Raw genomic sequence first — 237,549 nt, forward strand, 5'->3', positions numbered from 1 at the left:
CCCGGCCGTCCTGCCGCCCGCCCGCCCCTCCTCAGCTTCTCCTCTCCTCAGCTTCTCCTCAGCGCCTCCTCGGCCTCCGCCTCCTCCGCCAGCCAAAACCAGCGCGAAAAATCCCGCCCGCTGATTGGCTGCCGCCGCCCGCCTTGGCGCCGCCGGCCCTCGAGCGCCGCGTTCAAAACCCCGGCCGCGCTGTGAGGGGAGGGAAAGCGGGGGGAGGGGGAGCTTTGCCTCACACACCGCCCCTCTCGCGCGCGGGGGGGGTAAACCCGAAATGGGGCGGTGAGGAGAGGTTCCGTGGTGGACTTTTGGTGTGGGGGGGGGCCGCGCCTCTTCCCCCTCCTCAGAAACGTTTGGGTTGCCTCACGGGGCGGTGCCTCGGGGATATTGCGGATACCGCCGAAATAAAGCGAACGCGGCAATAAAGAGAGTCCAGCGCTTGCTTTCTTGGGTTTCCAGTGCATATAAAAGTAGCCTATTAAGTGTGCGCGCCTCCGGGGGAGGGGAAGAGAAGGGGGGAAATAAACGACGAAATGGGGCGGTGAGGAGAGTTTTCCTGGCCGACTGCGGGGAGCCTCCTCCGAAATGCTGGGCTTTCCGCACCGAGAAGCAGGACAATGCCTCGGAGATATTGCTGGTTCAAGGGAGGGGGGCGGGGTCCGGACCGCCGAAATAAAGCGAGCGCGGCAATAAAGAGAGTCGCGCGCTTTCTTTCTCGGGTGCGCGCGCGCGGGTTCGCCAATGCATATAAAAGTTATGTTCCGTAGTCTGAAGCGCGCGCGCCTCCCTTTTTTGTGGCGCCTCGCTTTATTGCGCCCCGCAGAGATCGCATTTTTTTTTAAAATATATATATACTGAAGTCGATTAATTGGGTTTCCCAGTGCCTATAAAAGTTATCAGCAGACTATTAAGTGGGCCCTGACCTGGATGGCCCAGGCTAGCCTGATCACATCCGATCTCATAAAGCTAAGCAGGGTCGGCCCTGGTTAGTATTTGGATGGGAGACCTCCAAGGAAGTCCAGGGTTGCTGTGCAGAGGAAGGCACTGGCAAACCACCTCTGTTAGTCCCTTGCCATGAAACCCCCCAAAAAGGGGTTGCCATAAGTCTGCTGCGACTTGACGCACTTTATGCACGCATTAAGTGTGCACGCCTCCTTTTGTTGTGCTTCGCTTTGTTGAATAGGGCTAAGGCCGGGAGCACACCCCCCCCAACCTGCAAGCGCACTGGGGATTTTGAGATAGGGTGGTGGGCCAGACCCCTAAAAAATGGCTTCCGTTTGTAGGGTTGCCAGGTCCCTCTGCACCTCTGGCAGGAGGTTTTGGGGGTGAGGTTTGGGGAGGGACTTCAATGCCATAGAGTCCGGTTGCCAAAGCTGCCATTTTCTCCAGGGGAACTGATCTCGGCTGGAGATCAGTTGCAATAGCGAGAAATCTCCAGCTGGTACCTGGAGGTTGGCAACCCTACGTCTGTAGGAGGCAGAGCCAAATCCCAAATGGCTTCTGCAGAAGGCACAGTAGGGTTGCCAGGTCCCTCGGCGGGGTGAAGGGAGGGACTTCAACGCCACAGAGTCCAATGGCCAAAGCGGCCATTCTCTCCAGGGGAACTGATCTCTATCGGCTGGAGATCAGTTTTAATAACAGATCTCCAGCTACCACTGGGATGCTATAATAATCAGTTGATGCAAACAAATAGCACAGGGCTCAAAGGTATATGCAAATTACAAATTTATATGTATATAAACATATTTGTTAGTGAATATTGTTTATATACATATAAATTTGTAATTTGCATATACCTTTGAGCCCTGTGCTATTTGTTTGCAACCACTGGGAGGTTGGCAATGCTAAGGCAGAGCCAAATGAAATTAAACCCCCCCTTTAGGGGACGATGGAAAGCCTGAAGGGAGGATAAAACCACACACAGACTAAGGAAAGTGCTGTTGCTTACCAGGCCTAACCATCCCTTTAATTAGCATTAAGACAGCCAATAACAAGAAGAGTTGTTTTTTATATGCTGACTTTCTCTGCCACTTAAGGGAGACTCAGACAGGCTTACTATCACCTTCCCTACAACAGACACCCTGTGAGGTAGGTGGGGCTGAGAGAGCTCTAAAAGAGCTGTGACTAGCCCAAGGTCACCCAGCTGGCTTTGTGTGTAGGCCATTAGAAATTTCATAGAGTCATAGAATCATAGAGTTGGAAGGGATTACCAGGGTCATCAAGTCCAACCCCCTGCACAATGCAGGAAATTCACAACTACCTCCCCCCACACACCCCTAGTGACCAGAAGATGGCCAGGATGCCCTCCCTCTCATCATCTGCCTAAGGTCACAGAATCAGCATGGCTGACAGATGGCCATCTAACCTCTTCTTAAAAACCTCCAGGGAAGGAGAGCTTACCACCTCCCGAGGAAGCCTGTCCCACTGAGGAACCACTCTGACTGTTAGAAAATTCTTCCTAATGTCTAGATGGAAACTCTTTTGATTTAATTTCAACCCATTGGTTCTGGTCCGACCTTGGGCAACAGAAAACAACTCGGCACCATCAATATGACAGCCCCTCAAGTACTTGAATATGATTTGATTACCTGGGCAGATTTTTTTTTTTAAATGTTACTTTAGCAGAAACTGGCCAACACAGAACGAGGATCTTTACTCCACGACTGAACGTAAACGATATGCAGGAAAATATTTTCAAACAATATGCTCATTTTAAAAGGCATCCTGTTAAATAGAGCCTCTGCCTGAAATATTGAAGAATTACTATTAGATTTATGCCTAACTCCGGGGTCATCTGCTGAAGCTGGGGGTGAGAGATTCAAAACAGAGAAAATGAAGTATTTCTTCACACAACGCAGAGTTAAATTGTGGAACTCCCTGGCACAGGCAGCAGCCACACAAAGCTCCCGCCAGTGGAGCTACAGACCTCGCAAGCCTAAGCATTATCCTGACTGTGTTCCACGGCACCTAATGTATTCGGCATGCTCCTCTGATCCTGGAGAGAATAGGTCTGCATCGTGACTAGTATCCATTTTAACTAGTAGCCATGGATAGCCCTCTCCTCCATGAACATGTCCACTCCCCACAATTTAACTATACATTGTGTGAAGAAATACTTCCTTTTATTTATCTGTTTGGAATCTCTCACCCTCCAGCTTCAGCAGATGACCCTGCATTCTAGTACCTGTGTTTCCATTTAGTTATCAGTGCTGGTTTTGGTTGTACCCACGTGGACTGCCAAAAAATCAAATCAGTGGGTTCTAGATCAAATCAAGCCTGAACTGACCCTAGAAGCTAAAATGACTCAACTGAGGCTATCCTATTTTGGTCACATTATGAGGAGACAAGAATCCCTGGAAAAGACAGTCATGCTAGGAAAAGTTGAGGGCAGCAGGAAAAGAGGAAGACCCAACAGGAGATGGATGGACTCAATCAAGGAAGCCACAGCCCTTAATTTGCAAGACCTGAGCAAGGCTGTCAAGGATAGGACATTTTGGAGGACGTTGATTCATAGGGTCGCCATGAGTCGGAAGCGACTTGACAGCACTTAACACACACACTGTATTTTGGTCACGTTATGAGACGACAAGAGTCATCGGAAAAGACAATAATGCTAGGAAAAGTCGAGGGCAGCAGGAAAAGAGGAAGACCCAAGAAGAGATGGATGGACTCAGTCAAGGAAGCCATGGCCCTCAATTTGCAAGACCTGAGCAAGGCTGTCAAAGATAGGACGTCTTGGAGGACACTGATTCATAGGGTCGTCATGAGTCGGAAGCGACTTGACAGCACTTAACACACATACACGCACACCGTATTTTGGTCACATTATGAGACGACAAGAGTCATTGGAAAAGACAATAATGCTAGGAAAAGTTGAGGGCAGCAGGAAAAGAGGAAGACCCAACAAGAGATGGATGGATTCAATCAAGGAAGCCACGGTCCTCAATTTGCAAGACCTGAGCAAAGATAGGACATTTTGGAGGACATTGATTCACAGGGTGGCCAGGAGTTGGAGGCGACTTGACGGCCCTTCAGACACACACACACGGAGGCTGGCCCGCGTCCCAAGTCACGCTTAAACGACCACCTTAAAAGCGACTCCTCGTCGCGGTCGCTGTCCTTGAGCACCAGAGGGCGGCCACGCCTGGGCGCGAGGAAAGACTCCAACTCCCAGCATGCCGCGCGGCGGGGCCACGCTCCCTCGTGCGCCTGCGCAGGGGAGCCCGCTCCCTCGTGCGCCTGCGCAGGAGAGCCCAACTCCCTTTCCTCTCCTCAGGCTGCCGGCCGGGCGGCCTCGCGCGGCTATGGCGTTCGTGCTGCTGAGCCGCTGCGGGCGGCCGACGACCTGCCTGCCTCGGCGGCTGCGGGCGGAGCCCCAGGCCGGTGAGTGAATGAGTGAGCGAGGGCCGGCGGGCGGGGACGGCTCCGGGCGCGGCGCGGCCTTCGAGGTGGGGCCGGGGAGCGCCGGCGTAGGCCTCGGGCCTGGCTCTGAGGCGGCGCCGGCGGCGGCACGGGGAACGGTCGGCCCTCCTGGGCGGCGGGAGGCCTGCCGGCGGAGGAGCAGCAGCCCCCGGGAGGGCTGAGGAGGCTGGCTCCGGCCACGGTGTTGACAGGCAGTGGGAGCCCCCGGCGGGGGGGGGGAGTAGGCATAGAATCATAGAGTCGGGAGGCGTCATCTAGTCCAACCCCCTGCACAATGCATGGGAATTCACAACTGCCTCCTCCCTCCCCCACCGACCCCTACCCCATGCCCAGAAGATGGGGGGCGGGGAGAAACTCCTGCATGACCCCTGGCCAATCTGGCCTGGAGGAAAATAGCTTCCTGTCCGCAAAAGTGGCTTTTATTTCAGCAATAAAACAGAATCGAAGAGTTGGAAGGGACCTCCAGGGGTCATCTAGTCCAACCCCCTGCACAATGCAGGAAATTCACAACTACCTCCCCCCACACACCCCCAGTGACCCCTTACTCAATGCCCAGAAGATGGCCAAGGTGCCCTCCCTCCCGTGATCTGCCCAAGGTCATAGAATCAGCCTTGCTGACAGATGGCCATCTAGCCTCTGCTTCAAAACCTCCAGGGAAGGAGAGCTCACCACCTCCCGAGGAAGCCTGTTCCACTGAGGAACCGCTCGAACGGTTAGAAAATACTTCCTTCCCTTCCCCTCCACAAAACAGACATCCTGTGAGGTAGGTGGGGCTGAGGGAGCTCTAAGAGAACTGTGACTAGCCCAAGGTCACCCAGCTGTCTTCATGTGGATGAGTGGGGAAACCAACCCACTTCTCCAGATTAGAGTCCACTGCTCTTAACCACTACACCACTCTGTCTCTCATTTCAGAGTATTTATTCTTGTCACCTATCTGTGAGGCTGAGAGAGTTCAGAGAGAACTGTGATTAGCCCAAGGTCACCCAGCTGGCTTCATGTGTAGGAGCGGGGAATCAAACCCAGTTCTCCAGATTAAAGACCGCTTCTCTTAACCACTACACCACACTGCCACTACACCATGCTGCCTCTCAGTTCAGAGTATTTATTCTTCTCACCTACCCATGAGGTAGGTGGGGGCTGAGGGAGCTCTTAAGAGCTGTGACTAGCACAAGGTCACCCAGCTGGCTTCATGTGTAGGAGTGGGGAAACCAACCCGGTTCACCAGAATAGCTCCACCGCTCATGTGGAGGAGGAATGGGGAATCAAACCCGGTTCTGCAGATCAGATTCCACTGCTCCAAACCACTACTCTCCACCACAAAACCCACTGGGAGCCCGGGGGGCTGTTTGGACACATCCGCTCTGCAAAGGTGCATCCCAGGCCGGTGGCCCCTTAATCCAGCTCAGGTGCGGAAATAGCCGCAGGTGCACTAATCGCCGCCTACGGAGGAGACTCTTGTTTCTTTATTCTATTCATTTATTTACCTTATTTATAGCCAGCATTTCTCACGTGGACTCGAGGCGGATAATTACAACAGAGAGGGTCGATACAATGAAGAGGATGGAATGATCAGCGAACGATGCGATAGGGTCGTAGATCCAACCAGAAGTCTAAAAAACAGAACTGAAGCAAAGCCTGAGTCCTAACGTGACACGTTAAATCAGGGGTGGGGAACCTTTTTTCCACCAAGGGTCATTTGGATATTTATAACATCATTCGCGGGCCATACAAAATTATCAACTTAAAAATTAGCCGACCGAGCCCCAAGCAGGCAACTGCCCAGATGACCCCCCACCGGCATGGGCAACAGGCATCCAACAGGGAGCGCACTCACCCACCTGGTGGCACAGGATGGTCTGTTGCACCAGCTGGGCGTAGCCGTCCAGCCGCACACCGGAGTTGCTCCTGCTCCGCGTGGTCGGGGCCGGATTCTACAGCCTGCTCCTGCTACCTCCGCCTACAGGGATAAAATGAGGACGCACTGGCTAAGAACCCCCCCCCCCCGCGCATTCTGGCCCTGTCCCCTTTAACCTCTCCATTGTCGCCATTTCTGCCCCCAGCCCTCTTGTAGTACAGAGGGAATACGTTTCTCCACGGCCCGGGAGGGAAAGGGTTAACACAGTTTCTTGGGCGGTCCTAGCAGCTCCATAGCTAACGACTCTTCTGCAAGGGGGGAAAAGGGTTCCTTTTCTTGCAAAACAAACTCCCTTCTGCCTTGAATAGAGGCTATTCCTGTCCACGGGAGGGGGCAGATCGGCAGTCTTAGATCCTTCTGAGCTAGAGATCTGCCAGGACCCACGAAGGGCCAGACCAAATGATTTCGCGGGCCTTAAACTGCCCTCCCAGGCCTGACGTTCACCACCCCTGTGTTAAATGATGCAAAAATTCCATAGTAGGATCCTAGTTTCAGTAAGCTAAACACAGTATAGACCACAGTCCCTAATAGTATCTCCCAAGTAATTTTGTGAATCTTTTAGCTCAGGACGACTCTGTTGTTTGTGTAGAAAAGCCCTCTCGAATAATTCAGTTTTGCCTAGTTTGTGGTTGTTGCTGCTTGGAGAGGCCTTTCCAGCCCACTGGCAGAGCCCAGTGTGAGGCAGAAGGGTCTAGTTGAGACGGACTTGGGGCCGTCTGTCACCTTTCTTGGGCAGGGGAAATGTGTTGGTTGACAAGCATAAGCAAATAATCAAGGATGCAGCATTGGGAGGGCAGGTGATGGTGGGGCTCCCAGGTATAAGTATAGACAAGTGTGATCCAGAAATTCTGTCTCCTAAACATAGAAGCCTTTTGCAGACATTATGCAAACTATGCAAAAGGGAATTGTTCAAGAGATATATTTTTTTGCCCAGGGAAATAGGACTATACTGTAATAAGGAGAAGAAAAGTTGGTTTTTATATGCTGCCTTTCTCTACCACTTAAGGGAGACTCAAACCGGTTTATAATCACCTTCCCTTTCCCTCCCCACAACAGACACCCTGTGAGGGGGGGGGGCTGAGAGAGTTTGACTAGTCCAAGGTCACCCAGCTGGCTTTGTGTGTAGGAGTGGGGAAACAAATCCAGTTCACCAGATTAGCCTCCGCCGCTCATGTGGAGGAGTGGGGGAATCGAACCCGGTTCTCCAGTTTAGACTCCACTGCTCTTAACCACTACACCGTGCTGGCTCTCAATAATAAGAAATAATAATAATAAGAAAGTTGTATTGGTTAAGGGATAGGGGCTGTGGCCTGTACTACTGCATTGCTGTCTATCTGCTCCAGACTGAGTTGTTTCTGTACCACTTAATGTATCATGTTTGAAAGCTTATGCTTTGTTTCAGCAGTGTTCATTGGCTGCCCACCCCCGGTTGATTGTACTTGATTTTGCACTATGTGATCCGTGGATACTGTGGCCTGCCAAAAACAAACAAACAAACAAACCAGTGGGTTATAGATCAAATCCAGCCTGAACTGACCCTAGAAGCTAAAATGTCTAAACTGAGGCTGTCGTAGTTTGGTCACATTATGCAAAGACAAGAGTCACAGTCATTCTAGGAAAAGTCGAGGGCAGCAGGAAAAGAGGAAGACCCAACAACAGATGGATTGATTCTATAAAGGAAGCCACAGCCCTCAATTTGCAAGACCTAAGCAAGGCTGTTAAAATATAGGACGTTTTGGAGGACATTGATTCATAGGGTGGCCATGAGTTGGAAGCAACTTGACAGCACTTAACACACACGCAATCCGCCTTGAGTCTCAGTGAGAAAGGTGGGCTATAAATAACCTAAAGAAACAAAAATTATCTGTACGTTTCCACCACCACATGCAAACCTGAGCACTAGAAATGTCTGTACAGAAAGAAAGAAAAACGTGGTTCTCATAGTTTTGTGGTAGGTACCACATTTCATGTGAAACATGTTGTACATGTTGTGCTGCAGAATATTCTCAGCCCTGACCGTAATTCCCTATTCATCTTGGGAGAACTTGTGCCTAGTCAGGTTTTTCTTAACCTTTTGTGGTTCCAAGTGGTGCAGTTGGGTAATCGTACACTGTGGACTTAATTGGTTTGGTTAAGGACTCCCCCCCCCCCCACTCACACAATTCAAATTAGCAGTTATGCACTGGAAGGTGCTAGGCCCTTCATTTTGGGGACTCTTTACTAAGTCAGAGCAGCTGGAGCCCTAAACCGTTGTTACCTTGTATCTGGCCCAGAATCTGGTCATTATCCTGAATCTGACGTTACTGGCAGTACTTTTTACTGCAACGTCTTGTTGCATTATATTTCCTTGCTCGGTGCTTGGAGTTCTCATCTGTTTCACTGTGTTTCAGAATATGCTAATGAAACATACTGCGTTACCTGCTGTCAAATAGATCAGTCAATTGCACGAGGGAAGTGGCAACTTTTCTCTTTATAGCACCAAGGAAAAAATAAATTTCATCTCCCCTTTTTAAAGTGTGAAGTGGTTGATGGATAGCCAGTGGCTGTTAAATCTAAGGAAAGAATATGCTAATATTTGTTTACTTTCTAAAACCCTACCTTCTAATCTGTCAAATCAACCCACAAGTCTAAACTCATCTTGCACGCATTCTTAAATTGTCTTAAGTACTTCTAAGGGTTCTCTTCTTAGTAATGACTGTGCTCTAAGTACCATAAGCCATGTACAGAAGCACGTCTTTGTTTTGCAACACACACAACAAATTGACGTAGTTGTAGGCATAGTATATTTCCCAAATTAAAAGGAGGACATGCCTATCAATACAAATGTGTGTAAGATCTTTTAAAAGCATATGTAAAGATGTATCAAGGAAAAATTGTTTTCAGCCTTCAGTTTTTGTTTTGGCCTACCTGTGAGAAGGCAAAAATTAAAATACGTGTGCTAAGGTAGCAAAGGCTTCAGCTGTTTTCATCTCTGTTTTTTCCAAGTACTGGGTGTACTTGCAGTGTTTCTTGTTCAGCACTACAACTTTGAAATTTGATGGATATGCCAGATACAGTTTTATATGCTAGCTAATTTTATGTTGTTGCATTTTATGTTGTTGAATCTGCAAAGTCAGTTTATGTTTGATTGGAAAGTGAGTATTGGAATGTAACAAATTTCAATCCCCCCCCCCCCCAATTTCTGTCCATCCCCCATTTTTCCTAGTCCCCTGGCAATGGCCATTCCCCAGCACCCACCAGGCCTCTTGGTGTAGTGGTTAAGAGTGGTGGTTTGGAGTGGTGGACTCTGGTCTGGAGAACCGGGTTTGATTCCCCACTCCTCCACATGAGCCGCGGAGGCTAATCTGGTGAACTGGATTTGTTTCCCCACTCCTACACATGAAGCCAGCTGGGTGACCTTGGGCTGGTCACAGCGCTCTCAGCCCCACCTACCTCACAGGTGTCTGTTGTGGGGAGGGGAAGGGAAGGTGATTGTAAGCCAGTTTGATTCTCCCTTAAGTGGTAGAGAAAGTCTGCATATAAAAGCCAACTCTTCTTCTTCTTCTCCCCCCCCCAAAAAAGAGCTGACTGTTGCTATATCGATATAACAGTATGTGCAACAGGTTCTCAGAATCCCCAGCCTTCATTTTAAAAAATAGTAAGTCTCTAGCCACTTTTGTGGTGAAGATGTCTTTCCTTTTATGTCACGGCAGCCAAAGATGCGAGAGATATTTTTTTAATGAAAGCTGGGGATTCAAATATTGCGGTGGCGATGTAACAGTATTCATTTGCTAGCATTTCTGCCTGCACTGGGTGGCTGAGCAACCAAACAGAGCCAGTTTCCAGGGATGTCCTGCTATAAAAGTCACATATATTCTGTGCTAATGTGGTTAACCCCTGATTCACCTGTATGCTGACGTTCATTTTTGCATTCTAGGACTCCTGGGAAACAACGCTTGTCTCGACTGTACATCTCTGAGAGTAATAAATCGCGCGTAAGTAAATATTCGTGTTGCTGTAGTGAGTAGCTGTTTTATGGGATGCTGATCATAAATGCTTATTCTGTGGAGCTTCCACAACTATTTACAAAAATAAGCGCTCATTTTATTTTAGTTACCATTTTGTAAACTGTTCATACTGCATCAAAACGTACTTGCAATAACTATAAACATCTCACCACCAGAGTTCATAGAGATGAATAATTGTATAATCATATCTGCTTAAAATGAGACTTACTTGTAACAGGTTAAGGCAAGTTTTACAGATTTCTACACCGATAACCATAGTCGGGTATTTTTACTTTTATATATCACCTATTTATATATTTTTCATTTATGCCCCATCTTTCTCCCCAGTGGGGACCCAAAGCAGCATACATTGTTTTTATCTCACAACAACCTTGTGAGGTAGGTTAGGGTATATCTAGCACCTTTTTGTCTTGTCCTCCTTCAAAGGAATTCAGTGCTTCAATATACATCACCATTTTATCCTCACAACAACCTTGTGCGTTGGGTTTGATTGAGAGTAGGAGACTAGCTCAAGGTCACCCGGTGAGATTCATGACGGTGTGGGATGGCCAGTGATTTCTCACTCTGAATAGGAGAGCATGGGTGATTCCTTCCATCCTGTCAGGAGGCAGGATCTCTCTTTAGTTTCAACCAATGAGGTTCAAGTTCCTTTCCTGAATTGGAATAGATTGCAAGACTTTTAGTGGAATTGGACAATGTTTTAGTTGAGACCAAGGAGCAGAAAAAGACAACCATCCTCGAAGTAGCTTTCTTCCAGCTTAGTTCAGCAGAAGAGCCACTTACATTGGAGGAAGTCTTCAAACTTGAAGAAGTGTTGGTTTTTATACTCTGCTTTTCTCTACCAAAAGAAGCCCAAAAGCAGTTAACAATCACCTTCCCTTCCCCTCCTCCCCACAACAAACACCTTGTGAGTTAGGTGGGGCTGAGAGAGTTCTGAGAGAGCTGTGACTAGCCCAGGGTCACCCAGCAGGCTGCATGTGGAGGAATGGGGAATCAAACCTGGTTCTCCAGATTTGAGTCCACGACTCTTAACCTCTACGCCACTCTGGCTCTTGAACCAAAAGGAAGGATGGGGTAAAAAATAATCTAATAAATAAGATTTGCTCAGTGGAGTGATATGGTAGGGGTAGAATCCACCCCAGTGCCCAGAGCAGGGCTCAGCAAATCCCAGGTACAAAGTTGCCATGGTGCCTGGAAATTTCATTGTGCCACTTAGCATTTTCACCAGTCATTTTATGTCTTCAGAAACCTCAGTGGAAGAACAAAAAGTTGACTCCACCCCATTTTTCCACTGGCTGTGTGGCATATGAACAAAAGGCGTGTGGAAAGGGGGCTGTAATAAGGAGGGAGATTGGCTGAGATTGAGCAAAAAGATGGCTGGGTCTAACCCAAAGCTTACAATTTTGCATTGGAGTGTTTTGTTGTCAAACAGTCTTTCTTTCCCCCTGTTCTTAGACCAAGGTCTTGAACAATGAAACCATAAAACCTAAATGAGACCTATCTCTAAAAACACCTCCCTTCATTTATTCTCTGCAGCCTCCAAAAAACGAGCAACAAAATAAGTACGCTGAGGGTCAGAGTCCTCTAAGAGGAACTGAACCTTTTGCTCCCAAGTTGCTTGAGAAGATGTGGACCATTTCTTAAAACATGGTATAATCCATTTTTGCCTAAGCTGGTATACGTAAGGGCAATGCTAAAGGATATGTACCAAGGAGCCCACTGACTGAAGAGGGAAGGGACACAGCCGGTCTGAAAAAGGGATCTTTACATACGGCCCAGCAAAACCATTGAAAAAGAGCAATTAAATCTTGAGAGCATAAAGATTCTACATAACTTTGGACTAACCAGAGTGTGAGGACTTTGGACCAGGGTCCGGGATTCCGCCCTTGTTGAGGCCCTCACTATCCGTTCGAGAGGAGCTTCCTCGGCCTCAGACCACTCAGCAGGCGAGTCTGAGCTGTCCTCGCCTGCTGTGTCAGCCAGCGTGGTAGCTTGCAGAGCTTGCTCCAGCCCTGCAGCCCACCCAACTCTGGCTTCCTCACTCCTCCTCGGCTTCCGCTCTCTCTTCCCTTATCTACCCCAGCCCCGTCCTTCCCCCACCTTATAAGGAGCCAGCCTACTTCCGGCTCCACCCCTCTCTTTTCCTGCCTCCCGTGCGGGCCGGGGAGCTCGGAGGTTGCTCCTCCGCGCTCTCCCCCCGCCCGGTGGTTTCGGCTGCCCCTGGCCCCCTTGCCGGGACCTGCCTCCTCCCCCCTGTCTGGGCGCAGCCCGCCCCCTGAGCCCCCGTCTGCCCCCTTCCCAAGGCCGGAACGGCCAGCCAGCGGGGGCCCCAGCGACGGCGCGCTCCCCCGCCCCCTCTCTGCCTGCCGTTGCCGTTGCCGCTGCGGCCGGCAAGGCTGAGGCGCCGGGCCTGCCTGCGGTCGCCACTCGGGCGCCGCCCGTCGGGGCCTCGACTCGCCCCCCCCCCCAACGCGGCCCTCGTGGGTCCGAGCCGCCGGTCCGGTCCCGCGGCTTGCCGGGACCCCCCGCGCCGCGCTCCCCCCGCCGCCGGACCAGAGGTGAGTGCGGACGGGGGGGGCCCGCTGGAGGGACCCTGGGGCGAGTCCTGGGTTGGCTCTGAGCCCGCCCCAGGACACAGAGAATCCATAGTTGTCAAACAGTAAGGTACAGCGGATACAGTGCTAAGTCTGCTTGCGAGGAAGTCCAGATACTCTTTTTTAGGTTGTCCTTTTATAAATCATGCTGTTTTAGCTTAATCTGCTTCACAGGAATGTTGTGGGTAAAAAAAAGAGAGATGAGTTCACATGCTTCTTTTTTTCTTCTTTTTAACAGGCACGCTCACTTTAAATACTACCCTAGTTTTTCCTCTGTTTTCTTTTCCTCTGCGCAAGATGGTTATAATTGTTGGACTGAGCAAAGGCACTTTGTAGCACTGAGATCGTCTGACTTATGGTCCCTTCCCGCTAGTAGGGGCGTTCAGGTGCCATATTATCTTCCTGTGCGACAGTGGCATTCTTCGCAACCGAGACACGATGACTCGGTGGTGGAAAAGTCGCTGAAGTCTCTCAAGGACAAAAACAAGAAGCTGGAAGAAGGAGGCCCAATATATAGTCCAACCGTAGAAGAAAGCATAGTTAAAAGATCTCTTGGGCAGAGGGTTGTCGACGAACTGAAGCACTACTACCATGGCTTTCGGCTCTTGTGGATTGATACGAAAATTGCTGCACGTATGCTCTGGCAGATTCTCCATGGCAACACTTTATCCCGACGAGAACGGAGACAGGTATTGAATCTATGGAATTATTGTTACTGCTGCTGCTAGAGAGCCAGCATGGTGTAGTGGTTAAGAACGGTGGTTTGGAGCGGTGGACTCTGATCTGGAGAATCGGTTTGATTCCCCACTTCTCCACATGAGCGGCGGAGGCTAATCTGGTGAATTGGATTTGTTTCCCCACTCCTATGCATGAAGCCAGCTAGGTGACCTTGGGCAAGTCACACTCTCTCAGTCCCGCCTACTTCACAGGGTATCTATTGTGGGGAAGGGAAGGTGATTGTAAGCTGGTTTGATTCTCTCGGCATATAAAAACCATCTTCTTCTTCTATTATTACTTTGCCTTTGTCACTGGGACTCAAAGGTGGATTATGATTTAAAAAAACCTTTTCAGTCCATCATTAAGCAGATTATGAGATCTGACAACATATGAATGTAACAGCAAAGATTCTAAGTAAGACAAAATAATGCGATTTGGCTGGGGTAGTAGACCAGGAGTAAAACAAGAATGCATGCCAACCTAGCTAAGCACGTAAGAAAAGCCCTGCTGGGTCAGACCAAGGTCCATCAAGTCCAGCAGTCTGTTCACACAGAGGCCAACCAGGTGCCTCCAGGAAGCCCACAAACAAGATGACTGCAGCAGCGTTATCCTACCTGTGTTCCAAAGCACCTAATATAATAGGCCTGCTCCTCTGTTCCTGGAGGGAATAGGTATACTTCTTGATTAGTAGCCATGGAGAGCCCTCTCCTCCATGAACATGTCCACTTCCCTCTTAAACCCTTCCAAGTTGGCTGCCATCACATCCTGGGGCAGGGAGTGCATCTTTGATGTGTTGCTTACCCCATATTGACACAGTGTCTCTTTGAGCGTGACAGCTTGAGAGAGCATTAGGAGTTAGCTGTTGTATGAATAAACGGTACCCTTCTTATGCATTACATTACCTCATTTCTTGTTTGCAGTTCCTTCGGATATGTGCTGACCTCTTTCGACTGGTCCCTTTCTTAGTCTTTCTCGTCGTTCCGTTCATGGAATTCCTGCTTCCAGTAGCCGTAAAGCTCTTCCCTAACATGCTTCCGTCAACCTTTGAGACAAAGTCTAAGAAGGTAATCATATTGTGGGTTCATATTTGAATGAATGCTTCGTTTAGTTTACTAAGTTGAAATATTTTTCCAAGACGAGTCTTTGAAAAATATTGTTGTGTTTGGCATGTGCCCTTGTGTTAGTGTTGGCCGATCTTAGGTTGTAAAAAATGAAATTAATGATTGAATCTTTGAAAGAGCTTCTTAAGTGACTCAGAAAAATTGAATGAGAAAACATTCTAATTAGGAATTGGAATTTACTTTTCTTTGAGGGTACCTCGTACTTAAATTATGAGCGAATAAATCGGTAGTTGCGATTTATTTGTTATGTATAATTTTAAGAATTGTCTGCGTTAAAAAGGAGTGCCTGAGTGTGGCAAAGATTGTGATACTGTGTTGATATTGACAAGATATATAAAAATGTTTTTATGAGGATTATTTATTTTAAAAAATTACAGTATTTTTTAAAAATGAATTGAAATGAAAACTGGACCTCATACCAATATGCTAAAGCTAAGCATACCTATGACTACCTTTACCTTTTTAATTTAAACTGAAATATAGAAAACTTGATTCAGGCTTGCATGACTTCAGTCATTCTTTTGAAAATCAGGATTAAACCTTTTTGGGAGAGATGATACATTGTGAGTCACATGGGGCTGAAAATCTTTTAATTCGCTCATCAGAAACGTATTGTGTTCCTGTAGAGCCAAGACATCTTACAGATTCAGATAGGATGCTCTGAAATTAGAAATTGGTATATGAATATAATTGTTCATAATAAATTCATAACACACAAAACTCTTCCAGCTTTGTTCTTTGGGTCATTCCATCATTTCCATTACTGCGGCTGGTGCACCGAGGCAGTTAATGGCAGAAATGTGATATTAATGAGCTTTTCCAAATAATCGCTGTACTTTGTTCTGTAATTGCTATTGTTGACGCCTTACACAGACATAGGAAAGGAAAAGTAGGGTGTGTGCTTGCATGGGTTACCATTGCTGTCTCCGTATGTGTTTCTTCTCGCAAGGCGTATTCAAGGGTAGGGAAAGGTGATGGAAAGGATAGGGAAAGCTGGTTTTATTCTTCCTTAAGTGTTGGCATATAAAAACCAGCTCCTCTTCTTCCTGTTTTTGGGAATAAGCTTGAAATAGTTGCAGCAGTTCTGTGGTTTCTGTTTTTAAAAGTATCCTTTTCCTTTGTTAGGAAGAGAGGCTGAAGAAGGAATTAAGAGTGAAGCTTGAACTGGCAAAATTTCTTCAGGATACTATCGAAGAGATCGCTTTAAAAAATAAAGCAGCGAAAGGAAACGTCACCAGAGACTTTTCGACCTTCTTTCAAAAGGTAAACCCTTTTTTTCCTTGTCTTGCAAATAAAGTACTATGACTTCGGGTTCAGCTATGTCAGCAGTTCAGGGTTTTTTTTACCTCCCAGGTGATTGTCCTTTCCCCAGCCCTGGCGCCAGCCTGGTGGAACGGTGACATCAGGGCCCTGCGGGACCTTAAAGAATTCCGCAGGGCCTGCAAGACAGAGCTTTTCTGCCAGGCCTGTAGATGAGGGCAGCCGCGGGTCTCATCTTTTGCTGGCCTCCCTACTCTCCCCCCCCCCATTTCCATGCTATTCTTGTTAATTGGGGGTGTGTGTAAACTGCTGCCTGTCACTATGGGTTGAATTAGGTGCCATCTGGAGTTTTAAGGCTTTTAATTGGGGTTTTACCGTTTAATTTTAGAAATTGTCATTAATTTTATTGTTGATATTTTGATGTACTTTAAATATAGTGCACTGACAGATAAATTTGGAACCTGGCTCCCGGATGAGGAGAGTACCCAGTCCTTTAATGATCGAAGCTCTCTGGATTTGGTGGCAAACTTTGCGGGTTTACGTTTAGCTCAAGCAGCGTATAAATTAAATGTATTTTAAATGATGTTCCCCGCCCTGAGCCTGGCCTTAGCTAGGGAGGGAGGGCTGTAAATTGCAAAATAAATAAACGCAGGACGTATCGTGACTCTGTACTGGTCCCAAATTACAAAACCATTGGATTCAGAACTGCGGTTTGCCCTAGATGTTGGTGAAGAATTGGGCAATACTTCTTACTGTTTCAGTAAATAGTTGTGAAAACAAAGTCTTTACAGCATGTGGTTCCTTACTTGCAGATCAGAGAGACCGGTGAAAGACCAAGCAACGAGGAAATTTTACGGTTCTCTAAACTGTTTGAAGACGAGCTAACCCTGGATAATCTCACAAGGCCGCAGCTGGTGGCGCTCTGCAAACTGCTAGAACTTCAGTCAATCGGGACGAACAATTTTCTGCGCTTCCAGCTGACGATGAAGTTGAGATCTATAAAAGCAGATGACAAAGTAAGATTTTTTGTGTTTTTTTTGGTTACGGGTGTGCTTAATGCTTGGCTACCCTAACAGCTGTTTTGGAGCAGGGGGTTTTGTTGACCCCCCCGGGGGGATCTTGTGTTTCTGTCTGCCAAGGACAGGAATAGTCTGATCATGGAGCTGACTAGAGCAGAACAAGATTCAGTTGACCTGTCCTCGTGTTCCGCTCTCCTGTAAGCTTGTTAGGACTTTTGCCAAGACCAAGGGGAGAAAAAGAGAGAGGAGGTGGGGAAAGATTTAAGATGGAAAATGTATAGAGTTGCGGCAGGGTGTGGTGGTTTGGAGCGGTGGACTCTGATCTGGAGAACCGGGTTTGATTCCCCACTCCTCCACATGAGCGGCGGAGGCTCATATGGTGAACTGGATTTGTTTCCCCGCTCCTCCACATGAAGCCAGCTGGGTGACCTTGGGCTAGTCACAGCTCTCTCAGCCCCACCCACCTCACAGGGTGTCTGTTGTGGGGAGGGGAAGGGAAGGAGATTGTAAGCTGGTTTGATTCTTCATTAAGTGGTAGAGGAAGTCGGCATATAAAAACCCAACTCCTCAGGGTGTGATGGCAGGGATCTGAGCAAAGTTCTTTTTTGCTCTGTGTCCACACTTGCCCTGTTTTTGCTTTTCAGTGTATAGCAAATTATTTAGACACCTGAGATGTGTTTAACAAACCCTGAATAACCAGGCTTCCCCCCCCCTCCCCGTCCTCGGTTACCAAATGGAGACATTTGCCAGGGTTTACATATGCATACATCTCTACACGTGTAAGTTCTGGGCAGTGGTTAGAATAATAGAATTATGGAATCATAGAGTTGGAAGGGACCACCATGGTTATCTAGTCCAACCCCTTGCCCAATGCGGGAAATTCGCCCAATGCGGGAAATTCGCAACTACCTCCCCCCCACACCCCCAGTGACCCCTACTCCATCTCCAGAAGATTCCCTCCCTCTCACAATCTGCCTAAGGTCATAGAATCAGCCTTGCTGACAGATGGCCATCTAGCCTCTGCTTAAAAACCTCCAGGGAAGGAGAGCCCACCACCTCCCGAGGAATATTGTTCCACTGAGGAACCTCTCAGTTCTCCAGATTAAAGTCCGCCGCTCTTAACCACTACACCACACTGACTCTCTGGTCCCTGGTATTTCTAAGTTCTGTAAAATTTGGGTCCTCACATATGGGTTCTGAGAGGATCTTTTAGCCCTTGTATACACAGACATTGTAAAGCTTTAATATACCAGAATAAGGTACCCAAAAGGTAAGGAGTCACCATGAAATCATGGGCTTATATCGATACAAGTGATTTTGTGAATAATGTATAGTAAATTTAATATAAACACAAAAAATAAATATAAACAACTTGTACGTAGCCCTGTTCTAGCCTCTGTGTATCTATGCCGAACATGCCAGATAAACACAAAATTACAACAGTGCGACAATGTATACACACGATATCACAGCCCAGACCCAGATGCGTTTCGGCTGTGAAGCCTTCTTCAGCGGTCCGAATGATACAATTCTGTCCCATTGTGAAAGTACACAAGTGTATGAGAAAATTGCAGTCCTTAGACTGAGTACAATGACGTTCTGAAATATAAATGAAAATGTGAGATTACACACCCTGTCAAAATAAGAATTCTAATACTAATGTACAGAAAAAGTTTAAAAAATTAAACATGTAAACACTTACTGTAAAAGTGTAAAGTCTAACATTTGTTTATATGTATTCCATCCAGAGTTGCATTATATATAATTTTTTTTATATATATATGCACACACATTATATATAAATAAATATAAATTTAATATACCTCTATGGCAGAAAACAGGAGGTAAACAAAAGCTGAACCAGATATTGTCCTAACCATGATTATTATTTCTTTCTTTTTTTTGCTGGCAAGTCACAGCTGACCTATGGCGACCCTGTAGGGCAGGGATGGGGAACCTCAGGCCCGGGGGCCATATGCGGCCCCCGAGGACATTTTCCGTGGCCCTCGGGAGTTCCGGGGACGGGTGTGTGTGTGTGGGGGAAATGTGGGGCCTGGTCGCTTGGGGCCGGCGTGTGCAGGTGTGTGTGTGGGGGGAAGGCTTTTCTTTCTTTTCTTCCTCTTTTTCTGTCACTCTCCTTTTTCTCCCTCTCTCCCTCTTTTTCTGTCTCTGTCTGTCTCCGTCCTTTTCTTTCTTTCTCCCCCTCCCTCCATTTCTTTCTCCCTTTCTCTCTCTTTTCCCCTCCCTCCCTTTTCCTCTTTCTCTGTTTTCTTTCCTTCCTCCCTTCCTTCTCTGCGGATTGGCTGTGGGCTCAGCCCCCCTGGCGCCTCGTTTGCTCGGGCCCACCGCTGGCTGCCCTCCTGCCTGGGAGGGGGGATGGCGGGGGGAGTGGGGGCTCCCTCCAGGCCTTCTCTGCATGACCTCCTCTGGGGTTGCCAACCTCCAGGTGGTGGCTGGAGACCTGGAAACCCTAGCCTCCCCCCCCCCCCCCGCCGGGAGATCTACACCTGGTTATGGCCCCTGAATGATGTTATAAATGTGCAAATGGCCCTTGGCAGGAAAAAGGTTCCCCACCCCTGCTGTAGGGTTTTTAAGGCAAGAGACGTGCACAGGTGGTTTGCCATTGCCTGCCTCCGTGTCACGACCCTGGTGTTCCTTGGAGGTCTCCCGTCCAAATACTAGCCAGGGCCAGGGCTGAGAGTGTGTGACAATGTCATCCAGCAAGTTTCCAAGGCAGAATGGGGATTCAAACCTGGGTTTCCCAGATCCTAGTCCGACACCTTAACCACTACACCACGCTGACTTTAACCACGAATACAGAGTAGCAAAGAGGGAGGTAGCTTTTGAGTGAAGACCAGTTCTAAGCAGCGTGGCAGTAAAAACACGAGCAGTTCAGCGGTAAAACACAGTAGCAGATTTCTTGCAGTAGACGAAAATGTCCAATAATAACAGTTAATTTATTGTTTTTGTTAAGTTATTTAACAAAAGAAAATGTATGTTCCTGGAGAGCCTCCCAAATACACAAAAACCACAACCTTGATGAGCTTTGCTAATCTCTCCAGGATCAGAGGAGAGTGCCTATTATATTAGGTGCTGTGGAAGACTGGCAGGATAATGCTGCTGTGGTCATCTTATTTGGGGGCTTCCTTGGAGGCACCTGGTTGGCCACTGTGTGGACAGACTGCTGGACTTGATGGGCCTTGGTTTGATCCAGCAGGGCTTTTCTTACGTTCTTATGATGCACGCCTATTCTCTCCAGGATCAGAGGAGCAGGCCTATGATATTATGAGCTTTGGAACATAGGCAGGATAAATGCTGCTGCCGTTGTCTTGCTTGTGGGCTTCCTAGAGGCACCTGGGTTGGCTACTGTGTGAACAGACTGCTGGACTGGATGAGCCTGGGTCTGATCCAGCATAGCCTTTCTTATGTTCTTAATAAGTGGAGGACCCCCAAGTTGAATGAGTTGAATGTTTGGAGTGGTTCTTCGTTAAGGGAGATGATGTTTCTTACCGATTAGTACAAGTGTTGGTCTTGTGTCCCGTGTAGCTGATATCTGAGGAAGGGGTGGATACCCTGACGGTTAAAGAGCTCCAGTCCGCATGCCGAGCCAGGGGGATGAGAGCGCTTGGCGTGACAGAAGATCGTTTAAAGGAGCAGCTTAAGCAGGTAACGATCGATTATGGATGATGTTCATTTTTGGCTTCGCAAAGCCATTGACCCTGTGAGTCTTGGGACACTGGGCCTTTCTGTCCGAAGAGCTAACTCAGCTTGAGCAGCTGAGGAGAAACTGTGTAGAGTCATTCTCTGATTGACTTCAGAAATTAACGCTATGACTCAGTGATAGGAGTTTTGAAGAAGAATATGAACTGGAAAAATGTCCATAGCCTGAATTAGTATTATGTCCCAATAGCAGCAACATTTCGAAAAGATAAGTTTTGAGGGGGGGGGATTAAATGTCATCTAAATGTGTTGTTTAAATGTGGCAATTGTTTTTATTGGAATAATATTTCTGAATGTTTAAAATGAGATAGCATGGGGAGGGGCTGTGGCTTAGTGGTAGAGCATCTGCTTGGCATGCAGAAGGTCCCAGGTTCAATCCCCGGCATCTCCAGTTAAAGGGACTAGGCAAGTTGATGATGAGAAAGACCTCTGCCTGAGACCCCGGAGAGCCACTGCCAGTCTGAGTAGACAATACTGACTTTGATGGACCAAGGGTCTGATTCACTATAAGGCAGCTTCCCTCATGTGATTTAGAATTAAGGGAAAGAACTTAGAGGCTGTCACACTAATGGGAAGATAGGTCTAAAATAAATTTCTTGTGGGCTGGTTCTTCCACCACTTACTCCTGGTGGTCATCCTGCCTTCGAGAGGGAGGTTGTATTTTGTAGAATCATTGAGCTTTGAAGCAGGAGAGAATAGAGAGAAGAGCACATAATATTTTTTGCATCAGCACAATTCTAGAATAATCTGCAATCTATATCTTTGAGGGTTGAGGAGGGGTTGTGGTCAGCGGTAGAGCATCTGCTTGGCATGCAGAAGGTCCTCGATTCAGTTCCCGGCAACGTCTGTTAAAAAGGACCAGGCAGTAGGTGATGTGAAAGACCCTCTTCCCATGACCCTGGAGAGCCTCTGCCGGTCTGAGCAGGCAATACTGACTTGGATGGACCAAAGGTCTGATTCAGTAGAAGGCAGCCTTCATGTGTTCATGTGTGTTCAAGTTACCTGCTGGTTGATAAAGCCACTTGGGTGACCACGCTGAGTCGACAGGGGAATAAAGGTTTGGGATGCTACTGTACTTGGGCTGATTAAGTTTGTCTCTTAATTGCAGTGGTTGGACTTGCACCTGAACCAGGAAATCCCAACTTCACTTCTCATTTTATCCAGAGCGATGTATCTTCCCGATACGCTTTCGCCGGCAGACCAACTTAAAACAACGCTGCAAATACTTCCTGAAAGTATGGTATGTCTTGCTTGTATATAATCGGTACCAAACTCTTTAAAAAAATATAGTTAAATGACAATTCTGATTCTATGACTGTAGGCAGATCATGAGAGGGAGGGCATCTCGGCCATCTTCTGGTCATGGGGTAGGGGTCACTGGGGTTGTGGGGGGGGGGGAGATAGTTGTGAATGTCCTGCGTTGTTCAGGGGGTTGGAGTAGATGATCCAGGTGGTCCCTTCTCACTCTGTGATTCTATATCACCATCCTTTATGGGTTTTGCAGTGTTAGAACAGCCGCATTAGCTTTGGTATGGTTTTAACGTTAAAAATGTTTCAGATTCTTGATGTTTCTCTTCTCTACAGTCCTGAATTAGTTTATTTACTTAATTTATACCTCGCTTTTCTTGCCTACGGAGGCCCATACAGCATTCTCCCCTTTTCCCTATTATCCTCACAACAACCTTGCGAGGTAGGTTAGGCTGAGAGTGTGCGACTGGCCCGGGGTCACTCAGCGAGCTTCCTTGGCCATGTGGGGATTCAAACTTGGGTCTCCCAGATCCTAGTCTGACACTCTTAACTACTGTATCACTCTATAAAGGCTTAGTTTGGGAAGATTGACAGTAAATATGCCTCCTCCGCTTCCTCTTAGCGCTAGAGAATTTGAAAGTAGGTACAGATTAGATATGCCAACTTTTTAAGGGTTCATTTAGCCTGTAACAGCACTCTGCCTCACAGAAATTTGGCAGCCAGATATTTTCCATTCCTTGCTTTCATGTTAGGGCAAGTTTGACCACAGGAGTACCCAGCAGGGCACCAGGGCGATCGCCGATGCCGTTCCTGGGGCCTGCCGAGCGTTTTGTAGAAAGTGGGTGGGGCCAAGTAGGGTTTTCGACCAGTAGGGGATCTGATTGGCCTGTGCGGATTTTTAAAAAGTTGCTTTGACAGCAGCTGCCACACAAGCCTCTTGGGCTAGTCACAGTTTTCTCTGAACTCTCTCAGCCCCACCTACCTCACAGGGTTGTCTTTTGCGGGGAGGGGAAGGGAAGGTGACTGTAAGCCGGTTTGATTCTTTCTTAAGTGGTGGAGAAAGTTGGCATATAAAAGCCAACTCCTCCTTCTCCTCTTCTTCCTCCTCTTCCTCCTCCTCCTCCTCCTGTAAAACAGCTTCTGCCTTAAGTGTTGAGGAGTTATTGTTAAGAGTTATGCCTGACCTCAGTCCTTGACATTTTGTGGTTGGCTCCTCCTCCTGCGGCAGCCATTTTGTGGTTGTTTCCGCCCCCATGTCAGAATTCTGAAGGAGTCATGGAGGCGGAATATAACTCATTGGTGTCAAATGAAGTATTTTCCTTATCTGAATTGCCAGCAGATAAGAAAACTCTGAGTTGCCGTTGGTTGTACAGACTCAAAACCTTGCCAAATGGAAATGTTAAATATAAGGCAAGATTAGTTGCAAGGGGATTTACGCAGGTGGTCGGACAGGAAACATCTAGGCCCAATTAAGAATTACTTAGGGGTGCAAGTCTCCAGAAATGAGAATGGTTGGTTTGAACTAAGCCAGGAGACTAAAATAAGTGAATTGCTGGAGAAGTATAACATGAGTGAAGCGCATGAGGTTACAACACCTATGACAACAAGTTACAATAGGGAACCGGATGATAAAGTGTTTGAACAGAAAGGATTGTATCAATCACTAGTGGGATCTCTACTGTACATAGGATGTTGGACCAGGCCTGATATATGTGTTGCTGTTCACTGGTTATGCAGAAAACATGCCTGTCCATACCAGAAGGATTGGGTGGCGGCAAAGAGAGTTCTAAGATATTTAAAGGGAACTATAGCCAACAAATTAGTGCTGAAAGCAGATCAGAAACCAGCATTAATGGCTTACAGTGATGCCAGTTGGGGTGAACATAATGATGGCAAGTCTACAACAGGATTTACATTATATGTTTTAGGATCCCTAGTACAGTGGAAAACAATAAAACAAACCCACGTTTCCACAAGTACATGTGAGGCAGAATACTCAGCTTTAAGTGATTGCCTAGTACAATCAGAATGGTGCATTCAATTACTGTCTGACTTGAAGATAGAATGTACGATACCAATAACTATAATGTGTGACAATACTGCAGCGCAACAATTAGCAAATGACCAGGGAGTGCGCACTAGGAGTAAGCACATTAATATACGGTATCAAAATGTACGGGAAGCTGTGAATAGAGGAATAATAAGTCTGAAATATTGTACCTCTGAAAATAATGTAGCAGACATATTTACTAAGTGTTTGAATACTGAAAGGTTTCAATACTTAAAGAAATGGCTGTGTTTAACAAACGTTTGACTAGGGAGGCGTGTCAACATATGTCAAAGTTATGCCTAGTCTGCAGTTTGCTAAACAGATCATACTGATCAGAGTGACAGCTAAGTCATGTGATGAGGCTGGTCTGATCCAGTTTGTACAGCCAGGAATGGGGATTTCCAGAATGACTCATCTCAGGTGAACTGTGATTTGTCATAAATGTGTATATAAGTCTGTATAGTGAATGTGAGTTACCTATTGCCTGAAATATATATGCTGGCGGAGCATGCTGTTGCTCAGAGCTGTGAATGTTAACAGCCAAAGGACTCTGTGTAGATATTGTAAATAAACTGTACATAGCAGAACTGCGTGGTGTGAAGTTGCTACCAGGTAAACTCCTGAAGTCCAGACAAGCTGTGCGCGACAGGCGCGGCCCCCAAATGTCCTCTGTGGCTATGGGCCTGGGACCTTCAAAGGCGCGTCCTATTGACTGTGCCCTTCTGGCATTTGTGTGCAAATTTGCTGTTGTTATGTTAATGTTTTTCCCCCTGGATATTTGGCCTGGCTTTTAAATGTTTGATGCTGTTATCTGTACTAGTTTGGACCCTTGATTACTTATAATTTGTGCTTTTATGTATTGTTTCCGTACGTTTTGTGAGCTGCTTCATACATAGAAAAAAGCGACATATAATTTAAAAAAGAATATGTTGCTTTGGGCTGTCGAGAAGCTGCACTACTATAATTCAGTTTAGTATAAAGGTGCTAGGTGAAAATCAGTTCTTCGTGACTAATTTCTTTCCTGAAAAGGGCTCCATGATTCAAAAAGTTCAGGAAACTGTGGATTAGATCATTCGACTGTAGCTGACAATGGTTATAAAAATGTAATATCTCTGCTGACGTACACATTATGGGTTTATGTATGTAGAAACAATGTCTTGGGCATTTAAAATTTCTGCTTAGAATTTGTATACCGCTTCTGCCCCACTGCATTTCCATCGTCTCTGGCATAAATGTACCCTAGAACACCGTTCCTCTGATCCTTTTGCATTTATCAACCTTGTTTCAAGTTTTGCAGCTAACGTTCTTCTTTCGTTGCTTCTCATGGGAGCTCTGTCTGTCTTCCCACCTTGCCCTTGACTAGCCAAGTTCCCATTTCCAGGTAATTCTACAACATTGTTTCCATGGTATGCCCACAGCAGTAGCTTCTGGGCACCGATCCTTGCGCTTGTAAAACCCCATTGCAATTCAGCGCGTTGCATAGTTTTGCAGCTCCTAGGCCTTGTGCCAGTTTCCATTTGCCCCCTCCTGCCTCTTCTCCTTTCCTTCCCCTCACTTTATATAGTTTAAGAGCCAGCATGTAGTTTGAGAGCCAGCATTGTTTAGTGGTTAAGAGCGGTGGTTTGGAGCAGTTGACTCTCATCTGGAGAACCGGGTTTGATTCTCCACTCCTCCACATGAGTGGCGGAGGCTAATCTGGTGAACTGGGTTTGTTTCCCCTCTCCTACCCACGAAGCCAGCTGGGTGACCTTGGGCTAGTCACGCTCTCTCAGCCCCACCTACCTCACAGGGTGTCTGTTGGGAGGGGAAGGGAAGGTGATTGTAAGCTGGTTTGATTCTGCCTTAAGTGAGAAAGTCGGCATATAAAAACCAAACTCTTCTCCTCCTCCTCCTCTTCCTTATGTTGCTTAAGGCTTTATCTAAATTGTAGTAGGTGCCTCATATGTGTCTTTGTTCGGTTTTATGGTAATTTCCCTAAAGCTGTCTGTCACATGTCACCTGAAAAGCTTTATCCACTTTTAAATTTCGTTTCTCTTTTCTGCTTATCTTATTTCCGTCTGAGTGTAGGCATTTTTATTTATTTGTTTTATTAAATTTCTACCCCACCCTCCCCAGCAGAAGCCAGGCTCAGAGCGGCTCACACACTGTACTGTGCAATAAAACCAAATACAAACATTTTAACAACAATAATTAAAACCTGCCCTATAAAATCAGTAGGTGAGGGACAACGTGTGTCCAATGGTTCCCCTAGTTGTAGGAGGACGAATCCCCATAAGATGGAATGAAGGGGTGAGCAGGGTAGGGTAGCTAGGCATCTCCATGATTATCTATCTTGCTCTTGTTAATAGTCAGGTGGGTAATATTGGATTAATCGGAATTTCCTTTAATTTCAGAGGTCAAGAAGCATACAATTTTCAGTAGCCAGCGCTAACTTCTAGCGTTGTGTTCAGACTCCTCCAGCGCAATGTAAAACTGCAAGTTGATTTGATTTTTTTCTTAAGGCCAAAGAAGCTCAAGTGAAAGCAGCGGAAGTGGAAGGCGAGAAAGTGGACAACAAAACCAGGCTGGAAGCCACCCTCCAGGAGGAAGAAGCTATCAGGAAAGAAAACCAGGAGAAAGAGTTGGAAAGGCTGTCTGAAGCTGCCGAGAAGGCAAAAGAAATTCTTCAGGTTGCAGCCAGGGTAGGCATTAATGTTTGTAACTTCCAAGGCATTAACGTTTGTAAAACGTTTTACTCCCTCTTTATTTAAAATGGGCCTCAAGCCTTATTGATAGGGCATAATGTAAAAAAAGAAAAAAAATTGCCACTTAAACTGTGGAACCCTGCCCCAGGATGTGGTGATGGCTGCCAACTTGGAAGGCTTTAAGAGGGGAGTGGACATGTTCATGGAGGAGAGAGAGGGCTATCCATGGCTACTAGTCAAAATGGATGCTAGTCATGATGCATGCCTATTCTCTCCAGGATCACAGGAGCATGCCTATTATATCAGGTGCCATGGAACACAGGCAGAATGCTGCTGCAGTCGTCTTGGCTCGGTGGTAGAGCATCTGTTGGAATGCAGAAGGTCCCAAGTTCAATCCCCAGATCTCCAGTTAAAAGGATCACGTAATAAGGGATGCGAAAGACCTCTGCCTGAGAGCCGTGGGCTGTCTGAGTAGACAATACGAGCTTTGATGGACCAAGGGTCTGATTCAGTGTAAGGCAGCTTCATGTGTGTGTGGAAGAAAGGGGAAAGGACAGTCGGATCTCAGTCACCAGACAATAGGTGCTGGGAGGATGACCCACCCTCCTCCTCACCAAGAAATGCAGCAAAACGTCCCTTCTATTTGGGCACGGAACAGGGAGATCCATATTTCCGATCATATATTTGAAACAAAACGTTAGGAACTCTGCTTCGGGGAAACCAAATTTCAACACTGATTTAAAAAATCCCAGTGGAATTGCAAAGGTGCTTCTCAGGATCTGTGTATATATTAAAGTGAACAATGCTTTGCATTTCAGAAAGAGGTGGAGTCCGCCATCGACCTCAATTCTGCAGCCGTGCATACAAAGAAAAGCCAGATAGCCGTGGATGCAGAAGAAGAGTTGGCAAAGGCAGATTTAGCCCTGCATTCCGAGACGTTAAAAGACACAGCGCCAGTCCTGGAAGGCATTAAGGTAAGTGTCTGGGAGGAGCCAGGAGCAAAAGCTCTAGCTCAGTGGTTCCCAACCTTTTTTTGACCAGGGACCACTAGGACTTTTTTGTTCGGTGCAGGGACCCCAAGGTTCAAAATAAAAATTCCGAGAATTTGAAAATAAACTTTAATCATAACTGTTAGTTAAACATTAAACTTAGAATAATATTTGAATATATATTTTTATAATAGAGAACTTTTAATTGAAAATATGAATTTATTATGGGTTTATAACTTTGTTTCGTGGACCTTAATTTAGTTCTCGTGGACCCCTGGTTGGGAACCAGTGCTCTAGCTTAATGGGTCCTGGTACAAAATATTCAGAGCATTTAATCAAATACTGACGGGCACGGCATTCCTTAATTTACTTTAATAGTTATTTTTGTTTTTATGTTGACCACTTGCATCGATGCTCGGAAAGGTGTCGGTCTGGGAACCCATGTTAATGGCGTTGGGAACACCTGGATAAGATTGCTCTTTTAGGGTCCTTGTCTGGTTTATTGCTTCCCCCCCCACCCCCCCTGGCACGATTGCCCGGTCCTGAGTCCTGTTTTAGTTTAAAGGTGGGGGGTAGAAAGTACTTAATTAAGTACCCCCGTAGAAGGCTGAGCTACCTCGAACTGGTGTATTTACTTGTGGGGCCCTTTCACGCTATGCAACAGCAAACCAGTTTTTGTCAGGCTGGGCGGAACATGGAAGGTCCGCCGTCACATCGGCCAGTGTTTCTGTGAGTAAAGGCGACTAATATGTCACGTGATAGCTTATTCTGGGTTGCGTATTTAGAATTAATTCTAAAAGTTTGTTCAGTTTCTGGGAAGTCTCCTTGCACCCTCAAGAAATCTTGTATTAATTTTCAAAATCTCCCAAATTCTTCTGGAATGCCACAAAAACATAAACTGTTGCTTCTCAGTCTTGATTCAAGGATTTCAGTCCTTTGGTTTGCCTCTGTTAAGCAGCTTTTCTTGAACTGTCAATTTCTTTTTGTTTATCTTTGACTTCTTTTTGTTTGGTTTTGATTTCTTTGATATCTATCTTATTTTCTTGAATTTTTTTTTGGCTTACCTCCTGCAGTCCAGATGCCGTCTCATTTCTTATTTTTTGGATGTCTCCTTTATTTCAACAATATTATCTTGAGCTTTTTTGCCTGTTTGCTGCAATTAAGATATTTTTATATTTTTGTTTATCTCATCAATAATATCCTGTGTTCTTTTGTCTGTGGTAATTGAGCTAACACATTTTTATGTTCTTGTTTTAGCTCTGTTTAATTTGTTGTGGGACAGATGATGCTATCTTCTCAATTATTATTTCAATCTCATCTTCTGAGTATTCTTTCTTTGCAGCTCTGGTTCCTGTTGCCATTTCTCAATTTCCTCATTTCCCCCCTCTGTTTAAATGCTCTAAACAGTTTTTCCATATAACCATATAATAAAACCAATTAATATTTTATATAAACAATCATCACCTTCATCTTATATAGACAATTACTACTTTAATTGCAGACTTTATAATTATTAATATATAATATTTTAAGCTGATTATAAAAAACACAAAAGCCCACAATAAATAATATATTTAATAAAAGAAGGAAGAAAGTTTTAAAATAAAAAAGATAGTTGGTGTTGTCATACAGTTAACAATTAACAATTGGTGATTAACATTTAAAACAGCATTTCCCCCCCCCCCCAAAGAAATGTGATACCTAAAAAATCCAGCAGGTAGCAGCAAAGATTTTCTTAGTCCAGACTAAGACACAATTTTACAAAAGAAAAAATTAGCAATGGCTTCCTTTTTAAAGATAGTCCGCTTTTTAAAGACCCAAACTTCGCTAATTTATCAGCAGTATTTGTAACAGTTCCGAAAAAGTTTATAAAATCCAGTAATGTGATTCATTTCAAACGAATAACAATTCTGATGGGTAGGGGTGAAAAATCCAAAATCAATATTTACTTGCTTATTCTGTTTTGAAAAGTCCCAGATTATTAATAGTGAAGTAAAACCATTTATAATCCCAGTAAAGATATAACATAGAAGTTCTTTTAAAGTAAAAAACAAAACAAAAAACCCAACCACTTTGTTCTCCACCCTTGAAAATATCTTCTTTAATTGAAGGGTATAAAACAAAACAGATATCCGGCATTGACAACCAGCCTGAATATGTTTCCACAATATTTGGATTTTTCCTCTCCAAATTTAATTAATTCACATTAGTCATTAGTCTTGCCAAAATAAAACGGCGGATTATCTCTAGTCTTTTTAAATTGGATCAAATTAGTCTCTTTATAAAACCAAAAAAGAGGAAGGTCGAAACACATTCATAAACACAGTTCAGTGTTATTCAAAGATATCAGTTGAAGTTTTCAAATAGTTGATGGTAAAGTAAGTTCTGTAAATATATAGAACAGTTAGTTGGGACCGGCAGACTTAAGCAGCAATAGATCTTACTGCATCTCGCTGGCAATTCTCCCACGTCAGCCTCGGTACTAGTATTTTCAGAGTCAGAAAATACTCTTCTCTTCCCACATGCCAGTCACTGGAGCCCTTCTAATAATAGAGAATGGGGCTGGGGTTATTTTCGACCCTTCCTGGCGGTTAAAGCCCTTGATATAGGGCAGTGGTTCCCAAAGTGGGCAGTTCCATCCCCTGGGGGGCTGTGGATCACCTAGGTGGGGCACTAAGAGGCAAGGGGGCAGCGGGGGGGGGGCGTTAGAGGTGGGCCCTTTCAACTGTCATTCACTAATTTACAGTAGATCAAGCTATGGCACCATGCTGGCAAATTTGGTGGAAACGATCAGCATTTCCCCCCCAGACTTTGAAGAGCTGGTACCACTGGATCAAGTTCATCAGTTTTGTTGAATAAATTTCAACTAAAAAGTTTTAATTTGATTTTGAATAGATGTGTAATTAATTGTTACTGTTTTGACATTTTATTGTTATTATCTTCTGTAGTGAGTTATGCAAACCCCTATTGTGAATAATGCTTTTTATAGACTAGGGTAGGGGGCGCTGGGGTTGAGTTTGTGGAACCAAGGGGGCGGTGGTCCGAAAAGTTTGGGAACCACTGATTGTAGAGGAGAAGCATGAAATCATGTAATAATACTCTTACAGTCAGTTGCCATCTTGGCCCCTCCCTCCTTTCTCAGGAATGTCTCTGAATCTAATCTAGACCTACGACATCTAAGAATTTTCTGTTAGCCAAGTAGTTGTTTTGTGTCCTTGTCGTAGTATGCTTTAGTCTTATGTGAAGTAGGTCATGGGTGGCCAGCTTGTGGTGCACAAAGCAGGAGGCTGTGGACAATAGTGGGGTAGCTCATGCTCGCCAAATGCAGGGCTTTGAACATAAGAAAAGCCCTGCTGGATCAGACCCAGGACCATCAGTCCAGCAGTCTGTTCACACAGTGGCCAACTAGGTGCCTCTAGGAGGCCCACAAACAAGACTGCAGCAGCATTGTCCTGCCTGTGCTCCACAGCACCTCATATAATAGGAATGCTCCTCTGAGACTGGGGAGAATAGGTATGCATCATGACTAGCATCCATTTTGACCAGTAGCCATGAATAGCCCTCTCCTCCATGAACATGTCCACTCCCCTCTTCAAGCCTTCCAAGTTGGCAGCCATCGCCACATCCTGGGGTAGGGAGATCCACAGTTTAACTAGGCATTGTGTGAGGAAATACTTCCTTTCTTCCATTTTGAATCTCTCCCCCTCCAGCTTCAGCAGATGACCCCGTGTTCTAGTATTATGAGAGAGGGAGAAAAGCTTATCTCTGTCCACTCTCTCTGTAATTTTACAGACCTCTATCATATCTCCCCTTAACCGCCTTCTTTCCAAACTTAACAGCCTTGTTTTAACTGCCCCTCATAAGGCAGTTGCTGTTGCCCCCTGATCTAAGCCATGAGCAACCTGTTGCATGCCTTTGCACCTGACTTGCCCCCCAAAAGTTGGCCACCATTGGTGTTCTTGTGTCTTAGATTTCAGTAATACCCTTATTTTAAGTAGAAGTAATTATATCGGTATACACTTATTAGTTGTTTTCATTATTTTCATGCCACAAAGTTTGCAACATGGCAATGGTGTCTGCGCATTAAGGTTAGGAACAAGTTCCATGTCTGTTAATACTGGAAATTTGGTCTTTTAGCTTATGTCAGATGCGAGAGAACAGATTATGTACAAAATCAAAAATTCTCCTTTCTTATACTAATCATTATATATTGGTAGATCTGTTGCTTCTTCTCGGCTAAATGTGTAATGGCCCAATACCTCTTTTCCTTGGCTTCGAAACTTTTGACAAATGTATGAGACTTTTTTGGGGGGGGGGGTTCTTAAAATGTATTTTGTTTTGATATTGGATACAAAATATTTTCAAGCGAGAAATTTATATCTCTCTTTCCGTAAGCATGGTCCTTATTGGTCCCTAGGCTCAGCCGAGACACGAGGACGATACAGTAAAATTATTGCAGAAGAACTAAAATCCCATTTTGTCCGGATCAGATAGACTTCCCTAGGCCACATTGTTTTAGCATGTCCACAAATAATGTTGCATGAAATAAATACATCACTCCCTGGATCAAACGGCTAAAAAAGCTTTCTGAGAAGCAAATACCCTGTCATCTGCTGTCAAATAGATCGGTCAATTGCGTGAGAGATGTGGCAACTTTTCTCTTTATAGCGCCAAGGGAAAAAATTAAATTTCCTCTCCCCTTTTTAAAGTGTGAAGTGGTTGATGGATAGCCAGTGTTTGTTAAATCTAGGGAAAGGGAAAGGTCCTTGTTCTTTAAAGCTGTGCCCTGAATTGTAGCTTTGTGCAGCCTCCGTTGCAAAACACAAGCTCATGCTTATTTTTCTGCAGAGCAGATACTACAGCTGACTAGCGAGAACTTTGTTTGCTGCATTCTCCCAAACACTGTTCATAGTGTGTGTGTGTGTGTCCTTACGGGGACTGTACCGCCTTGCTCAGTGGATATTACTGCTCCACTTTCTGGGAATTGTAAAGAAAAGTTTGTAGATGGCTGTGCTGATCCATACAAAGGATTACTCCAGGAATTGGCAGCTTCTACACAGCCTTCTGAAAAACAACCTTGACACAAATAAAACTCCCTTAGGGTCACAAGGGGCTTTGGGGAAAGGCCGGCCCATGGCTTCATAGAGTTGGAATAAGCGCAGTGCACACACAACAGCATTTAGCTGCTTTGGTGGCCTTTCTTTCCTGAACATCCTGAATCCCGCCGGCTTGGGTACAAGTTGTGATGTGCTTACTCTGTGATAAACACAGAAAGCAGTCCATGGTGGTGATTCTTCTCAAACCGAGATGGCCAGCCGCATTTGAGTTTGCAGCTCTCCTTCGTTTGACTAGGAAAGAAGTGTGCGCATCTTGCATCTAGGTGTATGTCTGGCATTGTGCAATTTGAGGACCACTGAGGATCTTCAACTTTTAAAATATGAGATACTACCCTACATAGTCGGGCCCGGGATATTTGAAGGAGAGTCCTCTCCATATGTTCCTGCCCAGGAATTAAGATCACAGGGGGAGGCCCTCCTGACTGCCCCACCAATCAAAGAAGCTTGTTTGGTGGGGACATGAGAAAGGGCCTTTTCGGTGGCAGCCCCTCAATTATGGCACAACCTCTCCAGGGAGGTGCGCCTGGCCCCCTCGCTTTCAGTCTCTAGGGGGTAGTTGAAGATGGTTTTATTTAGGACCGCCTTTGATTAAGTTACCAGCAGTCCTAGATTTTAAATTTTGGGTTTTTATGTATTCTGTTTTATTTATGATCTATATTGTAAGCCACCTTAAGCTCCGTAAGGAAGAAAGGTGGCTAATAAATGTTTTAAATCAGTAAATAGGTTTCTGACATCCAGTAGTCTGGTTGTTGTTTTTAAAACTTAATTATTCCCTTATAGAATGGGTTGTTTGTACCCTAATGCAAGTAGAACCACCACATTTTCAACAGTGCAGCATTCACAGATGATAAATTCTGGATTTTCTTCAGAATTACATTGATAAAATAAACTACATTATACATTAAGAGGCCAAAACTTGCCATATCTGCTTATTATTATTTTTAAAGGAGACTTTGGTATTCTGGAAACAGACTTTAAAGTTGGCTTTGTTTTATGTAGGGTGAAGAAATAACCAAAGAAGAGATTGACCTGCTGAGTGATGCTTGCACTAAACTGCAGGAGCAGAAGAAATCGCTGACAAAAGAAAAGGAGGAACTCGAGGATCTGAAGGACGATGTGCAGGAATATAATGAGGTAAGAAGAGGAAGACAGAGGCCCTGAGGTGGTGAGATTAACATATGGGGCTTACTTGGAGGGGGAAACCGCGACAGGGAATAAAACTGCTCGTTTCAGGGTTGCTTTCAAAGGTATCGGCCTTTATTGGGGGGGGGGGGAAGAGAGCAGTTTAGCTGCCAAAAGAGGATGATTCTCGACTCAGACCTACCTGTTCATCGTCGTGGCCTCTGTGCAGTCTCACATGGGAACCGGGCAGGCCAGCCACGGAGAATTTTTTGTATGGGAAGCTCCTAGAAGGGACAATTCCCCTCCCTTCTAGATGAGACGTGAGGATAGCTTCTGCTTTCCATCTTTGGAATTCTGATTTCTATGCTGTTGCTGAGATATATTTTCTTTCTTTCTTTCTTTCTTTCTTTCTTTCTTTCTTTCTTTCTTTCTTTCTTTCTTTCTTTCGTAAATTTTTTTTGTTTATTTTATAATAAAAGGGATACAGAAGGAAAAAGAGGGAAAGGGGGGAAAAGTAAAGGTATCCAACATACAATTGAAAAATCAAAAATTCAAAAGCAAATCGAGCAGACTACACTACTCTGCTTTTCAACAATATTTTACAGTGAGATAGTCGCCTGGTTATATAATGAAAGGAAAAAATATTCGGGCCAATTGTACATATAATATACTTGGAAAATGATCACCCTTTGTGTCTATCAAACATTTAGTGTCTCAACAAACAAAGTAATTATCTAAAACTAAAGTTAAAATTTCATTAAAAAAAGTAAAGGTAAAGGTCCCATGTGCAAGCACCAGGTCATTCCTGGCCCATGGGGTGATGTCACATCCCGACGTTTACTAGGCAGACTTTGTTTACGGGGTGGTTTGCCAGTGCCTTCCCCGGTCGTCTTCACTTTACCCCCCAGAGAGCCAGGTACTCATTTTACCGACCTCGGAAGGATGGAAGGCTGAATCCACCTTGAGCCGGCTACCGGAAACCAACTTCCGTCGGGATCGAACTCAGGTCGTGAGCAGAGCTTGGACTGCAGTACTGCAGCTTACTGCTCTGCGCCAGGGGACTCCTATCAAAATTTCATTACCATTAATTAATATCTAATTTTTTATTTTGTTTTCTTTAACCTTGAGCCTCTACGTATTTATAGAATAGTTTCCATTTCTCATAGAACTACTCGTAAGTCTTAAGAGATACTTTCAGTAATGGCTCTTTTAAAAAAAAAGTGCCCCACTTGCGGAAGAACGAAGATGGCCCAGAATGACGAACGCCGCTAGTGTTTGTACTGCCTGGGAGAGGGCCACGCTACAGGCTCATGCGGGCCCGTAATCTTTTCACTCCCAAGGCGAGAAGGGATAGGTCTTCCAGATTGAAGGCCTTCCTCTTCGAGAAATATCGTAGGCCCTTGGATATTAAATAGTCGCAAGGCAGGAGTTTGGTTCAGTTCCTATTTTTTTCTATACAAGAGCAACGTGACCAACTTACTTTCTTATTGGAAAATGGCTGGGGATTACCTCTAGGGGAGGCCGGAGTGGGGGACTGCTAGTTGCCCCAGAACTTTGTCCCCTTCTCCGTTTCTCTCCCCCCAGAGCCGTGACAGCACCCACAATGCCTCTTGGGCCATGTCTAGATCTTGCTCTGCCACCTCGGTTGTCCTGGATACAGCCGTCAGGAACTTTTCTTTCCCCTCCCATTTTTTTTGGTCTCGCATAAACCCAACTTCCTGCCATTATCTCTTTATAGAGCCAGTGTAGTGTAGTGGTTAGGAGCGGTGGTTAGGGGTGGTGGACTCTAATCTGGAGAATCGGGTTTGATTCCCCACTCCTCCACATGAGCGGCAGACTAATCTGGAGAACCGGGTTGGATCCCCCGCTCCTCTGCATGAGCGGCGGACCATAATCTGGAGAACCGGGTTTGATTCCCCACTCCACATGAGTGGCGGACTCTAATCTGGAGAATGAGGTTGGATCCCCCGCTCCTCCGCATGAGCGGCGGACTCTAATCTGCTGAGACGGGTTAGTTTCCCCACTCCTGCTGGGTGACCTTGGGCTAGTCACAGTTTTCTTAGAGCTCCCTCAGCCTCACCTACCTCGCAGGGTGTCTGTTGTGGGGAGGGGAAGGGAAGGTGATTGTAAGCCGGTTTGATTCTTCCTTAAGTGGTGGAGAAAGTCGACATAAACACCAACTCTCCTTCTTCTAGTGCTCGCACCACTCTGTCAAAAGCGCTCTCTTGTCAGATATTTGCATCTTGCTACAGTAAGCAAGCTTTTCATGATTATTTTACTTGTCCTCGATCCTTAGGATTTGCAGGAAATAAAGGAGTTATCTAAGGAGGGGCAGGAAGAAGTCGTGGAAGAGTCCAAAGCGAGCAAGAGGCTGACCAAACGGGTGAACCGGATGATCGGGCAGATTGACAAAATTATTGGGGAGCTGGAGACAGACCAAAAAGTGGTGGATGGACAGCTGGACAGCGGTGCTAGTCCTCCCATTGGGTAAGTGAGCAGCTCGATGAAGACATCAAGCCAGCGTGCGGCTGCTGTGAAAAAGGCCAACTCCATGCTGGCCATAATTAGACAAGGAATAGAGAATAAAACTGCTGCTGTCATTTTGCCTTTGTGCAAATCCATGGTGAGACCACACTTGGAATACTGTGTACAGTTCTGGTCACCACACCTAAAAAAGGATATTGCAGAGCTTGAGAAGATGTCCTATTGTTGTAGTCGCCTAGCAACCCCCCCCCCAAAATGACCACTGAGATCTCAGAATGTAGTCTTAATGGACATTTTTTAAAAAACTACAGAAATCCCCCCATCTGACCCTGGCTCTGTTGTACAGGTTTTTTGATCCACGCTGCCCGGCCTGGTTCAGAAGTAGATATATGACAATGTGGCAGGTGTTTTTTTTTTTTTTAAACTCCTGTGTAGTAACTGCTCGCTATATGCAGGTTGTGTTTCCCATTTAGGGAGAACCTCATCAGTATCAACGAGCTCATTGGTGTGATGAAACAACTCCAAAAAATTCCAGAGAGCAAATTGAACAGGCTTGCTGAAGCGCTGGATGAAAACCAAGACGGAAAAATTGACATAGATGACGTTGTGAAGGTGAGTCTTCCATGAAATAGTCTGTTTTCTACTTTTAGAAATGTTCAACCCAGACAATTCTTGCACCCTTCATATAAAACACTAATTTTTCTGAACTAAACAATTGTATACAACTTTTGTGAAATTGGGCTGTGGTTTATTGGGTGTATCTGTGCTTTGTTTAGGCTTGATCTTTCAGTTACTTTCCTCAGCTGGAGAGTTTCAAAGCATTTGTACAGGATGCAAAGTGTAATTCCTTTTCCTTTTACATTTGCATAGGTCGTAGAACTGATTGACAAAGAAGATATTGATATCTCAACCAACCAAGTAGCAGAAATAATGTCACTGTTGCAAAAGGAAGAAAAACTGGAAGAGAAAGAGAAGACGAAAGAGAAGGCCGAGAAGGAGGCTGTAGAAGTGAAGAATTAGGTCCTGCTCTGATCCAGAGCTTGGAATTGAATGGGATAATTTTTTTGTGTATTTGTCCAGCACTTGCTATATGTAAAATGATGGGAAAGGCTATTGATTGGAGAGGCAGAATCAAATGTTTCACCGCGATCAGTCGTGAGCAATGTAATTATCATTCCATGAAGATGGAGAGTTTAGACTTTGGCGTTAGAGCTTTTTCCTCCTCCTCGAGTCCTTCACTCTCTATGCTGGGGCAATACAGTACACGTGCTAGTCCCGAAATCATGCTACAAATCAGGAATATACTATGGACAAATTAACATGGCTCTCTTCCTTGAATTGGGTAAAAAGCCAGGACCTTTCCCTGGCAAGGAGACATTCCTCTTTACTTGGCAGAACGGTTAAAATCTGTATAGTGCCGGTAACAGTTCAGGACAGAATTTCCTATCCACGTTTTTATCTGCTACGTTTCTAAAAGGACTTTTACCCAGACTACATCACTCTGGTTGCCTTGCGACTAGTGTACAGTTAAGGCTGTTAACATTTCAAGAACCGCACAGTGTTCAGAGACACCCCCACCCCCAGTAGCATTTTCATGACTGGCTTTGCCTGTTTCAGAAAGGTAAATAATAAGTTGGAGACCCCAAGGACTCAACCAGGGAGGGGAAATCTCCTCCTCCCCTTGTCCAGTGGCTCCTCTTGCCCACGCTGACTCTACTGAGCCTCTTTGCCATCTTCCGTCTCCCCCCCCCTTTGCCCCTGATGGCTCCACCTGCCGCTTCTCACACCCTTCCTGGCCCCCTTCCCAGCTTTTGAGTTGTCTGCTCCATCTCCCCTTCCTTCTTTCTCTTCCATCCTGCCTTGCTTCCTCTTTACCCCTCTGCTGATATTTTGAATGTTTCTTGAGAGCAGGGTGTTTTTTCGTGGGGCAACCTCGGCAACCCGAAATGGCTGCCGAGATTTCAGCTGGCCATTTAAGGTTGCCCAGGCCAATGCAGAAAAGCCTGGCTGAGTTTCCAGTCTTGCTTTGAATTTTCTGTAAAATTTGCTGAAGGGCTTAGGGCCGTGCATATTGGTTTTCCCTGAGCTTTGTAAAAGCCCTTAATCTTTTCTGTAAAGTCTGCAGAAAAGTCTGGGTGAGGCCAGGGGCTTAGTGATATTGTTTGTGGCTGCCTAGGCAAATCTAAAATTATGGCTGATCTCACAATGTAGTTTCATGAGGTTTCTGCCACCATTTCTCCTCCTTCTCCTTTTTCTTCTCCTTTCTTTTTCTTTTCCTCCTCCTTTTTCTACTTTTTCTCTTCCTCCTTTTTCTCCTCCTCCTCCTTTTTCTTTTCCTCCTTTTTCTTCTCCTCCTCCCTTTCTCTCCCTTTTCCTTTTGGCTTTTTATTCCATCCCTATCCACTTGGTGCTTCTCTCCCCCCCCCCCCAAAAAAAACTGTAAGATATTTCTGCAAACCTGGAAACTCCACCTGGTTTACAGAAATCTTTACCGTTACCATAGCCCTGCATGGCCTCTCCTTGCAGACTTTTTCATCTGCCTAGGATCTATGCTTCGCAGGACGCAGGACGCAGAAAGCAGACACAAGACAGGACTCCGTAGGGTGAGGGGAATGTGGGCAGCTAGGAGAGATTTCACATTTCTTCCGCCCCCACCAGCGCACACGTGTGCGTGTCTCTCTCTCTCTCTCTCTCTCTCTCTCTCTCTCTCTCTCTCTCTCTCTCTCTCTCTCTCTCTCTCTCTCTCTCTCTCTCTCTCTCTCTCTCTCTCTCTCTCTCTCTCTCTCTCTCTCTCTCTCTGAACAAAATCAATGGGTGACTCTGCTTCAGTTCTCCACATCCATCCATCTCCTCGTTTCCTTATCCTTGGAAATGGGGATCCTGCCTCAACTTCAGTCTCTTTAAAATCCACAATGATTCTTGCAGTCCCAGCAGCAGCAGCATCTGTCTCCCTCCTCTATTCTTTCCGCCGCAACCGCCTCCTGCTTTTCCCCCCACCTGGAAAGGCGGCCATTTGCAGGGGTGATGCTGCGTTGACTTGGGGGGATGGGGGTGGAGAAAAGGCTTTGGGGCTTGTAGGTTTGACAGAGGCGTGAGTAGTTTCACTCTTTTTGGGGATGAACGTGATCAAAAATGAGAACTTGCACTAGGATTCTCCAAAGACCGGACCATGCAAAAGTAAATTGATTTTGTAGTGCTAAAGCATAAAGGAAATGAAGCTTGAAGTGTTTTAAAAACTCTCTCTGCCTCCCTCCCCCCCCTCTGTAATTATACATAAAGTAACCGGGAGAAATCACTTCCAGTTGGACTGTTGTTAACTTGAGATTATGGAAGCAAAGTTTTCCTTCTCCCGGAACACTGCTTGTAATATAACATGTTTATAATCACTTGGTTTTGATGTCTTACATGAAGTGACTAACCCAGTAAATCAGGAATATCATACTAAAACTGTTTTCTCATTGCCTTGGTTGTTGCTGGCTCAGTAAAAAGTTGGCAAAATTAATAAGTAGATGGCTTATTGTTGTGTTTGTTCGACCTCTTCTTAAAATCAAGCTCTTCCTGTCCTTTAATAGTAGCAGCTGAGCTGGATATTAACACAGATTTCGGTCACCAAACCTTTTAAACATTAATATTTGCTTTTTTCCCTTAAATCTTATTTTAGAGCAGGGGTCCCCAACATGGTGGCCATGGGCACCATGAAGTCTGCCAACACTGGTTCTTGTAGGTTATCCGGGTTGTGTAACCGTGGTCTTGGAATTTTCTTTCCTGACGTTTCGCCAGCAACTGTGGCAGGCATCTTCAGAGTAGTAACACTGAAGGACAGTGTCCTTCAGTGTTACTACTCTGAAGATGCCTGCCACAGTTGCTGGCGAAACGTCAGGAAAGAAAATTCCAAGACCACGGTTACACAACCCGGATAACCTACAAGAACCAATGAACTCTGACCGTGAAAGCCTTCGACAATATTCTGCCAACACTGTTTTCTGGTGCCCACCAAGTGCATTTAGAAAGTGGGCGGGACCAGGTGGGGCTTTTGTCCAGCAAGGCTCTGATTGGCCATTAGAGATTTGATTGGCAGTGCGTTTTTTTTTTAAAAATGTTGTTTTGGCAGCAGCTGCTACCACAGTACAAAGATCTTCACTCTGTGACTGAAGGTAACCTGCATCAGCAGCCAGCGTGGTTTGGTGGTGAAGAGCGGTGGTTTGGAGAGATGGACTCTGATCTGGAGAACAGGGTTTGATTCCCCACTCCTCCACAGGAGCGGCGGAGGCTGATCTGGTGAACCGGGCTGGTTTCCCCACTCCTCCATGTGAAGCCAGCTGGGTGACCTTGGGCTAGTCACAGCTCTCAGCCTTTCCTACCTCACAGGGTGTCTGTTGTGGGGAGGGGAAGGGAGGGTGATTGTAAGCCGGTTTGAGTCTTCCTTAAGTGGTAGAGAAAGTTGGCATATAAAAATCAACTCTTATTCTTCATCATTTTGTTGCTGTTCCAGCCATGCTGGGTCAGATTTCCAAAGGTGTCTGCAGGCTCGAAAAGGTTGGGGGACCCTGGTTTAGAATAATACTTTGTCCAAAGAGTTTACTTTCACTATTGACAGACTATCTCTAACTAGATCTTAAAATCTTTGAACTGCATGTGATTTTGTGCCGGTGGGGGAAGGCTTTGTTGTAGGAATCTCAGGCCAGGTTCAGTGTAACTAACAGATGATATGTGGCTGAATTTGGATCTAAAATGAAAAACATGGAAGTAGCATGGAAGTAGCAGAACAGTGTTGTGTAGTGGTTAAGAGCGGCAAACTCTAATCTGGAGAACTGGGTTTGATTCCCCACTCCTACATGAGCGCAGACTCTAATCTGGTGAACTGGGTTGGTTTCCCCATTTCTAGACATGAAGCCAGCTGGGTGACATTGGTCTAGTCACAGTTCTCTCCGAACTCTCTCAGCCTCACCTACCTCACAAGGTGTCTGTTGTGGGGAAAGGAAGGGAATGAGGACTGTAAGCTGGTTTGATTCTCCTTAAAAGGTAGAGAAAATAGGCATATAAAAACCAACTCTTCTCATGGCGTGCCTGATGGAATGTGGTGTTGACAGAATAGGTTTATTTGTATTCCTTCTGGCTTAGGGGACACTACATCCAATGAGCAGCATGAGGCAATGTTCTAGACCAGTGGTTCCCAAACGTTTAGGGGCCCCCCCTCGGGTTCCGCAAACTCAACCCCAGCACCCCCTGCCCTACCCTATAAAAAGCATTATTCAAAATAGGGGTTTGCGTGACTCACTAAAGAAAAGAACGATCAAACTTCAAAACAGTAACAATGAATTTGCATGTCTAGTCAAAATCAAATTAAAACTTTGTTAGTTGAAACTTGTTCAACAAAACTGATGAACTTGATCCAGCGGTACCAGCTCTTCAAAGTCTGGACAAAAATTCTGATAGCTTCCACCAAATTTGCACTGTGCCATAGCTTGATCTGTTGTAAATTAGTGAACACAGTTGAAGGAGCCCACCTCTAGCGCCCTCCCTGCTGCCCCCTTGCCTCTTAGTGCCCCCCTAGGTAATCCCACCGCCCTCCGGGGGATGGTACTGCCCACTTCGGGAACCACTGTTCTAGACATTCGTGCAAACGCCCTTAGATTGTGGCTGTAAACTTGCTGTGTATGCATGCAAATAGGTACTGTCTGCATTCTTGCAGGGGATGCTGCATAGGAGGTTTCCACTTGGCATTTAGGGACAAATTATACATGTAGAATTTTGACTGTCAATATAATCAGCTAAATCATGCCACGCGTGGGTGAGATGCTGTAGCAGCTATTAAAAACTAGTCTTGAGGGAGCAAAATTCATGAGTAGTGTCCAGTGAACTCTCTCGTACTTGATTCAGAATGGGGTTGCTTTTAATTAGCTTTCTGGGGCAATGCTCAGGAAACCAAACTCATCTTTTTCCAGTAGTTCTCTTCTCACTTGTTGATGCGTAAACCATGTTGACAAGCAATGCTGACATCTGTCAGCAGTGCTGATTGTATGACCTTAAGCAGATCATGAGAGGGAGGGCATCTTGGCCATCTTCTGGGCAGGGAGTAGGGGGTCAATGGGGGTGGGGGGGGAGGTAGTTGTGAATTTCCTGCATTGTACAGGGGGTTGGACTAGATGACCCTGGTGGTACCTTCCAATTCTATGATTCTATAAGTGGACACGTGCACTTGGTAATTATAGCAAAGCAAAATTTTCCTTCAGCTCTGAAATTTTTTACAAAACTTTTCTGTGTAGTAGAGTGCTGCATGGGTGCAAAAAAATTGTACAGAATAAAATTACATCCTTCTAGGTTTGTCCTTTTGGTTTAAAAACTATTTTTAGTCTGAACTAGAGTGTGACAGGTATTGTGCATGAGAGCAATTTTTTTTTTTTAAGATTCAATGTTTTGAAGCGGAAAAATAGAACATCCACTGATATTTATTCTTCCTCAGAGCTTTCTTCTGTGTCTGTGTTTAACCTGCAGCAAGCCCTTCAGTATCAGAGAGAAATAATTTAAGGGATTTTTTTTAAAAGCCTATTTCCCTGAAAGGGAATCTATTTTAAAAAGTATGCTTATGTTCCTATTAACTTTTCCATTGGTGCAACTAGCGTGTTTAACAAAGTTAAGAATTTTTAATGTTTTTATGTTTGATTTGTGTTTAGCCTGTTCTCTTACATTGGTGTTGGCTGATCTGGGATTGTAATAAATAAATGAAAGCTCCCTTGGTGTAAGAGCTGGGGGAGAGGGCTTTTTGGTCACCAAAACATCTGGGCCGGACCCAATGGGACCAAATGGCACACGGGGCAGGGACTACAGTGAGGAAGGGAATTGGAAGAGATGAAGCAGGGTAGCTCCTTTTACAATAGGAGAATTCTCAAGAGAAATGCTGCTCGCTTCTGAATATGTGCATGCATAAGCTAGACAGACTCGTATTCTGAATCAAGTAATCGTGAACATAGCTCTTCCAGAGGACCACAAAATTAGCCAGTTATCTATAACGTAGCCTATCACCTTCCAAATCCTCATGATCTTAAGGCATCTTGATATGAAACATAAAGGTGCCAGATTGGGACAGGCTCTGTTTGCAATGGGATTGCATCAAATTAGGCTCAGCTCAACTTGGGCCAGAATTAAGCTCATCTTCATTACAAGATGAGGTCTGGCTGTCTTCTCATTTCAACCCACTGTCCTCTGCCTTTCCACCTGTGCCTTCCTGCCAGGGCCGGCGAGGCCTTAAAATAGGGAATCCTCCCTTCCGCCAGTGTGGTGTAGTGGTTAAGAGTGGTGGTTTGGAACAGTGGACTTCAATCTGGGGAACCGGGTTTGAGTCCCCACTCCTCCACATGAGCAGCGAACGCTAATCTGGTGAATCAGTTTTCCCACTCCTACACACAAAGCCAGCTGGGTGACCTTGGGCTAGTCACAGCTCTCTCAGCCTCATCTACCTCACAGGGTGTCTGTTGTGGGGAGGGGAAGGGAAGGTGATTGTAAGCTGGTTTGATTCTTCCTTAAGTAGAGGAAGTTGGCATATAAAAACCAACTCTTCTTCTAAAATGTGGGCTATTGTCTGGTTCATTCGCTTGGACAATACTTGAGAGCCAAGGGAAGAGTTTATGATAGCCTGGGATTTTGACAGCATGCACCGTTGACAGATTCACAATATTTAGGATTATTATTATATATTATATTTATATATATTCGCTCAAATTATTTTTGTACCTGTGTTTTGAAATTTTGTGTGAATGTTTTTATGAGATCTGAAGGTTAAAAGTCCAGTCGGTCGAGTAGCTAAGTGGCAAGCAGATCGTTCCAGCTCTCTGGTGAATTTCAAGTTCCCTAGTGAAGTGGTTTTGCAATACCAAATACTTACGTTTGTATCATGTATATGACTTTGCAGGATCTGAAGTGTTTCTCTCTAAGCTTAGTTATCAGGCATGAGCCAAGAAAAGAAATTTTTACCCTGTCTTGCATACCAAATACCCCCATTTCCAGGGGCCACAATGGTGCTCATCCTCAGTCATCCTCAGCAATTTCTGGTAGCAAAATTGACGGAGGGCAGAAACCCTCAAGCGTCTTCAACTTTCAAGCTGGTTATAGCTCGCGTCCTCTTTGGTCTGAGTGACTGGGGACGAGAAGGAACCTCTCCAGTTAAATTGGGTGGAGGGGTCTTCCCTGATATGACCTAATTTAATGATGGTGGAGAATTTAGATAAATGTCCTTTAGTCGGGTTTTTTCTGTGGTATCTGCAGTGGTCTGGATCGATAGAGGAAGAAAAACAGAGATAACTTGGACGGGATTCTGCTAGCAGGCGCTACCTTCGTTGTACAGTCTGAATACCCATGAAGGAATTTCCTTCTGTGGCAAATAAATATGCAACCCTAGTATGTTTTCCGTGCGGTCTGAAGGAAAGAGTAGCTTCAAAAAACACAAAAGTTAATATGTATTAGATGTCCTTCCTTTGGTACTCCTGGTACATAACTAAGGGACGGGGTGGTTAGCTGTTGTTTCTCTCTTCTTCCCTGCTCCATTTTAAAACTTTCCTTTATCAAGATGGAGAGAATCTTCAAAGAACATCTGATCTCAAGAGTTGCCCTCCATCAAATTTGTAGGCTGCAAATGTTCCTCTTATCAACTGCTTGCATAGCAGTCTGAATAGATCCCCCCCTCCCCTGTTCGTCCAAATGCATTCCTCTTATTTCATTTCACTGAATTCTTCACTTTAAATTCCCAGCACCAAAGCTCTTTACCAAAAGATGCCTATTTGAAGGTTTTTGTTTGTGTGTTAAGGCAAGTAATTTCTGACGTATGAGTTACTGACCCCCAAAACATCCCATCCTTAACAGCCTTGCTCAGGTCTCGCAAACTGAAGGCCGTGGCTTTCTTTATTGAGTCACTCCATCTCATGTTGGGTCTTCCTCTTTTCCTGCTGCCTTCAACTTTTCCTATCATTATTGCCATTTCCAGTGACTCTTGTCTTCTCATGGATATGACGAAAGTATCTGGGAGTGGGAGGAGACCACCTAGATCTTTCCTTGGTGAAGTCATGTTGATAAAATAAAGGGAGAGGGATCTACGGAGAAGGAATCTTCTCTGGCTGTCTAGAGACCACCTGGATCTTTCCTTGGTGAAGTCATATTGATAAATGGAGAGGGATCTATGGAGAAGAAATCTTCTCTATCTGTCTAGAGACCACCTGGATCTTTCCTCGGTGAAGTCATGTTGATAAAATAAAGGGGGAGGGATCTACGTAGAAGGGATCTTCTCTAGCTGTCTAATGTATGATGCTATAAAAATCCCTACAGAGGGACCTAGAGCTCATGCCTACATATCTATAAACTGGTTGAAAATTATTATTTCTTTTCAAGTATCAGGTACTGTTATTCAGGTCACATTTGCATATTGGTGTAATAGGTTGAGGAGGCCTTGCGCTAGCAAAGAAAACCCAAGTCGTTCAGTGTGAATTTTTATTGGGCTTCATTGTGGTTACTTTTTCTGTGACAGATTTATCCTCTCTCAAAAAGAGACTTGTAATGCTGGGAATTGTGGAACACGAATGTATGTATAAACATTTCAGAATAATCGAAAGGTGTATCCCTTGTTCAGCTTTTACTTTTGAATTTGGGATTATTTGTTGAGTATATGATGATGTCACTCCATTACGATGATCTTCGATATATTGGTGCTTCATGTGCAATAATTAAAACCAGCTAAGGGTTTATCGTTTTGCATGCATTTGGCTTTAGCGTTTTAAAAATGGTTTATTCTACCCTGCTGAATTTATTGCTGCCTTTAAAGGGCTGCTTGCCACAACTCTGAGCAGGGAATCCGGGGTTATTGATGTTTGCCTGTGATGGGATTAACAGCAAATACAGTATAGTAGAACAGTTAGATTTGGGTCCAATAGCGCCTTAGCCGGCGTGGTGTAGTGGTGGACTCTAGTGGTGGTTAAGAGCGGTGGTTTGGAATGGTGGACTCTAATCTGGAGAATCGGGTTTGATTCCCCCTCCTCCACCTGAGCGGCGGAGGCTAATCTGGTGAACCGGGATGGTTTCCCCGCTCCTACACATGAAGACAGGTGGGTGACCTTGGGCTAGTCACAGTTCTCTTAAGAGCTCTCTTAGCCCCATCTACCTCATAGGGTGTCTGTTGTAGGGAGGGGAAGGGAAGGTGATTTTAAGCCGGTTTGATTCTTCGTTAAGTAGCAGAGAAAGTTGGCATATGAAAGCCAACTCTTCTGCGAGACCAACAAGAATTTCAGGGTATGAGTTCTCAAGAGTCAGAGCTCCCCTCATCAGATACCAGTAGGAATAGAGATTCAGTTCCCACTTGTATCTGACGAAGGGAACTTTGACCCTCTGAAACTACACAACTTCCCTCTGAAACTGCAACAGGGCAGTTCAGTATAAGCATGTAAACAGCCTCATGAGGGTAGAGCAGACAGTCACATTAATTTACCTCCCCACTGCAACTTTGAGCTGAAAGTCATATTTCATTGTGAACGTTTTTGAGAGAAAGAAAAAAAATAAATTTGTCAGTTTTTCCTATCTAAAAACCTTTTGTACAAATAGTTCTCCAGTCTTCTATAAACCCCTATTGAATTATATAAACTGAGCACAAAATGAAATGTCTACTGATGCAGTGGGCTTAAAATAGAAGTCTAGATTATTACTAGAATGTCTCTTTATGGTATCTGCAGCGTGGTGTAGTGGTTAAGAGTGGCAAATTCTAATCTGGAGAACCGGTTTGATTCCCCGCTCCTCCACATGAAGCCTACTGGGTGACCTTGGGCTAATCACAGTTCTCCACCTAGCTATGGCACACGTATGTAAGGCAAGAGAGGTGTAGCTATCATAGGCACCTGGCTGGAGAGGTGTTTTTGGTCTATAGGCATTCCATGCATTGCTTGTAAGTTCCCTAGCAGACTGTCAATTACAATATATCTCTCTTCACTCAGTAGAAGGGACATTAATATTAATTTTATTTAATTTCTGTTATTTATAGTCCGTCTTTCTCACTAGGACTCAAAGCAGATTACATAGATTAAATCAGTGCAGTCAACAGAATGGGATATCCAAAAGACAATGCAATAGTTACTTGACTTGCGGAGATCCGGAAAACCAAACAGAGGTGAAGCACAGTTCAAGATATATTTATTAAATACAGTCACTGACCAGCATAACAATAAAAAAGCAATCACAATAGTACACAGTCGTACAATCGTATCGTTAGCGAGCTGTTTCACACTACAACAAAGATCTTCATATTCTGGAAGCAATATAGCAAAACCTTGCCACTGTATGTGAGAAAATAAAAATAGAATCAATACAATAATTCAAACATCCGGAATATCAATTAACTCATGATAAAAAAAACATTTAAAATGGTAGAATCACAGAATTATGCAATATCTTATAAAACATGGCACTTTAAATGGAAGCAAAAATTGCATAGCAGGTCCCTACTTACAGCAACAGATGGCACAAACTATGCACAATGGTGTAGCCTACAGTCCTCGACCCTTCACCTGGGTCTAACAGTGGGAACAGGGAAGAGAAAGATGGGAAGCGGACTTCCCCTCCCACACACACACCCTTCTGTTCCAGCTCTGCTTCCAACTGGAGACAAGGCCGAATTTGGTTCCCGGTTCCTTATTTCCATTTCCTAGTGCCTTGTTTTGCAAATTCAATCACAACTATTAAGGAAAGTGTAAAAGCTCTGCAACTCCAAATAAGGCTTGGACCACCACATAGCAGATACCCCCAGATTCAGGGGACACTGCCCCCCCAAATGTGCCCATGACGTTTCCTGATTCAAAGCCCAGCTCTTGTGCTAACTGCTCCAAAGTGGGGTGCCCCCAGGACAGATCCATATGCGGAATCGGGGTGGGGAGCTGTGCTCCCAAACAAGATTTGGAGCACCACGAGTCATACACCACCAACAGTCTGGAAAGTGTTCCCTACAAGAAGACATGCACTGGTACCTGCTCCAAACACTGATTCTGCCACCAAGGACTTCTGTTTGGGTTTCCATTACCACCAAGAAGCTTATATTGGGAAGATTATTTTAATAAGGAACAGGACTAGGGTTGCCAGCTCCGGGTTGGGAAATAACTGAAGATTTTGGGGGTGGAGTGTGAGGAGGGTGGGGTTTCCATGCCAGAGAGTCCAATGGCCAAAGCGGCCATTTTCTCCAGGCAAACTGATCTCTATCAGCTGGAGATCAGTTGTCATAGCAGGAGATCTCCTGCCACTAGGGTTGCCAGGTCCCTCTTCGCCACTGGTGGGAGGCTTTTGGGGCAAAGCCTGAAGAGGTTGGGGTTTGGGGAGGGGAGGGGCTTCATTGCCATAGAGTCCAATTTCCAAAGCGGCCATTATCTCCAGGGGGACTGATCTCTATCGGCAGGCGATCAGTTGTAACAGCAGGAGATCTCCAGCTAGTACCTGGAGGTTACTGGAAAGTAGACACCACTGCGCGTGTATCACTGGGATTAGGAAATCAGCATAGAAGCGAATAATATGACAAAGTGCAAAAAGTAATAAAGGTGCTACACAAACATACAATGAACAATACGATCACAATCTACTACCAATGCTACACCTATCCTAATCTAATCTATTATAAGAATGTGAGTTCTTATACAGTGACCCAGTACAATACAAAGTTAATAATATCCACACAGGTAAAGTATGAAAGTCCGATGCTGATGCAACTTTTTGTTTTAATTACCAATACAAATTAAATACTTATAATTAAGAGAAAGTACACTAGTCAGAATAATAAATAGTGCAATAATAAACAATAATAAACTAACCTTGCGAGTAATGGTAACAATAATGAGCAGGCAGTTTCGGGAAGGAAAAGTTGGAACTCCTTTATGCCTGCTCCGGTGTCTGGGGCAGCCCTCAGCTGGGGTGAGGGTGGACACACCCCGGTGCTGGGCAATCCACCCTCGCAGGCGACTGTACCCCCTCTCAGCCTTTGTAGCGGTGGTGGGTTCATGTTCTACCGTGAAAGACTTCCTAAAGATATTCTGGGCGCATACTTTCATACTTTACCTGTGTGGATATTATTAACTTTGTATTGTACCGGGTCCTGTATAAGAACTCATATTCTTGTAATATATTAGATTAGGATAGGTGTAGCTTTGGTAGTAGATTGTGATAGTATTGTTCATTGTATGTTTGTGTAGCATCTTTATTACACTTTTTGCACTTTGTCATATTATTCGCTTCTGTGCTGATTTCCTAGTACCTGGAGGTTGGCAACCCTAGTGATGGAGGGGGCTGGCTGCCTCCCAATTCCACTTCTTCCCTCACCACGTCCCATACCCCCTGTGCCTCTCCAGAATCTGATGTTTCTTGTAAGATGTCCACAGACTCACCAATGTAAATTTAAAGAAAATGGAGGAGGAGCAAAAAGAGAAAAGCCCAGTTGCGAACTGTTGAAGTTCTGGTGCTGAAGAAAGGGCAGAATGGGGCATTTCTCTTTCAAGAAATCTTGGCCCCTGGATGGGCACAGAGCTCCTTGGGGTGAAGGGGAGGAGCCAGCAACATTTGGGAAGTCCTTTTTGGGAAGGGCACCATACTGCCAACTCTTTCACTGTACAGTTTATGCATTGTAACGTATCTAACAAGATCTGCAGCAGAACAGCAGGTCAGAAGAACATGGCTCCCCTCCAAAAATGACTTACATGAAATACTTGATTTATAACAATGTTTTTGCCACCTGAAAGTGTTGTGACAACCTAACCACATTCAGACACGCAAGCTAAACGCATACCCACAGAAGCCGCTTGTCAGTGCCCCCCCCCTTTCCTTCAGCAAGCAGGCACACACACACATGCCAAAGGCTGGAATCTTTCCTCTCACATAAGGGAACAGCCTTCCTCCTAGGAGGCTGAAGTTGGTTCCTTATTCCCAGTTCGTTCCCTATTCCCAGTTCCTTATTCACATTTCCTAGTTCCTGAATCACTTTGAGGACATTTCAAAAGCTCTGTACCCCAAGATATGGATTGGACCACCACATATCATACACCCCCACATTCAGGGGACTGTGCCCTTCCAGATGGCGCATGCTGGGTCCTGGTCCAAAGTCCGGTTCTTGTGCCAGCGGTGCCCAAGTTGGGTGACCCAGGACAGATGCCCATACAGACCCTGCACCCCAAAATAATCTTTGAACCACCCCAAATGACACATCCCCACACCCCAGAGACTGTCCCCTCCAAGAAGACATACAGCGGTGCCCGGTCCAAACACCGGCTCTGGTGCCATTGGCTTCTTTTTGGGTCCACCCCCCGAGAAACCAGTATTGCAAAGAGGTTTTGAATAAGGAACTGGAGCTCTGCACCCCAAAATATGGATTGGACCACCACATATCATACACCCCCACATTCAGGGGACTGTGCCCTTCGAGATGACGCATTCTGGGTCCTGGTCCAAAGTCCAGTTCTTCTGCCAGCGGCTCCCAAGTGAAGTGCCCCCAGGACCAAGGCACATGCAGACACTGGGGCTCAGCTGCACCCCAAAATAATCTTTGGACCACCCCAAATGACACATCCCCACACTCCAGAGACTATACCCTCCAAGAAGACATACAGCGGTGCCCGGTCCAAACACCCGTTCTGGTGCCATTGGCTTCTTTTTGGGAGGCCCTCCCAGAAACCTGTATTGCAAAGAGGTTTTGAATAAGGAACTGGAGCTCTGCACCCCAAAATATGGATTGGACCACCACATATCATACACCCCCACATTCAAGGGACTGTGCCCTTCGAGATGGCACATGCTGGGTCCTGGTCCAAAGTCCAGTTCTTCTGCCAGCGGCTCCCAAGTGAAGTGCCCCCAGGACCAAGGCACATGCAGACACTGGGGCTCAGCTGCACCCCAAAATAATCTTTGGACCACCCCAAATGACACATCCCCACACTCCAGAGACTATACCCTCCAAGAAGACATACAGCGGTGCCCGGTCCAAACACCGGTTCTGGTGCCATTGGCTTCTTTTTGGGAGGCCCTCCCAGAAACCTGTATTGCAAAGAGGTTTTGAATAAGGAACTGGAGCTCTGCACCCCAAAATATGGATTGGACCACCACATATCATACACCCCCACATTCAGGGGACTGTGCCCTTCGAGATGACGCATTCTGGGTCCTGGTCCAAAGTCCGTTTCTTGTGCCAGTGGCTCCCAAGTGGGGTGACCCAGGACAGATGCTCATACAGACACTGCACCCCAAACTAATCTTTGGACCACCCCAAATGACACATTCCCACACTCCAGAGACTGTACCCTCCAAGACATATAGCGGTGCCCGGTCCAAAAACCAATTCTGGTGCCATTGGCTTCTTTTTGGGTCCCCCCCAGACACCTGTATTGCAAAGAGGTTTTGAATAAGGAACTGGAGCTCCACACCCCAAAATATGGATTGGACCACCAGATATCATACACCCCCACATCCAGGGGACCGTGCCCTTCAAGAAGGCACATGCTGGGTCCTGGTCCAAAATCCAGTAATTGTGCCAGCGGCTCCCAAGTGAGGCGCCCCCAGGACCAAGGCACATGCAGACACTGGGGCTCAGCTGCACCCCTAAATAATCTTTGGACCACCCCAAATGACACATCCCCACACTCCAGAGACTGTCCCCTCCAAGAAGACATACAGCGGTGCCCGGTCCAAACACCGGTTCTGGTGCCATTGGCTTTTTTTTGGGTCCCCCCAGACACCTGTATTGCAAAGAAGTTTTGAATAAAGAACTGGAGCTCTGCACCCCAAAATATGAATTGGACCACCACATTGGACCACTGAGGGAACTACATTTGAGGATAGGAAAGCTGAGAGACAGAGCTTTGCGCACTAGACATTGCAACTGTTCTAACACAACCTTCACTGGCAACGAAACATTGCCATGGACAATGAACATTTATATTACCTTTGAACATTTAGTTAGGACAGGTGATAGAAACAGAGACGCACAATACCCAGATTATTCGGAAAAAGTACTGTTAAGTATTAGCTATACATTTCCAGATGAGTGAAATGGTTTTGGGGAGAGTTTTCCCAGGAAGAAGGAATGATTCCAAGATCCCTGAATAGAATAGTAGTTACTTAGATAACTGCTGTCAGTTACTAAGTGACCTGCAAGTGGACCTTTAACACAAATGCTAAGGGAGCTGATAACTTTTGATTTGTCCTGGAGCCACCACACTTAGGAGCAGCTGGCAGAAGAATTGGCCTTTGAACCAGGACCCAGCACGTACCCCCTTGAAGTGCACAGTACCCTGAATGTATGATATGTGCTGTATGATATGTGGTGCTCAAAACTTAATTTTGGTGTGCAGAAGGCTCACAAATGTCCAAAACATTTCTTCACAATACAAGATTTTCAAGGGCCACTACAAATAGAAGCAGGTGGTACCAGAACCAGTGTGTGGACCGAGCACCACTGTATGTCCTCTTGCAGGGGACAGTAGTTCCCTATTCAAAACTTCTTTGCAATACAGGTTTCGGGGGCGGGGGACGACCCAAAAAGAAGCCACTGGTGCCAGAACCGGTTTTTGGCCCGGGCACCGCTGTATGTCTTCTTGGAGGGGACAGTCTCTGGAGTGTGGGGATGTTTCATTTGGGGTGGTCCAAAGATTATTTTGGGGTGCAGTGTCTGTATAGGCATCTGTCCTGGGTCACCCCACTTGGGAGTTGCTGGCACAAGAACCGGACTTTGGACCAGGACCCAGCATGCGCCATCTGGAAGGGCACAGTCCCCTGAATGTGGGGGTGTATGAAATGTGGTGGTCCAATTCATATTTTGGGGTGCAGAGCTCCAGTTCCTTATTCAAAACCTCTTTGCAATACAGGTTTCTGGGGGGGGGGTGGACCCAAAAAGAAGCCAATGGCACCAGAACCGGTGTTTGGACCGGGCACCACTGTATGTCTTCTTGGAGGGGACAGTGTCTGGCGGGTGGGGATGTGTCATTTGGGGTGGTCCAAAGATTATTTTGGGGTGCAGCTGAGCCCCAGTATCTGCATGTGCCTTGGTCCTGGGGGCACTTCACTTGGGAGCTGCTGGGACAAGAACCGGACTTTGGACCAGGACCCAGCATGCGCCACCTCAAAGGGCACAGTCCCCTGAATGTGGGGGTGTATGATATGTGGTGGTCCAATTAATATTTTTGGGTGCAGAGCTCCAGTTCCTTATTCAAAACCTTTTTGCAATACAGGTTTCTTGGGGGGGGGGTGGACCCAAAAAGAAGCCAATGGCACCAGAACTGGTGTTTGGACTGGGCACCGCTATATGTCTTCTTGGAGGGGACAGTCTCTGGAGTGTGGGGATGTGTCATTTGGGGTGGTCCAAAGATTATTTTGGGGTGCAGCTGAGCCCCAGTGTCTGCATATGCCTTGGTCCTGGGGGCGCCTCACTTGGGAGCCGCTGGCACAAGAACTGGACTTTGGACCAGGACCCAGCATGCGCCATCTCGAAGGGCACGATCCCCTGGATGTGGGGGTGTATGATATGTGGTGGTCCAATCCATATTTTGGGGTGCGGAGCTCCAGTTCCTTATTCAAAACCTCTTTGCAATACAGGTTTCTGGGGGGGAGCCAAAAAGAAGCCAATGGCACCAGAACTGGTGTTTGGACCGGGAGTGTGGGGATGTTTCATTTGGAGTGGTCCAAAGATTATTTTGGGGTGCAGCTGAGTCCCAGTATCTGCATGTGCCTTGGTCCTGGGGTCACCTCACTTGGGAGCCCCTGGGACAAGAACCGGACTTTGGACCAGGACCCAGCATGTGCCATTATGAAGGGTACAGTCCCCTGAATGTGGGGGTGTATGATATGTGGTGGTCCAATCATATTTTGGGGTGCAGAGCTCCAGTTCCTCATTCAAAACCACTTTGCAATACAGGTTTCGGGGGGGGGGGACCCAAAAAGAAGCCACTGGTGCCAGAACCAGTGTTTGGACCGGGCACCGCTGTATGTCTTCTTGGAGAGACAGTCTCTGGAGTTTGGGGATGTGTCATTTGGGGTGGTCTAAAGATTATTTTGGGGTGCAGCTGAGCCCCAGTGTCTGCATGTGCCTTGGTCCTGGTGGCACCTCGCTTGGCTGCCCCTGGCACAAGAACCGGACTTTGGACCAGGACCCAGCATGCACCATCTGGAAGGGCACAGTCCCCTGAATGTGAGGGTGTATGATATGTGGTGGTCCAACCTATATTTAGGGGTGCAGAGCTCCAGTTCCTTATTCAAAACCTCTTTGCAACACAGGTTTCGGGGGCAGAACCAAAAAGAAGCCAATGGGACCAGAACCGGTGTTTGGACCAGGCACCGCTGTATGTCTTCTTGGAGGGGACAGTCTCTGGAGTGTGGGGATGTGTCATTTGGGGTGGTCCAAATATTATTTTGGGGTGCAGTATCTGTATGGGCATCTGTTTTGGGTCACCCTACTTGGGAGCCGCTGGCACAAGAACCGGACTTTGGACCAGGACCCAGCATGTGCCATCTTGAAGAGCACAGTCCCCTGAATGTGGGGGTGTATGATATCTGGTGGTCCAATCCATATTTTGGGGTGCGGAGCACCAGTTCCTTATTCAAAACATTTTTGCAATACAGGTTTCTGGGGGGGACCCAAAAAGAAGCCAATGGCACTAGAATGGGTGTTTGGACCAGGCACCGCTGTATGTCTTCTTGGAGGGTATAGTCTCTGGAGTGTGGGGATGTGTCATTTGGGGTGGTCCAAAGATTATTTTGGGGTGCAGTGTGTGTATGGGCATCTGTTTTGGGTCACCCCTCTTGGGAGCCGCTGGCACAAGAACCGGACTTTGGACCAGGACCCAGCATGCACCAACTTGAAGGGCACAGTCCCCTGAATGTCGGGGTGTATGACATGTGATGGTCCAATCCATATTTTGGGGTGCAGAGCTTTTGAAATGTCCTCAAAGTGATTCAGGAACTAGGAAATGTGAATAAGGAACTGGGAATAGGGAACGAACTGGGAATAAGGAACCAACTTCAGCCTCCTGGATGGAGTTCTATTCATTAATGTAGCAAAGCTCACGCAGGCGCTGTAGAAACTAATGACGTTGCATTGACAAGCTAACATCGAATGTTATTGGAATGTCAAATGTCTATAAAACCTCTTGCATTGCCCCTCCCTCGGTGCGACAGGATTGCGGAGCTTTGTCTGGATCCTGGATCACCCAGTTATGACTTCTTGGAATATAAAGCAAGCTGTAATCATCCAACCTCCTCTTAATTGCCTTTAATTGAAAAGTCAATGGACTATAGAAATCTGGCACAACTATCTGTTTGAATTTATACAGTCGGATATCGTCGAGATGATGCATCAGAAGACTTCATGGGAAGATAAGAACGGAAATCACGAGTAGATGGAAGACCTATTTAGAGATGATATCAATGGAAGGAAGAAAAGACATTCGGTGGAAGAGTCAGACTTTGTGCCCGTGGCTGGGGTTAAGAGACTAAAAATTATAAGGAGAAGGAGTGGGGTTAGGGAGGGGGATGGGTGGGATGGAAGGGAATGAGAAAAGTACATCAATGTATGTAGAAAAAGAAATATATATTTGAAAGTTGTATAAAATAAATAATAATAATAATAATAATAATAAAAAAGAATCGCAAAAAAATTTGTCTTTCATTGGACTCTATGGACATGAAAGTAGGCCATTTTGGACCTCCCCACCACCCACCTATTGGCCAGCCAAACGTCTCTGGCCTTCCACCTATGCCGGTGACGTTTCTGTGAATCCCCCGCCCCCGCCTCCCAACCTGTAGAAAGCGAGAGAAAATCGTACCATTTTCTCTTTCATCACTGTGCTTTGTTCTCTGCACTCTTTCTCAGAGAAGATACAGGATAGTTTGCGAGTTACAGTTGGGTTCTGGATTTGTTCACTGGTCAAGGGTCCATCCCTTCTGGCGTTGCTCTGGAAACCCACAGAAACTGGAAGAAAATTCATTTCAACACCTTAAAGCTTGAAGGGAAGAAAACTGGTGTTTTTTTTTTTTTAATGGCGTCATGTTGGCGGCAACTAATTAAATCAGTTTTATTCATTCCTTGCTTCCCAGAGAGCCGCGTTTGCCGTCGACCAAGAGAGCCACATGATGATTGTTGGGTGCCAGCCCAGACACAGGCATATACAAGAATATTTTGGGGGCGGGGGGGACTCAGTGAGGCATAATGCCACAAGTTAGGGTTGACCTCAAAGGCATCCTTACCCTGTAATCCTAAGCAGAGTTAAACCCTTCTAACTAGGGTTGCCAACCTCCAGGTGATATTCAAAACAAGTAATTCCAACTGTATATATAATAGTTGTAATCAAGTGAACAGTTGTAGGCTCTTATTTAAGAAAGAAATAATAATTGCAAAAATATTTTAGTATGAGAATTATGTTGTAATCACATTATTATATTCATAATGTTAAACATAAATATATCTCCTACAATAAAGGTGTATAAATAATATACAGGCGCAAAATCATTGTCCGATTTTGCATTTGTATATTATTTATACGCCTTTATAGTAGGAGATATATTTATGTTTAACATTATGAATATAATAATGTGATTACAATATAATTCTCATACTAAAAATATTTCTGCAATTATTATTTCTTCCTTAAATAAGAGCCTACAACTGTTCACTTGATTACAACCTCCAGGTGATGGCTGGCGATCTCCTGCTATTATAACTGAACTCCAGGTGATAGAAATCAGTTCCCCTGGAGAAAATGGCCGCTTTGGCAGTTGGACTCTATGGCGTTGAAGTCCCTCCCCAAACCCCACCCTCAGGCTCTGACCCAAAAATCCTCCCGCCGGTAGCGAAGAGGGACCTGGCAACCCTACCACAAGTCCATAATAATAACAACCATTAATGGAAGAGTCCCACAACATTCTCTGCCTGCCGAGTTCCCCTTGGCACCCTCAGGAACTTTGTTTATCATAGTGTTTATTTATTATTACAATATTGGTTTATTATTACGGTATTTATATGTTAGTACAATATTTATTGTTCTATTTATTGTTATTATAATTCAGCATTTATTCTCTTGTGAATATTCTGAATAAAAGTAGCGAGTAATATTAAAGACTATTTAGCCTACTGCTAATGATTGGTTTTTATTAATAGGATACTATTAGTGTTTCAATATTATTACGATTTGTTAGCCTGTCACTAGCACTAGAAAAGAGCAAGAGTCCAGTATAGCTTTGCCAGCTCCCTCTTCGCCACCGGCGGAAGGTATTTGGGGCGGAGCCTGAGGAGGGCAGGGTTTGGGGACTCTCTCATTCCAACATGTGAACTGCCTAGAGAGCAGACCATGTTGTATCCTGAAGAAGATTCTCGAAACAGGAAGAATACCGGATCCCTGTACTTTTGCACTCTTGATACAAGTCAAGTGAACTTATACACAGAAATTAATGTCTAGGAACGAAAGCTACATAGCACGTCATCATTTGCCTTGGTGGCTCCTATAAAAGGCCAGCTTTATATACTTGGACTTTTGAATTGCATTAACTTCTCTGCACACTGTTGCATTGTATTGTACAGTCTGTGTATTGTAAACTGCTTAACTTTGTTACCTTTAACAACGTTTATCTTTTGCATATACTAGCAGTATTATTGCCTTTCTGCTGTTATTTCCTCACTACCTTACATTACAGCAGACTAACCTATTTTTTGTTCACCACCTGGAGGTTAGCAACCCTACTCCAGTAGCACCTTAAAGACTAACAAAAGACTCACAAAAGCTCATACCCTACCAGAAATTTTGTTAGTCTTTAAGGTGCTACTGGACTCTTGCTCTTTTCTATCATCATTATTAGTAATAAAACTTTCTTATTAAAAAAAAACTTGCTTTTTTTTTCTAGGCTAAAATAGTCAGGGAACCCTTTTTGCGTCTCTCAGGTTCTCCCCTTTCCTAGGCTTCTGTACTTCCAATTAAGAGCCTCCCTCCAGCCAGATTGGCCAATCAGTTGTTAACTTTGCAGCATCAGCAGTTACTTGGCCAAGGCACGAAATTTTCCGGGGGGCTGCAAGAAAGGTTTCAGTGGTATAAAGCTGGCCCCTGCAAAGCAGGCCACCGCAGAGATTGCCGTTGCGTTCAAGGACAGGGACCCCAAGCAAACGGGGACAAACCTGAAAGTAGGCATTTTCATCCTCGTGGCCCCCTTGAATGGAGTTTGAGTGGTGGGTAAGTGACCCCCAGGCCGCTCTTCTGCACTGTTGACTTGTCGTCCTTGGCAAGTGTAAAGTTTACTTTAGGTCTGCTCTGGACCTTTTCCAGGGACATGCAAGGCCGTAAGAAAGTTGGCAGCCTCAACGGCACATTAGTAAATAGGAGCATTGGCCAAATTGGGACATGTGTTGGGTCTGTAACCTGCACGGCGTCCTCTACACGTGTAGGGTCAGACCATGTAATTGGGGGAATTATTTTGGGGTCAAACAGACTGGTGCATACCCGGGTTCCAGTCTCACACAGTACTCCAATTAGGAAGGGGAAAAAGGGATGGAGAGAAAGAATGTCAAAAAGAAATAAGCTTTAGTCTTTTATGCATGGCTGTTTCCCTTGCGGTCACCCCTCTGACGACTTCAGGTCTTTGTTTTGATTATGCATGCTGTTTCTGACCATTAGAGGTTGCCTCGTTCTCCCCCTGCTCTCCCCCCCCCCCATTTTGCCCCGTTTTCAGGAACCGGTTTTATCGAATTTGAAAACCCGGACAAAATGCGGGGAAATGCAGGGGGAGAGCGAGGTGACTCCTGACCGTCAAGAACGGCATGCATAATCAACACGAAGACCCGAAGTCATTGGAGGGGTGACCTCGAGGGAAACAGCCATGCATAAAAGGCCTTTATTCCCCTAGCAAGATACAAGGCTAGAAGGATGAAATTCAAGGGGTAGAAAACACATCCATGGGACCAAGTAACCCACAGTGCTAAGTAAAGCTAGTTTAGCAATCAATGACTGTATAAAGGATATTGATTTCCAAGAAACATTGGCTAAAGCCCGTGGTATGTATACTCCCCTACTATTCAGTTTAGCTCCAATGATTCCACCTCAATATGCGCATTATCTATCTATGTGAACTGTTCCAAGGTATCACTAGTTTTAACGTGCTACCATCTGCATTCCTGACAGGAAGATACAAAACCATTCTATCCACTTGTAGATATTGGCCTTTTATGCAGTGGTTGTTTCCGTTGGATATGCTGCTCTCTCGATGCACAGTATTCACAGTCAAATTCTCAAATCACTCTGTACAGGGGTCTGAAACTGACCAACACGCGCTTTGAACTGACCAAATAAGCAGCCGCATAGGTCATTTGTGATTATTTCAGCATTCTCACTAGTTGCAAAAAAACCCCCAAAACTGTTTGATCCGGCTGAGGTCTGAAACTGGCCAACACTAGCTGTGAAACTGACCAAATAAGCATCCGCATAAATCGTTTGTGATGATATCAGCATTCTCATTAGTCGCAAAAATAACCCAAAACTTTTTGATCTGGCTGAGGTGTGAAACTGACCAACACTCGCTGTGAAACTGACCAAATAAGCAGCCTGATGGTATTCCAGCTTTGAGGGGAGGGGTTGGATGAATGGGAAAGGCAAGTGGAGGGGGGAGAAGCAAGAATGTGCGTGGGGGAAAACCTAAACTGACAAGTATGCACAGGTCCAGCTTTCGATTTAGGATCAAGGCAGGCTTTAAACTCGGGCTAAAACAGCATTCTGAAAACTCAGGGAAAACGTGAGGGGAGTGTGAAGTGACTTCTAAATGTTGGAGAAAATGTTCATAATGATAACAAAGCCCTGAAGTATTTGCGGGGTAACCGCAATGGAAACAGCCCATGTATAAAAAGCCATTGTCCTTAGTCTGCTAGCCTGATTGAGACATTGCTTCATGTGTTTTTTCATTGCAGATTCTACATACAGGCATGCTTGGATTTATCGGAACCTGTGTTGGCTGATTTAAAAAATCTGTTCTCTGAGCAGAAGACTCTCAAAATCTTAATGGGAGGGGTTGATCAAAGAACTACTGTTACTATGGTTGCCAACCTCCAGGTGGTGGCTGGAGATCTCCCACTATTACAACTGCTCTCCAGGAGCAGCTATAAGTTGGCTGCGGCTTGACCACACATTACACTCCCCACCATCAGACTGCAGGTAGCTGTGGAAGAAAAAGAGGAGTTGGTTTTTATATGCCGACCTTCTCTACCACTTAAGGCAGAATCAAACCGGCTTACAATCACATTCCCTTCCCCTCCTCACAACAGACACCTGTGAGGTAGGTGGGGCTGAGAGAGCTGTGACTAGCCCAAGGTCACCCAGCAGGCTTCGTGTGGAGGAGTGGGGAAACCAATCCAGTTCCCCAGATTAGCCTCTGCCGCTCATGTGGAGGAGTGGAGAATCAAACCCGGTTCTCCAGATCAGAGTCTACTGCTACAAACCACTGTTCTTAATCACTGCATCATGCTGGCAGTGGGAGGACTTGTGAGCAAACAAGGGAAGGATATGCCAGTGGGGGGAGGCATGCAAGTGGGTGGGAGGGATGGACGGCATGAATGCCTGGTAATGGGCAGAGGAGGAGAGGGGCCTGTCTGCCCAGGGGCCCCCAAAACCTGGAACCGGCCCATTTTGATCGTATGGGGGTGCTCGACTTCACAGCAAACTGATGTTGCAAGCGAGCGCCTGTTTGCAAAAACCGAAATTAGTTCTGCTTGGGAGGGCCAAATTCCATGTTTGAAGTTCTAGTCCTGGAACTCCAAAGTCACGTGAGACCGATCTGAACCTGGCTGCTCCCCGGATGGGGATGGAGATGGAGAGAGGAGTCTGACAACGAGAGGCGGTGTTTGCTCAGCACGAGCCACAGAGGAGAATAAATAGGCGGTCGTTGAACTTGGGAGCTGAAGCCTGAACACCTGGCAGCTCAGGTGTGCATCAGAGGCTGTTGAGGTCCCCGCAGCAGGATTCCAGAGCCGGCCACTTGGTGCTTTTTGCATGATTCTCACCCTTGCTGTCCACTGCAGTTGAAGTCATGGGGGTTACCCCACTTCTCTGGACCCTGACTCTGCTCTCCGTCACAGCTTCAGTGGCTCCTGACTCGTAAGACTTTTATATTTCTTTTATCATAGGGAGATAATGAGAGGGGGGGCATCTTGGCCATCTTCTGGGCATGGAGTAGGGGTCATGGGTGTGTGGGGGAGGTAGTTGTGAATTTCCTGCATTGTGCAGGGGGTTGGACTAGATGACCCTGGTGATCCCTTCCAACTCTATTATTCTATGATTCTATCTTTGCTGGGCAGATTTCAAAAGCATGTTAGTATCGCTAGGGGTAGCTTATGGAGAACCTTTGGAATTGGTGAGTGGCTTGAGCTCAGATTATCCTCAGGAGTGGAGAAGAATTTAAGGTTTTGGCCTTTTACGCAGGGACATTTCCCTGTGGTCTCTCCCTCTGACTGCTTTGGGGCTTCCTTTTGATTATGCACGCCTTTTCTGCCTGTCAGAGGTCCCTTCGCTTTCCCCGCATGTTTTGCCTGTGTTTTCCAGCTGCTGTTTTAGCCAGAATCTGGAAAACGTGGGCAAAATGCGCGGGGAGAGCGAGGTGCTCTCTGGTGGGTGGAAAAGGCAGGCATAATCAAAAGGAAGCCCCGAAGCAGTCGGCAGGAGTGACTGCGGGGAAATGGCCCTGCGTAAAAGACCTGTCAACATTGCAAAAATCCATTCTAAAACAAAACATAAATCTAATCGTAAGGTCAGCCATATCAGAGCAATTGTCTGGTGCTGAGTTTTGATTACGTATGCCTTTCCCAAACATCAGAGGTTGCCCCGCTCTCCCCACACTTTTCTGCATGTTTTGCCCGCGTTTTACAGATTCTTGCTAAAACAGCATCTGGAAAACACAGGTAAAATGTGCAAAAACGCGCGGGAGAGAGAGGCGACGTCTGACGTACAGGAAAGGCATGCATAATCAAAACGAAGCGCCGGATAAGTCAGCGGGGTGACTGTGAGGGAAACACCCCTGCATAAATGGCCAATGTAAAAAACAACAACGGTGGTATAATATATACAACAAATAATGCAATAAAACTGAATTATGAAGTCAGAGAACAAAGGGATAGAAACAGTATAAAACACCCAGAGTTAACATACTCATCTGCCTTCTATATGCATTTATCTGAGGTAATTTATAACATGCAAACAATAAAAATAACAAAATAAAATCAAGAAAGGTAGGGTTGCCAGCCTCCAGGCGCTAGCTGGAGATCTCCTGCTATTACAACTGATTTCCAGCTAATAGAGCCAACCTGGAGAAAATGGCTGTGTTGGCAATTGGACTCTATGGCATTGAAGTCCCTCCCCAAACCCCTCCCTCCCTCCCTCAGGCTCCCTCCCACCGGTGGTGAAGAGGAGCCTGGCAACCCTACATGAAAATCAAGGAATCTGAAACCACCACCTAAAGCAATGACTACATAGTGGGAAGATAAACATGTTTTTGCCCGGCCCCTAGATGATGGCTCCGGCTTCTCTGGGGAGGGAATTCCAGAGGCACACAGAACAGGATGATGACCTCAAGCTGGTGGGAAGGGTCGCGTGGGAGACCCTGGTCCATAGGGTCGCCAACCTCCAGGTGGTGGCTGGAGATCTCCCGCTATTACAACTGATCTCCGGCCAACGGAGACCAGTTCACCTGGAGAAAATGGCCGGTTTGGAAGGTGGACTTGTTATATTTTGGGTCTAATGTCTGTAATGATAAATTGATTGATCGGAAGGTGAACTGTACGGCGTTATAACACATTGAAGCCTGGATGATGGTTCTCTCATTTCCCAATATGTGAGTAATCAGGGTTTTTTATGCATGGCTGTTTCGCTCGCCGTCACCCCACCGACGATTAGGGTTGCCAACCTCCAGGTACTAGCTGGAGATCTCCTGCTATTACAACTGATCTCACATGAACACATGAAGCTACCTTATACTGAATCAGACCTTTGGTCCATCAAAGTCAGTATTGTCCACTCAGACCAGCTGATAGAGATCAGTTCACCTGGAGAAGATGGCCGCTTTGGCCATTGGACTCTATGGCACTGAGTCCCCCTCCCCAAACCCCACCCTCAGGCTTTGCCCCAAAAACCTCCTGCTGGTGGCAAAGAGGGACCTGGCAACCCTACCAAAGACTTCAGGTCTTTGTTTTGATTATGCATGCCATTTCTGACCATCGGAGGTCACCTTGCCCTCCCCGCATTTTGCCTGCGTTTTGAGGGTCCTGTTTTATTTCAAATTTGAAAGCGCGGGAAAGGCAGGGGGAGAGCGAGGCGACCTCTGACGGTCAGAAACTATGTGCATAATACAGCCAAAGACCCAAAGTTGGCGGCAGGGTGACAGCGAGGGAAACAGCCATGCATAAAGGACCTGAAGGCAATCTAGATAAAATCTGAGTGGTCCATTTGTCCATTCACACCCTGGAGGGCAAGAGGGTGCATTCTCTCCATAAGTCTGGAGGTTTCACATCTCCTTTTCCTTTCTCTTCCAGTCATTATCTGGTGGCCTTCCCAGGGGTCATTAAGTACCCTGGCACCGAAAAGTTCTGTGTACTTCTGCAGTCGCTCTCTGAGACCGTCCACATGGCCGTGACGCTGGAGATGAAGAACCAGAACCACACGCTGGTGGACGAGGATGTGGAGAAGCCACATCGGTTTAAATGCATCAGTTTCCAGGTGCGTTTCCCTATTGCTGGAGACTCCTGCAGAGTATCTTACAACGTTAGAAGTAAATACTATTAGGAGAGCATTTACTTTAGCTCCCTGTGTGGCCTTGCCCTCTGCAGTACTGGAAGGGAAATTTAAAAAGATTCAGTACGTGCAAAGGCTCTGTCCCTGTGGTAGAGAAGAACCAGAAACACTGGAACATGTCCTTTTTAGGCGTACTTACTATAATGAAGACCGGGCGAAGATCTTAGGGCCTCTTTTGAGAAAGAGTAGTGTTTTTTTTCTGAGCCCTACAAGAGTCGATATCTTCCTTGGTGTAGTGGTTAAGTGCGGTGGCTTGGAGCAGTAGAGTCTGATCTGGAGAACCGGGTTTGATTCCCCCACTCCTTCACATGAGTGGAGGAGGCTAATCTGGTGAACTGGATTTGTTTCCCCACTCCTTCGCATGAAGCCAGCTGGGTGACCTTGGGGCTAGTCACAGGTCTCTCAGCCCCACCTACCTCACAGGGTGTCTGCTGTGGAGAGGGGAAGGTGATTGTAAGTCAGTTTGATTCTTCCTTAGGTGGGAGAGAAAGTCGGCATATAATAACCAACTCCTCTTCTTCTAAAGGACGAATTTCCACTGGTAACGAAGCAGGTGGCCGAGTTCTGTAAAATAGTATATAATTTCCGGAAAACCTAAAGAGAAATGAAAAGGTGTTCTTTGCAATCGTGAGCCTCAAATTACCTTTCTTAGCAGTTAACTATAGTGTGTCGGTTTTATACTATTTAAATGGGTGTGCAAAGGTAATTTTTACAACTAAGTGTTTGGTCATTGACCGTAATAAATGATGATGATGAGACTCAATAGCTGGCAGCGTGGCCTAGTGGTTAACAACGATGGTTTGGAGCGGTGGACTCTGATCTGGAGAACTGGGTTTTATTCCTCACTCCTCCACATGAGCGGTGGAGGCCTGACTCTATCACTGTCCATATTATTGATGTATCGTGAGGTCAAACGAATATAAAGACCAGCAAGAAGAAGAAGACGAAGAAGAATAGTTGGCTTTTATATGGCGACTTTCTCTACTACTTAAGGGATACTCAAACTGGCTCACAATCACCTTCCCCTCCCCACAACAGACACCCTGTGAGGTAGGTGGGGCTGAGAGAGCATGACTAGCCCAAGGTCACCCAGCTGGCTTCATGTGTCAGAGTGGGGAAACAACTCCAGTTCATCAGATTAGCCTCCGCCGCTCATGTGGAGGAGTGGGAATCGAACCCGGTTCTCCCGATCAGAATCCACCACTCCAAACCACCACTCTCAACCGCTACACCACACTGGCTCTCCAGAAGACAAGAGTCACTGGAAAGGATAATCATGCTAGGAAAAGTTGAGGGCAGCAGGAAAAGAGGAAGGCCCAACAAGAGATAGATTGACTCTATAAAGGAAGCCCACAGCCCTCAATTTGCAAGATCTGAGCAAGGCTGTCAAAGGTAGGACGTTTCAGAGGACTTTGATTCATACGGTCAAAAGCGACTTGACACAAGCGGGGGGGGGGAAAGAGAGTTACGGAGGGGTGATGAAGGTTGTCTGCACTTTGAAAAAGTGGCTGGGGAGAACTTTCCTTCCATTATAACATTGCTCAGGGTCGCTCAAAGCTGGTGATGAATTGATCAGAGACCAAAAAAATTGATGCTTCAATGGAACCTCCATTCTCAGAGGCAGTCTGCTCCCTGATGCCATCAGTTGGGAAGCCTCCGTGAAGAAGTTCTGTTGCTTCCTCTCGCCCAGCTTTCCCCAGTATTTTCCAGAGGCATCTGGAAGGCCCTTAGTATTATGCATCAAGGCTGTTTTTCCGTTCTCGTTTCCTGCTAATACAATGAGGATTTGAATTTTCTAACAGAGCGGTTCCTCGGTGGAACAGGCTTCCTCGGGAGGTGGTGGGCTCTCCTTCCCTGGAGGTTTTTAAGAAGAGGTTAGAAGGCCATCTGTCAGCAATGCTGAATCTGTGACCTTAGGCAGATGATGAGAGGGAGGGCATCTTGGCCATCTTCGGGTCACTAGGGGTGTGGAGGGGGGAGGTAGTTGTGAATTTCCTGCATTGTGCAGGGGGTTGGACTAGATGACCCTGGAGGTCCCTTCCAACTCTATGATTCTATGAATTTATGACAGAATGGAAGAACGTTTGCGCTAGCGTCGCTCTCCACCCATTCCTTCCTGCCTTTCTGTCTCTGTCTCTCTCACAGGTCCCGCCCTTCACTCCAGAACACAAGTCCACGTACAACTCAGTAAGTATCACATCTCCCAGTCTCTTCCCTCTGGGGTTTCCAATTCCGACTTGGGAAATTCCTGTAGATTTGGGGGCAAAGCCTGGGAGGTGGGTATTTGGGGAGGGAAGGGACCTCAACGAGGTATAATGCCATAGAGTCCACCTTCCAAAGCAGCCCTTTTCTCCAGGGGAACTGGTTTCTGCCTTCTGGGAATCAGTTGTAATTCTGGAAGATCTCCAGGCTGCACCTGGAGGCTGGCAACCCTACTTCTCCTGCCAAATGCCATAGAGTCCACCTTCCAAAGCAGCCCTTTTCTCCAGGGGAACTGGTCTCTGCCTTCTGGGAATCAGTTGTAATTCTGGAAGATCTCCAGGCTGCACCTGGAGGCTGGCAACCCTACTTCTCCTGCCAAATGCCATAGACTCCACCTTCCAAAGCAGCCCTTTTCTCCAGGGGAACTGGTCTCTGCCTTCTGGGAATCAGTTGTAATTCTGGAAGATCTCCAGGCTGCACCTGGAGGCTGGCAACCCTACTTCTCCTGCCAAATGTATTTTGCGCCCTAGGGCAGGGGTCTCAAAACTGCGGCTCTAGAGCCGCATGCGGCTCTTTGGCCCATTGAGTGTGGCTCTCCGAACTTAGTTCAGAGCCCCTGCTCTTGCGTCTGCTCGCGCCGGCCGGAGGCCGGGTCCACCAATAGGCTTTTATGGCGGTAGATCACGCCTCCAGACAAGGACTCCGGACGGGGAGGGGGAAATGGCAGGGACTTACAATTTAATTTTTATCAATTAATAAGATCACTATTAAGTATGATGCCCTGACCTGGATGGCCGAGGCTAGCCTGATCTCGTCAGATCTCAGAAGCTGAGCAGGGTCAGCCCTGGTTAGTATTTGGATGGGAGACCACCAAGGAATACCAGGGTTGCTGTGCAGAGGAAGGCACTGGCAAACCACCTCTGTTAGTCTCTTGCCATGAAAACCCCAAAAAGGGGTCGCCATAAGTCGGCTGCGACTTGACGGCACTTTACACACACACATTAAGTATGATATCAAGTTTTATTCAGTGTACCTATAGTTTAATTAAGACTTAAAACCTTAATTAAAGTTTATTAAGTTAATAAACAGTGTACCTACCTATATAGTTTAAATAATTTGGCTCTCAAAAGAAATCTCAATCGTTGTACTGTTGATATTTGGCTCTTTTGACTAATGAGTTTGCCAACCCCTGCCCTAGGGGAAGAATTCACACAACAGGTGAGGGAGAGGAAGAGGGGACCAAGGAAGGGAAGACTGGGAAGAGGATAGGGTGGCCAGCTCTGGGTTGGGAAATACACAGAGATTTGGGGGGTGGAGCCTGAGGAAGGCGGGGTTTGGCGAGGGGAGGGACTTCAATGCCATAGAGTCCAATGGCCAAAGCGGCCCTTTTCTCCAGGGGAAATGATCTCTATCAGCTGGAGATCAGTTGTAACGGCAGGAGATCTCCATCTAGTACCTGGAGGTTGGCAACCCTATTTGGGAGGAATTCCCAAAAAAGATTCCAGTTCAGCGTTAAAGAACGCCTAGTCCACTTCTTTGGCCTCCCTCCACTAACGGTTGGGGTTTGCCAAGTCCACCACCGGCAGACTTTTTGGGGCGGAGCCTGAGGAGGGTGGGGTTTGGGGAGGGACTTCAATGCCGTAGAGTCCAAAGACCCAGACGGCCATTTTCTCCAGGGGAACTGATCTCTGTCGCCTGGAGATCAGTTGTCATAGCGGGAGGTCTCCAGCCACCACCTGGAGGTTGGCAAGCCTACTGACAGCGCTTGTCTCCTTTGCGTCGTGGAGGGGGAAGAGGTGGCCCACGTGCACGTCCGCATCCACAAGGGAGACAGCGTGAGCTTCGAGGACCGGAAGAAGGTGCTGGTCCAGGACGTTTTCATCCGCACCATCGTCGTGCCGGACAAGCCCTTTTACAAACCTGGAGAGACAGGTAAGCCTGACCCGCCAGTAGGCCAGTTCTGGGTTGGGAAATACCTGGAGATTTTTTGGGGGGTGGAGCCTGAGGAGGGCGGGGTTTGGGGAGGGGAGGGACTTCAATGGGATATAATGCCATAGAGTCCACCATCCAAAGCAGCCATTTCCTCCAGGGGAACTGATCTCTGTCGCCTGGAGATCAGTTATAATAGCGGGAGATCTCCAGCTAGTACCTGGAGGATAGCAAAAGTAACAAAAAAACCCTTATGCTACAGAATAGCCAGTTCAATATATAAGAAGCAGCATGCGGCTCCAATTGTTCAATACAAAATCCTGTATATACAATCAATCTTTTTTAAAAAATATTTTTTTATTATTATTTCATAAATGTGAAAAAACAAAACATAACATAAAAACCCATCACCCCCCTCCAACCTCCTTTATATACCCCCAGTGCATGACTTCCGTTAGCGTATCACCCAAATCCAAATTCTACATTACTTCCCCTATTACAGTACTCAGACATTATAACCTTTTCACAACAGTTCTAAAATCCACCTTCGCATATTTAGCTAAATACACAAATGCCAAGCTCCATTTCTTCCCAAATTCTTCCATATCCTTTCCATGTACTCCATTTGTTAGCTTAACCATCTGTATATACTCTATTAATTTTTCTCTCCAGTCTTTCTTCGACAATTTTTTATCTGCTTTCCAGGTTTTTGCAATAATTATTCTTGCCGCTGCAAAGCAATATTAACAGATTGTTTTATCTTCCACATCCATTCCCTCTTTAAATAAACCTAGTAAACACGCTTCTGGGGATTTTTTTACACTCCCCTTTATCATCTTATTAGATTCTACTATTATAGCTCTCCAAAACTTTTTCAACTTCTTACAGGACCACCAAACATGGAAAAACGTACCTCTACATAGAATGTAAAGAATGTAGAGGTACGTTCTTTCTTTCTATATACCATCAATCAACGCAATCACAGTACAATAGGCACAAGCAGTCCATGTACATAAATAACTCATATACAATACAAACATGCCAAAAATAGCACAATGCAAGACCCTGCGAGGTGGAACGGACAAAAAGAAACTGAAAGGGCCACCTTCCTCTTCACTTTGGGTCCTCCCGTTCCGGAAAGAAAAGCTTACCTACAAGTCTCACCTGAAAGACAAAGAAAGGGTTCTCTATAGGACTGAGAATTTAAATTAATGAGATAATATGGGCTGAGAGCTTAAAACGTGATAATGTACTTATAAGGATACTTGTGTATATGTTTCCATGCCAATGTGTGTTTTTGGTATAATGTAGTCTTTTGTGTAGCTACACTAGGTGTATGATTGATCTGTGTCAGAATTTGAGTAACTACATTTGTGCACAGAGGTGTCTATTCTGGATTACTAACTTCCAGGTACAAGCAGGAGATCTCCTGCTATTACAACTGATCTCCAGCCAATAGAGATAGAGATCAGTTCACCTGGAGGAAATGGCTGCTCTGGCAATTGAACCCTATGGCATTAAAGACCCTCCCTCCCCAAAACCTCCCTCCGTGGCAAAGAGGGACCTGGCAACCCTAGTTGTGAGATCTCCAGCCACCACCTGGAGGTTGGCAACCCTACCTGCCAGTGTCCCTTGGGAGAGGCCTGGCTTTGCAGGGGCTCCTGCCCCGCCTAGCAGGAAGGGAGACTAAAGCTGGGGAAAGCGGAGCGGCTGTACCCTACCCAAGAGCTCAAAGGACCCTCTGTCTCATCTGCAAGGAATGCAGGTCCAGGTTTTGGGGGTGGAGCCGGAGGAGGGCGGGGTTTGGGGAGGGGAGGGACCTCAATGCCATAGAGTCCAATGGCCAAAGCGGCCCTTTTCTCCAGGGGAGCTGATCTCTGTCGGCTGGAGGTCAGCTGTAATAGCAGGAGATCTCCAGCTAGTACCTGGCGGTTGGCAACCCTAGGTGCAGGTGAGTCACTGTACCTGGGAAACGCTGGTTCCAAACACAGTTTTGGGGGGCGGGGGGAGATTATAGCAGCCGGAGCTGGGAGGGAGGGGGGAAAAGCGGTAGGGAGCCTGCCTTACCAACAAAACAGCTACTCCTGCTCAACCTTTTTTTGGTCTCTGCTTTCTCAGTAAAGTTTCGGATTGTGAGGCTTGATGATGACTTTAAGGCCCTTAATGAAAAGGTAAGCGTTGGTTCTTATGACAAGATGCCCAGGCACGTGTGATATTGATTCTACATTGGGGGGGGGTTTAAGGTGCTCTGCACATGCCCAGATGCCTGCATTCCTGTACGAAGGCAAGTTGCAGCAAGGTCTGAGCGGAACCGGGCATGCGTTGTTCTGCTTCTGTCCCCTGCCCCCCGTTCCTGAGGCAAATTCCCCCCTGCAAACAGAGAAGGTAACACAAAATGCGTATAAAATCTGCCTCCAGTTTTCATTTCAAAAGCTCTACACCCCAAGATATGGATTGGACCACCACAGATCATACACCCCCCACATTCAGGGGACTGTGCCCTTCCAGATGGCATATGCTGGGTCCTGGTCCAAAGTCCGGTTCTTGTGCCAGCGGCTCCCAAGTGAGGTGACCCCAGGACCAAGGCACATGCAGACCCTGCACCCCAAAATAATCTTTGGACCACCCCAAATGACATATCCCCACACTCCAGAGACTGTCCCCTCCAAGAAGACATACAGCGGTGCCCGGTCCAAACACCGGTTCTGGTGCCATTGGCTTCTTTTTGGGTCCCCCCCCCAGAAACCTGTATTGCAAAGAGGTTTTGAATATGGAACTGGAAGTCTGCACCCCAAAATATGGATTGGACCACCACATATCATACACCCCCACATTCAGGGGACCGTGCCCTTCGAGATGGCGCATGCTGGGTCCTGGTCCAAAGTTCGGTTCTTGTGCCAGCGGCTCCCAAGTGGGGTGCCCCCAGGACAGATGCCCATACAGGCACTGCACCCCAAAATAATCTTTGGACCACCCCAAATGACATATCCCCACACTCCAGAGACTGTCCCCTCCAAGAAGACATACAGCGGTGCCTGGTCCAAACACCGGTTCTGGTGCCATTGGCTTCTTTTTGGGTCCCCCCCCCCCAGAAACCTGTATTGCAAAGAGGTTTTGAATAAGGAACTGGAGGTCTGCACCCCAAAATATGGATTGGACCACCACATATCATACACCCCCACATTCAGGGGACCGTGCCCTTCGAGATGGCGCATGCTGGGTCCTGGTCCAAAGTTCGGTTCTTGTGCCAGCGGCTCCCAAGTGGGGTGCCCCCAGGACAGATGCCCATACAGACCCTGCACCCCAAAATAATCTTTGGACCACCCCAAATGACATATCACCACACTCCAGAGACTGTCCCCTCCAAGAAGACATACAGCGGTGCCCGGTCCAAACACCGGTTCTGGTGCCATTGGCTTCTTTTTGGGTCCCCCCCCCCAGAAACCTGTATTGCAAAGAGGTTTTGAATAAGGAACTGGAGCTCTGCACCCCAAAATATGGATTGGACCACCACATATCATACACCCCCGCATTCAGGGGACTGTACCCTTTGAGATGGCGCATGCTGGGTCCTGGTCCAAAGTCCGGTTCTTGTGCCAGCGGCTCCCAAGTGAGGTGCCCCCAGGACCAAGGCACATGGAGACACTGGGGCTCAGCTGCACCCCAAAATAATCTTTGGACCACCCCAAATGACATATTCCCACAATCCAGACACTGTCCACTCCAAGAAGACATACAGCGGTGTCCGGTCCAAACACCGGTTCTGGTGCCGTTGGCTTCTTAATGGGTCCACCCCCCAGAAATCTGTATTGCAAAGAGGTTTTGAATAAGGAACTGGAGCTCTGCACCCCAAAATTTGAATTGGACCACCACATATCATACACCCCCACATTCAGGGGACTGTGCCCTTCGAGATGACATATTCTGGGTCCTGGTCCAAAGTCCAGTTCTTGTGCCAGTGGCTCCCAAGTGAAGTGCCCCCAGGACCAAGGCACATGCAGACACTGGGGCTCAGCTGCACCCCAAAATAATCTTTGGACCACCCCAAATGACACATCCCCACAATCCAGAGATTGTCCCCTCCAAGAAGACATACAGCAGTGCCCGATCCATACAGCGGGTCTGGTGCCATTGGCTTCTTTTTGGGTCCCCCCCAGAAACCTGTCTTGCAAAGAGGTTTTGAATAAGGAACTGGAGCTCTGCACCCCAAAATATGGATTGGACCACTACATATCATACACCCCCACATTCAGGGGACTGTGCCCTTCGAGATGGCGTATACTGGGTCCTGGTCCAAAGTTTGGTTCTTGTGCCAGCGGCTCCCAAGTGGGGTGCCCCCAGGACACATGCCCATATGGGCACTGCACCCCAAAATAATCTTTGGACCACCCCAAATGACATATTTCCACACTCCAGAGACTGTCCCCTCCAAGAAGACATACAGCAGTGGCCGGTCCAAACACCGGTTCTGGTGCCATTGGCTTCTTTTTGGGTCCCCCCCAGAAACCTGTATTGCAAAGAGTTTTTGAATAAGGAACTGGAGCTCTGCACCCCAAAATATGGATTGGACCACCACATATCACACACCCCCACATTCAGGGGACTGTGCCCTTCAAGTTGCCGCATGCTGGGTCCTGGTCCGAAGTCCGGTTCTTGTCCCAGCGGCAACCAAGTGAGGTGCCACCAGGACCAAGGTATATGCAGACACTGGGGCTCTGCTGCACCCCAAAATAATCTTTGGACCACCCCAAATGACACATCCCCTCCAAGAAGACATACAGCGGTGCCCGCTCCAAACACCGGTTCTGGTGCCATTGGCTTTTTTTGGGTCCCCCCCAGAAACCTGTATTGCAAAGAGGTTTTGAATAAGGAACTGGAGCTCTGCACCCTAAAATATGGATTGGACCACCATATATCATACACCCTTAGGGGATAGTGTCTGGAGTGTGGGGATGGGTCATTTTGGGTGGTCCAAATATTATTTTGGGGTGCAGTGTCTGTATGGGCATCTGTCCTGGGTCATCCCACTTGGGAGCCGCTGGCACAAGAACCGGACTAACTGTTCTAACACAACCTTCACTGGCAAGCAAACATTCCCAGGGACAATGAACTGATTGCTTTCATATTACCTTTGAACATTTAGTTAGAAAGGACAGGTGATCGAAATAGAGAGGCACAATACCCAGATTATTCGGAAAAAGTACTGTTAAGTATTCGCTATACATTTCCAGATGAGTGAAATGGTTTTGGGGAGAGTTTTCCCAGGAAGAAGGAATGATTCCAAGACCCCTGAATAGAATTGTAATTACTTAGGTAACTGCTGTCAGTTACTAATTGACCTGCAAGTGGACCTTTAACACATATGCTAAGGGAGCTGATAACTTCTCATTTGTCCTGGAGCCACCACACTTAGGAGCAGCTGGCAGAAGAATCGGCCTTTGAACCAGGACCCAGCACATACCAGGACCCAGAACATACCCTGAATGTATGATATGTGGTGTATGATATGTGGTGCTCAAAACTTAATTTTGGGGTGCAGAAGGCTCACCAATGTCCCAAACACTTCTTCGCAATCCAAGATTTTCACAGGCCACCACAAATAGAAACAGGTGATACCAGAACCAGTGTGTGGACCAAGCACTACTGTATGTCCTCTTGCAGGGGAAAGTAGTTCCCTATTCAAAAATTCTTTGCAATACAGGTTTTGCGCAGGGGGGGGGGAACCAAAAAGAAGCCAATGGCACCAGAACTGGTGTTTGGACCGGGCACCGCTGTATGTCTTCTTGGAGGGGACAGTCTCAAAAGTGTGGGGATGAGTCATTTGGGGTGGCCCAAAGATTATTTTGGGGTGCAGCTGAACCCCAGTGTCTTTATATGCATCTGTTCTGGGTCACCCCACTTGGGAGCCACTGGGACAAGAACTGGACTTTGGACCAGGACCCAGCATGCGCCATCTCGAAGAGCACGGTCCCCTGAATGTGGGGGTGTATGATATGTGGTGGTCCAATCCATATTTTGGGGTGCAGAGCTCCAGTTCCTTATTCAAAACCTCTTTGCAATACAGGTTTCTGGGGGGGGGACCCAAAAAGAAGCCAATGGCACCAGAACCGGTGTTTGGACCGGGTACCGCTTTATGTATTCTTGCAGGGGACAGTCTCTGTAGTTTGGGGATGTGTCATTTCGGATGGTCCAAAGATTATTTTGGGGTGCAGTGTCTGTACGGGCATCTATCCTGGGTCACCCCACTTGGGAGCCACTGGCACAAGAACCGAACTTTGGACCAGGACCCAGCATTCGTCATCTCGAAGGGCACGATCCCCTGAATGTGGGGGTGTATGATATGTGGCGGTCCAATCCATATTTTGGGGTGCAGAGCTCCAGTTCCTTATTCAAAACCTCTTTGCAATACAGGTTTCTGGGGGGGACGCAAAAAGAAGTCAATGGCACCAGAACCGGTGTTTGGACCGGGCACCGCTGTATGTCTTCTTGGAGGGGACAGTCTCTGGAGTGTGGGGATGTGTCATTTGGGGTGGTCCAAAGATTATTTTGGGGTGCAGCTGAGCCCCAGTGTCTGCATGTGCCTTGGTCCTGGGGGCACCTCACTTCGGAGCTGCTGGCACAAGAATCGGACTTTGGACCAGGACCCAGCACGCGCCTTCTCGAAGGGCACAGTCCCCTGAATGTGAGGGTGTATGATATGTGGTGGTCCATTCCATATTTTGGGGTGCAGAGCTCCAGTTCCTTATTCAAAACCTCTTTGCAATACAGGTTTCTGGGGGGGGACCCAAAAAGAAGCCAATGGCACCGATGTATGTCTTCTTGGAGGGGACAGTCTCTGGAGTGTGGGGATGTGTCATTTGGGGTGGTCCAAAGATGATTTTGGGGTGCAGGGTCTGTATGGGCAACTGTCCTGGGGGCACCCCACTTGGGAGCCGCTGGCACAAGAACCGAACTTTGGACCAGGACCCAGCATGCGCCATCTTGAAGGGCACGGTCCCCTGAATGTGGGGGTGTATGATATGTGGTGGTCCAATCCATATTTTGGGGTGCAGAGCTCCAGTTCCTTATTCAAAACCTCTTTGCAATACAGGTTTCTGGGGGGGGGGACCCAAAAAGAAGCCAATGGCACCAGAACCGGTGTTTGGACCGGGCACCGCTGTATGTCTTCTTGGAGGGGACAGTCTCTGGAGTGTGGGGATGTGTCATTTGGGGTGGTCCAAAGATTATTTTGGGGTGCAGGGTCTGCATGTGCCTTGGTCCTTGGGTCACCTCACTTGGGAGCCGCTGGCACAAGAACCGGACTTTGGACCAGGACCCAGCATATGCCATCTGGAAGGGCACAGTCCCCTGAATGTGGGGGTGTATGATCTGTGGTGGTCCAAGGAACTGGGAATAGGGAACGAACTGGGAATAAGGAACCAACTTCAGCCTCCCCGGTGCCCCTATAGCTGCCGGCCTGCTTCTGCCCTTTAATGATTGCCAGGTGTGCCAGTCCTGCCCCTGATGCTAGAGGAGAGGGCACCCTTATGGGGTCGAGAAAGGGGTGAAGCTGAGAGATCAGCCTGTGGAATTTGCTGTCAGAGGATGGAGTGATGGCCACAGGCATAGACAGATTCCTGGAGGATAAGGCGATCAGTTGCTACTATTTAGGGTGACTAAAGGGGAACCTCCACATTCAGAGGCAGTAACCTTCTGAATCTCAGTACCTCTATGCCCTGTAGCGAAGAGCTAATTGGCCGCTGTGTGAGACAGGATGCTGGACTCGATGGACCACTGGGCTGATCCAGCAGGGCTCCTCTGAGGTTCTTAACTAACAAGTCATAGGCTGGAACAGGTCGGGTGCTGGTGACAGGAAGAAAAGAAGCCTGTGGAAGGAAGGAACTGCTTGTTGTGAAGTGGCAGGAGATGGCAGCCGGCAAAGAACATGGCAGGCTTCACTTCTCTCCTTCAGAGATGGCCTTGAGGCTAATTCAAGAGACTGGCTGGCCTGGGCTTGGATATTTAGATATTTATAACATCATTCCTGGGCCATACAAAATTATCAACTTAAAAAGCTGCCCCAGATGACATCCCCCGGGTGTGGGCAAGCAGGCAGGCATCCAACCGGTGGCGCACTCACCCCTTGCCCACAGGATGGTCTGTTGCACCAGCCGGGCGTGGCCGTCCAACCACACGCCGGAGTTGCTCCTGGTCCGCATGGTCGGGGCCGGATTCTACAGCTGCCTCCTGCTACCTCCACCTGCAGGGATGAAATAAGGACACACTGGCTAAGAACTACCCTCCCCCCGTGCATTCTGGCCATGCCCCCTTTAACCTAGGGTTGCCAGGTGCCTCCTTTCCTCCAGCGGGAGGCTTTTCTTTGTAATCGTGCGCCGATGCATGCGCGGCACTTCCGGTTTAGAACCGGAAGTGCTGCCTCGCAAGGGGCCTTTACCTCTTAGTTTGAGTGGTAAAGCGGCCCTTTACCACTCAAACTAAGAGGTAAAGGCCCCTCGTGAGGCGGTACTTCCGGCTCTAAACTTCCGGTTCTGTGTGCCGTATGCACGCACGCGTGCACGTTTGCCTGCCGACCCTCAGGTGGTCGTCAGGCAGAGGGGTAAATGGCTGGGGGCACCTGGCAACCCTACTTTAACCCCTCCATTGTTGCCACTTCCGCCCCCAGCCCTCTTGTAGTACAGAGGGAATACGTTTCTCCATGGCCCTGGTGGGAAAGGGTTAACACAGTTTATTGGGTGGTCCTAGCAGCTCCATAGCTAACGACTCTTCTGCAAGGGGGGTAAAAGGTTCCTTTTCTCGACAAAACAAACTCACATCTGCCTTGAATAGAGGCTATTCCTGTCTGCTGGAGGGGGCGGATCACCAGTCTTAGATCCTTCTGAGCTAGAGATCTGCCAGGACCCACGAAGGGCCAGACCAAATGATTTCGTGGGCCTTAAATGGCCCCCAGGCCTGACGTTCCCCACCCCTGTCTTAGATGGTCCTGCGGAACATGACCTGAAACTGAGTCTATTCTGTTGTGGACGACACTGATTCTGACTTTCTCTTCCACTTTGCAGATCTCTTTCGTGCAGCTCCGTGTAAGTCATGAGGCCGTTCCGACATTATTTCAGAGCATGGATTTGCGGGGTGGGGGTGGTCAGGGAGGAGTTCACGTTGTTTGCGATCAGATAAGGAAGACATCTTTTCACTTGGGTGGTGCACCCAAGCAAAACAACCAAGGTTGCCAATTCTGGGTTGGGAAATAGCTGGAGACTTTCGGGTGGAGCCTGGGGAGCGCATGGTTTGGGGAGGGGGGGACCTCAGTGGGTGTAATGCCATCTAGTCGCATCCTCCAAAGCAATCATTTTCTCCAGGGGAACTGATCTCTGTCGCCTGGAGATCAGTTGTAATTCTGGGAGATCTCCAGGCGCCACCTGGAGGGTGGCAACCTAAAAACAAGCAGGCTACAAAACATCGATTCACAAATAAGTTGTTATCATTTTTGCATGCATTCTAAAGTCTTGGACAAAGAAAACACGGTCCTAATTGAACCAAAGGTTCAATTTCTGAGGTTGACTTTAAGGTTCGATGGTCCTCTGGGCTAGTAGAAAGGCTGACCAGGGACTTCAGATCTATCCTGTTTTGGATGGAGTTATATCCTCTTGAAAAGTTTCGCAGTTGTTTTCGCAACGGTCACCTTAGAAAACCAGATGGCTGCAGTGGTCCCTGACTGCTTTTGCCCAGCTTTGGCTAATATTTCTGTCGCATGCGTTCCTGCATCGGTCAAATTTAGCCGCAGTGATGCATGCCTTAGTTACATCCAGACTGGACTACCGCAATATGCTCTACTTGGGGCTACCCTTGAAGTTTGTTTGGAGGCTGCAGCTAGACTGCTGGTCGGGGCCAGCTGTCGGGAGCATGTGGCCCTAACATTACTCCAGCCGACGAAGATCAGTTCACCTGGAGAAAATGGCCGCTTTGGCAACTGGACTCTATCGCATGGAAGTCCCTCCCCTCCCCAAACCCCGCCCTCCTTAGGCTCCGCCCCCAAAATCTCCAGGGGTTTCCCAACCCGGAGCTGGCAACCCTAAATATGTCTCTCCCCCTTCGCACATACGCACACACACGCAGTGAATTTCACCATTGGTGAATCTACAGCTGACAACTTGGACCAAGCCAATCTCTTTCAGGGTTCTTCCCCTCTTGCTTACAGGATCCCAACCAGAACCGGATTGGCCAGTGGCTGGATGTGGAAACCAAACAAGGCATCGCGGATCTCTCCTTCCCCCTGGCATCTGAAGCAGCCCTGGGAGGGTATACCATCCAAGTGGGAAAATATCAGGGAGGGGAACATTTTCAAGTGGAGGAATATGGTGAGTTTTCCAAGGGGGATTTTTTCCTTTGCCAGCGAGACGGGCTCCAAGAAAGGAAGGGAGAGAGAATTGTCTGCAGGCAAGGACGAAAACCTCTCGCTGCCTCTCGGGGGGTTAGAATGGCAAAGCAGCTAATTTATATCTTTTTTTCATGCGGTACGCTCCTGAGAACTCAGCAATAAAGCCCCAACGAGGGACAGAACCTGGGGGATGTGAACCCACCACCGGCCAATCGTGCAACCTCTCTAAAATAGGGTTGCCAATCTCCAGGTGGGGTCTGGAGATCTCCCGGAATGACAGCCGATCTCCGGACTACAGAGATCAGTTCCCCGGAAGGAAATGGCAGTTTTTTTGGGGGGGGGGTGGAGTCTATGACATCACATCTATGCTGCGCTCCCTCCCCTCTCCAAACTCCGCCCACCCCAGGCTTCCACCCCCCAAATCTCCAGGAATTTCCCAACCTGGAATTGGCAACCCTAAGCGGGAGTTTGAGTTCTGACTCTTCAGCGTTTTGGAGACGAGCGAAAAAGGAAGATCCAAGTCAAAACAAAATCTTACTTGTGTGTGTGTTAAGTGCCGTCAAGTCGCTTCCGACTCATGGCGACCCTATGAATCAAAGTCCTCCAAAACATCCTATCCTTAACAGCCTTGCTCAGGTCTTGCAGACTGAGGGCCGTGGCTTCCTTTATAGAGTCCATCCATCTCTTGTTGGGTCTTCCTCTTCTCCTGCTGCCTTCCACTTTTCCTAGCATAATTGTCTTTTCCAGTGACTCTTGACGTCTCATGATGTGACCAAAATACGACAGCCTCAGTTTAGTCATTTTAGTTTTCCCTGCACTTTCCTTGCCTCAGCCCTCCATGGCAGCCACTTGCACCAGTATCACTGGAGGGTTTTCTTATGGATCTGTAATAGCTGTAGCGATATAGTGTTATGATGCTATAGTGATCTATGGCAACATAGACTCATAAAGCTGGAAGGGACCACCAGGGTCATCTAGTCCAACCCCCTGCACAATGCAGGAATTTCACAACTACCTCCCCCACACACCCCCAGCGACCCCTGCTCCATGCCCAGAAGATGGCCAAATGCCCTCCCTCTCAAGATCTGCCTAAGGTCATAGAATCAGCATTCCTGACAGATGGCCATCTAGCCTCTGCTTCAAAACCTCCAGGGAAGGAGAGCCCACCATCTCCCGAGGAAGCCTGTTCCACTGAGGAACCGCTCTGACTGTTAGAAAATTCTTCCTAATGTCTAGACTGAAACTCTTTTGATTTAATTTCAACCCGTTGGTTCTGGTCCGACTTTCTGGGGCAACAGAAAACAACTCGGCACCCTCCTCCATATGACAGCCCGTCAAGTACTTGAAGATGGTTATCATATCCCGTCTCATACTAGTTCCCAACTTTCACTCTTTAAAAAATAAGTCTTTGGGCATTTTCGTTGCAGAGTTAAGTAGACAAGTACGAGCTGCATATTTCTCCTTATAACTCCGCAACTGCACTTTTCAGAAGATCGAGTGGAAGTGTTACAATCAACAACTGAGCCCCATAGCGAAATATCTGGTTATAAACTCAATGCTTGGAAAAAAAAATTGAATCAATTGCAGTAAAGGTGTGAGATTCTGTTAATGTGATAGGAAATTTGGAAGCACGGTGTAAAGGTCTGATCTTGCTGGTCTCCTCAGATCAGACCTTCGCACCATCGCCTGAGAGGCTGCTTTCTACTCTTCTCTCTTTTAAAATCTTGCAACACGAACCTGACGGAGAGTCTTCGTGGGCTCGAATGTTTGCACAATGTCCAATATGGTTAGCAGGAGCCCCATGGTGCAGAGTGGAAAGCTGCAGTACTGAAGTCAAAAGCTCTGCTCACGACCTGAGTTCGATCCCGACGGAAGTCAGTTTCAGGTAGAGCCGGCTCAAGGCTGACTCAGCCTCCCATCCTTCCGAGGTCGGAAAAAGGAGTACCCAGCTTGCTCAGGTACCCAGGTAAAGGGAAGATGACTGGGGAAGGCACTGGCAAACCACCCCATAAACAAAGTCTGCCTAGTAAACGTCGGGATGTGACGTCACCCCATGGGTCAGGAATGACCTGGTGCTTGCACAGGGGACCTTTACCCTTACCTTTAATAAAAGGTATTCAGGAGAGAAAGCAGCGTGGTACAGCCTGATCTCGTCAGATCTCATAAGCCAAGCAAGGTTGTTACTTGGATGGGAGAGGTCTCTGTCCCGTCCCCTCCTCCCCAATCCAAACAGGGCTCTTATGTGGGTGTCATTTAGGATGAATCTCTGGCACATAGTTTCCCGTGACTCTTAGTCTTAGACTGGTCCCTTTAGAAACTGCCACAGAATCAGCATGGATCCTCTTCTGCGCGACTTTAGAAACTGCCACAGATTCAGCATGGATCCTCTTCTGCGCGACTCATTCCGTGCCTCTCTGTTCTTCGTTGCAGTGCTGCCTAAGTTCGAAGTATTGTTGGAAGTCCCTAAATTAGTCACCACTTCAGATGAAGAAATAAAGATCAAAGTGACTGGCAGGTGAGTCAAGCCTTGTGGTCTCCTTAATTGTGTGGAGGCAGCCAAGTGGAGGGTGGCTCATTCGGAAGTGACAAACCAGCCCCGGGAAACGGAAAGAGGAGCAGTGGGGTGGGAATTATTTTCCAAACCCTGCTTGCACCGAGGGCGCTCTTCAGAATCCAAAAGAACACTCATCTGCTGTCTGTCGCAGAAGACAGCCATTACTTCCTATGGATGGTAAAGAGGCCTGGTCTACCCATATGAAATAATGGGGCCATTATTTCCTATGGGTGGTAGACCTAGCCTCCGATGCCAGGTCTACCTGATCAGCTATTAGTTAGCCTCTTCAGTCCCTTTACATTAAAAAGCCATTACGTCCTATCGGTGGTAGACCTAGCCTCCGGTGCCAGGTCTACCTAGAATCATAGAATCTAAGAGTTGGAAGGGACCACCAGGGTCATCTAGTCCAACCCCCTGCACAATGCAGGAAATTAACAACTACCTCCCCCCACATCCCCAGTGACCCCAACCCTCCCCCCGCCATGCAGGATCCCACAATCAAAGCACTCCCGACAGATGGCCATCTAGCCTCTGCTTAAAGATCTCCAAAGACTCCACCACACCACCACCCCGAGGCAGGGCATTCCACCATCAAACAGCCCTCACCCTCAGGAAGTTCTTCCTAATGTTTAGGTTGAATCACTTTTCTATTAGTTTAAATCCCTTACTCCGTGTCCTAGTCTCTGGAGCAACAGAGAACAAGCTAGTTCCCTCATCAACATGGCATCCCTTCAAATATTTAAACCTGGCTATCATGTCTCCCCTCAACCTTCTCTTCTCCAAACTAAACAAACCCAGCTCCTTAAGTCTCTCCTCATTGGGCATGGATTCCAGACCTTTGACCATTCTGGTCGCCCTCCTCTGGACACGCTCCAACTTGTCAACATCCTTCTTAAATTGTGGAGCCCAAAACTGGACACAGTATTCCAAGTGAGTTCTGACCAATGCAGAATACAGTGGTAGTATTACTTCCCTTGATCTAGACACAATGCTCCTATTGATGCAGCCCAGAATTGCATTGGCCTTCTTAGCCGCCATATCACACTGTTGACTCACGTTCAGTTTGTGGTCCACTACCCGATCAGCTATTAGTTAGCCTCTTCGGCACCTTTACATTTAAAGGGCCATTGTTTTTCTATGGGGGTAGCGGAGGCCAGATATTCCAGTAGAAAACAATGAACCTTTAAAATTGAAAGGGAGGGAGGGTCTGCCAAACAGCGGTTTGGTGGACCAGATTCCTCTCTCTCCTTCTTGGCCCCTGCACCCAAAACCAGAAATACTCCAGAAGTATTTATTTCTGGAGTTTGGGAGGGTTTTTTTTTAGGTCATTTCGGATAACCCAAAACCATCCTGAAACAGCTAATTTTGGGTTTGTTTTCAGCTCAGGTATATATATCCTAGTGTATACCCCTAATAGTTCTGTTCTCTGCCCTCACCCTGTCTTCTGACACAGGTATACATATGGAAAGGGAGTTCGTGGGACTGTGCGGCTGACCCTGAGGAGAGACAGGTCCTATTATTTTTGGGAATTGGCACAAAATGAAACGATTCCCATTAAAAAAGAGTACACTGCCAAGGTAAACTAAGTGAGAAGAGCCTCTGGGCAAACCTGGACACCTTCTTTATTTCTTACCTGGAGAATCACTGTGCTCTTTGATTTGAAATTAAAGCACGGAATCAACAAAGACTGTTGTGACACATAGAACCATAGAGTTGGAAGGGACCACCAGAGTCATCTAGTACAACCCCCTGCACAATGCATAGAAATTCACAACTCCCTCCCTCCCCCCACACCCCAAGTGACCCCTACTCCAGAAGATGGCCAAGGTGCCCTCCCTCTCATCATCTACTTAAGGTCATAGAATCAGCATTGCTGACAGATGGCCATCTAACCTCTTCTTAAAAACCTCCAGGGAAGGAGAGCCCACCACCTCCCAAGGAAGCCTGTTCCACTCAGGAACCACTCTTAACCGCTAGAAAATTCTTCCTAATGCCTAGACGGAAATTCTTTTGATTTAATTTCAACCCGTTGGTTCTGGGCCGACCTTCTGGGGCAACAGAAAACAACTCGGCACCCTCCTCTATATGACAGCCCTTCAAGGACTTGAAGATGGTTATCATATCCCCTCGCAGTCTTCTCCTCTCCAGGCTAAACATACCCAGCTCCTTCAACCTTTCCTCATAGGACGGTCTCCAGACCCCTCACTTGGAAGATCCATACATAAACTTTCCTGAGCCAGAGCCAATTGAAAGATGCATGTGTTTATTTTAAAGCACCTTCCCGCCCCCTCTTTTCCAAACAGCATTATGGGGGCTGCAGTTTTGAGGGGGAGAACAGAATGGGGGAAGAGGGGGATTTTTAATCTTTTCCTTCCCTACCTCTTGGGAGACCCAGGTTCAAATCCCCACTCTTTCAGGGAGGCTGTTCTGAATTACCTCGGGCAAATCACACCCTCTCAGCATAGCCTAACCCACAGGGTTGTTGTGAGGATGAAACACAGGAGAGGAGAACGATATGCTCCCCTTTCGACCCCCCACTGTAATAGCAGGAGATCTCCTGCCACCAGCTGGAGGTTGTTATAACAAAGTGCAAAAAGTGTATTGAATGCTACACACATATACAATGAGCACTACTATCACAATTTGAGAGCCGGCGTGGTGTAGTGGTTAAGTGCAGTGGTTTGGAGGGGTGGAGTCTGATCTGGAGAACCGGGTTTGATTCCCCACTCTTCCACATGAGCGGCGGAGGCTAATCTGGTGAACTGGATTCGTTTCCCCACTCCTACACACAAAGCTAGCTGGGTGACCTTGGGCCAGTCACAGCTCTCTTAGAACTCTCTCAGCCTCACCTACCTCACAGGGTGTCTGTTGTGGGGAGGGGAAGGGAAGGTGATTGTAAGCCGGTTTGATTCTGCCTTAAGTGGTAGAGAAAGTCGGCATATAAAAACCAACTACTCCTCCTCCTCCTCCTCCTCCTTCTTCTTCTTCTTCTTCCTCCTCCTCCTCCTCCTAACGCTATACCTATCCTAATCTAATATATAACACGATACCTCCTGGAAGGATCGCTGTGAATGAAAATAAGAAGAACAATAAGTTGCATCAGCATTGGATGCTCTAACTTTACCTGTGTGGATACTATTAACTTTGTATTGTATTGACTTTGTATTGCGTTGGATCATGATATAAGAACTCTCATTCGTGTTATATATTAGTTTAGGATAGGTATAGCATTAGTAGTAAATTGTTATAGTAGTTTTCATTGTATATGTGTGTAGAATTCAATATACTTTTTGTACTTTGTTATAACATTTGCTTCTGTGCTGATTTCCTAATCCCAGTGATACATGCGCAGTGGTGCCTACTTTCTAGTAACCACCTGGAGGTTGGCATCCCTACATTGTTTAGACACATTGGTAGGTGCCAGGAAAGGATTCAGCAGGCACCATATTGCAGACCCCTAGGTTAGAGTGGCAGATGAGAATCTAGCAGACCCAGATGGGTCGGGTTGCCAACCTCCAGGTACTAGCTGGAGATCTCCCGCTGTTACAACTGATCTCCGGTTGATGGAGATCAGATCCCCCTGGAGAAAATGGCCGCTTTGGCAATTGGACTCTATGGCATTGAAGTCCCTCCCCTCCCCAGACCCCGCCCTCCACAGGCTTTGCCCCCAAAATCTCCAGGTATTCCCCAGCCTGGAGCTGGCAACCACTACTGATGGGCCTCTGTCTAATCTACCTCACAGGGTTGTTGTGAGGAAGAAATGGAAGGAGAGAAAAATGACACGCACAACCGGGAGTTCCTGGGAGGAACGCCACGGTTTTAAAAAGTACGAAATAAATAGCAGCGCTAAAACGGAATGAAATCTTTTAGCGGGAGCCATGGAGGACAAGGTGACCGTCTGACTTCTCTTTTTTTTTGCATCCCCAGACAGACAAGACCGGCAGTGCCGTTATTACCATCAGTGCGGCTGACATTAATCTGTCCCAAAAAGGCTATGGTAGTAATCTTCGGGTTTCTGCAGAACTGGAGGAGGAAGGAACAGGTAAGAAGGAAAGAGAAAAAAATGGAGGGGGGAAACGTGAGGGTGCCCATCTGCGTGGAGGGCTTTGGCACCAAATGGGAAAGCAAAGGATACCATCTTGGGATGGGACTTTTGCACAGGAATGTGTGTTGAGGGGAAGACCTTAACCCCCCCTGCTTAGGATTGCCAACCTCCAGGTACTAGCTGAAGACCTCCTGCTATTACAACTGATCTCCAGCCGATAGAGATCAGTTCCCCTGGAGAAAATGGCCGGGTAAGAACATTTTAAACCATAAAAACATCGGCTAAACCCACAATAGGAGCCCCATGGCGCAGAGTGGTAAGCTGCAGTACAGCAGTCCAAGCTCTGCTCATGAGCTGAGTTTGATCCCAACGGAAGTTGGTTTCAGGTAGCCGGCTCAAGGTTGACTCAGCCCCCCATCCTTCCGAGGTTGGTAAAATGAGGACCCAGCTTGCTGGGGGTAAAGGGAAGGCGACTGGGGAAGGCACTGGCAAACCCCACCGCAAACAAAGTCTGCCTTGGAAACGTCGGGATGTGACGTCACCCCATGGGTCAGGAATGACCCGGTGCTTGCACAGGGGACCTTTACCTTTAAACCCACAATATCCTAGTACGACTATAGAATAAAATAAAATATCAAGATGACATTCTCTTAGTAGGGTGATAGCAGCCACTGTAGACCCGGTCGGGCAGTGTAACCCCCCACAACTAGGGCCACATGATGATTGTTTGCTGGGTACCAGCCCAGACACAGGCATATACAAGAATATTTGCGGGGGGGGGGGGGGACACACGCAGTGAGGCATAATGCCACAAGTTAGGTTTGCCAACCTCCAGGTACTAGCTGGAGATCTCTTGCTATTACAGCTGATCTTCAGCCTATAGAGATCAGTTCACCTGGAGAAAATGGCTGTTTTGGCAATTGGACTCTATGGCATTGAAGCTCCTCCCATCCCCAAACCCCACCCTCCACAGGCCCCGCCCCTTCATTTATAGACTGTCAGCCCTTGGCCCACAGAACCAGAAATCACCACAAAGTCAGATAGAGTCCAAACAGATGGCTTTTACTGGTCAAATAGGCATACAGTGCAAACGAATAAAATGACAGCTATGAGAGACTCACTAGCTGGGAGATATTATAAGGCAGGAAAGGCGGGAGATTACACGCACAGGCTGAATACAGTTTCTCAGGAGCTGGGTTCCCAGGCCTAGGTATGCGACCTTGGGGGGCAGACAATACAGCGCAGAGACAGAGGCAATAACGAAACCGAGATAGCAGCCTGACATTCTGCTCCCCTCAAGGCCCCCTCCCAGTTCGCAAGGGGGCTGGCCTATCCGGGTAAGCAATGTGAAAGGCGTCGACGAGGTCGGGGGCGGAGACATCCCGTGCGCGCACCCATTCGTCATAGGCAGGGGGGAAATGTTTCCAACGGACTAAATATTGCAGGTTGCCATGGTGAACACGGGAGTCAAGGATCTTGGAGACTTCGAAGTGTTCCTCCCCCCCCACCATGATGGGTTGCGCAGGAGGTGGGTCCGGATGCCACTGTGGAGAAGCAACATGGGGTTTGAGGAGGCTAATGTGGAAAACAGGATGCACACGCCTCAAGGATTTGGGGAGAGCCAGTTCCACCGTGACAGGGTTTATGACCCGGGTGATGGGGAAAGGGCCAATGAATTTAGCACTGAGCTTATGGCACGGTTGGGTGGAACGGAGATTTTTGGTGGAAAGGTAAACCAAAGCACCCACTTGCAGATCACCCCCGGGGGAGCGATGTTTATCAGCTTGCGCTTTGTATTTACGTTTGGCCCGGTCGAGGTTGCTAACGAGCCAGGGCCAAGTGGTACGGAGGGCGTGTGCCCAGGAGGCAATGTCGGGGTTCCCCTCCCCCTCTACATCATCTGCAGGAGCGATGGGACTGAAATCTTGTCCATACACAGCAAAAAATGGGCTAAAACCTGTGGATTGATGCATGGCATTATTGTAGGCATATTCTGCTAAAGGTAACAGTTCCACCCAGTTATCCTGGTGGTAGTTAACATAACAGCGTAAATAACATTCAAGTACAGCATTGACACGTTCAGTTTGACCATCGGTTTGAGGATGGTATGCACTAGACAACCCTTGTTCCACTCCCACCAACTTGAGGAAAGCTTTCCAAAACTTAGAAACGAAACCACTTCCACGGTCACAAATTATCTTACGCGGAAACGAATGTAAGCGAAAGATATGCGTCACGAAGAGGCGGGCCAGTTTCTGAGCAGAGGGGATCCCTGTGCATGGAATCAAATGTATTTGCTTAGAAAACAAATCAGTAACAACCCACAACACAGTTTTACCCCCACTGAGAGGGAGATCAGTCATGAAGTCCATAGCAATCACTTCCCAAGGTTTGTTGGGCGTTTCAAGAGGTTGTAGCAGTCCCGGGGGTTTTCCCTGCGATCGTTTCGCAGCGGCACAAACGGGACAGCTGCGGATGAAGGAGTCAATGTTGGAACGCATTCCCCCCCACCAGAACTGTCTGCGCAATAAGTGAAGGGTTTTCAGAAACCCAAAGTGCCCAGCTGTTTTGGCTCCATGAGCTAAATGTAAAACGTCCTTTCGGAGAGCTTTGGGTACATACAATTTCGAGTCCTTGTACCAGGAGCCTCCTTGTTCCAAAACACCAGGAGGTAGGGTATGAGCGGTGCGTTCTAAAAGGCACTGGTCCCGAAGGACAGTTAAAAAGGACTCGGAGATGGGGATTTTGGAGGGGGCCCCCCCGTCGGCCATGGAGATCTTAGAAACAGTTATGGGGCTAGTGCTTACGTGCGGCGGCGCACAGACTGCAGGCGGCTGGGCGGTCGGAGGGGTAGGAAGGGCGGGAACTCCGGTTTGTTGCGGTGGCGGCTGGGCAGTCGGTTGGGCTGGCGGAGCTTGTACGTTGGGTAAGGTGTGCTGATGCTGGGATCGAGTTTGCACAGCCAGCATAGGTAGAGCCCCACGTTGCATAGGGGTGAACAGAGAGTTGGTGGGTCTTTCGAGTTTTACCGGATATTGTGGTAAACGGGAGAGGGCATCCGCGAGAACGTTCTGCTTCCCAGGGACGTGCTTCAGGGTGAAACGGAACTGCGCAAAGAACTCCGCCCACCGTTGTTGTTTCGCCGATAGCTTATGGGACCCCGTGAGGGCAGCTAGATTTTTGTGATCGGTCCAAACCTCAAAGGGGACTTTAGACCCTTCCAAGAATTGTCGCCATAGAGTCAGTGCATGATGAACTGCTGAGGCCTCTTTCTCCCAGATGGGCCAGTTTAATTGAGCGTGCGCAAATTTTTTTGAAAAGTAAGCGCAAGGGTGAAGAAGACCATCCGGTCCTTGCTGGAGGAGAGCCCCTCCCATGGCTACATCGGAAGCATCGACTTGCACAATGAACATTTGATTTGGGTCTGGGTGCTGTAGCACCGGCTCCGAAGTGAAGAGGCGTTTGAGGGCCAGAAAGGCGGCTTGGCATTGCTCAGTCCATAGGATTTTTGCGGAGGGCAAGGCAGCCGAGCTTACTTTTCCCTTAGTTTTCAGTAGGTCCGTAATGGGTAGAGCCACCTGGGCGAAGTTAGGGATGAATCCTCGATAGAAGTTTGCAAATCCCAGAAATTGCTGTACTTGCTTCCGGTTGGTGGGGGGAGTCCAATCGAGGACGGCTTGGACTTTGGCGGGGTCCATGCGAAGACCTTGGTGGGAGATGATGTATCCCAAAAACGTGAGTTTGCTTTGGTGAAATTCGCACTTAGCTAGTTTTGCGAAAAGTTGATGGTTACGCAGGCGTTGCAGAACTTCCCGGACCAGAGCCACATGCTCGTCCATAGTTTTCGAATAAATGAGAATGTCATCTAAGTAGACCACCACCCCACGATATAGAAGGTCATGTAGGATTTCATTGATGAGTTGCATGAAGACCCCCGGGGCCCCTTTTAATCCGAACGGCATCACAAGGAATTCATACATTCCGAAACAGCTAGAGAAGGCAGTGAGGTGCTCATCCCCTTCGCGGATACGGACTCGGTAGTAAGCTTCCACCAAGTCTAATTTAGAGAACACACGGCCTTCCTGTAATTGTCCCAAAATATCGGATATTAATGGGATAGGATAGGCGTTGGTCTGGGTAACCGCATTGAGCTTTCTGAAGTCAATGCACAGGCGAAGGTCGCCCTCTTTTTTCTGGACGAAAAACGCGGGGGCCGAGTTTGGGGCATTCGAAGGGCGAATGAACCCTCTGGCGAGGTTTTTGTCCAAAAAGTCCCGGAGGACAGTGCGCTCGGAAGCGCTCATAGGGTAAATCTTACTCTTGGTTAATGTGCAGTCCTTTACCACTTCAATCGCACAGTCTGAGGCCCGGTGGGGGGGTAAGGCATCACATTCCCTAAGGTCGAAGACATCTTCAAAGTCCCGGTATACAGCGGGTAGAGCCGGTGGTGCTGGGGCAGTAGAGGTTAATGCTGGAACGGGCGGATATAGCAGAGCAAAGTTTTGCCGATGCTGGTCGCAGGTGGGACTAGCGAAGGAGATAGTGTTTGTTTCCCAATCAATACTGGGACTATGTCCTTTAATCCAGTTAATTCCCAAGACCACTTCAAATCGGATAGGGGCTATAGTGAAGTCTATTTGTTCCCAGTGGGAACCAATTCCCATTGCCACCCCTATGGTGCGGTGATCAACTGGACCCCCCTGGAAATGGCTTCCGTCCATTTGGGCAAATTGGACGGGGGCTGGTAAAGCCTCAGAGTCGGCTCTGAGTGCAGCAAAAGTGGTTTCGCTTATGAGAGTGCGACAGCAACCGGAGTCAATTAGTGCTTTGACGGGGATTTGTGGACCACCGTTAAGTTGTTGTAAAACTGCATCCACGTAGACGGTGGAGTCCACTTCTTTGATTTTGGTAGGAGCATTCGGTTTGATAGGAAGATCCTGAGAGGTCTGTGGAGACGCTCCATTCACCACAGACCGGAGCCGTTTTTTGACAAGTCGAGGGGAGATTCCAGGTTTAAGGCTGGAGAAATCCAAGGATTTTCCTCATCCGAAGAGGGAAAGTCGTCCCCCAATGGGGCACTTGTAATCCGAGACCCGGCGGGGTCGTTGGTAGTAGGCAGGGAGGCTGGGTCCCCGGCATGGAGTGCAGAGGGTGTGGGTCTTCCCGGAGCTGCGCTGCGGGTGGCCGCGGTGCCTCTGCGTGGTGGACGACCTCGGGCGCGGGTTGTCGTGCTGGGACGAAATAATTCCTGGCGGCGTGGGCAAACGGCTGCAAAGTGGCCCATTTCTCCGCAAGTAAGACAGGCACCCCTCTGAAATCGGGCTTCACGTTCCTGGGGCGGACGTGGGGGATATCGTGGGACGAGCAGTGGTGCCTTGGGTTGAGGCTTTTGGGTGCCTTTTTCCTTGTGCTTTTGACGGACAAGAGAAATAAAGCGTCGGCGGCTTTCCACTTCCTCGGCTAATAGGATCCAGTCTTCGAGGGTATCGGGATCGCCTCGCATGTAAGACCAGTTCAGAATGTCAGGATGCAAGGCTTCCCTGAAATGATGGATCAGGGTGGTCTCGGGCCAACCTACAATTTTACTTGCCAGTCGTTGAAATTCATCGGCAAATTCTCGAACTGTAGCAGAGCCTTGTTTTAATTGTAAGAGTTCCGTTTTGGCTCTTTCCCCCAGGAAGGGGTCCTCAAACCTCCTTCTCAGGGCAGTCATGAAGTTGTTGAGGGAACGAATAGCACGAGAGCGGGTGTCAAACTGGAGGACCATCCAGTCAGCCGCTTTACCTGTCAGAAGGGAAGCTACGTAACGCACCCGGCTATCTTCCGTGGGGAAAAGTTGTCCTTGTTCTCGCATATAACTGTCCACTTGATGCAAGAAACAAGGCAAAGTCTCGAGAGATCCGTCATACGTAGTCCTCAATTTGAGTTGCTTCCAAGGGCCGGGCGCAGGTTGACCCGGTTGCACGGGTGGTCCGGGTGGAGGAGCAACAGGAGCTCCAGGAGGCAAGGGTGGAGCAGGCACATTAGCGGGTGGTTGCACGGGTGGTCCGGGCGGAGGAGCAACAGGAGCTCCAGGAGGCAAGGGTGGAGCAGGCACATTAGCGGGTGGCTGTACGGGTACCCCTTGACCCGGTATCGGAATGGGCTGTCTCTGAGCTATCAGGGTTTGTTGTAATTGCCTGTTCTCTTGAAGCATAAGTTCCATTACTTCCTGGAGTTGATCAACACGGTCGGAGAGCTCCCGATTCTGGGCTCGTAAGAGATGAACCTCCTCACTCGGGCCACCAGTAAGATGAGGCTTACTGGTCCGGAAGCTTGTGGCCCATTGAGAGCTATCCCCATATAAATCCTCGTCTTCAGACTCTCCTGAGTCTCGACGTCGGTCAGCCAAACGGCGTGCGCGTTGGGTCGCGCGCGACGGGACAAACGCCGGGGAAAAAGACAGACCCGATAGCCCTAGTACATTGTCCTTGGGGCGCGTGTCCACGTTCGCCAGATTCCTAATCCTTGCTGCAGCCGCCCTGGCTGCTTCCGCAGCCTCTCTCTCTCTTGCGACCTTAGCCGCTTCGGCGGCTTGCTGATCCGCAAGAACTTTGGCGTTCTCAAGTCTTAGGGCAGTCTCTGCCGTAATGCGCAGCAAAAGTTCTGTCTCCAGGAGTGTGAGTAGGGGGTCGGGTTCCCCGCCCAGCAGAGGTTGTACTCGAACCGCCAGTGCGGGTGCCTCGGCTCCAAAAGTCGAGGTCAAAACTTGAGCCAAGGTGGCTACCGGGGTGTCCTTTGTACATTCCACAAGGAGAAGAGCGGTGCTAATAGCGACTCGCTTGGCCTCAGCCTGACAGCTGGCTGCATCCGGGATCAGGGAAAAACCCTCCGGCGGGGCTCCCGCCATGGTAGAAAGAGTTTCTCGAGAAATAAGATTATCCAAAAGTCCAGTTAATATTTGTAAATCCTCAGTCGCCAATCGGGCATCGTCCAGTAATTGATCCAAGTCCTGAAGATCTAGACGAGCATCAGTATCCTCCGACGTTAACATCCAGAGATGTCCTTTAAGAGATTGCCACTGTTCCTGTACCAGTCCCCTCAAGCGGCAAACCTCTCGGGTCGTCCGGAAAAGTTCAGCGATTAAGTCTTGTAACAGAGTAGGATCCTCAGAGAAGGGCTCCAGGGTGTAGATCACCTGGAGAGCTGCACAGCTCCCATCCAAGTGGCAGGCGAACCCCCCTGGGCTCCAGCCTGGCTAGTAGAATGGTGAAGAGAAGTGTTAGCTGTCATAATGTCAGCCCTTGGCCCACAGAACCAGAAATCACCACAAAGTCAGATAGAGTCCAAACAGATGGCTTTTACTGGTCAAATAGGCATACAGTGCAAACGAATAAAATGACAGCTATGAGAGACTCACTAGCTGGGAGATATTATAAGGCAGGAAAGGCGGGAGATTACACGCACAGGCTGAATACAGTTTCCCAGGAGCTGAGTTCCCAGGCCTAGGTATGCGACCTTGGGGGGCAGACAATACAGCGCAGAGACAGAGGCAATAACGAAACCGAGATAGCAGCCTGACATAGACCTGCCGTATCGGTTCCGTTTTGCAGGCCCTTCGAAACTCATTAAGGTCCCGCAGGGCCCCAGTGTTGCTCGGGAGACCGTCTAGGGTTGCCAGGTCACTCTTCACAACCGGCGGGAGGTTTTTGGGGCGGAGCCTGGGGAGGGGAGGGACTCCAATGCCATAGAGTCCAGTGGCCAAAGCGGCCATTTTTCTCCAGGTGACATGATCTCTGTCGGCTGGAGATCAGTTGAAATAGAAGGAGATCTCCTGCTACTACCTGGCAGTTGGCAACCCTAAGACCGTTCCACCAGGCAGGGGCCAATAAAGCCCTGGCCCTTGTCGAGGACAGCCGCACGCTCCTCGGGCCGGGGACCGCCAGTAAATTATTGTTCACAGAACGTAAAGCTCTCTGTGGGGCCTGCCGGCATCAAGTGGGTTTAAACACACACATGAACACACATGAAGCTGCCTTATACTGAATCTGACCCTTGGTCCATCAAAGCCAGTATTGTCTACTGAGACCGGCAGCGGCACTCCAGGGTCTCAGGCAGAGGTCTTTCCCATCACCTCCTTGCCTGGTCCCTTTAACTGGAGATGCCGGGGATTGAACCTGGGACCTTCTGCATGCCAAGCAGATGCTCTACCCCTGAGCCACAGCCTCTCCCCAACGACAGCTGAGGGTCGCTCACTTCTTATGCTTTGGGAATATTCCTACTGCCGGTTTGGATGGAATCTCTTGTTGAGCTCCTCATTAGGAGGGGTCATCTTGAGCAGCGCGTCTTGTGGAAGTGGCGCTGCGGCCGCACAGAACTTCCTGCGCCCTGGACTACAGCGGTGGTCTCCCATCTAGGATGACCCTGCTTAGCTTCCACGATTGACCCAGATAGGGCTAGCCTGGCCCATCCGGGTCCAGCTCACCTTTAATTTTGCAAAACGACTATCTCTCTAGTCCTGATCTGCTTTGCCTTCTGCCAGGCAGGAATAACGATTACGGAGATTCGTCCACTTTTAATCTGTGGCAATTTTGACAAGCCGCAGAGCTTTCTCCGAAAGGTTCAGTGTGGTGTAGTGGTTAAGAGTGGTGGACTCTAATAAAGTGAATCGGGTTTGATTCCTCACTCCTCCACATGAGCGGTGGACTCTGATCTGGAGAACCGGGTTTGATTCCTCACTCTTCCACATGAGCGGCAGACTCTAATCTGGAGAACCAGGTTGGTTTCCCCACTCCTCCACATGAAACCTGCTGGGTGACCTTGGGCTAGTCACAGCTCTCTTAGAGCTTTCTCAGCCTCACCTACCTCACAGGGTGTCAGTTGTGGGGAGGGGAAGGGAAGGAGATTGTAAGCCGGTTTGAGTCTCCTTAAAAAGGTAGAAAAGGCGGCATATAAAAACCAACTCCTCCTCCTCCTTCTCCTCCTCCTAACCAACTCCTCCTCCTCCTCTTTTTCTTCCTCTTCCTCCTCCTCCAGAGATTGTGTTTCTCCTCCTCCTCCTTCTCCTCCTCCTCCATCATCATCATCATCATCATCATCATCATCATCATCATCATCACCACCACCACCACCACCACCACCACCGTCTTCTTCTTCTTCTTCTTCTTCTTCTTCTTCTTCTTCTTCTTCTTCTTCTTCTTCTTCTTCTCCTTCTCCTTCTCCTTCTCCTTCTCCTTCTTCCAGAGATTGGGTTTCTGCTGATGTATTTGTTCAGATCCTTGGTGCCTAAATGCTCAGCCGGGATGTCCTCTTTCTTTGCAGGTGTGGTCAGCTCGGGAAGAGCCTACATATCCGTCGCCACCAAAGCGGTCAGCGTGTCCTTCATCAACCTCAACCCGTTCTATAAGCATGGCTTTCCATATACCGGAAAGGTCAGGTCTAGATACGCTTCTGCCCAATTTCTCCATTAACCAACCATCCAGTCTGGCATCTCTTTCCTTGGAACCTTGCTTTTGGTGTGCCAAAATTTAAGAGGAAAGAAAGATATTATTGGGGATGTCATTTCAAGGGTGGGTGGGGGTGGGGGGTAGAGAAACATTGTGAAAAGGCTTACAAGCCCACTTTTACACAAATCCATGTATTTAAGAGCGTTTGGTTGTTTATTTTTAACACCTCATAATAATATAGCAATGGTCTCTACAATGTTTAGCCTGAAGAGGAGAAGACTGAGAGGGGATATGATAACCATCTACAAGTACTTGAAGGGCTGTCATGTAGAGGAGGGTGCCAAGTTTTTTTCTGTTGCTCCAGAGGTTTCGGCCCAGAACCAACAGGTTGAAATTAAATCAAAAGAGTTTTCTTCTAAACAATAGGAAGAATTTTCTAGCAGTTAGAGCGGTTCCTCAGTGGAACAGGCTTCCTCGGGAGATGGTAAGCTCTCCTTCCCTGGAGGTTTTGAAGCAGAGACTAGATGGCCATCTGTCAGCAAGGCTGATTGTATGACCTTAGGCAGATCATGAGAGGGAGGGCACCCTTGGCCATCTTCTGGGCATGGAGTAGGGGTCACTGGAGGTGTGGGGGAGAGGTGTGAATTTCCTGCATTGTGCAGGGGGTTGGACTAGATGATCCTGGTGGTCCCTTCCAAATCTATGATTCTATGGTTAAACAGTTCTTTTTCTACCTGCTTATTGTAAATTTTTAACTGTTCCCAAATACCGAGTGCTTTTTTCCGAGGCCAGATTAAATGCACTGCCACTGGGGGAGTTACCAGGCAGGTTTTTGGGGGGTCCCTTTTCTGAACAATTTTGTGATTGTGGATCAGGGAGTCTGGACACTGTTATTATTTTTTTTATTTGTAAAAAGCATGATCGCGCCAGAGACAAAGGGATCACAGTATATTTTCAGAGGTGGGGACCTGTCCTAAAGCAGGAGATAGTTGCAAAGCTGATACTGATCCAAAGGTAACCCTCACCGTGGCAAAAATTTTAACTATGGTTTTTAATGATACCTCCTTTTAACTGTATTCCTTAGATATTGTATTTCTGTATGTTTGGTTATTTCTGTTGTTTTTTTAAATTTAAAAAACTTTATTACATACATAAAATTACATACATAAAATTGGGGGAAAGAAAAAGAAACAGAAAAAATATCTCATCAAAATTACATACTGTTACAGATAAAAGTAATAATGATAATGATAATAATAATAAGAAAGATAATGAACTCAGCTACGCATATTAAAGCCAGCAAAAAATATTACTTGCCTTTCTCTCCGCGTTCTAGATTTTTGAAAGTTTTTTTCCATTCTGGAGATTATTGGGATTCAGACAGCATCTAGATCTTCCATATCTTTATCATTTTTATAATAAGTCAGCTTAATTAATACATAAGTTTGTTTAACCTTATCTACCCAGTTATTTATATTCGGGAATTTGTTTCCTTTCCAATATCTTGCAAAGTTAATTCTAGCTGTTGTTATCATATGAAGGAATATGTCTCGTAGATCTTTTTTGTATATCTGGTATATAATTTAGTAAAATGGTCTCAGGATTTGTCGGAATATTTATTTCGAGACTGTTAGCTATAATTTGGATCACTTTCTTCCAGTATGCCTTAGCTCTTCTACAACCCCACTACATGTGTAGGAAATTGGCTTCGGCATGTTTGGTTATTTCTGTATTATTGAATTTATTGAATTTATTTTGCTCATGAACTGTTGGTCCGTGAGCATAAAGAATGAGGAAAGGAAACAGTTCTTTTAGGTCAGGATAGGGATTTGTACCTTTGTACCTTTGATATACCCCCAGGGAACCGTAGTTGTTTGAAGCTGGTCAGAAATATAGGTTCTCATAAAGAATAGTCACATACTTTCTCAAATGTGGGATTTCTCAGCTTCACACAAACTTAGCTTTTTTTTTTAGCAAATTTTAAAATATCTTTTATACAACTCAAAACACTTCGGTAAGGTATTTTATTCAGTTCAATAACCTGCTGTTTCTTTTACTGAATCGGAACAGATTAAATCTTAATTTCTAATATGTCATTAGAAAAATAACAGGGCATTAACTCTCGTTTTACTCCTGCAGATGAAATGTGACATAAACAGCTTTCCCGTCAGGAACGAGACCATCTATCTTGTCGTCGATGTCAATGACGTGGAGATGATATTTCCACACTTGACGGATGAGAAGGGGGAAGTTCACTTCTCCTTAGACACGGCTAATTGGAAAGATACACTGGTTGCTCTCCGGGTGAGTCAAGAGGTGGTAACCTTGGAGGAAAGGGACGAAAGGGGGATCTGGCCGCAATGATCCCCCCTTGGATCACACCCAAGTTAGCTCACTGCAATGCACTTGAAGTGGGGCTGCCTTGGACAATTATCCAGAAACTTTCGTTGGTCTGAAGTGTGGCTGGTTGCAGAGATTGTGCCATCTCTGTGCTGAAAGACCTGCGTTTGCTGCCCATTTGGTTCCAATAACAAATCAAAGCTGCTGGTTTTTCCTTTCGAGACCCTAAAGGGATTGGGGCCGGGGGACCCAAAGGAACGCCTCCTCACTTAACTATCCCCACTTAAGATTGGACCGTGGGCTAGTCACAGCTCTCTCAGCCCCACCTACCTTTCCTCCCGCAATTTAAACCCGTTATTGCTAGTCCTATCCTCCACTGCCAACAGGAAGAGCTCCCTGCCCTCCTCTAAGTGATAGCCCTTCAAATACTTAAAGAGAGCAATCATGTCCTCCCTCACCATCCTCTTCTACCGACAAAACATTCCCAACTCTCTCAGCCTTTCCTCATCAGGCTTGGTCTCAGTTGATCTATCTGCAGTATCAACAATTACATACCGTAGTTCTTTTCAGTACTAAAAGCAGTATGCATACATTATCTTTCTGTAAGGGGTGTGACAGAAATCCTAAAACTTGCTAAGGCACAGGAGCCCCCTTAGAGCATCTGGGACCCTGGATTACATTACAATACAGGTATTCAGACCCATCCCACCTTGGACCATCCTGGTAGACTTAATCCCTTTTGGACAAAGGGGGAGCTGGTTTTGACCAGACCAGGTATTTGTCATGGAAGTTCAGAGCCATTACCAGGTACTTGATGGAGGTGGGAAATGGCTATGATTGGTAAAAGTAGCCTCTGACATCAGAGATAGGGATTTGCCTGGGATTGAAGAAGCCGGCTTGTCATTCTTAGAAAGGAGGCTGGTTTAGGTGCAGCTACATTTAGCATAAATATGTGGACATTTGCGATTTCCCCTCCTGGTTCCATCTGTGGGACTCCCTGCCCCAGGATGTGGTGATGGCTGCCAACTTGGAAGGCTTTAATAGGGGAGGGGACTTGTTCGTGGAGGAGAGGGCTACCCATGGCTACTACACCAGCGTGGTGTAGTGATTAAGAGTGGTGGTTTGGAGCGGTGGACTCTGATCTAGAGAACGGGGTTTGATTCCCCACTCCTCCACATGAGTGGCGAAGGCTGAGCTGGTGAACCGGGTTGGTTTCCCCACTCCTACACTTGAAGCCAGCTGGGTGGCCTTGGGCTAGTCACACTCTCTCATCCCCACCTACCTCACAGGGTGTCTGTTGTGAGGGAGGGGAAGGGGATTGTAAGCCGGTTTGATTCTCCCTTAAGTGGTAGAGAAAGTCGGCATATAAAAACCAACTCTTCTTCTACTAGTAAAAATGGATACTAGTCATGATGCGTACCTATTCTCTCCAGGATCAGAGGAGCATGCCTATTATGTTAGGTGCTGTGGAACGCAGGCAGGATGGTGCTGCTGCACTCGTCTTGTTTGTGGGCTTCCTAGAGACACCAGGTTGGCCACTGTGTGAACAGACTGCTGGACTTGATGGGCCTTGGTCTCATCCAGCAGGGCGTTTCTTATGTTCTTACGATGCATACCTATTCTCTCCAGGATCAGAGGAGCACACCTATTATATGAGGTGCTGTGGATCACAGGCAGGATGCTGCTGCTGCAGTCGTCTTCCTTGTGGGCTTCCTAGAGGCACCTGGTTGGCCGCTGTGTGAACAGACTGCTGGACTAGATGGGCCTTGTTTGATTAATTGTCTGATCCAGCAGAGCTTTTCTTATGTTCTTATCAGCCTCAGCCCATTCTTGAGTCTTTGCAATTTGTGTCTCCACTGTAGCCCTGGGTGCCGAAGAAGTTAGAAAGGTGTCTGTAAGATGCTCTGCTTTTTCAGTGGTTCTTCCTGATGGGTTCGGGGAGGGAGAGATAAAGAAAATAAGCTTGGTTTCAGTTTTATATCTCCCAGGACATTTAACCAGAACTTCTGTGGTGGAGCCTTTCCATCCCCTCATGAAAAACTTACCTTGTTTCTCCTTGTTAATTGTCTTCAACCTATTTGTCATCATTGATGAACCACCGGTGCCTCAGAAACAGGGTTGCCAACCTTCAGGCGGGGCTTGAAGGGTTGCAACTGACCTCCGGACAACAGAGATCAGTTCCTCTGGAGGAAGATGCTGCTTTGGAGTCTATGGCTTTATAGCCTGCTGAAGACCTTCCCTTTCACAAATCCCACCCACCCAGGCTCCACCTTTTAATTGCCAAGAATGTTCAAACCCAGAGCTGGAAACCCTACTTAGAAATAGGGTTGCCAGGTTCCTCTTTGCCACTGGAGGGAGGTTTTTGGGGCGGAGCCTGAGGAAGGCTGGGTTTGGGGAGGGGAGGGACTTCAATGCCATAGAGTCCAATTGCCAAAGCGGACATTTTCTTTGGGGGAACTGATCTCTATCTGCTGGAGATCAGTTCTAATAGCAGGATATTTCCAACTAGTACCTGGAGGTTGGCAACCCTACTTAGAAATGAACTTTCCAGTTTCTTCTAAGCGAGGCGGTTTGGCCTCTGAAGAAGAAGAGTTGGTTTTTATATGCTGACTTTCTCTACCACTTAAGGGAGAATCAAACTGGCTTACAATCTCCTTCCCTTCCTCTCCCTACAATAGACACCCTGGGAGGTAGGTGGGGCTGAGAGAGCTTTGACTAGCCCAAGATCACCCAGCTGGCTTCCTGTGTAGGAGCAGGGAAACCAACCCGGTTCTCCAGATTAGAGTACACCGCTCCAAAGCACCACTCTTAACCACTACACCACGCTGGTTGTCCATAATGGGGACTATTTTATCTTTATGTGTTCCTTGTCCAAATGGTGACCTCTGCTCTGTCTTGTCTGCTCTGCAGGGCAGGTATTCCCTTGAGAACATAACTGCTGGAGATTCCGATGACCTTGAGATAGTGCGGAATGAAGCTTTCAGTTGGCTGAAGCCCTTCTACTCGGAGAGCAACAGCTTCCTTGAGATCCAGCACGTAGAGGAAGAACTGCCTTGTGGAAAGGATCAGGAAGTACACGTGGATTATATAATTGATCGGAAAGAACTGGGGCCCGAGGCTGACCACGTGGATTTCTATTACTTGGTAAGCATCTAATGGTGTTTGGCAACTGTGTATGGGACAGGGTTGCCAACCTCCAGTACCAGCTGGAGATCTCCCGCTATTACAACCGATCTCCAGCCGATAGAGATCAGTTCCCCTGGAGATAGGGTTGCCAGGTCCCTCTTCGCCATCGGCGGGAGATTTTGGGAGCGGAGCCTGGGGAGGGCGAGGTTTGCAGATGGATAACTCGTGTCCAGAACTGGCCTGTCTTGTCGCACGGCTACGTCTTCTCCTAAAATCATTGCAAGTTTCAGGGCATTTTGAAGCGTCGCTTTCCCGCTCAGCCATTGACCTATAGGAAGGGCCACCTCCCCGTTTCACACTTTTCCCTTTCCTTTCTACCCTTTTTCTGAAGTGGGTTTTCTGTGATTGGGGGGGGGGTGTTTCCAGTTGCCCCACACCTAGTATCTCATCTTCCCACAGGTTGTGTCCAAAGGAAAGGTCATTTTGAGTGGGCAGAAAGCCGTGCCGATTGGCCAAGATGAGAGTAAGTAGGAGAACCAGATCTTCCCATTAGGAACATGTCGTAAATGTGTACTTTTTGGAATATTGTATGCATGTTCTGGTCACCACACCTAAAAAAGGATATTGGAAAATTTGAGAAGGCCAGAAAAGAGCAACCAAAATGATCAGGGGACTAGAGCAACTGCCCTATGAGGAGCATTTAAACGCTTAGGCCTGTTTAGCTTGGAAAGAAGGCGGTTAAGGGGAGACATGATAGAGGTCTACAATTATGCATGGTGCTGAGAGAGTAGATTGGGAGAAGTTTTTCTCCCTCTCTTATAATACTAGAATGCGGGGGCATCTGCTGAAGCTGGAGGGTGAGAGATTCAAAACTGATAAAAGGAAGTATTTCTTCACACAACGCATAGTTCAATTGTGGAACTCCCTGCCCCAGGATGTGATGATGGCTGCCAACTTGGAATGCTTTAAGAAGGGAGTGGACATGTTCATGGAAGAGAGGAGAATTCATGGCTACTAGTAAAAATGGATTCTCTCCAGGATCAGAGGAGCATGCCTAATATATTAGGTGCTGTGAAACACAGGCAGGATGTTCTTATGAAGGCCTCAGCCTCTATGCCCTGTTGCTGGGCCTCCAGAGGAACTGGTTGGCCACTGTGTGAGATAGGATGCTGGACTAGATGGACCACTGGTCTGATCCAGCAGGGCTCTTCTGAGATTCTTATGAAGGCCTTGTTGTCTATGCCCTATTGTTGGCGCTCCAGAGGAACTGGTTGGCCACCGTGTGAGACAGGATGCTGGACTAGATGGACCACTGGTCTGATCCAGCAGGGCTCTTCTGATGTTCCTATGAAGGCCTCAGCCTCTATGCCCTGTTGGTGGGCCTTCAGAGGAACTGGTTGGCCACCGTGTGAGACAGGATGCTGGACTAGATGGACCACTGGTCTGCTCCAGCGGGGCTCTTCTGATGTTCCTATGAAGGCCTCGGTCTCTGTGCCCTCTTGTGGGACCTCCAGAGGAACTGGTTGGCCACTGTGTGAGACAGGATGCTGGACTAGATGGACCACTGGTCTGATCCAGCTGGGTTCTTCTGATTCTCTTATGTGTTCAGCAACTAACATGTTCCAAAACTTGTGGGTGTTGTTCACCCGAGATTTGCCTGCCAATTTTGCGTTTCTTCCCAAGCAAGGTGCGGGACGCCTCTTGAATGCCCAAAGCTCTCTGTTTTGTCGCCCTCTTCCAGCAGTTCTGGTGTGAATTCTGATTCTCTCTTTCCCTCCCGGCCACCCTTCCCCTGAACCCAGCACTGAAGGGTACCTTTACGCTAACGCTGTCCATGAGCGCAGATCTGGCACCCATTGCCCGGCTTCTACTGTATGCTGTGTTTGCTGATGGCGAGGTGACAGCCGATATGGACGTGTTCACCCTAGAGAAGTGTCTCCCGCATCAGGTTGGTGCACGGCTCTTGGGAGGGTGAATGCCACCCCGGGCTCTGGCTTGCTGACCTTCGGCTGGAGACCAGAACCAACAGGTTGAAATTCAATTGAAAGAGTTTCCGGCTAAACATTAGGAAGAACTTCCTGACAGTCAGAGCGATTCCTCAGTGGAACAGGCTTCCTCGGGAGGTGGTGGGCTCTCCTTCCCTGGAGATTTTTAAGCAGAGGCTAGATGGCCATCTGTCAGCAATGTTGATTCTATGAACTTAGGCAGATCATGAGTGGGAGGGCAGGAAGGTTTGCGTCAGTGTTTGGCTCTTGTGGCCCCTTCTTGCATGCCCAGGGTAGTGCTGACCGCCGCTTTGGGGGTCAGGAAGCAGTTTTCCTCCAGGCCAGATTGGCCAGGAATTCTGGAGGGTTTGGGGTTTTTTTTTTGCCATCTTCTGAGCATGGAGTAGGGGCCACTGGGGGTGTGCGTGGGGTAGTTATGAATTTCCTGCATTGTGCAGGGGGTTGGACTAGATGACCCTGGTGGTCCCTTCCAACTCTGATTCTATGAGACAAGCAGTTGCAAGGTACCCCCTGGCTGCTCAGGATGTATAGTCCTTACGCAGTGCTTGTTCTCTTTCTGAAAAGTAATCATGTGAAAGTCCAGGATGGAGTTATAACCATTAGCTGAAGACAACGAAGCTGTGAATCAGTGAATCAGATAGGCTGCCGGCTCCTGGTTTCGTTTCATGCACATCTTCATCAGAGCTTCTTACTTATCCAGACTAATACATAATCCAATGCATCCCTTCATTTTGATGATGGGGAGGGGCTGTGGCTCACTGGTAGAGCCTCTGCTTGGCATGCAGAAGGTCCCAGGTTCAATCCCCGGCATCTCCAGTTAAAGGGACTAGGCAAGCAGGTGATGTGAAAGACCTCTGCCTGAGACCCTGGAGAGCAGCTGCCCGTCTGAGTAGACAATACTGACTTTGACAAACCAAGGGTCTGATTCAGTATAAGGCAGCTTCATGTGTTCATGATGAAGATTCCCTTATTTACAGCTTCATTGCCTTCAACTTATGGTTTTAACTCCATCCTGGATTTTCACGTGATTACTTTTAAGAAAGAGAACAAGCACTGCGTAAGGATTTTACATTCTTTAATCTGGACTATTATTGATGGGCCATTTATGCAGGGTTGATTTTGATGCTCCCTCAAAGCTCCTTTTTTAAATGTGACCTTTAAAATGACTATTCACGGTCCCGATGCAAGAGGAGACAGTCAAACAAATTCCACCCCTCTCCCCACTTGCCTGCTTCTCCGTTTGCATAGTCATTAGCAATGGTCGTTTGCATATCTAAGCCGCGGCTGTGATTCTTCATGCTTCCTTCAGTGAATGCTTTCATGTGGGGGCGGAGCAAATACAAGAGGTTGCTTTAAAGGGGCTCTTAAGAAAAGTGAAGCAGGTATGCTCCGGCTTCGCAGTGACGTCTGAAATGATAGTTCAGCATGAAGAAATAAAAAAAAATATGCGGGGCACTTCAGGCTGGGACACGCTGCTAATTACCAAGCATAAACGGCCATGGTGTTATTTAAGAAGGGGATATATGTTATAATATATGGCCTTTAGCCACATGCTTTTGTGTTTTTACGGTTGGGTATTTGTGGGTGTGGCAGAGCTACCCTGTTTTTGGTATACGAGGGATGCGGACGCCGTCTGGATTTTCGGTCCAAACTGAAGGAGGAAATCGTGTCGATAACAGACGGCCGGCTTGGATGGGTGTGTGTGTGCTCTGCCCTCCTTCCTCTAGTGTTGCGTGTTCATCATTCACTCGCCAGCGGAGGTTTTGCATCCAAAAGTCTCACTCTTCTTCATTTCTTTTCCTAGGTGAAGCTGGGCTTCTCCGAGGAAGAAGATCTTCCAGGTTCACAGGTCGAGCTGCACGTGGAGGCAGCCCCTGGAGCCCTCTGCTCTCTCCGGGCGGTCGACAAGAGCGTCATCCTGAAGGAAGACAGCGCTCTGACGCCAGAAAGGGTGAGGAATCCCATTCCACCCATCCAGAGCCAGTGAACTCCTCCGCTGTTCCTCCCCTACACCGCCTTGGCCCAGAGGAAAACCAGAGTTGGGTGTGAGAACCTCCATGGTCAGGAGGAATACCAAAATGTAATGTCAAGGAGGCATCACTTCATCCAGACGCATGGACTGGAAGGTCTTATGAGTAGGGTTGCCAACCTCTAGGTACTATCCGGAGATCTCCCGCTATTACGACTAATCTCCAGCCGATAGAGATCAGTTCCCCTGGAGAAAATGGTCGCTTTGACCATTGGACTCTATGGCATTGAAGTCCCTCCACAAACCCTGCCCTCCTCAGGCTCCACCCCCAAAATCTCCTGGTATTTACCAACCCAGAGCCACACAGAAATAGGGTTGCCAGCTCTGGGTTGGGAAATACCTGGAGATTTTGGGGGTGGAGCCTGAGGAGGGCGTGGTGTGGAGAGGGAAGGGACTTCAGTGCCATAGAGTCCACCTTCCAAAGTGGCCATTTTCTCCAGGGGAACTGATAGGGTTGCCAACATCCAGGTGGTGGCTGGAGATCTCCTGCTATTACAACTGATCTCCATCCGACAGAGATCAGTTCCCCCGGAGAAAATGGCCGTTTTGGCCATTGGACTCTATGGCGTTGAAGTCCCTCCCCAAACCCGCCCTCCTCAGGCTCTGCCCCAAAACCTCCCACTGGTGGCAAAGAGGGACCTGGCAACCCTAATCAAGAGTGTTGACCATCATGGCTGCTCACCTCCCGCTCACTCCCGTGACCTCTGCTTTCAGGTGTACAGATCCGGTCTCGGTTATGATTCTGAGTACTTAATTGGCGCAAGAGGATTTGACTACCACTTGGAAGACTTTGAGCCCTACCCTTGTCTGCCTTTTGAGGGTCCCCCGATGCTCGGTCAAAGGCGAAAGCGGTCCTTGCTAGGCCCCTGGTATGAATGGCAAGCGGATGTCTATAGCCTCTTTAAGGTGGGTAGCATTTCCTCTTGAGAATGGCATCTCCAGTCACAAGACGTCCTCACCTGGCTTCATTTGCATTGTTTCAGTCAGATGATTCTAGATCTGTGAAGTGGATTCCTCGGAGCACCTCTAGGTTGTGGGGAGGGGGAGGGAAGGTGATTGTAAGCCAGTTTGAGTCTCCCTTAAGTGGTAGAGAAAGTTGGCATATAAAAACCTTCTCCTCCTCCTCCTCCTCCTCCTCCTTCTTCTTCTTCTTCTCCTCCTCCTCTTTCTCCTCCTCCTCCTTCTTTATATTCCCTTTGCCTCACTGTATGTTATGCATTGTTACTTATACCCTACTTATCTCACTGTTTTCTAGGGTATGTAGTATATCGTAAGGACTGAGAATTGTTTAATGGGGTGGGGGGAAGAAATAACCAAACTAGGACTAATAAACAAAAGAATATAGGAGAGAGGGAAATGGATTCCCTGAACGTAAAACAACTGATGGTGTACAGGCTGTCCTCATTTTTTTCAGCAACTGCGACTGAAACTTTTAACCAATACCCGAGTGAAAAAACCTGTGTCCTGCTTACCACAACCCGAAAGAAGACTTCTCAAAATGGGTGAAATGACACGTAAGAATCTCGGACAATTAATTTTTTTCTCTGCTGGAAAGCTCCTGAGAAGGGGGTGGGGGTGAGAGGAGAAGAAGAAGAATTGGTTTATATACCCCATTTCTCTCCCTTAAGAAGTCTCAAAGTGGTTCAAAGTCCCCTCCCCACAACAGGCACCATGTGAGGTACGTGGGGCTGGGAGAGTTCTGAGAGAACTGTGCCTAGCCCAAGGTCACCCAGCAGGCTTCATGTGGAGGAAACGGGAAAACCAACCCGGCGCTCATGTGGAGGAGTGGGGAATCAAATCTGGTTCTCTAGATTAGAGTCTGCTGCTCATGGGGAGAAGTGGGGAAACAAGTTCAGTTCCCCAGATTAGCCTCCACTGCTCAGGTGGGGGAGTGGGGAATCGAACCCGGTTCTCCAGATTAGAGTCCGCCGCTCTTAACCACTATGCCATGCTGGTTAATTAACCTTAATATATGAGAGCCAGTGTGGTGTAGGTGAGGTTAGAGTGGTGGACTCTGATCTGGAGAACGGGGTTCGACTCCCCACTCCTCCACATGAGCGGCGGAGGCTAGTCTGGTGAACTGGATTTGTTTCCCCACTCCTTCACACGAAGCCAGCTGGCCGACCTTGGGCTAGTCACAGCTCTCTCAGCCCCACCTACCTCACAGGGTGTCTGTTGTGGGGAAGGGAAGGGAAGGTGATTGATTTTTTAAAAATAATATTTTTCTTATAAAAGGGAACCAAAAGGAAATTAGGGGAAAGGAGGGGAAAATGGTAATAATGCTTGATATCTGTGTCCTAGTGGCATTAGAATGTTACATACTGGCATCCTTCATCTACCCCTTGAAGACATTACTTTGTTATTTTCAAGTTCTCTATCACATCCTCTATCAGTCATTATACAATTGTACTTTGCATACTCTGAATATTTCTTCTATCTATATTTAATTCTAAACATTATACTTCTTAATTTGTCAACTTAAGTCTCTTTCCTCTAGGGAAGGTGATTGTAAGCCGGTTTGAGTCTCCCTTAAGTGGTAGAGAAAGTCGGCATATAAAAACTGACTCTTCTTCGTCATCGCCGTCTTCTTCTTCTTCTCCTTCTCCTCCTTCTCCTTCTTCCTCTTCCTCTTCCTCTTCTTCTGCTTCTTCTTCTAGAGAGAGAGAGAGTGATCTGTAACCGCCCTCTCCTCATCTTGTTGCTGTCCGCCTCTTCCCTTTTCGCTCCTTCCAGCGATCGCCTATAGCATATCCGAATCCGCTCCTGTCCCTGGCTCAGGGAATTTTGTCACTCAGTCCAGTGTGGAAGAGAAGAAGGAGGAGAAGGCAAAACCAAGGACCCATTTCCCAGAGACATGGATTTGGGATCTGGTCCCGCTCAAGTAAGTGCACCCCTGCCGAGGAAGACGCCGAACACCACAGATGCGAGTGATGGGATCGACTTCAGGCCTGCCCTGCCGGGGTGGCTACTACTAAGTTGTCTGTGGTAGATTCCCCTGCACTTCCAGTTAACAGCATAGGCAGGATTGTGTTGGGTAAATCCATGCCTGGATATGCGTTTGAAGTAGGGTTGCCAACCTCCAGGGGATGGATGGAGATCTCCTGCTATTACAACGGATCTCCAGCTGATAGAGATCAGTTCCCCTGGAGAAAATGGCCGCTTTGGCCATTGGACTCTATGGCATTGAAGTCCCTCCCCTCCCTAAACCCCGCCTTTCTCAGGCTCTGCCCCAAAAATCTCCAGGTATTTCCCAACCCGGAGCTGGCAACCCTAAGGTACTAGCTGGAGATCTCCTGCTATTACAACTGATCTCCAGCCGATAGAGATCGCTTCACCTGGAGGAAATGGCCGCTTTGGCCATTGGACTCTATGGCATTGAAGTCCCTCTCCTCCCCAAACCCCTCCCTCCTCAGGCTCCGCCCCAAAAATCTCCTGCTGGTGGTGAAGAGGGACCTGGCAACCCTAGTTTGAATCCTTATTTTCTTACTGAATATACTCTTGGTTATGGGCTCTTTCCGACCCTTGGGCAACTGAAAGTTTATCGGAAATGTTCAGCTTTAGGGTTGCCAACCTCCAGGTGGTGGCTGGAGATCTCCCACTATTACAACTGATCTCCAGCCGATAGAGATCAGTTCACCTGGAGAAAATGGCCACTTTGGCAATTGGACTCTATGGCATTGAAGTCCCTCCCCTCCGCAAACCCCTCCCTCCTCAGGCTCCGCCCCCCAAAACCTCCAGGTATTTCCCAGCTGGGAGCTGGCAACCCTACATGGTAAAACAACAAAAGAGGGGGGGAATCCTGATGGAACTCAATTAAAATATTGATTGCAAACCAAAGAGGTTGAGCTGAAAAATGCTAAAATTACAAATATAAATTTTTTAATAAGGTGCACCTGTAGATTAAAAGCATAAAACTCCTAGTAAAGGCAAAACCTACACATTCAGTATATACAAACATAAACAACTGCGATGTACAATCTTTCTTTGACCAATATGAGATCCAAAAAGGACCAGATGCGTTTTGGCCCGGAAAGGCCTTCCTCAGTGGTCAGTATAAACATAACTTATCACACATCCTAATAATCATAACATAACATAATGGGCAGTAAGAAATATCTAAAAGCCCTTGTAGTGCAGTGAAGCTCCCTGTGAATTTCTTTATTTCTTATACGCTAAAACCTGGCTTCACTGTCTCACCTTCTGTTGTATGCCGGGCTCTTAAGGATGTGGATACATCAAGTAGTGTATTAGGTCGAAATGTTTTATGCTTTTAATCTACATGTCCACCTTATTAAAATTTATATATTTGTAATTTTAGCATTTTTCAGCTCAGCCTCTTTGGTTTGCAAACCCTACATGGTAACCTTGGCTGGGACTTGGTTTAGCCTTCAAGGAGACGATCTCCAGCCCTGTTAGTGGTTGCTGAGGGGGGTCTGCTCTCTTTCCATTCTTCAGCGAGGAGGGGAAAGCATCTCTCTCGGTCACCGCTCCCGACACGATCACGGAGTGGACAGCCGACGCTATCTGCGTGGCGGATCTCGGCTTCGGGCTCTCCCAGCCGGCGACCTTCCGGGTCTTCCAGCCGTTTTTTGTGGACCTGGTGCTGCCCTATTCTGTAGTCCGCGGGGAGACGTTTGAACTCAAAGCCACCGTCTTCAATTACCAGAAGGACTGCATCCAGGTGAGGGACCCTTTCCTAGCTTGAGGAGAGGACAGCTATACATGGGGAAGGGGGAGATGCACTGCGAGAGCCCCTTTGAAAAGCTTTGGGGGCTGTAGCAAATCAACCAATCCCACGCTGGACTCCACGAAGGCCACCGCCTGTCCGCTCAGGGTGGCCTTCTCTCAAGTCACCCCCTCTCAAGGAAAGTCCCCTGCGGCCAGTGGCGGACCTACATTTTTGGGACCCTGAAGCTTGAACTGTTGTGGGGGCCCCTTCACAACCAGCAATAATAGGGGCAGCATCCAACAAGGTCCAAAGGACCCTGCTGCCCTTGCAAGGACCTCGAGGCCCAAATGGCGGAGAACAGGGTGGTGGGGGTGAAGTCCTTGAAAATGGGCCATACAGCGAACCCCCTCCCATCAGCAACGAGGTCTGGGTAACTGCTGGCACCTTCTTCAGTGGGGTTGTTCTATGGCAGATGTATTGGCTCATTCTCTAATAGAGAGGTAGAAGGACATCAGAGGGGGCTCATTAGGATAAAGAGGTGAAAATCTGATTTTTGGTGTTAAAATGCACAAGCGAGATGACCTCAGCCTGAATCAAGAATTCAGATGTCTTTTTATGGTTCCGGTTGGCTCTAGCCTAAGGGCTGAGCTACAGAACTATTAAGCCGTGCACCAACGAAGGATTCGAGGATCCAGCTGCCAAAATGTAGGTTATGAATAGATTATGGTGAGCTTGGCGAGCCCATATAGCTGGGGGTTCGGGCGCTGCAAGCCCCTGAGAGAATTTTGAAATTTGACAAATTACAGAGACATTTTGAGGCCATATGAAATGGGCATTAGAGTCTATTCTAAGGTCAATATGAAGTACTTCAACCCATTGGCTTTTGATTCTATCACTAAAATAAAGGTAAAGGTCCTCTGTGCAAGCACCGGGTCATTCCTGACCCATGGGGTGACGTCACATCCCGACGTTTCCTGGGCAGACATGTTTACGGGGTGGTTTTCCATTCCCTTCCCCAGTCGTCTTCCCTTTACCCCCAGCAAGCTGGGGACTCATTTCACCGACCTCGGAAGGATGGGAGGCTGACTCAACCTTGAGCCGGCTACCTGAAACCGACTTCCATCGGGATCGAACTCAGGTCGTGAGCAGAGCATGGACTGCAGTACTGCAGCTCACCACTCTGTGCCCCGGGGCTCCTTAATCACTAAAATAACCTTATTTAAATAACAAACTTTTGTTACTAGTAGCCATGGATAGCCCCTCTCCTCCATGAACATGTCCACTCCCCTCTTCAAGCCTTCCAAGTTGGCAGCCATCACCACCTCCTGGGGCAGGGAGTTCCACAATTTAACTATGCACCTGCTGGGCTGTCTCTGGGAAGACGTTCCTTGCTGTCCCAAACCCCGTGAAGAATAGGCGTTTGGTAGACCCGCTGTCTGAGCCTTTGGGGGACATCCTAGCTGTGCCCTGGGCAGCATTCCCCGTTGGGTTTCCCAGTGCGGATCCTGGCTTCCGCACCGCCCCAGGCCTCACCCGTATCTCCTCCTCCGAATGGCTCCTTCTCTGCCTCCAGGTGAGTGTCCGGCTGGCAGAATCGCAGCAGGTGGAGGTGAAGCCCTGCCTGACCTGCCAGTTTACCGCCTGCCTCTGCGCGGAGGAGGCCCAGACCTTCTCTTGGAACGTGACGGCGACGCACCTAGGTGAGCCCCAAAGCCCTGGGAGGGGATTGGCAGCGGTGGTGGGGAGGAGAAGAAGAAGAGTTGGTTTTTACGTGCTGACTTTCTCTACCACTTAAGGGAGACTCAAACCAGCTTACAATCAAGTTGGTGGAAAGGTAGACCAAGTTACCCACTCGCAGATCACCCCCGGGGGAACGATGTTTGTCGGCCTGCGCTTTGTACTTGCGCTTGGCTCGGTCGAGATTGCTAATGAGCCAGGGCCAAGTGGTACGGAGGGTGTGCGCCCAGGAGGCAATGTCGGGGTCCCCCTCTCCCTCCACATCATTTCTTGGAGTAACAGGACCAAAGTCTTGTCCATACACAGCATAAAATGGGCTAAAACCTGTAGATTGATGCACAGCATTATTGTAGGCATATTCTGCAAAAGGTAACAGTTCTACCCAGTTATCTTGGTGGTAGTTGACATAACAGCGCAAATAACATTCAAGTACAGCATTAACACATTCAGTTTGACCATCTGTTTGGGGATGGTATGCACTAGACAATCCTTGCTCCACCCCCACCAACTTGAGGAATGCCTTCCAAAATTTAGAAACGAAACCACTGCCGCGGTCACAGATTATTTTGCGCAGAAACGAATGTAATCGGAAGATATGTGTCACGAAAAGGCGGGCCAACTTTTGAGCAGAGGGGATCCCTGCGCATGGAATTAAATGGATTTGCTTAGAAAATAAATCAGTAACAACCCACAACACAGTTTTTCCCCCACTGAGAGGGAGATCAGTCATAAAGTCCATAGCGATCACTTCCCACGGTTTGCTGGGTATTTCCAGAGGTTGCAGTAGCCCCGGGGGTTTGCCCTGCGATCGTTTCATTGTGGCGCAAACAGGACAGCTGCGAATGAAAGAGTCAATGTCGGAACGCATCCCCCCCCACCAAAATTGTCTGCGCAATAAGTGAAGAGTCTTCAGAAACCCAAAGTGTCCAGCTGTTTTTACTCCATGAGCCAAGTGTAAAACGTCTTTTCGGAGCGCTTTGGGCACGTATAATTTTGAGTCTTTGTACCAAGATCCTCCTTGTTCTATTACATCAGGAGGCAGGGTGTGATTGGAGCGTTCTAAAAGGCAATGGTCCCAAAGGGAATTTAAAAAGGATTCGGAAATGGGAACTTTGGCGGGTACCTCCCCCCCGGCAATAGTGGTCTTAGGAATAGTTATGGGGGTAGCGCTTACGTGCGGTGGTGCGCAGCCTGCAGGCGGCAGGGCAGCCGGTGGGGTTGGAGGGGTGGAATCGCCGGTTTGTTGCCGTTGTGGGGGTGGCTGGGTAGCTGGTGGGGTTGGCGGAGCTTGTGTGCTGGGTAAGGTGTGCTGCTGCTGGGATCGAGTTTGCACGGCCAGTACAGGAAGGGCTCCTCTTTGCGTAGGGGTGAACAGAGAGTTGGTTGGCCTCTCGAGCTTTGCCGGGTATTGAGGTAACCGGGAGAGGGCATCTGCGAGAACGTTTTGCTTCCCAGGGACATGCTTTAGGACGAAACGAAACTGAGCAAAGAATTCCGCCCAACGTTGTTGTTTTGCCGATAGTTTATGGGACCCCGTGAGGGCAGCTAGATTTTTGTGATCGGTCCAAACCTCAAAGGGGACTTTGGACCCCTCTAAGAATTGTCTCCATAGAGTTAGTGCATGGTGAACGGCTGCTGCCTCTTTCTCCCAAATGGGCCAGTTTAATTGTGCGTGCGCAAATTTCCTCGAAAAGTAAGCGCAAGGGTGAAGGAGACCATCCGGACCTTTCTGGAGGAAAGCCCCTCCCATAGCTACATCGGAGGCATCGACTTGCACGATAAACATTTGATTTGGGTCCGGGTGCTGTAGCACAGGTTCCGAAGTGAAGAGGCGTTTGAGGGCCACAAAAGCGGCTTGGCATTGATCAGTCCACAGGATTTTCGCGGAGGGTAAGGTAGCCGAGTTTGCTTTTCCTTTGGTTTTTAGCAGGTCAGTGATGGGTAGAGCCACTTGGGCGAAGTTAGGGATGAACCCTCGATAGAAGTTTGCAAATCCCAGAAACTGTTGTACTTGCTTGCTGTTGGTGGGGGGAGTCCAATCGAGAACGGACTGGACTTTGACAGGATCCATGCGAAGACCTTGGTGGGAGATTATGTATCCTAAAAACGTGAGTTGGCTTTGATGAAACTCGCATTTAGCCAGTTTTGCAAAAAGTTGGTGGTCGCGCAGGCGCTGCAGAACTTCTCGGACTAGAGCTACATGCTCTTCCATGTTTTTCGAATAAATAAGAATATCATCCAAATAAACCACCACCCCGCGATATAGCAAGTCATGAAGGATTTCGTTGATAAGTTGCATGAAGACCCCCGGGGCCCCTTTTAATCCGAATGGCATCACGAGGAATTCATACATCCCGAAACAGCTAGAGAAGGCAGTGAGGTGCTCATCCCCTTCGCGGATACGGACTCGGTAGTAGGCTTCCACCAAGTCCAATTTGGAGAATACCCGGCCCTCCTGTAACTGTCCCAAAATATCAGATATTAATGGGATAGGATAGGCGTTGGTTTGGGTAACTGCATTGAGTTTTCTGAAGTCAATGCAAAGGCGAAGGTCGCCTTCCTTCTTTCGGATGAAAAACGCGGGGGCCGAGTTCGGTGCATTCGATGGGCGAATGAACCCTCTGGCGAGGTTTTTGTCTAGGAAGTCCCGGAGAACAGTGCGCTCGGAAGCGCTCATGGGGTAAATCTTACTTTTGGTTAATGTGCAATCCTTGACTACTTCAATTGCACAGTCCGAGGCCCGGTGGGGGGGCAAGGCGTCACATTCTTTAAGGTCGAAAACATCCGCAAAGTCCCGGTATACGTTGGGTAGGGTTGGAGGTGCTGGGACCTCGGAGGTTAATGCTGGGACGGGCGGATATAACAGCGCAAAGCGCTGCCGATGCTGGTCGCAAGTGGGACTAGCGAAGGAGATAGTGTTTGTTTCCCAGCCAATACTGGGACTATGTCCTTTAATCCAGTTAATTCCCAAGACCACTTCAAATTGGATAGGGGCTATAGTGAAGTCTATTTGCTCCCAGTGGGAGCCAATTCCCATCGCTATCCCTATGGTGCGGTGATCAACTGGACCCCCCTGGAAATGGCAACAGACACGCTGCAATGTAGGTAGGGCTGAGAGAGCTGTGACTAGCCCGAGGTCACCCGACTGGCTTCATGTGGAGGACAATCCGTTCACCAGATTCGCCTCCGCCGCTCATGTGGAGGAGTGGGGGAATCGAACCCGGTTCTCCAGATCAGAGTCCACAGCTCCAAACCACCACTGTTAACCACTACGCCCCACTGGGGAGCCCTGTGATTTCCCCCTTGTTTCCCCAAACATCTGTTCTGGGAGCAGGACCGTTGTGGAGGCAGGAGGGGAAGGGAGGTGGTTTCCTCCCCAGCCAAGAGTCTGTTGTCCCCCTCACCTCTTCTGATGATGCGATTTGGGGAGGGGGCACGGCAAGGAAGGCCCCTCCATGTGCCCTGAGCTGCATTCTACAGAAGAGGGGCATGGGGGTGTGAGTCCAGAGGCTTGGTGCCGGAGGGGGACTAAACTAGGGTGGCCAGCTCCGGGTTGGAAAATACCTGGAGATCTTTGGGGCGGAGCCTGAGGAGGGCAGGGTTTGGGGAGGGGAGGGACTTCAATGCCATAGAGTCCAATTGCCAAAGTGGCCATTTTCTCCGGGGGAACTGATCTCTGTAGGCTGGAGATCAGTTGTAGTCCCAGGAGATCTCCAGCTAGTACCCGGAGGTTGGCCACCCTAGTCTAAACCCATCCTGCTGAGCATGGGCAACTACACCCTCCCCTGTGTTACCTGCGCATGTGCACTTTGAGGTATCGGTTGAGAGTCTGGTGTTCAGGGAAGCCATTTATTTCCCCCATTCCTGCAGGACATGTTAATCTCTCGGTAACTACGGAGGCTGAGGAGACGCAGGACCTGTGTGGCAACAAAATCGCCGTGATGCCCCCCCATGGCCGCTCCGACACCGTGATCAAGCCCCTGCTGGTCAAGGTCAGTGAGGTCACCTCAGGAGTTTGGGACCATGCCTGGCAGATGTTCAGCCCCAGCGGCTGTTCCCGGCCCTCCCAAAAAGCACCTTTCAGCGCCTGAGAAATTTGGCAGGGAGCCGCCACGTTTCATGGGCTCCGGCCGGAGGAGGTCCTGTAAATGTGCCCCAAAAGAAGCAATTCTGAGGGGGGCTGGAGGGGGGAGAGGAGGATTTGGATGAGGTGCCTCTGTGCACGCGGAGGGGGCAGGATCAGAACCCACAACCTCTTTTTCCTTCCGCAGCCAGAAGGCGTCCCCAAGGAAGAGACCCACAATGCATTCCTCTGCTCCTCAGGTAGGGCCGGGATAGCTCAGGACAGCTTGGCTAGCGACTGTGCCGCAGAGAACATAAAGCAAAGACCGGCTTTCAAGTGTTTCTATGGGTTTCTATGAGCTCTGTTGCTGGTGCCCTGGGGAGGTGGAACTGACCCTTGTGGCCCAGTTCCTGGGTCACGAGACCCTCATGAGGAGTTGACTTTTCCGGGCAGATGGCGGAGGGAAAAGCCAGGCACGGAGGCCACCGAACGTTGGCCCTTTCTGGGTTTTCAGCCCTATCGAGTTGCCTGGTACCGAGTGAGAGTCTTGGTCCGTGGGGCCAGGTCTTGTGGGCTCTCCCTCAGCAGTTCCTCCGGCAGCGGTGCTGTTTTCTGAAGGGAAACCCCGGCAGTCTGGCTCCATGCAGGTCCTCTGGTTGTCCAGCTTGGGCCCAGGTGGGAGGGCCACCTCGAGCGGACCTCTGGGCTCGAGCAGAATGCCAGTGAAGCCTTTCCGTCAATGTGGGCGCCCTTTTGCCGCTCTGGCGACACAGCTCCAGGGTAGCAGCGGGACCCTCGAGGCCCAAACATTGCCGAGGGGAAGGCGAGGGGCAAGAGCAGACGTCTCACTCGGGCTGAAGCGCCTCAGGCCTGTGGGTCCCGTCCGCCACCGGCCCTTTCCTCAGGCGCAAGGGGCACCCTGAGGCTCTGCTAACGCGCATAGAGTGCTTGTGGTCACTGTCTTCTCCTCTCAGGGGATGCCATGGTGGAGGAAGTTTCTCTCAAGCTGCCCGAGGATCCTGTGGAGGACTCTGGCCGAGCCACCTTCTCTGTCATCGGTGAGGAAATGGACCTGTGTCTCCCTCTGAGGAGGTGAAAGCTGACAGCCCCTCCTGGGCCGTGGGCGAGATGCGAAGGGCATGTCGGGGTGTCCGTTGCCCGGCTTTGCTGTGTCGCATGAGGCTTCCTTGGTGGCACATTTGCCTCTTTGTTCCTCTCATCCAGCCAGCGTGGTGTAGTGGTGAAGAGCGGTGGTGTGGAGCGGTAGAGTCTGATCTGGAGAACCGGGTTTGATTCCCCGCTCCTCCACATGAATGGCGGAGGCTAATCTGGTGAACTGGGTTGGTTTCCTCGCTCCTACACACAAAGCCAGCTGGGTGACCTTGGGTTTTTCCTGGGGGTCCTTGGAATTGGGCTGCCTGAAACCCAGTTCTCTCCACCACGGTTTAAGAATCATTCCGGCCCCACTCAGGCACTGTTGTGTTGTTGGTCACATTTTGTGTTTGGAATTCAAATGTTTCAGCTGTTGTCATGCTGGATTTCACACCACAAGTCCTCGGCCGCTGGGAGCGGGGAGACTGTTTCTGGATTCTGTTTGGGGGCGTAGAAGAAGGGCTCTCCAGTTCCCTGAGCTGAATAGGTGTTTCCTTCCCCTGGTCTATGACTTTCAGGTGACATTCTGGGCCCCGCTCTGCAGAATTTAGACCAGCTGCTCGAGATGCCCTTCGGCTGCGGGGAGCAGAACATGGCCAAGTTTGTTCCCAATATCTTCATCCTCCGATACCTGGAAGCAACCAACCAGGCGAGTCCCGAGATCAAAGCCAAGGCCACGGAATACATGAAGAGCGGTGAGTGAAGAATGAATGGGGCGGGGAAGTTAGATTAGGACTTTCGATACCTTTTTGGATGACTCCTGCCCTCCGCTTTTGTGTGCTTTTTCTTCTTATTATGATTTAAAACGTTTATGAGCCGCCTTTCTCCCTTGCGGAAGTCAAGGCAGCTTACAGTATAAAAACTCCCCCCCCCAATGTTTTATTCCTATTGTTTTATTGTGTTTTTGTCATAAACTTGTTTAAAAAAACAGTAAAACAATGGGAATAAAACTAGGATAAAAACACATAAAAATTCCAATTAGGACTGCCAGTAAATAAAAACTAAACGTGGGGCTGCCACCGAAAAGGTCCTCTTTCTTGTTCCCACCAGGTGACCTTCTTTGATTGGCAGGTCAGTCAGGAGGACTTCTCCCTCCTGACAGCAAGTTCAGAGAAAAAGGAGTATAAAGCTGAAGGCAGACCACCTCAGCTCAAACCCTTTGGTCTGGCAGACTCGCCTAAATACAATCACACCGCTGCCGGGTTGAAAAGTTTCTGCTGGCTACGGAGGCCTTTTCCTCTGCCGACCGTCGCCTTCCTCGGAGCCCAGAGTCTGTTGTATCGGGGAAGCTTCTTTCTTCTGGAAGAAAGCACTTCTCCTAGCAGAAGGGAGCCACGAGATCTGACCACCCCAAAGCTGAGAGCAACGTTTCCTCCATCTCCTGCAGGGTACCAGCGGGAACTGCTGTACAAACGCAAGGATGGGTCCTACAGTGCCTTTGGGATGAGCGACAATGAGGGCAATACTTGGTGAGTAGAAGGACACCCGCCAAAACGACGATGCCTCTTGGGTAGGGCTGCCAGATACCAGGTAATGGCGGGCCAATGAAGGGAGCGGCCTGCTGCCCCTCAGCTACGGTTGCCAACCTCCAGGTAGTAGCTGGAGATCTCCTGTTATTACGACTGATCTCCAGCCGGTAGAGATCAGTTCACCTGGAGAAAATGGCCACTTTGGCCATTGGACTCTATGGCATTGAAGTCCGTCCCCTCCACAAACCCCGCCCTCCTCAGGCTCCGCCCCAAAAATCTTCAGGTATTTCCCAACCCACAGCTGGCAACTCCATCCTCAGCTGGCTGGCAGGCGAAAGCAGGCCAGCTGAAGGGGGGGGCAATTAAAATCACTTCTGGATTTACCCCAGAAGTGATAGGAACTCTCCAGCACATTCCTCTAAAAATTCTATGGTTTCCATAGAGTTCTTGGAGGAACGTGATACAGCGTCCCCCTCACTTCCGAGTTTATCCTGGAAGTGACGTTCTTGTGCTGATCACCCGCCCAGTCCCACCACAACGAAGCTCCTGCCAGTGGTGAAGAGGGTCTTGGCAAACCTAGGCCCCTCTTCGCCAATGGTGTGAGGTTTTTGGGGCAGATTCTCAGGAGGGCAGGGTTTGAAGAGGGGAGGGACTTCAATGCCATAGAGTCCAATGGCCAAAGCGGCCATTTTCTCCAGGTGAACTGATCTCTACCGGCTGGAGTTCAGTTGTAATAGCAGGAGATCTCCAGCTAGGACGTGGACGATGGCAACCCTACTCTTGGGTGATGTTGTCTTCAGAATCTCTGAAGCCACAACGTCTGTCCCTTCTGTGCCCTCCCCCACACACCCCATTCCGCAGGCTGACGGCTTTTGTGGCCCGGGCCTTCGGTCAGGCCAAGTCCTACATCTACATCGACGAGAAGCACGTTGAGGACGCTATTCACTGGCTGAAGCAGCACCAACATCCCAACGGCTGCTTTGAAAGCGTGGGGAGGCTCTTCAACAACGCCCTGAAGGTACAGACGCGGAACCAAGCTGACCTGCTGGAACCTACCGATAATCACAGCAATGGCTATTCAATGGCTATTTAAGAAAGACGTAGACAAGCGGGAACATGTCCAGAGGAGGGTAATAAAGATGGTGAGGGGGTCTGGAGACCAAGTCCTATGAGGAAAGATTGAAGGAGCTAGGTACGTTTAGCCTGAAGAGGAGAAGACTGCGAGATGATACGATAACCGTCTCCAAGTACTTGAAGGGCTGACATATAGAGGAGGGTGCCGAGTTTTTTTCTGTTGCCCCAGAAGGTTGGACCAGAACCAACGGGCTGAGATTAAATCAAAAGAGTTCTCGTCTAGACATTAGGAAGAATTCCTAACAGTTAGAGCGGCTCCTCAGTGGAACAGGCTTCCTTGAGAGGTGGTGAGCTCTCCTTCCCTGGAGGTTTTGAAGCAGAGGCTAGATGGCCATCTGTCAGCAATGCTGATTCTGTGACCTTAGGCAGATCATGAGAGGGAGGGCACCTTGGCCATCTTCTGGGTGTGGAGTAGGGGTCACTGGGTGTGTGTGTGTGTGTGGGGGAGGTAGTTATGAATTTCCTGCATTGTGCCGGGGAGTGGACTAGATGACCCTGGTGTTCCCTTCCAACTCTATGATTCTATGATTGTGAAAGCAGAACCAAGTCCCTGCAGGGCAGGATTCTGTAGTCTGACTGCTTCAGGAATAAATTCACACTTGAGGCTTGTTACTTAGAAACAGCTTTGCCAACCTCCAGGTGGATATTGAGCAGGACCCTGTCAGCCCTTGGCCCACAGAACCAGAAATCACCACAAAGTCATATAGAGTCCAAACAGATGGCTTTTACTGATCAAATAGGCATACAGTGCAAACGAATAAAATGACAGCTATGAAAGGCTCACTAGCTGGGAGATATTATAAGGCAGGAAAGGCGGGAGATTACACGCATGAATACAGTTTCCCAGGAGCTGAGTTCCCAGGCCTAGGTATGCGACCTTGGGGGGCAGACAATACAGCACAGAGACAGAGGCAATAACGAAACCGAGATAGCAGCCTGACATTCTGCTCCCTTCAAGGCCCCCTCCCAGTTCGCAAGGGGGCTGGCCTGTCCGGGTAAGCAATGTGAAAGGCGTCGACGAGGTCGGGGGCGGAGACATCCCGTGCGCGCACCCATTCGTCATAGGCAGGGGGGAAATGTTTCCAACGAACTAGATATTGCAGATTGCCATGGTGAATACGGGAGTCGAGGATCTTGGAGACTTCGAAGTGTTCTTCCCCCCCCACCATGATGGGTTGCGCAGGCGGTGGGTCCGGATGCCACCGTGGAGAAGCAACATGGGGTTTGAGGAGGCTTATGTGGAAAACAGGATGCACACGCCTCAAGGATTTGGGGAGAGCCAGTTCCACTGTGACAGGGTTTATGACCCGAGTAATGGGGAAAGGGCCAATGAATTTGGCGCTGAGCTTATGGCACGGTTGGGTGGAACGGAGATTTTTGGTGGAAAGGTAAACCAAAGCACCCACTTGCAGGTCACCCCCGGGGGAGCGATGTTTGTCAGCTTGCGCTTTGTATTTACGTTTGGCCCGGTCGAGGTTGCTAACGAGCCAGGGCCAAGTGGTACGGAGGGCGTGTGCCCAGGAGGCAATGTCGGGGTTCCCCTCCCCCTCTACATCATCTGTAGGAGCGATGGGACTGAAATCTTGTCCATATACAGCAAAAAACGGGCTAAAACCTGTGGATTGATGCATGGCATTATTGTAGGCATATTCTGCTAAAGGTAACAGTTCCACCCAGTTATCCTGGTGGTAGTTAACATAACAACGCAAATAACATTCAAGTACAGCATTGACACGTTCAGTTTGACCATCAGTTTGAGGATGGTATGCACTAGACAATCCCTGTTCCACCCCCACCAACTTGAGGAAAGCTTTCCAAAACTTAGAAACGAAACCACTTCCGCGGTCACAAATTATTTTACGCGGAAACGAATGTAAACGAAAGATATGCGTCACGAAGAGGCGGGCCAGTTTTTGAGCAGAGGGGATCCCTGCGCATGGAATCAAATGTATTTGCTTAGAAAACAAATCAGTAACAACCCACAACACAGTTTTACCCCCACTGAGAGGGAGATCAGTCATGAAGTCCATAGCAATCACTTCCCAAGGTCTGCTGGGCGTTTCAAGAGGTTGTAGCAGTCCCGGGGGTTTGCCCTGCGATCGTTTCGCAGCGGCACAAACGGGACAGCTGCGGATGAAGGAGTCAATGTCGGAACGCATTCCCCCCCACCAGAACTGTCTGCGCAATAAGTGAAGGGTCTTCAGAAACCCAAAGTGCCCAGCTGTTTTGGCTCCATGAGCTAAATGTAAAACGTCCTTCCGGAGAGCTTTGGGTACATACAATTTTGAGTCTTTGTACCAGGACCCCCCTTGTTCCAAAACACCAGGAGGTAGGGTATGAGCGGAACGTTCTAAAAGGCACTGGTCCCGAAGGACAGTTAAAAAGGATTCGGAGATGGGGATTTTGGAGGGAGCCCCCCCGTCGGTCTGAGAAACAGTTATAGGGTTAGTGCTTACGTGCGGCGGCGCGCAGACTGCAGGCGGCTGAGCGGTCGGAGGGGTAGGAGGGGCGGGAACTCCGGTCTGTTGCGGTGGCGGCTGGGCAGCCGGTTGGGCTGGCGGAGCTTGCGAGTTAGGGAAGGTGTGCTGATGCTGGGATCGGGTTTGCACAGCCAGCATAGGTAGGGCTCCACGTTGCATAGGGGTGAACAGAGAGTTGGTGGGTCTTTCGAGTTTTACCGGATATTGTGGTAAACGGGAGAGGGCATCCGCGAGAACGTTCTGCTTCCCAGGGACGTGCTTCAGGGTGAAACGGAACTGAGCAAAGAACTCCGCCCACCGTTGTTGTTTCGCCGATAGCTTATGGGACCCCGTGAGGGCAGCTAGATTTTTGTGATCGGTCCAAACTTCAAAGGGTACTTTAGACCCTTCCAAGAATTGCCGCCATAAAGTTAGTGCATGATGAACCGCAGAGGCCTCTTTCTCCCAGATGGGCCAGTTTAGTTGGGCGTGCGCAAATTTTTTTGAAAAGTAAGCGCAAGGGTGAAGAAGACCGTCCGGTCCTTGCTGGAGGAGAGCCCCTCCCATGGCTACATCAGAAGCATCGACTTGCACAATGAACATTTGATTTGGGTCTGGGTGCCGTAGCACCGGCTCCGAAGTGAAGAGGCGTTTGAGGGCCAGAAAGGCGGCTTGGCATTGTTCAGTCCATAGGATTTTTGCGGAGGGCAAGGCAGCCGAGCTTACTTTTCCCTTAGTTTTCAGCAGGTCTGTAATGGGTAGAGCCACTTGGGCGAAGTTAGGGATGAATCCCCGATAGAAGTTTGCAAATCCCAGAAATTGCTGTACTTGCTTACGGTTGGTGGGGGGAGTCCAATCGAGGACGGCTTGGACTTTGGCGGGGTCCATGCGAAGACCTTGATGGGAGATGATGTATCCCAAAAACGTGAGTTTGCTTTGGTGAAATTCACACTTAGCTAGTTTAGCGAACAGTTGATGGTTACGCAGGCGTTGAAGAACTTCTCTGACCAGAGTCACATGCTCGTCCATAGTTTTCGAATAAATGAGAATGTCATCTAAGTAGACCACCACCCCACGATATAGAAGGTCATGTAGGATTTCATTGATGAGTTGCATGAAGACCCCCGGGGCCCCCTTTAATCCGAATGGCATTACAAGGAATTCATACATTCCGAAACAGCTAGAGAAGGCAGTGAGGTGTTCATCTCCTTCGCGGATACGGACTCGGTAGTAGGCTTCCACCAAGTCTAATTTAGAGAACACACGGCCTTCCTGTAATTGTCCCAAAATATCCGATATTAATGGGATAGGATAGGCGTTGGTCTGGGTAACCGCATTGAGCTTTCTGAAGTCAATGCACAGGCGAAGGTCGCCCTCTTTTTTCCGGACGAAAAACGCGGGGGCCGAGTTTGGGGCATTCGAAGGGCGAATGAACCCTCTGGCGAGGTTTTTGTCCAAAAAGTCCCGGAGGACAGTGCGCTCGGAAGCACTCATAGGGTAAATCTTACTTTTGGTTAATGTGCAGTCCTTTACTACTTCAATCGCACAGTCTGAGGCTCGGTGGGGGGGTAAGGCATCACATTCCCTAAGGTCGAAGACATCTTCAAAGTCCCGGTATACAGCGGGTAGAGCCGGTGGTACTGGGGCAGTAGAGGTTAATGCTGGAACGGGCGGAAATGGCAGAGCAAAGTTTTGCCGATGCTGGTCGCAGGTGGGACTAGCGAAAGAGATAGTGTTTGTTTCCCAATCAATACTGGGACTATGTCCTTTAATCCAGTTAATTCCCAAGACCACTTCAAATCGGATAGGAGCTATAGTGAAGTCTATTTGTTCCCAGTGGGAACCAATTCCCATTGCCACCCCTATGGTGCGGTGATCAACTGGACCCCCCTGGAATTGGCTCCCGTCCATTTGAGCAAATTGGACGGGGGCGGGTAAAGCCTCTGAGTCGGCTTTGAGTGCAGCAAACGTGGCTTCGCTTATGAGAGTGCGACAGCAACCGGAGTCAATTAGTGCTTTGACGGGGATTTGTGGACCTCCGTTAAGTTGTTGTAAAACTGCATCCACGTAGACGGTGGAGTCCACTTCTTTGATTTTGGTAGGAGCATTCGGTTTGATAGGAAGATCCTGAGAGGTCTGTGGAGATGCTCCATTCACCACAGACCGGAGCCGTTTTTTGACAAGTCGAGGGGAGATTCCAGGTTTAAGGCTGGAGACATCCAAGGATTTTCCTCATCCGAAGAGGGAAAGCTGTCCCCCAATGGGGCACTTGTAATCCGAGACCCGGCGGGGTCGTTGGAAGCAGGCAGGGAGGCTGGGTCCCCGGCATGGAGTGCAGAGGGTGTGGGCCTTCCCGGAGCTGCGCTGCGGGTGGCCGCGGTGCCTCTGCGTGGTGGACGACCTCGGGCGCGGGTTGTCGTGCTGGGACGAAATAATTCCTGGCGGCGTGGGCAAACGGCTGCAAAGTGGCCCATTTCTCCGCATGTAAGACAGGCACCCCTCTGAAATCGGGCTTCACGTTCCTGGAGCGGACGTGGGGGATTTCGTGGGACGAGCAGTGGTGCCTTGGGTTGAGGCTTTTGGGTGCCCTTCTCCTTGTGCTTTTGACGGACGAGAGAAATAAAGCGGCGGCGGCTTTCCACTTCCTCGGCTAATAGGATCCAGCCTTCGAGGGTATCGGGATCGCCCCGCATGTAAGACCAGTTCAGAATGTCAGGATGCAAGGCTTCCCTGAAATGATGGATTAGGGTGGTCTCGGGCCAACCTACAATTTTACTTGCCAGTCGCTGAAATTCATCGGCAAATTCCCGAACTGTAGCAGAGCCTTGTTTTAATTGTAAGAGTTCCGTTTTGGCTCTTTCCCCCAGGAAGGGGTCCTCAAACCTCCTTCTCAGGGCAGTCATGAAGTTGTTGAGGGAACGAATCGCACGAGAGCGGGTGTCAAACTGGAGGACCATCCAGTCAGCCGCTTTGCCTGTCAGGAGGGAAGCTACGTACCGCACCCGGCTATCTTCCGTGGGGAAAAGTTGACCTTGTTCTCGCATATAACTGTCCACTTGATGCAAGAAACAAGGCAAAGTCTCAAGAGATCCGTCATACGTAGTCCTCAATTTGAGTTGCTTCCAAGGGCCGGGCGCGGGTTGACCCGGTTGCACGGGTGGCCCGGGCGGAGGAGCAACAGGAGCTCCAGGAGGCAAGGGTGGAGCAGGCACATTAGCAGGTGGTTGCACGGGTGGTCCGGGCGGAGGAGCAACAGGAGCTCCAGGAGGCAAGGGTGGAGCAGGCACATTAGCGGGTGGTTGTACGGGTACCCCCGGACCCGGTATCGGAACGGGCTGTCTCTGAGCTATCAGGGTTTGTTGTAATTGCCTGTTCTCTTGAAGCATAAGTTCCATTACTTCCTGGAGTTGATCAACACGGTCGGAGAGCTCCCGATTCTGGGCTCGTAAAAGATGAACCTCCTCACTTGGGCCACCAGTAAGATGAGGCTTACTGGTTCGGAAGCTCGTGGCCCATTGAGAGCTATCCCCATATAAATCCTCGTCTTCAGACTCATCTGAGTCTCGACGTCGGTCCGCCAAACGGCGTGCGCGTTGGGTCGCACGCGACGGGACAAACGCCGGGGAAAAAGTCAGACCTGATAGTCCCAGTACATAGTCCTTGGGGCGCGTGTCCACGTTCGCCTGATTCCTAATCCTTGCTGCAGCCGCCCTGGCTGCTTCCGCCGCCTCTCTCTCTCTTGCGACCCTAGCCGCTTCGGCGGCTTGCTGATCCGCAAGAACTTTGGCGTTCTCAAGTCTTAGGGCAGCCTCTGCCGTAATGCGCGGCAAAAGTTCTGTCTCGAGGAGCAAGAGTATGGGGTCAGGTTCCCCGCCCAGCAGAGGTTGTACTCGAACCGCCAGTGCGGATGCCTCGGCTCCAAACGTCGGGGTCAAAACTTGAGCCAAGGTGGCTACCGGGGTGTCCTTTGTACATTCCACAAGGAGAAGAGCGGTGCTAATAGCGACTCGCTTGGCCTCAGCTTGGCAGCTGGCCGCATCCGGGATCAGGGAAAAACCCTCCGGCGGGGCTCCCGCCATGGTAGAAAGAGTTTGTCGAGAAATAAGATTATCCAAAAGTCCAGTTAATATTTGTAAATCCTCAGTCGCCAATCGGGCATCGTCCAGTAATTGATCCAAGTCCTGAAGATCTAAACGAGCATCAGTATCCTCCGATGTTAACATCCAGAGACGTCCTGTAAGAGATTGCCACTGCGCCTGTACCAGTCCCCTCAAGCGGCAAACCTCTCGGGTCGTCCGGAAAAGTTCAGCGATTAAGTCTTGTAACAGAGTAGGGTCCTCTGAGAAGGGCTCCAGGGTAGTAGATCACCTGGAGAGCTGCACAGCTCCCATCCAAGTGGCAGGCGAACCCCCCTGGGCTCCAGCCTGGCTAGGAGAACGGTGAAGATGAGTGTTAGCTGTCATAATGTCAGCCCTTGGCCCACAGAACCAGAAATCACCACAAAGTCATATAGAGTCCAAACAGATGGCTTTTACTGATCAAATAGGCATACAGTGCAAACGAATAAAATGACAGCTATGAAAGGCTCACTAGCTGGGAGATATTATAAGGCAGGAAAGGCGGGAGATTACACGCATGAATACAGTTTCCCAGGAGCTGAGTTCCCAGGCCTAGGTATGCGACCTTGGGGGGCAGACAATACAGCACAGAGACAGAGGCAATAACGAAACCGAGATAGCAGCCTGACAGACCCCCACCCCCCCAACAACTATGGCTAAACAGTCTATAACAATTACACAGTAGCAAATTGCATGCAGGAAACAATTCACTGATCGATAAACAGGGACCTTTTATTCATCTATATAGCTCAATTCAAAACACTGCATGGGACACACAATATGCAACTCCATATAAACTGGGCAATAGAAAATTGCCACGCAGTTCCAGTCACTTATCTCCTGTGCCTTCCCTTCCCGCCACAGGGCGGAGTGGACGATGAGCTCTCGCTGACGGCTTACGTGGCGGCCGCGCTGCTGGAGCTTCACCTTGACCAGAACGTGAGTCTCCCTCTGCCTTTTCTGAAGAGCTCTTGCTCCCAGCAGCTTCTAGGGAGGGGCCGTGGCTCAGGGGTAGGACTGCTGCTTTGCATGCAGGAGGGTTTCACAGGAGCTCCTGTTCTTCCCACGCTCCTGCCTGCTCGGGCCTGGCTTTCACAGCAGCTCCTGTTCTTCCCACGCTCCTGCCTGCTCGGGCCTGGCTTTTACAGCAGTTCCTGTTCTTCCCACGCTCCTGCCTACTCGGGCCTGGCTTTCACAGCAGCTCCTGTTCTTCCCACGCTCCTGCCTGCTCGGGCCTGGCTTTTACAGCAGCTCCTGTTCTTCCCACGCTCCTGCCTGCTCGGGCCTGGCTTTCACAGCAGCTCCTGTTCTTCCCACGCTCCTGCCTGCTCGGGCCTGGCTTTCACAGCAGCTCCTGTTCTTCCCACGCTCCTGCCTGCTCGGGCCTGGCTTTCACAGCAGCTCCTGTTCTTCCCACGCTCCTGCCTGCTCGGGCCTGGCTTTCACAGCAGCTCCTGTTCTTCCCACGCTCCTGCCTGCTCGGGCCTGGCTTTCACAGCAGCTCCTGTTCTTCCCACGCTCCTGCCTGCTCGGGCCTGGCTTTCACAGCAGCTCCTGTTCTTCCCACGCTCCTGCCTGCTCGGGCCTGGCTTTCACAGCAGCTCCTGTTCTTCCCACGCTCCTGCCTGCTCGGGCCTGGCTTTCACAGCAGCTCCTGTTCTTCCCACGCTCCTGCCTGCTCGGGCCTGGCTTTCACAGCAGCTCCTGTTCTTCCCACGCTCCTGCCTGCTCGGGCCTGGCTTTCACAGCAGCTCCTGTTCTTCCCACGCTCCTGCCTGCTCGGGCTTGGCTTTTACAGCAGCTCCTGTTCTTCCCACGCTCCTGCCTGCTCGGGCATGGCTTTCACAGCAGCTCCTGTTCTTCCCACGCTCCTGCCTGCTCGGGCCTGGCTTTTACAGCAGCTCCTGTTCTTCCCACGCTCCTGCCTGCTCGGGCCTGGCTTTCACAGCAGCGCCTGTTCTTCCCACGCTCCTGCCTGCTCGGGCCTGGCTTTCACAGCAGCGCCTGTTCTTCCCACGCTCCTGCCTGCTCGGGCCTGGCTTTCACAGCAGCTCCTGTTCTTCCCACGCTCCTGCCTGCTCGGGCCTGGCTTTCACAGCAGCTCCTGTTCTTCCCACGCTCCTGCCTGCTCGGGCCTGGCTTTCACAGCGGCTCCTGTTCTTCCCACGCTCCTGCCTTCTCGGGCCTGGCTTTTACAGCGGCTCCTGTTCTTCCCACGCTCCTGCCTGCTCGGGCCTGGCTTTTACAGCGGCTCCTGTTCTTCCCACGCTCCTGCCTGCTCGGGCCTGGCTTTTACAGCGGCTCCTGTTCTTCCCACGCTCCTGCCTGCTCGGGCCTGGCTTTTACAGCAGCTCCTGTTCTTCCCACGCTCCTGCCTGCTCGGGCCTGGGTTTTACAGCGGCTCCTGTTCTTCCCACGCACCTGGCTGCTTGGGCCTGGCTTTCACAGCGGCTCCTGTTCTTCTCACGCTCCTGCCTGCTCGGGCCTGGCTTTCACAGCAGCTCCTGTTCTTCCCACACTCCTGCCTGCTCGGGCCTGGCTTTCACAGCAGCTCCTGTTCTTCCCACGCTCCTGCCTGCTCGGGCCTGGCTTTCACAGCAGCTCCTGTTCTTCCCACGCTCCTGCCTGCTCGGGCCTGGCTTTCACAGCAGCTCCTGTTCTTCCCACGCTCCTGCCTGCTCGGGCCTGGCTTTTACAGCAGCTCCTGTTCTTCCCACGCTCCTGCCTGCTCGGGCCTGGCTTTTACAGCAGCTCCTGTTCTTCCCACGCTCCTGCCTGCTCGGGCCTGGGTTTTACAGCGGCTCCTGTTCTTCCCACGCACCTGGCTGCTTGGGCCTGGCTTTCACAGCGGCTCCTGTTCTTCCCACGCTCCTGCCTGCTCGGGCCTGGCTTTCACAGCAGCTCCTGTTCTTCCCACACTCCTGCCTGCTCGGGCCTGGCTTTCACAGCAGCTCCTGTTCTTCCCACGCTCCTGCCTGCTCGGGCCTGGCTTTCACAGCAGCTCCTGTTCTTCCCACACTCCTGCCTGCTCGGGCCTGGCTTTCACAGCAGCTCCTGTTCTTCCCACGCTCCTGCCTGCTCGGGCCTGGCTTTCACAGCAGCTCCTGTTCTTCCCACGCTCCTGTCTGCTCGGGCCTGGCTTTCACAGCAGCTCCTGTTCTTCCCACGCTCCTGCCTGCTCGGGCCTGGCTTTCACAGCAGCTCCTGTTCTTCCCACGCTCCTGCCTGCTCGGGCCTGGCTTTCACAGCAGCTCCTGTTCTTCCCACGCTCCTGCCTGCTCGGGCCTGGCTTTCACAGCAGCTCCTGTTCTTCACACGCTCCTGCCTGCTCGGGCCTGGCTTTCACAGCAGCTCCTGTTCTTCCCACGCTCCTGCCTGCTCGGGCCTGGCTTTCACAGCAGCTCCTGTTCTTCCCACGCTCCTGCCTGCTCGGGCCTGGCTTTCACAGCAGCTCCTGTTCTTCCCACGCTCCTGCCTGCTCGGGCCTGGCTTTCACAGCAGCTCCTATTCTTCCCACGCTCCTGCCTGCTCGGGCCTGGCTTTCACAGCAGCTCCTGTTCTTCCCACGCTCCTGCCTGCTCGGGCCTGGCTTTCACAGCAGCTCCTGTTCTTCCCACGCTCCTGCCTGCTCGGGCCTGGCTTTCACAGCGGCTCCTGTTCTTCCCACGCTCCTGCCTGCTCGGGCCTGGCTTTTACAGCGGCTCCTGTTCTTCCCACGCTCCTGCCTGCTCGGGCCTGGCTTTCACAGCGGCTCCTGTTCTTCCCACGCTCCTGCCTGCTTGGGCCTGGCTTTCACAGCGGCTCCTGTTCTTCCCACGCTCCTGCCTGCTCGGGCCTGGCTTTCACAGCAGCTCCTGTTCTTCCCACGCTCCTGCCTGCTCGGGCCTGGCTTTTACAGCAGCTCCTGTTCTTCCCACGCTCCTGCCTGCTCGGGCCTGGCTTTCACAGCAGCTCCTGTTCTTCCCACGCTCCTGCCTGCTCGGGCCTGGCTTTTACAGCAGCTCCTGTTCTTCCCACGCTCCTGCCTGCTCGGGCCTGGCTTTTACAGCAGCTCCTGTTCTTCCCACGCTCCTGCTGCTCGGGCCTGGGTTTTACAGCGGCTCCTGTTCTTCCCACGCACCTGGCTGCTTGGGCCTGGCTTTCACAGCGGCTCCTGTTCTTCCCACGCTCCTGCCTGCTCGGGCCTGGCTTTCACAGCAGCTCCTGTTCTTCCCACGCTCCTGCCTGCTCGGGCCTGGCTTTCACAGCGGCTCCTGTTCTTCCCACGCTCCTGCCTGCTCGGGCCTGGCTTTCATAGCAGCTCCTGTTCTTCCCACGCTCCTGCCTGCTCGGGCCTGGCTTTCACAGCAGCTCCTGTTCTTCCCACGCTCCTGCCTGCTCGGGCCCGGCTTTCACAGCAGCTCCTGTTCTTCCCACGCTCCTGCCTGCTCGGGCCCGGCTTTTACAGCAGCTCCTGTTCTTCCCACGCTCCTGCCTGCTCGGGCCTGGCTTTCACAGCAGCTCCTGTTCTTCCCACGCTCCTGCCTGCTCGGGCCTGGCTTTCATAGCAGCTCCTGTTCGTCCCACGCTCCTGCCTGCTCGGGCCTGGCTTTCACAGCAGCTCCTGTTCTTCCCATGCTCCTGCCTGCTCGGGCCTGGCTTTCACAGCAGCTCCTGTTCTTCCCTCGCTCCTGCCTGCTCGGGCCTGGCTTTTACAGCAGCTCCTGTTCTTCCCACGCTCCTGCCTGCTCGGGCCTGGCTTTCACAGCAGCTCCTGCTCTTCCCACGCTCCTGCCTGCTCGGGCCTGGCTTTCACAGCAGCTCCTGTTCTTCCCACGCTCCTGCCTGCTCGGGCCTGGCTTTTACAGCAGCTCCTGTTCTTTCCACGCTCCTGCCTGCTCGGGCCTGGCTTTCACAGCAGCTCCTGTTCTTCCCACGCTCCTGCCTGCTCGGGCCTGGCTTTTACAGCAGCTCCTGTTCTTTCCACGCTCCTGCCTGCTTGGGCCTGGCTTTCACAGCAGCTCCTGTTCTTCCCACGCTCCTGCCTGCTCGGGCCTGGCTTTCACAGCAGCTCCTGTTCTTCCCATGCTCCTGCCTGCTCGGGCCTGGCTTTCACAGCAGCTCCTGTTCTTCCCACGCTCCTGCCTGCTCGGGCCTGGCTTTCACAGCAGCTCCTGTTCTTCCCACGCTCCTGCCTGCTCGGGCCTGGCTTTCACAGCAGCTCCTGTTCTTCCCACGCTCCTGCCTGCTCGGGCCTGGCTTTTACAGCAGCTCCTGTTCTTCCCACGCTCCTGCCTGCTCGGGCCTGGCTTTCACAGCAGCTCCTGTTCTTCCCACGCTCCTGCCTGCTCGGGCCTGGCTTTTACAGCAGCTCCTGTTCTTTCCACGCTCCTGCCTGCTCGGGCCTGGCTTTCACAGCAGCGCCTGTTCTTCCAACGCTCCTGCCTGCTCGGGCCTGGCTTTCACAGCAGCTCCTGTTCTTCCCATGCTCCTGCCTGCTCGGGCCTGGCTTTCACAGCAGCTCCTGTTCTTCCCACGCTCCTGCCTGCTCGGGCCTGGCTTTCACAGCAGCTCCTGTTCTTCCCACGCTCCTGCCTGCTCGGGCCTGGCTTTCACAGCAGCTCCTGTTCTTCCCACGCTCCTGCCTGCTCGGGCCTGGCTTTTACAGCAGCTCCTGTTCTTCCCACGCTCCTGCCTGCTCGGGCCTGGCTTTCACAGCAGCTCCTGTTCTTCCCACGCTCCTGCCTGCTCGGGCCTGGCTTTTACAGCAGCTCCTGTTCTTCCCACGCTCCTGCCTGCTCGGGCCTGGCTTTCACAGCAGCGCCTGTTCTTCCCACGCTCCTGGCTGCTCAGGCCTGGCTTTCACAGCAGCTCCTGTTCTTCCCACGCTCCTGCCTGCTCGGGCCTGGCTTTCACAGCGGCTCCTGTTCTTCCCACGCTCCTGCCTGCTCGGGCCTGGCTTTCACCGCGGCTCCTGTTCTTCCCACGCTCCTGCCTGCTCGGGCCTGGCTTTCACAGCAGCTCCTGTTCTTCCCACGCTCCTGGCTGCTCGGGCCTGGCTTTCACAGCAGCTCCTGTTCTTCCCACGCTCCTGCCTGCTCGGGCCTGGCTTTCACAGCAGCTCCTGTTCTTCCCACGCTCCTGGCTGCTCGGGCCTGGCTTTCACAGCGGCTCCTGTTCTTCCCACGCTCCTGCCTGCTCGGGCCTGGCTTTCACAGCAGCTCCTGTTCTTCCCACGCTCCTGCCTGCTCGGGCCTGGCTTTTACAGCGGCTCCTGTTCTTTCCACGCTCCTGCCTGCTCGGGCCTGGCTTTTACAGCAGCTCCTGTTCTTCCCACGCTCCTGCCTGCTCGGGCCTGGCTTTTACAGCGGCTCCTGTTCTTCCCACGCTCCTGCCTGCTCGGGCCTGGGTTTTACAGCAGCTCCTGTTCTTCCCACGCACCTGGCTGCTCGGGCCTGGCTTTCACAGCGGCTCCTGTTCTTCCCACGCACCTGCCTGCTCGGGCCTGGGTTTTACAGCGGCTCCTGTTCTTCCCACGCACCTGGCTGCTTGGGCCTGGCTTTCACAGCGGCTCCTGTTCTTCCCACGCACCTGGCTGCTCACCTGCAGTGCCATTCCCTGTATAGGCTGTGTGTCGATTTGGTGTCCTGCTGGGCTCCTCCCCCTGCCCACCCACGTGCAGCACCACCTCCGCCTCCATCCTCACATGATGGCAGCAGCTTGGTAGATGCTGGGCAGAGGCCGCTGCCACCCATCTTGCTCACACAGCAGCAGGGGCTGGCAAGTGGCGACCCCCTTTCCCTTTTGGTTCCTCAAAATGGTGGCTGAGGTCTCATGACAGTATCACAAGATCTTAATTTTTCACCCTTAAGTTATATTAATTGAAGATTAGAAGAATAAGAATGTAGGCATGATGGGGAAAAGTTTGATTTTTAGTTGTAAGAATAATTTAAAAAAATAATTTTGTATTTGTAGCTAGAGGGCAGATAGTAATTTCTTAATTAGATTTATGTTTGATCCAAACAAAAACGGAAGTATGAACACATGAAGCTGCCTTCTACTGAATCAGACCCCCTTTCCGTCAAAGTCAGTATTGCCTACTCAGACCGCCAGCGGCTCTCCAGGGTCTCAGGCAGAGGAATTTTGCATCACCCACTTGCCTAGTCCCTTTAACTGGAGATGCCGGGGATTGAACCTGGGATCTTCTGCATGCCAAGCAGATGCTCTACCACTGAGCCACGGCCCCTCCCTGTATCTTTTTGTCTGTCTGTTTGTATTTTTATATATTTTTTCTTTCTTTCCTTTCCCTTTTTATCCTGTTTATCGTCTTGATGTAATTTTGTTAGCAATAAATTTAAGAAAGGGGGGGGAGTTATATTAATTGGGGTGAACCAGCAGGTGTGTGGGAAGAACAGGAGCAGCTGTGAAAGCAAGATGCGAGAAGAAGAGTTAGTTTTTATATGCCGATCTTCTCTGCCCTTAAGGGAGAATCAAACCGGCTTACAATCACCTTCCCTTTCCCCCCCTCCCCACAACAGACACCCTGTGTGGGAGGTGGGGCCGAGAGAGTGTGACTAGGCCAAGGTCACCCAGCTGGCTTCATGTGTAGGAGTGGGGAAACAAATCCGGTTCACCAGATTAGCCTCCGCCGCTCATGTGCAGGAGTGGGGAATCAAACCCGGTTCTCCAGATCAGAGTCCACCTCTCATAACTGAGGTTGTTATTCCACTTTGCATGCTAACAGAACATTTTCCACCCCAAGGGTACCATTGTGGAAGATGCTCTAGCCTGTCTTAAGAGGAACTTAAGTTCTGTGCACGGCGCCTACAACAGAGCCCTGTTCGCATATACCTTCACGTTGGCAGGTGACATGGAGACACGGCAGCAGCTCCTGGCTGACGGAAACGGTACGAGGGTTGATTTAATTCACTAGACACTTATATTTTGCCAGCCAGCCCTTCGGCCTAGTTTTTGCCCCATTCAGAATACCAGCCTTTCCCACTGAGGACGCCAGACTGAATTTGGAGCGAATGGCTTGTGCTCCTAAAAAATACACCTGCTTGTCCTTCTCCATAGCCTTTCCTGGGCTACAGCCAGTGGGGAAACCGCAGCACTGCCTTCTGTACTTTGCAGTAGAAAAGAGCAGGGGTCCAGCAGCGCCTTAAAGACGAACAAAATTTCTGGCAGGGTGTGAGCTTTCGTGAGCCACAGCTCACTTCTTCAGATACAGCTAGAATGTGATTCCATTCTCTTTCAAAGGGATTTCAAAGGGAGATTAGAAAGAGAAACTGCTGGCTTGCAACTAATAATGAAGCTCAATACTATGCATTCTCAGGGACTTAATAGAGATCTGGGATTCCTGTCTCGTTATCAATGTTGATTTCTCCATGCCTATAACCCCAGCTTGGTGTAGTGGTTAAGAGCGGTGGTTTGGAGCAGTGGACTCTGATCTGGAGAACCGGGTTCGATTCCCCACTCCTCCACATGGGCGGTGGAGGCTAATCTGGTGAATCGGGTTAGTTTCCCCACTCCTCCACATGAAGCCAGGTGGGTGACCTTGGGCTAGTCACAGTTCTCTCAGCCCCACCTACCTCACAGGGTGTCTGTTGTGGGGACCGGAAGGGAAGGTAAGCCGGTTTGATTCTGCCTTAAGTGGTAGAGAAAGTCGGCATATACAAACCAACTCTTCTTTTCCTCCTCCTCCCCCTCCTCCTCTTCTTCTTCTTCCACCCTCTGCATATCACGCCTAATCCAATCACGCCTGCTAATGTCATTTACTTGCTTTTTACATTTACATTGCCATTGTGTGTCTAATTCACTCTTCTCTACTTAAGGATAGATGGAAATTAATCACATTCTCGCGGTATCTGAAGAGAGCTACTGGACTCCTGCTTTTTTCTACTGCTAGTGACAGACTAACACGGCTACCCATCGTGTTCTGTGCTTTGGGCTGCCTGAGAGTAGTGTTTCTTTTCCGAATCATAAGAAATTTGAATTGTCCCTCCTATTGCAGTGAAAGGTTCCAACTGGACCCAGATTATCCAGTGGAATACCAACGTCTTCGCACTCTCCATTTTAAGATAGCAGCTCCTCCTTGGAGTATTGTAAGCTCCTGACCCTTCGAACCAGAAATCACCACAGAGTCATATAGAATCCAAGCAGATGGCTTTTACTGGTCAAAAAGGCAATACAGTGCATACAGGGAACTATGGCAGCTATGAGAGTCTCACTAGCTGAACGATAATATAAAGTAGTAAATGGCGGGAGATTACAAAGCATCAGCAACGCATAAACAGAGTACACTTTCCCAGGAGTAGCATTCCCAGGCCTTGGTATGTGTGGTCGACCTTGAGGCTAGACAGTACAGCACAGACACAGAAACAATACTGAAGCCGAGATAGCAGCCTGACATCCTGCTCCCCTTAAGGCCCCCTCCCAGTCTGTAAGGGGGCTGGTCTTGTCGGGTAGGCAGTGTGAAAGGCATTGACGAGTTTGGGGGCGGAGACATCTCGTGCGCGAACCCATTCATCGTAGGCAGGGGGGAAGTGTTTCCAACGGACCAAGTACTGTAGGTTTCCATGGTGAATACGAGAGTCAAGGATTTTGGAGACCTCGAAGTACTCCTCCCCCCCCCCACCATAATGGGCTGTTCGGGAGGCGGATCGGGATGCCACTGTGGAGAAGCAGTATGGGGCTTCAGGAGGCTAATGTGGAAAACGGGATGCACACGCCTCAGGGTTTTGGGGAGAGCTAGCTCCACTGTGACAGGATTTATGATCCGTGTGATGGGGAATGGGCCAATGAATTTAGCATTGAGCTTAGGGCACGGACGGGTGGAACGTAGATTTTTAGTGGAAAGGTAGACCATTTTACCCACTCGCAGGTCACCCCCGGGGGAACGATGTTTGTCGGCTTGTGCTTTGCATTTGCGCTTGGCTCGATCGAGATTGCTAACGAGCCAGGGCCAGGTGGTACGGAGGGTGTGTGCCCAGGAGGCAACGTCAGGGTCTCCCTCCCCCTCCCCATTATTTCCGGGAGTAACAGGACCGAAATCCTGTCCATACACTGCATAGAATGGGCTAAAACCTGTAGATTGATGTACAGCATTATTGTAGGCATATTCTGCAAAAGGTAATAGTTCCACCCAGTTATCTTGGTGGTAGTTGACATAACAGCGTAAATAACATTCAAGTACAGCATTAACAAGTTCAGTTTGACCATCTGTTTGAGGATGGTATGCAGTAGACAATCCTTGTTCTACCCCCACCAACTTGAGAAATGCTTTCCAAAACTTAGAAACAAAACCACTGCCGCGGTCACAGATTATTTTGCGCGGAAACGAATGTAACCTGAAGATATGTGTCACGAAGAGGCAGGCCAATTTTTGAGCAGAGGGGATCCCTGCGCATGGAACTAAATGGATTTGTTTGGAAAACAAATCAGTAACAACCCATAAGACAGTTTTTCCCCCGCTGAGAGGGAGATCAGTCATAAAGTCCATAGCAATCACTTCCCATGGTCTGTTGGGTATTTCCAGAGGTTGCAGTAGACCTGGGGGTTTGCCCTGTGATCGTTTCATTGTGGCGCAAACAGGACAGCTGCGAATAAAAGAATCAACATCGGACCAGCATTCCCCCCCACCAAAATTGTCTGCGCAATAAGTGGAGAGTCTTTAGGAATCCAAAGTGTCCAGCTGTTTTTACTCCATGAGCTAAGTGCAAAACGTCTTTTCGGAGTGCTTTGGGTACATATAATTTTGAGTCTTTGTACCAAGAGACCCCCTGTTCTATTACACCAGGGGGTAGGGAGTGATTAGAGCGTTCTAAAAGGCAGTGGTCCCGAAGGGTATTCAACAAGGATTCGGAGATGGGAACCTTGGCGGGTACCCCCTCCCCCGCTACAGTGGTCTTAGGAACTGTTATGGGGGTAGTGCTTATGTGCGGTGGTGCGCAGATTGCAGGCGGCAGGGCAGCCGGTGGGGTTGGAGGGGTGGAATCGGTTCGTTGGTGTTGTGGGGGCGGCTGGGTAGCCGATCGGGTTGGAGGAGCTGGAGAGCTGGATCTGGGGTGCTGTTGCTGAGATCGGGTTTGTACGGCCAGTACAGGAAGGGCTCCCCTTTGCGTAGGGGTGAACAGAGAGTCGGTTGGCCTCTCAAGTTTTATCGGGTATTGCGGCAACCGGGAGAGGGCATCTGCGAGAACGTTTTGTTTCCCAGGAACATGCTTTAGGACGAAACGAAACTGAGCGAAGAATTCCGCCCAACGTTGTTGTTTCGCTGATAGTTTATGGGACCCCGTGAGGGCAGCTAGATTCTTGTGATCGGTCCAAACCTCGAAGGGGATTTTGGACCCTTCTAAGAATTGTCTCCATAGAGTCAATGCATGGTGAACGGCCGCTGCAGAACCTCTCGGACCAGAATTACATGCTCTTCCATGGTTTTTGAATAAATAAGAATGTCATCCAAATAAACCACCACCCCGCGATACAGTAAGTCATGAAGGATTTCGTTGATAAGTTGCATGAAGACCCCCGGGGCCCCTTTTAACCCGAATGGCATTACGAGGAATTCATACATTCCGAAACAGCTAGAGAAGGCAGTGAGGTGCTCATCCCCTTCTCGGATGCGGACTCGGTAGTAAGCTTCCACCAAGTCTAATTTGGAGAATACCCGGCCCTCCTGTAACTGTCCCAAAATATCAGAAATTAATGGGATAGGATAGGCGTTGGTTTGGGTAATCGCATTGAGTTTTCTGAAGTCAATGCATAGACGAAGGTCGCCCTCCTTCTTTCGGACGAAAAACACGGGGGCCGAGTTCGGGGCATTCGATGGGCGAATGAACCCTCTGGCGAGGTTTTTGTCTAGGAAGTCCCGGAGGACAGTGCGCTCGGAAGCGCTCATAGGGTAAATTTTGCTTTTGGTTAAAGTGCAGTCCTTGACCACCTCAATTGCACAGTCTGAGATCCGGTGGGGGGGCAAGGCATCACATTCTTTAAGGTCGAAGACGTCCGCAAAGTCCCGATATACGTTAGGTAGGATTGGAGGTGCTGGGACCTCGGAGGTTAATGCTGGGACGGGCGGATATAACAGCGCAAAGTTCTGCCGGTGTTGGTCGCACATGGGACTAGCGAAGGAGATAGTGTTTGTTTCCCAGTTAATACTGGGACAATGTCCTTTAATCCAGTTAATACCCAAGACTACTTCAAATCGGATAGGGGCTATAGTGAAGTCTATTTGCTCCCAGTGGGAGCCAATTCCCATTGCCACCCCTATGGTGCGGTGATCGACTGGACCTCCCTGGAAATGGCTCCTGTCCATTTGGGCGAATTGGACAGGGGCGGGTAAAGCCTCAGATTCGGCTTTGAGTGCAGCAAAGGTGGCTTCGCTTATGAGAGTGCGACAGCAACCGGAGTCGATGAGTGCTTTAACGGGTAGTTGGGGGCCACCGTTAAGGTGTTGTAAAACTGCATCCACGTAGACGGTGGAGTCCACTTCTTTGATTTTGGTAGGAGCATTCGGTTTAGCAGGAGGATCTGCAGAGGTCTGTGGAGACGCTCCACTCCTGCCTCCCGGAGCTCCCGTTGTTCCTCCACCCGGACCACCCGTGCATAATGTAAGCTGCCATAATGTAAGCTCCTGACCCTTCGAACCAGAAATCACCACAGAGTCATATAGAATCCAAGCAGATGGCTTTTACTGGTCAAAAAGGCAATACAGTGCATACAGGGAACTATGGCAGCTATGAGAGTCTCACTAGCTGAACGATAATATAAAGCAGTAAATGGCGGGAGATTACAAAGCATCAGCAACGCATAAACAGAGTACACTTTCCCAGGAGTAGCATTCCCAGGCCTTGGTATGTGTGGTCGACCTTGAGGCTAGACAGTACAGCACAGACACAGAAACAATACTGAAGCCGAGATAGCAGCCTGACATCTATGGCCTTGTTAGTTGTGGAACCGCAAATACACATGACAGTATGCACATTAAAATCGGCACCCGTATAGGATGAGTGAGGTTTTTAAGAAGAGGTTAGATGGCCATCTGTCAGCAATGCTAATTCTGTGACCTTAGGCAGATGACGAGAGGGAAGACCATCTTCTGGTCACTGGGGGTTTGGGTGGGGAGGTGGTTGTGAATTTCCTGCATTGTGCAGGGGGTTGGACTAGATGACCCTGGTGGTCCCTTCCAACTCTATGAGTCTATGACCAGCGTACTTAGGGTTGCCAATCTCCAGGTGGTGGCTGGAGATCTCCTGCTGTTACAAGTGATCTCCAAGTGACAGAGATCAGCTCTCCTGGAGAAAATGGCCGCTTTGGGAATTGGACTCCATGGCATTGAGGTCCCTCGGCTCCCCAAACCCTGCCCTCCTCAGACTGCACCCCCCAAAATCCTCCCAAATTTGAGAAAGAGGGGAATCGCAGTTTTCCAAGTGGCACTTACTCCTGGTTAGGGTTGTAATAGCAGGAGATCTCCAGCCACCACCTGGAGGCTGGCACCCTTTACTCCTGGTACTAAGAAATAGTAAGCAGTTTGGAAGCTCCTGCCCCAGGAACAACCTCTCATTATTATTACAGGATTCAGCCCGCGTCCCCAGTGGGAACCAGTTGCTCCGTATGGCATCCCATTCCATCCCATTCCTTTCTTCCCTCTGCAGAGGAATCCGAATCCTCCTCAGCCACTGAGGCGATCGCGTACGGCCTCCTGGCTCTCCTCTCTAAGCCAGACGTCTCTGCGGACGACATCACAGAAGCTTCTCAGTCGACGCGCGCCCTCGTCTCAAAGCAGAACTATTACGGGGGATTTGATTCCACGCAGGTAGCCGGCCAGGCCTTTCTTCTAGGGGAGGGGAGTAAATGGGGGAGGGTTGCCAACCTCCAGGAACTAGCTGGAGATCTCCCGCTATTACAACTGATCTCCAGCCGATAAGAGATCAGTTCCCCTGGAGAAAATGGCCGCTTTGGCCATTGGACTCTATGGCGCTGAAGTCCCTCCCCTCTCCAAACCCCACCCTCCTCAGGGCAGGGAGTTCCACAATTTAACTATCTACAGTCCCTCTTCGCCATTAGCAGGAGGTTTTGGGGGCAGAGCCTGAGGAGGGCAGGCTTTAGGGAGGGGAGGGACTTCAATGCCATAGAGTCCAATGGCCAAAGCGGCCATTTTCTCCAGGGGAACTGGTCTCTATCGGCTGGAGTTAAATTGTAACAGCAGGAGATCTCCAGCTAGTACATGGAGGTTGGCAACCCTACTTCAAAGTCTTCAAGGACAGTCTGAACAGTTGGCTGTCAGGAATGCTCCAGCGCTGGAATTCCTCTGTTGAGCAAGGGGTTGGACTAGATGAGCTCTCAGGCGCCTTCCAATGCGGTGATTGCAGTGATTTATTGGGGGGAGTTAATGCCGTGTTTTGCCACGATCTTTTTAAATCTGATGATTTGTCACAGAATCATAGAGTTGGAAGGGACCACCAGGGTCATCTGGTTTTTGTTGGAGTGAGAGCAACTCAGCATGCCTTGACATTGGGAGGGGGGGCGCTAACTTACTCTAAGTTTGCAGTTGTTATCTCTTGAATAGGATGTTCCTCTTTGACCAAACCTGGGGACTGCCCTCTAATGACCCCTCCTTCTCTCTCAGTAGCCATTTCGTCTTTCTCTCTTTTCCATATTTTTGGCATGGAGTCAGATGTTTCTACAGATCTCTCCTGTAAAAACAAGTGCAATCATTCTTGCACTCCTATGATGCTGGATTAGCCAGCCACTTGTGTCAGGAAATGTATTCTTTAAATGAGGCTTTCTATCATTCACCAACCACAACAAGGATGTTAACATACTAAACTTGAATAAATGTAAGTTCTACTTTTTTGCAATTTGCTTTTTGGGAAGATTGATTTGATTCCACAGTGGAACGGTTCCTCAGTGGAACAGGCTTCCTCAGGAGGTGGTAAATGCTCCTTCCCTGGAGGTTTTTAAGCAGAGGCTAGATGGCCATCTGTCAGCAATGCTGATTCTATGATCTTAGGCAGTTCATGGGAGGAAGGGCACCTTCGCCATCTTCTGGGCATGGAGTAGGGGGTCACCAGGGGTGTGTGGTGGGGAGGCAGTTGTGAAATTCCTGCATTGTGCAGGGGGTTGGACTAGATGACCCTGGCGGTTACCTGATTCTATTCTATGATTCTATGATTGCGCTCAATATCACTCTTCCATGACTGGGCAAACTCTGCCATATTAACCGTATATAAAACCCAATAGTTTTGTCACATGGCTTCCAAGCGGAGACCATCTCCCATGCATTTCCTCCGACCCACGCACCCACCCGAGGTCACTGTTTTCTTCTCCGCAGGACACGGTGGTTGCCCTGCAGGCTCTCTCCAGGTACGCAGCCTTGACCTATCGCGAGATCGAAGGCGTCCAGGTGCTGGTGAAGTCCGCCACGGGTTTCCAGCACGAATTCCACGTGGACAAGGGCAACCGGCTGGTGCTGCAGCAGGCGTCTCTCCCCGAGGTCCCCGGGCAGTACACGGTGGAGGTCTTGGGGAACGGCTGTGCGTACGTGCAGGTGAGCCATGGGGATTCTGGGTGGGGGGCACGCTTCAAAGGCGCTCCGTGATCCACTGGGAGGGGTAGGTGAAGTACGACACGTGATTCTAAAGGAGGGAACTGCAGATCACCACCAGTGGGGAAAGGAAGCCCTTGAGAAGATGAAGAGGGAATGGGCCTGGATGCTCTAGACCAGTGGTTCCCAACTTTCTTCTTGGCCATGCCCCACCTAAGCATCTCTAAAATCCTGATGCCCCCCCCCCCGTGACTCTCCAGTCAACTCTATGCTCTCCCCATTCCTCTCTATTGGCGGGCTTTCCCCCTCTCCATTGTCACCAGCTGACCTCCGTGTACATTCTGATTTTAATTTTTAAAATGTGTATGTCACAATATATATATACTGTATATGAGGCCCCTAGAACCATGTAGAGGAGTGGGGAACCAAACCCGGCTCTCCAGATTAGTGTCCGCCGCTCATGTAGAGGAGTGGGGAATCAAATCTGGTTCACCAGATTAAAGTCTGCTGCTCATGTGGAGGGGTGGTGGAATCAAACCTGGTTCTCCAGATCAGAGTCCACTGCTCCAAACCACCGCTCTTAACCACTACACCACACTAGTGGATGGCTTGGCTTGGACAAGTTGTTTACCAATACCAGGGTGATCCATGGGGTGTGTCCATGGAAGCCCCATCTCTCCATGAGAAGACACCACTTGTGGAGCTGGCCATGGTATGCCACTAGCCCAATACTTTCACTTGTCCGTCAGCAAGAATTGGGGTTCAGCAGTGTTCTTCTCTCAACTAGAGCATGCTTCGATATAACCTACATCCGGAGAAGACCAACGTTTTCACGCTGACTGTGGAGACATCCCCCAAAGAGTGCAATCAGACTTCCAGGAAACATTTTGATATCCATCTTCAAGTGAGGTACGGTATTTTCTCTCGGCGGCTTCCTGAGCCTACAGAGCACACTTGGAGGGGAGTAGGTGGGAAAACTTTTCAGCCACCAAGCGGAGTTGCCCTTCTCCGTCCCCACAGCAGTTCCCTGGGGCCACCTGGGAAAGTTCAAAACGAATTTGTACAATTCCCAGAGTTTGACCACTGCCCTCCCTGTTGAAACGTGTTTTGCCTCTTCCCGTAGCTACACGGGGCAACGGGAATCGAGCAACATGGCCTTGATAGAAGTGAACATGCTCTCGGGATTCATCCCCGTGAAGAAGTCTGTGAGGAGGGTGAGAATGTCTTTGCCCCTCCTCCGCTGCCTGCATTTTGCACTCGTCATGAAATGAGTTTTATTTCTTTAAAATATTTATATTCCACCTTCTCTCATGAACACATGAAGCTGCCTTCTACTGAATCAGACCCTCGGTCCGTCAAAGTCCGTATTGTCTACTCAGACTGGCAGCGGCTCTCCAGGGTCTCAGGCAGAGGTCTTTCCCACCACCTGCTTGCCTAGTCCTTTTAACTGGATATGCCGGGGATTGAACCTGGGACCTTCTGCATGTCAAGCAGATGCTCTGCCACTGAGCTACGGCCCCTCCTCCCTGGCCCTCTCCTTAGTCTCTAACCCAGGGAAGGAGCATGAGCTGCCCCAGGCAGAAGCAACGGTCGGGGTGGGTGGAGGCAGCTTCAGGACCCCCCCTTTTGTTGAACCACCCAGGCTAAGGCTCGCTGGACACGCCAATCACATTGTGATTTCACCCCACTTTAACTGGATGTCCCTCTGCCGTGAACAAGGGTGGTTCATTAATAGTATCGTGGGAATCTTTAGGGTTCTTAACTGTGTCTTTTATTTTTGTGTTCTGACAGCTGGAAGGGAAACTTGGAGTAAAGAAGGTGGAATTTGACCCTGACAAAATCAGTCTCTACCTGGATCAGGTGAGATCTTTTTTATTTTCTTGGGTCAGCTTGACAAGATGCAGGGGGGTGGCGAAGGAAGGTAAAGGGGGCATTCCTCCCAGGGAACTGTCCATCTGGGACAAATGAGCACCTTTGCCACTTTCCGGCACTTTTGCAACTTTGTTATCTGTTGACCTTTTCATTTTGTCCATTTTTATGGCCAGCAGTCTTGTCTTGTCTTGTCTTGTCTTGTCTTGTCTTGTCTTGTCTTGTCTTGTCTTGTCTTGTCTTGTCTTGTCTTGTCTTTCTTTCTTTCTTTCTTTCTTTCTTTCTTTCTTTCTTTCTTTCTTTCTTTCTTTCTTTCTTTCTTTCTTTCTTTCTTTCTTTCTTTCTTTCTTTCCATTTTCATACCATTTCAAGCCATGCTCCTCCATGCCATCAATTCAGAAATAATGGTCTTTTATACATGGCTGTTTCCCTCGTGGTCACCCCTCCGATGACTTCGGGTCTTTGTGTTGATTATGCATGCCGTTTCCGACCATCAGAGGCTGCCTCGTTCTCCCCCAGCCTTTCCCCGCATTTTTGCCCGTGCTTTCAAATTCGAGATAGAACAGGTCCCTGAAAATGCGGGTAAAACACGGGGAAAAAGGGGGAGAGCGGGGCTATCTCTGATGGTCAGAAATGGCATGCATAATCAACACTAAGACCCAAAGTCGTCAGAGGGGTGACGGCAAGGGAAACAGCCATGCATAAAAGACCAATGTTTAATATGGCATGGGGTTAACAGGAGAAATTCAATGCGAGGAAACTTGAAATGGTGCAAAAAGGGTTTGATCTGCAGACAAGGAAAAGCCAATAGTGGTTTCCCATGGAAGGAGCGGGGCAGTGAAATTGGGGAGCATCCCTTTTCTCGGGCGGTTACCTTACTTACAGGTGAGACCTTCCCCCGTTCTGTTTCCCCACAGCTGGATGACACCGTGCGGAACTACCATTTCTCTGTGGAGCAGGACGTGGAAGTACAAGGCCTGAAGCCGGCGGCAGTGAAGGTGTATGATTACTACCACCCAGGTCAGCACCTCACTGGCAAAAACGGGTCTAGGAGAGAGAAGGCCTGGCTCAAGGTCGTGGGGATTTGAGCCTGGGTTTCCCAGATCTAGCCACTACACACTGCCGGCTCTCCTGCTGCTCCCCAGTTTGTTTCTCCGATTGCCAAAGTGGCCATTTTCTCCAGGGAACTGATCTCTATTGGGTGAAGATCAGTTGTAATAGTGGGAGATCTTCATCTAGTACCTGGAGGCTGGCAACCCTACCGGGAGTCCAGCAAAATGGTCTGTGGTAGCGTTTAGACTTCCCCATCATCTGACAGGCCTTTCTTCTCTCTCTGTCTCCCTCAGAGGACTACGCCGTGGCTGAATACAACGCGCCCTGTGGCACAGGTGGGTTGGGCTGAAGAGACACACCTTGAGAGTTAGAGGGGCGGAGTCTGGGGGAGAGCTTGGAGAGGCCACTCCTCCTTTCTGGTCAAAAAACCAGCTAAGCCGAGCTTCCGATTCAGTCACCATTGGGTTAGGCACACAAAACTGGGCATTTATTCCCCAATCCATCTTCTATGTTCAAATTTCCATCTCTCCCAGCCACTGCCCATGACATATTAAGAACATAAGTAGAGCCCTGCTGGATCAGACCAGTGGTCCATCTAGTCCAGCATCCTGTCTCACACAGTGGCCAACCAGTTCTGCTGGAAGTCCCGCAAGAGAGCACAGAGACCGAGGCCTTCATAAGAACCTCAGAAGGGCCCTGCTGGATCAGACCAGTGGTCCATCTAGTCCAGCGTCCTGTCTCACACAGTGGCCAACCAGTTCCTCTGAAGGCCCACCAACAGGGCATAGAGGCTGAGTCCTTCATAGGAACATCAGAAGAGCCCTGCTGGATCAGACCAGTGGTCCATCTAGTCCAGCATCCTGGCTCACATGGTGGCCAACCAGTTCCTCTGAAGGCCCACCAACAGGGCATAGAGGCTGAGGCCTTCATAGCAACATCAGAAGAGCCCTGCTGGATCAGACCAGTGGTCCATCTAGTCCAGCATCCTGGCTCACATGGTGGCCAACCAGTTCCTCTGAAGGCCCACCAACAGGGCATAGAGGCTGAGGCCTTCATAGCAACATCAGAAGAGCCCTTCTGGATCAAACCAGTGGTCCATCTAGTCCAGCATCCTGTCTCACAGTGGTCAGCCAGTTCCTCTGGAGGTCCAACAACAGGCATAGAGTCCGAGGCCTTCCCCTGATGATGCTTTCTGGCACTGGGATTCAGAGGTTGACTGCCTCTGAACATGGAGGTTCCCTTTAGTCACCACGTTCAGTCAGTTGCAGTGAACGAGGAGGATTTCCCCACACAGTGGAAAATATTTGGTGGACATTTTGAGGTGGCAAGAAGGGAAATCTTGTGAACTAAGGAGGGGCTCCGGCTACTGCCCCTGAGCCTCCCTGAGGGCCCTTCACGTGAACACCTTCCACACAGCAGCCTCCAGACAGTATTGCGTGCCACAGAGATATGAGATGGATCATTTTCAGCTCCCGCGCTGTCCGTTTGTGATGATCGGGGGCCTGGAGACCAAGCCCTACGAGGAAAGGCTGAGGGGGATGTTTAGTCTGGAGAAGAGGAATTTGAGGGGGGGATATGATTGCTCTGTTGAAGAATTTGAAGCTAGGGAGCTGTTCCTGTTGGCAGCAGAGGATAGGACTTGCAAGAATGGGTTTAAATTGCGAACAGAAAGGTACCGACTGGATATTAGGAAAAATTTTTTACAGTAAGAGTTCAATGGTGGAATCAGCTCCTTAGGGAGGTGATGAGCTCCCCCTCACTGGCAGTCTTTAAGCAGAGGCTGGACAAACACTTGTCAGGGATGCTCTAGGCTGATCCTGCATTGGGCAGGGGGTTGGACTAGATGGTCTGTATGAACCCTCACAACCGTATGATTCTAAACTTGTCTTTCTTTCCACAGAAATTACAAAAGAAGATAACCACTAAAATCCTCTGCGTTTGTACCTGAAGCATCCCCAGTGTGAATAGTGAACCTGCTGAATGAAAAAAAGAATCTTCCGTTTTATGTGTGTGTTTTTGTCCCCTTTGGAACTGTTCGTTTAATTATAAAGTGGCAAAACCATTGGACTGGAAAGAACTCAATCCAAAACTTGCCTTCTTCCTCGCTTCTACACTTTATAGTGTTAAGAGCTTTCTGGGTACTTAGCAGGCAAATAGACCGGTTTAAGTAAACCCCCTAGAAAGCATTAACAGGGAACACAGAGGCCAGCCTGAAGATGGGCAGAATCCGCACATTCCACTTCAGAATAATTCTTGTTGTTCTTGTGTTTGAACTCTGCCTACTTCCCAGGATCATGCTTAGGGTTGCCAACTCTGGGTTAGAAAATTGCTAGAGATTAGGGGTGGAGCTTGAGGGTTTGGGGATGGGAGGGACCTCAGGGGGGTTATAATACCATACGAGGCCATCCTCCAAACCAGCCATTTTCTCCACGTGAACTGATCTCTGTCGTCTGGAGTTTAGTTGTAACTGCGGGAGATCTCCAGGCTCCAACTGGAAGTTGGCAACCATAAATTGATGCAGGAATCTTGTGGGGGGGATTTCAGTTCTGATGATGAATTTATGAGACTCTGGTTCAACACTGCCCCCTGGCTGTGGATCTGTGGCACACTAACAAAACATCTGGGGTTGCTTTGTGCGGGTTTGAAATGAGATGCTAAGACCCTGTGAAATTGCAAAGGCAAGTTCTCCAGGAATTTCCAAAGCTGGCATTGGCAACCTTAGCTGTGATTCTTTATGATTTGCAGTGTGCGCAGTTCGGAGACTAGTGCGTGTGCTCTGTGCAGTATGTGTGTACAAATGCACACCATTGTGACTCACAAAGTCACCCTATGACTTCCAACTCTATGATTCTATGATGATCCCAGAAGGTTGGACCAGAACCACTGGTCTGAAATTAGATCAAAAGAGTTTCCATCTAAACATTAGGAAGAACTTCCTGACAGTCAGAGCGGTTCCTCAGTGGAACAGGGAGGTAGTGAGCTCTCCTTCCCTGGAGGATTTTAAGCAGAGGCTAGATGGCCATCTGTCAGTAACACTGATTCTATGACCTTAGGCAGTTCATGAGAGGGAGGGCATCTTGGCCATCTTCTGGTCATGGAGTAGGAGTCACTGGGAGTGTGTGTGTGTGAGGGGGAAGGTAGTTTTGAATTTCCTGCATTGTGCAGGGGGTTGGGCTAGGTGACCTTGGTGGACCTTTCCAACTCTATGGTTCTATTTTGCCTCAGCTGAGTGCAGCATTATGAATGGTGCTTGGGTAATGGCCATAGCTCATCATGCTTGCTTTTAAAGTTATCGCGTTTCACCTGTTCACCAGTTCATCCACCACTGGTTCCCCCTCCTGAGTTGCAACAGGCGGTAGTCCAGTTCCTCAGTAAAGGGGCCATTGAGCCTGTTCCAGTGTTTGAGGTTATGAATGGTTTCTACTCTCATTACTTCCCGGTTAATTTTAAAAAATGGTGGGGATTGTCCCATTCTGGATCTAAGGGCCTAAATAAATATTTAAACGTCCCAAAATTTCACATGACCACTGTCACCAAGGTTCTAGAGTTGCTTCAAAAGAATTATTGGTTTGCTATTTTCAACCTTAAAGATGCATATTTTCAGGTAGTCATCTTACAAGCTCTAGGAAGTACCATAATTTCCAGTGTGAGACTGCCCACTACCAGTACACTGTCTTACCCTTTGGCCTCACCATTGTTCCAAGCATATTTACCAAGTGTGTGACTGCCATAATTATTTTTCTACATCTGCAAGGTTGCAGTGTATACTCTTCTCTGGATGATTGATTGGATCTTTATTGTGCCGTCCTCGGAGTTGCTATCAAAATTCATAACTTTAGCTGTCACTATCCTACTTGTTAGAGCCCAGCTAGACTCCTTACAGGGAGGGTCATGCCTTCCTGCCATGAGGTAGGGCTACTGCCTTGTGAGTCAAGGGGTTTAGGTTCACCACTAACATATCACTCAACTAGAAGGGATTTAATCCTGTCCCCTCCCTGCACAGTTTCATATCGACACCCCCCCACCCAGCTTCTGTTAGCCTTAAAACAGTGCTGGTCATTCTTACGGGAATTTGTTTCAGGGCACAACAAGAAGCCAATTTTGTGTAAAGAAGGCAATCTGTTTGACTCCCCCCCACAAACAAGTGTGCCATGGCCAAGTCCAGCTCTCTTCCTGCATGAGTAGAAAGCACTTTCATCCCTCATGGGGAGGTACTGATTCTTCCTGCTTCAGAGAATCAGGACGAACACACCTCCCGAAAAACCCAGCATGGCATGTGGCAGGGCCGGATCTAAGGGGGCGAGGGAACAGCTGCCTTTCTCATTGAGACTCAAGGCACATTACACAATTAGACATTATGACAATCCAGATAGGTCAACACAAGTTACGGCGCATCTGTACACAGACACAAAGCTTGGTTTGTGAGAAGGTCTTCATATTTATTGACTAGAAGAAGAAGAGTTGGGTTTTATATGCCGACTTTCTCTACCACTTAAGGAAGAATCAAACCGGCTCACAATCACCCTTCCCTTCCCCTCCCCAGAACAGACACTCTATGAGGTAGGTGGGGCTGAGAGCGCTCTGACGGGCCCAAGGTCACCCAACTGGCTTCATGTGTAGGAGTGGGGAAACAAACCTCGTTCTCCATTTCAGAGTACGCTGCTCATGTGGAGGAGTGGGGAATCAAACCCAGTTCTCCAGATTAGAGTCCACCGTTCCAAACCACCCCCCTTAATCACTACACCATGCAGGCCAGAACTTAAAAAATAGAACGTAACAGAACAGTGGTATTTTAAGTCTCCTCAAACATATTCTCCTCAAACATATGGCTGTAGGCTTAAATTTATCTCTCTGCAAATTTAAATCAAATAAACTGGATAGAACTAATACAGTCTATGCCAAGAAAACGAATGGGCACAACACAAGACATTTAAGAATACCATTCGTTATTCTCATGATTTGTGGCACCAGTTTTTTAGTCAAGGTAATAAGGCTTTTTTTTCCTTCCACAATTTTATTTTAACAAACTCAAACAACCATAAACACATTAAAACATTAACTTAATATAACAGTGTATATGAAACTTGCCATTCAAAATTACAATTCTATTGTCAAACTCACTGAATTACATTACTCTTTGTTTATCACATATTCTTCCATATCAGTTATCATATTTATTACTTATTACCTAAGACTCTTTTATCTAAGTTTGATTCAGTTCTGTTCCAAATTTCTAGCTATATAATTAAAAAGATTAAATTTTTGGAATGGAAAATGGTAGTAAAGCTGGAATACATAGGAAGTTTATGCATGGGTACTTTCACTCACATTCACCCCTGGTCTGTCTCGGTTGTTGCTTGGAGCTATCCATGAGTTTTCCACCCATTACAGATGACCTCGCTGCCAACCTTCACAAATCCTGGGACTTCCCGTCCCTCTGTTAACCTGATTCTTCCATCTCTCCTGAGCTCAGCTTGGGTGAAATCCCCGTGCATATGGCAAAGTGTGGGGCACGCAATCTTGTTTTCTCTCACAGAAAGCACTACAGCCAATTACAAAGCAACAGGTCAAGGGGCGGGGATTAAAATGCTTCTTGCTTCCTGGGAGTTCTTTCTGAGCAGAAGAAAGGATTTTAAAAATGAGACTTGGGTTTCTCTCCCCCAACCATTTCTTTTAGTGAGCTCCGTTTTGTTTTTTAAAATGCTTTTTGACTCAGCACATGGATTTCCGCTGGGTGGGACTTCTCTCTCAAAGCAAGAACTGCAGCCAATTATAAAGTGGCATTTCAAGGGGCAAGGACTCAAAAGCTTCTTGTTTTGAGCTTGGAGACTGCTGGTGCATGGCTTCACAAGAAGGAAGTATGGCTCCAGGGAGCAACGAACCTCAGGTAAAACTCCCACGCATAAGCGACCATAGTCAAACTACATAGTAACACCTTGGAAAGCAAACAGATATGACCTTATTTTAGCCTACAGTCATGCCCAAATCTCTCAACATCTGTATGCTCAGAAAACTATTTGGGTTCTTTGTTATATTTTATTCTTAGCCATGGGAACAAACTGGAAATTTGAGGCATTCTTGGGTGAGAATGAGAAAGGAGTTGGTTGTTTATTCTGTTGTTTAAAAGAGCTGTTGATTATATATGTGTATTATATACTTTAATTATATACATATATGTAAAGAAAAAATGTATGTAATAGATGGGGGGTGTCATTTTGTACTTTTGCCCCCCTTCCAAAAAATGTAGATCTGGCTTGTGATGCAGGGGCTTTAGGTGGAGGGAGAGATCACAACACCCCCTCCTCACTGCATATGGAAGGGATTTCTGTTTGGGATCTTGGGATCCGAGGCATAGTCTGGACACAATAGAAGAAGATTAATCCCCAAAGGACAATTTCAGTATTCACATCAGTGTGCTTCAATCTCCTGGTACAGGTTGATGCTGATCTTCCTTTGTGCTCTCTGTGGAAACAAATGCAAGGTAATCGTGAGAATGTCGTTCATTGGTTTCTGATCATTTTCCTCTGTCCCACATTGATGATTTGATTGAGAAATTGGGCAGGGCCAAATTTATTAGCTGCTTGGACCTGAGTAAAGGTTATTGGCAGGTTCCTGTGGACAAAGATTCCATTCAGAAGACCGCTTTTTCTACACATATGGGGGTTTATGAATTTGTTACACTTCCATTAGGGTTACGGAACGCTCCTATGACCTTCCAGAGGTTGATTAATTCCTTGTTGAGTGGCCTATCTAGTTTTGCTTGTGCCTATTTGGATGACACTGCAGTTTTCAGTGAAACTTGGTCAGAACATCTGATCCATTTGGAGCAAGTTTTGGAGAGATTCAAGTCTGCTGGTCTCACTGTGAAGGTACAGAAGTGCCACTTTGGCTTAGAGGAAGTCAAATATTTGGGCCATTGGGTGGGGAAAGGTTTTATAAAAAAAAACCTTGCTGCTATGGTTCAGAGCATCCAGGACTGGCTGTATCTAAGACCAAGTGTCAGTTACAATCTTTCCTGGGTCTGATTGGATTCTATCACAGATATAGCCAGAACTTTTCTACCTTGGCTACTCCTCTTACTGATCTGGGTAGGAAGAGGCAATCTATCAGACTTGTTTGGACTGAGGTATGTCAGTGTGCTTTTGAAGCGTTAAAGCAGGTCTTAATGCAGTCTAATGCGTTGATAGCTCCAAACCCTGAGCTCCCTTTTGTTGTGCAAACAGATGCTAGTGATACTGGGATTGGTGCTCTTTTGCTGCAGAAGGATTTACATGGGGAATTGCATCCTGTGGTTTTTTTGAGTGAGAAGTTACTTCCGAGAGAACAAAATCTTGCGGTGATCACGAGAGAGTGTTTGGCAATTTTTTGAATAAACTCAGATTTTACCTTTGGAGACAGAAGTTTGAACTGCTGACTGATCATTCTCCTTTGTGTTGGTTAGATCGAGTTAAGAGTACCAACCAGAAACTTTTGAGATGGAGTTTGGCCTTACAAGATTTTGATTTTGACATTGTGCACATTAAAGGGAAGGATAATTAAGTTGCTGACAACCTTTCCAGTGTATATGTTGATTCTGATGTGGCAACTGCTTAACCTGTATGACCTAACCATTATTTCCTTTCTGTATTTCGTTTTAGTACTTTTGAATTGTTTTAGTGTTATTCATGCTGCTATATGAACCTGGTTCTCCAGATCAGAGTCCAAAACACTGCTCTTAACCATTTCACCAAGGTAGTTTGCAAGGGCAAACATCTGGAGCCTGCATCCTTCAGCAATACAGCGCTCTACTGGTTGGAACGTCTGCAAGAGGAGCCCGACCCATCCCTACCTGTGCTGCAGGGAGCGTTGTACTCAGCGACCGCATAGTCATCTGGGGGGAGAGAGAAGAATGGCCTGTCACATACAGGAGAAGCCCCCAAACCAAATGCTTTCCCAGTCCCATCTCCACCCCTGCTGGGACCAGCCATGTTATCAGGGCCTAATCACAAGTGAAGCCACCGTTCAGGAACAACAGAGGGCCGATGAAAGGTGCGCCAGAAGGGAATCAACTGAAGCAGTATGGTGTCATAGCCGACGGAAAAAAACCATGCGGAAAAGCCCTAAATGGGGATGATGATAAATGAGGCAGCTCCTGAGATGCTGACCTGGATGGTAGTAATCGTAGACTTTCACTGTCACTGGCTTCAGGTCTCTCACTTCAAATTCTTGTTCCACTGAGAATGTGTAATGTTGCACTTCACTATCCAGCTGCAGAGGGAGAAAAACAGAGAGGCGGAATAGCTAGATTAGATTCCAATAGAACCTTAGAGACGTACAAGATTTTAGGGTATAGCATCTGAGAGTCAATCTCCCTTCGTAAGATACTCTTTGGTCGTTTATGCATGGGTACTTCCACTCACATTCACCCCCCGTCTGTCTCGGTTGTTCCTTGGAGTTATGCCTGAGTTTTCCCTCCATTAGAGATGTCCTCGCTGCCAGCCCTCACAAATCCTGGACTTTCCCGTTCCTCTGTTGACCCAATTCTTCCATCTCCCCTGAGCAAAGCCTGGGTGAAATCCCCATGCATAAGGCAGGACACATAAGTTTGGTTTCGCTCACAGCCAATTACAAAGCAGCATGCCCAGAGGCAGGGATTCAAATACTTTCTGAGCAGGCTTTTTAAAACTGAGGCTTGGATTTCTCCCCCCCTTCTTTTCAAATTGCTCCGTTTCTTGTTTTATATTCTTAAAATGCTTTTTTATGTGGCAATTGGGTTTGGGGGGAGGGATCTTTTCTCTCACCTCAGCCAATTACAAAGCAGCATTTCAAGGGGTGGGGATTCAAACTTCCTGATTTGAGCTTGGAGACTGCTGGTCCATAGACTCCCAACAGGAAAGTGGGTCCAGCAAGCAACGAACCTTAGGTAAAACTCCCATGCATAAACGTCCTTTGTCAGAGAGGGGAAAGTTTTCAACCAAGATTCTCTGGTCTTCTTTCTGCAGACAACAACCCTCAAAACACACCCCTCTTCCGATACTCCCCATTCCCCAATGGATCGATCTGCCAAATGAACGTTCTTGTTCCACACCCCAGTTTTAATTAAAATGGCAGAAACCTGTGCAGCCCTCACCTCATCCAGGTAGATGCTGACCGTGTCAGGTTCGAATTCCACCTTTTTCACTCGAGGCTTCTCTAACAGCTGTTGGAACAGAAAAAAAGATAAACGTATATATATATATCCAATGTAAATATGAAAAAGACCTCTTGATCACCCCAGCTGTGGGCTGATCCTCATAAATGGGTTAGTTGGTGTCCCAAAAAATCAAATCCACCAATTTCTATAAGATAATATTTCAAACACTTGCGCATATTTTCCCACAAAAAAATGAGCAAAGGGTTTAGCATTCCGAGAAAATAAATACTCATGTCTATCATATTCCACATGCAGATAAACGCATAGGGTAGAAGAAGAGTTGGTTTTTATACCCCGATTTTCTCTCCCTTTAAAGAGTGTCGAACCAGCTTACAATTGCCTTCCCTTCCTCTCCCCACTACAGACACCTTGTGAGGTAGGTAGGGCTGAGAGAGTTCGGCGAGAACTGTGACTGGCCCAAGGTCACCCAGCAGGCTTCGTGTGGAGGAGTGGGGAATCCAGCCTGGTTCACCAGATTAGAATCCGCCGCTCATGTGGAGGAGTGGGGAATCGAACCCGGTTCACCAGAATAGAGTCGTCCACTCTTAACCACTAAAACAGCATCTGGAAAACACAGGCAAAATGCATGGGGAGAGCGAGGCGACCTCTGACGAGCGGAAAAGGCACGCATAATCAAAAGGAAGCCCCGAAGCAGCGGGGTTGACCACGGGGGAACATCTGTGCATAAAAGGCCTATGGAATGCTACCCCATTGAAGTCCCTCTCCTCCCTAAACCCCGCCCTCCTCAGGCTCCACCCCCAAAATGTCCAGGTATTTTGTATACCGAAGCTGGCAACCCTAACATTGCGTGACCCTGCATAAGCACTGTCCTTGAGCAGCTAGTCAAGAGAATGAGTACCATATATGCTGGGAGGGTGTGGTAATAAAAATTACATGTTGCACCAACCCCCAACCCCCAATAAGACAAAACCAAAGAGTGATCAAACTCAAGGTGTGTCAGTGAAAGGAAAAGGCTTCCTCAGGAGGTGGTAAGCTCTCCTTCCATGGAGGTTTTTAAGAAGAGGTTAGATGGCCATCTGTCAGCAATGCTGCTTCTGTGACCTTAGGCAGATGATGAGAGGGAGGGCATCTTGGCCATCTTCTGGTCACTAGGGGTGTGGGGGGGGAGGTAGTTGTGAATTCCCTGCATTGTACAGGGGGTTGGACTTGATGACCCTGATGGTTCCTTCCAACTCTATGATTCTATGATTCTATGGTATCAAAATATAATCCATGATCAATTAGCTGACCTTCTTCACAGTCTTCTTCACAGGGATGTGTCCCGAGAGCATCTTCACGTCAATCAGGGCCATGTTGCTTTTCTCTCGTTCCCCTATGTAGCTGCAGGAAGAAGGAAGGCAAAATGTCAAACACAGGGTTGGCAACCTCCAGGTACTAGCTGGAGATCTCCTGGGACTACAACTGATCTCCAGCCGACAGAGATCGGTTCCCCTGGTGAAAATGGCCACTTTGGCGATTGGATATGGCACTGAAGTCCCTCCCCTCCCCAAACCCTGCCCTCCTCAGCTCCAGCCCCCCAAAATTTCCAGGTATTTCTCAACCCAGAGCTGGCAACCCTAGTCAAACATGAAGTTTCAAACAGATTTTGAAACAGGAAGCTGAAACTGGAAATTTCAAACTGGACGGCCGAAGGAGTTGAGGGGCTGAATCCTATTCTCAGTCCCAGGGGAAGGAACCCCTTTGCCCTCTCTCCTGCTCTGTACTGCATTTTTATTTCTTGAAGCTAAAAATGTCTGATCTATGTGCAACAAGCAACAAATAGAAAATGGCTCAGAAGACATACCTGTTCCAAGCAGCTAACAAAGTAAAACAAAAATAAAATCACTAAAACACGGTAAAGCCATAAAAGCCCTGACCTGAATAGCCCAGGCTAGCCCGATCTCACCAGATCTCAGAAGCTAAGCAGGGTCAGTCCTGGTTAGTACTGACATGGGAGATAGGGTTGCCAACCTCCAGGTGGCGGCTGGAGATCTCCTGGTATTACAACTGCTCTCCAGGAAACAGAGATCAGTTCACCTGGGGAAAATGGCTGCTTTGGAAGGTGGACTCTATGGCATTATACCCCAGTGAGGTCCCTCCCCTCCCAAATTTCACCCTCCTCAGGCTCCACCTCCAAAATCTCCAGGTAGTTCCCAATTCAGAACTGGCAACCCTACCCAGGAACTAGAGCACAGTACCTTACATGCAGGTGAATATCAAAATATTTGCTGGTAGTCCGGTTGCATTCCTTCGGCAAAGTCTCCGCACTCAAATTAAAAGCATCATGTTTTTCGGGATGTTGGTTGTAGCGAAGAGTGCTCTGTATGGGAGATAAATAGTTCCTATTCTGAGCTCCTGCGGACTGGTGAGCGAAGAGACTGGCCTTGAGGGTGGCCCGGAGCCAAAAACAGCTCGTGAGGAATACTGCCAGACCAAGAATTGCCAGTCCTCCCACATCATTCGGTTTGGTTTCTGAGGATAAATGCTGGGGCCATAATAGCCATAATATGAGCCTATGGCAAAGGTGGTGGGAAGAAGAAGAAGACGTCGAAGAAGACGAAGAGGAGGAGGTGGAGGTGGAGATGGAGGTTGGTCTTTATACCCCGGTTTTCTCTACCTTTAAGGAGTCTCAAACCGGTTTACAATGCATCTTCCTTTCCCCTCCCCACAACAGACACCTTGTGAGGTAGGTGGGGCTGAGACAGTGTGACTAGCCCAAGGTCACCCAGCTGGCTTCATGTGTAAGAGTGGGGAAACCAACCCAGTTCACCACATCAGAGTCCGACACTCATGTGGAGGAGTGGGGAATCAAACCCGGTTCTCCAGATCAGGGTCCACCGCTCCAAACCACCACTCTTAACCACTACACCACGCTGGCTCTCCTTTTTTTCACCCAGAGGGTGGGAAATGAGTCTGAAGGAGGCCTCTAAATAGCCCTATCCTTCCTGCCAAGCACTTGAGCATGGAAAGAGAGTGGAGAGCAAGTGTTTCCTGGTGCCTCACACCTAAGTCTAGAGCATCCATAACAATTCCCCTTTCATCTTCTCAAGGGCTTCCTTTCCCCACTGGTGGTGATCTTCAGAGAGCTTGTGGCAATTCCCTCCTTTAGATTCGAGTGCCGCTCTTCCCTTCTTCCTCCCAGTGGATCACGGAGCCAGGGTGGTGTGGTGATTAACAGTGGTGGTTTGGAGCGGTAGACTGATCTGGAGAACCGGGTTTGATTCCTCACTCCTCCACATGAGCAGCGAATGCTAATCTGGTGAATCGGGTTGGTTTCCCCACTCCTACACATGAAGCCAGCTGGGTGACCTTGGGCTAGTCACACTCTCTCAGCCCCACCTACCTCACAAGGTGTCTGTTATGGGGAGGGGAAGGGAAGGGGATTGTAAGCGAGTTTGATTCTCCCTTAAGTGGTAGAGAAAGTAGGTGTATAAAAACCAACTCTTCTTCTTCTTCATTGAAGCGTCCCCCCTCCATATGGCTCACCTGCACGTATGCACAGCCATTTCCCGAGACCTCCACTGTGTACTGGCCAGGGACCTCGGGGAGAGGCGCCTGCTGCAGCACCAGCCGGTTGCCCTTGTCCACATGGAATTCGTGCTTGAAACCTGTGGCGGACTTCACCACCACCTGGACGCCTTCGATCTCGTGATAGGTCAAGGCTGCGTACCGAGAGAGAGCCTGCAGAGCGACCACTGTGTCCTGCGGAGAGGAAAACAGTGACCTTGGGTGGGTGGGACCTTGGGAGGGAATGTGTGGGAGAGGGTCTCTGCTTGGAAGCCATGAGCAGGGCCTGTAAGACGGAGCTATTCCGCTGGGCTTACGGTTGAGACTAGCAATGGTTATCCCTATAAAAACTGGCCTCCCTAATCCTTTTCCCCTCCCACGCTGCTGAACCCTTTCCTCCATTCTGGGGTGAGGTCAGTTCCATCTAGCGAGCTGCAGACAACTTTTTTTGTGTGATTTTGGCGCCATCAAGGAGAGTGCTATTTATGGAATTGATCTAGTTTATTTTTAAATGAACACACGAACACATGAAGCTGCCTTATACTGAATCAGACCCTGGGTCCATCAAAGTCAGTACTACTCAGACTGGCAGCAACTCTCCAGGGTCTCAGGCAGGGGTCTTTCCCATCATCTTCTACCTCACCCTTTTAACTGGAGATGCCGGGGATTGAACCTGGAACCTTCTGCATGCCAAGCAGATGCTCTACTGCTGAGCCACAGCCCCTCCCTTTGTGGAAGCTTGCTCTTTTCTACTGCTACAGGTAGACTAACACGGCTACCCATCGTGACCTATCTCAAGAATGAAGCTAGGGATTGATATTTCTTTCCTTTTTCCTTTTATCCCTTAGAAGCTCCTTGATCAATTGATCTTGAGCAGCATATATCTAGTGTTGGAGGGATATAAGGATTGAAACAAATCTTGCCACTGGCAATGTAGCCTTGGGATCCCTATCGCTTAGTAAAAAAGACATTATGTCAGTCACAGAGGCATTGGATTTGTATATTAAAAGGGGGGAAATATAGTGCGATCGAAGTTCCTCCTAAAAGCGGCCTTCCAAAAGGGCATGGGCTAATGTGTCAATAGAGCCAGAAGAGCAAGGGCAGATCCTGTCTGAGTAGGGTATATTCAGAATTCTGCCCTGCATTACCATAGAAGGGTTAGCATTCAATCTAGCCAAGCAAAAAGCTCTACAGAGACGAGGAGTTGTCAGATAATATGTATAGGCAGGCAGACCACGTGGAGGGGGTATTCCGAAGAACTGGGATGAACAGACGCGACGAGCACGAAAAGTAGTGCTGTTATAATCGAGCTCTTTAATGCGCTTTTTAATTTTGGTGAAAGCTTCAGTTTTCCCAAGATCTAATAACATATCCTGCGAAAAGCCCAACAACGCCAGTTTCTCATCTAAGATTTTTTGCCATGAGGATTTGAAAGGGTCATGCTTCAGAGAAGCTAGGAACCCCTCAGTGCTAAAGCACAGTTTAAGGTGTAGTTTAAAGGCGGCCAACCACGCCCTAGCTTCAAGTGACATGATATTTCTAGAAAAGCAAGAAATAAAATTAATAGGAATTTTGTGGTCCAGATGGCGGCAGTAGCATTTGCGGCCCTCTTCATCAGTGGCAGAGTGGCATTTGGAAATGAAAATATGAAACATGAAGCTGCCTTATACTGAGTCAGAACCTTGGTCCATCAAAGTCAGTATTGTCTACTCAGACCGGCAGCGGCTCTCCAGGGTCTCAGACTAAGGTCCTTCACATCACCTACTTGCCTAGTCCCTTTAACTGGAGATGCCAGGGATTGAACCTGGGACCTCCTGCATGCCAAGCAGATGCTCTACAAACTGAGCCATGGCCCCTCTCTATGGCTCTCCAGGGTCTCAGGCTGAGGTCATTTGCATCACCTACTTGCTCAGTCCCTTTAACTGGAGATGCCAGGGATTGAACCTGGAACCTTCTACTCGTGAAGCAGATGCTCTGCTACTGAGCTACGGCCCTCCCCACCTCTATACCAGCAAGACAACGAGATAGTGGTGAACCTGGATGGTTTCTTCATCATGGCCCGTAACATGGCCTATGGCTGGTGGCTTGAGCAAGGAAGCTGCTCTCAGGAAAAGTCTTAAATGCAAACTCAAGGCCAGTGAGCTCATGCCTACCCTCTGACAGCTGACAGAGAAGCAGCCAGGCTCCTGAGGATCAGAGAACTTGAATTGCAGAGTTGGAAGGGACCACCAGGGTCATCTAGTCCAACCCCCTGCACAATGCATAGAAATTCACAACTACCTCCCTCCCCCCACACCCCCAGTGACCGCTACTCCATGCCCAGAAGATGGCCAAGATGCCCTCCCCTCTCATGAACTGCCTAATGTCATAGAATTAGCATTGCTGACAGATGGCCATCTAGCCTCTGCTTCAAAGCCTCCAGGGAAGGAGCACTTACCACCTCCTGAGGAAGCATGTTCCATGCAGGAACCGCTCTGTTAGAAAGTTCTTACTAATGTCTAGACGGAAACTCTTCTGATTTAATTTTAACCCGTTTGTTCTGGTCCGACCTTCTGGCGCAACAGAAAAAAACTCGGCACCCTCCTCTATACGACAGCCCTTCAAGTACTTGAAGATGGTTATCGTATCCCCTCTCAGTCTTCTCCTCTCCAGGCTAAACATATCCAGCTCTTTCAACTTGCTCAAGAGCAGAATGCAGAGATCACTCTGAACAGTGCCTTTGTTGGCAATGCATAAATTATTGTTGTTCATTGCATTCCGCCAAGACGAAGCCCCCGACGGAGTGTACATCTTGAGGCGCGCTCAAGGATCCCATCACCCTTACGAGAACAGACGACATGTTACCTGCGTGGAGTAAAATCCCCCGTATGGATTCTGTTGCTTAACAAGGGCGGCCGCAATCTGGGAGGCCACTTTGATGTCATCTGCAGACACCTCGGGTTTGGAGAGGTAAGCCAGGAGGACATAGGCAGTTATCTCGGTCTCTGACCAGGACACGATTCCTTCTACAAAGCAAAGAGCATTCTTAGTTCTGTACAAAGCAACAGGTATCAGTGGGGGCTCATAGCCATCTTTAGCTATCGTAGCCATCTTTAGCTATTGTTACAGCGGCAATGGCAAATGCTTCAGAGTTCCCCCCCCCCCCCAGCATTATCAGGCAACTCTGCTTTGCGTTTTTTGACTCCTTCCTTTTCCAGACAATAACTGTGCCGGGTTCTAAGAGTGAGTGCCGCAAACAATCAGGGAATTTGGTTTTACTCAGAAGGGCTTCTAGGACCATTCGCTGCAGATCCATTGGGTAGAATAGTGGACCTTGGACTAGAACTGAAATCCCAGCTGAACTGTGTAGTCACATTGGTCATTTATGCATGGGAGTTTTTCCTGGGGTTCGTTGCACGCTTGACCCTCACTTTCCTGTTGCGAATCCAAAAATTGCTATGCACCAGCAGTCAGCAAGCACAAAGCAAGAAGCATTTGCGTCCCCATACCTTGAAACGCTGCTTTGTAATTGGCTGTAGTGCTTACTGTGAGAGAAACGTCCCATTCCACCCTACCCCCTACCCCAGGGAAACCCAAGTGCCATGTTAAAAAGCATTTTTGAAGGGAAAAAAGCCAGAGCTCTCTAAAAGGAATGGGGGGGAGAACCCGAAGCATCATTTTGAAATCCTTTCTTGTGAGTCTGCTCAGAAAGAACTCAGAGAAAGAAGGAAGCATTTGAGTCCCTGCCCCTTGAAACGCTGCTTTGTAATTGGCTGTGGTGCTTACTGGGAGAAAAACGTAACCCCCCCCCAAGCTTCCGTGTCCCGCACTTTGGCTTATGCAGGGGGATATTCTCGGCATATACATCTCGTCAGTCTTTCTGTCAAAACGGACACAAAAAATCTTGTAGTCTGCACCTTTCATATTAAGCACCAGCTAATCTTGTTCGATCGGGATTGACCTAGATGTCCCAGGCTAGCCCGATTGCATCAGATCTTGGAAGTTCAGCAGGGTTCGCCCTGGTTAGTACTCGGATGGGAGACCCCAAATAGGACGTCCAGGTTCACCACACAAAGACAGGCAACAGCAAACCACCTCTGAGCATCTCTTGCCTTGCAAACCATATGGGGTCCCTGTAAGTCGGCCGCATCTTGATGACACTTTCCATCACCATATAAAGGGGACACCTGTACAGCCGCAGTGATACCAGAGGGGTCTTACTGGCCAATGTGTGTGTGCTAAGTGTTGTCAAGTTGCTTCCGACTCATGGCAACCCTATGAATGAAAGTCCTCTAAAGTGTCCTATCTTGGACAGCCTTGCTCAGGTCTTGCAAATTGAAGGCTGTGGCTTCCTTTATTGAGTCAATCCATCTCTTGTTAGGTCTTCTTCTTTTCCTGGCCCATACAGTCAAACAATGACTATTGAGCTGATATATTTTCCCCCCAGAAACAGAGGCAGTGGGCAAGATACTCAGACTTGCGCACAACACCCTTGGGAAAGGGCTGGTACTTAGAACATGTCGTAATTTGACTGGGAACCAATGAAGCAGCTCGTGAATGAAATCATCCCTCATACCTGTTTTGTAAGCCTGTTCATCTAAGTCTCTCAGGAGCTGTTGCCGTGTCTCCATGTCTCCTGCCAACGTGAAGACGTACGCCAACAAGGCTCTGGGGTAAGCCTCCTCCACAAAACTTAAGTTCCTTTTCAGACAGCCTAAAGCCTCTTCTACCACGGTATTCTAGAACGTGATGAAAGGATGCTGTTAGACTGGGGATAGTTCGAGGGAATTGTTGTTCTAAGATGTGGACCTGGGCAATCTCTACCAGAGAACATCTCCACATGACATTTCCCCAGAATCCTTTGGTAAAGCCAGAGCAAAGTGCTATTTGTTTTTAATTTTACTTCATTTATACCCCACCTTTCTCCCCAATGGGGACCCCAAAGCAGCTTACGTCGTCGTCTTCTCCATTTTATCCTCACAATCCTGTGAAGTAGGTTAGCTTGAGAGGGTGTGATTGGCCCAAGGTCACCCAGCGAGATTCCATGGCACAAGTGGGGATTCGAACCTGGGTGCCCAAGATCCTAGGTCGTTTATGCAAGAGAGTTTTGCCTGAGGATCGTTGCTCGCTGAACCCACACGTTCCTGTCAAGAATCTATGCACCAGCAGTCTCCAAGCTCAAATTAAGTCCCCACCCCTTTAAATGCTGCTTTGTAATTGGCTTACTTCGTAGAGCTTACTGTGAGAGAAAATCCCCCAAAACCCAATTGCTGCATAAAAAAGCATTTTAAGGACATAAAACAAAAAGGGGATCTTTCTCCCAGGCTTTACCTCTTTTACCCAAAAGGCAATCAAAGGCTCTGTGGGCCGCCCTCGTGCAGGACTAGCATGCTTTATCTCCACTTCTTTAAGCATAAGCTCAATTGACCTTCTTTTGGCTGAAGAGCTGGTGCTAGCAATTAAAGTAAACCTGACCTTTTCTTCACTTATTTTATTTTCTGTTTATATTCCTCCTGGTAGATCAAGTAATACTGCATGAAACTGGGCCCGTCTGGGAGAACTATTTGATGACATCAAAAATAACTACCCAACTACTCCAGTTCTTATGGCTGGTGATTTTAATGCACGAATAGGGCCAGATGATAATACTCTCTTCCAAAATCTTATAGGGAATTTTGATGAATCTTTCCTGAGCTCCCTATGGTATACTAGAACTTCCAGGGACTCGGCAATCAATTCTTCCGGTTTAAGCCTGGCCCAATTCGCTATTCAGAGGAACCTAATAATAGTCAATGGGCGATCGCAGATCGACCCTAATGGAGATTTCACTTTTTTTAACCAAAATGGTGCCAGTGTTATCGATTATTTTCTGGTTTCATTAGATCTCTTACCTCTAATCAGTAATATGGAAGTCTGCGATTACATGGGCAGTGACCATCTCCCTATCTCTCTTTCAATCAACCAATTATGTGTTCCACACTTATTACCGTCCTACCATCAAATATTGCACCAATCCCAAAAAGCCCTAGCTCGTGTTTATTGGAGTACTGAGCTTGATTCCTTGGTGCGTGGTAAAATGCAGCTTTTGGAGGTGACTTCGTTGAAAGCTGCCCTCCTTGAGCAAGAGTCTGCAGCTACTGTCTTAAATGTTTTTTTCAGATTAATTGATTTATTTAAACCTTTATTTACTAAAGAAATCACCTCAAGCTTTCACGCTTTATACAAACGAAATTCTTGGTTTAACCACGAGTGTAGACTACTCAAACGAGCAATAACCAGGAAACATAGAGAATTCAGAAGGAACAATACTATTCTAGTATTGAAGGAATTGTTAACTATTAAAAAGAACTACAAGGACTTGGTAAACTGGAGGAAAAAAGAGGCCCTATATAAAAATTGGAGGAGCTTGATTACAGCTATAAACAACAATGATAATTCAACTTTCTGGCGGACTGTGAATTCTTTAAGCAATGGCTATGCCAGAGTCCCCGCATGTATCCCGTCTTCAGTCTGGGTAGCTTACTTCAAGAGCCTCTTCTCCTACTCTGTGGAAAACCTGGGTCTTATACCTGTAGCACCTTCTATTTTGTTGAATTCCTGGCCAGATGTGTCTCCTAAGGAAATTAAACCGCTCATTGATCGCCTACACTCAGGTAAAGCCCCAGGTCCTGATCTAATTCCCTACGAACTTTTTAAAGTCAACAGCGATTGGTGGGCCAACATTCTTGCTCCTGTATTCACACAAATTAATGCCTCAGGAGCTATTCCAAAATCTTGGAGACATACTATTATCGTCCCAATCTTTAAAAAGGGTCAGCGCTCTGACCCAAGCTGTTATCGTCCAATCAGCCTTTTGTCTTGCTTAGGCAAATTGTATTCCTCCTACTTATTAAAGAGGCTGTTGGACTGGGTTGAGAGTAATGACATCCTTGGCTGGGAACAGATTGGCTTTAGAAGGGGTTGGTCTGTCACGGACCACTGTTTAGTGCTCTCCCATCTAGCAGAGAAATATTCCTCCCCCAGAAATGGCACCCTTTATGCGGGTTTTATGGATCTTAAGGGAGCTTTTGATACCATCCCGAGGGAGAGGCTATGGTTGAAACTATCACATTCTACTATGGATAGGAGGTTACTATGGCTTATTCAGCAATTTCATACCGACCTCACAGCTCAGGTTCGCTGTGGCAACCAAGGAGAACTAACCGAGCCCTTTGAACTGGTCAAGGGAGTTAGACAAGGCTGCCTTCTTGCTCCTCTCTTGCTTAACCTATACCTGAATGATATGGCAACCAATTTCTCAGAGTTTTGCCACCCCCCAAAGCTTGCAAGTCATCCCAGCCCAATTCTACTCTATACTGACGATGCAGTTCTCCTGTCCCGCACAAGAATTGGTTTGAAAAGATCTTTGCAAACTTTTTCTGAGTACTGCTCTAGGGAAGGTCTTCAAATAAACCATCATAAATCTAAGATTATGATCTTCACTAAGAGGAGAAAATTGCCTCTTTTTCGCTGGGTATTAGATGGCTTTGAGGTTGACCAAGTCAAGGAGTTTGTTTACCTTGGCATTCTGTTTTCCCATAACCTAAATTGGAATGCCCATCAAAAAGCAGTGTCCAACAAAATTAAACCTGGGGTTGGTGCTATTGTCAATTTTTTTCACACCAAAGGTGGCAAATATATTCCAGGGGCTATTCAGGTTTTTAACCTGAAAATTACCCCAATTATCCTCTTTGGTGTTGCCATCTGGATTACAGTCATCAATGAATCTATAGATCGTCCACTGCTTCAGTTCTTACGAAAACTCCTAAATGCCCCTCGATGTGTTACTGGCGTTACTCTTTGTTCCGAGTTTGGCCAAATGTCACTTGAAGCTAGGGCGTGGTTGGCCGCCTTTAAACTACACCTTAAACTGTGCTTTAGCACTGAGGGGTTCCTAGCTTCTCTGAAGCATGACCCTTTTAAATCCTCATGGCAAAAAATCTTAGATGAGAAACTGGCATTGTTGGGCTTCTCGCAGGATATGATATCAGATCTTGGGAAAACTGAAGCTTTTGCCAAAAATAAAAAGCGCATTAAAGAGCTCGATTATAACAGCACTACTTTTCGTGCTCGTCGTGTCTGTTCATCCCAGTTCTTCGGAATACCCCCTCCACGTGGTCTGCCTGCCTATACATATTATCTAACAACTCCTCGTCTCTGTAGAGCTTTTTGCTTGGCTAGATTGAATGCTAACCCTTCTATGGTAATGCAGGGCAGAATTCTGAATATACCATACTCAGACAGGATCTGCTCTTGCTCTTCTGGCTCTATTGACTCATTAGCCCATGCCCTTTTGGAATGCCGCTTTTACGAGGAACTTCGATCGCACTATATTTCCCCCCTTTTAATATACAAATCCAATGCCTCTGTGACTGACATAATGCCTTTTTTACTAAGTGATAGGGACCCCAAGGCTACACTGTCAGTGGCAAGATTTGTTTCAGTCCTTATATCCCTCCAACACTAGATATATGCTGTTCAAGATCAATTGATCAAGGAGCTTCTAAGGGATAAAAGGAAAAGGAAAAGGAGCAATCTGAAAAGGGGGGGAATCCAAGCCTCGTTTTTTAAAAGCTTTCTTCTGCTCAGAAAGACCTTCAAGGAAGCAGAAAGCATTTGAATCCCCACCGCTTTACACGCTGTTTTGTAATTGGCTGTGAGAGAAACCAAGCTTGCGTGTCCTGTGCTTTGCCTTATGCATGGGGATTTCACCCGGGCTGAGCTCAGGGGACAGGGAAGAATTGGGTTACCAGAGGGTTGGGAAGTCCCAGGATTTGTGAGGGCTGGCAGCAAGGTCATCTCTAATGGATGGAAAACTCAGGCATAATTCCAAGGACAACCGAGACAGACTGGGGGCGAACGTGAGTGAAAGCACCCATGCGTAAATGACCCTAGTCTGACACTGTAACCACTACACCACACTGGCTTTCAAAAGCCAATATGACAACAGAAACAACTACGCAAAATTGGTCCAAAGGGCATCGTCAGTTCAGACCTAACTACGAATAGTTTTAACCTATTCACCAAGCCTGCTGAAATTGCACCACGGATACAAAGCTTTTAAGGGTCACCTGGATCCTAAGTTCAAGTTCTACAACATGTGTGGGGATGCTCATATGTGTATATTGTGACACTGGTGTACATTTTGGGTAACAACAGGTAAAGAATCTTGATTCCACTAAGCCTTTGGGAGTTGGACTCTTATGTCGCTGACCTCTGCGGTTATTTTGTGAGTGTTTTTGTCTGTTTTAAGCTTTTATGGTTTATTGTAAATGGTTTTTAAGAACATTTGTGTTGGAAAACAGGATATAAATGCCGTTAATTAAGATCGCAGGGAGAGGCCCTCCTGACTGTCCCATCAATCAAAGAAGATCCTTTGGTGGGTTAAAGAGAGGGGGCCTTCTCAGAGGCAGGGAGGTGCAACTGGCCCCCTTACTTTCAATCTTTGAAAGGCAGTTGAAGACAGTTTTGTTTAGGGCCTTTTATGCATGCCATTTCCGACTATCAGAGGTCGCCTCACTCTCCCCCTGCCTTTCCCCGAGTTTTGCCCGCTTTTTCAAATTCGAGATAAAACAGGTCCCTGAAAATGCAGACGAAACGCGGGAAGACACAAGGGCAGAGCGAAGGGACGTCCGGGAATGGCGTGCATAATCAAAACAAAGACCTGTAGTCATTGGAGGGGTGTTGGAGAGGAGAACAGCCATGCATAAAAGACCAAGAACTGCATTTGGTTGTTTACTAGCAATCCTGAGTAGTGATTTTAAATTTTGGTTTTTTAGTGTATTTTATTCTATGTGTATTTTCTATGCTCGCAAGCCACCTCGAGTAAGGAAGAAAGGCAGCTAGTAAACATTTTGGCGCAGAGCGGTTAGCCGCAGTATTGCAGTCAAAAGCTCTGCTCACGACCTGAGTTCGATCCCAGCGGAAGTCGGTTTCAGGCAGCCGGCTCAAGGTTGACTCAGCCTTCCATCCTTCCAAGGTTGGTCAAATGAGTACCCAGCTTGCTGGGGGTAAAGAGAAGATGACTGGGGAAGGCACTGGCAAACCACCCCGTAAACAAAGTCTGTCTAGTAAACGTCGGGATGTGACATCACCCCATGGGTCAGGAATGACCTGGGGCTTGAACAAGGGGACTACCTTTACCTAAACGTTTTAAAGCAACAACCAATACAAGACTCACGTTCTGGTCGAGGTGAACCTCCAGCAGCGCGGCAGCCACATAAGCCGTCAGCGAGAACTCGTCGTCCACTCCACCCTGAGGACAGAAGGGAAAACATCGGAGACAAGCAGAGCCATGGGGGATCATTCCCTCCTTTTGAGAAAGAGATTTCCTCGTCCCAAAAATGAGAGAGGTTAATGGAGTGTTCGTACAGAAGTCAGCAAAGACATAAAGGGTAGGAAATAATGGAGGAGGAAAATGAGGGAAGAAGAAGAAGCGGCAGCAGCAGTGGTGTTGGGTTTTATACCTCAATTTTCTCTACCTTTTTATGGAGACTCAAACTGGCTTACAATCACCTTCCCTTCCTCTCCCCACAATAGACACCTTGTGAGGTAGGTGGGGTTGAGAGAGTTTGGAGAGAACTGTGACTGGCCCGAGGCCAGCCAACAGGCTTCATGTGTAGGAGCAGGAAAACTAACCTGGTCCTCCAGATTAGAGTCCGCTGCTCATGTGGAGGAGTGGGGAATCGAACCCAGTTCTCCAGATTAGATTATGCTGCTCACATAGAAGAGTGGGGAATCAAACCCAATTGTTCAGATTAGAGTCCGCTGCTCATGTGGAGGAGTGGGGAATCGAACCTGGTTCTCCAGATTAGAGTCCTCCTACAAAGTAAACAACTGACCTGTGCCCAGGCTACAATTAAATACTTGGCTCTCTATGATTTCAACAGAAAGCTGTACAGAAAACATTTCCAGCTGATGTTGAGTAAACTGTGATTGGGTTCTGCCTGTATTTCAGTGCACATGGACATCTACAACAGTTTCTACCAAGGAACAGAATTATCCAATAGCTATTGCACATTTCTTACTGCGGTGCAGTATCGGTACCTTCAGGGCGTTGTTGAAGAGCCTTCCTACGCTTTCGAAGCAGCCGCTGGGAAGCTGGTGTCTCTCCAACCAGTGAACAGTATCCTGGATGTGTTTTTTGTTGATAAAGATGTGGGACTTTGCCTGGCCAAAAGCCCGAGCCACGAAAGCTGTCAGCCTGTAGAAGCGGGTGGTGGGAAAAAAAACACCAGTTGGCACTGTGGTCCCAACAGCGTGCATTTCAGATCTGACGAAGGGAGCTTTGACTCCTGAAAGCTTACTCTCTGAAAAACTTGCAGGTCTCTGCAGTGCTACTGGACTCAAATCTAGCGGTTCTACTGCAGATCAACACGGCTGTTCTTTGAAACTGCCCCCAACGTACGTCTGACTGCGAGTCGGGTCTCGTACCCACGACCCTGCGTGTGTCAGGCTTATCGTGTAGCTTGGCCTTCAAGGTCTTGAATTTCAGGTAAAAGCACAAGTATGGGGGGTGGAAAGGCTAAAAAATAGGCCCCGACGGTGCTGGAGGCATTTCCCCCCTGCTGCCAAACTGAAGGAAAAATCAATCAAACGCAGTGGAATGTCAGAGTGGGGGTCTGAAACACTTTTAACCCTCTGACAGCGCAACCCCCGCAATCTCACTTTTTACCCTTTGACAGTCGATGCCCCCTGAAATGAATGGGCTTAAACTGGAGTAACTCTCCTTAGGATTGCAGTGTCAGTCTCTAACCCAGGGGTGTCCAACTCAATTGTTACAAGGACCGGATATGACATAAATGTCACTTGGTAGGGCTGGGCCATGCCTCGCCATCCCAGATCAAGAGTGAGGGGGCTGCCTCGGATGGCTCGCGGGCCGGATAGGAGCTCTCAAGGGGCCGGATCCGGCCCACGGGCCGTATGTTTGACACCTTAGCTCTAACCAGCTGGCACCTCAGTATAGGTGGGGCTGTGGCTCAGTGGCACAGCATCTGCTGGGCATACAAGAAGGTCCAGGTTCAATTCCTGCCACTTCCGATTCGAAGGATCAGGCGATGTGAAAAACTGATGCACATGACCCTTCTGTCCAGATGAATGCCTCTGCAACGAGGGACATGCCCATGCCATTCTTCATCTGACCAATGTAGCTTTGGCTGGCTGGCACCTGCCCCATTCACTCACCAGGTGTTGCCCTCATCATCGCGTGGGCCAAAGGCACTGTAGGAGCCATTGCTGTGGTGGTAGAGCAGCTGGCGCTGGTACCCTGAGGGAGACAGGGCAAAAACAAAAAAACTCTCTTTGTGCTTCTGACCTGCATTCTAGCTTCAGAAGCTCAATCTCAGATGTAACTTAAGGGTTAAATTGTGTTCAATCGTTAAATTGTGGAACTCCCTGCCCCAGGATGTGGTGATGGCTGCCAACTTGGAAGGCTTGAAGAGGGGAGTGGACATGTTCATGGATGAGAGGGATATTCATAGCTACTAGTCGAAATGGATACTCGCCATGATGCACACCTATTCTCTCCAGGATCAGAGGAACATGCCTGTTACTTTAGGTGCTGTGGAACACAGGCAGGACAATGCTGCTGCAGTCGTCTTGTTTGTGGGCTTCCTAGAGGCACCTGACTGGCCACTGTGTGAACCAACTGCTGGACTTGATGGGCTTGGGGGGTTTTTTTTTTGTTTTTTTAAAATATATATATTATTTTTCCTTAATATCTCAATCCAACTTTCCAACAATATATAAAGTTTCTATTGACATTAGTAAAAAAAGATAGGAAATATTGTTGATGATACATTGTAAGTTTAAATTGAATAACAGTTGACCTCCCCTCACCCCTTCCATCTATTTATAAATTTAACACTCTTTTGCATATCAATACTAATCCCCATTTCATATTAATAGTAAAACTCTATCAATTCATAAACACCTTATACAATCAAATAGACATCCCTTAGGTTACATATACCTTCCTTTAAAACATATAAGTAATTATTATGAATATATTTCTCTAAATATAATACTATAAACAAAAAGGATTAGATCAACGAGTATCCTTTAAACATCCCCATTTGAAATTCATTTTCACAGTAAGTTTTCCATGCCCCCCATTCCTCCAAAAATTGCACATTATCTTTATGATTAATTAAAGCCGTAAGTTTTGCCATCTCCATCAGTTCCAACATCTTTTGAATCCAGTCTTTTTTATCTGGTATTTCTGCCACTTCCCATTTTGCTGCATATATCAGTCTTGCTGCAGTGGTGGCATAAATAAAAAATGTTCTTTGAGTAAATATAGTGTCCGGTATCATACTCAATAACATCATTTCTGGTGTTTTAGGAACATTATTCTGTAAAATCAATCTGATTTCATTATATATCATATTCCAATTTTTTTTTGCTTTTTCACAAGTCCACCACGTATGTGAAATGAGCCAATTTCTTGAGTACATTTCCAACATTTTGATGACATTGATTTGTAAGTCTTCGCTAGTTTTTTCAGTGTTAGATACCAACAATACATCATTTTATATATATTTTCTCTTAAAGTTTGAGACAGTATGGATTTCATATCTCGGGACCAAAGTCTTCCCCATTTATGTAACATTATATCATGACCTAACATCTGAGCCCAACTGATCATAGTAGGTTTTATTCGCTCTTGCTCACAATAGAGTTCCAACAATAGTTTATACATCTTGGAAATCAAGTGGTCATTTGTATCCACTATAAGTTTTTGAAAAGTTGATTTGCTTTTGGAGAAACCTGTTTTCAGATCTTGCAAAAAAACTGATTTTATTTGGTAATATTGAAACCAGGTTAATAAATCTTTAATTTCATCGTATTCTTTTAGTGAGCACTTTGCTCCTTCCCATTTTAGAAGATCTTGATAGGCGATAAATTGGGCGGGTCTTAATGGTCGCAATGTTAACATTTCCTGTGAAGAAATCCATAATGGAGTCTTGGTTTCCATTTAAATGTCTGTATCTAATCCATATTCTGTATAGAGATGATTTGACCATGTGCTGCTGAAATGATGCATGAGTCTTAATTTATCATACCATAAATATCCATGCCAACCACTTCTATTGTCAAAACCCTCCAGGTCTAGTAAACGCATATTATTCAGTTCTATCCAGTCTTTTAGCCATACTAAAGCAGCCGCTTCAGCATAAAGCTTGAAATTAGGAAGTGCAAAGCCACCCCTGTCTTTTGAGTCCACCAGGTATTTATAGGCAATTCTTGGCTTTTTCCCTTGCCAGATGAAATTCAGTAAATCCTTTTTCCAGATGTTAAAATACTTTACTTGAGATATTATAGGAAGATTTTGAAACAGGAATAGTAATCTCGGTAGTATATTCATTTGTGTTACTGAGATAGGACCAAGTAAGGAAATCTTTTTATTTGTCCATGACAACATGTCTTTTTTGATCACTTCCCATAATTTAATATAATTGTTGGTAATCAAATCCTTATTTTTAGTAGAAATCCAAATTCCCAGATATTTTACCTTACTTGTCTTCTGCCATCCTGTCAGATGAGTAAAATCATGTTGCTCTGCTGCTGAAAGGTTTTTAAAAATTGTTTGTGTTTTCTCTTGGTTAATCTTAAATCCTGAAACTTCACTATAAGAGTCCAATATTTCTATCAACTTTTTTGCAAAAAGAATAGGATCATCCAAAATCAACAAAAGGTCATCTGCAAATGCTCTCAATTTAAATTCATGCTTGTTTATTTTTAAACCGTTAATATCCTCTGATTCCCTGATTTTACAACATAAGGTTTCCAAAACTAAAATAAAAAGTAAAGGAGAAAGAGGGCAACCTTGTCTTGTTCCCTTTTGTATACTACAATTTTCTGACATTGATTCATTAACCAATATTTTGGCTTGTTGCTTTGTATATATTGTGTCAATGCCTCTTCTAAATCTTTCATCAAAATTCATTTTCTCCAAAGTTTTTTCATGCAGTCCCAAGAAACCATATCAAAAGCTTTCTCAGCATCAAGAAAAAAGGCAGTTTTATGTTGAACATTATTTTCATAATAAAAGGGACCAGGCAAGTAGGTGATGTGAAAGACCCCTGCCTTAGACCCTGGAGAGCCGCTGCCGGTCAGAGTAGACAATACTGACTTTGATGGATCAAGGGTCTGATTCAGTAGAAGGCAGCTTCATGTGACACACGATATTTGGAAGTGTGAGTGCATATCAAAGCGTAAGAACATCAGAAGAGCCCTGCCGGATCAGGCTGGTGGCCCCTCTAGTCCAGCATCTTGTCTCACGCAGTGGGCAGCCAGTTCTCGTCTGGGCCTAGGCAACCTCCCCACACCAAGTAGAGAACAGGAGACAGGGAGAGAGCGGGAAAGACCCTGGAGCAACGAAGGACCTAGCCCCTTACCGGCAGGGTTTTCTTTCCCACAGGCTTGATGGCGAAGAAGGAGCAGACCCGCGAGGAGGCCCTTCCAGAAGGTCCTGACCGAGAGGCAGGAGCCGGCCAGCACATCACCACAGGAGGGTGGGGCCGGCAGCCAGAGGAGGGCTCGCGAGAGGCTGCAGACAGGACACAGCAGGCCGGCAGGGTGTCGGGGGGCCGCGCTGTCCCAGCCAGCCTCCAAGATAGCCGCCCCGCCGCACAGCTGACAGGCGGACGGGCGCGCCCTGGGCAGGGCCCTGGCGGTGACTCAGCCCAAGGCATGGGTGGCAGTCTCATAGCCCAGCTGACAAGCAGATGGGCGCGCCCTGGACGGGGCTGCGGCGGCAACTCAGCCCAAGGCAAGGGCGGCAGTCCCGCAGCCCAGCTGGTGGGCGGGTGGGAGCGTCCCGGGCGAGGTCGTGGCAATGCGGAGACGAAAGCCAGACACGGGAGGCTGGCTTCCGGGGGAGGGCTCTCAGACCCTAATAAGGTCTCGGGGGTGGGGCCTGGGAAAGGAAGGCAGAGAGCCAGGCCTATATAAAGGCCATTCGAGCGGAGGCCGAGGAGGATAGTCAGAAGGCTCCGTGCTGGCGACTGGCAGCGGCGAGACTCTGGCTTCGTCGGAGGGAGAGGTCGATTCAGACTCTCCCTCCGAATGGTCTGAGGCCAAGGAAGCTTCCTTGGCTCGGCCCCTACAGGCTATTGAGGAGCGAAGGGCGGGGAACCCTGAGTCCATGCCTCTTACAAGTGAAATAAAAGCATGTATCCATGTTTCAGGAGATGAACCTGTATCCAAAATCGTATTACAAACCATCAAAAACGGGTTCAGCAGATGTGACTTAAATGTATGATAAAACAGGGTGGTTATTTCATCTGGTCCAGGAGTTTTATCTTATTCTTGTTCCTGCCCCTCAGGAGAGATGTCCACTAGATCTTTTCTGTATCTTCTGAAAATTTTTCCAACATCTGCCAGTGAGGTAATGGTGGTTCTGACCCCTTTATACAGAAAGGTAAGACCTTGTGGTAATATCCAACGATATCTTATTCCATTCTTCCTTAATGTCGCTGTGAAGTCTTTGTAGATATTTCTTTTGGACATTAGATGTCGAGGAATGTCTTTAAGAATTATTAAATGAGCATCGCCTATTGACATTGGAGCATCATAATGCAATTGCATAATTGCATCTTTCATTCTAATATCATAGAAGGTGATCATGATATCTCTAGGTTTGGATTTTTTTCAATCTTGCCGGTAACGGAATCCTGTAAATTCTGTTTATAGCATGGTCCAAGGCTTGTTCATCTATTTGGGTCAAATCAGCCAATGTCTTTATTATAGCTTCTCTAGTATTACCACATTCTTCCGGCAGGTTGCGTAGACGAAGATTTACCTCTCTGACCCTCAAGTCTATCATAGCCAGCTGGTTCTTAACTGTATCCTCCTGGGAATGAATAGCATCTAGCTGTTTTTCATGGCTTTCTACTTTCTTCTTTACGTCCTTCTGTTCTTCCATGACTTTCTTGACCGATGTATCCATTGTTTTCATTTCCGCTTTAATTGAAGTTACTTGAGTCTTTACATCCTTGATCTCTTCTGTCACTGTGTCTAGTTTTTGTGTAATGGATTGGGTAAAAGTGTTCAATGTTGTAGTTAGCTGGTCCAACTGTTTTGAAAGCTGCTCTTGTTGTTTAGACAGCTGGTCATATTGTTTTGTATTTGCTTCATTTTGTTTGGCAAACATATCTGAAATTTTCTTATCCATAGTAGTGTCTTGTGGGGATTCCTTAAGTTTAGGTAATGCAGGTGAAACCATGTGCAGAAATCCTGAGTGTTGGTGAGATGTCGACATTTACAACAAGGATCCTGTGTTCAGACGGTTATTAGCAAGTCTAAATCTTGCTATTCTGTACTATGGGTAGCTTAATGCCGTTTAATATATTCCAATCGGTAAGGTAATTTGACTTAAAATGCTTAAAAAGGCAGTAGAATAGGTTTTAAAAGTTTGGAGTACCAACAAGTTTGTTTTGGACACTCTAGGTCGGCGTTAGATCAAGAAACAGGAAGTCATCGGAGTTTTGAAGTCGTCGCCTCTCTATGATCTTCAGGTGTAGGAAGTATTTAGGTGTTACACGGAGGTGACACACTTCGGTCCTACGAGATGTCCATCTCTTCCCATCTCTCCAATCGCTTCATAATTAGACGCCTCATAGAGCAACAAGGAGCTTCCTAGAGGGTTTCCAGTACTCCAAACCAAGCCTTATTCAGCAAACGTGGCAGGAGGACTTAAATAAACCGGAAAAGAACCATGGCCATTTAGTAGGCGGGATTTATTTCTCTCCTCTCCCGACGTCTCTACCTCTAATTGGTAGTTGCCATGTCTTTCAAAAGTTCCTTTTATTTTGTCTACCCACCGATCGATTTGATAAGCTCCCTGCTATTTTATCTGATGGACTGCGTAAAGATAAAAGTACTTATAAGGTGGATCGGGAGGCGTGGATTTCAACGGTGGTATTATCAATCGTTTAAAACTTCTAGTTGGAGGTAAGATCAAAAGAGTTCTTGCCACTTACTCAGATCTCGGCAGGTGGGGTATTCTTTCCATTTATACAGATCCTTATTTGGTGATAGGTAGAGGAGATCCAGGCCTTATGCCAAAGAAGCGCTCACGGCAATGTTTTCTCCCCTCTATGCCAGCGAGACAGCATCCAGACCTCCGGGGGACTTAAAAAAGCTCCCTCGGAGATTTTGGGAGTCACACCGCTTTCTTCGAGCTGCAGGGGTAATCCTGCTTCCCAGTCCACTATTTAGAACTGGGTTGGAATGCTAAAAGCACTCCAGATTTGAAGCATTTCTTGGATTCCCTCGGGAGGATCCCGAGGGACATAGCGCCAGGACCAGCACTCTACCGGAAGTCTCTTGACGGGCCTTGGTTTGATCCAGCATGGCCGTTCTTATGATGCATCTCTATTCTCTCCAGGATCAGAGGAACATGCCTATTATCTTAGGTGCTTTGGAACACAGGCAGGAAAATGCTGCTGCAGCCGTCTTACTTGTGGGCTTCCTAGAGGCACCTGGTTGGCCACTGTGTGAACAGACTGCTGGACTTGATGGGCCTTGGCCTGATCCAGCAGGGCCTTGCTTATGTTCTTACAGAGGGTGGGGCTATCCACTAGTAAAAATGGATACTAGTCATGATGCATACCTATTATCTCCAGGATCGGAGGAGCAGGCCTATTCTATTAGTAGGGTTGCCAGGTCCCTCTTTGCCACCAGCGGGAGATTTTGGGGGCAAAGCCTGAGGAGGGCGGGGTTTGGGGAGGAGAGGGACTTCAATGCCATAGAGTCCAATTGCCAAAGCTGCCATTTTTCTCCAGGTGATCTGATCTCTATCGGCTGGAGATCAGTTGTATTAGCACACTGGTTCCCAACCAGGGGTCCATGGACCCCCAGGGGTCCCGAGAACTAAATTAAGGTCCGCGAAACAAAGTTATAAACCCATAATAAATTAATATTTTCAATTAAAAGTTCTCTGTTATAAAAAATATATATATTCAAATATTATTCTAAGTTTAATGTTTAACTAACAGTTATGATTAAAGTTTATTTTCAAATTCTCGGAATTTGTGTTTTGAACCTCGGGGTCCCGGCACCGAACAAAAAAGTCCTAGTGGTCCCTGGTCAAAAAAAGGTTGGGAACCACTGTATTAGCAGGAGATCTCCTGCTACTACCTGACAGTTGGCAACCCTATCTATTAGGTGCCATGAAACACAGGCAGGATAAATGCTGCTCCAGTCGTCGTGCTTGTGGGGCTTCCTAGAGGAACCTGGTTGGCCACTGTGTGAATAGACCGCTGGTCTTGTTAGGCCTTGATTTGATCCAGCAGGGCCTTTCTTATGTTCTTATGTTATGTTCTTGTGACTCTGTCTCTCGCCACGATACGCCTCTCTCTCACCCAACCCATGCCCCTCCTGGGAAGCCATGCTCTTCTGTCAACGAACTCCTGCCTATGAAAACCCTGACAGTAGAGCAAGAAAACCTGGCTTTTCAAAAGCCAAGAAAACTTGGCTTTTCAAAAGCACGAGGACAGGGGAGCAAACTTCTAAATAAAATACATACATACATAAATTAATACATAAACAGATAACTCTTACCCTTCTTCATGTAGTCCATGGCCTTGTCTTTGATCTTGGGTGTCACCTGGTTGGTGGCCTCCAAGTATTGGAATATGAAGATATTGGGAACAAACGTGGCCATGTTCTGCTCCCCGCAACCAAAGGGCATCTCGAGCAGCTGGTCTATATTCTGCAGAGCGGGGCCCAGAATGTCACCTGTAAGTCAAAAACCAGGGGAAGAAAACATCTGCTCAGCGCAGGGGACTGGAGCCCTTCTTCTACGCCCCTGATCAGAACCCAGAAACAACCTCCTCCCTCCCAGCGTCCGAGGATTTGTGGCGTGAAACCCAGTAGGACGGCAGCTGAAATATTGTGTCTGAATTCCAAACACTGCGCTGGGAAAGGGCCAGAACTTGGCAAAACATGAAGACGTGCGCAAGAATACAACGGGGCCTGAGTGGAAAGGGAATGCTTCTTCTTCTTTGAATAATTTTTTATTTTATATATAGGGATAAAAGAAAAAGGAAAAAAAGGGGGGGAAGCATGAGGGGGGAAAATAGAAATATAAGCATGTCTGTGCCCAAGCTTCGATACAATAATATATTTATACCCCCTTCACCAACTTTAGATTATTGAGTTTGGGCGAAAACACATGGTCGCTTTAGCCTCCTTTATTCCCTGTTTCAGCCAGGATTCAGCCAGGATCGAACGTATGCGTTTTCACCAAAAGTGCGTGCGATCCTGGCTGAATCCTGGCTGAAACAGGGAATAAAGGAATAAAGAATAAAGGCTAAAGCGACCATGCGTTTTCGCCCTTTGTAATCTTAATCTGTAGTTTATCATTTTTCCAAAATACACCAAATGCAAAAAATTGGAAGCAATTAATTAATAATCTGTAATCCAATACTGACTATGGCCGCAAAGTGCTTACACATACCGATACTATATGAGTTAAACTAAAACTACATACTTCAGATGCTAAATACTGGTTTAACTTTTTGCCATTCTAAACACTATAAAACAATGAGATCTTAAACGTGTGTATGTTTATCATATAGTGGAATGGAGTGGTGGGAGGAATGGGGCTTCATGAGGTCTGATTCCAAGGACCCTCAGAAAAGGCCTCTTAGCAGCTGCCCCAATATTTGGGACGCCCTTTCCTGGCAGCCTAGTCTCTCCCCCCACCCCCGGACAGGCTTCCCAATGTCAATGGGACACAGAATCTCCCCCGAGTCACCCCTCAACCCTAGAAAGAGTTGCTGAACTGAAATCAAAGGGCTTCTCTCGGGATAATGATGCCTACAAATACACTATTCGCCTGTTTGTCATTGTTTTTCTAGCCCTATCCCATTTTATTTTTGTGAGGCAGATGAGAGTGTTTGTTCTCAGAAAAGGGACGCTCCAAAATGACAAAACTTATTTCTCTTATTTCTTCGGTCGAGAACATGGACATAAACGGCAGCTTAGAGAGTAGCATCAGCAAACCGGGCTGCCGCCGAAAGGGCTTACGAGCCAAACTTCAACAAAGGCCAAGGGAGAGGGGATGATGATGAAGAAGAAGAGTTGGTTTTTATACGCCGACTTTCTCTACCACTTAAGGAAGAATCAAACTGGCTTGCAATCACCTTCCCTTCCCCTCCCCACAACAGACACCCTGGGAGGTAGGTGGGGAGGAGAGTATGTGACTAGCCCAAGGTCACCCAGCTGGCTTTGTGTGTAGGAGCGAGGAAACCAACCCGGTTCACCAGATTAGCCTCCGCCATTCATGTGGAGGAGCGGGGAATCAAACCCTGTTCTCCAGATCAGACTCCACCGCTCCACACCACCGCTCTTCACCACTACACCACGCTGGCTGGATGAGAGGAACAAAGAGGCAAATGCGCCACCAAGGAAGCCTCATGCGACACAGCAAAGCCGGGCAACGGACACCCCGACATGCCCTTCGCATCTCGCCCACAGCCCAGGAGGGGCTGTCAGCTTTCACCTCCTCAGAGGGAGACACAGGTCCATTTCCTCACCGATGACAGAGAAGGTGGCTCGGCCAGAGTCCTCCACAGGATCCTCGGGCAGCTTGAGAGAAACTTCCTCCACCACGGCATCCCCTGAGAGGAGAAGACAGTGACCACAAGCACTCGATTCACGTTGGAAGAGCCTCAGGGTGCCCCTTGCGCCTGAGGAAAGTGCCGGTGGCGGACGGGACCCACAGGCCTGAGGCGCATCAGCCCGAGTGAGATGTCTGCTCTTGCCCCTCGCCTTCCCCTCGGCAATGTTTGGGCCTCGAGGGTCCCGCTGCTACCCTGGAGCTGCGTCGCCAGAGCGGCGAAAGGGCGCCCACATTGACGGAAAGGCTTCACTGGCATTCTGCTCGAGCCCAGAGGTCTGCTCGAGGTGGCCCTCCCACCTGGGCCCAAGCTGGACAACCAGAGGACCTGCATGGAGCCAGATTGCCGGGGTTTCCCTTCAGAAAACAGCACCGCTGCCGGAGGAACTGCTGAGGGAGAGCCCACAAGACCTGGCCCCACGGACCAAGACTCTCACTCGGTACCAGGCAACTCGACAGGGCTGAAAACCCAGAAAGGGCCAACATTCGGTGGCCTCCGTGCATGGCTTTTCCCTCCTCCATCTGCCCGGAAAAGTCAACTCCTCATGAGGGTCTCGTGACCCAGGAACTGGGCCACAAGGGTCAGTTCCACCTCCCCAGGGCACCAGCAACAGAGCTCATAGAAACCCACAGAAACACTTGAAAGCCTGGCTTTGCTTTATGTTCTCTGCGGCACAGTCGCTAGCCAAGCTGTCCTGAGCTATCCCGGCCCTACCTGAGGAGCAGAGGAATGCATTGTGGGTCTCTTCCTTGGGGACGCCTTCTGGCTGCGGAAGGAAAAAGAGGTTGTGGGTTCTGATCCTGCCCCCTCCGCGTGCACAGAGGCACCTCATCCAAATCCTCCTCTCCCCCCTTCCAGCCCCCCTCAGAATTGCTTCTTTTGGGGCACGTTTACAGGACCTCCTCCGGCCGGAGCCCATGAACCGTGGCGGCTCCCTGCCAAATTTCTCAGGCGCTGAAAGGTGCTTTTTGGGAGGGCCGGGAACAGCCGCTGGGGCTGAACATCTGCCAGGCATGGTCCCAAACTCCTGAGGTGACCTCACTGACCTTGACCAGCAGGGGCTTGATCACGGTGTCGGAGCGGCCATGGGGGGGCGTCACGGCGATTTTGTTGCCACACAGGTCCTGCGTCTCCTCAGCCTCCGTAGTTACCGAGAGATTAACATGTCCTGCAGGAATGGGGGAAATAAATGGCTTCCCTGAACTCCAGACTCTCAACCGATACCTCAAAGTGCGCATGCGCAGGTAACACAGGGGAGGGTGTAGTTGCCCATGCTCAGCAGGATGGGTTTAGACTAGGGTGGCCAACCTCCGGGTACTAGCTGGAGATCTCCTGGGACTACAACTGATCTCCAGCCTACAGAGATCAGTTCCCCCGGAGAAAATGGCCACTTTGGCAATTGGACTCTATGGCATTGAAGTCCCTCCCCTCCGCAAACCCCGCCCTCCTCAGGCTCCACCCCAAAGATCTCCAGGTATTTCCCAACCCGGAGCTGGCCACCCTAGTTTAGTCCCCCTCCGGCACCAAGCCTCTGGACTCACACCCCTACGCCCCTCTTCTGTAGAATGCAGCTCAGGGCACATGGAGGGGCCTTCCTTGCCGTGCCCCCTCCCCAATTTGCACCATCAGAAGAGGTGAGGGAGACCACAGATTCTCGACTGGGGAGGAAACCACCTCCCTTCCCCTCCTGCCTCCACAATGGTCCTGCTCCCAGATAGGGTTGTCAGCTCTGGGTTGGGAAATACTTGGAGATTCTTGGGGTGGAGCTTGAGGAGGGCGGGGTTTGGGGAGGGGAGGGACTTCAATGCCACAGAGTCCAATTACCAGAGCGGCCGTTTTCTCCAGGGTTATCAGCTGGAGATCAGTTGTAATAGGAGGTCTCCAGCTAGTACCTGGAGGTTGGCGACCCTTGCCACAGGGCCAACACCACTGCTGCCAATCCCCTGCCAGGGCTTTGGGGCTCACCTAGGTGCGTCGCCGTCACGTTCCACGAGAAGGTCTGGGCCTCCTCCGCGCAGAGGCAGGCGGTAAACTGGCAGGTCAGGCAGGGCTTCACCTCCACCTGCTGCGATTCCGCCAGCCGGACGATCACCTGGAGGCAGAGAAGGAGCCATTCGGAGGAGGAGGGATGGGGGGGCAGAGGAATCCTTGAAGGTTAGCTACTGGGCAGCAGCAGTAATGGGGACACCTGCGGAGGATCTTTTGTAGACAACGGTAGGGCCGCTACAGCTAACCCTGGTTAGTACTGTGCAGAAGAAGGCACCGGTAACCCACTTCTGACCAACCCTTACCATGAAAACCCTATGATGAGACAATCCAAAATGAAAAAAAGATATAGAACGTTTTGGAGGACATTGATTCACAGGGTCGCCATGAGTCAGAAGTGACTTGACAGCACTTAACCCGCACACAATATGGGATTTAATATGGGATTTACTCTTTCATTACAGCATGCACCACTCTGTAAGCCCCTTCCTAAAGTGCAGCTGTCCTCTCCTCTACCTAGCGAGGCATCACTCACCTGGATGCATTCCTTCTGGTAATTGAAGACGGAGGCTTTGAGTTCAAAAGTCTCCCCACGGACTACAGAATAGGGCATCAACAGATCCACAAAGAACGGCTGGAACACCCGGAAGGTCGCCGGTTGGGCGAGCCCAAGGCCAAGATCCGCCAGACAGAAGGCTTCGGCTCTCCACTCCGTGATCGTGTCAGGAGCCGTAACAGAGAGAGATACTTTCCCCTCCTCACTGAAGAATGGAAAGAGAACAGACCCCCCTCAATGACTGCAAAAACTTAGCCCCGTTGTTTGAGGTCTGGGGTCTTCCATTGCCAAAGCAAACAGGGTTCCTGCAGTAGAAATACAGCATAGGGAAGACGGGCTCCAAAGATGAAGGAGCTGGGTATGTTTAGGCTGAAGAGGAGAAGACTGAGAGGTGATATGATCCCCATCTTCATGTACTTGAAGAGCTGTCATATAGAGGAGGGTGCCGACTTGTTTTCTGTTGCCCCAGAAGGTCGGACCAGAACCAACGGGTTGAAATTAAAACAAAAGAGTTTAGGAAGAATTTTCTAACAGTTAGAGTGGTTCCTGAGTGGAACAGGCTTCCTCGGGAGGTGGTGAGCTCTCCTCCCCTGGAGGTTTTTAAACAGGCTAGATGGCCATCTGTCAGCAATGCTGATTCTATGACCTTAGGCAGATCATGAGAGGGAGGGCACCTTGGCCATCTTCTGGGCATGGAGTAGGGGTCGCTGGGGATGTGTGGGGGGAGGTAGTGGTAAATTTCCTGCATTGTGCAGGGGGTTGGACTAGATGACCCTGGTGGTCCCTTCCAACTCTATGATTCTATGGTTCTATGACTGTATGACATAAGCAATTTTCCAAAGCCCAAAAACTGCACCTGATTATAAGGACATGTTTGCATGGCTGTTTCCTCACGGTCACCCCACCGACTACTTCGAGGATTTGCTTAGATTATGCCTGTATTTTTCGACCGTCAGAGGTCGCCTTGCTCTCCCCGCACGTTTCCATGCGTTTTGCCTGTGTTTTGAGTGTGCTTGCTAAACACAAATCAAGAAAATGTGGGCTTTGCTTTCAATAGTGGGAAAGTTTGCCAGGCTCCTCCATAGAGATACCCAGCGAAATTCACAATACAGATTCTGACCATGCCACTTCACTATTTATTCTCTATGGAGGAGGATGGGGGCAACCCCTTCCAGACCCCATAACTCCAGACACCCAGACCCAATCTTCACCAAACTTGGGGGTTCATGCAAGGAGAGTCGCTAGCGGCTACGCTGCAAATTTGGGGGCTCTACCTGCAGAAATGCACCCCCCAGGAGCCATGAAAATTCCCTATGGATTCTAATGGCCAAATTTTTTCGGTAAACCCAAAAATAAGCCGAATTCCGATATTTACCGGTATGGAAATTCGTCTTATTTTGGGTTTACCGAAAAAAATCGGCTTCAATAAATTCGAACCCAAAATTTACCCAAAAACTTTTTTTTGCACAGCCCTAGGGAAGACAGTAGAACATTCAGTAGCAAAGGCAGTTAAAGCAAGAGAGGGATTTAAGGTATCGAATTCTGCCCTACAGCGGAGAAAGGTTTGAATCCCAATACTGCACTGGCCAGGGGTATCATCCAGTGACAGCTAAGGCATGTGATGATATACTTTTTAAAAATAATTTTTATTTTATATATTTTTTAAAAGGTAAAGGTCCCCTATGCAAGCACCGGGTCATTCCTAACTCATGGGGTGACGTCATATCCCGACATTTCCTAGGCAGACTTTGTTTACGGGGTGGTTTGCCAGTGCTTCCCCAGTCATCTTCCCTTTACCCCCAGCAAGCTGGGTCCGCATTTTATCGACCTCGGAAGGATGGAAGGATGGGTCTTAGTTTAGTTTATGGTTGTTATGGTTGTAGACCAGCATATGAATAAAACAGAAGGCTGAGTCAACCTTAAGCTGGCTACCTGAAACCAACTTCTGTTGGGATTGAACTCAGGTCGTGAGCAGAGCTTGGACGGCAGTACTGCAGCTTACCACTCTGCACCACGGAGCTCCTAATTTTATATATAGGGGTACAGAAAAAAGAAAAGGAGGAAAGAGAATGGGGGAACAATGTCCTTATATTGGGTTCTCTGCCCAGGATGGTTCAGGCCAGACTCACTTGACTGTCACCAGATCCCAGATCCAGGTCTCGGGAAAGTATTTCCTGGGTTTGGACTTCTTTTTCTCCTCTGCTTTGGCAATGGGAGGCTGGGCGACTCGGTCAGCCAGGCCAACAGTATTGTCCTCGATGACGGCTGAGGGAAAGAGTCAAAGACAAGTCAGCCAACAAGAGGAGCGATTTGCCACAACGTGGCAGAGTTGCAGGAGGGCATCATGAGGGCCGTGGCAAGCCAGGCTCATGCCAAGCCAACACTGCGTTCCTGTTGACTCGAGGGATGGAAGGACAGGCAGGAGGTCTCACTGGCTTGGCAGCAGATCGGTGGGAGGGGAGGGTTGCCAGCTCCAGGTTGGGAAATACCTGGAGATTTTAGGGCGGAGCCTTATGAGGGCGGAGTTTGGGGAGGGGAGAGACTTCAATGCTAAAGAGTCCAGTTGCCAAAGCGGCCATTTTCTCCAGGTGAACTGATCTTTATAGGCTGGAGATCAGTTGTAACAGCAGGAGATCTCCAGCTAGTATAGGGTTGCCAGGTGCCTCTTTGCCACCAGCGGGAGGTATTTGGGGTGGAGCCTGAGGAGGGCGGGGTTTGGGGAGGGCCTTCAATGCCGTAGAGTCCAATGGCCAAAGCGGCCATTTTCTCCATGGGAACTGATCTCTATCGGCTTGAGATCCGTTGTAGTAGCAGATCTCCAGCTAGTACCTGGAGATTGGCAACCCTACTCGTGGTCCTTTCTTAGATGCCCAGGGAAATGCCGATAGTCACTTTGGGGTCAGGAAGCAATTTTCCTTCAGGTAGCGTTTCCAGCTCTGGATTGGGAAATACCTGGAGATTTTGGGGACGCAGCCTGAGGAGGGCGGAGTTTGGGGAGGGAAGGGACTTCAATGCCATAGAGTCCAGTTGCCAGAGCAGCCATTTTCTCCAGGTGAACTGATCTCTATCGGCTGGAGATTACTTGTAATAGCAGGAGATCTCCAGCTAGTACCTGGAGGCTGGCAGCCCTAGCGGGAAGGTAGGGAATCTCAATGGGAATCAGAAGAGTCCAACGGGGGTGGATGAACAAAGGGGCTGCAGTTGCTCTCTCTCTCTTACGTGACTTTCTATCTGCAAAACCGTGGCATCGCTTGGATTCTCACCGTTGCCTCTGAAAAGCATCCGGTCATACTGTGGGTGGTCACAGGAGACAGGCTTTTTAATTTGGGTATTGGTGATAACTTTCATTCTCAAGGACTGCGGAGAAACCAAGACAGCAAAATCACATGGGATGGAAAAGAAACGAGCAACAGAAGAGGAGGAGGAGGAGGAGGAGTTGGTTTTTATAGGCTGACTTTCTCAACCACTTAAGGAAGAATCAAACCGGCTTTCAATCAACTTCCCCTCCCCTCCCCAAAACAGACACCCTGTGAGGTAGGTGGGGCTGAGAGAGTTCAGAAAGAACTGTGGGGAAGGGTCACCCAGTCCAAGGTCACCCAGCAGGCGTCATGTGGAGGAGTGGGGAATCGAACCCATTTCTCCAGATGAGTTCAACACCCCTGATCTAGAAGCCTCAGAGAGCCAAATACATGCCCAGTGGCCTTTCTTTGGGTTCCTTCCCTTTCCCTCCCCACAACAGACACCCTGTGAGGTAGATGGGGCTGAGAGAGCTCTAAGAGAGCTGTGACTAGCCCAAGGTCACCCAGCTGGCTTCATGTGGAGGAGTGGGGAATCAAACCTGGTTCTCCAGATTAGAGTCCACCACTCTTAACCACCACTCTTGACCACTACACCACGCTGGCTCTAAGTCTGCATAGGTGTTTTCCTGGGAGTGCTACCATATCTATCAATGTAGGCAAGAGAGGAAACGGCCTTGCCAGGCTCACTAGAGGGAAAGGAGAGTCTTGTCCTGAAGTTCGATAGTTAAGCACATCTTGGACTTTCACAATCCCACGCCACCTTTAATGAGACCCTTTGGGGGAGGGGCCGTGGCTCAGTGGTAGAGCCTCTGCTTGTCATGCAGAAGGTCCCAGGTTCAATCCCCGGCATCTCCAGTTAAAGGGACCAGGCAGGTAGGTGATGGGAGAGACCCCCTGCCTGAGACCCTGGAGAGCCGCTGCCGGTCTGAGTTGACAATACTGACTTTGATGGACCAAGGGCCTGATTCAGTATTAGGCAGCTTCCTATGTTCATGTGTGACCCCGACTCAGGAGCAGACGCCACTCACCTTGAAAAGACTGTAGACATCCGCCACACTTTGATACCAGGGGGCCACGATCTCCGACCGCTTGTGCTTTTGACGGGGATCTGGACGAAGGAGGCATGGGTAAGGCTCGAAGTCTTCCAAGTGATAACCAAACCCCCTTCCAGCGATTGTATCTGAGTCTTCGTAGTTATGGGATAGGTACAGCTAGAAAGAGAAACGGCTGAAACGGGCAGCAGCCTGAGAGCTCGGATTTCATCTGCTTGCACGGTCCGTTCTTATAGGAATGTCTATGCCGAAGCCAAGTTCCTTTTTTTTCCAATTTATCACTTTGCAAAGGGCAGTGCCACCACGTTTGAAGGAAGTGAGCTGTCAGACAGCCAGAGAACCAGCAGCAGCCAACACAATTGTATATCTTCGCCAGTTTCTTAGGGGTCAACCCAGTCCCACATTTGTAATCGTTCGTTGTGCAAAGAAGAATTGTCTTTGGTTCACCCTGAATCTACTGCCCGTCAACTTCACTGGATTCCCTCGAACACTAGCATTTTGGGAGAGGGAGAAAAAGTTCTCTCTGCTCACAGTCTCCACCCCATCCACAATGCTATAAACCTCTATCGTGTCCCTCCTTAGCCATCTCCTTTATAAACTGAAAAGGCCCAGACTCTTTGGCTTTTCCTCATAAGGATGGTGCTCCAACCCCTTGATCATCTTTAGCGTTGCCCGAGACCAGGTAATTTAAAGTAAAGGAAACAATCGCCACGTGGGCTCAATAAATTCTCATTGTATTTACCAACCAGGTAACTCCAAGAAGCCCACAAACAAGACGACTGCAGCAGCATTATCCTGCCTGTCTTCCAAAGCACCTAATATAATCGGCATGCTCCTCTGATCCTGGAGAGGATAGGTGTGCATCATGACAAGCATCCATTTTGACTAGTAGCCATGGATAGCCCTCTCCTCCATGAACATGTCCACTCCCCTCTTAAAGCCTTCCAAATTGGCAGCCGTCACCACATCCTGAGGCAGGGAGTTCCACAAATTAGTGCCTTGCATGTCCCGTTAAAGGGCTAAAAGGCACTGGGGAGGGGGAGTAGAGCTTAGAGCCGGCATCGCAAAGGCTGCACTAAGCACTGGTCCCCTCCACAGAATGACTGCTGGCTGACCCCCACCCCCCCACCCCATATTGAGGCTCTGCCCTCAAGCACTGTGACATTTCCCCTTCCACTTGGAGGAAAGAAGGGATTTCTTTGCTGGGTCTTTAAAAAAAGCCCTATCCAAATCAACCATAACTACACAGGTATGAATCGATATTCAAATGGCTTGACTGTGTTCTGAACTCTCATGTTATTTGCCTTTGCCCTTGACCCTTTTGCTTCAACGGTGAAGCAGTCGGAAGAGATCTAGGGCGCGGGGCATCGCTATAAGAGTAACATACACAGATGACATATTCGTAAATGACCCACTAGAATCTGGGGAGAAAAAGATTAAAACCACTAACTGATGTAGATCACGATGGGTAGCCGACGTTAGTCTGTCACTAACAGCAGAAAAGAGCAAGGCCGTTTACGCAGGATCAATTTTGATGCTCGCTTAAAGCTCCTTTTCAAAATCCGACCTTTAAAATGACTATTCACGGTCCTGATGCCAGAGGAGAAAGTCAAACAAATTCCATCCCCCACTCGCTTGCTCCTTCATTCCTTCGTTTGCATAGCCATTAGCGACCGTCGTTTGCATAGCTAACCCCGCGGCTGTGATTCTGCATGCTTCCTTCAGTGAATGCTTCGAGGAGGGGGCAGAGCAAACACCAAAGGTCGTGTTAAAGGGGCTCTTAAGAAATGCGAAGCAGGTATGCGCCAGCTTTGCAGTGACTTCTGGAATGACGGTTCGGTGTGAAGAAATAAAAAAATACGCCCGGAACATGCTGCTAATTACCAAGCATAAACGGGCCAAGAGTTCAGTAGCACCTTAAAGACTAACAAAACGTCTGGCAAGGTAGGAGCTTTCATGAGCCACAGCTCACTTCTGCAAATACCACTGATTTATGTGTATTGGTCAGTACCTGGTGATAAACTCAATGCAGGTAAGACAGAAGCATTATATTTTAAGAATAGCAAAGAAGATGTGTTCCTGCTCTCTGTTTCCTATCATTTAGCCATAAGAGGACCTGACAGCTTTTGCCATGAAAGCTAAGCTTACCTGGGAGACTTTGGTGAAGCACCTCATTAAAAGTCTTTTGGAAGTCCAAGTATATAATTCATAATTTATGAGTATTGTTTTTGCTTATGATGATGATGGGCTGGAGGACAGGTTTTAGATGCTTGGAGTCCACCAGGCATGGAATAAAATCAGTAAAACATTGTCTGCAGTCCACAGACGGAAGGGGGGACACATTCGTACGCGGTCGGAAGAATGGGCTTTCTCACCTTGTCCAGGTCCAGCATGTTATTTATCTCCCCCTGCAGTATGACGCTCTTGTCCAAAGCTTGGAGGGAACACAACGCCCCAGGAGCGGCTTCAACTTGTAGGCTGACCTCTGATCCTGGAAGGTCTTCCTCCTTAGAAAAGCCCACCGACACCTGTAAACAGAGGAAGATGAGAGGTGATATGATAACCTGAAAAGGTTTAGCCTGAAGAGCAGAAGACTGAGAGGTGATATGATAACCATCTTCAAGTACTTGAAGGACTGTCATATAGAGAGGATGGTGCCAAGTTGGTTTCTCTTGCCCCAGAAGGTCACACCAGAACCAACGGGTTGAAATTAAATCAAAATCATTTCCATCTAGACATTAGGAATAATTTTCTAACAGAGCGGTTCCTCAGCGGAACGAGGCTTCCTCGGGAGGTGGTGAGCGCTCCTTCCCTGGAGGTTTTCAAGCAGAGGCTAGATGGCCATCTGTCAGCAATGCTGATTCTATGACCTTAGGCAGATGATGAGAGGGAGGGCACCTTGGCCATCTTCTGGGCATGGAGTAGGGGGTCACTGGGGGTGTGCGGGGGAGGTAGTTGTGAATTTCTTGCGTTGTGCAGGGGGTTGGACTAGATGACCCTGGTGGTCCCTTCCAACCCTATGATTCTATGAGAGAATGGCGATCAGATGGGAAACTTGAAAGGATAATGGGCAATTCAGGAAGGGAGGAATTGAAGGGGAAAGAAGAATGGTAGTGGGATGTTCTCGGAAACAGGAAAAGGAGGAGCCACAGATTTGCAGCGGAATGCAAGGCCCAGCCTGCTTGGTTCTCCAACATGATGCACCAACCTGATACCGGAGACACTTCTCTATACGGAACACATCCACATCAGCTGCCACCTCACCATCAGCAAACACGGCGTACAGCAGAAGCCGGGCAATGGGCACCAGATCCATGTTCACGGGCAGCGAGAGAGAGAAGGTGCCTTTCAGTGCTGGGGGGGGGGGAAGGGAAAGAAAGAAGTACATACACCATGAAAAACACACATCACAGAATCACAGAGTTGGAAGGGACCACCAGGGTCATCTAGTCCAATCCCCTTGCAGGAAATTCACAACTACCTCCCCCGCACACACCCCAGTGACCCCTGCTCCATGCCCAGAAGATGGCCAAGGTGCCCTCTCTCTCATGATCTGCCTAAGGTTATAGAATCAGCATTGCTGACAGATGGCCATCTAGCCTCTGCTTAAAAACCTCCAGGGAAGGAGAGCTCACCACCTCCCAAGGAAGCCTGTTCCACTGAGGAATTGCTCTGACTGTTAGGAAATTCTTCCTAATGTCTAGACGAGAACTCTTTTCATTTAATTTAATTTAAGTCCCTCCCCTCCCCAAACCCCGCCCTCCTCAGCCTCCACCCAAAAAACCTCCCGCCAGAGGAAGGGAAGGAAGGGAGAGAATGACTAGGGCTTTTAGATCCTCTCTTCCTTTTATTTGCAGAGCCAGAGATGCAAAATTCCCAGGAAATGTTAAAGCCATGGGAAAAAACTTGGGAAAAGACCTAGGAAAATGGGGGGAAATGGTTGCCAACTCCAGGAAGTAGCTGGAGATCTCCTGCTATTACAACTGATCTCCAGCCGATAGAGATCAGTTCACCTGGAGAAAAAGGCTGCTTTGGCAACTGGAGTTTATGGCATTGAAGTCCCTCCCCTCCCCAAACCCCGCCCTCCTCAGGTTCCACCCCAAAATCCTCCCGCCAGTGACGAAGAGCAACCCTAACAGCTTAGGCAGCTCAGGGTCTTGGCCAAGCGACAGGCAGACCCCCCCCCTCAAGCTGGACTGGTCTTCCCCGAAGGACTGTTTTTCTCGAATGGAAAATCATGGCTCTTCTACTTACTCTCATCCTGGCCTATTGGCACCTGTTTCTGCCCGCTGGAAACAATCCTTCCCTTTGAGACAACCTGCAGGGAGACGAGATATTAGGCGTGGAGCAGATGGACAGTTCCTTGGTACTTCAAAAAAGTTGGAAGGTGAAAAGGAAAGAGGAGAAGCCGGAAGAAATCGTGACAGATTTTTTTACCCACTACCCATGTAGGCACAGCCCTGAGTCTGGCGGAGGCCCAGAGATGAGAAGGGGCAGGGATGCACATCAAAGGACTTTTTAACCTCCGAAATCATCAGAAGCTGGGAAGGGGGAATGTTCTCTCTCCAAAGCAGCAGAAGCGCTCTCCACCCCGTCATGCGACCACTTGGGCATGAAGTGTCTCTGACTCTGGCGCATGACGGAGGGGGAGCGCTCCAAGGAGCTGATTCTTCTAGAAGCTTTGCAAATCTACTCTCTGTGGCTGGCCTGCTACACCTATGCAGTCCTACATCGGATGGCACAGAAGCCATGAAGATGAACAAGTTATTTCCCCCTTCTTTTTTGAGCTGAACACCCACGGGGGAAAGCCCTTTAAAGGGAGGAGGAGGAGGAGGAGGAGGAGAAGAAGAAGGAGGAGAAGGAGGAGAAGGGCTGGTTCTCTACTCTTTAAGGTGACTCAAAACAGCTTACAATCGCCTTCCCTTCCCCACCCCACAACAGGCAGCTTGTGAGGCAGGTGGTGCTGAGAGAGCTCTAAGAGAGCTGTGACTAGCCCAAGGTCACCCAGCTGGCTTCACGTGGAGGAGTGGGGAAACCAACCCGGTTCACCAGATCAGAGTCCACCACTCCAAACCACCGCTCTTAACCACTACGCCACGCCGGCTCTGGGTGGGGAACATGCAGAGGCAAGCTGGCCTACACCATTTTGAAAGCACGGCGGCAACAGAGGGAGCATCCGCACCCATTTTCATTTGAAGCAGAGAAAAACTGGTCTGTCGAGCTTATGTTGGGTACTCACCAAGTAATAGAAATCCACGTGGTCGGCCTCGGGCCCCAGTTCTTTCCGATCGATGACATAGTCCACCAGTACTTCCTGATCCTTTCCGCAAGGCAGTTCATCCTCTATGTACTGGATCTCGAGGAAGCTGTTACTCTCTGAGTAGAAGGGTTTCAGCCAGTTGAATGCTTCCAGGCCTAACCTCATACTATTGACTTCATCATCCTGGGTGAAATTTTGAATGAAATGTCTACCCTGAAGAACAAAAGTCAGAGAAAGAATAAGGATGTATCCGTTGATCAAGGATCTTTTGGAATGACGTATGAAATCGCAGAAGGTATCACTTGTAAATTTGAAGGCGGAAGACCTTTACCCTTCTTCTGCAGATCAATGGAAAAAACACGTGGCCAAATTGATCCATGCTAGAGATTAAGAGTTACACTCATTTTGATGCTCGGAGGACGACGGAGAAGAAGAGCTGGTTTTTATATGCCGACTTTCTCTACCACTTAAGGGAGACTCAAACCGGCTTACAATCACCTTCCCTTCCCCTCCCCACAACAGACACCCTGTGAGGTAGGTGGGGCTGAGAGTGTGACTAGCCCAAGGTCACCCAGCTGGCTTCATGTGGAGGAGTGGGGAAACAAATCCAGTTCACCAGATTATCCTCCACCGCTCATGTGGAGGAGTGGGGAATCAAACCCGGTTCTCCAGATCAGAGTCCACCACTCCAAACCACTGCTCTTAACCTCTACACCATGCTGGATATGTTCTCCACTTGCCCAGGGCCTGTTATCTTCTTTCCTATTGGGATTCTCTGGTTAGTCCAAAGTTTTGTAGAATATGCATTCAAGATTTAATTCCCCTTTTTCAACAGTTTTGCCGGGCCATATGCTACAGATCCCTTTTTCAGACCAGCTATGTCCCTTCCCTCTTCAGTCAGAGGGCTCCTTGGTACATATCCTTTTGCACTGTCCTTACGTACACCAACTTAGGCTAAAATGGATTATACCATGTTTTAACAAATGGTCCACACCTTCTCGAGCGACCTTGGAGCAAAAGGGTCATTTCCTCTTAGAGGACTCTGACCTTCAGGGTACTTATTTTGTTGCTCGTTTTTTGGAGGCTGCAGAGAAGAAATGAAGGGAGGTGTTTTTAAAGAGGGGGTCTTATTTAAGTTTTATGGTTTTATTGTTCAAGGCCACAGTCGAAGAACAGGGGAAAGGGAGAGAGAGATGAATGAAATCATTCTACTGGGAAGCACCGGGAGCATCTCAGGATAGGAAAATGGGCCCGGGGAATCCGGCCCCAGGACAAGCCTTTCTTGCAGATCTCAACCTGGGGCTGCCATCCTCCAGGTGGGGCCTGGAGATCTCCCAGAATTACAACTAAACCGCAGAGGACAATATCAGTTCCCTAGCAGAAAATGGTTACTTCAGAAGGTGAGCTCTGCGGCATCATAACCCACTGAAGTCCCATCCCTACCAAAATACCTGTAAGACACCCTACTCCCTTAGGAGCTCGCCCAACCACTACAGTCGTCTTTGGAGGCCCCTGCCATCCGAGGCTAGATGGGGAGCAACCTGAGAAAAGGGCCTTCTTGGTTGTGGCCCCCAAATTTCGCAACTCCCTCCCTACGTCTGTCTCCAGCTGTCATTGTTTGTTGCCAGCTCACGAAGACTTCTTGGTTTGGTTTGGCAACCCCCCAGGAACCGTTACTGGCCCTCCTCCCTGGTTGTGGCGTTGTGTGGGTGTGGATATTATTATTAAATTACGTTATATATACTTTATTGACTAAATAGCTTGGGTCTTGCTCTGTCAGAACTTTTGCAAATGGGAATGGAGCAGGCTAGACTAACTATAAATGAAAGAGTCAAAGATGCTGAGCGTCAAACGGATCTCTTGAGATCCCCTGCATTTATAGCACCTCAACATTCCTGGTACATTCCAGCAGCAGCTGCATATTTATACTCCCTGGAAAGGAACACACATAGGAGGTATTGTCGAAGGCTTTCACGGTCAGAGTTCATCGGTTTTTGTAGGCTATCCGGGCTGTGTGACCGTGGTCTTGGTATTTTCTTTCCTGACGTTTCGCCAGCAGCTGTGGCCGGCATCTTCAGATGCAGGACAATGACTCAGCTCAAACCCAACCCCCTTCTGACTATATATTACTCTTCCTACACACTTGACACTGGGAGACACTGTGCTTCAGTGTTACTCCTCTGAAGATGCCTGCCACAGCTGCTGGCGAAACGTCAGGAAAGAAAATACCAAGACCACGGTCACACAGCCCGGATAGCCTACAAGAACCGACACATAGGAGGACCTATACACTGACCAGATGTGCAGCCCTACCGTCTGCCATATTAGAAGGGAGATTTAAAAAGATCCCCAGAGTGGAGAGAATTTGTCCGTGTAACACAGGGGAATTGGAAACCATTGAGCATGTATTTTTTTAGATGCCCCCTCTACAAGCCAGCCCGCTTCAATATTATTGACCCTTTGATTAGGGAAATGAGCTCTGGTGAGGAGGGCAAATGGATCCCGAGGTTTCTGCTGGGAGACAGCTCGCCAATCCCCACCCAGGCCGCAAAATACTGTGCAGTAGCAACGAAGCAACATCGCCTCCATATACTTCCTTAATCTGGGGAAACGAAAAATTGGGTGATTCCTAATTTTGTTGTCCCTGGTTGTAAACCTCTACTGTGTACAGTCGGTTTCGGTTTTACCTGTTTCATCTGGCATATTAGCCGCAAATAACATTTATTTATTTATATACTTTATTTTAGATGTCGTTTTAACGTGGAAATATTTCAACGTTTACTGCCTTGGGGGCCCCATTTGGGTGGAAAGGCAGCACGAAAATGTTTTAAATACATAAATGTGGACATTTTAACTGAAGAGGCGTAGGACTGAACCTGGGACCTTCTGCATGCCAGGCAGAAGCCCTTCCGCTGAGCCGCGTCCCCTCCCAAACAAGTCTTCTTTCTCACTGAAAATGTTCCCCCCCGCCCCGGCAGAGTGTATGCAGCTGCCTTAGCCATTGCGGGTTTTTGTATCTCAGAACATGCCAAGATATTTAACTCACCCGTATGGAAACGAGGGTGTTGTTCCAGTTCGTGGTGTCTAGGGAGAAGTCGACATCGCCGTTCTCATCTGTGATGTACGGATGATGCGTCTCTACATCGTCCACCTCTACCGTGAGATAGACCGTCTCGTTCTGAATAGGTAGTTCTCCGACAGAAGCACTCACTCTCATCTGCAGGAATAAAAGTGGAACAGACACCTTCTTCAAGTCTAAACATCTCACAGACCGTTGCTCTTCCATGCAGTCAATGTGCGACTGTTCGTGGCGTATGTGCAGAGGCCAATCGCCTCTCCTTAGTGTAGGACATCAACTTGCAGGAGCTTTGAGTTCCCAAGAACCTAGGTCACAATATTTTGTTGCAGTTTGGATTCCAAGTGAACACATGAAGTTGCCTTATACTGAATCAGACCCTTGGTCCATCAAAGTCAGTATTGTCTTCTCAGACTGGCAGTGGCTCTCCAGAGTCTTGGGCAGAGGCCTTTTACATCACCTACTTGCCTAGTCCCTTTATCTGGAGATGTTGGGGATTGAACCTGGGACCTTCTGCATGCCAAGCAGATGCTCTACCGCTGAGCCACAGCCTGCTTTGAAGAAGAAGAAGAAGAACTTCTTCTTCCTCTTGACTGCGTAGACTTAATTAACACCATGTAATCTGCCTTGAGTTGCAATGAGAAAGGTGGACTTTCAATAACATTAAAAAATAAATGAATAAAAAAAGAACACCTATTCTGAAACAACTGAGCTGGCTTCGGATTTAGTTCCCGGTGCAATTCAAGACGCTGACTATCACCTTTCGCTAAAACAATGTGTCAATGGGAGATGAAGTCAGCCTCTAAGGACTTGTCAGATTCAAAATTAAAACACGTAATTTGGTCCTACGGCTACATGATACCAAGAAAAGAGGGAAGCGGGGGTGGGGGGTGGGGTGGGGGACTTTACCTTGCCAGTATATGGAAAGCCCTGCTTGTAGAAAGGATTGAGGCTGACAAAGCTGATTGACACCTCCTTGGTGCCAAGAGAGAAAATCTCTTCCATTTCGCTTTTCACTCCTAAACAAAGAGAGGAAGAGCAGAAATGTTGGCTCAGTGTGGTGTAGTGGTTAAGAGCGGCGGTTTAGAGCGGTGGAGTCTGATCTGGAGAGCAGGGTTTGATTCCCTGCTCCTCCATGTGAGCGGCGGAGGCTAATCTGGTGAACTGGATTTGTTTCCCCACTCCTACACACGAAGTCAGCTGGGTGACCTTGGGCTAGTCACAGCTCACTTAAGAGCTCTCTCAGCCTCACCTGCCTCACAGGGTGTCTGTTGTGGGGAGGGGCAGGGAAGGTGATTGTCAGCTGGTTTGATTCTCCCTTAAGTGGTAGAGAAAGTCGGCATATAAAAACCAACTCTTCTTCTTCTTTGCCATTTGCATGGTGGCAGCAGACAATCTCCCACCCTTGCCCTTGATAATTTGAGGAGCAAGAGGGGGAAAAAAGAGAGGTAAATGGCACTGACAGGGAAACTCACATCCATTCAAAACTCTACCCTCTCCCGGCACTGCTCAAAAAGTCTCCCAGCCTTTGGCGGCACGGGGGTGGCACCCATACATGTGCATAATACTAGGCTCACTGCGACCTGCTGACTCCAATAAGATGATCCCAGAGGGCCTCTTTCTCCCCAGAACCCCTGCATTCAAATCCTAATACACTGAGCATGGTTACCAGCTCCGGGTTGGGAAATACCTGGTGATTTTGGGGGTGGAGCCTGAGGAGGACGGGGTTTGGGAAGGAGAAGGACTGCAGTGCCATAGAGTCCGATGGCCAAAGAGGACATTTCCTCCAGGGGAACTGATTTCTATCAACTAGTAAAAAAGGTAAAGGTCCCCTGTGCAAGCACCGGGTCATTCCTGACCCATAGGGTGACGCCACATCCCAACGTTTCCTAGGCAGACTTTGTTTAAGGAGTGATTTGCCAGTGCCTTCCCCAGTCATCTTCCCTTTCCCCCAGCAAGCTGGGTACTCATTTTAACGACCTCGGAAGGATGGAAGGCTGAGTCAACCCTTGAGCCGGCTACCTGAAACTGACTTCTGTCGGGATCGAACTCAGGTCATGAGCAGAGCTTGGACTGCAGTACTGCAGCCTACCACTCTGCACCACGGGGCTCCTCTGTCGACTGGAGATTAGTTGTAATAGCGGGAGCTCTCCAGCAACTACCTGGAGGTTAGTAATCAAAAACAGGCTACAAGTACACAGAGAAGAATAGCAATCAAAGTTATGCACTTGCAAGGCTGGAAATACAAGCACAGACTAAGGTGTAATGCAAAATGGTCTATTCAAAGGAATGACCTATATATACAAAACCAAACGACAAAACGTGCTCAACAGAGCAACAAGCAAAGACTGACCGCAGTACAATTTCAAAGTCATAAGGTAAGTGATTACTCACTTAGGGATTACTCACTTAGGTCCAAAAATAGAACTGAACCAGGAAGAGATTTTTTACCCCAGAGAGGGAACAGGCGCAAACCAATTTAGTCGTCAATCTCTCTAATCGTATATTGACACAGGAGGAGGAACGTGTACTAAATAAAGGCTTAAGTTTTGTTCCCTGTCCTAAATATTCTGCATTTCAAACCCGGATTGATATTTACAAATTAACTAGACAATTAAAATTGCGTGAATTTTTTGGGAACTCCTCATACATTAGAACACCTTTCAGATCTAAATCCAATTTCATACCCTCCACATGTAGCCATCTTATCACATCTTTTCAGCATCTAGTACTTAGAGATATTCAAGCCTTAGAACAAAAGAAAATACCCATACAAGAAAATTTTACTAAGGCTGAACATCAAATTATTTCAAATTTAGCTAATGATTGCAATGTAACAATTAAGGAAGCTGATAAAAGAGGAGCAATTGTCCTTTTAAATACGGAAGATTACATGCTGGAAAATTTAAGGCAATTGTGTAACAATACTGTATACAAAAAGTTGACTGGAGATCCCACTAGTAAAATTAAACTTAGCATAAAAACAACTGTGTATGAGGGCTTGGCATTAGACTACATTACGAAATCTGAAGCGGATTTTCTTATTAATAATTTTCCTAGAATTCCTATATTTTATACACTCCCTAAAATTCACAAAAATACTCATCCTCCCCCAGGATGGCCCATAGTAGCTGGAAACAATTCCATTACTGAACCCATAGCTAAATTTTTAGGATTTCATTTACACAATTTTGGCACACTTACAAAATCATACATTCTGGATACCAAAAATGTTATTAATGAAATTGAAGGCTTACACATACCGCTTTCTGCGGTGTTGGTAACACTGGATGTAGTATCGCTCTACACGAGCATACCTTTGGATGGCATTAGGTTAATTATGGAAGGTTTATTGACTGCAAGAAATAACAATAACCCCCCAACACACTTCATGATGGACCTTTTAGATCTGGTCCTAGATAATAACGTTTTCAGGTTTCAAGAGCAACTATACTTACAACAACAAGGGGTTGCCATGGGGTGCGCGTGCGCCCCCACTCTAGCTAACATTTACATGGTCAATTTTGAGAATTCACATATTTTTGTAATAATCCCTTTCTTTCCAATTTATTCTGTTTCAAAAGGTTTATTGATGACATTTTCTGTGTGTTCCAACCGGCTGATATGTTCCCTGAATTTCTACCCTGGATTAATGGTAGAGATCCACATCTGCAATTTACAGCAGATTATAGCCCCACTACAGTGAATTTTTTTTGGACGTTTCAGTTTTTTTGCAATATGATACCCGGACTTTAGCAGTGCGACCCTTTAAGAAAAGTACTGATCGGGGTGCCCTATTACACTACACTTCATTTCACCCCTTACATCTAAAAAAGAATCTGCCATATGGCCAGTTTTTGCGTCTAAAACGCAACGCTTCAAATGCCAAAGATTACGAAACTGCCTCTCTCTCCCTTTCAGAGACCTTGGCAGATCGAGGTTTTCCCTCTGATGTCATCTATGCATCGAAATCTCGCGCAGACAATCGCTCGAGATCTGAACTCCTGGCAGCTAGAAAGAAAAATACCACTTCCGCCATTACCTCCGCACTGCAATACAACTGCAAAACTAGAGAGATACAAAAAATAATAAAACGGCACTGGCATTTGGTAGCTGGTATTCCAGGCTGCAGTACACCTCCTAGATTTGGTTTAAGGAGAACAGTTTCGCTTAGAGATAGACTAGTTAGATCGGATTGACTCCCCTCCCCACCTCATAACACACAGCCTGTCGGCCATTTTAAATGCGGTGACTGCAGTGCTTGTGCGCAGGCGCTGCCTGTCAAGGAATTCAAGGATATCAGAACGGGCTTTACATTTACATTAAGACACTTTAGCAACTGCAACAGTAAATGTGTTATTTATTTAATCCGTTGCCCCTGTGGTCTTTTGTACGTGGGTAAGACGAAGAGGGCCATCAAACTTCGTATCGGGGAGCATAGGTCTAGGATTAGAAATATGAATTTGGAGGCACCACTCACGGAGCATTATAAGGCTCTTAAACATTCTGACTCGGAAATGCAGTTTTTTGTTATTTGGCAGTACCGAGGGAGGACTTTTCAAAATCAGGACATGGATAGAATATTGTCACAAGAGTCTCGCTTTATTTTTTTATTTGATACTATTATTCCAAATGGCTTAAATTCTTTTATGGATCTTTCAAGTTTTTTATAAATTGTAATGGTGCTTTGTCACCAAAATATACGGTAGCACCATGAAAGATCGCTAACTACTGACACCTGTGGAATCAAGAGAAAAAAGATATAGTCAGCACTTGGCATAAGTCACTTTAGACACTTCAGAAAGTTGTCCATATTATTGCAAGCTTATAAGCTTTATTCCCAAAAGGGTATGTATGCAATAGGAATTTTATAAAAATATTTTTTATAAACTTGAAATTAAGACTGTAATTGTATATAATGTTATTGGAGGTTTTTGCATTTTCCTTCTTTTGTGTTTAGGTTCTATTGGCACACGGAAACATTGAAAGCTTGAAAAAGATTATGAAATGGGGATTTTACCGGAAGCCCATTGCGGTTTATAATCACTCCGTTGCCCTGTGATACTTACCAATCTTGGATGTTGGACTTTTGCCTTTGCATCAATTGTGTATTATTGGATTTCGGACTGAATTGCAGATGTCTTTTGACACCTAGACTTACCTTTGGGAAATTGTAAATTGTACTTACACACTTACCTTATGACTTTGAAATTGTACTGCGGTCAGTCTTTGCTTGTTGCTCTGTTGAGCACGTTTTGTCGTTTGGTTTTGTATATATAGGTCATTCCTTTGAATAGACCATTTTGCATTACACTTTAGTCTGTGCTTGTATTTCCAGCCTTGCAAGTGCATAACTTTGATTGCTATACTACCTGGAGGTTGGCAACCCTACTCATGGAACATGGACAGGTATTGGGCGCTTGGGTTCGGATGCAGTGCTGAAGTGAACCCAAAGACTGGACGTGAAGAAGCAGTCCTCAGTTATCCCAAATTTAAAAATGTTGATGGCTTAAAAAAGTATCAAGTCAGAGAGAATGCTAAGGTTACCCATACTCCAAAAGGAGGCAGGATTTGTAGTTCCCGGTTTCTTTTTTGTTTCCCTCGTACCTGTTTCTTTTTCCACGAATTCTGCGGAAAGGTAAACCAAGCCTTCCTGAGTCATATTAATGTCAGCAGAATGAATAGTGAACGAGGCGCAGCCAGTCAAATCCGTCTAGAGATACAGAGGAGAAAAAGAAGGTGAGCTAAGATGAAGAAGAAGAGTTGGTTTTTATATGCATAGTACTTTCTCAACCACCTAAGGAAGAACCAAACCGGCTTACAATCACCCTTCCCTTCCCCTCCCCACAACATAGAAGAAGAAGAAGAGTTGGTTTTTATAAGCCAACTTTCTCCACACTTAAGGAAGAATGAAACCGGCTTCCAATCCCCTTCCCTTCCCCTCCCCACAACAGACACCCTGTGAGGGAGGTGGGGCTGAGAGAGCTGTGACTAGCCCAAGGTCACCCAGCTGGCTTCATGTGTAGGACTGGCGAAACAAATCCAGTTCATCAGATTAGCCTCCGCTGCTCATGTGGAGGAGTGGGGAATCGAACCCGGTTCTCCAGATCAGAGTCCACCGCTCCAAACCACAGCTCTTAACCACTACACCACGCTGGCTCTAACATAGTATGTTAGTTTGCAAAGCCTAGTGCTTGTTATATTTGTTTTTCGATTTTAGTACCTGGAGGTTGGCAACCCTACCGTCTACCTTTTGGGGGGGGCCTTCAGAGGGAAATGAAGGGTGAGAGAAACAGGAGGAGGCCTCTTGTCCCTGAAGCGAAGGAAGACGCAGGCGACGCGGAAATCCCTCCCCAGCGAGCTCACCTTGCTTACGTACTCCTTCTTGACGTCTGTCCTGTTTAGACTCCAAATCGCGTACGGGGAAAAAAACGAACCGGTCCTGCGTAAAGTCAGATCTACTTTTCCATGCACAGGTTTCCCATAGGTGTACCTGTGGACAGAGACATGGAGGGTAGGGGTGGAAGAGACTTCAGTCTAGACCAGTGGTTCTCAACCTTTTTCCGACCGCGGCCCCCTTCCGACCTTGTTTTCTCCCTGTGCACCCACCCACCCCCGTCCTACTGGTAGAAAGGTAGCTGTTTAAATGTTTTGTTTGCAAATAGGGAAGGAACAAAGAAGCCTAAACAGCCACACAAAACGAACGCAAGCCGTTCTTGTTGAGAAACTGAAATTTACAACAACAAAAATACCCCACAAAAAGAGAATACAACAGGCAAATAAACATACAAGGGAGGACAAAGCCTCTACCGCCGTGGCACAAGATTGCAGAGATACAACTATCCACAGTTGCAAAGGATGCATAGAAGTGCAATGAAGAAATACCCCTGCTCTTTAGCTCCCCTAGTGGACTCAGGGTTACACTTGCATGAAGAAGCTATCTATTCTGATGTTTATTGTTTATTTGTATTTGCTGAAATATGTGTTTAATAGTTTAGAAAATAAAAAAATGTATTTTTTTTTAAAAAGAAGCACCCCACGCACATAGACGTGGCTGCAGCCGCGCACCTTGCCCGTGACAAACGAGATGTGGGCAGCTTGGTGCGCGCAGCGGTGGAGTGCGGAAGTGTGCGTGTGTGGGGTTTCTTTTCTCGGTCACTTTTCTGTTTTCTTCACTTCTCCCTTCCCACTGTGGCCCCCTAGTCTCGTGCCGCGCCCCCTCCCCATTTACGCAATTTTCACCTGTGGTCGCCTTGGAATATCCTGGGGGCCCCAGGGGGCCATATGGCCCCAGGTTGAGAACCGCTGGTCTAGACCAATGATAGCGCCATTGGCTCTTCTGAGGACTGAGCAACCCTATATATGAACCACTGGTTTGATCCGGCGGGGCCCTCTTATGTTCTTATGTTGAAAGCCCCCGGGGTATAAAGCATGAACGGTACTGAGGAACTCTTTCCATAACTAGAAAGGTGCGAGTCGAAGCATCTTATGCTCCAGCAGGTATCAGGGTCCTCTATGGGAGTACTGTTTATCATAAATACTTACTTTCCACATACTTTGACCAGAAATTGTTCATCTGAGGTGGTGACCAGTGGAGGTAGCTCAAAGAACACTTCATATTTGGGCAGTTCTGTAATGAAGCATATAGACCAACGGTGAAGGGAAATGGGCAGATAGAACAGTTCGCATAGGCCCGACAAATTCTCTAAAGGCCGAATAAAGTTACAAGGAGGAGGAGGAGGAAGAGGAGGAGGAAGAGGAAGAGGAAGAAGAAGAAGAGCTGGTTTTTATATGCCGACTTTCTCTACCACTTAAAGAAGAATCAAACCGGCTTACAATCACTTTCCCTTCCCCTCCCCGCAACAGACACCCTGTGAAGTAGGTGGGGCTCCGAAAGCTGTGACTAGCCCAAGGTCACCCAGCTGGCCTTATGTGTAGGAGTGGGGAAACCAACCCAGTTCACCAGATTGGCATCCGCCGCTCATGTGGAGAAGTGGGGAATCAAACCCGATTCTCCAGATCAGAGTCCGCCGCTCCAAAACACCGCTCTTAACCACTACACTACGCTGGCAACTCCTGACCTTATTTCTGGTATAGATTTATTCAGAATCAGAGGCCAAAATTAAATCTGAAGGAGCATAAAATGTCAGAATACACCACCAGCAGTTGGCTGGCTTGGTTTGCAATGATTTTGTATCCCTTGAGGAACCTGTTACAGCCTTTTGTAAGAAGCTGTGCATCTGGTCTGCTTTTAAAATTCTTGAAACTACTGTACTACAGATAAAACTTGAACATGGTAGACCATGTATCCATATGAGGAACTTGTTAATTTTCATTGAAGTGAATATATACATCTATGGTGAAATATGTGGGACTGAAGAAGACTTCGAAACGATCATATCCCAGCATTCCATCTTATTCTTCAGTAACATGAACACCCATTGAACATCTACCTGCGTTCAGGATATGAAAAATACATATGCCTAGATTGCTGTATATGCTTTTGGCAATTTATGTACATAGCACTTCACTGATGTGAATTGTCACTTCTGTAAATAGCACTTGCTGTTGTTTGTTTGGTTTTCCAATACAAACTGTTTTTGCAGATATTCTAGCATATTCTTGTACTAACCTTCAGGTGGTGGCTGGAGATCTCCTGCTGTTACAACTGATCTCCAGCCGATAGAGATCAGTTCCCCTAGTGCAAATGGCCGCTTTGGCAATTGGACTCTATGGCATTGAAGTCCCTCCCCTCCCCAAACCCTGCCCTCCTCAGGCCCCACCCCAAAAATCTCCAGGTATTTCCCAACCTGGAGCTGGCAACCCTGTGTGTGTGTGTGTTAAGTGCCGTCAAGTCGCTTCCGACTCATGGCGACCCTATGAATGAAAGTCCTCCAAAATGTCCTATCTTTGACAGCCTTGCTCAGATCTTGCAAACTGAAGGCTGTGTCTTCCTTTATTGAGTCAATCCATCTCTTAGGCAACCCTAGGGGGGACTTTTTTACTGAATGTCTCCAGGCTTTCCTTCGCACCTCTACTGAGAGCCCCCCTCCTTTGCTGGCAAAGTGACCCCCCCTTTAAAAACTCACCATATTCCTCCACTTCAAAGTAGCCCCCTCCCCTTCTGCGGAAATCCTCTCCCACTTGGATTAAATAACCTCCCAGGGCTGCTTCCGAAGGCAGGGGGAAGGAGAGATCCGCAATGCCTTGTTTGGTTTCCACATTCAGCCACTGGCCAATCCGGTTCTGGTTGGGATCCTGTCCACAGGGGTAAGATGAAAAGAACTGTGAGGTTCACAGACAGGTTGTAACATAATGCTGAGTGTGTGTGTCTGTTAGGCCGTTTATCCATGGGTACTTTTACTCACGTTCACCCACCCTCCCATCTGTCTCGGTTGTTCCTTGGAGTTATGCATGAGCTTTCCGTCCGCTGGAGATGACGTCACAGCCAGCCCTTGCAAATCCCGGGACTCCCCATCCCTCTGTTAACCCAATTCTTCCCTCGCCCCTGAGCTCAGCCAGCATGGAATCCCCATGCATAAGGCAAAGTGCGGGACACAGTAGCTTGGTTTCCCTAACAGCAACAGACAGCCAATTACAAAGCAGCATGTCAAGGGGAGGGGATTCAAATAGCCTCAAGAGGAGAAGACTGAGAGGGGATATGAGAACCATCTTCAAGTACTTGAAGGGCTGTCATAGAGAGGAGGGTGCCGAGTTTTTTTCTGTTGTCCCGGAAGGTCGGACCAGAACCAACGGGTTGAAATTAAATCAAAAGAGTTTCCGTCTAGACATTAGGAAGAATTTTCTAACAGTCAGAGCGGTTCCGGAACAGGCTTCCTCAGGAGGTGGTGAGCTCTCCTTCCCTGGAGGAGGCTAGATGGCAGAGGCTAGATGGCCATCTGTCAGCAATGCTGATTCTATGACCTTAGGCAGATCATGAGAGGGAGGGCATCTTGGCCATCTTCTGGGCATGGAGTAGGGGTCACTGGGGGTGTGGGGGAGGTGGTTTGGAATTCCCTGCTTTGTGCAGGGGGTTGGACTAGATGACCCTGGTGGTCCCTTCCAACTCTATGATTCTAAATACATCCAGCTTCCTCTGAGTTCTTTCTGAAAAGAAGTCTTTTTAAAACGAGGGTTGGGCTTCTCCCCTCCACTTCCTTTCAAACAGCTCTGTTTTTGGTTTTGTTCTTAAAATGCTCTTAACATGCTTTTTTATGCGGCAATTGGGTTTCGGGGAGGGGGACTTTTCTCTTCCTACAGCCAATTACAAAGCAGCATTTCAAGGGGCAGGGATTCAAATATTTCCTGCTTTGAGCTTGGAGACTGCTTGTGCATAGACTCCCGACTCCTGTCACAAGTAAAGTAAAAAAATATATTCGATCACTCAGCTAAAAATTCCCTATGGCCGTTTATGCTTGGTAATTAGCAACACTTTCCAGGATGAAGTGCCCTGCATATTTTTTTTGAGTCCTTCCCGCTGAACCGTCATTCCAGAAGTCACTGCGAAGCTTAAGAGCCTCTTTAACACGACCTTTTTTACTTGCTCCGTCCCTGCCTCGAAGCATCCACTCAAGGAATTTTGAGTCAGCTGCATTTTGAGTCAGCTGATCTGGGGACTACAGGCAGGGGTGAGTTTAAACTTAGTCTTTTTAAAAAATGCTGGGAAGCCTAACTAAGCTGAGGATTTAATTGAGGTTTGCTGGGGTGGTTTGCAAGTGCCTTCCCCAGTCATCTTCCCTTTACCCCCAGCAAGCTGGGTACTCATTTCGCCGACCTCGGAAGGATGGAAGGCTCTCCAACCGCACAGTATTAGCAGTAGAAATCTCAAAACACTATGCACAGGGGCTTTTCTCCTGAATAAATTTCAGGAGTACCTTGCGATCAATTCTGCATCCCCAGCGAAAATGCAGAATTTCAGAAACACATGTGGAGCTCTTGCCTACCCTGACGGGGTTTACCTCCAATTAGTATAAGTTTAGGAATATAAATGAAAACAGTATTCCTCTTCATTTTCTTTTTCTTTTCATCTACTTCTTTTGAAGAAGCAACCTGGCTCCTTAAATTCCACACGCCCAACTGCACAACAATTCATTTCACACAGAGTAATTTTTTTTGACTATGCTCCAAATGTGTTCAGCTGAACATCAGAATAAAGCAGAGGAGTAGGAGGAATTGGTTTTTATATGCCAACTTTCTCTCCCGCTTAAGGGAGACTCAAACCGGCTTACAATCACCTTCTCTTTCCCTCCCCACAACAGACACCCTGTGAGGTAGGTGGGGCTAAGAGAGCTCTAACAGGGCTGTGACTTGCCCAAGGTCACCCAGCTGGCTTTGTGTGTAGGAGTGGGGAAACAAATCCAGTTCACCAGATTAGCCTCTGCCGCTCATGTGGAGGAGAGGGGAATCAGACCTGGTTCTCCAGATCAGAGTCCACCACTCCATACCACCGCTCTTAACCACTACAACATGCTGGCTCCCTTGTGTACTGGATGATTCCTCGCTACTTACCACCAGGTGTACCAAAGGGATCTGCAAGGACAAGAGAGAGGAGAGATCAGAGCCACGAGGAACAAAACCGAAGCTCATTCCCCCAACACTGTGCAAAGCCAGCTAGGGGACTAGTCACTTGGTCTTCCCTTAACCTCCAAGCCATGCCAACCTCCAGGTGAGGCCTGGAGAACTTCTGGAATTAAAACTGACCGCCAGACAACAGAGATCAATTCCCCTGGAGAAAACAGCGCCTTTGGAGGATGGACTCTGTGGCATTTCTGGTCTTTTATGCATGGCTATTTCCTTCGTGATCACCCCTCCGATGACTTCAGGTCTTTGTTTTGATTATGCATGCTGTTTCTGATTGTCACAGGTCGCCTCGTTCTCCCCCTATGTTTCCCTGCATTTTGTCTGCATTTTCAGAGACGTGTTTTATCTCTAATTTGAAAACGTGGATAATGCTGCTGCAGTCGTCTTGTTTGTGGGCTTCCTGGAGGCACCTGGTTGGCCCCTGTGTGAACAGACTGCTGGACTTGATGGGCCTGGGTCTGATCCAGCAAGGTTTCTCTTATGTTCTTAACACAGAGTTAACTTGTGGAACTCCCTGCCCCAGGATGTGGTGGCGGCTGCCAACTTGGAAGGCTTAAAGAGGGGAGTGGACATGTTCACTGAGAAGAGGGCTATCCATGGCTACTAGTCAAATAGTCATGATGCATACCTATTCTCTCCAGGATCAGAGGAGCATGGCCATTATATTAGGTGCTGTGGAACCCAGGCAGGATAAATGCTGATGCAGTCGTCTTGTCTGTGGGCTTCCTGTAGGCACCTGGTTGGCCACTGTGTGAACAGACTGCTGGACTTGATGGGCCTGGGTCTGATCCAGCAGGGCCCATCTTATGTTCTTATGCTGAGTCTGGGGGTTGTGAGGAACAAGCCTGGCGGAGATCTTGGTTGGGGGACACGGGCTCTGATAAGGAGATGGCCCTGCTGGCTGAACACCCCACCTCTGAAGAATCAATACTCGCCGGTTTCTGCAGGGCCTTCAACTCCTCATCGAGCCTCACGATCCGAAACCTGACTGAAAAGGGACATTAAAAAACATGTCTTCAGAAAAACTTGCAGATTGGTACTTGTAACTAATAAAAACATCAGCAGGAAATTTAAAGCAGTGGTTCCCAAAGTGGGCAGTACCACCCCCTGGGGGGGCGGTGGGATTACCTAGGGGGGCACTAAGATGCAAGGGGGCAGCAGGGGGGCACTAGAGGCGGGTCCCTTCAACTGTGTTGTTCACTAATTTACACTTGATCAAGCTATGGCACCGTGCTGGGAAATTGGGTGGAAACTATCAGCATTTCCCCCCCCCCAGACTTTGAAGTACCACTGGATCAAGTTTGTGCCGCACCCGGCACTTCAGCCTCCGAGGCCCAGCTGGGATCCCAGGATGGGGGGTCCCCAAGGGAGAGGGGATTGGAGAGTGGAGAGAAGGGCAAACTGCAGGCTGAGTAAGCAAAAAGGAAGACAGGGGAGGACAGGAGCGAGGAAAGGTAGATGGTAAAGAAAACACTGGAAGACAAATGGTTAATCAGGAAGAAGGAAAGAAAACAGAGACTAGGGGTAGTCAGCCAGGTGTGAAAATACAACACCTGACATAGGGAAAGGGGTTGAAGGATGTTAATTGGTGGGTGGGACAGGTGTTACAGGGAAAAGGTTAAAGAAAGGGAGTTTTGCTGGCCGAGGAGACGGGCGTAGGAGACGACCACGTTGACTGGGTGGTCAGTCCCCAAAGATGCCACGAGTGACGAAGAGAGGCAAGCGGTCTCCACAACTCGGAAATCTGAGGCGAAGCAAAATGGGCCATAGCGCCTAGGTCGGGGAGAGACGCGCAGGGCAAGAGGAAGAGGGGCGGAAGAAAGGCGAGGTAAAGGGGTGAGTTGGGACACCCGTCACGGAGCAACTCACGGGACAACAGGTGAGCCTCGACAAAGTTCATCCATTTGGTTGAATAAATTTCAACCAAAACGTTTTAATTTGATTTTGAATAGATGTGCAATTAATTGGTTCTTGTAGGTTATCCGGGCTGTGTAACCGTGGTCTTGGATAACCTACAAGAACCAATGAACTCTGACCGTGAAAGCCTTCGACAATATTTTGTGCAATTAATTGTTCCTGTTTTGAAATGTCATTGTTATTATCTTCTTTAGTGAGTCATGCAAACCCCTATTTTGAATAAAGCTTTTTATAGGGTAAGGGGGCGTTGGGGTTGAATTTGTGGAACCAAGGGGGCGGTGGCCCGAAAGGTTTGGGAACCACCGGTTTAAAGAGTGGGGGAATGGAGACTAAATTAATTAAAAGCCAGTGTGGATCTGAAAAGATACCCACCAACACATCGGGTTGCCAACCTCCAGGTGGGGAAATACCTGGAGATTTGTGGGGCGGAGCCTGAGGAAGGCAGGGTTTGGAGAGGGGAGGGACTTCAATGCCATAGAGTCCTATTGCCAAAGCGGCCATTTTCTCCCGGGGAACTGATTTCTGTCGCCTGGAGATCAGTTGTAATATCAGGAGATCTCCAGCTGGTCCCTGGAGGTTGGCAACCCTAGGGCCTGGAGATCTCCCAGAATTGCAGCGGATCTCCAGATTACAGAGGACAGTTCGCCAGGAGGATATTACTGTTCTGGATTCATTTGAAGAACCTCCTTGAAGGATTACACACTTGTGGGCTTTGACCTCTATCGTTGAGGTAAGAAATATTCTATACAGTCAGTAGTGTCCTTTTTTGAGAAGATGGCATTGCAATTTGTATAAACCTTTGTATAATATTAACATTTTCAGGCTGATGAAGCCAAGCGTATGGTGAAAGCGCTAAGAATATCCGGGATAGCGTTTCCTCTGTTTCCTTTCATTCATCTACAAGCTTCAGGAGCAGCGAATTTGTTCCTTCAAACGTTGGCTTATTAAGCTACTGACTTTGGACTTTTTGTACTGAACTTTCTCAGTCTCGTTGGAGACAGCCGTTGTGCTTATATATCATTGCTGTCATATTATGAACAGCTTTTGTGTATATTTTTGTATTCCTTAGATAGATATCACTGTTGATGTTAGCACTGTTGTATGTGTATGTTGATGTTTGCACTTTTCACTGAATACATGTTTTTGATATAGTTAGCCTGCACTGTTTCTTTATTGCCAATACAAATTAACAGTGATTGTGAGTTTTTACTTTTGTGTAACTTCCAGGTACTAGCTGCAGATCTCCCATTATTACAACTGATCTCCAGCAGGTAGAGATCAGTTCCCCTGGTGCAAATGGCCGCTTTGGCCATTGGACTCTATGGTGTTGAAGTCCCTCCCCTCCCCAAACCCAACCCTCCTCAGGCTCCGCCCCCCCCCCCAAAATCTCCAGGTATTTCCCAACCCGGAGCTGGCAACCCTATCTCCAGGCCCCACCTGGAGCTTGACAATTAGGGTTGCCTGGTGCCTCTTCACCACTGGTGGGAGGTTTTGGAGGTGGAGCCTGAGGAGGGCGGGGTTTAGGGAGGGGAGGGACTTCAGTGCCATAGAGTCCAATGGCCAAAGTGGACAGTTTCTCCACGGGAACTGATCTCTATCGGCTGGAGATCAGTTGTAATAGCAGGAGATCTCCAGCTAGTACCTGGAGGCTAGACAAATAACTCACTCTACTGTAATGGGTATTGGTCAAATAAGACAGTAGTAGGCAAAAGCAAACAAGCAAAGGTAGCAAAGTGCAATCAATGTATTACACGAGTGTAACAAGATAAACAAGCAAGGCTAAGCAATTGAGGTTACAAAGCAAATAGTAGAACAATAAACTTAATACTAATAAATATGCAAAAGTTCATGTGAAGCATATAGTTGCGTTCTGGTCAATTTCATGTTCTTCAGACAACGGAGAAGTAGGTGGTGGTAAGGCGGCTCCGGAAGTATTCCAGTGCTTTCGCTACACAAGGCAGCTTCATCAGCCACAAGGGCTTAATTGTACAATTCGTAGTCTTTTCCACGTATGAAAAATTTCTTGCTAGCAGCCCGTTCGGGAGCTCCAAACTTGTCCTAGGAATTGTACAATTAAGCCCTTGTGGCTGATGAAGCTGCCTTGTGTAGCGAAAGCACTGGAATACTTCCGGAGCCGCCTTACCACCACCTACTTCTCCGTTGTCTGAAGAACATGAAATTGACCAGAACGCAACTATATGCTTCACATGAACTTTTGCATATTTATTAGTATTAAGTTTATTGTTCTACTATTTGCTTTGTAACCTCGGTTGCTTAGCCTTGCTTGTTTATCTTGTTACACTCGTATAATACATTGATTGCACTTTGCTACCTTTGCTTGTTTACTTTTGCCTACTACTGTCTTATTTGACCAGTACCTGGAGGCTGGCAACCCTATTGGCAACCCTCGCCCTGCCGAAGGTGGGGCAGGAGTCCCTGCAAGGCCAAGCTTCTCCCAAGGGCCTCTGGTGGGTCAGGGCCTACCTGTCTCTCCGGGCTTGTAGAAGGCCTTGTCCGGCTTGACGACAGTGCGGATGAGAGCGTTACTGACCAGCACCTTCTTCCGGCCATCGAAGCTCACGCTGTCGCCACGGCTGACGTGGACGTGCACATAGGCGACCTCTTCCTCCTCCGCGAACTCAAGGAGAAAAGCGCTTTCAGTGGCGGCCGAAGAACAGGCGTTCTTTGCTGCTGAACTGGAATTTTGGGGGGCAGTTTCCCCCAAAACTGGGCCTCTTTTGCCTAGGAACAGGCACTCAGGACCCCCCCCCCAGCCACCCATTGACCTCCCGCATCTTCCTGTCACTCCCCCACAAGCCCTTCTGAAGCCTTCCTCCTTGGTCATCGCTAGGGTTGTCAGGATCCAGGTTGGGAAATACCTGGAGGTTTTTGGGGTGGAGCCTGAGGGAGGTGTGGTTTGGGGAGGGGGGGGACTTCGACAGCATAGAGTCCAATGGCCCAAGCGGCCATTTTCTCCAGGGGAACTGATCTCTACCGGCTGGAGATCAAGTGTAACAGCGGGAGATCTCCAGCTAGTACCTGGAGGTTGGCAACCCTATCCCAAGCCCTTCTGAAGCCTTCCTCCTTGCTCCTCCCGTTCCTGGTTCTTCCTTGGTCTCCTATTCCTTTCCCTCATGAACACATGAAGCTGCCTTATACTGAGTCAGACCCTGGGTCCATCAAAGTTCAGTATTGTTTACTCAGACCGGCAGCGGCTCTCCAGGGTCACAGGCAGCTTCCCATCACCTACTTGCCTAGTCCCTTTAACTGGAGATGCCAGGGATTGAACCTGGGACCTTCTGCATACCAAGCAGAGGCTCTACCACTGAGCCACGGCCCCTCCCTATGGCTGTCCAGGGTCTCAGGCAGAGGTCTTTCCCATCACCTACTTGCCTAGTCCCTTTAACTGGAGATGCCAGGGATTGAACCTGGGACCTTCTGCAAGCCAAGCAGAGGCTCTACCACTGAGCCACGGCCTTTCCTCCTAAGCCATCTCATAAACCTCTCCCTCTGCTTCCTCTATCATGTGAATTCTTCCCCTAGGGCACACAATACTTTTGGAAGGAGGAGGGAAGCGGCGGGGAGACGTGTGACTTACTCTTCTATCGATCATTCTCGTGACATTGAAGGGTGGGACCTGAGAGAAAGAGAGGGGGGAGAGGGAGGAGGAGGAAGAAGAAGAGTTAGTTTTTATAGGCTATCTACCATTTAAGGGAGAATCAAACCTTACAATCACCTTCCCTTCCCCTCCCCACAACAGACACCCTGTGAGGTAGGTGGGGCTGAGAAAGCTCTAACAGAGCTGTGACTAGCCCAAGGTCACGCAGCTGGCTTCATGTGTAGGAGTGGTGGAAACCAACCCGGTTCACCAGCTTAGCCTCCGCAGCTCATGTGGAGGAGTGGGGAATTCAACCCGGTTCTCCAGATCAGAGTCCACTGCTCTAAACCACCGCTCTTAACCACTATACCACGCTGACTCTCCACGCTGGCTCAGTGGAACAGAGCATTCTTGCCTCTTCCCACTGATCTACCCCAAATGCTACTCCTTGGGGACAGGGGCTCTCAGGGACAGCATGAGAGAAAGAAAGGGTCTATAGCAGCAAGAGGGATTGGTGGAAATTACCCCACCCCTACCATAGAGTTTCTGGCAATTCCTAAAGCTACCCTTGTCACTTCTGTGTAGTTCTAGGAATCATAGAATCATAGAGTTGGAAGGTACCACCAGGGTCATCTAGTCCAACCCCCTGCACAATGCAGGAAATTCACAACTACCTTCCCCACACACCCCCAGCGACCCCTACTCCATGCCCAGAAGATGGCCAAGATGCCCTTCCTCTCATGAGCTGCCTAAGGTCATAGAATCAGCATTGCTGACAGATGGCCATCTAGCCTCTGCTTCAAAACCTCGAGGGAAGGAGAGCTCACCACCTCCCGAGGAAGCCTGTTCCATTGAGGAACCGTTCTGACGGTTAGGAAATTCTTCCTAATGTTTAGATGGAACTCTTCTGATTTAATTTCAACCCGTTTGCTTCTGGTCCGACCTTCTGGGGCAACAGAAAACAACCTGGCACGCTCCTCTATACAACAGACCTTCAAGTACTTGAAGATGGTTCTCATATCCCCTCTCAGTCTTCTCCTCACCAGGAACTCCACGGTCAGACATTCTTTTAAGTTGCCAAGGCCTTTTGTTTTTTCATTAATTTTTCTCCCCACCACCCTTTCTGGCCACCCTACAGAATGTGACATCACTTTTGGGGTATTTGCCGTCACTGTGACCCCACATCCTCTCCTTGTGTTGGAAGGGTCAACGGCTCAATGTCCTCAATGAAAGCACCCTGGATTCATTCTGTTGTAATGGGCCAACATTGATGTGTAAGGTGCTTGGGTACCTAATTGGGGAGAAAGGTGGTGCATAAATGAAGAAAACAAACAAACAAATATACCTGGAAATTGACGCACTCAAATGTTCCTGGCTTCTCCACCTCCTTGTCCACTATGGAATAGTTCTTGGCCTTCATCTCCAGCATGACATTCAGGTGAACGCTCTCCGGGAGAGAACTGAGAAGCACGCAGACTTTTTCCACATTGGGGTGATACAGGTGGGCTGGGACCACCACCAGATAATGGCTGGAAGAGAATGAAGCGGAGGTCACCCAGAGGCCCTTCCAGAGAGCTCTTGGGGGATTTCCATCCCATAAAGGCACAGCTGTTAGAATCATAGAGTTGGAAGGGACCACCAGGGTCATCTAGTCCAACCCCCTGCACAATGCAGGACATTCACAAGTACCTCCCCCCCACACCCCTAGTGACCAGAAGATGGCCAAGATGCCCCCCCCCCATCATCTGCCTAAGGTCACAGAATCAGCATTGCTGACAGATGGCCATTTAACCTCTTCTTAAAAACCTCCAGGGAAGGAGAGCTCACCACCTCCCGAGGAAGCCTGTTCCACTGAGGAACTGCTCTGTTAGAAAATTCTTCCTAATGTCTAGACGGAAACTTTTTTGATTTAATTTCAACCCGTTGGTTCTGGTCTGACCTCCTGGGGCAACAGAAAACAACTCGGCACCCTCCTCTATATGACAGCCCTTCAAGTACTTGAACATGGTTCTCATATCCCCTCTCAGTCTTCTCCTCTCCAGGCTAAACATACCCAGCTCCTTCAACCTTTCCTCATAGGACTTGGTCTCCAGACCCCTCACCATCTTTGTTGCCCTCCTCTGGACACGGCCCAGCTTGTCTACATCTTTCTTAAATTGTTATATGCTGACTTTCTCTGCCTTTGAAGGAGAATCAAACCGGCTTACAGTCTCCTTCCCGTCCTCTCCCCTCCCCACAACAGACCCTGTGAGGTAGATGGGGCTGAGAGAGCACCGAGAGAACTGGGACAAGCCCAAGGTCACCCGGCTGCCTTCACGTGGAGGAATGGGGAAACCATCCCGGTTCTCCAGATTAGAGTCCACCGCTCTTAACTACTACACCACGCTGGCTGAAGACAAACTGAAGTTCTCCAGACCCCTCCAAGATTGCTTTGCTCTACCTCCTGTGCTCCCCCAAGAGATCAGACTGGGTAAAGAGAAAAGAAACATAAGAATCTTACGGCTCTGGAGCCACCGAAGCCGTGACGGCTAGAAGAGTCAGGGCCCAGAGGAGCACGGACGCCCCCATGGCTTGGACTACGGCGGGCGGCAGAGACGAGAATCACACCGGAGCTGTGTGCAGGCAGGACTGATAATCCCCCCTATTGTGTCCCAAAGAACACATGGGCAGCAAGGGGTGTGGATTTCATCTCCCTGGGTCAATGACTGAGTCAATATTGACTCTTCCTTTAGCCAGTCGGCAACACCAGTCCCCAAGTCCCCTCTCCTCATCACTGTGGCCGTTTGATAGGGCTGCCAACCTCCTGGTGGAGCCTGGAGATCTCCGGCTATTGCAACCGATTTCCAGACGATAAAGGCCAGTTCCCAACCTCCAGTTACTGCAAACCAGAAATAGCACGCAAGAACAATATGATATAAATACAATATATTAAAGTGACCAGTGAAAATGTGAAATAAGCAAAAATACAAACAGAACAAAATGCACAAATCTATACAACAACATCCTGTCTTTGAGATCCTTGTGAGGAACCAGTCTGGTCCGTTATGAAATGATACCTATTAGGTGCATTCTATTTCCTCTTTTATTTTTATTGCATAGCTGATGAAGCCCATAGCGAAACGTGGTCACATTATCTAGACAACACGTCCTATCAATGAAGCTATGGATTAATTCTTGATGTTTGTTCCCAAGCCTTCTGTCTACTTCTTCCTGCCAAAGAGAAATACAAGATTATATAGAACAAGCATTGTCAAGATCTGTGATCTGAATACTTACCTTTGAACTTGTTATATCATATCAGTTTCTGATGATTGTTTGAATTGTCTAGGCTGGGAATTTTTTGTTGTATATATTTGTGCATTTTGTTCTGTTTGTGTTTGTGCTGATTTCACCTTTTTACTTGTCACTTTAATATATTTGTATTTATATCATATTGTTCTTGCGTGCTGTTTCTGGTTTGCTTTACCTACTATACAGCACGGAGCCTTTCCCCCTTTTTTTCCAGGCCAACCTCCAGTTACTAGCTGGAGATATCCTGCTATTACAATCGATCTCCAGCCGATAGAGATCAGTTCCCGTGGAAAAAATGGCTGCTCCGGCAATTGGACTCTATGGCATTGAAGTCCCTCCCCTCCCCAAACCCCGCCCTCCTTAGGCTCTGCCCCCAAAATCTCCAGGCATTTCCCAACCTGGAGCTGGCAACACTAACTCATACTGCAAAGCGGTATAGAGTTAATTGAGTCTAGGCTAGGGTGGCTGACCCCAGACTGGGAAATTCCTGGAGCTTTGGGGGTTAGGGTTGCCAACCTCCAGGCACTTGCGGGTGATGTCCTGCTATTACAATTGATCTCCAGCTGATAGAGATCAATTCACCTGGAGAAAATGCCTACTTTGGCAATTGGACTCTATGGCATTGAAGTCCCTCCCTTCCCCCAAACCCCGCCCTCCTTAGGCTCAGCTCCAAAAATCTCCAGGTATTTCCCAACCTGGAGCTGGCAACTCTAGTTCCCATAGAGAGAATGACCGCTTTGGAGGGTGGACTCTATGGGATTGAATGCTGCTGAGGCCCTCCTGCCCCAAATCTTGCTCTACCCAGGCTCCACCCCCAAAACTCCAGGAATTTCTTAACCAGAATTTGCCAACCCTAGCCGAAAGAGAAGCAGCTAACTGGGCAAAGTAAGACAGGGAGGCTGATTCTGAGAACTGTAGATACCTTGAATAGATGACCATGAAGCTCAACTCTGGATGACAATCTCCAGGTGGTGCCTGGTGATCTCCTGATATTACAACTGATCTCCAGGCGACAGAGATCAGTTGCCCTGGAGAAAATGGCCTCTTGGCAATTGGACTCTATGGCATTGAAGTCCCTCCCCTCCTCAGGCTCCACCCCCCCAGATAGTCAGGTATTTCCCAGCTTGGAGCTGGCAACCCTAACTCTGAGGCATATCAGACTAGATACGTGCACCAACTACAGTCCTCTGGTAGCCATTTGTTGGCAACCCCACCACTTAAGAGTGGCCCATCTGGCATCAACCAGAACCTGGGCCTTTTCCATCATGGCCCCAGCTCTGAGGAATGGTCTCCCTGAAGAGATGAGCGGAGCCCCCTCCATGGATAGGGTTGCCAGGTCCTTCTTCGTCACCGGTGGGAGGTTTTTGGGGCACAGCCTGAGGAGGGCAGGGTTTGGGCAGGGGAGGGACTTCAGTGCCATAGAGTCCAATTGTCAAAGCGGCCATTTTCTCCAGGGGAACTGGTCTCTATCGGCTGGAGATCAGTTGTAATAGCAGGAGATCTCCAGCTAATACATGGAGATTGTATTAGGAAAAAACAGTACCAAAGACCAATAATAACTACAAAGAGCAATATATTTGCAAACAGTGCTGTACGAGTGAAAGTGCAAACATACAAAACACCTACAAGACAAATATGCAAACAAGAGTACAAAGCAAAAATGACATCAAACCTGGAGAATTCAAATTGGCAATCAAATTGGCAATCAATGCAAAAGTCCATCATAGAAGCAAATGAAAGTGGACGAATCCATTAGAAGACGCAGCCGCGTTCTGTCATAATTAAAGAGTCCAGGGATGATGACGCGAGTCTTCTGGTACGTGTTATCTAGATCAAATTGGCACGTTTCGCTTATTTGGCTTCATCAGCCCAATGTAGGGTTATAAATAACATAGCCATAATAGGCAGCATATAAAAAACGACCATCAAGATTCAAGCACGGATCTCCAATGCGGATTGAGGTTGGCAGACTCTAGCGGAGCCTGAGAGGGGAGGGACTTCAATGCCATAGATAGGGTTGCCAACCTCCAGGTAGTAGAGCAAAATAAGAATCACCCGGTGCTGTAATGAGAATAACTCAACACAATACACTTATTGCATGTTATTAGATAGTTAGCTGATTTTGTTGCTTTATTCTTGTCATACATATAAAATTGTGTTTGCTTAAATATTGTGGGTGCTGTAGCTTGTGTTGAGTTAACCTCCAGGTAGTTGTGTTGAGTTAACTTTGGCATTGGACTCTATGGCATTGAAGTTCCTCCCCTGCCCAAACCCCACCCTCCTCAGGCTCCACCCCAAAAACCTCCCACCATTGGCAAAGAAGGATCTGGCAACCCTAGCCATAGTCCAATTGCCAAAGCAGCCATTTCTCCAGGTGAACTGATCTCTGTCGACTGGAGATCAGTTGTAATAGCAGGAGATCTCCAGATAATACCTGGAAGCAAAGCCTGAGGAGGGCAGGGTTTGGAGACGGGAGGGATGCCATAGAGTCCAATTGCCAAAGTGGCCATTTTCTCCAGGGGAACTTACTTCTATCGGCTGGAGATCAGTTGTAATAGCAGGAGATCTCCAGCTACTACTTGTAGGGTTGCCAACTGCCAGGTAGTAGCAGGAGATCTCCTGCTAATTCAACTGATCTCCAGCCGATAGAGATTAGATCACCTGGAGAAAAATGGCCACTTTGGCAAATGAATTCTTTGGCAATGAAGTCCCTCCCCTTCCCAAACCCCGCCCTCTTCAGGCTCCACCCCCACAATATCCCGCTGATTGCGAAGAGGGACCTGGCAACCCTAACTACCTGGAGGTTGGCAGCCCTATTCATGGAGTCAACAGGTTTTGGCTGTGGAGCCATAGACTCTGAGTGCTCAGCTAGGTGGAAGCTTGAATGCAAAGCTAGTGCTAAATCGGATGCCCTGGGTGAAGTGGAAACAGGCTGCAACCCAAAACTCTTCAGGCTGCACATCATTCACCATCGGCATCTCTCCATCAGCCATGGAGAAGGGCAGAAAACTAGCAAAAGGAGGCAGACCCCCCCTCCACTAGGGAGGTTTGCTCTCAAACTCCTGGGTCCCAAATTTTAATTCTGACAACCAGCTTTATTTATTTATTTGCTTCATTTATTGCCCACCTTTCTCGCAGAGGCGCAAAGCGGATTACAAAATGTAAAAATCCATTCTAATAAATTCAAATAAATCAGTTCCACCAATTCAAATATATTCAAACAAACCAACTCAAACAAACCGCAGAGGCCTCCAATAAAGAATGCAGAGGGGCTGAGAATGCAGAATAGAAACCATGCAAAGGGGAGAAAAACTATTTAAGGCACTAAAAACGCGCATATTATATGTGATGCGTACGTGGGTCTAGAACAGTTACAGAACAGATCTCAATGAACTTTATACCTGTCGGAAGGACAGGTAAACACAGAGATCAGTCTGATGGTCAGTGACCAGAAATGGACATGATTCAGCAGGACTGATATTAGCTTTCGAGTCCAATTCAGGGACATCCTATGTTTGGATTTTTGGATAGTTTTGTAACCCCGGCCAGAGGCTCTTAAGGAAGCTTACAGTGCATTCCTGACCTAAAGGATGAAAGTCCTCAGGAGGCCAGGGACGGGCTGCGCCGGCGGAGAGGTCCAGACGCCAGTCTCCTGGCGCTGCTGGGGTAGCACTGCCCAGGGACACCAGCTGGGCCTTCCGCTGGCGTCTCACCGGCGTGAAGGCCTGTGCCGATGTTTCGGGGGGCGTGCCGGCGTGCCGGGGATGTTCCCGGGGCGTGCCAGGGGGTGGAGTTGCCTGTAGGCAGCCTCCGGTCCCCTTTCGCCCTGGGAATGCCACTGGGACGAACAGTGAGGCTGCCCCTGCTTTTTAGGTTGAAGGAGCTTGGTATGTTTAGCCTGGAGAGGAGAAGACTGAGAGGTGATATGATAACCATCCTCAAGTCCTTGAAGGGCTGTCGTATAGAGGAGGGTGCCGAGTTGTTTTCTGTTGACCCAGAAGGTCGGACCAGAACCAACGGGTTGAAATTAATTCAAAAGAGTTTCCATCTAGAAATTAGGAAGAACTTTCTAACAGCGGTTCCTCAGTGGAACAGGCTTCCTCGGGAGGTGGTGACTGCTCCTTCCCTGGAGGTTTTTAAGCAGAGGCTAGACGGCCATCTGTCAGCCATGCTGATTCTATGATCTTCGGCAGATCACGAGAGGGAGGGCATCATCGCCATCTTCTGGGCATGGAGCAGGGGTCCCTGGGTGTGTGTGGAGGGGAGGTAGTTGTGAATTTCCTGGATTTTGCAGGGGGTTGGACTAGATGACCCTGGTGGTCCCTTCCAACTCTATGATTCTATGGCATAGTTTTCTCCACCTACACATTCAACCCCCAAGAGGAAGTATCGGTTCTCACATCAGGATGAATGGAGCTTGGACAAGAGCCTGCCGAATTCTGCGTGCCGCACACAGCTTTGTGTTTGCTTTCCTGGCTCCCCACCGCCCCAATTGCATCACAAGCTGTCTTTCAACCTTGGGAGAGTGCGGGGTTAGGCCACAGAAGAGGCTGCAGTGCTGGGACATTAGTAAATAGAAAAACCCATGCTTCTGAATCATGCCAAATGTTTAACCAAACAGACCATACATAGGCTTGCCAACCCAGAGTCACAACTGATCTCCAGATGACCAAGATCAGTTCCCCTGGACAAAATGTGATATGAATAAAGGTGATATGAGAACCACCTTCAAGTCCTTGAAGGGCTGTCATATAGAGGAGGGTGCCGAGTTGCCTTCTGTTGCCCCAGAAGGTCGGACCAGAACCAACGGGTGGAAATTAAATCAAAATAGTTTCCGTCTAGACATTAGGAAGAATTTTCTAACAGTCAGAGTGGTTCCTCAGTGGAACAGGGTTCCTCGGGAGGTGGTGAGCTCTCCTTCCCTGGAGGTTTTTAAGGTTAGATGGCCATCTGTCAGCAATGCTGATTCTGTGACCTTCGGCAGATGATGAGAGGGAGGGCATCTTGGCCATCTTCTGGGCATGGAGTAGGGGTCACTGAGGGTGTGGGGGGGGGAGGTAGTTGTGAATTTCCTGCATTGTGCAGGGGGTTGGACTAGATGACCCTGGTGGTCCCTTCCAACTCTGTGATTCTAAGAAATGAAGGATGGACTCTATGGCATTATACCTGTAGGGTTGCCAGGTCCCTCTTTGCCACCAGCGGGAGGTTTTTGGGGCGGAGCCCAAGGAGGGCGGGGGTTTGGGGAGGGGTGGGACTTCAATGCCATAGAGCCCAATTGCCAAAGTGGCCATTTTTCTCCAGGTGAACTGATCTCTATTGGCTGGAGATCAGTTGTCATAGCAGGAGATCTCCAGCTAATACCTGGAGGCTGTTAATATGTAAACAACAGCACGAGGCTCATAGAAATGTCGTCAAATTTACTGACTGGTTCGCGTATCACACAATAAAGAAAACTTATAAACAAACTATTAATGTAACTAGAAATCCAAAATGAAAATTCCCCCGTAGGGTTATGATATCACCCAAGTCCGGATACAATGCGTCCTGAAGAACGGGTTACGTCACCCTTAAAGCAAGTCCGAATAAAGCCAAATGAGAAGGTGGTAAGAAATTCAAAATAATAAGTCCCTTGTATCCTGAATAATAGGCTGCCACCATCCAGTTGGGAAGGAACAAAAGGGAGAACGGAACAAGACGACCCCTCTAGATCTGTGGCCGTTTCGCGAAGTGAAGCTTCTTTAGTCAATGTTCTTTAAGTTATAAGTGGGCGAACAAGCCTCTAAAAAAATATATGTACACAATGTGGTTACAATGTTCAATATAACAACATAATTGTTAACAAAATAACATGCCAAAAATAATATATGCTTACCACGATAGAAGAAAACAAGACCCCTGCGGGCTCTCTGTGCCTCAGTGAGGTTCATTGCTAGTTAGAAAGGTTCCTAATTTATTGCTAGCACAAGCAGATACCAGGTGTATTGAGTTGTCTCTATTCTTAAAGTTACAGAAAACACGCCAGATCAAACTCAGTGTTTAATCCTAATGATGCCAGAGTTTTGAATAAAAAAATCAGTTTCATTTCTTGTCTATGAAGTATTTTTGTGACATCCTGAATTTTGTAAGGTTGTGGTTTGTACTTCCATAAGGCAAAAAATCTTATGTCATCGGCTGAGTGTCCCTTCTCGAGAAAATGTCCAGTAAGGGGGGCGTCCAGAACTTTTGGGGTTTGGGGTTTTTGGGGCGGAGCCCAAGGAGGGTGGGGGTTTGGGGAGAGGTGGGACTTCAATCCCATAGAGCCCAATTGCTAAAGCGGCCATTTTTCTCCAGGTGAACTGATCTCTATTGGCTGGAGATCAGTTGTCATAGCAGGAGATCTCCAGCTAATACCTGGAGGTTGGCAATCCCATATACCCGGCTAAGGTCTCTCCCCTCCCCAAATCCCACCCTCCTCAAATCTCCAGGAATTTCCCAACCCTGAGCTGGCAACCCTGCCGGTATAACAAGATCTTCCCACTTTAGCTTGATTCACTGTTATGGATATTTTAGTTAGATTAGCAGCACGGTTTTAGTTTCTTTTCAAGAATGTGTATTATGAGTATTTTAGTAATGTTATATTTCCATTTTCTTTTGTTATATCCTCATTTTCTCTTAGTAAATTTAATTTTTTAAAAAAGATCTTCCCACTTTTGCTTCACTTCAGAACTGTGTCTCCCCCACCCCCCAGCTAAACAAAGTAATTCTAGAGAAACACAAAGATATCTCACCAGGCACCCTTCCCCATCCCTTTAATTCAACCAGAGGAGTCTGTATGGACAGCATTCATGTCTGACCCCAGAGGGCAGCGGAGACCACCAAAAGGGAAAACAGGGGCATGGATCCTCCAGCTAGCTTTTAGGGCAACCTTTCCTTCTTTATGATGGTTTCCCACATCCCTAGGGTTGCCAGCTCCGGCTGGAGGTCAGTTGTAATAGCAGGAGATCTTCAGCTAGTACCTGGAGGTTAAGCAATCAAAAATCAACACCTCTGCACCATTACCTAAGGTTGGAAAATTAGTACAGAAACAGGCTGATAACAATATGTAATGACAAAAGTATATTGAATGTAACAATGTGCTACCAAGCCAATTGCATATATACAACAAAGTATTTCCCAGTTCTGGTACAGTAACAATCAATCCGAGGTCGATGTCTTCAAGTGAAGAAGGGTAGAAAGGGATACGATCGTTTCAATTCTTCCTCAGTCCCGTTTTTATATTGATTTCAAAATGTACTCATTTCAATATAAGCTTCTGTAGCTTCAAAATTCTCATAGACTTTTAAGCATCACCCTTTTAGGGACAAAAAGGTGTTGTATCCCATTTGGGAACGTGGAAACTGTAAATTTGTCTGTGCAACCTTGTTTCAATGGATATCCTGATGTTGGAATAGATAAGCTAAAAAATACACATGGTTGCTATTTTGTCCCTAAAAGGGTGATGATTAAAAGTCTATGAGAATTTTGAAGCTACAGAAGCTTATATTGAAATGAGTACATTTTGAAATCAATATATAAACGGGACTGAGGAAGAATTGAAACGATCATATCCCTTTCTACCCCTCTTCGCTTGAAGACATCAACCTCGGATTGATTGTTACTGTACCAGAACTGGGAAATACTTTGTTGTATATATGCAATTGGCTTGGTAGCACATTGTTACATTCAATATACTTTTGTCATTATATATTGTTATCAGCCTGTTTCAGTACCTGGAGGTTGGCAACCCTACACATCCCATGTCCTTCGTGTACAATTCATGAACGTTGCTAGGCCTCTTTACTGCCTCGTGCGGAACGCAGATTAAAACCGACCGATAAGAGTTGCCAACTCCAGACTGGAAAATTCATGTTGATTTGGGGGCAATGCCAAATCTGGTGGGAGGGATTTGGGGAGGGATTTCAGCTATGGTATTTTAGAGAGTCCACCCTCCAAAGCAGCCAATTTCTCCGAGGGAACCCTATACCAACCCCCTTTCCCCTGTGGCTGTACCCTGCAAGGGAAGTGTGGAAAGCCAGCTGTCTTTGAGAGGTCTTCCCCTAGGGTTGCCAACCTCCAGGTGCCAGCTGGAGAGCTCCTACTATTACAACTGATCTCAACTGATAGAGATCAGTCCCCCTGGAGGAAATGGCCGCTTTTGGCAATTGGATTTTCCAACCCGTAGCTGGCAACCCTATTTCCCCCCACCCCAATTACTGGCCTTCAAAAGATGAACTTCCAAGGAACCCCAGGCCAGGCTGAAAGCCAGTGGTGGCCTTCCTTTTCTACTGGGCTTGGTGCCAGTGCTGCAGCACCTAGGTTTGCCAATCTCCAGGTGGGGCCTGGATATCTCCCAGAATTGTAATTGTCCTCCAGACTACAGATCACTGCCGCTGGAGGAAATGGGTGCCTGGAAGGATGGGTTCTATGGCATTATAACCTACTGAGGACCCTCCCCAAACCCCATCCTCCCTGGCTCCTTGCCCAAATGTCCAGGAATTTCTCACCTGGAGGTGGCAAGCCAACCTGCCCCCCCCAAGTGTGCTGATCGCTGGATATAACTAAGCAATGTCTACACAGAACAGCTGAACCGGATGATGTGGAAAGGTGAGCAAGAAGGGGGGAATCATAGAATCATAAAATCATAGAGTTGGAAGGGACCACCAGGGTCATCTAGTCCAACCCCCTGCACAATGCAGGAAATTCACAACTACCTCCTCCATACACACCCCAGTGATCCCTACTCCATGCCCAGAAGATGGCCAAGAAGATGCCCTCCCTCTCATCATCTGCCTAAGGGTCATAGAATCAGCATGGCTGACAGGTGGCCATCTAGCCTCTGCTTCAAAACCTCCAGGGAAGGAGAGCCCACCACCTCCCGAGGAAGCCTGATCTACTGAGGAACCGCTCTGACTGTTAGAAAATTCTTCCTAATGTCTAGATGGAAACTCTTGATTTAATTTCAACCCATTGGTTCTGGTCTGACCTTCTGGGGCAACAGAAAACAACTCGGCCCCCTCCCCTATATGAGAGCCCTTCAAGTACTTGAAGATGGTTATCATATCCCCTCTCAGTCTTCTCCTCTTCAGGATAAACATACCCAGCTCCTTCAACCTTTCCTCATAGGACTTGGTCTTCAGACCCCTCATCATCTTGGTTGCCCTCCTCTGGACACGTTCCAGCTTGTCTACATCCTTCTTAAATTGCTGTGCCCCAAACTGAACCCAATACTCTCGGTGAGGTCTAACCAGAGCAGAGTGAAGCAATACCATCACTTCACGTGATCTGGACACTATATTTCTGTTGATACAGCCCAAAATTGCATTTGCCTTTTTAGCTACCGCATCACACTGCTGACTCATGTTCTGTGATTGGTCTACTAAGACCCCAAGTTCCTTTTTGCACACACTACTGCTAAAACAAGTCTCCCCCATCCTATAATTATGCATTTGATTTTTCCTTCCTAAATGCCAAACTTTACATTTATCTCTGTTGAAATGCACTTGATTGGTTTTAGCCCAATTCTCCAGCCTGTCAAGATGATCCTGTATCCTGGCTCTGTCTTCTACCGTATTTGCTACCCCTCCCAATTTAGTATCATCTGCAAATTTAATAAGCATCCCCTCGCCCACCCAGGACAATGTCTGAGGTTTCCCCCACAGCAGTCTGATTGGTTGTACAGGGCCTGAAAAGTGCAGGATGCTTTAAGAAGCAACCTAGCCTAAAAACAAAACTTACATTTCCACTATATGGCAATCAGGCAGAGGGACAGGAGATTTAAACAGACAGGTGAAGATTGTCTTGATAAGGGAGCCAAAGCCAGGGGGGAAATTTCACCTGCTCCGTCTGTGTTTATCAGGCTGCTGGTAACGGGGCAGAAACAGTTAAAACCAACATGCCAGTCAGTGACTGGGGTGGGTGGGTTATTGTTTCTCGCCCCCCTTATCTTTCCAAATCTCCCCCATGGCACCTCCGGCACCAAAGCGGGCAAATGGGCCTCTTCCTGAAAACCCAGACATTCACCGGTCACTTCCATTCCACAGTCGGGTGAACTTTTGTGCCCTCCCGACCCCAATTCAGATGGAGAGCAGATCTTCAACCAGGAGCCCTTGGCTGCAGAACTCGCTAATCCCCTCTGAATGCCTGCTGGTGGGGGAGCGGGGAGGCGGCAGCATTGGGGTCTCAATGAGTTTTATATAATTATACACTTGAACGAGAAATATTTTTTGTACCAACCTCATTTCCTTCTTCTTTTTAAACATATTTTATCATAAATATTATTGATCAGACAATACAATAACAAACATATTCACACATTTTTTCCTACCATTCTAGGGGTTCCCGTAAATAATTGCCTTTTCAAAAATTCGCATTTTATATCTTGAAAAAAAATTAATCTTCTTAATATACTGTTCTATAACCATTGCCATTATTAGGGTTGCCAACTTCCAGGTACTAGCTGGAGATCTCCTGCTGTTACAACTGATCTCCAGCCAATAGAAATCAGCTCACCTGGAGAAAATGGCCACTTTAGCAATTGGACTCTATGACACTGAAGTCCCTCCCCTCCCCAAATCCAGCCCTCCTCAGGCTCCACCCCAAAAACCTCCCACAGGTTGCAAAGGAGGACCTGGCAACCCTATTTCAGGAGAAGGGTGGGACATAAATAAAAGTAAACAAATTTTTGTCTGTTTAGCATCTGATTATAAACTGTTTAATTATACATGTTTAATTGTAAGTACATAAGGACATAAGCAAGACCCTGCTGGATCAGACCCAGGCCCATCAAGTCCAGCAGTCTGTTCCCACAGTGGCCAACCAGGTGCCTCCAGGAAGCCCACAAGCAAGACGACTGCAGCAGCATTTATCCTGCCTGTGTTCCACAGCACCTAATATAATGGGCATGCTCCTCTGATCCTGGAGAGAATAGGCGTGCATCATGATTAGTATCCATTAAACATGGATAGCCGTCTCCTGCATGAACATGTCCACTCCCCTCTTCAAGCCTTCCAAGTCTGCAGCCATCGCCACATCCTGGGGCAGGGAGTTCCACAATTTAACTCTGCATCTTGTGAAGAAAGACTTCCTTTCATCTGTTTTGAATCTCTCACCCTCCAGCTTCAGCAGATGGCCCATTGTTCTGGTATTATGAGAGAGGGAGAAAAGCTTCTCCCAGATCACTCTCTCCATAATATGCATAATTTTATAGACCTCTATCGTGTCTCCCCTTAACCGCTTCTTTCCAAACTGTGTGTGTGTGTGTGTTAAGTGCTGTCAAGTCGCTTCCAACTCATGGCGACCCTATGAATGAAAGTCCTCCAAAATGTCCTATCTTTGACGGCCTTGCTCAGGTCTTGCAAATTGAAGGCTGTGGCTTCCTTTATTGAGTCAATCCATCTCTTGTTGGGTCTTCCTCTTTTCCTGCTGCCCCCAACTTTTCCTAGCATGACTGTCTTTTCCAAACTAAACAGCCCTAAAACCTTATACCCATTTATTTATCGTTTCAGGGGGGAGTCCAGCAGCCCCTTATACACCAACAAGATTCTTATGGTATCTGATTAAGGGAGCGTTGACTCTCAAAAGCTTCTATCCCAAAACTCTTGCCGGTCTCCAAGGTGCTGCCGGACTGGAATTTATATTTAATTATATAATTATGTGTGTAACTATATCATTGTGTTTTTGTTTTGTTTTTTAAATTTTTTTATTGGATTTTTGGGGTACAGAATGAAACAGGAAAGGGAAAGGGAGGGAAAAGTAAAAATGAACATATATTTCTGTGACAAGCCACCACATCTAATACCTGACGCATTAATACATTGTATTTCTGAACTATAATGTTCTTACAATTCTATTCTAAAATCAGTATTCTTAATTGCTTCCACAATTTCTATTTATCTCTACTGTTAATCTTTGTGTTATTCCTTATCTTCTATTATAGAATTTTGTGAAACTAAATCTTTACTGTGATCAGCTTTCATTAAATTTCATTATCAACCATTAGCTATCTTATTCATTCAGTATAGTTAACTCATTTTATAAAAAAAACCTCTTATGTTATATCATTGTGTTTTATAGTTCAGTACGATAAGTTCTTCCAAAACAATTAAAAAAAATAATTTTATTGAATTTTTAGGGAATGCAGAAATGAAAAAGGTAAGGGGAAAGAAAAAGGCAAAAGATAATGGCCAAAACATTCAGGCATTAAAACACTGATTCAAAGATGGGCCCATGTCTGGACTGAGCTATCTGGTACATCACTTAAAATCTTATGTTTATATCTTATTTCTAATAATCTAACTATACACGAGCTTTCAGAATTAAATTTTTTACCCGCCCTATCAACCGGATGCAAAATATGTATCTTTCCCATATTATCTGTAACTATAAAATTCTAGTTATGCAAATTAATATAACCTCATTGGATTTAGTTTTCTGTTTATCTGAATATTTAAATAGCCTACAGATTAAGCATATCTGTCATAAAAAGGTTTCCATTCTATCATCTTTCTTTGTAGCGAACTGGTTCTTCCAAAACAATTTGAGATCCTGAGAGGGGAGTTACCCGAGAGGGTGTGAATGGCTGATGGTCACCCAGCAAGCTTCTCCGCCAACCTACCCCTTACCCTGGTACTTTCCATCCCCTTCCCAGTCCCTAGTTCTGTGCCTTTGGCTTGGTTTTGGCCTAAATCTGCATTCCCCCCACCCCCGTAACAAAAGCTTCAACCCCCCACTCCAATTCTCAGGTCATCAGCAGTCTGAGGATTTAATGAGAGGGGAGAGCTTATCCGCTCCTTGACCTGCCTCCTGCGGATGCTCAAGGAAGAAAAGACTGCTGGTATCAATGAAGAGTTTGTGTCTCCAGGTTCTTTGACACCTGTTGGGACCCAGACCCAGGGAGAAGATGCAAAAATGCGCTTCAGGGCTTTTAAGAGGGGAGTGGACATATTCATGGAGGAAAGGGGTATTCATGGCTATTAGTTAGAATGGATACTAGTCATGCTGCATACCTATTCTCTCTAGCATCAGAGGAGTATGCCTATTATTTTGGGTGCGGTGGAACACAGGCAGGATGGTGCTGCTGCAGTCGTCTTGTTTGTGGCTTCCTAGAGGCACCTGGTTGGCCACTGTGTGGACAGACTGCTGGACTTGATGGGCCTTGGCCTGATCCAGCAGCGCCTTTCTTATGTTCTCATGGTCTTATGTTAATGAAGGGCAAGGGAGGCCAGGGAGAGCCCCTGGAGTAACCCCTGAGCGGGAGAGGTCTGTCTGTCTGTCTGCCTGGTTTGGTAACAGTTGTTAACACAGGGAATAAACATCTCTTTATTCAGTATGCCGTATCTTCTGGAGTCTTAAAAATGCACCAAAGAACTTTAGAACTAGACGAAGAAGAAGAGTTGGTTTTTATATGCCGACTTTCTCTACCACTTAAGGCAGAATCCAACCGGCTTACAATCACCTTCCCTGCCCCTCCTCCACAACAGACACCCTGTGAGGTAGGTGGGGATGAGAGAGCTGTGACTAGCCCAAGGTCACCCAGCTGGCTTCATCTGTAGGAGTGGGGAAACCAGCCCGGTTCACCTGATTAGTGTTCACCGCTCATGCGGAGGAGTGGGGAATCAAACCCGGTTCTCCGGATCAGAGTGCACCGCTCCACCGCTCTTAACCACTACACCACGTGTGGTATACCATACATCAGGGGTCCCCAAACATTTTGCACCTGTGGGCGCATTGAAACTCTGACACGGCATGGTGGGCAGGGTATAAATGGAATGGAATGAATGAATAGGGTTGCCAACCTCCAGGTCCTAGCTGGAGATTTTCTGCTATTACAACTGATTTCCAGCCGACAGAGGTCGGTTCCCCAGGAGAAGGTAGCCGCTTTGGCAATTGGACTCTATGGCATTGAAGTCCCTCCCCCTCCCCAAACCCCACCCTCCTTAGGCTCCGCTCCCAAAACCTCCCACCAGTGGCAAAGAGGGACCTGAATGAACGAATGAAAAATGGCTGCCACAAAATGGCTGCCTCAGGAGGCGGAGTCAGCCACAGGAATTTCCCAGTGTAGAGTTAGCAGAAACTGTTGGCCAACTTCAGAACACTACACTTGATGGTTTGGAGCAGTGGACTCTGATCTGGAGAACCGGGTTTGATTCCCCACTCCTCCACGTGAGCGGCGGAGGCTAATCTGGTGAACCGGATTTGTTACCCAACTCCTCCACACGAACGTTGGCGGGTAAAAACCAACTCCTCTTCTTCTTGTTTTTCTGCTGGACAACCTAAGGATGACATTTAATAGAATTAAATTTAATTCAGATTAACAAGATTCCTCCAAGTAGGAAACAAAGCACAGGTTCCCTTGGTTGAGTAAGTTGGCCCCTTACCCTCAGCCGTCCTGGAGTTCCCTCTCCTCAGTAATTACCATAGATTTACATGCAGGAAACCCATTCTGTCTCGTAGGCCTCCGTTCCCTTCAGGCTGACTTAAGAGGATTCCCACCCGCCACTCATTTGCAAGTGAAGGCGCAGCCCGAGTACAGGTGACCTGAGCCACAATCTTTTCCTCAGGGCTCTCCTTTTCATCCCTATTAGTAGTCTTTAGGGAGAAACAAAGGCAGGTTTGCAGACTGAAAAGAACTGTGATCTAAATCTGGACTGAAGGGCAGGGCACTGCTTCAGATACAACTAGGGTTGCCAACCTCCAGGTACTAATGAAAAAAGCAGCACGGGGCTCATATATACAAATGAAAAAGCAAGACTAACTATTGGAGTAATGATTCAATTTTTTCAAGCAATTTGCACACGCAACTCCGTAGGGAAACAAAAATATATATTGGCGTGTTGCTGGACACACCCGCCAGAGAACAAGGCTGCCACACAGGGCTTAAGGCAATAAATTATAACTAATAACAGCCTTACCGGGCTTATAATTTATGAACTGCCACGCAGGGCTTAAAGCTTTAAATTATATGACTTGTGACAGTTAACTAAAAAATAGCCTCACCGGGCTGACAATTAGTAATAGAACTAAAGCATTTAAAAAAAAGGCAACCCCCCAGGGAAACAAATATGTGCAAAAGAAAATCTGCCACGCAGGGCTTAAGTGGATATATCAGCCACACAGGGCTGTCAGTAGGCTAAAAAGCCCCTTCAATATGTAGTTTCTCTGGTAATAGCCTCGCCAGGCTAAAATCATGATGAGTACAGCACTCATAAAGATAACAGCGAAGACTGCGCAGTCACATTACGCATCAAGAAATAAGCAAAATTCTTCAAGCGGCAACCAGTGGCAAGTATGCGCGTTTCGGTCCTTTGACCTTCATCAGCTTGCCCACAAAATGGGAGGTGCTGTCAGACAGTCGTGCAGAAAATTCATGAGCCTTTCAACTCCATGGAAGGAAGTTGTGTGACACCGAATGGTGGGCAGGGTATAAATTGAATGGAATGAATAGGGTTGCCAACCTCCAGGTACTAGCTGGAGACCTCCTGCTATTACAATTGATTTCCAGCCGATGGAGGTCGGTTCCCCTGGAGAAAACGGCCGCTTTTGGCAACTGGACTCTACGGCATTGAAGTCCCTCCCGTCCCTGAACCCCGCCCCAAAAACCTCCTGCCAGCAGATGGTGAAGAGGGACCTGGCAACCCTACTTAAAGGATGGTTAAGATACCCTAGGAATAGCCCTCTACGTATGTTAGAGGCAGAGGAGGCTGAAGTTGGTTCCTTATTCCCAGTTCGTTCCCTATTCCCAGTTCCATATTTTGGGGTGCAGAGCTCCAGTTCCTTATTCAAAACCTCTTTGCAATACAGGTTTCTGGGGGGGGAACCCAAAAACAAGCCAATGGCACCAGAACCAGTGTTTGGACCGGGCACCGCTGCATGTCTTCTTGGAGGGGACAGTCTCTGGAGTGTGGGGATGTGTCATTTGGGGTGGTCCAAAGATTATTTTGGGGTGCAGTGCCTGTATGGGCATCTGTCCTGGGGGCACCCCACTTGGGAGCCGCTGGCACAAGAACCGAACTTTGGACCAGGACCCAGCATGCGCCATCTCGAAGGGCACGGTCCCCTGAATGTGGGGGTGTATCATATGTGGTGGTCCAATCCATATCTTGGGGTGTAGAGCTTTTGTAATGTCCGCAAAATCATTCAGGAACTAGGAAATGTGAATAAGGAACTGGGAATAGGGAACGAACTGGGAATAAGGAACCAACTTCAGCCTCCTTGGAGGAATTGAAAAGAAACAAAGGCTAGGGGTAATGATCCGTATTTAATTTGTGCGCCTGAAACAAATATCATTCACTCTGGCCTGTCAGTCCCCCCCCCTTAACATCCTGTAAGAACTTCTCAGCTTTGGAGGAAGAGAGGGCATCGGGACATCCCGCAGTGGGGAAACTCTGGCCCAGTTCAGAAGCTCCGGGGCAAAAGGGGAGAAAGGGGAGAAGCTATCAATTGTTTCCTTGCAAAAGGACCACAGCTACCCTCTTGAAGTGGCAGAAAAGGGACTGGCTTTATTAATATATTTTATTTATTTATTTATTTTATTATGAGAGCCAGCGTGGTGTAGTGGTTAAGAGCGGTGGTTTGGAGCAACGGACCCTAATCTGGAGAACCGGGTTCCATTCCCCACTCCTCCCCATGAAGCCTGCTGGGTGACCTTGGGCTAGTCACGGTCCTCTCCAAGCTCTCTCAGCCCCACCCACCTCACAGGGTGTCTGTTGTGGGGAGAGGAAGGCGATTGTAAGTCGGTTTGAGTCTCCCTTAAATGGTAGAGAAAGCTGGAATATAAAAACCAACTCTTATTATTATTTAAATTTCTAGCCTGCCTTCCCAAGCCAAGACCAGGGTCACACACATACCAATAAAATGTTTAAAACAATAAAAATACAATCTTATACACACAAAAAACCCTTCAGTTTTAGCGAAGTTTTCAAGTTGAGCAGCTCCCTTAATTTCTGCCCTACAGAAGGAGTTAAAGGTGTTTGCCAGCATGGCATAGTGGTTAAGAGCAGTGGTTTGGAGCAGTGGACTCTAATCTGGAGAACCGGGTTTGATTCCCTACTCCTCCACATGAGCGGTGGAGGCTAATCTGGTGAACTGGGTTAGTTTCCCCGCTCCTCCACACGAAGCCAGCTGGGTGACCTTGGGCTAGTCACAGCTCTCTTAGAGCTCTCCCAGCCCCACCTACCTCACAGGGCGCTTGTTGTGGGGAAGGGCCAGGGAAGGCGATTGTAAGCCGGTTTGATTCTCCCTTTAGAGAAAGTAGGCTTATAAAAACCAGCTCCTTCCTTCCTTCACTCACAGCAGTTGCTATGAGTCTTCGTATTCCTCCTCCTTCCCTCCTCTTTCTTTTGAGGTTTGCTGCTGAATATGTGAACTCACAACACTGAAAAGCATCGCACGGTGGAGGGGCAAAAAAGGCCTATCTGCAGCCTCCAGCGGTGACGGCATATTCAGGCACACAAGCCCTTGCCCAATGTCCATTAACGTTAACCATCCCTCAAGCCAGTGGAGAGCCAGTGTGGTGTAGTGGCTACTGTTGGACCAGGACTTGGGAGACCCAGGTTCGAATCCCCCCCTCTGCCACAGATGCTTGCTGGAGGACCTTGGGCCAGTGATGTGCTCTCAGGCTAACCGACCTCACAGGGTTGTTGTGTGGCTAAAACAGAGGAGAGGAAGACCATGTAGGCTGCTCTGTGTCCCCATTGGGGAGAAAGGAGGGGAGATTATGCTTAGGGCTGTTTGGCTTGGTAAGAAGGCGGTTAAGGGCGGACATGGTAGAGGTCTATAAAATTATGCATGGCATGGAGAGAGTGGACAGGGAGAAGCTTTTCTCCCACCCTCGTAATACTAGCATGGTGTGGGGGGGTCATCTGCTGAAGCTGGAGGGTGAGAGATTCAAAACAGACAAAAGGAAGAATTTCTTCACACAATGCACAGTTAAATTGTGGAACTCCCTGCCCCAGGATGTGGTGATGGCTGCCAACTTGGAAGGCTTGAAGAGGGGAGTGGACATGGAGGAGAGGGCTATTCATGGCTACTAGTCAAGATGAATACTGGTCATGATGCATACTTATTCTCTCCTGTCCCAGAGGAGCAGGCCTATTCTACTAGGTGCTGTGGAGCACAGGCAGGATGGTGCTGCCACAGCCGTCTTGCTTGTGGGCTTCCTAGAGGCACCTGGTTGGCCACTGCGTGAACAGACTGCTGGACTTGATGGGCCTGGGTCTGATCCATAGGGTTGCCAGGTCCCTCTTCTCAACCGGCGGGAGATTTTGGGGGCGGAGCCTGAAGAGGGCGGGGTTTGGGGAGGGGAGGGACTTCAATGCCATAGAGTTCAATTGCCAAAACGGCCATTTTTCTCCAGGTGATCTGATCTCTATCGGTTGGAGATCAGTTGAATTAGCAGGAGATCTCCTGGTACTACCTGGCAGTTGGCAACCCTACTGATCCAGCATGGCCTTTATGTTCTTATGTTAGATAAATCAAATAATAAATAAGTGTGCAGGCATACAGAGGTTCCAGGTTAATTGCGCTGGTCCAAAAGAAAGATCCCTCGGTGCATTTGAGCACTGTGCTTGCAAGCATTAAGTTTTCTCCTGGTTGAGAGCAAGGATGTTTGCGACTCGCCCTCCGACACTGCCTTTACTTCCCTCTTTCGCACGCAGGTCAGCAGAGTGATGGCTAGCCTTGAACTTGGCTAGCTCAACAGGTGGCTGCCTTGGAATATGGGAGGTAAATTTCCAAACCCAGGAGGGAATCACCTTCCCCCTTTTACTATGAGTCACTGGAAAGATAAAAAGATAAAAGAAGATAAAGAATAGCTCCTGGAGGGAGAAAGCACAACATCTGCATAAAATTGCCAGCGATTGACCATCAGTGTTCCTGCCTGACACCCCTTCCTTGCTGCTTGGATGAGGCATCTTTAGCCTCTTCCCTTTCTCTGTAATACTATTATTTTGTGGTTGTGGCAAAGAGCACCTCACAGGAACAGGAAAGGGAGGTGCAGGATCTGCTCTGAGGCAATTGTGTATAAACCCAGAATCTGTACAGAACCTCACCTGGGAAGCTCCTTTACATAACAGAGCGCCCTGCAAAATAAATAAATAAATAAATGGGGAAGCCTCTTTGTCCTTTGCTCCTTCAGGCATGCATTTTAACAGTTCTGCAAATTCTTGACTCCCTTGCATTGTATGGTAATATGTGTGCATGTGTGTGTGTCAAGTGTCCTCTGTACTCTGGACAAGAGGCCATAGTTGGGAGGGAATAGGGAGAAACAGAATGGTTCCCAAATGGCAAAGCTGTCAGATAAGGATGTAGTAGTCAAAAAAGGGCAAGAGTCCAGTAGCACCTTAAAGACTAACAAAAATATTTTCTGGTAGGGTATGAGCTTTCGTGAGCCACAGCTCACTTCTTCAGATACAGCTAGAATGTGAATCCATCGGTCTTTAAGTAGAGGAACAGTATGTAAATGTGAATAGCAGTCTTGATGGGATTAGGTGTGATATGCAGAAGAGTCTGTGATGTCCAGGGGAGAGATGGGTGTGGAGAAATCAGCATTGGTAATGGGCCATGAATGCAAGGTCTTTATTCAGCCCAGGTAAATGCATTGACTTTAGTTTGAATATCAACTGTAATTCAGCAGTTTCTCTTTCCAATCTCCCTTTAAAAAAGAGAACTGATACTCTTAAATCTGCAACAGAATGTCCTGGAAGGTTGAAATGTTCACCCACTGGTTTTTGAATATTGTGGTTTCTGATGTCAGACTTATGTCCATTTAATCTCTGTCTAAGAGACTGACCTGTTTGTCCAATGTAGATTGTGGAAGGGCATTGCTGGCATGTGATGGCATAAATCACATTAGAAGATGAGCAGGAATATGAACCTGAGATAGTATGACTGACATTGGTGGATCCAGAGATAAGGATGTATTTTATCTCCTTATCTCTTCAATCTATATGCAGAATATATCATTAGGAAAGCTGGATTAGATTTAGATGAAGGTGGGGTGAAAATGGGGGTGGGGGAGGAATATTAACAGTTTGAGATATGCCGATGATACTACATTGCTGGCGGAAAACAGCAAAGACTTAAAATGACTACTGCTGAAAGTTAAAGGAGAAAGTGCCAAAGCAGGACTGCAGCTGAACATCAAGAAGACAAAACTAATGACTACAGGAGAATTACTCAACTTTAAGGTTGACAATGAGGAACTTGAGATTGTTGAAGACTTTCTATTCCTTGGCTCCATCATCAACCAAAAGGGAGACTGCAGCCAAAAAATGGAGAATGAGACTGGGAAGGGCAGCCATGAAGGAGCTAGAAAAGATTCTGAAGTGTAAGGATGTATCTCTGGCAACCAAGATCAGGTTCATTCATGCCATCGTATTCCCTATTACTATGTATAGGTGTGAAAGCTGGACATTGAAGAAAGCTGATAAGAAGAAATAGATTCGTTTGAAATGTGGTGTTGGAGGAGAGTGTTACGGATACCCTGGACTGCCCAAAAAACCAGATCAGTGGGTTCTAGATCAAATCAAGCCTGAACTGACCCTAGAAGCTCAAATGACTCAACTGAGGCTGTTGTACTTTGGTCACATTATGAGAAAACAAGAGTCACTGGAAAAGACAATCGTGCTAGGGAAAGTGGAAGGCAGCAGGAAAAGAGGAAGACCCAACAAGAGATGGATTGGCTCTATAAAGGAAGCCACGGCCCTCAGTTCGCAAGACCCGAGCAAGGCTGTCAAAGATAGGACATTTTGGAGGACGTTGATTCATACGGTCACCATGAGTCGGAAGCGACTTGATGGCACTTAACAAACACACAGAAAGTGTCATCAAGTCACAGCTGACTGATGCTGACCCCAGCAAGGGGATTTCAAGGCAAGTGAGAAGCAGAGATGGTTTGCCATTGCCTTCCTTTGCAAAGTCTCCCTTCCAAGTACCGGCCCTAATTAGCTTCCGAGGTCTGACGAGATCGGGCTGCACCAGTGGTTCCCGAACTTTTCAGGCCCTTGGTTCCACAAACTCAACACCAGCGCCCCCTACCCTATCCTATAAAAAGCATTATTCAAAATAGGGGTTTGCATGACTCACGAAAGAAGATAAGAACAGTAAAATTTCAAAACAGTAACAATTAATTGCACATCTATTCAAAATCAAATTTAAGCGTTTTAGTTGAAATGTATTCAAATACATGGCTCAGTGGGAGAGCATCTCCTTGGCAGGCAGAAGGTCCCAGGTTCAATCCCCAGCATCTCCAGTTAAAGGGACTAGGCAGGCAGGTGATGGGAAAGACCTCTGCCTGAGACCCTGGAGAGCCGCTGCCTGTCTGAGTAGACAATACTGGCTTTGATGGACCGAGGGTCTGGTTCAGTAGAAGGCAGCTTCATGTGTTCATCTGATGAACTTGATCCACTGGTACCAGCTCTTCAAAGTCTGGAAAAATATGCTGATACGTTGCCACCAAATTTACCAGCATGGTGCCATAGCTTGTTGTAAATTAGTGAACAACACAGTTGAAGGGGCCCACCTCCAGTGCCCCCTGCTGCCCTCTTGCCTCTTAGTGCCCCCCCTGGTAATCCCACCGCCCCCCAGGGGGTGGTACTGCCCACTTGGGGACCACTGGGCTATAACATGCTGACTTCCCTCCCATACTGTAATATAATTTACCGTTATTTTATATGGAAAATGTAAGGTACCATTTTCCGCCTGTCTTCCTGGAAATATAAAATAACTAGATGGTTTTTGTGCATGTGTGTCTATTCTTTCATTCATTTACTTCATTCATATCCCACCTTTCACCCCAATGGGTATCCAAGACGGCTGACATAATTCTCCTCTTAGGCAGATCATGAGAGGGAGGGCATCTTGGGCATCTTCTGGGCGTGGAGTAGGAGTCACTGGGAGTGGGGGGGGGGAGGTAGCTGTGAATTTCCTGCATTGTGCAGGGGGATGGACTAGATGATTTGAAAGACCCCTGCCTGAGTCCCTGGAGAGCCGCTGCCAGTCAGAGTAGACAGTACTGACTTTGATGGACCAAAGGGTCTGATTCATGTGTTCATGTGTTTAGGGGAGGGGCTATGGCCCATGGGGTGACGTCACATCCCGACGTTTACTAGGCAGACTTTGTTTGCGGGGTGGTTTCCCAGTGCCTACCCCACTCGTCTTCCCTTTACCCCCAGCAAGCGGGGTACTAATTTTACCAACCTCAGAAGGATGGAAGGCTGAGTCAACCTTGAGCAGGCTGCCTGAAACCGACTTCCGACGGGATCGAACTCAGGTTGTGAGCAGAGCTTTTGACTGCAGGACTGCAGCTTAACACTCTGCGCCACGGGGCTCTTATTTTTAAATTATTCTTACAACTAAAAAATCAGACTTTTCTCTGATATCTGAAAAAATCACACCTACATTCTTATTCTTCAAACCCACAAATCATCAATTCGTTCTTTTCCTTTATTACTGAAAAAGTCCATAAATGGTTTCCAATTTTCTACAAACTTAGATAAGTTATTGTCTCTAATCAAAGCAGTCAGTTTGGCCATTTCCATTAATTCCAACATAGGGTTGCCAGGTCCCTCTTCGCCACTGGAGGGAGGTTTTTGGGGCAGAGCCTGAGGAGGGCAGGTTTTGGGGCGGGGAGGGACTTCAATGCCATAGAGTCCAATGGCCAAAGCAGCCATTTTCTCCGGGGGAACTGATCTCTGTTGGCTGGAGATCAGTTGTAAGATCTCCAGCTAGTACCTGGAGGTTAGTAATCAATAAGAAACCAATGCTGATAATAGAAAACAGCTGGGACTAATACACAGCACGTGGGCTTAAGATCAAAGCTTAATACTCAAGATACGATAATATACACTTTACATATAACACAACATAAGAAAACTAACCATCAATGGAAAAACAATAATATTTATGGGCATTAAAGGAATGCCAACAGAGGCATAAATGAAAACATATAGTGTAAAGGTAATGATCATGATCATCATTGTTTATTATATCATAGTCTGGATGGTTGGATGGTTGGATTATTTTAATCCTTTATTATAATCTTTTTTAACCCCCAAAATATGGTACATTTTATGTATTTTATTGTATATTGTATACTCTGTAGGGGCCCTGTTTTGTTCAGCAGGGATTTGTGTGAATAGTTCTCTGTATGAGCTGTTTTTTTGTACTATGCCTATTAAAGGTTATTGAATTAAATTGAAAATACGTAAAGGTCCCCTGTGCAAGCACTGGGTCATTCCTGACCCATGGGGTGACGTCACATCCTGACGTTTCCAAGGCAGACTTTTGTGCATGGGGTGGTTTGCCAGTGCCTTCCCCAGTCATCTTCCCTTTACCCCCAGCAAGCTGGGTACTCATTTTACCGACCTCGGAAGGATGGGAGGCCGAGTCGACCTTGAGCCAACTACCTTGGGATCAAACTCAGGTTGTGAGCAGAGCTTGGACTGCAGTTTACCACTCTGCGCCAGTACAGAGGCATTAAATTCATGCCACTAGAGGTAAACCCACTAGAGGTAACCCAACTCCCTAAAAGAAACTTGTTGGGTCCATTTGCTTTCCGCCTACCGGCTGGTTTACTTCTAGTGGCATGAATTTAATGCCTCTGTACTATATGTTTACGTTTATGCCTCTGTTGGCATGCCTTTAATGCCCACAAATATTATTGTTTTTCCGTTGACCGTTAGTTTTCTTATGTTGTGTTATATGTAAAGCGTACATTATCGTATCTTGAGTATTAAGCTTTGATCTTGAGCCCACATGCTGTGTATTACCTGGAGGTTGGTAACCCTATTCCAGCATCTTGGAGGCAGGCATCTCTAGCGGTGATGAGGGTTGCCAACTCTTAGGTGGAGCCTAGAGAATTCCTGGAATTACAACTGCTCTCCAGCGAAGGGCTGCTTTGGAGGGTGGACTTGACGGGATTACACTCTGCTGAGGTCCCTCCCTTCCCCCACACTCTGCTCTGCCCCCAAATCTCCAGGAATTTCCCTGTCCAGAGTGGGTAACCCTATCAGCAACACCCTAAATGAATGGGGCTGCTTAAAGGAAATCTAAGA

The 237,549-nt window shown here is 48.0% G+C and overlaps 3 protein-coding genes across 3 annotated transcripts; 2 read left to right on the forward strand and 1 right to left on the reverse strand.

The window, feature by feature from the left end:
- The first annotated feature begins 4,388 nt into the window (after positions 1-4,388).
- On the forward strand, positions 4,389-37,511 carry LETM1 (leucine zipper and EF-hand containing transmembrane protein 1). The gene is made up of 14 exons (XM_056848325.1): positions 4,389-4,517; positions 12,645-13,000; positions 13,174-13,624; positions 14,573-14,716; positions 15,899-16,036; positions 16,846-17,049; positions 20,599-20,718; positions 21,881-22,012; positions 26,572-26,751; positions 27,573-27,728; positions 33,860-33,994; positions 36,279-36,469; positions 36,940-37,078; positions 37,337-37,511. The coding sequence occupies exons 1-14, from the start codon at positions 4,389-4,391 to the stop codon at positions 37,484-37,486; spliced, it is 2,625 nt and encodes an 874-aa protein (XP_056704303.1). The 3' UTR covers positions 37,487-37,511.
- Positions 37,512-48,274: 10,763 nt separating this feature from the next.
- Positions 48,275-145,490, forward strand: LOC130476390 (alpha-2-macroglobulin-like protein 1). The gene is made up of 38 exons (XM_056848326.1): positions 48,275-48,455; positions 61,503-61,578; positions 64,005-64,188; positions 66,409-66,450; positions 68,253-68,397; positions 70,513-70,575; positions 78,259-78,269; positions 78,587-78,746; positions 81,197-81,281; positions 82,774-82,897; positions 85,248-85,362; positions 94,666-94,775; positions 96,930-97,094; positions 100,041-100,274; positions 100,716-100,779; positions 102,059-102,204; positions 104,067-104,213; positions 105,006-105,197; positions 105,706-105,805; positions 107,025-107,172; positions 108,747-108,972; positions 110,534-110,660; positions 114,568-114,689; positions 114,969-115,020; positions 115,735-115,818; positions 116,431-116,607; positions 117,300-117,381; positions 118,243-118,399; positions 125,957-126,031; positions 132,834-132,978; positions 138,727-138,887; positions 140,406-140,621; positions 141,406-141,527; positions 141,742-141,832; positions 142,410-142,478; positions 143,405-143,507; positions 143,834-143,875; positions 145,441-145,490. Exons 1-38 carry the CDS (start codon positions 48,275-48,277, stop codon positions 145,464-145,466), a joined length of 4,569 nt encoding a protein of 1,522 aa, XP_056704304.1. The 3' UTR covers positions 145,467-145,490.
- Positions 145,491-151,324: 5,834 nt separating this feature from the next.
- LOC130476395 (alpha-2-macroglobulin-like protein 1) lies at positions 151,325-212,758 on the reverse strand. Its single transcript, XM_056848330.1, has 36 exons — positions 212,691-212,758; positions 211,536-211,719; positions 210,191-210,229; positions 209,077-209,230; positions 205,590-205,663; positions 204,604-204,624; positions 202,185-202,353; positions 200,641-200,725; positions 199,462-199,588; positions 198,703-198,808; positions 194,000-194,114; positions 193,066-193,225; positions 189,999-190,232; positions 189,014-189,077; positions 187,968-188,113; positions 187,135-187,287; positions 184,736-184,918; positions 183,628-183,765; positions 182,538-182,626; positions 180,388-180,613; positions 179,832-179,958; positions 178,913-179,034; positions 178,581-178,632; positions 177,783-177,866; positions 175,804-175,980; positions 168,421-168,502; positions 167,284-167,440; positions 166,418-166,492; positions 160,775-160,937; positions 159,057-159,203; positions 156,199-156,407; positions 154,911-155,032; positions 153,963-154,053; positions 152,650-152,718; positions 151,685-151,787; positions 151,325-151,410 (listed from the first exon to the last, which is right to left on the reverse strand). Exons 1-36 carry the CDS (start codon positions 212,756-212,758, stop codon positions 151,325-151,327), a joined length of 4,401 nt encoding a protein of 1,466 aa, XP_056704308.1.
- Positions 212,759-237,549: the final 24,791 nt, after the last annotated feature.

This window comes from Euleptes europaea, chromosome 4 (genome assembly GCF_029931775.1).
Source record: "Euleptes europaea isolate rEulEur1 chromosome 4, rEulEur1.hap1, whole genome shotgun sequence".
NCBI classification, from domain to species: domain Eukaryota; kingdom Metazoa; phylum Chordata; class Lepidosauria; order Squamata; family Sphaerodactylidae; genus Euleptes; species Euleptes europaea.

What these genes read in the sequence shown, in the direction of transcription:
- LETM1 (XM_056848325.1), top strand. Translation starts at nt 4,389, where the DNA reads ATGAGTGAGCGAGGGCCGGCGGGCGGGGACGGCTCCGGGCGCGGCGCG. An exon ending in CGGCGGCGGCACGGGGAACG is followed by an intron (nt 4,518 to 12,644) that starts GTCGGCCCTCCT and finishes CCCCTTCCCAAG; the next exon opens with GCCGGAACGGCCAGCCAGCG. An exon ending in CAGTCCTGGAAGGCATTAAG is followed by an intron (nt 27,729 to 33,859) that starts GTAAGTGTCTGG and finishes TGTTTTATGTAG; the next exon opens with GGTGAAGAAATAACCAAAGA.
- LOC130476390 (XM_056848326.1), top strand. Translation starts at nt 48,275, where the DNA reads ATGACGTTTCCTGATTCAAAGCCCAGCTCTTGTGCTAACTGCTCCAAA. An exon ending in ACAAGTCCACGTACAACTCA is followed by an intron (nt 66,451 to 68,252) that starts GTAAGTATCACA and finishes TGCGTCGTGGAG; the next exon opens with GGGGAAGAGGTGGCCCACGT. An exon ending in AGAAGTGTCTCCCGCATCAG is followed by an intron (nt 102,205 to 104,066) that starts GTTGGTGCACGG and finishes TTCTTTTCCTAG; the next exon opens with GTGAAGCTGGGCTTCTCCGA.
- LOC130476395 (XM_056848330.1), bottom strand. Translation starts at nt 212,758, where the DNA reads ATGGGGGCGTCCGTGCTCCTCTGGGCCCTGACTCTTCTAGCCGTCACG. An exon ending in ACACCCTCGTTTCCATACGG is followed by an intron (nt 190,233 to 193,065) that starts GTGAGTTAAATA and finishes TTTGTTCTTCAG; the next exon opens with GGTAGACATTTCATTCAAAA. An exon ending in GATATTCACCTGCATGTAAG is followed by an intron (nt 154,054 to 154,910) that starts GTACTGTGCTCT and finishes TTCTTCCTGCAG; the next exon opens with CTACATAGGGGAACGAGAGA.